The sequence below is a fragment of the Aquarana catesbeiana genome, linkage group LG03 (genome assembly GCF_042186555.1).
Source record: "Aquarana catesbeiana isolate 2022-GZ linkage group LG03, ASM4218655v1, whole genome shotgun sequence".
Lineage (NCBI taxonomy): Eukaryota > Metazoa > Chordata > Amphibia > Anura > Ranidae > Aquarana > Aquarana catesbeiana.
The window spans coordinates 560,905,146-561,162,470 of NC_133326.1; the positions used below are offsets into that span (position 1 = coordinate 560,905,146).

Consider the following 257,325-nt stretch of genomic DNA (forward strand, 5'->3'; position numbering starts at 1 on the left):
AAAAAAACTGATTAATATATGGGCTGCCTTACACAGCTTTTCCACACAGCATAGCCCTGTCTGGCAAAAGGGAGACCTGATTTTTCTCTGCTGCAGTTTAATACCACAAACAGGTCCTGTCCCTCTATCAGCCTATAACTGGATGGAATAAGAAGCAACAGACTAATTTGCTCATAACTCTCTGCTCTGTCCTTCTTTGAGCATACTTCTTGTTAGCACATGAGCACTACATTACAACAGACTGATTCCTTGTCTGAAAGCATGCTGTAGAAAAGGAACATTGCTCTTTGTTTGGAAGCATCAGTCTGTCTGCAGAGTTACAACTTTTCCCATACCGAATCAGAGCTAGAGCTCTCCAATGGGCAAATCTCACGCTCCCTGCTGATTGGAGAGGTGTAGGTCTAATTCTGCAGGGGTGTGTCAGACATCTGCAGAGAGACCACTGCTTTCTCAGAGTGCAAAAATGGTAGGGGACAGGTGTTTCTACTGAGACCTTCTAAAGAAATCCAACTCATTCACACAAACGGCGGTACAGTAGGGTGCCCTTGAGTGTGCTGTGCACATGCACTGCTGTACCCTTAAAAGTGTTTGCTTTTTTATCCTTTTTTCAACTTATATTCAATTCTAAGCATAGCAGCACATTGTGTTGTAGTGAAGTGGAATGCACTGCCCACAAATGCAACGTGTCCTGTTTTTTTAATACATTTTAATGTAGCATGTTGGTGTGAACTGAAGCAAAAGGTTAAAACAAAAACAAAGTGCAGCCTTAAAAAAAAAACAAAAAAACGAATATTCAGCAATGTTCAAAAAAAAGTCCATAGAAAGTGCTAAAAAAGTATAAATCCTCCAAATTTAGAAGACGAATCAAATCTATGCATTGAAAAGACAGTGTTGTCACTTCGCTCTCCTTATGCACTCACTAGAGATTAATAAAAAATATGCACATATAATGAATACGCTCTGGATATCCACCACGTGAGAGAAAAAAAACGCTGTGATCACTCCTCCACCATATATGCACTCACTAAGGTTACAAAGTATGTGCGCATATCATGACCCAGTGGTGTTGATATACTTCACCATGCCTCAAAGGCTTACGATGCAGATGTCCTGGTACCTTTAAGATGCTAGAAAAAGGATCACCACCCAGAGCCAGAAATACTATACATAATGTAGTATTTATTGCACTCATATTAAAATTGCATAAAGGCTGCAGCGTATAGCATTCAAAAAAACAAAACAAACTTAGCAAGATGGCCACTATCAGAATCACCGGCGTGGCGTCAGCACGCAAGGCCCCCTCCAACACGTTTTGTGTACATGCACATCATCAGGGGATATTCCTCCTGTTTATTTTTGAAGCAAAAGGACATTAGGCAAATTGCCTTGTCTATGTGCGGGGATTGCATTGGGCAATGCTTGTCAATACAGCCCAACAATGCTGGTATGAATGAGTGACTTTGCACATCTTTTGTTTTGATGCACCTGGAATTTATTTAGCTGTTTTAAGCTAAAGGTTTATAAATGGTCTTTATTAGTTGGTCCGAGCTACTCCTAAAAGAGAAACCTACCAGGCATCATGAGGAGAATGAATGTTGTAATGCATAACTACTATTTACTTTCACAAGCCTGCAATGATTTAGCACAAAAGTTGGAGTTTTCTCCTTCTGGCCTGGGTGTGGTATTGAGAAAAACGGAGATTACAACTGGAAAAGATCCGTCCCCCGACTCATATTTGTTAGGGTTGGCTAAAAGGTATGCTCGCCTAATCACGCTGCAGACAATAAACATACTGAAGAAGGAGGGACTGAGAGACAGCTTTAAAACAAGTAAACAGTGAAGGCTTCACTGCAGAGTACAGTTGGCTGCTGACACATCGTGGGTGGGAGATGGCACTTAAGGAAGATTCATATGTCCTGTTGAACGATGGCAATAAGATGCCACGGGTTGGCTTTGGCACATATGCTCCGCAGGAGGTGAGTGACTCCAAACAATTTCACAACTGCACTTGTGCCTTTTTTAACCTTAATAACAATGTAAATATGTAAAAAAAGGTGGCTGAAAAAGGGTGCTTTAGGCTCGGTTCACACGGGGGCGACTTGTCAGGCGACCTAGCCGCCTGACAAGTCGCCTCCCGTTCTGTGCTATGGAACCGTTCTAATCGTCGCTCCGACTTAGAAGAAAGGTTCCTGCACTACTTTGGGGGCGACTTGCATAGACTTCTATACAGAAGTCGTCCTGCAAGTCGCCCCGGCAGTCGTGTGCAGGTCGCCTCGGTGAGGCGACCTGCAAGTCGTGCCGCCTCTGGTGTGAACCGAGGCTTAGTCTGTTTCTCCAAATGTTCTTTTTTTTGTAGATTCATACTTACCTAGGTGGATGCAGCATCAGACCGATACTGTCTCTGTTCCCCACTGCCTCTTCACTGAGAGCGGAGCCACTAAACACCACCGATGGCTCGGTTCTCTCACCTCCCTGAGCGGAGAGCTGCTGACTGTCAGTCAGCAGCTCTCCTGCTCTGCTCCTCCACGCTCATTGGAGCACTAAGCTGGGGGGGGGGGGGGGGCGGCCGCCTCAGCGGCTCGTTGAGAGGCTGAGACTGCCATCAGTCCAGGCAGCTGGCAGATCCAGGCTTCCCAAGTTGCGATGATGCGCTGCCTGGTCTGACCTTGGTGACTTTAGCGGAGAAAGGACTTCAGACCACTCTCCGCTGAAAACAGGTCACAGGAGTGCAAAACGAATTGCACTCCTGTGACCAGGGCTTTTTTCCTCAAACAATAGGTGCTCGAACTCAACCACGACCCCCCTAAACCCCTCCTCCCACACACCCCCTCCAAATCACAGTGGGTGTGGTCATATTTCACAAATAGTAGAAGGGTCTTAAAGGGGCATTAAATATCAGGATTGCATTACACACAAAGTGCAGAGCTGTCACTTGTAAACACAGAAACCAGACTTCTGTCTTTACAAGTGATTATGGTGAGCAGGCACCAAAGGGTCTGAGCCAGAGGTGGTGGAACTGAGTTCCACCAAGTTCCCCCTGAAAAAAAGCCCTGCCTGTGACCCATAGGAGAAGTACAGCCAAACAAGCTCAGGCTGGACTTCTCCTTTAAGGTATGTCTAGCCCTAATGCTTTATTTTTAGTTTAGTATAGAATGGTGAAGGGTCTGAACCCCTCCGAGATCTTAAATGCTATCTGGGACTCCACGGAGAGATTTCCCTTTACTTTCTGTCCTGGTGACACCCAGGACGTTTGGGTGAATCTTAAAAAAAATACACAGCCAGAAAAGAAATTATTTTTTTTCTAGTTGAATACGGAAAGGTCAGAACCTTTGTCAGCTTTTATTGCTGTCTGTATCCCAGACGCAGATTTGCTGTCACTTCCAGTCTGGTTGTCTGCAGGGGACAAGGTGAGGGATACTCTGCCCAGATAACAGTAAAAAGCATACAGGGTTATAATCTTTTCCCCTCTGTCCAACAACAAAAAAAGTTTTGGCTGGACATACATTTTATTCCTTTTGCTACCATAGCTGTTTTTACGCTTTTTGCATACATGTTTAAAAAATAGTTTTAGGCCTGAAGATCACCCAAACTTTACATATTTTTTGAAAGCAGACACCCTAGAACACATGTGTCAAACACAAACACATGTGTCAAACACAAGGCCTGTGGGCTGATGACGGCCCGCCAAGCCATCTCATGTGGCCCTCATACCTTTCTTGCAGCTGCAAAACCCCCTTATGTCCACCCCCACCTTATCTCGGCAGTGGACAGCAGAGAGGAGGACAGAACTCCTCCTACAGATCCTCTCTGTGCAGTTGCAGCACCCCCTCAACTCCACCTCCCCTGGTCTCATCATTCAGTAGACTCCAGCCCTCCTCTGGTTCTTCCTCCAGACCCTGCAATTTCTGCTTCCAAGTTCTGCCCCCAGCTTCTTCCCAGGTGCAGCACAATGTGAGGGGGCTGCACTGTGATGTAAGGGAGGGTGGGGGTCTCTTAACTTCTGATGATTGGGAGGGGGGCTCTTGACATCTGATGTAACGTAGGTTGGGGTTCTCTGGACAACTAATCTTACAGATACAACTGGCCCTTTGAGGGCAACCATGATGATGATGCGGCCTGCGATGAAATAGAATTTGACACCCCTGCCCTAGAGAATTAAATAGTGCTAATTACAATTTTTATTGTCACACAATATAAGCACAACAATGCAATGCTTTAAAAGCCCTTGTAGATGATCAGTTTAGAGTTAAATGTGAATAATGGGCTAGGATTAACACTCACTCAGTGTGCACTGTTCTATGTAACATGTGTAGCACAGTCAGCATTTCCATGCCTAAGGGCCCCTGACACATGCTTTTATGCTCATATGTCTGTGTATGTGGGACTGGGGAGACTCAAAACATTAACATAGAGAACAAAAAAACCCAGGAGTGTGTGTAATACCTCCCGCCACTTTACATACAGTGGTGGCAGTAAATAGGTTAAAGCTGAAGTTTAGCTTTAAAAAAATGTCTACAGCTTTAGCTGCCCTGTCCTCTTCCTTCTGCTGAACTTCTGCCACTGTCATCTGATCAGGCAGCGGATTCTCTCCCCCATTCACAGCCCTGCTGTAAAGCTTTCTACAGAATCCAGCCGCCTGCACATCAAAGGTCAAACTTCATTACACTTAAGCAGGGCTTTTTTTCTCAGAAAATAAGCGCAGGAACTCAACCAGAACCCCCCCCCCGACACACTCACCCTCCAAAACACAAATAGTGGGTATGGTCAAATTACACTCACAGTGGGAGGGTCTTAAAGGGGTATTAAATACCAGGAGTGTAATTTGTACATGCAGAGTTCAGGGGTGCGCTGCATGCAGAGTTCAGGGGTGTGCTGCATGCAGAGTGCAGAGTTCACGGGTGCGCTACAAACAGAGTGCAGAATTCAGCCTTCTTCCACAACTGCTTACCTCTTCATCCCCCATCCACATCTCACTTTCACCCCTCTTCTTCTCTAGTACCTCCCCTCACACTGTAGGTGGCTCCGCCTCTCACTTACTGGGAGATCATCCAGTGGGGGGTGTCAATATCCGCACTACACCCCAGGCACCTGCATCCCCCTTGTCCCATACTGCACTTGGAAAACACAGGAAGTCAGACCTCTGTGTTTACAAGTGATAGTGGTGAGCAGGGAGCAAGGGGTCTGAGGCAAAGGTGGTGGAACTGAGTTCCACCAAGTTCCAGCTGAAAAAAAGCCCTGCACTTAAGTAAGATAACCAAAGCTGTCGAAAAACATTTTCACTAAACTTCAGCCTTAAAGCTGAAGTTTAATTTGGTTAAATTTTGCCTTCCCTATCCCCTTTATCAACATGCTAACGGAAATTTTAACCAGTTGCCACCCGCCCACCGTCAAATGACAGTGGGGTGGTGTGGCTCTCGTTCTGGGACAACTGCATATGATTGCGACCCAGAACGGCCATTCCTGCGCACCCACGGGGTTACGCCGTGTTGCTAGGACACAGAGCGACCCTGATCTCTGTAAAGAGCTGCGTCCATGGCTCTTTAACCATGTGATCGGCTGTGTCCAATCACAGCTGGTCACATGTAAACATGGAGATGCCGGTAATCGGCGCTCCTCGTCTCACACTGACAGAGTGTGTGGCGAGGAGTGCCGATCAGCGGCATCTCCTCGCAGGGGACAACAAAACATGTAATCAGGGCACTGATGCATTATAGCGCCACCAGTATCACCAATAAGTGCCAGCAATCAGTGTCCACCAGTGCCAGCAATCAGTGCCCACCAGTGCCCACAAGTGCCACCAATCAGTGCCCATTAGTGGTGCCAGTCAGTGCTGGTTATCAGTGCTGCTCATTAGGGATGAGCCGAACACCCCCCCCAGTTTGGTTCGCAGCAGAACATGCAAACAGACCAAAAATTTGTACGAACACCGTTAAAGTCTATGGGACTCGAACGTGAAAAACAAAAGTGCTCATTTTAAAGGCTAATATGCAAGTTATTGTCATAAAAAGTGTTTGGGGACCTGGGTTTTTTCACTTTCATAAAGTGAAAAAAAAGTGTATTATTCCTTTAAATATCGTGCCCGGGGGGAGTCTATAGTATGCCTGTAAAGTGGCACATTTTTCCTGTGTTTAGAACAGTCCCTGCACAAAATGACATTTCTAAAGAAGAAAATGTCATTTAAAACTGCTTGCGGCTGATGATGTAATGTTGCCGCACCCCCCCTCCCCCAAGCCCATTACCGGGCCCTTTGGGTCTGGTATGGATATTAAGGGGAACCCCGCACCCAAAAAAAAAAAAAAAAGGCGTGGGGCCCTATATACTCTGAACAGCAGTATACAGATGGTCCCCGGGTTACAAACAAGATAGGAACTGTAAGTTTGTTGTTAAGTTGAATCTGTTTGTAATTTGGAACTGGTACATTTTTTAAGTGTAGTTCCAGCCCAAAAATCTAGTTTTAAGCTTTTTGGATAATATAGGGCAGGGTTATCACCCTTTTTTTTTGCTGTCTGTGCCCCTGATTTCACCTCACTTTCTGTCCCAATGACAATTGGATTTTGAACATTTTGAGTTATTAGCTAAACAAGGATTGGTGATAAAGCATCAGTGGAGATTTTTCCCATAATAACTCTTACAGGAGCGAATTTCCCTTCCTAGGGGTAGATTTCCTCTCACTTCCTGTTGTCTCCCTCTGTAAGTAGGAGTCGTTTGTAAGTCAGATGTTTGAAAATAGTATGTATATTAGAAACAGTACACCAGGAACTCTCTCTCCCTCTCTCATGCAAAAAGCATAAAAACAGCTATGGTAGCAAAAGGAATAAAATGTATGTCCAGCCAAAACTTTTTTTGTTGTTGGACAGAGGGGAAAAAGTTATAACCCTGTATGCTTTTTAGTGTTATCTGGGCAGAGTATCCCTCACCTTGTGCCCTGCAGACAACCAGACTGGAAGTGACAGCAAATCTGCGTCTGGGATACAGACAGCAATAAAAGCTGACAAAGGTTCTGACCTTTCCGTATTCAACTAGAAAAAAATAATTTCTTTTCTGGCTGTGTATTTTTTTTAAGATTCACCCAAACGTCCTGGGTGTCACCAGGACAGAAAGTAAAGGGAAATCTCTCCGTGGAGTTCCAGATAGCATTTAAAATCTTGGAGGGGTTCAGACCCTTCACCATTCTATACTAAACTAAAAATAAAGCATTAGGGCTAGACATACCTTAAAAGGAGAAGTCCAGACTGAGCTTGTTTGGCTGTACTTCTCCTATGGGTCACAGGCAGGGCTTTTTTTCAGGGGGAACTTGGTGGAACTCAGTTCCACCACCTCTGGCTCAGACCCTTTGGTGCCTGCTCACCACAATCACTTGTAAAGACAGAAGTCTGGTTTCTGTGTTTACAAGTGACAGCTCTGCACTTTGTGTGTAATGCAATCCTGATATTTAATGCCCCTTTAAGACCCTTCTACTATTTGTGAAATATGACCACACCCACTGTGATTTGGAGGGGGTGTGTGGGAGGAGGGGTTTAGGGGGGGGTCTCTCTTCCATGCTTAGCAATCAAGCCCTCCCACAGACTTCAACATAGAAAAAATCCAAAAACAGGGGATTGCTGCATAAACCGTATTTGTTTTGAACTTTACAAAAGAACATCACCATGACATCCATAAAATCAGGCATACATAACATATTATATACAAGTCTCTCTCTCATACACTGCAGCTAACTGAATCACCTGCCTGCTCAATCTAAATGACACTGTCTCTCCGTCCACACCAACAACACACTACACGAGGTCGATGTGCAGGCGGCCTTATATAGTGTGGGGTGTGAACTTAGTCCCCCTGAGCCATGATTGGCAAAGGCACCCTGCCTTTGGCCAATTATGCCTCTCTTAGCTCAGGGCGCTGTGATTGGCCAAAGCATGCAGGTCATGGTGCATGCTCTGGCCAGTCATCATATAGCAATGCACTGCGCTCCCGCAGTGCATTATGGGCCATTATGCGCCGCTTGAATTTAGCGCGAAGGGCCCATAATGTTCGGTTTTCGATGAACGGGCGAACAGTCAATGTTCGAGTCGAACAGAAAGCTCATCCCTACTGCCTATCACTGCTGTCCATCAGTGCCCATCAGTGTCACCCATTAGTGCCCATCAGTGCTGCCTATCCGTGCCGCCTATCAGTGCCCACCAGTGCTGCCTATTAGTGCCCATCAGTGCCACCTATCAGTGCCCATAAGTGCGGCATATTAGTGCCTCCTCATCAGTGCCACCTAATCAGAGCCCATAAGTGCCAGCTCATTAATGCCCACCAGTTCAGCCTATCAGTGCCCATCAGTGCTGCCTCATCAGCGCACATCAGTGAAGGAGAAAAATTACTTATATACCAAATTTACTGACAGAAACTAAGTAAAAAAAAATTTTTTCTCAAAATTGTTGGTCTTTTGTTTTGTGAAAAATAAAAAACCCAGCAGTGATTAAATACCACCAAAAGAAAGCTATTTGTATGAAGAAAAAGATACAAATTTGATTTGGGTACAGTGTAGCATGACTGCGCAATTGTCATTCAAAATGCGACAGCGCTGAAAAAGGCCTGAGCAGGAAGAGGGTGTAAGTGCCCTGTAGGCAAGTGGTTAAACAAAACATTTTTGTTTTCATTACATACTTTTTTACTACACAGGGATGTCATTAGTGTTCTCTGTGGTTCTCTATGCAATACAGGCAGATCATAGCTGGCAAGAGGGTTTGTATAAGACTTCTAGAAAAAAGCAGCCCGACCTGGGTAACATCCATATGTAATGTTGAACCTCTATGATTGAAATGACTGAAATCCAATTAATAAAAGAAGTAGGACAGGGACAGTAGGGATGCAGAGGAAAGGAAAATATGATACTGGGTGTCTTCTAGCTAGAAAATAAGGTGGACTCTATATAATTCGCAGCAGCTTCTAATGCACCTTGTGGGAGTGTGCAGTGAAATCAGGGTAATCAATTTCAGTATAGTGGAGAAACCTGTACAACTGTGCAAGACTGGAGGAAGGCTGGGGTTTATTTTAGAAAGGAAATCTATGGTCATAGCATACATTTTATAACATCAGCATTTTAATAAAATACAAACAATAGTTATTTTGATAATCCAATATAACTTTACTTGAAAAATCTTCTTTTGTGTTGTGAGCTCTGCCTGTCTGTTGACTTCTGTTGGTGTCACTTTCATCAACTTCCCCTATTCCCTGCATGCTTTGCTGCTTCTTCTCCCTTGTTTATGTACAATTTCTAAGGACTACATATCCCATGGTACCTTGCTGCCTACAACCAATGATTTCTGTTGTAGCGCTACCCCCTGAAAAGAGCCACTTGATAATTTGAGTTCTCTGTTCTTTACCTTAACACTTTAGACCTCATCACCTCTGACACACCAAGTTAAGCAGAAAGAACCTGCAACGCTGTTGAAAGCACAAAGTTATATACTCTGCACACAACTAGAACTCAATATCAGGAAGTAGACACCAAACTGATTAGTGAAAGCAGAACTTGGTATGTTGTTACGGATTGGGATAAATGGCAGCAGTGTCATAAATGAGTAAATGGAGAATGCAGTTAATCACAATTCGCTAGACAATAGGATAACTAACTTGTAGCAGGTTGATGTGGAGTTCTAAGTAGCAGGAGTAATCAATACCTGGTAACCTACAAATACACAATAAGCAATAGCATGACAATAGCTTCAATGCTGAATGATATTGTTATAACTTTCCTGAAGCCAGTATACTATGCTATTAGAGTGCACTCTAGGGATGCCTATGCTGAGACCAGGTCTTACTGTAGAAGTCTCTCCTTACTTGTGGCAGCAAATGAAGTCCCAATAGTGCAGTTATCTAACAAGTCAGTTCTTTGCCTTAGTTCTTCAGCCAGCTAACATTGGGGCCCAGTCTTTATGGTGGTGGTGCAAATAAATACAGTCCTGGTAAACTCTGCATGCAGTGGTAAAGGTTGCTAGTCAAATGTCCACTCTCTATGTGCTCAGTCCCTACTAGCAGCAAAAAGGTCTATGGCAGCAGTGCCCTCTCACAAGTCCCAGCAGTATGGCAGCAACAGTCCTGCTGTTCAGATGTTCTGTGGATCTGCCTGTAATGGCTCCAGTCCTCAGCTCACAGGTATACAGTGCTCTGGAGTCTCTGCAGCAAAAGTCTATGTCCCACAAATAGCTTAGTGCTCAGCCTCTGCAGATTCCAATCTGCTCTCTCTCTCTCTCTCTCTCTCTCTCTCTCTCTCTCTCTGGCCCCCAGCACACAGGACCCCGATCTCTGGCTTGTGTTAGTGTGGTTGCATACCCAGAAAGGCAAGGGTGCTCACTCTGGTCTCTGTGGGCAAAAGAAGAAGCTCCTTGGTCCGCAGCCCTGGAAATACAGCCTTTTCTCCTCCCTCACACTGTCTCCTTGTGGTTACTGTAGTTCAGTCATCCATAAGAATCCACAGCATGGCTCCCGAACCTCAACTCCCACAGTCCAATGTGGCAGGATACAAATTTATGGAGCTTATTTGGCTTGTCTACTCCCCCTGCTGGTGGGAGGCAGACGGTGTTGCTAGCTCCAGCATACCAGTTCAGGGAGGGCATAGAGAGCAGCTGCAGCACTCACTCTCTATCTAGCCAAGCACCTGGCTGCACTGTACTGACCCCGGCTCCTGAAAATCCTCCTCTCAGTACCTCTGTAGTTCAGAACGTAGGCTCTGTGAAATGTGTGACATAGGGGTCCCGATGCACAGAGCATAGTGAATACGTGGCACAGAATTCAAGGGAGTTAAATGTGTGGGGATCTTTACAAAGTAAGTTCACAAACTTTAAGATTGCACAGATTAATAGCAGTGGCGGCTAGTGCTTAATTTTTTTGTGGGGACGGCAAACTTGGCCCTCACTCAACCCTCCCAATCCCCAACACCCCCATTGTACGATCGATTGCTGCTTTGTTCGCCCGTCGCCCACCTGCCAGCCCTGCACTTACCCCATCTAGGTCGCAGCTTTGGCGGCTTCCCCCATGCATCTGCTCCCGAGTCCCAGCGGTCGCTTCTCCTCCCATCCAATGGGGTCTTAGGACTCCTGGACAATCAGGTCTCAGGACCCACTTCCTGATGGGCAAAGGAGAAGCAGGAATACATTAGTGAATATTAATTTGCTAATGTCACACAAGTGGGTGGGCTCTCCGCCCCAAGCCCACCCTTTTTGAAGCCAATTAGAGCCTCAGGCTCTAATCATGTGCTTAAAAAAATAAAATAAAAATACCCCATTGAAATCCATGCATTTGGCTCCTTGCATGAAGATTGGGGGCCGGGCACATGGATTAGGGGAGCCTGCGCACCTTGTGAGCGACCGCCACTAAATAATAGGATAATAGACTTTGTTACACTGAGGACTCAGCAAAATCAAAGATTGCTGTGTTAATACCAGTGGCTAACTAAGTATATGTGTTTCATACTGTCTTAGGCTAAACTTACACTGACATCAAAAGCAGACGTTTCTTCTGCGTTTTTGAAGCCTCACGAATGCCTGTCAACACTGTGGGGGTTATTTACTAAAGACAAATCCACTTTGCACTACATGTGCACTTGGAAGTACAGTCGCTGTAGATTTGAGGGGGACATGCAAGGAAAGAAAAAAAACAAAAAAACCCCCAAGCATTTTAGCTTGCACATGATTGGATGATAAAATCAGCAGAGCTTCCCCTCAGATCTATAGCGACTGCACTTCCAAGTGCACTTTCAAGTGCACTTGTAGTGCACCTGTAGTGCAAAGTGGATTTGCCTTTAGTAAATCAACCCCTGTGTGCATTAATATGCATTGCAACGGACGGTGTCTTTTGCACGGTTGCATTTATGTTGCATTGCACCAAAACATTTACGACGTATAGCATTCGTCTGGCTCTTCCACTCACCAAACACCTCTATTCATGTGAATGTGAACGCATTGCAAACGCACCACAAATGGCCCTATGGTGTTAACAGTGCAATTTCAATATGATTAGAAGCATTACTAGCAGAAATGATAGTACAAGAATTCATACAATACAAAACTAACAAAGAGGGGGCACCTGGAAAGTGTTATTTAACATGACGCAAACGCATGCAACACATGCAAAATGTATCAATAAAGCATCTTATCTGTCACAGATGTGTTAATAGGCATCCATGGTATCTAAAGTTTCAAAACGCTTTTAAATGAGTCCTTACTGCACATCTTTTGGGCTTCTGTTTTTTTTATTTATTTTTTTTCTGGTTCAATAGAATAAGAAAATAATTTATTAATTAGAGTAGACTGTATTGACAGTGATGATTTTTTCAACTTTGTAGTTTATAGTGATACTTTGTATACCAGGGGTTAATGCAAAGTCATAGTGCAAATGCCTGATTGGATCCTCCAGAGACCTGCCCGGACTTCAGGAATGTTTTATTTCCTCTCTTTACTATATATGGATTGCAGTCAGGTCACAAGTGTGTGATTGTGGTTATTAGGTTGGAGCGTTTCCACAGACATTTACATAATTAGCCTCTAACCACCTGTATCTCAAAAAAATATCTTTATTGCATATAGCGAGCAATGATAAGAGCACAAAGATAGTAAAGAGTAAAGAACTACCTGTAAATCATTTAAAGAGTTAATTTAAGACTCATGTAAGCCTTCAAACTGCAAAAGTTGAATTCAGGGATACAACTAACTAATCTTAAAGCCATAAGGTTTTTTTTACCTTAAAGTGATATTAAAGACTTTCTTTTTTTAATAACAAACATGTCATACTCACCTGCTCTGTGCAGTGGTTTTGCACAGAGCTGCCCCAATCCTCCTCTTCTCGGAGAAAGCAGCTTGCAATGGGGGCACCCAAGCAGGCTCATTCCTGAGCCCCAGCTCTGCATGCCCATTCACACACAGAGCCGCAACTTGGCCCCGCTCCCTCCCTCTCCTCATTGGCTTACTGACTGTGATTGACAGCAGCATTGTCTCAGCAAATGAGGAGGGAGAGTCCCAGAGAGCTGAGGCTCTCATGCACATTGCTGGATCGAGATGGGGCTCAGGTAAATATTAGGGGGGGGGGGGGGGGCTTTTGCACAGAGAAGGTTTTTTACCTTGAATGTATGAAAGTAAAAAACCTTGAGCCTTTACAACCAAGATAATGCATTCTATGCATTAAGGTAAAAAACCTTTTGTAGTGCAGGATCCTGATCTGATACATTTTGCTGGAGACCTTGTGCTTGTGAAAAACAGACTTGTTGGCTGGATCACCAGTTGTCAATAGAAGAAGGAAAGCCTAAGAAAAAGGAAACTATTGCAGCCATAACATATAAATGAGTAAGTTGCAATATAATAAATATTTGCTTTGGGTTTAACACTGCTTTAAAGCTGTAGATGTAAGATGTAGGTTCCTCAAATTTAAAAACATCCCTACTTAAAAGCTTCAACATAAAAATACAAATTAAAAAAAAAAAAAACCACAAAAGATTTGAAACCCCAAACACCACTCCTGAAACATAAGCCCATTTTTTTTAAAGGAAGGAAACACTTGCAGTGAAAAAAAAAAAAAAAGAATGGTCTTGCAGCAACAAAAAGTAAGCTATGCATTGTACAAGAGATGTAAAATTTCCTGAAATTTTGAAGCCATGGGTAAAAACGTTTTTCCCCTATTTTAAAAAAAATTCAGTGTAGAGTAGTTTTATAAATGGAAAGTTGTTTTGTTACGCTGGGCAGGGGAAAATGCAATGTATATAAAATTATTATGCTTGAAATAAAAGTACAGCTTATTGGGGAAATAAACTAAACTTTTTGTATTTTTTTACAAATGAAATAACAAGAACTGCATATGTTAAGAACATTCACCTATACATGAAAACAGGTCGCCCCCCCCCCCCCCCCCACCTTACCTCATAATAATGTAGAAGCTTCCTGCCAATATGCATTTTCAGTGTTTGACAATGCTGATCCAGAAGCATATATTACTCTATGAAGAGTTTGATCAATGCTCTTCTGATTTTCAGTTGTAGTTTTAAACCCAAAGCAAACATTTGTTATATTGCGACTTACTAATTTAGATGTTATGGCTGCAATAGTTTCCCTTTTTAGGCTTTCCTTCTTCTATTGACATCTGGTGATCCTTCCAACAAGTCTGTTTTTCACAAGCACAAGCTTTCCAGCAGAATGTATTGGTTCAGGATCCTGCACTACAAAAGGTTTATAGAGAAAATTACACCTGAAAATCAGGAGAACATTGATCAAACTCTTCATAGAGTAATATATGCTTCTGGATCAGCATTGGAAGGCCGTGGTTCATAACACTTCCTTCCTTGAAGAGGCTGCTGGTGAAGAAACACTTTGTGATGATCCAGAAGCAGCAGAAAAAGTGTTTCTGGAATGAGAAACCCTGGATATAAAAGCTACTTGCATCTTCATACTGGTCCTCATCATTTCATTGCATAAAGTATTGTAATGTCTTTAGATCACCTCTGGCATGCAATGATGTGTTTTGTCCTCCTTGTAGCATTTGGAAAATAATATTATAACAGTGGCAGATATGCATATTTCTCTTGTTTGAGAACTGCATTGAGAAGTAAATGTTACTTAAATTTTATTCCAGGATTTGCTTGTCTTCAACTGAGAGAACTTGAAGAAGTGTAAGACTTTACATAAAATCTCATAAATCTTTCATTAAGGTCTTCATGTTATATAGTTTGACTGCCATGTCATGGATATATTCTTTATCATTGTAAAGGAACATATCACACACTTCTTTCTTTTTTTTTCCAATTTAACCCCCCCCCCCCAAAAAAAAAAAAACGTAAAAAAAAAATTCCAATACACTATGGCTACTCTGTGCCCCCCTCCCCTTTTATAGCGAGGGGGCTGACCTATCCAAAAGTTTTATTTTTGCCCCTCTAAGCCTGCTAGTCATAGTTCATAGTTTAAAGTGCATTATGATGTAAAAGATAGTTCCGGCAAATCTTCTCAAAAATTTGCTAGGACTGCAAATCTTGAACTGCAGAATTAGCCTCAGCAGTCAAAGGCTCAACCACCTGTCTTTTCAGCCCTCTGGCCACCCATATGAAAGAAGCCTTGTTGTATTAGGTACAAATATGTGCTGACTATTCCATTATAATAGTAGGGAGAATGGAAGGGGAGCTCGAATTAGTGTCTTATACCATGCAGTGCGATCTGAACTGCAGACACATGTAACTCACAGCATAGTTTACTGTCTTCTACTGTGCACATTTATATACAGTACAATTGTGTGTATTAGCTAAGAAAGGAGTGATGTTTGCTAAAAGTCAATCATTACTACTGTGGTTACCAGTTATGTGCTGACTCCTCCTGACTCCTCCCAGCAGCCAGTACAGAGCAGGATGAAAAAGAAGCATGAATGGTGTGACAAGTTGGGGATTTTGTAACTGATTGGTAGCGCCAAAAAGTGAGTTTACTCCAAGCCAGACATGTCTTTTCAGGGCTTTTTCTGCCCACTTTTATTTAAACAGAAAAGTTCACAAATGAATGACTTCCCACACAGGGGACTCTCACCATCAATACGACAAATGAACAATTCAGCCTCATGGCTCTCTTCGCAGCTCTACTGCTCAGGCCTCACACCTAGGTTGTGACCATCTAACACACAGACCATCTAACACACAGACCCAGTGCACAAAACGCTGTACCTTTTATCAGCTTGATTTCTTGTCCTGCAGCTCCCAGCTGCTATATCCTTACAGACTCTGGCCTTTTGTCTGTCCTGAAAATCTCAAATAAATATTAAAGTAAGAGTAGAAAGCTGCAAAGGAGGCTGGAGAGGGAAGTCTAAAAGTATAGCTTGCTGTACATTCGAGCTCAGTTTTCAGGAGAAAAACATTGCCGATATCTCATTCTGAAAAATGCAAATTTCTTGGCTGTCAGCCTGTCACGTTGACCCACTGGATTTCATATGCCCCGTACACACGGTCGGACTTTGTTCGGACATTCCGACAACAAAATCCATGGATTTTTTCCGACAGATGTTGGCTCAAACTTGTCTTGCATACACACGGTCACACAAAGTTGTCGGAAAATCCGATCGTTCTGAACGTGGTGACGTAAAACATGTATGTCGGGACTATAAACGGGGCAGTGGCCAATAGCTTTCATCTCTTTATTTATTCTGAGCATGCGTGGCACTTTGTCCGTTGGATTTGTGTACACACGATCGGAATTTCCGACAACGGATTTTGTTGTCGGAAAATTTTATCTCCTGCTCTCCAACTTTGTGTGTCAGAAAATCCGATGGAAAATGTCCGATGGAGCCCACACACGGTCGGAATATCCGACAACACGCTCCGATTGGACATTTTCCATCGGAAAATCCGACCGTGTGTACGGGGCATTACTTTGAGTAACTAACCTAGAAAATCCACATAACGAAGTCAAATTTTTTTCTCTGACTTTCCTAATCTACATGCCTCTTGTAGCTCATTGACTAATAGCTTTGAAGCCAATGGGTATGCATAACAGTCAGGCAACTAGAGGTTTCAAAAGGAGGTCAGCTATAGCAGTCTCCATGTTTCAGTTTGAACTGACCTCCTGATTATATGGATTCCTTCTGCTTTTAAAAGTAGTTATGGCAAGTTTACAGATTTTTTTTCCAGATACAGTATAGTTTAATGCTACCAGATTTTCAAAATGAAATCTGGGGAGACCCTACTGACCATGTCCACAAAACCACACCCTCATTTGTAGCTACACCACAAAACCACACCCCATTTGTTCAACTAGAGAAAAAAATGGCTAGAAGGAAATTGCTGCTGTGTGCCATGCCGAAACGTGGGTGTGGAGAAATTGCGGTAACAGTGGGTGAACATTAAGTAATGCACAGAAATCAGGGGTCAGGATTATATAATGCACAAAGTTCAGGGGTGAGGATTATGTAACGCAGTTGTTTAGAGGTCAACAGTTACTCACAGTTTGGAGCATCATCCCTGGGATCCTGCTTTAGCAGTGTGGCAGTTTGGAGCCTGCGCACTACAAGCTTTCCACTACACGGTGGTTCTTGGGGACAAATCTGGTGGCGCCCATTTCCTGGGAACAGACCCCTCACTACAGGGACTGTCCCCGGGAAATGGGGACAGATGACAATAAAAATAAAGCTGTATATGTTTGTTTAAGTTAAGGAAACCCCATCATGTCTAGCAAAGACAGAACGATAATAAACTGGTTTACACAAACTGGAAAGCAGCTTATAGGCTATGCTGGGATGGCTCATTAGAAGGATCAGCATACTTTGTAAATTGTGGGTTACAGATGCAATCTGCAGTAAAAGAATATTTGTAAAATGTATATTTTTATTAATATAACAAAAAGATTGTAAACTTTACAAACAATACAAAATAAAGTGGATCAGAACTGTACTTGTCCTGTAAATTATCACTGTCATTCTGTTGTTGTTAGGTATCCAAGAGTCTGGCCGAAGAAGGAGTGAAAGTGGCCCTGGAAGTTGGCTATCGGCACATAGACTGCGCATTGATATATGGCAATGAGGTGGAGGTGGGACGAGCCATCAGAGAGAAGATTGCAGATGGCACAGTGAAGAGGGAGGATGTCTTCTACACCTCAAAGGTATATCCAACTTACAATATTTCTTCCAGTGGAACTCCACCTAAAAGTTTTTGCAGCTACTTGTGACAGAGCTCAAACATGTGCTGAGGAAATATGGAAGCTCACCATGCTGATTTCTTTTTCTCAAAATGCTACTTACCTTGTTATTATGCTAGTCAGAAGACTATGGTACTCTCTAAGCCACTGACCTGGAACAAGCATGCAGATCAGAGCTGTGAAGCTCTATTATGCTTTCTTTGAATGAGTGTCTTAGAAAGTACCGAGGCCAAAGATGGCTAGGTAACTAATGTTTTCAGAAGGAGGTCAGTTCCTGTATTTTGTTCAGGATAGGTTTCCTTTAACCATCAGACAATCACATCCTGTATATTAGCATTCTCAGGCACAGCTTCTCATGCTGTAAGAATGTTAATAATCTGCACAACAGCTGTGAACTCGGAGTCTTTACGTATGCGTGTGTTTCTAGTTCCGTGCTACCACTGAGCCTCAGACTAATTTTGTTTTAAACAAACTTCTCCAAGCCCTGGGCCTCACTTAGTTACGGTACAGTGTTAGATATAGTTACAGTGAACAGTATGAAAATGTCCCCTGTCCGAGGCTTTTTTTCTCAGAGAATAGGTGCAGGAACTCCCCCTGTCTGAGTCACCCCTTGTCTCTGCCCCCTACCCACCTCTGACCACCGTCCCTTGATTCCACCCCCTACCCACCTACCAGTACTGCCCCGTTTAGAGAATACAGAACCAAGTATCATTTTGTGGTGCTAAATCATTTGTATGGAACATGTTGATGATAAAAAGAAAAGCAGTAAAATAGATCCCCTGCAGCCAGCAACAAAAGAATCCCAGCAATAGATCCCCACACAACAATAGACTCCCCCAGCAACAATGAACTCCACCCCAACAACAATAGATTCCCTGCAGCAACAGTGAACTACCCACAACAAAATATCACACCCAGCAACAAAATATCCACAGAAGCAACATTAGACCCCCCAGCAGCAACAACAGATCTCCCAGCAGCCAGCATCAATAGATCCTCCAACAGCCAGTGAAAATAGACCTCTCCCTCAACAGTAGATCCCTTCCAGCAACATAAGACCCCCAAGCAACAATAGATTCCCCATCAGGAACAATAGACCCTCACACAAAATCAGATCCCCACCAGTGACAATAGATCCCCCAGCAGCCAACATCAATAGACCCTCCAGCACACCCCACACCCCATGCTATTACATACATTCAGTGCTGGAGGTGCCGGAACTGCGTTCCTCCGCGTTCCCGCTGAAAGAAAGCCCTGCCCTTGTCCCATGTATCCAACACATATCCCAGGAGGCTGCAGGAGTAGCGACATACAGCAGCTAATGCTGGTGCCATCAGGGGCTGGCTGCCTGAACCCAGAGGAGTCGTGCAAGGGGAAGGGAGTAGGTAGTTGATGAATCTATGTGCCCTATTAACTCGGGTGCCAAGTCTGGGTCACATAAGAGGACTACCCCCAGGGTGGGTTCTTCTAGGCTACACTAGGCACCTGTAACAGGGTCACACTCTTCACACAAGGGGGACCTTTAATTGCTCATAACCTGGTAGATGACAAACATGAACCCAGATAGCAAGCAACTGAGCTGCAAGTTTGAAAATGACTTGCTAAGCTATTGCTAGACTTGCCAGGCTTCACAAGTTTTTTTTCACAATTGCATCAAGTCCGCATTGCATGACAACTTTCTTTTCAAACATTCTGCAAGTCTACTGCAAGTTCTGGTTCAGTTATGTTGTGCAATAGTCATCCCACCACAGGGGTCACTCTGACTTGCAGAGCTCTTGCTGCAGACTCACCACTGCAACTTTGCTAGAGACTTGCCACGCAAATTTGCTACACATTGAAAAAGTGCTCTACAATTGTATAACTTAAAACTGAGCAGCAAGTTAACAAGACTTACAATTCAACACTGCCACAAATTTATGGCAAGTTTTCCTTGATATCTGGGAACGAATTCCAGTAAACTCACCTGAGGTATTAAACATCACCACAAGCACTTGTACCTTTACTCTGTGCCATTTACATTCATGCCGTGGGACAAGGCTGAGGCCACCGTGGGGGAATGCTCAACCGTAAGGTGGGCCCCCACTCTCAGAGATAGACTTACAACGTGTACACTTGCACAACAACTATCCTCCAGTTACGTCTCAATGAAACTTGCATTTAGGAGGAACACGCTGAGCTTATGTCCACATCCACTTGTCCAGTGTTTGCCACTACCTCTCCCCAGTAGCAAAACAGGGCCTCGCCAGGCACCTAGCGTGGGCTCCCTGTGCGCATTCACTCAAATCTTGACTTCCCGTACCTTTGTACAGGATGGGACCTCAGCAGGGCTGATGCAATCCCATTGCTATGGGAGACAGACTGCTACAGAAGGAGTACTGTCGGGTAGCTTTAACTGACTGTAAGCTTCCATTGCCCATGGCAACCACATGTAGTACTAGAACAATAGGATGTCTTTTAAGTGTTGTCTTCCAACCCCAATGTACCTAGTGACCCACAAGCTGGAGACTATGGGGTTTATTTACTAAAGGTAAATCAACTGTGCACTAAAAGTGCACTGCAAGTGCACTTGGAAGTGCAGTCGCTGTAGATCTGAGGGAAACATGCAAAGAAAATAAAAAACAGCATTTTTGCTTGTACATGATTGGATGATAAAATCAGCAGAGCTTCCTCTCATTTCAGATCTTCCCCTCAGATCTACAGCGACTGCACTTCCAAGTGCACTTTCAGTGCACTTGTAGTGCACATTGGATTTCTCTTTAGTAAATCAACCAATTTGTGTGCTGGTTATTTGCATTACACCCCTTTAATAACTTCAGACCATGCAGAAGGCAATGTTGAAAGTTTTCCTTACATCCCTAAGTCAGGCTTGTGTACTGCCCAGCTTACCCTCAAAGGTAAAGTCCATGCTGGTGTCTTCAGGAGGACTGCAAGTCCCAGAAATTCCCATACATGTGGAAGGCTCCAGGTTTGTGGCAGATTTGCTGGAATCAGGAGCAGAAGCACTCCTGCAGTGGACTGCATGTTGTGGGACTACAGGGCTCAGCAGCCCCAGGCATGTTGGCAGTTTCCTCTCTGCATGCGATCCCCAGTGATGAGAGCTGAACAAGAACATATCTTAAAGGAGAACCGAGCAGGCCCCCACCTTGGGGAATGGTTGCTGGAGAATCAGATTACATTGCAGCAGACAGCCTGTCTTCCCCCATGTGGCTGGACTCCATCTAGGCAAAGCTCTCTCCTGCTGTTTTATGCACAGGGAAGAGGGAAATCAGCCGCCTGTCAAAAACAGGACTCTGGAAATAAGTTAACTCTTTCCCTTGCTGCTGGGCAGCAGCTAACTGGAACATTTTCCAACCTACTTATAGGCAGCTGGCTCACGATCCCTGAGGATGACCAAAAATTGACCTGGGCTGGGATGCCTGAACAGCGGATTACAGCAGGACAACCCTGGATCCGCTGGGCAGGGGAGTATGTGAATTGAGACAAGATCATCATAACAAGTAAGGGGGGGTGTTAAAACGAAAACATGCTGGGAGGAAGGAAGTTCCTCTTTAATTTCTTTATGCACATGGACCCATTCAGCTTATATTCTGCAACAGCGGTAGCACTGCCTGCTGAATTTAGCTGTAACATGTAAATTAAAACTAAGTGACCCTGCAGTCTTTCAACAAAATCGTACCTGAATTTTCCTGCAAAAGAAGAGGTTTTGTACTCGCCTATGTGGCGGCCTATATCCCATCCCCTGCCTTCACTCCACCTCTATTCCAGCTCTGCTGCCTGTGCCACTTTCTTGAGCATTTGACACTTCAGTCATGTGGGATGTCTATGTCCTCTGCTGCTTGCTTTGGCTCCTTCCTCCAACCCCAAAGTCATTGCTTTGGTCCTGTAGTGAAGGACCCACATTGTGCGGTATTGTCAGAGGAACTCGAGTGCCAAGGAGTCCTGAATGGAGGAGAAGATTTGGATGCCGCACACCGGATGTAGTCAAAAAACTTCACTTTATTGAAAAAATGGGATCATCAAAATAACAAGACTGTCATGCAGAAAGTACAGGTAAGCTGACGCGTTTCGCACTCAGGACTGCCAAGGAGTCCTCTGGGGGCTGCAGCCCTGGAATGGAGAGAACATAAGAAAGATGGGCTGCTGGAGAAGTGAGTATAATGGCTCTTCTCTTGCAGGGAACATGGGGTACATTTCTGGTAGATTGACAGGGTCTCGTTAAAAATATTTTTAAATCAGTACATTGAAGTTACTTGCTGCCTGGGAGTTGCTGTTTAATATTTGATTATTATGTTATGTGTACATGTTATCTATCAACCTTTAAATTGCAGCTTTGGTCCACCTTCCATACACCAGATCAGGTCCGTACAGCTTTAGAAAAATCCCTGAAGGATCTCCAGCTGGATTACATTGATCTTTACATTATTCATAGCCCTATAGAGCTCAAGGTGAGTTCATGCAAACAGCTTGACGGAATATAGCATTGTTAATAAATTAGTGTACCCCTCGGCCAAGGAAAAAAGTGTATTCTTTGTACATGATTGGATGATAAAATCAGCAGAGCTTCCTCTCATTTCAGATCTTCCCCTCAGACACTTGTAATTTACATGAATTTTATTACAGGAAGTTGCCTGTCTTCCTGGAAAGTTCATACAACAGACATAAATCTCATCAGAAATGCATGCTGAAATGGTTTCTCTTATGGTGTTTACACCCATAAAAATAAGATCATTCAATGCAACTTATTGATATAAATAGAAACCAAGCACCCTTCATCTGATCAATTTAGACCATTCTCCATTGAGAGTAGAATTTTGTAATTTTTTTTTGTTTGATTTATTTATTTATTACAGGTACTTTTAAAGCGCCATCATTTTACACAGTGCTTTTACATATATTATACATTCACATCAGTCCCTGCCCTCAGCTTACCATCTGGGGTCCCTAACTCACATTCATGCATACTGTTAAATCAGGTAAGGGAGTCTCCAAAACAAGACATTCAGATGAGATAGTAGATCCAGATATGTGTATTTTTATTCACTGCAGTGGAGAAATACAACACAGTTCTCGGCTACTATAAGCGAGTAAAAGTGAAAGTGTTTCTGAGGTTACATCTACAGGCTATACAATTTTATACGTATGAATATGCATGAGGTCTAGGCATGTTATAGGTGTGACCATATAGTTTAGTCCAATCAGCATTCATATCTTTATAACAGCAAGGGAACAGTGAAATAGATGGTTACATCAACTGATTGATAGAATGTGAAAGAAAACATGGGTGTCGGGTGTACTGGGCCAGACCAGCTAGATAAGACTGTCCATTTCATGGAGCAAAAAGGGAGTAAACTGTTGCTTCTTATCTGGTGGCGAAGGTCATCTTATGCCGCGTACACACGACCGGACTTTATGGCATACTTGCTCCAGCAAACCGGAGTCCGTCGGACAATTCGATCGTGTGTGGGCTCCAGCGGACTTTGTTTTCTCAAAAGTTTGACGGACCTAGAAATGAAACATGTTTCAAATCTGTCCGACGGACTCGAGTGTCGGTCAAAAAGTCCGCTCGTCTGTATGCTAGTCCGACGGACAAAAACCGACGCTAGGGCAGCTATTGACTACTTGCTATGAACGTCCTTGTTTTAGTCCGGTCGTACGTCATCACGTACACAAATCCGTTCATTCAGAAAGTCCGTCGTAAAGTCCGTCGAAAAGTACGCCAGACAAAGTCTGCCGTAAAGTCCGCTCGTGTGTACGCGGCAATAGACTGAAAACTGTGTCTAAAAAGAAGCAAGAAAGTGCATTACAAATTCTTTAAGTGATAGTTTCTCTCTCTCTCTCTGTATATATATATATATATATATATATATATATATATATATATATATATATATATATATATATATATATATATATATTCTAATCAATACACATACTAGGGCCAATTTAGACAGGAGCTAATTAACCTACCAGCATGTGTTTGGAGTGTGGGAGGAAACCACACAGGTACAGGGAGAACATGCAAACTTGGGTTGGGATCTGGCAACCCTAGTGCTCCTGTGCGGAAGTGCTAACCACTTAGCCACTGTGCTACCCATCTAATTCATCCAGCCTAGAAAGGTCCATTTCTATAGACTAACACTTACCAATTACGGTATTTTGTTTTTGCATAACTTCTCCCAAGAGCCAATCCACTGCTTTCATTAGGGCTGAGGGCTCTTGAAAGGATTGCTGAGGCAGGGATGTTTTCAGGAAGCTATGTACAATATCCTGTCAGTCCCTCCCAACAGCCATTAACTGCCTGCATTTCATAGAGAAGCTTGGAGACCCAGCAATGATATCACTAGGTCTAAAATAAAGTATGTAATGAAAACACCTTTTTATTTAAAAATGTTTATAGCATGTTGATGAAGAGAGGAGAGAGGAACCAGGTAAGGCAAAATATAAGCAGATTAAACTTCAGCTTTAAAGTATAACTTTTTTTTAATGTTTTGGGTAGAGTGGAGCAGGAATAGAACACCTGTCAGTTTTTATTGCTGTCTGTGAACCCGTTAGGGAGATCCACCCTCTCTGTTTGTCCTGTTTACCATTATCATTGAAAATGTAAGTAAAGCAAAATCCCACATTTTGGATTGTCCCCAGAAACATAAAAGAGGAAGAATGTTCCAATGGGGACACTAGTTCTGGTGACTTGGGGGTCCGCAAGATATTTCCTTAGTTGGCAGGGATTTCTTCTTACCTCCTGTTTTGGCTATTTGAGATGGCAAAAATAAACCTTACAGGGGTTATAACCCTCCCTTACTTTACTCAAAATGAAGAAAATGTTTTGCCTATAGTTCTACTTTAAAGGATCACTAAAGCAATTTTTTTTTTTTTTAAATAACAAACATTTTCTACTCACCACCACTGTGCAACTTGTTTTGCACAGAGTGGCCCCGAACATTCTCTTCTGGGGTCCCTCGGCGGTTGTCTCAGCTCCCCCCCGCAAGGACTCAACACTTTCATGCGAGCTCCCTCGCATGGTGTTGAGTGCTTGCGGGCGCGCTCCCGTGATACAGCCGTCGGCCATAGCCGCTCACTGTATCACTTGGCCCCGCTCCCCGACACGCCGCGTCATTGGATGTGATTGACAGTAGCGCGAGCCAGTGGCTGCGCTGCTTTCTGTCCATCCACTCTAGTTGATCAACGGCCAGGCTGAGCGGCAAAGAGGAGGTCGGGAGCGAGGGCTGAACTTTCGAGGGGTCAGGTAAGTAAAATGGGGGGGCTGGGGGGGGGGGCTGTATTGTCGGATGTTTTTTCACCTTAATGCATAGAATGCATTAAGGTGAAAAAACTTTTACCTTTACAACCCCTTTAAGTAGCAGCTCTTGCTGAGACTGTGAAGTGCATAGGTTCAGTACTGCAGATAAAGCTGGACATACTCTACTAGAATTTCAGTATTTTCCTGTGAATCAACCAAAATTCAAACCTAGGTGTAGGTGACTTTACAATATAATTTATTAACAGCAGATACATTATAAATAATGCATCAAAAAAGTGTAATTGTGTTGTAAGCCAGCTTCAGCCAATATTGTAGTCTCAGTTTTGGGTGGGCACACGTGCCTTGAACCACATGCTAGTCTCTTTGGAGAATTCTAGCAGTCAGATTTCCTCAAAATAATCCATTTCACAAACACACTGTCTGATTCCAATGACTAGTGTACCACTCTTTCCCACTTAGCCATGTTCCTCACAAAGTTTCCCAGGTATCGGTTACCAACCTTAAAGAGTAACTCCACTATTGTTGAGGGAAAAAAAGCATTCCGCTCTGGGTGATCTACGTACATTACAAGGATTTTAACAAACTTTGTTGCAGATTCCTACCTTTTGTTATTCTGAAAAAAATATATGTGTGTTTGTCTGTGTCCATGTGGTAAGGTAATCTAATGGGAGTGGTTTCTTAATTATCAACCAGCTGGTTCACCTACAGGGCACTAATGAAAAAAATTGCAGGACCTGCATTCCTTAGGGCCCCAGTTCACACTATTGCGATGCGGGAACCAGCACGATTCCAGTGCCGGCTCCCGCATCGAATCTCCCCCGCAGGCAGGTCACACTGCCCTCTGGTAACGGCTGCGGGTGTCAATACAAAGCTAATGATACCCCCCAGATCGGTTCACAGATCGCAGTGCAAACTGTGAATTCCCATGCGACTTGACTCCAGTGCTGGGAAAAAAAGGTTCCTGCAGCATTTTCGTGCAAATTCAATGCAAGTTCAACCATACATACTGTATGGATGAATTTGCATTGCACAGATATCGCATGTGATCTGCACAGCAATGCGGTGTGAATCACATGCGATGTCTGTGTTTGCAATAGTGTAAACCTCAACCCAGGCGTAGACGGGATTTCCTATTGGGAGTATCTCAGTAAAAATGACATTTTTGTTGCAAGGAATGCCTGAAATCTGACTTATCTTATCGTATCTTAGTGCAGACTTATAGGAAAATCAGTGAGCCAATCACACAAGCAGGAAATTATGTTTCTGGGTGGCGTTCTGTACACATTCTGTGTACAGAAGACCTCCAGATAGCCATATTGCATTTACAGAAAATTACAGAGCTGCAGATTGAAAAGCAAAGGTAATTTTTAATAACATTCAATTACAATATGACCTGAGTCACAATTGTATATGCTATACGGTATTATATATTTTTTTATTTGCTATTTTTTTTCCCCATGAAAGTGAAGTTACCCTTTAATTGGCAAGGAAGATACTAAACAGGAACTTATATAATACAGCAAAATTTGTCTTGCATGAAACACTTAATAGGTGTATGAAGGGCACAGCATCCCTTAGTTGAACTTTCAGAATAGTTACACAAAGGCTTATTCTCTACCCATCCTTTTTAGCAATTAGTCCTCCATCTACCCTGGTCTGGCACACAGAGGGGGTAAGAAGAGTTCCCAGCATTCCCCAGAATGAAAAAGCCATCGTACAGTTTACTACACAGTCTATAAAGGTGAGGCCCTTGGATTCCCATGAGGGCCTAAATAATAATAATAATAATAATAATTTCTTTTGCCCATCCCAGGGAGACCTCTAGTGCTCAAACTAATATAGTTGTATTTTTTGTCCTTATATTTCAGCCTGGAAATGATCTGTTCCCTACAGATGAAAATGGAAAACTAATTTACCACAACACAGACCTTCGGGACACATGGAAGGTACTGTACGGTTCCTTAGCTGGCCACACTTGGAAAAAGTTGGACTTTCAATTACAACTTAAAGCGGAGCTCCAGCCCCCCCCCCCCCTCCCTCCATAAATTAAAAGTCAGCAGCTACAAATACTGTAGCTGCTGACTTTTAATATTAGGACACTTACTTGTCTAGGGATCCTGTGATGTCAGCAGCGAGGTTGCAGCGAGGTCTCTGGTAGTGGGGACGGGTACCTGTCAAAACAGGTACCCGTTTCCCCCGGAAAGGTGCCAAATATGGCAGCGGTTGGGGGGAGGAAGCAAACAAGCGGAGCTTTCCCTTTTGGGTAGAGCTCCACTTTAAATAATAACAGTTATTCATATTAGGATAGATGTTTATAAAAGTCATAAAAGTATTCAAAGAACAGCAAAAATAGCATCTGAAAAACAATTTTCCTGGAATTGGCTCCAGTACTATACACTGCCCCTCTTCCCACCATACCACCATAATGCAGAGGGTGGACATGCTAGATAGCAGAGCTATGCAAAATGTCAATATATTGGAAGCTGTTTCTGAAAGCCACCGATCAAAGTCAGTGATGTCTTTGCTAATTCAGTTTGAATCTGGTCGTACATAAAACAGAGAGAGAGGGGGGTGTTACACAGCGCAGGCTTCAGGAAATACACACTGATGATCCCTGTGAGGTGGTCTATGGATCACAGATTTAGCCCCTGTTCACATCGACGTGATTTGACATGTCAAATCGCATGCCAAATTGCAGCCTATTGCCGGCAATGGCACTGTTCCCATCAGTGTGACGCCGAGCTTGCGGCGCCACACTGATTTCCAAAAGTAGTTCCTGCACTACTTTTAGCGACTTCGGGGGGAGATTTCAATAGACATCTGTGCATGAACCTGCACAGATGTCTTTCAAATCGCCCCCAGACTTCATCTGAACTCGCACAATTTCAAACCCGTGTTCAGTGAGAACGAGGTGCATTAAAACAAATTGTGTTCAATGTAGTAACTGATATATACTCAGGTCTCCTGCTGTCTGCCAGCATTACCTATCCCTGGTCCATTCAGTGCTGCTCCACCATGAGGTTCAGGTATAGGTGGAGTCTGCTGTAATAAGGTAAGAAGGTACCACTGGGAGCAAGTTGCCACACTGATTCCTGTTGGATTTCATACATACTCAGGCGTTTATGCCGCTGTAATGGTAGCCATTTATTCTGGTGAGTTTTGCATTCATTTGATGTTGATGATTGGTCACTTGAGCACAGTTTGATTTCATGTATACTCAGGCGTATATGCTGCTGTAATGGTAGCCTTTTGTTCTGGGGAGTTTTTAATTCACTTGATGTTGGTGAATGGTCACCTGGACACTGTTTAAGATATAATTTTGTGATTATTGGTGCTGCAGGAACAAGTCCTTCTCGCTTTTATTTCTCACCAAATACACAGTGGGACTTTATTTTTTTGTCTTTTTTGGACTTTCAATTATTTCATTTTTTATTTTTGTACCAGTTATTTCATATATTGCTGATATATATCACTGTCCCCAGGTTGGCACGCATTTTGCGTAGTGGGTAGGTCAGAGACAAAGCCCTGCTGGTTTGCGACAAATTGCTTAGCCTTTGGACAGTTACGGTGGAGGAAGGGGAGAGTGGGGATGGACACTAATGGTTTTTGATGTCTCCCAGAAGTGACCTTTCTACACCTGGTTATCCTGGCCTGTGAACCTGTTTTAGGCCGGGTTCACACTGATGCAACACAACAGTTGTACGACTGTGGATCCGACTTTGCCCTGCGATTTGAAGTCCGACATGCATTCGACTTCAGTGAACAGGGATCCGACTTTGATCCCCGACAATACCAGGCACTGTGTCTGGTATGAATCTTTAGGAGGAACTCCACGCAGTATGTAAAAAAAAAAACGGCATGGGTTCCCCCTCCAAGAGCATACCAGGCCCTTCGGTCTGGTATGGATTTTAAGGGGAACCTTATCCGGACCCTTATCCGAGCATACAGCCCAGCAGGTCAGGAAAGGGGATGGGAATGAGTGACCGCCCCCCCCTCCTGAACCGTACCAGGCCGCAGGCCCTCAACATGGGGAATGGGTGCTTTGGGGCAGGGGGGGCCCTGCGCACCCCACCCTAAAGCACCTTGTCCCCATGTTGATGAGGACAAGGGCCTCTTCCCGACAACCCTGGCCGTTGGTTGTTGAGGTCTGCAGGCGGGGAGCGTATCGGAATCAGGGGGCCCCCAGATTCTGGCCCTCCACCCTATGTGAATGAGTATGGGGTACATTGTGCCCCTACCCATTCACCTAAAAATAAGTGTCAAAAATAAAACGCAGTACACAGGTTTTTCAAGTATTTTATTAAGGCAGCTCCGGCATCACTTTCCGATTTCTTCTCCGCTCTCCAGGTCTTCTCCGCTGATGTCTTCTAGCCTCTGCCAGGTCTTGTCTGCTGTCTTCTCGCTCTTTTGCCGGGTCTTCTCCGCTGTCTTCTCCCTCTGTTCTTCTTCCGATGTTGTCTCGATGCTCTCTCCTCGCTGGGTATGCGTTGTGCCACTACTTATATTGGCATGGGGCTGGGCCACAGGAGGCCCGTCCCTTATAACATCACTGCCCATCATGCCCCGGGCGGTGACATCATAAGGGGCGGGGCTCCGTATGACGTCACCCGGTGACTCCGCCACATGCCAGTATAAGTAGTGGCACAGCGCGCACCCAGCATTAGAGCAGCAGAGAGCGTCGAGTCAACATCGGAAGAAGAACAGAGGGAGAAGACAGTGGAGAAGACCCGGAAAAAGAGTGAGAAGACAGTGGAGAAGACCCAGCAGAGGCAGAATCCAGCGGACAGAGGGAGAAGAACCGGAGAGGGCTAGAAGACATCAGCGGAGAACGGAGAAGACCTGGAGAGGGGAGAAGAACCGACAGAGGCAGAAGACATCAGCGGAAGAGGCAGAAGAGTCGGAGAGCGGAGAATAAATCGGAAGCGACGCCAGAGCTGCCCTAATAAATTACTTTACAACCTGTGTACTGCGTTTTATTTTTGACACTTTTTTTTAGGTGAATGGGTAGGGGTACAATGTACCCGATACTCATTCACATAGGGTGGGGGGCGGGATCTGGGGGCCCCCTTGTTAAAGGGGGCTTCCAGATTCCGATAAGCCCCCCACTTGCAGACCCCGACAACCAATGGCCAGGGTTGTCGGGAAGAGGCCCTTGTCCTCATCAACATGGGGACAAGGTGCTTTGGGGCGGGGGGCGCAAGGCCCCCCTGTCTCAAAGCACCCACTCCCCCATGTTGAGGGCGTGCGGCCTGGTACAGTTCTGGGGGGGGGGCGCTCGCTCGTCCCCACCCCGTTTCCTGACCTGCCGGACTGCGTGCTCGGATAAGGGTCTGGTATAGATTTTGGGGGGACCCCATGCCGTTTTTTTCGACGTGGGGATTCCCATTAAAATCCATAACAGACCAAAGGGCTCTGGAGGGGAATCCATGCAGTTTTTTTTTTTTGTTTTTTTTGGCATGGAGTTCCCCTTCAAGATCATCAGAGCACAAGTTGCATGCCAAAGTCGGATCAGTTAAGACGGCAATCCGACTTCAGTGATATTCAATGGGCTGAAGTAGGATCAAAGTTGGACCAAAGTAGTGCAGGGAGCATTTTCAAAGTCCGACTGACTTGTGTCAGACCAGTTAAGACTCTCATAGGGAAACGTTGATCTTCACACGTCATGCGACATGAGCTCCCAATGTCGGAGCGTTTGTCGTACCAGTGTGAACCTGGCCTTAGGCCGATTGAACATTTGATTTTGTATCAAGGAGTTAGGAACTGCAGGCTTGTTAACACCCTTGTTGAAACAAAATGAGTAAGACACAGTGATAAGAGGAAACAGAGCCAGGAACCAGGCTGAAGTTCTCACCATATAGCCCCCAAGCTATGAAGCAGAGCAGTGATTATCCTTGCCCACATGAAACAGACATTTAACTTTTAGGCAAACTGAGCCTTTAAGTGAACTGGTAACTGGATTATAATCCTTAGATTTTTTTTCTAGGCTTTGGAGGCGTGCAAAGATGCCGGACTCGTTAAATCCATTGGAGTTTCCAATTTCAACAAACGGCAGATAGAATTGATTCTCAACATGCCGGGACTCAAATATAAACCTGTCTGTAATCAGGTAATAACTGCTTTCACACATATACAAGGGGTATGTATACATGTGGCTGCAGAGCGCAGAATGCCTCAGCTGGTTATGATTAACTTGGTAAAGTGACAGCTTTCTGGGGGATCAATCGGGTGGGTTCTGGCTAGGATCCAAACACACATGAAGTCATCCCTACTTGTTAATAAGAACCATTCTCTGTCATTCATTAGTAAAAATTATTATACTGTGCGAAATAGCATTGAAGTGGACCTATAATACTGTTTAGCTTATTTGCGGACCAAGGCGGTATTCACCCTATACATCTGAAAGGAACCAGTGTGTCCCAAAGATGTCACTACTTAATAAATAAGGGATATGCCATTTAAATATCAAAATATTCCCTTCCCACCTCTCTGTAAGACCAGATGACCCATATATACTTTTTACAATAATGGGATTTTCTGATGTGTCACAATATCTCTTGAATGCAAAATGAGCCTATCATTACTTTTTTATCAATGTATTTGTTTGAAAGTTTGCAAGTATTTTTTAAAGAAACTCACATTGTCACTTATGTCACTTTGCCCATATACAACAAGTGACAGATTCTCTTTAAAGAACAACTATTATAAATGGGCTGCCAAAGCATGGCAATGATCCAAAAATTAAACATAACCCTTTATTTTTTTAATGACAGAGCATGGCATATGTGCCGTGATGCATTGCAAGGGAGATGCCTTCTACATAAATGGCACCACAATGCATTAGAACGTGCGTTAATGCGTGTGGCGGTAGTACACGATATTATGTATACACTATATTACCAAAAGTATTGGGACACCTGCCTTTACAGCATCCTTTAACCTCCCTGGCGGTATGATTATTTCGGATTTTAGGTGCTGAAAGCGGTACAATTATTTTGCATGGAAATTTGGCGTTTTATATTGTAGGCCTGTAATTCTTAATGATAACACACTTAAATCTGTCCAAACAAGAGTCTAGTAGATATCCCGGGTATGATAAAGTTTGAAACACAAAAACATAAATTATAATATAATAAATAAAAATAAATAATTAAAAAAAAAAAAAAAAATAGTAATAAAATAAATTTCCCCACAATTCACTATCGCTCAATTCTGCAAGTGTTCTAATTTACTATCGCTGTTTTCTAGCTGGTCTAAAGCCACTTTTGACGTAAAGGGACACTTTTTGGTTGCTATGGACAATCTCCAGTTTCCAGGCAGAAAGAACAGTGTATATCATGTAAAACTGCATGCAGGGCATGGGACAAAGCACTGGGGACAAAAGGGATGTGAAATCATTTCATACAGTACTGTAATCTGTAAGATTACAGTACTGTATGTGTTATGATTTTTACTTTTCTTTTAATTTGCCGCCAGGCTCCGCCCCCGTGCGTCGCGCCGCTCGCAGGGAACGGAGCCTGGCACGGAGAGGCTTCGGAGGAGGACGGAGCCCTCGGACAATGCGGGTGACATCGCAGGATCCCGGGGACAAGGTAAGTAAAGCCGCCCCAGGATCCTGCAATGCGATCCCGAGTGTGGCTCGGGGTTACCGCTAATGGTACTGAATTTTAACCCCGAGCCACACTCGGGAATACCGCCAGGGAGGCTAATGGCATCCCAGTCTCATGCCCCGAACACACAGTTGGACTTTCTGATGGAAAATGTGTGATTGGAGCTTGTTGTCGGAAATTCCGACCGTGTGTGGGCTCCATCGGACATTTTCCATCGGATTTTCCGACACACAAAGTTTGCGAGCAGGCTATAAAATTTTCCGACAACAAAATCCGTTGTCCGATATTCAGATCGTGTGTACACAAATCCGACACACAAAGTGCCACGCATGCTCCGAATAAATGAAGAGACGAAAGCTATTGGCTACTGCCCCGTTTATAGTCACGACGTACGTGTTTTACGTCACTGCGTTTAGAACGATCGGATTTTCTGACAACTTTGTGTGACCGTGTGTATGCAAGACAAGTTTGAGCCAACATCCGTCGGAAAAAATCCATGGATTTTGTTGTCGGAATGTCCGACCGTGTGTACGGTGCATTAGTCTTAGTCCAGCACCTACTGGACTGTGCTCCTCATGCCCCTTTCCACAACTGTGCAACTTCCGTATATACACTTTATTACCAAAAGTATTGGGACACCTGCCTTTACACGCACATGAACTTTAATGGCATCCCAGTCTTATGCCCCGTACACACGGTCGGACTTTGTTCGGACATTCCGACAACAAAATCCTAGGATTTTTTCCGACGGATGTTGGCTCAAACTTGTCTTGCATACACACGGTCACACAAAGTTGTCGGAAAATCCGATCGTTCTAAACGCGGTGACGTAAAACACGTACGTCGGGACTATAAACGGGGCAGTGGCCAATAGCTTTCATCTCTTTATTTATTCTGAGCATGCGTGGCACTTTGTCCGTCGGATTTGTGTACACACGATCGGAATTTCCGACAACGGATTTTGTTGTCGGAAAATTTTATCTCCTGCTCTCCAACTTTGTGTGTCGGAAAATCCAATGGAAAATGTCCGATGGAGCCCACACACGGTCGGAATTTCCGACAACACGTTCCGATCGGACATTTTCCATCGGAAAATCCAACCGTGTGTACGGGGCATTAGTCTGTAGGGTTCGATATTGAGTTGGCCCAACCTTTGCCGCTATAACAGCTTCAACTCTTCTGGAAAGGCTGTCCACAAGGTTTAGGAGTGTGTCTATGGGAATGTTTGACCATTCTTTCACAAGCGCATTTGTGAGGTCAGGCACTGATGTTGGGCGACAAGGCTCGCAGTCTCCGCACTAATTGCAAAGGTGTACTGTCAGGTTGAGGTCAGGACTCTGTGCAGGCCAGTCAAGTTCCTCCACCCCCAAACTCGCTCATCCTTGTCTTTATCCACTTCCCACTGGGAGGGCGTACATGGACATTCTCCCGTTTCAGTGGTTATACCGGGATGATGCCTGCACCTACAGGCATCATCCCGGTATTGATCTTTTCAGTCGGCGTTTCCCTGCACCATAAGGACAATCATAGCCGCAGTTCAGCTTCTTGATTGTCTTTCAGGTGCCTCCTGCCGCCCTCCGATGCTTCTACGTGCGATCGATGAGCCGGAGAAGGAATCCGCTGTCGGCAGAAGTTCACCATAGAGAATAACGGTGATCAGATGGTCTCCTGCAGTCTCTATGACTCTCGGAGGCCTGGGCGCGACGTTATGACATCACGTACAGCCTGGCAGTTATAAATACTTCCGTGTACTTCACTGGAAAGCCAAAATCATTTTTTTTTTTTATCTCAGGCTTCCAGCCTGGAGGAGGGATGGGGGGTCTTATTGACCCCACATCTCTCCATAAAGAGGACCTGTCATGCCCTATTCCTATTACAAGGGGTGGTTACATTGCTTGTAATAGGAATAAAAGTGATCAGAAAAAAATAAAGGTAAAGTGTAAAAATAAAAAAATGAAATTAAAATAAACAATAAAAAAAAAAAGTAAAGTACCCCTGTCCCACCGCTCACACGCAGAGGCGAATGCATCCATACGTTGCACCCACATAGGTAAACGGCGTTCAATTCACACATGTGAGGTATCGCCGCGAACGTTCGAGCGAGAACAACAATTCTATCCCACGACTTCTTCTGTAATTCTAAACAGGTAACCTGTAAAAAAATTGCCTATGGAGATTTTTAGGTACCGAAGTTTGGCGCCATTCCAGAAGTGTGTGAAATTTTAAAGCGTGACATGTTAGGTATCTATTTACTCAGCGTAACATCATCTTTCACATTATACAAAAAATTGAGCTAACTTTAATGTTTTTTTTTTTTTTTTATTCATGAAACTGTTTTTCCAAAAAAAAAGGCGTTTGAAAAATTGCTGCGCAAATACCATGTGCCATAAAAGTTCCAATGACAGCCATTTTGGTCTCTGCTAAAAAACATATACAGGCGGTCCCCAGGTTACAAACAAGATAGGGTCTGTAGGTTTGTTCCTAAGTTGAATCTGTTTGTAAGTTGGAACAGGTGCATTTTTTAAGTGTGGCTCCAGCCATAAAAAATACTTTTAAGCTTTTTGGATAGCATAGGGAAGGGTTAACACCCATGTAATGTTTGTTTTGTTGTCTGTGCCCCTGTTCAGAAGATTTCACCTCATTTTCTGTCCCAATGACAATTGGATTTTGAACATTTTTGGGTTGTTGTGGGAACAAGCCTTGGTGAAAAAGCATCAGTGGAGGTACCTTTTTCCCCATAATAATGCTTAGAGGAGTGATTGTCCCTTCCTAGGGGTAGATTTCCTCTCACTTCCTGTTGTCTTCCTCTGTTTGTAAGTAGGAGTCGTTTGTAAGTCGAATGTTTGTAACTAGGGGACCGCCTGTATAATGTTTGGGGGTTCTGAGTAATTTTCTAGCAACAAAATGATGATTTGTACATCCATGTAGGAGCGGAGTGCCAGAATTGGCCCGGGTGGCAAGTGGTTATGGACCTTGCTTTGTGCACTGGTCCAAATCATTTGGTGGAGGAGGGATTATGGTGTGGGGTTGTTTTGCCAGGGGTTGGGCTTGGCTCCTTAGTTCCAGTGAAGGGAACTCTTAAGGCGTCAGCATACCAAGACATTTTTGACAATTTCATGCTCCCAACTTTGTGGGAACAGTTTGGGGATGGCCCTTTCCTGTTCCAACATGACTGCCCACCAGTACACAAACAAGGTCCATAAAGACATGAATGAGCGAGCTTGGGGTGGAGGACTTGATTGGCCTGCACAAAGTCCTGACCTCAACCCAAGCATCTTTGGGAGGAATTAGAGTGGAGACTGCAAGCCAGGCCTTCTCGTCTAACATCAGTGCCTTCCAAGGAGAGTTGAGGCAGTCATAGCTGCAAAGGGTGGGCTAACTCAATATTGAACCCTACAGACTAAGACTGGAATGACATTAAAGTCCATGTACGTGTAAAGGCAGGCGTCACAATACTTTTATATACGTAAGTTGCACAGTTGTGGAAAGGGGCATAAGAAGCACAGCCCAGTAGGTGCTACAGACCTTGGTTAAAAAAAGCTTGTGTGACACAATAAGACATCACATGACTCAAAACCTGTACAAGGCTCCCTCTTCTGGCTACATATGAGAGATTGTACACATTATGTAATTTTCACCTGACTAAAAAGAAAACCTTTTTTTTTTTATTAACTGATGATGTCATTAGAAGGTTGGCAGCTAGACGGTTGTAATGGTTGTAAAAGGCAGGCTTTATCCACCTGCTGGCTTGTATACAATTTTGGGGCAATTTTTAGGCATTTCACCAAGGTACCCTGGTTGAAAAAGGCTGATTTAAAGTATAACTGAAGGAATTTTTTTTTTTTAATTTTGGTGGAGAGGGATTAAAACACCTGTCAGGTGTTTATTGCTGTCTCTGCCCACATTAAAGTGATTCACCCTCTATGTTTACCCTGTTTACCTTATCACCAAGAGTTAGTTTGAAAGAAAACCCCAAATGTTGTGTTGTCACCAGAAACCTAATGGGGACATTTGGAGGGATTTCCATTTCACTTCCTGTTTTGGCTATGGAACAGAAAGTGAAAAGTCTCCCCAACAGGACACAGATGGCAAGAAAAAAAGTGACTGGGGTTATAACCCTTCTTTACTTTATTCAAAATGAAAAAAAAATATTGCCTTTAGTACTACCTTACACGTAACAAAAAAAAAAAAAATGAAATACAGTGTACTGTATTTTGTTATTAATCCTTGGTTAACCCTAATCAGTCCTAAATAATTCCTCCCCTTAGATATCATTTCTTTTCTACTTTTTTTTTTACCATTTAATATTTAATTTTCTTTTTGTTTTAAGTAATTTTGTTTGTTTTTTTAGCAATGCATAAAAAGAAAATGCACAAAATTTAAAAATGAAGCCTATTTTATTTGCAAATAGTTTTGGACCATGCTTTTTACCAGAAACATCATTTTAATGTAATTTTCAATTTAATTTAATTTATACAATAATATGTATATGAATCTTTTAAATATTTTTTACAGTAAAACCTCTCTAATAAAATGAACACTGGTCAAAATAGAAAAAAAAACACTATTGCAAGACAATATTGCCTAAAGAGAGCATAGTTTGTCCCACAAAAAAAACCAATGCATTATTTTGTCATTCTAAGTAGGGATGAGCCCGATGTTCGAGTCGAATGTAAGTTCAACTCGCACATCGTGTATTCGCCTGTTCGCCGAGGCGGTGTTTGTGGCAAATTCGAAAGCTGCGGTACGCCGTTAAAGTCTATGGGACACTAACATGAAAAACCAAAAGTGCTCATTTTAAAGGCTTATATTCAAGTTATTGCCGTAAAAAGTGTTTGGGGACCCGAGTCCTACCCCAGGGGACATGTATCAATGCAATCAATGTATCAGTTTAAAAAAAAAAAACACAGACCCTTCAGGTGTGGTATTGATTTTAAGGGGAACCCTGCGCCAAAATAAAAAAAAATGGCGTAGGGGTCCCCTCCAAAATTCATACCAGACCCTTATCCGAGCACGCAACCTGGCAAGCCACAGGAAAAGAGGGGGGTCGAGAGAGCTCTCCCCTCCTGAACCATACAAGGCCACATATCCTCAGCATGGGGGGGTGCTTTGGAGTCACCCCAAAGCACCTTGTCCCCTTGTTGATGGGGACAAGGGCCTCATCCCCACAACCCTTGTTGTGGGGGTCTGCGGGTGGGGGGCTTATCAGAATCTGGAAGCCCCCTTTAACAAGGGGACCCCCAGATCCCACACCCCCTATGTGAATTGGTAACGGATACATTGTACCCCTACCAATTCACAAAAAAAGTATCAAAAATAGTAGAAATGACAAGAGACACTTTGGGACAAGTCGGTTATTAAAAAATAAAAATGCTCCACAATGTAAATCCATCTCACGCCGCCCGACGGACTGAAAAAAAAAAAACGCAACCTTGGGAGGCTCCTGCTGAGTGACGCTTCTTCTCAATGACAGCTGTTATATAGCTGAGAGCGGGGCTACTCGGTGACGTAAACGCCTTCCTCTGATGTCACGTGGCATTTGTTCTAAACACTGGAAAACTGCTCCACTTTACAGGCATACTATAGACACCCCCCCAGGCATGATATTTAAAGGAATGTTTCAATTTTATTGTTTCACTTTAAGCATTATTAAAATCACTGCTCCCGAAAAACGGAACTGATACATGTCCCTTGAAAAAGTATTCCAAAAACGTCAATGTATTCTTTTGGGATTTTATGTGATAGATCAACACAAAGTGGCACATAATTGTGAAGTGGAGGGAAAATGATAAATGGTTTTCAAATTTTTTTACAAATAAATATCTGAAAAGCGTGTCGTGCATTTGTACTAAAATGTAGTGGAACCAATTGCCTTCAGGGGTCACCTAATTAGAAAATAGAGTCCACCTGTGTGTAATTTCATCTCAGTATAAATACAGCTGTTCTGTGAAGCCCTCGGATGTTTGTTAGAGAACCATTGTGACCAAACAGCATATGAAGGCCAAGGAACACACCAGACAGGTCAGGGATAAAGTTGTAGATAAGTTTAAAGCAGGGTTAGGTTATAAAAAAATATCCCAAGCTTTGAACATCTCATGAAGCACTGTTCAATCCATCATCCGAAAATGGAAAGAGTTTGGCACAAATGCAAACCTACCAAGACTTGGCCGTCCACCCAAACTGACAGGCTGGGCAAGGAGAGCATTAATTAGAGAAGCAGCCAAGAGGCCCATGGTAACTCTGGAGGAGCTGCAGAGATCCACAGTTCAGGTGGGAGAATCTGTCCACAGGACAACTATTAGTCGTGCACTCCACAAATCTGACCTTTATGGAAGAGTGGCAAGAAGAAAGCCATTGTTGAAAGAAAGCCAAAAGAAGTCCTGTTTTCAGTTTGCAAGAAGCCATGTGGGGGACGCAGCAAACATGTGGAAGAAGGTGCGCTGGTCAGCTGAGACCCCAAAAAAATTGCAGCTGTAATTGCAGCAAAAGGTGGTTCTACAAAGTATTGACTCAGGGGGCTGAATACAAATGTACACCACACTTTTCAAATATTTATTTGTAAATAATTTTGAAAAACATTTATCATTTTCCCTTCACTTCACAATTGTGTGCCACTTTGTGTTGGTCAATCCCAAAAAAAAAAAAACATTTACCTTTTTGGTTGTAACATGACAAAATGTGGAAAATTTTAAGGGGTATGAATACTTTTTCAAGGCACTGTATATTGGAAATGTAAAATTTGTTCTGGTTTATAGGGAGTAAAAAAGGTATGAGAGCTGAAGTGGATAATGTGGGAAATAAGGACAAGTGGAGGAATACATGAAATTACTTCTACAGGTTCCTATTCCACACTAAAATTCTTATTTGTTGCTCAGGTGGAGTGTCACATCTATCTGAACCAGGGCAAGTTGCAGGAATTCCTCAAGTCACAGGACATCGTACTGGTGGGATACAGCGTGCTGGGCTCCAGTCGAGATGAGAAATGGTAAGATCGTCATATCACTTGATGTACAGTACTTGACCTTCTCACCAAAGCAGAATTGTAGGTAATTGTAAACTTTCCATTTCCCAGGATAGACCCTAACTCTCCCGTCCTGCTGGAGGATCCAGTGCTAAAAGAAATAGCAGAAAAGCTGGGAAGGACAACTGCCCAGGTGGCCATGCGGTACCTGCTACAGAGAGGGATTGTGGTCCTGGCTAAAAGCTACACGCCGACCAGAATTAAACAGAATCTGCAGGTGAGGGAAGGATGGCCACTGCTGAAGATCAAAGGGGCATCCGCATTTAAATTTATGAGCTTTGTTGTTTGTTGCTTCACTATTAGTAGATATACATTTAAAGCTGAATTTAATATGCTTAGATTTTACCTTCCCTGGTTCCTATCTCTCCCCTCATCAACATACCAACTCTAATTTTAAATAAAACCTTTGTGTTAAGATTACATACCATATATTACACCCTGGGATGACATCACTGAAACCCTGTGCTTCTCTATGCAGTGTAGGCAAATCATGGATGGTGGGAGGGGCCGGCACAGTGTTATACGTATCTTCCTGAAAACATAATCATACCCTGCCTCTGTACTCCTCTCAAGAGCCCTCAGCTCCGATGTAAGCAGTGGGTTGGCTCTTTGGAGGTGCTATGCAAATATCAAAATGCCTTGATAGGTGGATGTCAGTCTGGGAGAGTGGGCATTCTTAGACAGACTTAATTTGCATGCAGACCACCCTAGATAATGCTCACGTGATGCTGAACTTCCATATGTAGCCAAAGTCAGCTATTATACTTATAAGCTAGAGACATTTTCTGTGTTGTTAATGTGGGGTTGGCTTCCTCTAGTATATGCTTGACTCTATGTGTGAATTTCTTCTCTTCCTGTGTGAGGACTCAAAGCAAAGCAACATGGAACGTGTAGTTCAGAATGCTGAAGTGACACTGTCAGCAGGACTGATCTGAACTACAGGGAACAGAATGCTGAGTGCACAGAACAGACTGCTGGGAGAGGATATAAAAATGGATGGCGCGGCCTAGATCACTCTCTCTGAAAACCGTTTTGACTCTGCCAGCAGGTGGGCTGCGTGATAGGGAGTTGCTGACGATTTGCGGCCTACACAGCGGGGAGCCGGACAGCTATTCCCAGAGGGATCTCCGCGGACAGCATCGCTTCCTCAGTGCAGCGGACTGGCGGGTGTTCCGGATCATCCAGAGGCGCCTGCAATTCAGATTCCAGTAAGCTGCAGCGTGCAATTTTACAGAGCAAAAACACAGATAGAGAGTTCCGGCTGGAGTCTTCTCATCATCTGCACCGTTATCATCTGATAACTTGGAGTGGTGAGCAAGCATAGCCCTTGTTATAGTTAAGGACACTGCTGTTAAACATCACACACAGTTTAGCTGGTGGTACTTCTAGTCCCACAGAAGTTAAACTCTCAGTTATAACGGACACAGTCAGTAGATGCCTATGCTCAGTACACATTACTGATTCCAATAGCTATATCAGATGACATCTTTAGGATTATAAAAAGAAGGAAGCTATACTATTGCCAGGATAAATCACAGCTTTGCTAACTTTGTCACACCTTACGTTTTTGGATTACTTTATTTACAACTAAAAAGAGGCTAGATGAAGACATCTGGATTTCAAGGAACACCCTTTCTCACCCGTTTTATGATTTTCTCTCCTCATCTGCTCAAATTGCAAGACAAGACATCCGACAAGAAACAGAGCTCCAGAATTGGAAGAAGGAGGGTAAGGAGAAGGCCTCAGAAGAAGGGTTTGGAATCGACACTCTCGAAGCCAAGCAACCCATCACTGAGGTCAGGGACCCGGGCACAGAGGGTCAATGCTTTGTCACCACCCAGGGCCACTGTTAGGTCCTCTCAGAATACACCTAAGAGAGATTGCAAACCCAACTCTACTAGAAGCAACCTAGTTTCGCCACCTAGGGCTGCTGTTAGGTCCTCTCGGAATATACCTGAGAGGGATTGTAAACCCAACTCTACCAGAAACAAGGTAGAGAGCTTTCCAGAGAAATTAGTGGGGCCATCCCTGATTGTGTCCGTACAAATAGAGGGCATTTACACAAGGGCCTTGTTAGACACTGAGGCCCAGGTCACGTTTTTATATCGGGACTTCTATGACAAGTACCCGAGGCACCTTCCTCTACGCAAGCTTAAAGAACTGGAGATCTGGGGAATTGGAACTGCCAAGTGTCCATATGATGGGTACATCCCTATTCAAATATCCTTCGGGCCAGCAGCTGTCGGGAAAGTGGAGGCCTTTGACACCTTGGCGTTCGTGTGCCCCAGGCCACCCAGGGCCTGGACGGAATTCAATACTAATTGGCACGAATACTGACCTGGTAAGGAGATTGTTGCCATCGGTATTGGGAGAAGATGGTTCCATTCTAAAGAAGATCCACCCTCAGTTACTGAAGGCCTGTCGGCGTGTGGCAAGAGAGAAGAATGCCCCTGTTGAGGGGGTGGGACGCTTGTGGAAGTTAGAAGCCAAGAAAAGAGTGTTGCAGCCAGGAGAAGTTGCTTGTCTGAAAGCTATAGTCAAACTGACCTGGGACCAACCAGGCCCCTTTGTTATGTTAGAAACTAATAACCAAGCTAGAGCTGTTGGATTAGAGATGGTTCCTGAATTGGTCCCTGCCAGGGATCTGTCCTGAACTGGAAAAAAAGTGCCAATTAGTCTTTGGAATGTTACAGATCGCCCAATCACATTGGGGGCACGCATGTTGGTGGGGCGAGTGAGTGCAGCCACCCCTGTATTTCCTGAAGAGACCAAAGGTCAAGAGGGTGGTCAGCAGATGTGGAAGGAGTTCCAGCATTGTGCTGAAGTTTTACTCCCTGCATTGCAGCAAAGAATGAAGTCCCAATTAATTAAATGGGAGAAGATCTTTTCGAAGGATGATTTTGATGTGGGATGTGCTAAGAGTGCTCAACATCAAATCCGGTTACAGGAGGATAAGTCTTTCGAGAACGAGCTAGGAGAATACCCCTCAGTGACCTGGAAGACCTTCAGAGCAGTTGGCGGAGTTGAAGAGGTCAGTGGTTATTTAGAAATCCAGGAGCCCATATGCATCCCATATTGTGGTGGTGCGGAAGAAGAATGGATCACTACGCATGTGCATTGACTACCGGACTCTAAACCGGCGCACCATCCCTGATCAGTACACAACACTCCGCATTGAAGATGGCCTTCAGTGTCTTACTGGGGCCAAATGGTTTAGCGTACTTGATTTGAAGAGTGGGTACTTGTCAGATCCCCATGCATCCAGAAGACCGAGAAAAAACTGCATTAATTTGCCCTTTGTTATTCTATGAGTTCAGCCGAACGGCTCAAGGATTATCAGGGGCCCCTGCGACCTTCCAGCGACTGATGGAGAGAACGGTAGGAGACATGAATCTAGTGGAGGTGTTAGTGTATCTAGAAGACATCATTGTGTTTGAAGGAACATTAGAAGAACATGAAGCTCAACTAGAGAAGGTTTTCTCATGCCTCCATGAAGAAGGAAGGAGGTAGTCCTTGGAGAAGTGTCAGTTTTACAGAACCTCTGTCACATATCTGGGTCATGTTGTCTCCGCAGGAAGGGTTGCCACAGATCTGCAGAAGTTGGAGGCTGTTACCACCTGGCATAGGCCAAGGACTGTGACTGAACTAAGATCTTTCTTGGGGTTCTTTTCTTATTATCGGCAATTTGTGGCTAACTTCGCCAAGATCGCTCAGCCCCTTAATGAACTGTTACAAGTGGCCACAGGAGAAGGAGAGGATGCAGCCAGGGCAAAGAAGTCTGGTGCTTGCAGGAAAGGAGAGTCAGTCCAGGATCAATGGGCTCCTCAGGACACCAGTAGAGAGGGACTGGGAGGAGTTCTCTATCAAGAACAGAATGGTGGTATCCGACCCGTGGCTTATGTGAGACGTAGCCTTACACCATCCGAGAAGAATTACCCTGTCCACAAGTTGGAGTTCCTGGCCCTAAAGTGGACAGTGGTAGAACAGAAGGACTATTTGTTGTAAAGATTGATTATAATCCCTTAACATACCTCTTGACATCTGCCAAATTAGATGCTACAGGGCACAGATAGCTGGCGACCTTGGCTGGGTTCAAGTTCAGTTTGAAGTACTGACCTGGTGCAGGAAATCGAGATGCAGATGCTTTGTCTCGTAGACCTCATAGGAAAGAAGAAGAGTCGGAGGATTGGGCTTACGTGACTGAAGAAGGTGTGCGGGCCTTGTGCCAGGGCATGGCTCAGAATATGAAGGGAGGTGTTGCCTTTGAGTCTATCAGAGTTAGAAAAGAAACGTTTCCTAGTAATAGAATGAAAGATCCTGCGTCTCAATCATGGGAGCTAAACTCCTCTATGTGGGAGAACTGAAGTTCTCCCTTCAGTTCTCCCACATAGAGGAGTTTAGCTCCCATGGTTGAGACGCAGGATCTTTCATTCTATTACTAGGAAACTTTTTGCCGGCAAGATCCTGCATATAAACATCAGTAAATTATTACATTGGTGTGCAGGAGGCCCCACAAAAATATCAGGAGATATCCATTACCATTTTATCCTGAAAAAACAAGATATAATTCTCCTGGATACAATGAACACTCGTATGGCTTTCATTGGAATGTTTATGGATTTTGTGGAAGTCGTATTGCCATTTTCCCTTCTGCTACTTATTGAGGACATCTGAAGAGACGTATTATCCAGACCGGTTGGTCACTAAGCCTTTCTGACTTGTATGACGTATGTCTTTTCAAGTCACTAAGTTCCGGTAAGCCTCTTGATGCCTCCGGTGACGGCCCCTGCACCACTTTTAGATCTTTTGTTCACATGTGGTTTTTCTACAGTTCACTCACCTGCCATATCCAGTTGATCTTCTCTACTGTAAAATTTGGAGAGCTATTGATCTATTATTTTCAGTGTTAAACCTCCATAGACCCCTGGTGGTGTTTTTTTCCTTCACCTTTTTCTACAATCAACATTTGTGGACTTTTGTATTTTAGAACATCTTTATCTATTAACTTTTTATGGTGCTAGACCTATTGGACTTTTTATGGTTTTCTAATTTTATTTTTAATATTAATATCTATATTAATAATTAATATTTTTCACAAGTTTATTGGTATATCTAATATTGTTTTGATCTATAGCACATTATTACATTTTTTATTTTGTATCCTATGGATACTTCTTAAGGTGGTGACCTAGTTTCACATACTGTTCACATATACATATTTAATGTTGTTCTGATTCATAGCAAAATATTATATATTATATTATATTTTTATAATTTCTATCTTTGTATCCTACGGATACATCTTAAGGTGGTGATATTGTTTTCACATACTGTTCACACACACATAACTTACTGCTTTGATTCATTTTTAATTTGTTTTGGGGTTTATAGCGCTACGCTTTTTTGTTTATTGTCTTTTACCTTGAGTCTATAGGTGTGTTGGCTACTATTTTTTCCCATTTCTTAGCGCAGCGCTGTATCTAACCTCCCTTTTTTACTATTTTTGAGTGCACAGAAGAGACTGAAGGGAGAGGATATAAAAAGGGCTGGCATGGCCTAGTTCGCTCTCTCTGGATACTGTTTTGACTCTGCCAGCAGGAGTTTTGTGTGACAGGGAGTTGCTGACGATTTGCGGTCTACACAGCGGGGAACCGGACAGCTATACCCAGAGGGATCTCTGCAGACAGCATCGCTTCTTCAGTGCAGCGGACTGACAGGTGTTCCGGATCATCCAGAGGTGCCTGCAATTCAGATTCCAGTGGGCTGCAGCCTGGTGCTAGCCGCCATTTTACAGAGCAAAGACACAGAGAGAGAGTTCCGGCTGGAGTCTTCTCATCATCTGCACCGTTATCTAATCCATCTGATACTTGGAGTGGGGAGCGGGCATAACCCTTGTTATAGTTAAGGACACTGCTGTTAAACAACACCCACACAGTTTAGCTGGTGGCACTTGTAGTCCCACAGAAGTTAAACTCTCTGTTATAACGGACACAGTCAGTAGATGCCTATGCTCAGTACACATTGCTAATTCCAGTAGCTACATCAGATGACATTATTAGGATTATAAAAAGAAGGAAGCTATACTATTGCCAGGATAAATCACAGCTTTGCTAACTTTGTCACACCTTACCTTTTTGGATAACTTTATTTACAACTAAAAAGAGACTAGCTGAAGACATCTGGATTTCAAGGATCACCCTTTCTCACCCTTTTTATGATTTTCTCTCCTCATCTGCTCAAATTGCATTGAACTGCTAAAGGGAGCTATCCTATTGAATGTAATATTGTTTATACTGGTTTCAATATTGTGCAGTGTTGCTGACCTGTGAGTTGAGGAGGCAGAAGGCAGAGATCTGACACATAAGATATTGTGCCAGGTGTTTACTCTCCCGTTAACCTTTTCACGTAGGTTCCTGTATTGAGTTAATACTTGTGTTCATTCATAATTCAGGGAACCTTACACCAATATATTGTGTTTACTAAGCTTGAAATAAAGGGCGGTGTAAACAGTAGGGTTTCCATTATTGACCAAAGTTGATATACAGTGGGGCAAAAAAGTATTTAGTCAGCCACCAATTGTGCAAGTTCTCCCACTTAAAAAGATAAGAGAGGCCTGTAATTGTTATCATAGGTATACCTCAACTATGAGAGACAAAATGTGGAAACAAATCCAGACAATCACATTGTCTGATTTTTTAAAGAATTTATTTGCAAACGCTATCTACCCTGACATTCACCCGTTTACCTTTTACACTCCTGTCTTATGATTTGGAATCACATTTGGTCGCCTGGAATTAAACCAACTGCTAGCAAGCAATGGAGCAAACTCAAGGTTCTGGCAGTATGCTAAAAATCCCAAACTGTCTCCTAGGGTCCATGGCAAATAATGGGCACTTCACCGAATCAACTGATGATGCAGAGGATCTGTACAATTTTCTGATAGTTTCCTAGTCCCTGGCCAGGAGACCCGGACAGCTGTTACAGTAAATGTGCATGTTGCTTGTTTTTCAGATATATGACTTCCAACTGAGTGAAGAAGACATGAAGACCCTGGATGGCTTAAACAAAAACATGCGTTATTTACAAACTCCACAGTAAGTGCCATTCTTTAATCAGAAATTAGATTTTTTCATATATGCTTGCCTTTAAATCATTTTTATTGGTGGGTAATGAGCAGACCAAGATTATGCTGAGTTCAACAAGCTCGTTCGAAGCTGTCACCTGGGACCGATCTGACAACTACACAGTCCATATTCCCATTGCACATATTACTGGAATGAACTCTTAAGTAGGGATGAGCTTCGAGTTTGAGTCGAACCCATGTTTGACCGTTCGTCGAATTTCGAAAGTTATGGGCCGTTCGCGCCAAATTCGAATGGCACGTCACGGCCCATAATTTACTGCGGCATCGCAGTGCATTGCTGGCTGATGATTGGCAAAGCATGCACTATGACGCGCATGGTTGGCCAATCACAGCGCCGTCTGTACAGAGAGCCGTAAATGGCCAAAACCAGGGTGGCTTTGGCCAATTATGGCTCAGGGGGTTTAGTACACCCCCCACACTATATAAGGCTGCCAGCGTGGTGGCCTTGTGTAGTGTGTTGCGGCGGCGGAGAGATAGACAGAGAGACAGTGTCATTTGATTTAAGTTAGATAGAGTAGGCAGGCGAGTCAGTTAGCTGCACTTACAGTGTATTGTGTATATATATATGCATCCTAGGTGTATATACACTGTATTCAGTTTAGCTAGATCCGTTCCTGTTATTCTCTTCCTACTGACAGGCAGGCAGGTGTTTTTACAGTATGTAAAGCTACCTGAAGAACATTGCTGGTGTTCTTCTGATCCTATTAATCCTATTAGCTACAGTATTTACAGTTAGTGTAGTGTGTCCTCTGCACAGTGAGCACCTAAAGCTACCTGAAGAAAATTGGTGGTGTTCTTCTGATCGTATTAGTACCGCAGGCAGCTGCAGTATTTACAGTTAGTGTAGTGCGTCTGCACAGTGTGCACCTAAAGCTACCTGAAGAAAATTGGTGGTGTTCTTCTGATCCTATTAGTACTGCAGGCACCTGCAGTATTTACAGTTAGTGTAGAGCGTCCTCTGCACAGTGTGCACCTAAAGCTACCTGAAGACAATTGCTGTTGTTCTGATCCTATTAATACCACAGGCAGGCAGCTGCAGTATTTACAGTTAGTGTAGTGCGTCCTCTGCACAGTGTGCACCTAAAGCTACCTGAAGACAATTGCTGTTGTTCTGATCCTATTAATACCACAGGCAGGCAGCTGCAGTATTTACAGTTAGTGTACTGTGTCCTCTGCACAGTATGCACCTAAAGCTACCTGAAGACAATTGCTGTTGTTCTGATCCTATTAATACCACAGGCAGGCAGCTGCAGTATTTACAGTTAGTGTACTGCGTCCTCTGAACAGTGTGCACCTAAAGCTACCTGAAGAAAATTGGTGGTGTTCTTCTGATCCTCCTAGTACCACAGGCAGGCAGCTGCAGTATTTATAGTTAGTGTACTGCGTCCTCTGCACAGTGTGCACCTAAAGCTACCTGAAAACAATTGCTGTTGTTCTGATCTTATTTATACCACAGGCAGGCAGCTACAGTATTTATAGTTAGTGTACTGTGTCCTCTGCACAGTGTGCATCTAAAGCTACCTGAAGAAAATTGGTGGTGTTCTTCTGATCCTATTAGTACCACAGGCAGGGAGCTGCAGTATTTACAGTTAGTGTACTGCGTCCTCTGCACAATGTGCGCCTAAAGCTACCTGAAAACAATTGCTGTTGTTCTGATCTTATTAATACCACAGGCAGGCAGCTACAGTATTTACAGTTAGTGTACTGTGTCCTCTGCACAGTGTGCACCTAAAGCTACCTGAAGAAAATTGGTGGTGATCTTCTGATCCTATTAGTACCACAGGCAGGGAGCTGCAGTATTTACATTTAGTGTAGTGCGTCATCTGCACAGTGTGCACCTAAAGCTACCTGAAGAAAATTGGTGGTGATCTTCTGATCCTATTAGTACCACAGGCAGGGAGCTGCAGTATTTACATTTAGTGTAGTGCGTCATCTGCACAGTGTGCACCTAAAGCTACCTGAAGAAAATTGGTGGTGTTCTTCTGATCCTATTAGTACCACAGGCAGGCAGCTGCAGTATTTACAGTTAGTGTACTGCGTCCTCTGCACAATGGGCGCCTAAAGCTACCTGAAAACAATTTCTGTTGTTCTGATCTTATAAATACCACAGGCAGGCAGCTACAGTATTTACAGTTAATGTACTGTGTCCTCTGCACAGTGTGCACCTAAAGCTACCTGAAGAAAATTGGTGGTGATCTTCTGATCCTATTAGTACCACAGGCAGGCAGCTGCAGTATTTACAGTTATAGGGCGTACACACGGTCGGACTTTGTTCGGACATTCCGACAACAAAATCCTAGGATTTTTTCCGACGGATGTTGGCTCAAACTTGTCTTGCATACACACGGTCACACAAAGTTGTCGGAAAATCCGATTGTTTTAAACGCGGTGACATAAAACATGTACGTTGGGACTATAAACGGGGCAGTGGCCAATAGCTTTCATCTCTTTATTTATTCTGAGCATGCGTGGCACTTTGTCCGTCGGATTTGTGTACACACGATCGGAATTTCCGACAACGGATTTTGTTGTCGGAAAATTTTATCTCCTGCTCTCCAACTTTGTGTGTCGGAAAATCCGATGGAAAATGTCCGATGGAGCCCACACACGGTCGGAATTTCCGACAACACGCTCCGATCGGACATTTTCCATCGGAAAATCCGACCGTGTGTACGGGCCATTAGTGTAGTGCGTCCTCTGCACAGTGTGCACCTAAAGCTACCTGAAGAAAATTGGTGGTGTTCTTCTGATCCTATTAGCACCACAGGCAGGCAGCTACAGTATTTACAGTTAGTGTACTGTGTCCTCTGCAAAGTGTGCACCTAAAGCTACCTGAAGACAATTGCTGTTGTTCTGATCCTATTAATACCACAGGCAGGCAGCTGCAGTATTTACAGTTAGTGTACTGTGTCCTCTGCACAGTGTGCACCTAAAGCTACCTGAAGACAATTGGTGGTGTTCTTCTGATCCTATTAGTACCACAGGCAGGCAGCTACAGTATTTACCGTTAGTGTACTGTGTCTTCTGCACAGTGTGCACCTAAAGCTACCTGAAGAAAATTGGTGGTGTTCTTCTGATCCTATTAGTACCACAGGCAAGCAGCTACAGTATTTACAGTTAGTGTACTGTGTCCTCTGCACAGTGTGCACCTAAAGCTACCTGAAGAAAATTGGTGGTGTTCTTCTGATCCTATTAGTACCACAGGCAGGCAGCTACAGTATTTATAGTTAGTGTACTGTGTCTTCTGCACAGTGTGCACCTAAAGCTACCTGAAGACAATTGGTGGTGTTCTTCTGATCCTATTAGTACCACAGGCAGGCAGCTACAGTATTTACCGTTAGTGTACTGTGTCTTCTGCACAGTGTGCACCTAAAGCTACCTGAAGAAAATTGGTGGTGTTCTTCTGATCCTATTAGTACCACAGGCAAGCAGCTACAGTATTTACAGTTAGTGTACTGTGTCCTCTGCACAGTGTGCACCTAAAGCTACCTGAAGAAAATTGGTGGTGTTCTTCTGATCCTATTAGTACCACAGGCAGGCAGCTACAGTATTTATAGTTAGTGTACTGTGTCTTCTGCACAGTGTGCACCTAAAGCTACCTGAAGACAATTGGTGGTGTTCTTCTGATCCTATTAGTACCACAGGCAAGCAGCTACAGAATTCACAGTTAGTGTACTGTGCCCTCTGCACAGCGTGCACCTAAAGCTACCTGAAGACAATTGCTGTTGTTCTAAACCTATTAATACCACAGGCAGGCAGTTGATTCTGCTAGCTGCAGTATCAATATATATATATATATATATATATATATATATATATATATATATATATATACATCCCAGCTTTGTGCAGCTACATCTCACTGCAGGCCATTAGCATGTCTGGAAGGCCAAGAAGGAGAGGCAGACAGTTAAAAGCCAATAAAAGAGGGCAAGCAGGCTCTGTGTCTAGAGGCAACAGTGCTGGTCGTGGAGACGGTGCATTCTCATCAGCACATGGCCGTGGGACAGACTTGTCCTTTTTTTCTGCAGCTGGCCGTGTTGAGCCACAACATGCGGAAGATTTGGTAGAGTGGATGACCAAGCCGTCTTCATCCTCCTCATCCTCTCACCCAGGCTCAGGGTACTTTGTCTGGCAAAGTAGCTGCCAATGTGGCCTCTTCCCTTGGCTCAATGGCATCAGTCACTCCTTCCCTAGCCCCACCATGTCCTCCTGAGGAGTCCCCCGAACTGTTTGACCACAGTGTTGGGTACATGCTCCAGGAGGATGCCCAGCGTTTTGAAGGCTCCGATGATGGTACCCAGCTAGAGGAAGGCAGTAGCATGAGCCCAGAGAGAGGGGGTGCCCAAGAAGGACAGCAATCTGGCAGTCATGTTCCCCCAGTTGCAGCATACTGCCAGCTTTGCTCCAGTGATGAGGAGGGAGGGGATGATGAGGTCACTGACTCCACCTGGGTGCCTGATAGGAGAGAGGAGTAGGAGGCACATCTCCAACGAGGCAGGATGCCCTCCAGGGGCCAGCTTAAGGGCAGCACACCGACTGCATCACACCGCAGAGCTGTGCAGTGCGCTGCTGTCTCTGCACGTTATTCCAAAAGTTCTTTGGTGTGGGCCTTTTTTGAGATAAGTGCATCAGATCCCACTGCTGCTATTTGCAACATATGTCTCAAGCGTATATCGCGTTGCCAAAACATCACCTATGTCGACCTGCCATGCAGTTCGTTGGCAAGCGTACCTAAAAGACCCACACCAAAGAACAAAGCGGACCTCTCCTTGCTCCTCATCAGCTGGGATCTCCAACCCCACTATACCTTCAGTCCTCTCTGAAACCTGCACTGGAAGGAATGAAGGTGTAGAATTAGGTGTGTCACAGCCAAGTACTTGCGAGCAATCTGCTATCGGTACACCGACGTCAGATTGTACCAGGCAAATTTCCCTGCCCCAGCTGCTGCACCGCCGAAAGAAGTTCGCTCCCAGCCATCCACGTGCCCAGCGGTTGAATGCTAGCTTGGCTAAATTGCTAGCACTTCAACTGCTGCCTTTTCAGTTGGTAGACTCTGCCCCCTTCCATGAGTTTGTGGAATGTGCGGTTCCTCAGTGGCAGGTTCCCAAATGCCACTTTTTCTCACGGAAGGCGATTCCGGCTCTCTACCAGCATGTGGAAGGCAATGTCTTGGACTCACTGAACAGGGCCGTCAGCGGTAAGGTGCATATTACCGCTGACTCATGGTCCAGCAGGCATGGACAGGGACGTTACCTATCTTTCACCGTGCACTGGGTGACTCTTCTGGCAACTGGGAAGGATGCAGGACAGGGTGCAGAAGTGTTGGAGGTTGTTCCGCCACCACACCTCCAAAATTCTACTAGTGGTGATTCTGCCACACCTCTCTCCTCCACCCCCTTCTCTTCTTCTTCCTCCATGGCCTCTTCCTGTGCTGGTTTCCAGAGCCTGGGAGGTTACAATTTCCTGGTCCTCCTGGACAATGTGTTGCTGAGGCTTCAGTCAGTCACAGAAGGAGCAGTGGAGAAGGTGGCCGTCTGACCGATGCATTCAGACAATTTTTTAGTCCGCAGCCCCAAGGTCTGATCGGTTCCAGCAACCATCGCCAGTGTCTGATTCACATGGTGCAGGATTACCTAGGGGCAAGATCAGACTTGGACACCTTTCCCACCGAAATTCCTCTGGGTTACTGGGTCTTGAGGTTGGATCACTGGCCAGAGCTTGCACAGTATGCAATTGAGCTACTGGCATCCAGCGTTCTTTTGGAACGCACATTCAGTGCTGCTGGAGGCTTTGTAACCGATCACAGGGTGCGCCTGTCCACTGGATCGGTCGATCGGCTAACCTTCATAAAAATGAATCAGTCTTGGATCACCAGCTACCAAGCACCTGATGCTGATGTAACCGATTGATTTTTTTTTTTAATGTGAGATCCCTTCAAGACTGCCTATGCTGATGCTGAGTGACTATCCTGTTATGCTGAGTCACAATCCTCTTTCTCCTCAATTTTCATGCTGATAGCTTGTAAGAACATTTTTGGTTCTGGGCACTGCCACCAATGGCCAAGGCCCAATTTTTCTGCCCCTGTTTAACAGGGGCGTATAATTACAATTTTTGATGCAATACTGTGTAGCAGGGCTCATTCCTGCACTCCAACTATAGCATCTGTGAGGTGTTGCAGTGTTGTGGCAATTTTTTCTGCCCCTGTTTAACAGGGGCGTGTAATTACAATTTTTGATGCAATACTTTGCAGCGGGGCTCATTCCTGTGCTCCAACTAGAGTATCTGTGAGGGGATGCAGTGTTGTGGCACCAGCACCAGTGCCCAAGGCCCAAATTTTCAGCCCCTGTTTAACAGGGGTGTATAATTACAATTTTTGATGCAGGGCTGATTCCTATGCTCCAACTATAGCATCTGTGAGGGGTTGCAGTGTTGTGGCACCAGTGCCTTAGGTCCAATTTTTCTGCCCCTGTTCAACAGGGACATGTAATTACAATTCTTGATCTAATATTTCACAGCAGGGCCCATTCCTGCGCCCACCAAGAGTAACTGTGAGGGCTTACAGTGTTGTGGCAACACCACCACCACCACCAAAGGCCCAATTTTTCTGCCCCTGTTCAACAGGTGCATGTATTACAATTCTTGATATAATACTTCACAGCAGGGCTCGTTCCAGCGCCCACCAAGAGTAACTGTGAGGACTTACAGTGTTGTGGCACCAGCACCACCATACCAAAGGCCCAATTTTTCTACCACTGTTCAACAATGGCATGTAATTACAATTTTTGATCTAATATTTCACAGCACAGCCCGTTCCTGCGCCCACCAAGAGTAACTGTGAGGGCTTACAGTGTTGTGGCAACACCAACACCTAAGGCCCCAATTTCTGCAGAGTATATAGGGCAGGCCCCTACTTTCAAACTCCCAACTTACAAACGACTCCTACTTGCAAACGGAAGGAGACAACAGGAAGTGAGATGAAATCTACCCCTAGGAAGGGAAATTCTCTCCTGTAAGAGTTAATATGGGGAAAACGCGTCTCCTCTTTACTGATGCTTTATCACCAATCCTTGTTTCACTAAAAACCCCAAATTTTCAAAAAACATTTGTCATTGGGACAGAAAGTGAGGTGAAATCTTCTGAAGAGGTGCACAGACAGCAAAACAAATGTTACAGGGGTGATAACCCTTCCCTATGTTTTCCAAAAAGCTTAAAAATAGATTTTTTGGCTGAATCTACACTTTAAAAATGTACCAGTTCAAAATGACAAACAGATTCTACTTAACAACAAACCTACAGTCCCTGTCTTGTTTGCACCGCCTGTATACTGCTGTTCAGAGTATAAAGGGCCTGGGGGCCCCACACCTTTCCTTTTTTAATTTGGGTGCGGGGTTCTACTTAATATCCATACAAGACCCAAAGGGCCTGGTAATGGATTGTGGGGTACCCATGCCATTTGTCTCACTGATTTTCATCCATATTGCCGGGACCCGACATTACATTAAAGCCGCAAGCAGTTTTAAATTACTTTTATTCCTTTAAAAATGTCATTTTGTGCAGGGACTGTTCTAAGCACAGGAAACACGCGCCACTTTACAGGCATACTATAGACACCCCCCAGGTACGATATTTAAAGGAATATTTCACTTTTTTTTTCACTTTAAGCATCATTAAAATCACTGCTCCTGAAAAAACGTCCGTTTTTAAAACTTTTTTTTGCATTGATACATGTCCCCTGGAGCAGGACCCGGGTCCCCAAACCCTTCTTAGGACAATAACTTGCATATTAGCCTTTAAAATTAGCACTTTTCATTTCAAACGTTTGAGTCTCATAGACTTTAATGGGGTTCTAAAGTTCGCGCAAACTTTCAGTCCGTTCGCAGGTTCTGGTGCGAACCGAACCGGGAGGTATTCAGCTCATCCCTACTCTTAGACCCCTTTCACACTGGGGCGGTTTGCAGGCGGTATTGCGCTAAAAATACCGCCTGCAAACCGCCCCTAAACAGCCTCCGCTGTTTGTTCAGTGTGAAAGCCCGAGGGCTTTCACACTGAAGCGGTGCGCAGGCAGGACGGTGAAAAAAGTCCTGCAAACCGCTTTTTTGGAGCGGTGAAGGAGCGGTGTATTCACCGCTCCTTCACCGCTCCTGCCCATTGAAATCAATGGGACAGCGCGACTATACCGCGGCAATACCGCGGCTATAGCCGCGCTGTACGAGGGATTTTAACCCTTTTTCGGCCGCCAGCGGGGGTTAAAACCGCACCGCTAGCGGCCAAATACCGCTGCAAGAACGACGGTACAGCAGCGCTAAAAATAGCGCTGTTGTACCACCAACGCCCCCACCGCCCCAGTGTGAAAGGGGCCTTAAGGTACCGGGTGATGTAGCGACCACCAGCTGGATACTGGAACATACACGAAAATGTAGACATTCGCCAGCACACCAAGGATCTTTAATTACATCCAAACATTTTTTATTGAAGAAAGATCACATCACAAAACAGTGTGATGCAACGTTTTGGAGCCACGCAGGACCCATTCACCAGGCATGTGATGATCACATGCCTGACAAAGGGGTCCTGTGTGTCTCCGAAACATTGCAGGATCTGACAACTCAACTACACACAGGGCTTGGAGCGGTGCTGCTTTCTTTTATACCCTGCCATGCTAGTGCAGCTTTTAACCCCCTTCGTGCTGTTTCCTTGTTGATCCTAAAGGGATACTTTGGTTTAAATATTGGTTTAGCATCTCTACAATTAAGCCCATTGGGGTCAAACGAGAGCAGTTCCCGGGTGAGGACACGCCATGTGTCGTTTGCGACTCAATAAGGTTTTTATAAAGAAGTGGTGCCATTGATGTGCGGCCTGCACTCTGTTACATTCTCTTGATTAGAGATGTAGATGGCCGTCACCCAAAGCATCTGTAGTGGGGGAGAGGCTTGGTCTTTGGAGCGATGCCAATAGATTTGGATCGTAGTACAGTTTAGCAGTTGAACTGACAGGGCATTTAGCCTGATTTCTTAGTGGGTTTGATTTTGATCTAAGCATTGATCTTGTTCAATTAGTTGCCATAGGGGTTGCCAGTCTCCTTACTGTATATTCATAAGTTTGTGGAAATATAAGGTGCCCAATAGAGAGTATATCAATACAGGAAACACAAGGCTAAATCATGAGACAATGACATTGCAAAAAGCCTGCTGAAATTAGCTCTATAGGATTGTTCAAAGAAAGGTGAGAGCATTCCCTAACTTTAGTACAATAAACTGATTTCCCTTGTTTCATTCAAAGCTGGATTTGTGTTACAACATTTCCAGTCGATTTATTATTTGCAAAATGAGCTTTTGCCATTTAACATATTTTTATTTTCCACCAATCCCTTGCAGACTGCTATAACCTGTAATACACTTGGGACCGCTAATACACTTGATAATTATGTTCAAGCTGGCCCACTGTGTCAAAGTGGTCCATCTTCAGGCACCAAAAGGGAAAATACTTACCTGTAAGAGCCCTTTCACACTGAAAGTGCCCGGGCGTCGGCGGTAAAGCGGCGCTATTTTTAATGCTGCTTTACTGTCATTTTAGCGGCACTATATGGCCGCTAGCGGGCGGTTTTAACCCCTACTAGCGGCCAAAAAAGGGTTAAAACCGCCTGCCGCTATAGCGGCAGAATGGTAGCACTGCCCATTGATTTCAATGGGCAGGGGCGCTATAGGAGCGGTGTATTCACCGCTCCTATAGCACTGCAAATAAGCTGCTTGCAGGACTTTTTGTGACACCCTGCCAGCGCAGCACCCTGGTGTGAAAACACTCGGGCTTTCACACTGGGTTTGCAGCTGAGGTTTTTTCAGGCGCTATTTTTAGCGCTAAATCGCCTGAAAAATGCCTCCAGTGTGAAAGGGGTCTAAATGTTAAATGTAACACCTACTTTGTGTCAAAACTTTTTTCTTTTCTGGGGGAGGGGGTTAGAACCTCTATCATATATTTTTAGCTGCTTGTGACACCTTTAAAGACATTTCTTCTTAGGACATGAAATTAGGTTAATGGAGGTCACTAGGACGGAAAATAGCTGCCAGAGGTTCCAACACTTGCCCAGAAGCAAAGGGTAATTGGATTGGTTCTGTCTGTGTGAAGAGGTTCAATGCAACAAAGGGATTTCCTATAATTTCCTGTCTTTCTGACACCTTGTCATCGTGACAGAAAGTGAAGGGGAAGAGTTCAAATTTAAAGTAGCTGTAAATGCATATTTTTTTTCCCATAAAATAATAAACATATTATACTTGCTTGCTCTGTGCAATGGTATTGGCCCCAATCCTCCTCTTCTGGGGTCGGCCACCAGTGCTGTCTGCTCCTCCTCTTCTGTGAGTACGTTATAGCAAGCTGGCTTCATTGAGGGCACTCATGCAGGTGCGCTCCTGAAACGAGCTGCATGTGCTCATGGACACACAAGGTGCGGCCTCACTCCTTACAGGATTTGAGTGACAGCAACAGGAGCCATTGGCTGCCTCTGTGTTCTGTGAGAAGAGGGAGAGAAAGCAGTGCCAATGCAGACAAGCATGCACTGTATCGAAAAAAAAGCCAGGTAAGTGTTTAAGGGGGGCCTGAGGAGATCGGATTTGGACGTTTTTTTTCCCTAATTAATGAACAGACCAATACAATCAGTTAAGTCTCAACAAGGTGCTTGCTACCTGGTGGAATTCTCTTGATTATTTACATATGAGAGGTTTATTGTGCTCCAGGAAGGTAACTTCCAGAGCTTCAAAGCTGAATGCTGTAGGCTCAGCTCCTTCAATTTTAGAGTCATGGCAGCTGCTATGCCCACCCCTCCCCAACCACAGAAGCCTTTGTATTATGTGAACTCATTCACAAAATACAAAGGCTGCTGTGAATGGGCAGCAGAGGAGAGCAATAAACCTGTCAGATGTAAATAATAGGCATAGGTCCAGAAGGAGGCATGCACCTCCTTAGACTTAACTCATAGTGTGCCTATAATTTACCAGGTGGCAAAATTCCTGGAATTCAGCTTTTTAGGGTAAAAAAGTATGCCTTTAGAACCACTTTAAACATTTTTACAAAAGGAACCATTGGTTTGCTGTGTTAGATTATAAGTAAACTTCTGACAAGAGTGAACCATTGTTCTTAATATATTAAACTGACGTTTAAATCTACTTATAATTTGCCTTTCATGGTTCATCCCCCACAATCAATATGCTGGGGGCATATTCAAAAGCTGCTATTGAACTGAATAGTGGCTATGGATTCACACACACTTCCATGCGCTGTCAATCAAAAGTTAAGCGGACTTGATGGAGAACTAGTTTCAGTACTCGCCTTAAGGCGCCACTCACGCCTAGTATCAAACTGCTTGGCCGTGTGTCTATCAATGTGACAGATGCAGTTTCCAAGGACAGAGGGCAGTAGTGAGTGCGCTGAGGGAGGAGTGTCCAGTGCGAACGCTTCTTCCTCACTGCAGACGGGGGACAAATTCATGTACTTGTTTGTGAAAGGTACATGAACTGAGCACAAGCACTGACACTTTCCATGCTGTACCCTCATGGAATTCCAAAGGGTGTTTACAACATCCTTTTTGAATTTCCCCGAGTGTGATTGGATTTTTAAGTAATTATTTCACTACACATTGCCATAATTATATGGTGTCTTTGTGTCTTTTACTCAGGTGGCAGGACCATCCAAAGTACCCATTCCACGATGAATATTGAAGAACGATGTCACCAGCCTTCACTACTACAGAAGAGATTTTATCAGGACTGGATGTTGATAGGATGGCCTCACCAACACTATCTTGAAAAGGAAATTATAGCTGTATTTATGGATAATAAAAATTAATAAACTACAGTTTACATACATACTTAGCATGTGAAGGAACACTGCTTTGTTTAGAATTAGGCTACATTCACACGGGAGTTAGTGTGCAGTCACCAGCAAGGATCAGTAGATTCTTACTGGTTGTTGTAAACTGTCAAACAGCTGCAACTGTCATCAGGTGTACAAATCAATGGCAGACCGTGCTGCTGTCTAATTGTAACCGCTCATCGGAGCAGTTACATGCAAATACAGACCTTGGATGCAGCCAGTGTGCTTCCAGGGTCAGCATTTCTGCAGTTTTGACCACACACAAATTGATTATGGGTAAATCAGCCAGGGTGTATGCGGCCATATCAGACTGTTGCCACGTCCAGAGGCTGTGTATAGAAAAGTATCTGAACCTGAACTACCGTGTAAATGTAGCTTTATACCTTACATTATGTCACATTGTTGACCACATTCTAAATCCCTGAACCAAACCCTGAGTCTGTCTAGTGTCTGCTGTCTCTTCCGAGTATTGGGGTCAGTTAATTCAAGGTTGGTTGGTCTAGGAACCTTGCTCTCAATTTGTCTTTTTTTTAGAAATTGTGATATATCTGCCCTGACTTCCCGGACCTGCACACCTGCTGTTATTTTAGAATACTGAAAATTAACAGAGGAGAGAACTCCCCAAGCAGGACAGGAACTCATGAAAATTCCCATTTTCATGCACAGTCTGCTGCCCTTTGAATTTGTTTGGACTGCAAAAGTCAGGAGTGGGAATGTTTATTTGTAAAGCAAGAAGATGGTAGTGATCTCTACCAGTCTCATGTACATATGCCGCAAATCTTTGACTATCTCTTGTACCATCTCCAATCACTCTTGCAGTACTTCTGCAGGATGTGACTAGGGATTAGCCCGATGTTTGAGTCGAACGTAAGTTCAACTCGAACACCGGGTGTTCGCCCGTTTGGTGAGTACCAAACATTATGGGGTGTTCCCGGCAAATTCACAGTGCATTGGCGTCCTATGATTGGCCAAAGCATGCACATAACCTGCATACTTTGGCCAATCACAGCGCAATCTGCTGAGAGAGCCACAATTATCCAAAGCAATCATGGCTCAGGGGTTAAGTCCACGCCCCACACTATGTAAGGCTGCTTACATTGCAGCCATACACAGTGTAATGGATGAGGGCAGAAAAATTACATTTCTAAAGCAAAAAATGTCCCCCCAAAACACCTTGTCCCCCCCTTTTCCTGCAGCCTGCCAGGTTGCGTGCTCGGATAAGGGTCTGGTGTGGATTTTGGGGGGGACCCCACGCCATTTTTTTCAAATTTTGACACGGGGTTCCCCTTAAAATCCATACCAGACCTGAAAGGCCTGGTATGGATTTTGGGGGGGACACCCACGCCATTTTTTTAATTATTTTGGTGCGGGGTTCCCCTTAATATCCATACCAGACCTGAAGGGCCTGATAATGGACCGGGGGGAAACCCACGCCGTTTTCTTCAATGATTTTTATCTATATTGCAGGGATCCGACAATACATTACAGTCGAGAGCAAATTTAAATGACATTTTTTCCTTTAGAAATGTAATTTTGCTGTGGCACTGTTATGAACATGGGAAAGATGTGCTACTTTACAGGCAGACTAAGGGGGGGGGGGGGGCAGGCACAGTATTAAAGGGAATATTTCATTTTAATGTTTCACTTTAAGCATTATTAAAATCACTGCTCCTGAAAAAACGTCACTTTTTATGGCAATAACTTGCATATAAGCCTTTAAGTGTCCCATAGACGTTAAATATTTTGCCTGTTTGCATGTTCTGCTGCGAACCAAACCGGGGGGTGTTCGGCTCATCCCTAGATGTGACCATCTCCTGTAATGTCTGCTGTCCCTGACAGTCCTTTGTAGCAGTACATATAGTATACCAAATATAATGTGCCTCCCCATGGTAATGGTGAGGGGGGTTGCAGCTGAGGCCCCCTGTTCCTCATAAGTTGACCAGTACTGCCTTAGATGGTCAATATCTAACTATTCTAAGTATGTCTAGAACCACAACTTATTTTTTTTTGTTTTGGATACAGTAGAGATTATTTAAAACCCCTGGCAGTTTTCTCTTGTTGCTGTCCATGTCCCATTGAGGTGGTTTCCCTTCACTTAATTTCTCAAAAACAGAGTCCAAAGTGAGGGGGACAACAGGTGTCCCCATTGGAAGGTTTCCTCTGTGTTCCGGTTCCACTGTAAGATTTTGGTTTTCCTTTCACTTTTTGTTTCAATGCAATGGTCACCAGGACAAACAAACTGTGTGAATCTCCCCAGTGAAGACCAATAAAAACCTGATAGGGGTTCTAACCACACTGTTTACCAAAAAAATAAAAAGATGTTTTGCCACTACATATTCTCTAATTCCAGTGCCAGGATTGCCCACAATATTTGCCTGTTGTTGACAGTAGTGCACAGATGATACATTGTAACTCTTATAGGGCGTACACACGGTCGGACTTTGTTCGGACATTCCAACAACAAAATCCTAGGATTTTTTCCGACGGATGTTGGCTCAAACTTGTCTTGCATACACACGGTCACACAAAGTTGTCGGAAAATCCGATCGTTCTAAACGCGGTGATGTAAAACACGTACGTCGGGACTATAAACGGGGCAGTGGCCAATAGCTTTCATCTCTTTATTTATTCTGAGCATGCGTGGCACTTTGTCCATCGGATTTGTGTACACACGATCGGAATTTCCGACAACGGATTTTGTTGTCGGAAAATTTTATCTCCTGCTCTCCAACTTTGTGTGTCGGAAAATCCGATGGAAAATGTCCGATGGAGCCCACACACGGTCGGAATTTCCGACAACACGCTCCGATCGGACATTTTCCATCGGAAAATCCGACCGTGTGTACGGGGCATTATTCTTCTCCATAAATTGATAGTTTTGTGATGAAAAGAGCCACAGAATGAGAAGATTATGACACTTTAGTAATAAACACAGATAGGCAGAACTAAGAAATGCAAAAGCTTTATTTCAGTGCTAAAATTTCAACACCATTCAATTAAAAAGTTCAGATTTATACAACAGTTAATTAAACTTTCTCATTAAACTAGGAGTCCAAATTTCTTATTAAATGTTAAAGTCTAAGTTCACATCGATGCAATTTGGCATGTCAAATCGGCGGCTATTGCTGGCAATAGCACCGTCCGAATCAGTGCGACGCTGACTTTGTTTCTGCACTACCTTTGGCGACTTCGGGTGGGATTTCAATAGACATCTGTGCAGGAACCCACACAGATGTCTCTAAAATCACCCCCCGATGTCGGACTGACATGCGGGTATGAAATCGTATGGGTTCAGCTGAACTCGCACTATTTCAATCCTGCAGCAGTGTAAACCTAGGCTTACTCCAGGTTTCATTTCACTTTAAATAGTTTGTATGGCCCAAGCTGGCCTACACAAACAATTTTCATTACTATATATGTGGCTGCTGTCATTGCTGTATAAACTGTATGTCACATCAACTGTATACAATATACAATGCTGCAATCTCCGCAGCAGTATGGGGACTTTCCATCTCATTCTCAGAACAAAATCAAGCCAAACTGATCTTGGCCAAAACTAAACCATTTAAAGTAAAATTAACATGGAGTTAGGCTTCAAACTTTCCCATTAAACCATCATTCGGTGAGCAGTGTGACATTACAGCACTTTGTTTCATCATCTTCTTGCACTGGAAAGACAGACACACCTAACCTATTGTGGTGTCAGGCTAGGAAACCCAATGTCTTAATACTCATCATGATAGGGGTATTTAGGAGATTCCTTCCAACTAAATGAAAAGAGAGGAAGATGTACATTAATCAGTAAAATTCATATCTGCAAAACATTATCAAATATTTCAAAAGAAAAAAAATTATAGGATGAATAGCTTAGCATTAAATATTCAGGCATATAGCAGCCCCAACTGAAACCAATAATTGTGAATGCATTCTGGTAACCCAGCAACTTCTTATACCCTTTGGCATTTAGGGGTCAAACCACCTGAAACTAATATTCTGTGTTTGATAGGTGCTGGAGAGTTAAGCTGGCCATTATACAATTTTCTCATTCAACTTCCTTTAGATTTACCGGGTTTCACCTTATATTATATGGTTTTGGTAAATCTAAAGGAAAATTGTAGAAGAAATTGTATAATGTATGGCTAGCCTTAGGCCCTATGACATTTTCATGTCTTTCAGGGATTCTGTTGCAAGTTTTATACCCAAAGTTTAACTGAACAAGCTGAAGTTAGACAATCACGCACAGCTGCACCAGATTCCGAGTACACCAGTTTTAGTAAATCCCCCCTAATGCATAGCATTCCCACTCAGCTATTCCCAGCTTCCAAACCTTGCATGAAGAAACTTAGCACACTTATGCCATGTACACACGAGCAGACTTTTCGACCGGACTGGTCCGACGGACCGAGTCCGGCGGACAATCCGACCGTGTGTGGGCTTCATCGGACTTCCGACGGACCTTTTCGGTCGAAAATCCAAAGACTTTAGATTTTAAAAATGTTTCAAATCTTCCCGCCGGAACTCCGCCGGACCCAGTTCCTATCGGGAAGCTCGTTCGTCTGTATGCTGGTCCAACGGACCAAATACGACGCAAGGGCAGCAACAGCACCTGCCTGCGAGAATGTTTCCAGCACAATCGTATCGCGCTGGTTCTCGGCAACAGGGTACTATACATCTCGCGCTCACTACAATAAGAAAAACACATTTGGCAGCTCCAGGGGTCTTCTTCCGACTTCGGGGGTCTCTTCCGACTTCTCCGCTCTCTCCGGTTCTTCTCCCGCTCTCCGGCCTCTCCTCCCAGTATCCGGTTCTTCTCCCGCTCTCCGGTTCTTCTGCTCTTTTGCCACCGAACAAGACGGCGGAGAAGACCGGGCCACCGCTAGCAAAAGAGCAGAAGATAGCAGAGGAGCCCGGCAGAAGAACCAGAGAGCTGGAGAAGAACCGGAGAGTGGGAGAAGAACCGGAGAGAGAACGGAGAAGTCGGAAGAGACCCCCGAAGTCGGAAGAAGACCCCCGGAGCTGCCTAATAAATTACTTTAAAACCTGTGTAGTGTGTTTTTTTATTGACACTTTTTTTACCCCAGGTGAATGGGTAGGGGTACGATGTACCCCATACTCATTCACATAGGGTGGGGGGCCAGGATCTGGGGGCGCCCTTATTAAAGGGGGCTCCCGGATTCCGATAAGCCAGGGTTGTCGGGAAGGGGCCCTTGTCCTCATCAACATGGGGACAAGGTGCTTTGGGGTGGGGGGGGCCACAGGGCCCCCCTCCCCCAAAGAACCCACCCCCCATGTTGAGGGCATGCGGCCTGGTACGGTTAGAAGGGGGGGGGGCGCTCGCTTGTCCCCACCCCCTTTCCTGACCGGCTGGGCTGCATGCTCGGATAAGGGTCTGGTATCGATTTTTGGGGGGACCCCCACGCCGTTTTTTCGGTGTAGGGGGTTCCCCTTAAAATCCATACCAGACTTGAGGGCCTGGTATGCTCTGCGACAGGGCTCGCAAGGTGTCAATCTTGCCGATAAAAGTGGCAAGATTGACTTCCTTTTCTAGTCCCGTCGTACCTCATTACGTTCAAAATGAACGGACTTTAGTCCGTGTGTGGGCTAGTCCGTTCATTCGGAAGTCCGCCATAACTCCGTCGAAAGTCCGTCGGGAAGACCGGCGGACCTAGTCTGCCGGAAAGTCCGGTCATGTGTACATGGCATTAGCACATTGTATAATAGCACACCATTTAACAATACTGCATTAAAACTGTATTGATTGTCAATGCGCAACCAGTTTGGGCTTCTCTTTCTATTTTTACTCTTTAACAAAGCTTAGTCCTGTAAAATTAGTGAATGGGAGAAGCCCAAATGGGTTGTGTATCGACTCTTTGTCAAGAAAGTTATACACAGAACCGCAATCCAGTGAGCAGCTCACACGTTTGGGTCATAAAACAATCGATGGCACTGAAATATCAACAGTTTTTGCATCCAAATAAATTGGCTTTTACATATATAGCTATGAATCATCTGAATATAGGGTTGCCACCTCATCCCTTTAAAACTGAACACACATGAATTACACAGGTTCTGTAGCTGATTAAGGTGGTAATTAAACTCACTTGAGGCCTTATCTGCATTAAATCAGCCTCAGAACCTGTGTAATTTGTGTGTTCGGGTTAAAAGGGATGAGGTGGCAACTCTATCTGAATAACTTTTTGTAATTTGTGTTTTAGGTTTAGTAATACTTTTAAACTGATTAAGAGACAGATAAATCCTATCCAAGAATTCTATACAAGTCCACAAACTACAGAGAGACAAGATTCTTACATACCTATGAAGGCTTAAGTATCTCAAGTTTTTGTTAAGGCCATCCAGTTTTTTCATGTCTTCACAACTCAGCTCAAAGTCAAAGAGCTGCAAGAAAGCAACAAAACAATCGTAACTACATAGAAAATGTTGAGAGTAAAAAGTGAAAAATAAAAATTGTAGTTGGTACTGAGATTTACACGGCTCTGCCACAAAGCTTAATCAGATTTTTCTCTGCTGCACTTATGCCGCGTACACACGACCGGTTTTGCCGTCGGAATAAACTCAGAAGGTTTCTCCGAGGGAACTCCGACGGAATTCCGCTCAAGCGGTCTTGCATACACACGGTCACACCAAAGTCCAACCGTCCAGAGCGAAATGACGTACAACGGGACTAGAAAAAGGAAGTTCAATAGCCAGTAGCCAATAGCTTCCGTGTCGTACTTGATTCAGAGCATGCGTCGTTTTTGGTCCGTCGGAACAGCATACAGACGAGCGGTTTTCCCGATAGGAATTGGTTCCATCGGAAATATTTAGAACATGTTCCATTTCTAGGTCCGTCAGAATTTTCGAAAGAGAACGTCCAATGAGGCATACACACGATCAGAATAGATGATGAAAAGCTTCTGTCTGACTTTTTCTGTCGGACATTCCGCTCGTGTGTACGCAGCTTTACAGGTCTCGCTCCTACTTCAACCTGTGACTGAACCATCAAAAAGCAAAGACTGATTAGCTCATCTCAATCACTCTGCTCTCTTCCTATATCAGCATGTTCCCTGTTAGAACATGAGCACTGCAGCACAGCTGATTGACTCCATGTGCTACTTTCCCCTTTTCTAACCTGAGTTATAGAGGAACTGCAAGAAGCAGGTACTTAAAAATTTTTGCAATAAAAATACAATTAAAAATGTATTAATGCATGCATAACTGCAATAATTTCTGCATTTTTTATATGCCTGGAGTTCAGCTTAAAGAGGAACTTTACTGAGCACCACAAACTGAAAACACTATTTAATTCATTTCTAATATTCAAAGTAAACTCACCCACCCATCCATGTTCCCATGCATTATTTTGATATAAAAAACAACCCTAAAAGTACAATTGGTAAGTAGAGGCAGGATAGACTTCTATGAAGAGAAGAGATTTAATGGATCGCCTAAAAGTGGATAGAGTAGGAGATAGTCGGACAGATTGGAGAAGGAAATTCCAAAAGATGGGAAAGGCTTGGGAGAAGTCTTGGAGGTGAGCACGGGATGAGGTGACAAGGGAACTGGAGAGCAGGAGGTCTTGGGAGGAACAAAAGGAACGAGTTTGTTGGTATTTTGAGACTAGGTTAGTGATGTGGCTGGGTGCAGAGTTGTGGTTGGCTTTGTAAGTTAGTGTTAGCATTTTAAATTGAATTTGTTGAGTAGCAGCCAATGGAGGGATTGGCAGAGAGTGGTAGCAGATGCTGAGCGGTTTGTAAGGTGGATGAGTCTGGCAGCAGCAGAGCTGGCTCTAGACTTTGGCCTTAGGCAAAACTTAGACATGAGGCCCCACTCACGTCCATAATGGGAAAAATAATTCAAGCAATAAAAATTAAAACTGCATGTTCCCCCATAGTGCTGCCGGCTTCCCTCCTCTTCTCTCCTGCTGACTGCTGTGGGAGATCTTCAGGAAAAGGGGCTGGTACATATATCATTTACCAACACCTTCCTTTTCTAAATGAACACAGTGGGGGTTATTTACGAAAGCAAATCCACTTTGCACTGCAAGTTCACTTGAAAGTGCACTGAAAGTGCACTTGGAAGTGCAGTTGCTCTAAATCTAAGGGGTAGATCTGAAACGAGGGGAAGCTCTGCTGATTTCATCATCCAATCATGTGCAAGCTAAAATGCTGTTTATTTTCCTTGCATGTCCCCTTCGGATCTACAGCAACTTCACTTCCAAGTGCACTTTCAGTGCACTTTCAAATGCACTTGCAGTGCACTTGCAGTGTAAAGTGGATTTGCCTTTAGTAAATAACCCCCAGTGAGTGTGTGACTGTGTTTACTCTGCTTCAGGTTATGAATGGAGAGAAGCCTCTGTCTCCTGTTCATTCATCTGCAGTGCAGCTGAGGCTGCAGAGAAAGGAGTTTGGGAATGTGTTCAATCAGTCCCTTTCTCGGTCTAAAAAGTGAGACTTTAGGGGTCTGTTTAGACCTCTGATATCTCACCAAAGAGGCCAAAAAACTCTCACCAAAAAACGTAAAAAATTTTTAAATTTTTTTATTTTTTACATAAAAAAAAATTAAGAAAATCTGACTAAAATTTCTAATCAGAGACTTAAAAGCCATGACCAATATGTAGCATAATTGAGCTACGCTCACTATATGCCACAGGTCACCATCTCCCTAGTAGGGGCCCAGTTCATTACTTTGTCCATGATGCTATTATGATGGCACTATACAATGGTGTGTAGGAGAGGAAAGTGGAGGGTATGACAGTGGGTAGTATGTACATGAGAGGGGTGTGGAGTGTATGGTGGTGGGTAGTATGACATGCGAGGGGTGTGGAGTGTATGGGGGTGGGTAGTATGATATGAGAGGGGTGCGGAGTGTATGGGAGTGGGTAGTATGTACATGAGAGAGGTGCAGAGTGCATGGGGGTGGGTAGCATGTAGATGAGAGGGGCGCGGAGTGTATGGAGGTGGGTAGCATGTAGATGAGAGGGGCGCGGAGTGTATGGGGGTGGGTAGTATGTACATGAGAGGGGTGTTGTGTGCACGGGGGTGGGTAGTATGACATGAGGGGGGTCCGGAGTGTATGGGGGTGGGTAGTATGACATGAGGGGGGTCCGGAGTGTATGGGGGTGGGTAGTATTTACATGAGAGGGGCATGAAGTGTATGGAGTGGGTAGTATGTACATGAGAGGGGTGCGGAGTGTATAGGGGTGGGTAGTATGACATGAGAGGGGTGCGGAGTGTATGCGGGTGGGTTGTATGACATGAGAGGGGTGCGGAGTGTATGGGGGTGGGTAGTATGTACATGAGAGGGGTGCACATGATAAAAAAAAGTGGTATATGGTGTTAATGAGCCCTAATTTATTGCTCCATCACTGCAGAAGCCACTTTGCAGTGGCATGCATGGAGCAACTGAAGTTAGCAGCACAGCACCAGAACTGGCCTCCCACCCTTCTGCAGACTCTGCTCTCACCACCCCCTCCCCATCACAAGTCCCTGCACAAAGCTGCTAGCTTACCTCCCTCCACACATCTGGCAGAATGAACTCCTCTCCTGCATGTGCGTGCATGCATCCCTCCTGGGCTCAGCAGCAGCCGGCTGCTCTGCATCCACCTTTATAATCTGTCTGCATGCAGCGCTACCTGGAGGACACAGAGGGGGCACTGGAGAGAGCCGAGAGTGGCAGAGGGAAGAAGCTTCAGCGCCGCAGCTGCATACTAGGAGAGACCCTCGCTCATCTATCTGGCAGTGGGGACACTGACAGGGTCACAGGGGGACATTCCCTCCCACTCCTACACACACTTCAGGCAAATTAGGGGGCCGCGAGGCCCCTGGGCTAATTAAAGTGCTGCCTCTGGGCAGCAGCATTCATGATGGACTGAATAGGGGATAACCTATATAAAGGTGAGCCAATAAGAAGGGAGTTGCAGTAGTCGAAGCAAGCGATAACCAGGGAGTGAATTAGGGGCTTTGTAGTATGGTTAGGAAGTGGTGCATTTTGGAGAAGTTGTGGAGGTTGAGGGAGCAAGCTTTGGAAATTGATTGGATGTGGGGCCGAAAGGAGAGTTCAGAGTCCAGATGAAAGGAAAAAGGAAAAGACTCTTAGGCCAGAAACCAGGAAGCAACCGAAGAGATGTGAAACAACTGAAAATTGTTATCACTTACTGTAATTTTTCTTTCCTGGCCCATCCACACGTCAGCACACAATGGGTTAACACCTCCTCTGGAGCCCCACATTACCACCTGTAACTAGCTAAATAAAAGACAGCCCCTCCCCCAACTAAGGTGTTCGATAACTTAGCCTGACAGGCCACTAGGGAGGGAGTCCTGTGCTGACATGAGGATGGGCCAGGAAAGGAAAATTATGGTAAGTATTTGATAACAATTTTCCGTTTTGCTGGCCACCCTCACATCAGCACACAACGGGGTATACCATAGCTGAATAAAAGGGTGGGAGAGAACAAATGAAAAGAGACTGACAATCAAAGAAAATCTGCTAAAGTCAAAAAAATTGATCTCTCGTTCTAAACTTGCTGACCACACCTTTAGTTTCTAAGGTTGAATGAAGGCAGCATAAGACCTTCAGGCTAGCCCTTGCCTAGATCTTCCAAGCAATCCTGGCATAACTGCCCCAAAGGCTGCCAACTCTCTAGTCAAATAAGCTTGCAATTGTTTAAGAGCAGAAAGGCTTCCTGCATACTAATCTAATCACTGTGTAACCACAAGAGTGGATGACTCTTGAGGACCTGATGGCTAAATGAAAATATTGTCCACTTTCCTCTTTTGACCAAGTACACTGTTAGTAACGTGACCATGTGTAAGGAACTAAAGTCTTCCTGCTCTGCACTCAGTGACTCTCGTGTGAAAACTAGGAGGAACTACTTCCCAGTTTTGTTGGAAACTGGATACCACTTTAAAAATTGAACTTTGGAGATAGACGTGGTATCCCTATCTCTGGTAAAAGAGAAAAAAGACACCAAAGGGCCCTTGCAGGAAAGTGTTGCAATCTTCAACATCCTTTTGTCTGAAGAAGTTGCTGTCAGAAGAACTAGTTTTACTATGAGGTACTTCAATGGGAATTAAACCATTGGAGCAAAGGGTGCTCTCCGATCCAAGTCCCACAGAGGGAACAAGGATTTCCCTCAAGGTCATATATAGATTGTCAATTGCAAGAAGAATCTGGTCACTGGCTTTTGCCCCCTTCTGCAGCCTGTGAAAGATAAAGTAGCGATCTGTACCTTAAATGGAGTTGTATGCCAGACCAACCTCTAGTACTGACTGTAAAATGTCCAGGATATTTGCTAGAGCAGGGAACACAGGAGAGAAAGCTTTTGCTGAGCAAACAAAACAAACTTCTTTCATATACACTCATATGTAGCGTTCATGAATGATCTTCTGGTCACCAAGGTCTGAACAACCTCGGATGTGAATCACTGCACCTCTAGTCTAGCCTATTCCATAGCAAGGCTTTTAAAAAATAGTCTTGTTACATTGGAGTGCTGTCACGGACCTAGCAATAAAAGATTTTATTTGACCAGAAACGGGTTTGGTGGAGCTGATGACATCTGGGGGAGCAGTGAAAGCCAAGGCCTTCTCAGTACGTGGAAAGGACCTGTTCTGTCCAAACTGCACCTTTATGTTCACGGACACCGGAGAGAAACAAAGATCAAACAGAAAATTCCATGGCACTGTGAGCCTATTTTGTATGATGGAGTCTTTGCATTGGTATCCTGTTGCAAATATCAGAAGCTGCGTGTTCAGTGAAGTCTCCCTGAGAACTACTGCTGGAATGCCCCATAGGACCAATATTGGTTTGAGGCACTTGTTGAAAAATATTCTGCCTAACCGAACCAATAGTTGATTTTGCTTCCTTGGCAAGAAGACCAACCTTAACTGACTGTAAGTGGTTCTCTGCCCCGCGAAAAGTTTCTTTGCAAGATGTAACAGGAAAAGACTTTTGGTGTCCCCTTCTCAGGCAATGTAGGCTACTACTGTCTTGTTGTCAACCTTACGCAGGCCCCCTTGAAGATCCTGAAAGGCTTGCAGTGCTATAAAATGCTTTCTTCCATTCAAGATACTTGGGGAGTCTACGCTCCACCATGCTCCAATGGCCTTGCACTTTTTTCTTCAGATTGTGAACTCCCCAGCCTCGGAGACTGGCATATGGCTTCAGAATCATTCTATCTCCTGGGCTGAAGCACAGTGGCGATGTCCAAAATTTCATTCTTGCTGAATTTGTACAGGCACAAAGATTTTCTAATCCATAGACAGCCCAGCTCAAGGACTAAAGAAGGCAAATTGAAACTCCTCACGTGTCACCTGGCCCAAGGTACCACCACTGCCAACAAGATCTTCAAAAAGATTCCTGGGGCTGTGCCAATTCTGTAAAAGACAGACACCTGAACTGGAAGGGACATCTGGCCACAGCAAATCTCACACGCCTCTGGTGCTCTGCATTGATTGATACATGGAAATATGAGTCAGCAGGTTGATTGGTCCCAACTGGTCCTCCCGCTGAACTGTCCCTGTGACTGCAAATGAGGTGAAACAAATGTCAATGTAAAAAAGAGAATGACAAATAATTTCACAGTAGCGGACTAAATGGATCTACAAATCTCCTAAGTATTAACATTGTGAAATGATCAACATAAAGCACCCATACATAATGAAAAGTGTCCATTTCGCATGTCCACAAAATATATATATATGCTCCAACATATGCAAATCAATATGGTAATACAGTCCAACTTAAACAATGAAAAAAATAGCGAAACAAAATCTCCATGATCCACCGAAATCCTTCAAAGTGATGTGTGGCAATTCCACGCCCTTAAAGAGGGAGTCCACCCAAACCGCAAAAAAAAAAAATAAATAAATTAAAAGCCAGCAGCTACAAATACTGCAGCTGCTGACTTTTAATAAATGGCCACTTACCTGTCCCAGGGTCCAGCGATGTCGGCAGGCGACGCCGAGAACCCGCTCGGTTCTCGGCAGCTGCTGCCGCCATCCTAGGTGAGGGAATCAGGAAGTGAAGCATTGCGGCTTCACTTCCCGGTTCCCTACTGCGCATGCGCGAGTCACGCTGCACATCGTAAGTGGTCCCCGCTATCTCCTGGGAGCTGTGTGTTTCCCAGGAGACAGCGCGAAGGGACAGGAAGAGGCATAGACTCCCATGGGAGTCTATGCCGGAAGTGGGTGCAAATACCTGTCTTAGACAGGTATCTGCACCCCCCTCCTCCCTGAAAGGTGCCAAAATGTGACACCGGAGGGGGGGAGGGTTCCGAAAAGCGGAAGTTCCATTTTTGTGTGGAACTCCGCTTTAAGAATAAAGCTCACCAGATGCTGTTACCATTCACTCTTGTGTCTGGCAAATATCGCCTTATTCGATGTTATTGAAGAGCTGCTTTTACACGCCAATCTCCATCCAGATTAATAAAGACACTCTCCACATGTGGAGGTAGACGAAGTGATCTGGATAGCCGCACACCGGACTAGATAACAAGTGCCTTTATTGATAAAAAACTGGATCATAGAATGTACAAGACATTACAGCAGGAACGTACAGGGATCAGCTGAAGCGCTTTGCACTTATGACAAGTGCTTACTCATAGCTTTCTACCCCCACATGTGGGGGTAGAAATTGAGACAGAGCCTCCAATAGTGTAAAAACACCTTAAGGTAATCAGTTTATTAAAAGTAATGCACTTACATCATAAAAGATTCAAAATCACCTTGTTAAAATTCCAAACATGCCAGGTGACTCAGTGTTGCGATCTTCTCATAGCTTCCTTCGTACACATGGAGTCACCGTCTTAGCGTTGCCGTGTAGCCTTGTCCCAAATATTTATTTATTTATATTTTTTGGATATGCCATATGGACACTTTTCATTATTTATGGGTGTTTTATGTTGATCATTTCACAATGTTAATATTTAGCTGTTTTGTCGATTAATTTAGTGCGCTATTGTGAAATTATTTGTCTCTCTCTCTTTTGTACATTGACATTTGTTTCACCTCATTTGTATGTTTATGAAATATTAAGTGGCAGCACAGACAGGTGTTTTTCATTAGCGCAGGGTGCACACATATGGCCCTGTGACTGTCTGCATGGACTCCTTCTTGAACCTCTTGGTGTGTATGAACACATTCGATTCCTTCAAACTGAAACAGGCCAAAAGGCTCCTGCCTTAGGTACTAGAAAAACTGGGGAGAAAAGCCCCCAGATGATTCTATGTTTTCGGCATCATTGGCATGATGGCCTTGTAGCAGTATAAATTCTTATACCTAATCTTGCAAACATTTTTTCTTTGGAGATCTGTTGGTGATAAATTAAATGGATTCAGTGGTCAACTTTGGAATTCTCCATTGTACTCCCACCTGACTTCTGGATCCACTGGTCTTTGATGCTTGTCGTCCAAACCCTCCAGAAGGAGGCTACAATCATCAACCTCATTCAGGCTCCCTGGCCCCAACTGGAAGAGACTGGTTGGACGCACCTTCAAAAGACTTTCCAGCCATCTTAACAACTTGCTCTAGACTTGATTTAAAAAGTAACTTTGAGTCACCTCCACTGATCTGTTAAATCTGCAGACTGTCTTATAAGATTTGGCTTCTTGCACCTTCTGAAGTTCAATAGGCATGAGTGAAAGAGGGCGGATTCCTCTTACTAGTCTGTGGCCACAGTCCCGACTTTTCCTCCCGTCATTCGCTTAATTGAGTTGTTCAGCATTGGGCCAAACAATAACCTCCCATTATAGGAAATGTTGAAGGCTTGTGTAGAAGTTCCGCCTGCCTTTCAGTGGCGTAACTACAATGCTCTCATAGCAGTGACTGAGTGCACCACCGCTTGTACTAGGTCTATGAAAAGCATCAACCAAAAGTCAGTTGCCAGGTTCAACTCTCACAGAAATTGTGCCAAATCTTGCCATTTCTGGTGTTGAATGTAATGCCATTTCTAAGGTTTATATATCGAATTTAACGCTATTGCTGGTTGAAAGGCAAAATCTGTCATTCTGCACAAGCCTTATGGTCAGATCACCACAATTTCTGCGTTCCAGATGTGTTCCTGCATGAGTGTTTTTGATGTATTCTAATGCATTCTCAATGCGTTTTGACACTTTCCAGATGTGCTTCATACAGAAACAATGTAACATTCTACTCTTGTTGACTGCACTAGAATGAACTAGTTAATTGGAATCAAAGTTAAACACTGTCCATGCGTTCTTGATGCATAATAAAAACGCACTAGACTGCATCTGGTGTGAACAAGTCCACTTTCTGATCCATAGGATCTCTGAAGGTAACTGGGTTATAAAAAGGCAAAGACACTTGATGCGTCAGACGCTAGAGAGCAGCATCCACCCCTGAAGTGAAGTGCATAAACATACATCAGCCATCTTATATGGATAAGGCTTAGAGAACCTGTACTCTAATAAGGACTCTGCCTTCCTTCATCAACAAGCGATTTACGCTCTATCATTATGAGTGTTGCTTATGGCGTGGATATTTGCAGCATACTTTCTGCTATAGCCGCCTTAATAGGGCTTAAAATTTTGCACAACCACATCCTTGTGAGGCAATCTGTGCAATTTCATTTCTCTGCCACTGCAGACTGCATGCAGGCACAAAATGCACTCTGAGCTGGGTGAGGCATTTCCTATCATGCTGGCATAAATACGTGAGCCAGTGCCAAATTGGGTGCTTGGCCATTTTTCTGGATCCTGTCCCTTCACAGGGTAAGTGGAAACAACTCCTTTAGAGTGTATTGACCACATGCTTAATGAATGTGACAACCTGTTACGTGTCATCTTCCTGGTCAGGATAAGATGATCGTTGGCGTGTCTTAAGTTTTTTGGAGCGTTTGCGTTTAGGGTTTCTGCTCCTAAAATAATGCAAAACAACTTAATTTGCATAATTTCCTTGAGCACTCTTTTAAGACAACATGTCCCACGTTGCCCCCTCCTACCTTTTCTAATCTTCTGTGCCACCAACAGGTGTGACAAGCTCATATTTGCACAAAATATATATGGAGAAAATCATATTACCTCTCACCAAAAAACAGGTATACTGTCTCTTTAAGACCCATCTGCCTTCATCCACTCACATCAGAAGCAGCCGCAGGTGAGCTCAGGCAGCCTTTTCAAAGGCAGACAGCAGACACAGTCAGAGTCTGAGACAAAAAACAGTCAGACTGTCAAACCCACAGAAGTACACCACATAGCAGGGGAGCCAGGACAGTACATCCAGAGGCAGACAGGGGACTCAGTCAGAATCTGAGGTAAGTCCTCTATCTGGCAGGACTGCAGAGAGAGAGGGAGAGAAGGCCTCCCAACTGCAGACCTCCAAGATCTTTAACGCCAGTGCATGGTGATTGCACTGCATATAAAAAGACAGGAAAAAAACCCCAAGGGAGAGGCAATGAAGACATTGCAGAGCTTTTATAATACCGCACCTGTAAAATATAAATACTGTTTAAGCATCATTTTGCCCGTGGCCCTGGCATAAAGGGCACCCAGTTTTTAGTAGGATTTACCTCCAGCATTTAGGGTCCTCCAACCCCATTTGAGGCTCTCCCATGACTGTTTGCTCTCCCATGACTGTTTGCTCTCCCATGACTGTGAGGATTCGCAACAACAGCTCCAACTTCCTCTTAATTTCAATGCTTAGTGATAGGGCCAATTACGTCCAAAGTCAATTAACCTAGGACTATGGTGGGAACTGCAAGATCCTTTGGAGAGGAACACCGGCTGATACCAATGGGGGGTGGAGAAAGGAAGCGCCACCTGAGTGCAGTATTAGTATGAAAGTTTTAATGACACAAAAACAAAAAAAAACACTTACAAGAAGGACATGTTAAAAGGCTCATCTGTGAGTAGGCAGTCTGTGTATGTTCCTCTAGCTCCAGTCTGGAAGGTGCATCAGCGTTGTAGGGCTGCAGGTGGAAGATTGTGGCTGGTAGCTCTTCCTGTGGCCACCAGGGAGAAGCTGGGACCGGCGTGGAGCGCACGGAGGATGTGCGTGACATCACAGGTCATCTAACAGCTTCCGGGTACACTCCAGGGGGAGGGCTGACACCGAGGGAGGGTTCTGGAGGCTGGATAAGAGCTACCAGCCACAAGCTTCCACCTGCAGCCCACACAACGCTGATGCACCTTCCGGACTGGAGCTCGAGGAACATGCACAGACTGTCTACTCACAGATGAGCCTTTTAACATGTCCTTCTTGTAAGTGGGTTTTTTTTTTTATGTGTCATTAAAACTTTCATACTAATACTGCACTCAGGTGGCCCTTCCTTTCTCCACCCCCTCTTGCAATACCACAGAGCCAGCTCTGAGGACAGCAGCCGCCTTTAGCACCAACCACCCCACTAGCCAGCTCTTCATATCCTGAACAGTCAGAGACTTAATTAACCCCTGAACTGCCACTACGATGGCCATGGACTTTATGCCTGGCTAATCTTATATATCCCCAGTATTGTATGCATTTTCTGTATATGCGCTTACAGTTATTATTACCGTTATTTTTTTGGCTGATACCAATGGTCCAACATGCCCTGAAATGTGCTGCAAACGTTTTTTAAGCTCAATTTATTTCGTTTTTGGACAGGACAAGTTAACATTTCTGTCAGGTTTTTCTTTATGTCTGACCCCATGATAAGATATTCCTGTACTGTTTCTGTTACACCCATACAATTAGGAGGGCTGTTACCATGGCAGGAAGGCACAGGCAACAATATAAACTTTACCTAAAATTCTAATCCTTCCTCATTCTAGCAAACATGCCTTTGTTGTCCATGTGGCAGAGATTACTCATCTGTCTGTCTGTCTGTCGGGCAAATCTCACCAATAGACACACAGAATACTATAAACCTGACAGAGGTTCTAATCCTTCCATGCTCTCTCCAAAACAAAACAATTATTTAGACCCCTTTTACACTGGGGCCGTGACAGCGTTCCTTTTAGCGACACTTTACCGCTGTTTAAGCAACGCTTTTTGGCCGCTAGCGGGGCGCTTTTAACCCCAAAGAAGGGGTTAAAAACTCACGTGTTGCAATGCTTTTCAGGCAACTCGGAAGCGCTACTCATTCATTCCAACGGGCAGGGCAACCTGCCCCAAAGATGCTGCTTGCAGGACTTTTTGTAACGTCCCGCTACTGCCCCGCCCGAGTGTGAAAAGTCACACTTGAATGAATGGGAGGCGGATTTCAGGTGCTTAGCAGAGGCTATTTCCAGCGCTAAAGCGCCTGAGTACCACCCCAGTGTGAAAGAGGTCTTAGAGGGAACTGGGCGTTAACAAGGATTTCTTATAGACTATCAATATATTTCTGGATGCTTAAAGTGAAAATCAGCATAATCAAGTGTGCAAACAGGGGGGATACCAATAAGACACTAGACAAAAAAATAGGGTACCCCCTAAACAAATACCCTCACCACAAAATGAATATATCAGAACTGTATAAAAAAGAACAATTCTATATTAGAATAACAAACACTGTACGTGTGCAAAGTCTCCCACATACAGTGGGGAGAACAAGTATTTGATACACTGACGATTTTGCAGGTTTCCTACTTACAAAGCATGTAAAGGTCTGTAATTTTTATCATAGGTACTCTTAAACTGTGAGAGACGGAATGCATAAAATCACATTGTATGATTTTTAAAAAATGAATTTGCATTTTATTGCATGACATAAGTATTTGATCACCTACCAATCAGTAATGCCCCGTACACACGATAGGATTTTCCTCCGGAAAATGTTCAATGGGAGCTTGTTGTCATAAATTCCGATCGTGTGTAGGCTCCATCGGACATTTTCCATCGGAATTTCCGACACACAAAATTTGAGATCTGGATCTCAAATTTTCCGACAAAATCTGTTGTCGTAAATTCCGATCGTGTGTACACAATTCTGACGCACAAAGTTCCATGCATGCTCGGAATCAAGCAGAAGAGCCGCACTGGCTATTGAACTTCATTTTTCTCGGCTCGTTGTACGTGTTGTACGTCGCCGTGTTCTTGACGTTCGGAATTTCAGACAAGATTTGTGTGACCCTGTGTATGCAAGACATGTCTGAGCCAACATCCGTCGGAAAAAAAACATGGATTTTGTTGTCGGAAAATCTTATCGTGTGTACAGGGCATAGGGAGACCTGTTATTTTTTCTTTAAGAAGCCCTGTTCTCCACTCATTACCTGTATTAACTGCATCTGTTTGAACGGGTTACCTGTATAAAAGACACCTGTCCACACAATCAAACAGACCCCAACCTCTCCACAATGGCCAAGACCAGAGAGTGTAAGGACATCAGGGATAAAATTGTAGACCTGCACAAGGCTGGGATGGGCTACAGGACAATAGGCAAGCAGCTTGGTGAGAAGGCAACAAATATTGGAGCAATTATTAGAAAATGGAAGAAGTTCAAGATGACGATCAATCTCCCTTGGTTTGGGATGCAAGATCTCACCTCGTGGGGCATCAATATGAGGAAGAGGGATCAGCCCAGAACTACACAGCAGGACCTGGTCATTGACCTGAAGCCAGCTGGGACCACAGTCTCAAAGAAAACCATTAGTAACACACTACGCCGTCATGGATTAAAATCCTGCAGCGCACGCAAGGTCCCCCTGCTCAAGCCAGCGCATATCCAGGCCCGTCTGAAGTTTGCCAATGACCATCTGGATGATCCAGAGGAGGAATGGGAGAAGGACATGTGGTCTGATGAGACAAAAATAGAGCTTTTTGGTCCAAACTCCACTCGCCGTGTTTGGAGGAAGGATGAGTACAACCCCAAGAACACCATCCCAACCATGAAGTATGGAGGTGAAAACATCATTCTTTGGGGCTGCTTTTCTGCAAAGGGTACAGGACGACTGCACCGCATTAAGGGGAGGATGGATGGGGCCATGTATCGCAAGATCTTGGCCAACAACCTCCTTCCCTCAGTAAGAGCATTGAGGATGGGTCGTGGCTGGGTCTTCCAGCATAACAATGACCCAAAACACACAGCCAGGGCAACAGCGACAGCCCCGAAACCTGAAGGATCAGGAGAAGGTCAGTATAGAGGAGTGGGCCAAAAAGTGTGTGCAAACCTGGTCAAGAACTACAGGAAACGTATGCTCTCTGTAATTGCAAACAAAGGTTTCTGTACCAAATATTAAGTTCTGCTTTTCTGATGTATTAAATACTTATGTCATGCAATAAAATGCAAAATCATTTTTTAAAAATCATACAATGTGATTTAGCCAATTCCCTACAACAGCACTTTGACTTCTCCTGGTGCACACAGGCATTCCGCTATTTGGGAATTCAACAAACTCCTACCTTCCGAGACCTTTTTCATCTGAACTATAGCCCGATGGTTGCCCATATAAGAACCCTCTCAAAGACCTGGTCCTCGTACCGCATATCCATTTTAGGTAGAATCACAGCCATTAAAATGGCGATTTTGCCTAAATTACAGGGTTTTTTTAGAACGCTTCCCATCTACGTCTCTGAATCCTATATAGAATCCATTCAAAGAGATATAAATACATTTGTATGGCATGCCAAACACCCAAGATTTAATAAATCTTTATTATACGGACCCCATCCCCTTGGAGGTTTAGGCCTCCCTCACTTGTGGTGTTATTATCTGGCCGCCAGACTCACCCAGACAGCCCAATGGCATGCCCCAGTGGTAGATAACCCTTGGCTACGCTTTGAAATGCACACAGTATTCCCATACTACCTCCCTGGGCTGCTGTGGTCCAGCTCCATTAGAGTGTGTAATATAACTCCTCTTAACAATATCACAGGTCATTCCCTGTATCTATGGTCCCTCTACCATGGTAAATTCAAATTAGCCTCCCCTCTGGCACCTCTTTACTCCTTTATAGGAGACCCCGCCTTTCCCCCAGCCTTCAGATATAGGGACAGCGTGGCCACATGGAGTTCCAAAGGCCTAACCTTTTTTGCAGCCTTCAAAGATGGCACACACTTTAAATCATTTGCCCAACTCCACACTGCATATGATATAGCGCCATCTGAGCACTACCGTTATCTTCAAATACCACACTTCTACTGTAGTAGAGGTTCGTTATCATCCCGTGCTCAGCATACTAAGTTTGAACTTATCTGTGAACACACATCTAGGGAGAAAGGAGTTGTCTCACGCATATACAGATATTTTGATGAAGCATTCTTAGTACATAAGACTAACCCAATGACTAGATGGGAATTAGAAACTAATCTCACGTCCCCCGCCCGCCACCCCCCGAGTGGGAGGAGATGTTAGAAAATATGTTTAAGATCTCAAGATCTATGTCTACCCGTGAAACTGCTATTAAATTGCATACCAGATGGTACATGATGCCCACTAAGCTTCACACCATCTACCCGACTGTATCTCCCCTGTACTTTCGTGGCTGCCATGAACCCGGTTCCTTCCTCCACATCTTTTGGAGTTGCAAACACCTCAAGCCACTATGGCAACAGGCGGCCATGAGAGAGTCTCCAAGATAGCGGGTCACCTTCTCACTTTGACAGTACAGATGTGCAGTACCAGATGTTCTGGTTCGTTGTCAAAGACTAATACACACAATGTTTGTAGCCATCCACTAGATGATGATCCTGAACTGGCGTTCCTCCTCGTTATCCTGGCCTCAGGTTCTGGCCAGAATGGAAACAATCAAGCTCTCTGAACGCATCCACCACACCCTGTATGACAATATTCACCTCTTTTCTGACAGGAAATGGGAGCGCTGGGATGTCCCCTTCTGATCTCATATGTTTTGTCTACCACACTGTATGCAATATTCACAGAGTTTGGTGTTGTAGTTGATGTTTCTGTATTGAAACTACAATTGCGTTTACCTGTAACATTTACATAGGTTTCTTTTTGTATGTGTACCATTCTATGTAGGTCAATGAATCTTCCAATAAAAAATTGTAAACAAAAAATTGTAAAAAAAAAAAAAAAAAAAAATCATACAATGTTATTTTCTGGATTTTTGTTTTAGATTCCGTCTCTCACAGTTGAAGAATACCTATAATAAAGATTACAGATCTCTACATGCTTTGTAAGTAGAAAAACCTGCAAAATCGTCAGTGTATCAAATACTTATTCTCCCCACTGTATGTAACCAACAGTGTAAAACACCACAAAATCCCCAAAAAACCCTATTTTATGCATAAGCCCCAATATGTGTAGAGTGTTTAGGCACCAGTCGCTATTTGACCTGTTATTATGGAATATTCTGGGATACACAGTGTCTCCTGTACAGACAGCTTTAGCTTTATTGTAAAAACAAACCATTGGAATTAGGCCAATGTATGTAACAATAGTGAACGGTAAAGGCAACTCTGTAGTGGGGAGGCAGGTAAACCCCAATGGTAATACCAAGTGAATGAAACACAAAAATGATAATAACTAAAATAGGTGTATATAAAGATGGGTTAATAAAACCCAATAACTAAATTAATAACAAAAAATGAAGTGATAAATATGAAAAATGATGAATCATGATGATAAAAAAACAATAAAAGGTGAGTCCATATATCATATGAAATCAAATGGAGGAAACAACAAAATAGTCTATGCACAATGTGTATACTTGATTACGGTGAAAGGAAATCAAATCAAACCACCACAGAATCGTGCAGGGAATAGGAAAGATGCCTCCACCTACAGACACACTGCCGCTTACCGGAACTATGTGGTCCCTTATGACAGAGGATCCGGGAGCGGGAGTGGCTAATAACCCAGCCTGGGGTCTCAATAGCAGACATACAGCTCCTCACATCCAGCAGTGGTGATCACAATGCAGTTAGATGATATCCCCAAGAAAACAAAAGAATGCTCCCATAGTGTAAAACCTTACAAAATTTAATAATAGAAAGAACGAGTGGACACTTACAAGATCGTGGAATAAAATGCACAAACAGAAAACAATTGAGCCGGCCGGTTCTCGACAACCCCCCATTACTTTGAGACTGGCGCAGTACGCGGTGACGTCACCACGCCGCTCCCTCCAGCTCCTTACCGCTGATGGAAGTGAGGAGCTGTATGTCCCGGGTCCCCTGTCATAAGGGACCACATAGTTCCGGTAAGTGGCAATGTGTCTGTAGGTGGAGGCATCTTTCCTATTTCCTGAACGATTCTGTGGTGGTTTGATTTGATTTCCTCTTACCGTGATCAAGTATACACATTGTGCATGGACTATTTTGTTGTTTTCTCTATTTGATTTCATATGATATATGGACTCACCTTTGTTTTTTATCATCATGATTCATAATTTTTCATATTTATCACTTCATTTTTGTTATTAAATTTAGTTATTGGGTTTTATTAACCCATATTTATATACACCTATTTTTGTTATTATCATTTTTGTGTTTTATTCACTTGGTATTACCATTGGGGTTTACCTGCCTCCACCACTACAGAGTTGCCTTTACCTTCACTATTGTTACACACATTGGCCTAATTCCAATGGTTTGTTTTTACAGAATTTATTCTTAGCGCAGTTTCATCTTGTTTCTATTTCTGTTTGGTGTCGTATAACACCTTGGGTTGCAGCTTGGTCCTTTAGAAAATAGCGCAGTTTTCCTTTTTAACAATTTTAGCTTTATTGTATTAGTTTATTTTGATTCAGTTACATTTCATTTTTTCATTAGTGGGATTTAGCATGTTCGCCTTTGTACCTACTTTTGCTAATATTTTGTTCTATACACAAGGTATATTATTCAAAATGTCCACTGACCTAAGGTCTGTTTACCTCAGGACACAATTTGAATTGGCTACTAGGTAATGCTCTTGATAAAAAGGGACCGGCAGCATGGTATTTATCTTTTTTTTTCATGAGTTTATGCTGTGGGTTATATTTGTGGGATTCTTTGTACTTGTATAGTGTTTGTTATTCATAATAAGGAATTTGTCCATTTTATTACATTTTTGTTGTATGGACATTTGTTTAAGGAGTACCCTACTTTTGTAGTGTAGTGTAGTGTTTAGTGTCTGATATTTCTGCATGGTTAACTCTGCGAGTCACCTGGAAGTTCTGTCTGATTCTCTCTGGGGTGAAGCTCTTTGCGACAATGACAATCCCTCTCTGCAACAGATAACGCATAGCCACTTGTGCCACTGTTCGTCCAATCTGCTTCGCAACTTCTTTGAGTACGGGATCTTCCAGCATTTGGGGAGCATTTTGGTTTACCCTTTTAGAGAAAAAACAAGAAGCTTATTTACTTCCCAATCTTTTACTATCAGTATCGAAGTTAATCCAAACCATTAGGCCCTTTTCACACAGGTGGACTAAAAAACTGACAAGCGAACATGACGGTCAGACCATCCATTGCTCTCTATGAAGCAGAGGATGTAAACGGACATGCGTTCGTTTACACCCACCAAAATCCTATCCCATCCGCTAAAAACAGATGACAGTTGGATGTAAACAGACCTCCAACCACTCAGAGGAAAGCAGGCTGTGTCTGTGTCCGCTCTGCAGAAGAGAGAGAGATCCCCTGCTGAGCAGGCGGATACGCTTGTGGAGTCCGCCAGCGTGAAAGACCCCAACTGGATGACATTGCTAAAGAACTTATCTAAGCTGACCACATAAAACCAACCTAAATTTAACTTCAGAAAAAATGACATTTATTTCTGTGCAAAAATAAAAATTGCTAGGATTCCCATATCTTCACAATATACTCTATACTGTATTTGTGTGTAAGAATTAAAAAAAAAAAAAAAAAAAAAAAAAAGGAAGTGTAAGGAATTGATATTGAGGAACTATTCTAAAAAAAAAGTGGATAATAAAAGGAATATAGGGTTAAACATGGGGGGGGGGAGGGGATTATATATATCTAGATATACACCCTGTTCCAAATTATTATGCCAATGTTATTTTTCTCATTTACCTAAATAATTGATGTAAACAACAGTCAGCATGTTATCAACTATTAAGAGTACATTAAGAGTACAATTCAAATTTTATTGAACAAACCTCCTAATGATAACAGTCTTTTTTTTCAAAATAAAAAACTTACAATGCACTGTTCCAAATTATTACGCACAGTAAGTTTCAAAACACTTTATAGGTTGTAAAGAACTGAAAATGGTCATTTGTTGTGTTTGCAGCATATTTATTGAAATCAAAAGCTATTTCAATCAAACTTTGAACAACATTTTAACTTTTTAAACATTTTAACAGGTCACGTTCCATTTTAACATAGGACCCCTTATTTGATAGCAGCTTCACAAATCTTGCATCCATTGAACTTGTGAGTTTTTGGACAGTTTCTGCTTGAATTTGTTTGCAAGATGTCAGAATAGCCTCCCAGAGCTGCTGTTTGGATGTAAACTGCCTTCCACCCTCATAGATCTTTTGTTCGAGGATGCTCCAAAGGTTCTCAATAGGATTGAGGTCAGGGGAGGATGGAGGCCACACCATGACTTTCTCTCCTTTTATCCCCATAGCAGCCATTGATGCAGAGGTATTCTTTGCAGCATGAGATGGTGCATTGTCATGCATGAAGATGATTTTATTACGGAAAGCCTAGTTCTTCCTTCTGTACCAGGGCAGGAAGTGGTCAGTCAGGAACTCCACATACTTTGCAGAGGTCATCTTTACACCTTCTTGGACCCTAAAGGGGCCGACCAGCTCTCTTCCCATGATTTTGGCCCAAAACATGACTCCACCACTGCCTTGCTGACGTCACTGCCTTGTTGGAACAGGGTGGCTGTCCACCAACCACGCACTACTCCCTCAATCTGGACCATCCAGGGTTGCACGGCACTCATCAGTGAACAGGACTGTTTGAAAATTAGTCTTCATGTATTTTTCTGCCCAACACGGCCGTTTCTGCTTGTGAGCATTGGTTAGTGGTGACCGAATGGAAGGTTTATGCACAGTTGCAAGACTCTGGAGGACTCTACACCTTGATGTCCATGGGACTCCAGAGACAACGGCAGCTTCAAATATCTGTTTGCTGCTATGTAATGGTGTTTTAGCAGCTGCTCTCTTGATCCGATGCATGGATCTGGCAGAAATCTTCCTCAATGTGCCTTTATCTGCACGAAACCCGTCTGTGCTCTGAATCAGCCACAAATCTCTTAATAGTGCAATGATCACGCTTATGTTTTCGTGAAATATCTAATGTTTTCATACCTCGTCCAAGGCATTGAACTATTTCACTCTTTTCGGCAGCAGAGAGATCCTGTTTCTTCCCCATATTGCTTGAAAATGGTGCTCTGCTTAATAATGTGGAACACCCTCCTTTAGTAGTTTTTCCTTTATTGGGCTCACCTGGCAATCTAATTATCATAGGTGTCCGAGATTGCTTTCAGTGATCAAAAGAGCCCTGAGACACAATGCCATCCATGAGTTAAACTGAAAAACAAAATATTTAATCTTTGTGACACTGAAATAGAATTTGCATAATAATTTGGAACAGGGTGTATATAGATATATATATTTTTTCCAGTGTTTCTGGGTAAAAGATTTGTTTCTCTGACAGCCAGAGTAATAGTAAAACATCAGTGTTTGTTCACATTTTTGGAGACCCTGTCGAGGGACAGCTATTTTGGCTGATTATAGCTGAATTAGTTGATGATAGCATCTAAGACTCACAAAACAGAACCTTAGCTGTCAAACAGCAGATATTGGTCCACATGAGTCTGCATCTGGGAAAGGACTCTCTGGGGAGTATAAGGTATGACCTACGTTCTTAATTTGTTACATCTGCACTTACCAGCCCTCAGCTCTACTAGATCCCAGGACACTGTACCCGACCAGTACAATGTCTTTGGATTTGCAGAATTCTAACATTTTACCCTGATTGAGGTATATATGACACTCCACCTACAGAGAGAAACATTGGTTAAGGAGAAACTGGTTAAGAAGAACTCCATGCTAAAAACATATTTCAGTATGCAAGCAGTAGTAAGAGAGCATTCTTACAGTATTTCAAGCACCCAGCATTGACAAAAGGCATTGGTGAGGTGCAATGACTTCTGTAGTGCCACTTGGAAGCATTGGACAACAGTACCAAGGCAATCATCTTTTTTTAATCTTATTTTTTTGCGTGGAAAGGGGGGGGTGTTGAGGAAACTTGGATAGTGAAACATCTTGAACAGGTCCAGCTGAATGGAACCCACTTCTACTTGCTATACCCTGACCTGAATAAATGAGAAACTTCACTGGCATTTGAAAGAAGTTGCTCAGCAGCCAATATAAAATTACCTAGCTATAATGCTTACTCCTGTTCATGGGGTCAGAGAATATGGCTGGCTAGTTGAAATTTAAAGGAGAGCAAATGCCTAGTGCTTAATATTTCACTCACAAACATGGAATTGATCCCGGCTAGGGCTGCACTCCCATTCACATGGGCAGAAAAATCAATCCCATATCTTGGAATTCATTTAACAGCATCTCATTCTGACTTATTCTCAACTAATTATCCTCCTGTATTAAGACAGATCACAAATCTAATAAAACAATGGTCGCAACTTCCTTTATCCTGGATAGGGAAGATTAATGCAATCAAAATGACTATTCTACCCAAATTGCTTTATCTATTCAGAGTCCTCCCTATTCCAATTCCTTCCTATTTTTTGAGAATAGTACAAAAAAGAGCAACTTCGTTTATATGGGGCTCTTCTAAACCACGTATACCTATACACACACTACATCTTCCCAAAAATAAAGGAGGCCTGGGATACCCTAATTTTACTAACTACTACAGAGCAGTACATTTGGCCAGTCTGTCCAAATACCATGCAAAACAGGAAATCCCATTATGGGTATTTATAGAGGCTTCAGAAAATGACCCTCTATTAATATCAAATTTATTATGGCTTGATCCTAAAGACCGCTTTAAAATTCATAATCCCATAACTAAACACTTCTTATCTCTCTGGGATAAACTAAAAACCAAATATCAGTTACAATCTCCACACAATCCTCTCCTTTCTTTTATCAGAAATCCGGCCTTTTATCCGGCATGGATCTACCCAAATTCTTTTAAAGCTTGGACAACATCAGGCATTCAGACACTAAATGACTTCATAGCATCTAAATCATTCCTTTCATTCCCATCGCTTAGAGAAAAATATGATCTACCAAACTCTGAGATATTTAGATATCTCCAAATCAAAAATTTCTATACACCATTCCTAAAGGGGGATACACCATTATCCCAATTATCCATTTTTGAATCAATCTGTACAAAAAGATCCATATGCTAAAGGTACAATTTCATCACTTTATAAGCAATTATATGGAGTAGCAAATCTTAATAGACCCTCTTACGTTCAGAGGTGGGAGGAGGACCTGGGACGAACTTTAGAAGACACGGACTGGTCTAACATATGGCTCACATCTAAGTCATCTTCACCCAACATCTTAGCACTGGAGACAAATTATGAAGTCCTAACTCGCTGGTACCTTGTACCCGCTAGAGTGGCAAAATATTCACCTAATACCTCAGCTCTTTGTTTGAGGATGCCCAGAAATAGGCACATATTTACACATATGGTGGACATGCCCAGTAATCCAAACCTTCTGGAAGGAAGTCTTCGTGATTGCATCTAAAATATTTAAAAAAATAATACAACCAGATCCATATTTAACTTTACTTAATCTAAAACCGGAATGGTTAACACTCTCTCAATTCAAACTTATGATCCAACTAATAACGGCTGCAAAACAAACAGTGGCCAAGGCATGGAAATCTCCTACATTGGTACTAGCAGAAACAATTCACAGAATGAATAATACAATGTCCCATGCTAAGATGGTAGCCACCGATCAAAATCAAATTCCAAAATTTGAAAAACTTTGGCATCCTTGGATAAAACAACAGTTCCTGTCAAACTTCAATGACTCTGTCCTGTTGCCATGGTAGCAGATTAAATGACTTACAGAGACACCCATTCTAAGGCTTCAAAGAGAACTAAAAAGAATAATAAACTGACGAGCGGGACAACCTTGTGGACCATACCTCTACCTTTCAACCCTTTTTCTTCTTTCTCTTTCCTTTTCTCCACCTTACGATTAAAGCTCATTATCAGAATTTATTTGACCTATATACACTCTACTTGTAAACAATATGTATAGTAGGTATAATTAATTTAAATACCTACAAAAGTAACTAAGGAAATGATATATATCTTTAATTTAGGTTTACGTGAACCCAATGTTTAATATTTGAAATTTCATGATATTTACCTATATAAACCCTACTGTAAAACAATGAGCTTACTTTATAGATCCTTGTAAACTTACTTTATGTATCTTTATAACATTGTATACTCAATAAACTTCATTTGACAAGAAATTTAAAGGAGAACAAGGGGCGGGACTTTACATGAGGCACACGGAAGCAGATAAATAAATTTGGTAAAAGACAGCTTTTAATTGGTTCAAATTGTCATATATTTACATATTTAATTTTTATGCATTTTGCTATATCTCAATATTTTAATATTTCATTAGAACCTAATATTGCACAACAGTATACCTTCCAAAAAGGAATGACATATTTACAGATACATGGATTCATTGATGCATATATACACACATTGCAGTTGATACCTGTACAGAGTAGTTTCGTCACACCACTTTTCCTTGTGGAACATGGCACCATGGCATTTTTGCCCCTATCCATTTTGCAACAGGTATTTACTCTCTTTCACCACTCACTTACCATCTGGTCTTTCACTATTTCTTGTTTCTTCTTTTTGTTTCTTTTTTTTTCATACTTCTGTGCCTCCCCATCTTCTTTTTTCTTTCTCCTCTCTCTTCTTGTACTTTACCTTTTCACTCTATTCAACACATTTTTTACACCACTTTTATATTTTTTTGTTACATTTTTTACAGAGGTCCCCCAATTGGGGTAACCCTATTCAGCCAACACCTGTGTTACTTCATATATTTAGTATAGGCCTGGAGCTGAAGCACAGCATAAGAGTAGGGCCAGCATGATGGGGTTTTCCCTATAAGGCTATAGCAAGGTGGGGGTTGTTAAGAAAGTGATACAGTTGGTAGGAGGGTCAAGTATCAGGAGAGATATGATAAGAGGTACCCATTGGAGGATCATAGGGTGGGGCAGGGTGTGGCTGGGTGGTCCTAATGGGTTGCTAGGTGGGTGTTGGTCTGTCAGTATCACTTGGAATTTGGACAGCAACCGAGAGGAGATTCTCTGAGTGTTTAGCTGTGTCTGGCAGTTAACTGAAGTAAGATGGAGGATCTTGACAATATGCTGGCCAGGATTCGCGTGGTGGCGGTTGCCAATGGACCTCAATGGCTACGTGATCAATTGTCTGGACTGTTGCCGGAGTCGGGGCAGGTAATTGCTACACCTGCCCCTTCTATTACACGTGCTAGGAGGTCAAGGCCTCCTGAGTGTTTGAGCCCTGAAATGACTCTGAGGGGGTGTCGCCGCGCTGGGAGCCCAGTAATGGACCCTTCAGCTTCAGCAGCCAAGAGAATGCCTTCTCAGCAGGCTAAAGGAGCTGGGAGGAATCCTCATCACAGGCGTCCCCTGGGGGCAAGAAGAGGGTCAGCCACACAATCTCACCCCCCTTCTACAGTTTTACAGGATCATACGGCTGCCTCTGCGGGTGCTATGCCCACCATTAGAGCAGCCCTGCGGGGGAGAGTGCGTTCACCCAGTGCCGGCCTGATGCCTGGGTCGGCCAGGACTGTTAACAGGAGAAGCGGAGGTTACCAGAGGGGAGCCGGCGCCGAGACTACAGCTCAGCGGGACCTGCGCACAGCTTCTGTCACAAGCCCTAGGCAGAGAGCGCAGGGGGGGAGGAGGAACTCGAGGGAGAACGGAGCAGCGGCCTCCGGTGACGTTATCGGCCGACGCCTGTCAGCGGAGCGCAGTACGGGCGTGATACATGAAGAGGTAGAGCGGTCGGAGGGAGAACTGTCAGCATCTGACGAAGGAGAGGAGAGGGGGGAAGCCGGCCCAAGGAGAAGAGAGGATGATCAGCTGCAGGGATCTGGAGTGACGGCTGAGCGGTCTGGGCAGCCTGGTAAGTATCATCCATGTGTGTCTTATGTGTCTGCTGTTATGTCGTCTGTGTCAGATGTCAGTGCAGGAATGTTGTCACAGGGACAGATACAGGAGAAGGGGGGCTCTGTGGCTGAGGAAGGACAGCGAACTATGGGGGGGGGGGGGATGCTGTGATGGGCATAAGGCAAGACTGTGCTGTTCGGGAGATAGCTTTGCAGGACACGGCTGTGAGGGGGGGGGTCCTTGCTAGGGGTGCCGTCGGTGGTGCCGGCAACAGTAGCCGGGATGACTGGTGTTGATGGACTGCTACAAGCGTTCATGGCAGGTTTCAGTGAGGTGCTAGCCAGGTGCGACACGGGGACAAGTGCAACTGGGGTTGTTTCCACGGCGTCTAGTGCGACTGGGGTTGTTTCTCCGGCGTCGGCATGGACAGCTGCGCAATCTTCGATAATTTCATCAGGGGATGTGGCCAGCCAGGGCTTGCCTGGGGGGCTAGCGGGAGGGGTATCGGTGACGTCCCCCCAGGAGGGGGCAGGGCAGATGGTGGTGGCTACGTCATCCACAGAGGCATCATCGCAGAGCTCAGTCAAGGCGGCTGAGGAGGGTAAGAAGTCCACGGGGGACACCGAGGGTGTGCGTTTAGCGGACGCGGCTAAATGCGAAGTATATGTATGCTTCGAGGGACCGCTGGGATCTCACTTAAAACAGGAAGTGCGTGACAGGATTTGGAAAGGTGAGTACGTGGAGATATTATCCCTGTTACCCCTAGAAAAGTTTAACCTGGACAAGGTCAAGCCGGATGAGAGTAAGAAGGAGGAAGAGGAGAAGAGGCAGTACCGGCTTATTCCCAGGACTTTTGGGAATTGGCTACAGGCGTTCAATATTCTTGCCAGTGTCATCGGCGAGAAGTCTCCAGGTCAGTGCTCCGTGCTGTTTTGTTACGCGGATGCTATTGGCAAGGCGCAGAGGGTGTACGGGGGAGTGTCCTGGTTGCGTTACGATGAACAATTCCGTCAACGCAAGTCGCTCAGGCCATCAATTAGGTGGGACCACAAGGATATCAGCTTGATGAAGTTGATGACCCAGGCGAGGGCGACAAACACCCCCTTTTCAGGGGGGCTGGTGGGGGAGCAGGAACCGCGTCGCCATCGGCCAGAAAGCGGAAAGGTTTCTGTTGGCAGTTCAATTAAGGGAACTGTAGATTCAGGGGATCATGCTGGTTCCGACATGAATGCTCAGGCTGCGGGGGATCTCATCCACTTGCGAAATGCTTCAAACAAAACAAAGGTAAGTCTGGTGAAGCTGGCAAGAGGGAGGACGCCGGTGAAGGTGGAAAAACTGGCTCCATTCCTAAGTAGGTATCCTGATCAAACGGCGGCACGGCTTCTTTTACATGGTTTTTCTGTAGGTTTTAGGATCCCTTGCACTTTATCCGGTGTTCCTCCTGTCCCTGCTAATTTGTTGTCGGCACGACAACACCCTTCGGTGGTGTCGGAGAAATTGGCTAAGGAAGTGGCTTTGGGTAGGATGGCAGGCCCTTTCGAAACGCCCCCTGTAGCGGAGTTGGTTGTCTCTCTGTTGGGAGTGGTTCCCAAGAAGGAACCCAATTCTTTCCGGTTAATCCACCACCTTTCATATCCGCATGGTTTGTCGGTTAATGATGCCATTGACCGCGAGTTTTGTACGGTCTCTTACGCATCTTTTGACAAGGCGGTTAGTTGGGTTCGGAAGTTCGGCAAGACGGATATAGAATCGGCTTTCCACCTTCTTCCGGTGCATCCCGACAGCTTCCGTTTGTTGGGCTGCATGTGGGAGGGTCATTATTTTGTCGATCTCTGCCTGCCTATGGGTTGTGTCGTATCTTGTTCACTTTTCGAAACATTCAGCTCCTTTTTGGAATGGGTGGTGAGGGATGTGTCCAGTTTGCATTCCATAATTCACTACCTGGACGATTTCTTGGTGATTGGCCCTTTGACGGGCAGGGGGTGCCATATTCTGTTGGCCACGTTGCAATACGTTTTTGAGTTATTCGGTGTACCTTTGGCGCAAGAAAAAAACTGAAGGGCCGGTCACCACGCTTAAATTTCTGGGGATTGTGATTGACACGGTGTGCATGGAGTGCTGGCTTCCCTTTGATAAGGTGGAGGACATGCAGGCAGCAGTGTCCTTTGCCCTCGGCAGCAACAAGATTCGCTTGCGTTCCTTGCAGTCATTGTTGGGCAAGTTGAATTTTGCGTGCCACATTATGCCCATGGGCAGGATCTTCTGCAGGCGTTTGGCTTCGGCCACGTCGGGGGTCAAGGCACCGCACCATTTTGTGCATTTGTCTAAGGCACACAGAGACGATTTGCGGGTATGGCAGTTGTTCCTGGCACAATTCAATGGTAGGTCATTGTGGATGGATGAAATGGTTTCTGCGTGCGACTTGGAGCTTTCTACGGATGATGCCGGGGCAGTCGGTTATGGAGCAATCTTGGGGAGTCAGTGGAGTGCTGGTGAATGGCCGGACTCATGGTGCAAGGCGGACTTACTGGGTAATCTGGTGCTGTTGGAGCTATTTCCCATTGTGACGGCGGTGGAAATTTGGCAGCAAGAATTTAGGAACAAACGGGTTCTTTTTCACTGTGACAATCTGGGGGTTGTACAGGCTATTAACAAAATTTCCGCTTCTTGCCCACCGGTGGTGCGTTTTCTGAGGCATTTAGTGCTGTTATTGTTACGTTCGTGCTGTTCATGTGTCGGGTGTCACCAATAATGTGGCGGATGCTTTGTCTCGCTTACAGTGGGACAGATTCAGAATGTTGGCGCCGGGGGCAGAGCGACATGGCAGGCCTTGCCCAGACCACTTATGGGACATCGCATTCGAACGGTAACAAGGCTCATCAAGGATTCGGTGTGCACTGCTACGTGGACCGCATATGAGAAGGTTTGGGGGGAGTGGCTTGCACTTGAACGGGAGGTAGGTTGATGTGCTAGCGAGGGTGACTATTTGTGCTTGGTGCTAGAATTAATTGGCAGGAATGTGGAAGGTGGAGTTTTCGCATCCAAATTGGGTCAGAAAATGTCAGGCTTGGCTGTTTGGTTTCAATTGTCTGGGGTTGGGGATGTTACCAAGCATGCTTTGGTAAAACGGGTTTTGTGGGGCTACAGGCGGGGTAAGAACACAAGGGATTCCCGCCGCCCGGTTTCATTCAGCATGCTAGGGGCTATCATAGGTGTCATGGGTGAGGTTTGTTCCTCGCCTTACGAAGCTGCGCTTTTTAGAACGGCATTTATTTTGGCGTTTTTTGGGGCGTTCAGAATTGGAGAATTGGTGTGCAAGTCAAAACTGGGGTGGTGGTGGTTTGGACTGGGCTGATGTGGTGCTTAGGGGTGAAGTGGTGTCTCTTAATTCGCAGGTCCAAAACTGACCAAGGTGGTAAAGGTGCATGGGTTACTTTGGGGGAGGTAAGGGGCTCGCCCTTGTGCCCTGTTCGGGCAGTTCGGGAATGGTTGGAGGTCAGGGGCACGGACCGCAGTCCTTTGCTCCAACATAGTAATGGGTTTGCATTGTCTAGGTTTCAGTTTGGGGCTGTTTTCAAGAAGTGTCTCCTGGCTGCGGGTTTTTCGACACAGAATTACTCCTCCCATTCTTTCAGAATTGGAGCGGCCACCGAAGCGGCCCGATGGGGCCTGGAAGACAAGCTAGTGCATCAACTTGGTAGATGGGAGTCACAACGTTTTCGACTGTATGTGCAGCCTCATCTATTGTGAGATTGGATAGGTCATAGGTAAGCATGGTTAAGTGGGGGAAGGTGATCATGTTTTACGTGTGTTTCTGTTTCTTGTGTTTTTCTTACATGTTGTGGGTGTTCAATTGTTGGTTTCTTGTCGTGTGTTTTGGTGCTGGGGATTTGTGTTGTTTATGTTTTGTGTTACTTTACAGGTTCGGAATGTTTGGTGTGGATCCTGGGCAATTCTTACGTTTTCTGGGGGGCTAAGAGGGCTGAGGTTAGGCAGGATGGTCGTCAGTTGGGATTCTCCAGAGAACAGGTCAGGATCAGGTGGATCGGGGTCAGGGGCATGTTGTGGTCGAGGGTTCTTCCAGAAGTGCACCATTACGCCAGGCTTGACAGGCCCCCTGACGTGCTTCTACTTCATGTGGGAGGAAATGATTTGGGGCTCCGGGGAATTATGCAGAGACATTAAATATGATCTCTTAAGATTGCGTACCCTGTTCCCGGACACAATTGTAGTGTGGTCGGACATGGTGGCCAGGGCCTCCTGGCGTTTGGCTGTATCTGTGGAGCGGATTAATAGAGCCAGGATCAAGATCAATAAGGCTGTAGCAAAATTTTTTGTCCGCAACGGTGGTTTGGCGATTCGTCAGAGGGAATTGGAGCAGGATCCGTGGTTGTACTTGAGAGGGGACGGGGTTCATTTGAATGCAGTAGGGATTGATCTTTGGTTCCTGGGCTTGCAAGACGGCATTCAAAGTGCTCTGTGGGTGTGGCGGGCCGCCCAGGCGTAAGGTTTCACGCCAGGCGTCTTGGCAGAGGTCGTAGGGTTTTTGAAGGCGGGGATAGTGAATTTCTTTGGAAAAAGATGGGTTGGGCCCATCTATGGTAGGGGTGTAACTGCTCTAATAAGGGCGGGTGTAATAGTTGGCTGTATTGGCTGGTGAATTTGCCTAAATTTGTCCCAGAGCTGGCGTAAAGCACAGCTGGGGGCCGTAATAGGCGAGGTAGTGCCAGATACAGAAATTTGAGCAGTCAAGGGTGCCTTCAATAATCCTATGCAGTTTTTTCAAGTCAGTTATTTCTTTTATTAAAGTTTTGTTATGGTTTGTTTTTTGTGTAATAAAGAGGCTGCTATGGCCATTTTAACCCAAAAACAAGTTGTCTGGCTTAATTATTGTAATTTGGTAAGGTGGTAATTGGGTATTGGGTGATGGTATACAGCTGATAATGTGGGCAATACCCCAATCATGACCCACTCGGGGTGCTGTTTGTGTTGGCTGCTGTCGTCCTGTTACGCCCCCTCAGCTCCTGGATGTGTTGTTTTTGGCTGGTCTGTGATTCTCATGGCTGCACCACCATTGCGCAGATGCATATGTAAGTTTGTGGGCTAAATGTATATTATATATGTGTTTCTCATATTCTACATTTGCCCACTTGTTCCCTCAACCCCTTTAGATTATTTAAATATGATTGTCCTTTTTATTTATAGGCGATCACTATGGTTTTGCTCCCGATGAGTGGCTAAAAGGCCCCAAAACGCGTAGAGCTTATAACTACCGATATGTGTATATATCTATCAACTGTGTAATGGACGTACCTTTTAGACCAATTTTCATCTTTCTTCATCTCCATTAAGTGACACTTTAATGGGTCACTACTCTGTATAGGCATCAACTGCAATGTGTGTAAAAATGCATTAATTAATCCATGTATCTGTAAATATATGTCATTCCTTGTTGGAAGGTATACTATTGTGCAATATTAGGTTCTAATGAAATATAAAACTATTGAGATATAGCAAAATGCATAAGAATTAAATATGTAAATATATGACAATTTGAACCAATTAAAAGCTGTCTTTTACCCAATTTATTTATCTGCTTCATGTAAAGTGCCGCCCCTTGCTCTCCTTTTAGATATCAAATATTGAACCGGGATAGAGGAGGGGACCTGAATGGCCCCTTGTACCTCATTTAAAGTTCCAAAAATTCTTCTTTCATGACTGGCAAGTGTGACTTCACCGATAGCAGAGTTTGAGATCCACCTGGACAACATGGAGGAAATTAAAGTTTCTCAGGTAAGAGGTGAGGGTGGGGGTGGAAAGCCCTTAAAAAAAAAAAAACAAAAAGCAGTGTTTGCCCCTCCTCACATCACCCCATCCCAGTCCCAACTGTAGTGTCCTCTTCCCCTCTGTCCCCTTTGCATCACATCCCCCCCCATAGTGTCCTGAGCCCCCACCATAGCAGTGCCCTGTGCCCGCTGCCCCCCTTCACACCACCCCTCCACTTCCTGTAGTGTCCTCTGTTCCCCCATAGCAGTGTCCTGTGCCCTTCCCCCAAACCACTGTCATCAGGTTCCTCTGCCCGCACACACACACACACACACACACACACACACTGTAGGTAGCAGTATCTTACCTTATACTGCTGAACACTGTGCAGCAGAGAGGAGAGCGAGAGGTGTCATAGTACTGGATGGAAGGTGGAAGTGGGAGATGCCAGAATTAACTTTTCACATGAACAAGCTAGTGATTGGTTGCTAGGACCACCCAGCTTCCTATCAACCAATCACCTGCTGGGTAATGTGAATAGTTAACTCCAGCAGCTACCATACTGTGATATGTCCCGCTCTGAAGGAATGAAAGGACCGGCAATGCAGGGCTGTGTTTCCAATCTACTTGCCGACTGCCTGTGGTCAACTGGTAGATCAGGATCAATGGCTTGCTGATCCTCGGCCTATAGCACTGTCTGTTTTCTTAAGGCAAGCAGACCTAGGGGTATTTGGTTGGCTCTGCACTCTTTACTCTTTGCACAATGGCATATTTTCAGGCCAAGCAGAAGAAGTGGCTGAGCAAAGGCAAAATGAAAAGGGTGCGTGTGGTACTTGGGAGATTCATATATTTGCTGGGGATAAAGAAAATAAATGTAGTGCTCCTGCTCTAGGCTGGCTAAATTCAGTTTTGGCTCTGCTGTACCCAGCTGAGCAGCAATTATTTTTTTAGGTCTGGTCAGGTCTCTCTAAGCCTGGAAGTTGATTGCTGCTGCCTGTCTCTGGAAGAAGCTTTCAGAAATATAGTAGGAAGGTTAGCCACTGGGTTATGAATATTTATCTAACTTTAGCCAATCCATGGGGGGCAGGCACAGAAGGTGGGGCTGCGGAGAAGATAGTTGTTTGGGAGGGTCTGTTCAGAGCTCTCTCTCTCTCTCTCTCTCTCCTGGGGCCTCTCCCTCTGGAGCCTGTGTTATTGAAGAGCTGTTGTTGTCAGGCCTCAGCATGTGCTTGTGCTTGGCTGAAGGGCCTGGGGGACCCTGCACTTAAAGACATTTTCTGGAGGATGCTACCTTTGGAAGCTGTACTGGAGTAGGATCCCTTTCACTGAAGTGTATTGTAGGGAAGCTGGTTGGAGATGTCTCTGGACATTGTGAGTAGGACCTTACCTTGGTCTCAAGGTGTGCTTGTCCTTTGGGGGTTAGATGCCAGAGGTTGCTACAAGGACTGTGACTGCTCTTACAGAGTCTCAGACTAGCTGGCTATCCCCTTTTACCTCCAGCAATACTTAAGGCTGCTCCTGAAGGTCTTTGCTTGTGAATCTGTCCTCTTGCACCTGCTTATGTTTTGGAGTATCCTGCACCCTCATCCCTCTACCCACCTGTGTTCAAATACTGGAACAATTCTTCCAAAGACACCCACAGACTGAGCCCAAGTTTGTTGTTGTGCTCTGGTACCTGGGCCTGGCAGCCTCTGAACAGGTGACTCGGTGTACATCTTGTGGCATGTATGCGTTTCTTGATCATCCAATCGAGGGCGAATACTGCTGTGCAAAATGTAAGCACATTGTTTCCCTGGAAGCCTAGGTTCTGAATCTGGAGAAGCAACTGTCAGCACTGAGAAGACTCTCCATAATAAAGGAGAGCCAGGAACATACACGGCAGGTGCCAGCACAGAGGCAGGTGGAGACAAAGAGGTTCAGGCACTAAGAAAGAGCAGATGGGTGACAGTCAGGAAGGGTAGAGAGGAAGTGCCAGGGAGGCCGATCCAGGGCTGGAGCATCCCAATAAGTACGCTCCATTGAGTGACATTGGTGAAACTAGTCAGGGACCAGCACTGCAGGAGCTGAGGGACTCTGCTAGCTGCCGGGGAAAGAACTCCTCCAGTGAGAGTGGGGGGGGGGGAGCGAAGGGAAAGGAAAGACAGATTCTGATGGTAGGGGAATCAATTCTTAGAAGGACAGAAAGAGCAATCTGTAACAAAGACCTGAAGCGCCGAACTGTATGTAGTCTACCGGGCGCTCAGGTTCAGCACATCACGGATCTGGTGGACAGATTACTGGGAGGGGCTGGGGAAGACCTGGCTGTCATGGTGCACGTTGGCACCAATGACAAAGTCAGAGGCAGACGGAGTGTCCTAAAGAACGATTTAGGGACTTGGGAGCTAAATTGAGGAAAAGGACCTCCAAGGTAGTATTCTCAGGAATACTACCGGTACCTTGAGCCACACCAGAAAGGCAGAGGGAAGTGGCTGAGGAGCTGGTGCGTAAGGAGAGGTTTGGCTTTCTGGAGGACTGGGCCGACTTCTCTGTCGGTCACCAGTAATATAGAAGGGACAGACTGCACCTAAATGGGGAGGGTGCAGACTTGCTGGGAATGAAGATGGCCAAAAAGTTAGAGGGGTTTTTAAACTAGGCGATGGGTGAGGGCCCAGAAGTAGAGATAGTCAGCGTGGAACATATTCCAGAGGGTAGTATTGGGGGCATTAGTGGTAGGTTGACTAAAGCACATAAACCCAAGGTAAGTATAGTAACAAGTCCCAGTTGCAATCTCGGAACACCCAATAAGAGGATAATATGCGACCTGTCTAAACTACGTGACATGTTCACCAATGTCAGGAGCCTAGCAGACAAGATAGGTGAACTAGAGATACTGTTGTATGAGGAGGATTTGTATTTTGTGGGAATTTCAGAAACCTGGTTCAACAGCTCTCATGATTGGTATACCCTTTATCACAGGGATAGAGAGGGTAAAAAATGGGGAGGGGTATGCCTATATATCAAGAATAATGTACAAGTGAATGTGAGAGATGACATCACTAAGGGAGCTAGGGAGGAGGTGGAATCCTTATGGCTAGAGCTCCAGAGGAATGAAGCTAAGGGTAAAATAATACTGGGAGTATGCTATAGGCCCCCTAACCTGAGGGAGGAGGGGAGACGGATCTCCTATCACAAGTTGGATTAGCAGCAAGGATGGGAAGTGTTATAATAATGGGGGATTTTAATTATCCAGACATAGACTGGGCGGAGGGAACCATGCATTCGTCTAAGGCTCGCCAGTTCCTAAATGTCTTGCAGACAATTTCATGGTTCAGATGGTAGACGCACCAACTAGAAATAAAGCGTTACTGGATCTACTGATTACCAACCATACAGACCTGATCACGGATGTGGAAATACGGGGCAATTTAGGAAACAGCGATCACAGGTTAATTGGTTTCAGTATAAATCACACAAATAGGAAACATAAGGAGAATACAAAGACACTGAATTTCAAAAGAGCCAACTTCCCTAAACTACGAACCTTGCTAGAAGGCATAAATTAGGATAAAACCATAGGAACAAAGAACACGGAGGAGAGATGGGTTTGCTTTAGGAGCATATTAAATAAGGGCATTCGCCAATGCATCCCATTAGGTAATAAATTTAAAAGAGCGAACAAAAGTCCTGGATGGCTTAACTCCAATGTAAAAACGCATATAAAAGCAAAGGAGAAGGCCTTTACAAAAAAAAAAAATATACTAGGTTGAGGTTGAGGGATCATCATCAGCATTCAGACTTTATAAAGAATGCAACAAGAAATATAAGGGTGCAATAAAGGCGGCTGAGATAGAAAATGAAAGACACATAGCGGAGGAGAGCAAAAAAAATCCCAAGAAATTCTTTAAGTATGTAAACAGTAAAAAAGGGAGGACAGACCATATTGGCCCCATAAAGAAAGAGGAAGGACATCTGGTTACAAAGGATGGGGAGATGGCAAAGGTATTGAATTTATTCTTCTCCTCAGTCTTCACGAGGAAATCAGGGGGCTTCAGTAACCAAAACTGCAGTGTTTATCCTCAAGACACATCACAGGAAGCACCTCCTTGGTTAACAGAGGACAGAATTAAAATTAGACTTAGGAAACTTAACATTAATAAATCACCGGGACCAAATGGCTTGCATCCGAGGGTACTTAGGGAACTCAGTCAAGTAATTGCCAGACCATTGTTCCTAATTTTTGCTGACAGTCTACTGACTGGAATGGTACCAGCTGATTGGAGAAAAGCAAATGTAGCACCAATATTTAAAAAGGGCCCAAAATAAATCCCTGGGAATTACAGACCAGTTAGCCTAACATCAATAGTATGCAAGCTCTTGGAGGGGATGATAAGGGACTATATACAAGAGTTTAGTAATGAGAACAGTATCATTATCAGTAATCAGCATTGATTCATGAAGAATCATTCTTGCCAAACCAATCTATTAACCTTCTATGAGGAGGTGAGTTGCCATCTAGATAAATGAAGGCCCGTAGACGTGGTGTATCTGGATTTTGCAAAAGCATTTGACACAGTTCCCCATAAACATTTACAGTACAAAATAAGGTCTGTTTGCATGGACCATAGGGTGAGTACATGGATTGAAAACTGGCTACAAGGGCAAGTTCAGAGGGTAGTGATAAATGGGCAGTACTCGGAATGATCAGGGGTGGGTAGTGGGGTCCCCCAGGGTTCTGTGCTGGGACCAATCCTATTTAATTTGTTCATAAACGACCTGGAGGATGGGGTAAACAGTTCAATCTCTGTATTTGCGGACAATACTAAGCTAAGAAGGGCAAAAACTTCTCTGCAGGATGTGGAAACCTTGCAAAAAGATCTAAACAAATTAATGGGGTGGGCAACTACATGGCAAATGAGGTTTAATGTATAAAAATGTAAAATAATGCATTTGGGTGGCAAAAATATGAATGGAATCCAACACTGGGGGGAGAATCTCTGGGGGAATCTAGGATGAAAAAGGTCCTGGGGGTCCTATTAGATGATAGGCTCAGCAATGGCATGCAATGCCAAGCTGCTGCTAAAAAACCAAACAGAATATGGGCATGCATTAAAAAGGGGCTCAACTCCATAGATAAAACGATAATTCTCCCGCTCTACAAGACTTCGGTCCTGTCGCACCTAGAGTATGCTGTCCAGTTCTGGGCACCAGTCCTCAGGAAGGATGTACTGGAAATGGAGCGAATACAAAGAAGGGCAACAAAGCTAATAAAGGGTCTGGAGGATATTGGTTATGAGGAAAGGTTGTGAGCATTGAACTTATTCTCTCTGGAGAAGAGACGCTTGAGAGGGGATAGGATTTCAATTTACAAATACCATACTGGTGACCCCACAATAGGGATAAAACTTTTTCGCAGAAGGGAGTTTAACAAGACACATGGCCACTCATTAACATTAGAAGAAAAGAGGTTTAACCTTAAACATGTAGAGGGTTCTTTACTGTAAAAAGGATGTGAAATTCCCTTCCACAGGCGGTGGTCTCAGCAGGAAGCATTGATAGTTTCAAAAAACTATTAGAGAAGCACCTGAACGACCACAACATACAGGGATATACAATGTAATACTGACATATAATCACACACATAGGTTGGACTTGATGGACTTGCGTCTTTTTTCAACCTCACCTACTATGTAACTATGTAAGGTAATGGAGACTTATTTCCAGCAGCCCCACTAATGGGCTACACTAATGGTCCCAGCAAGTGCTTAGTCGGGGAGATATGCAGAAAAGTCGGACAAGGCAGTAGGCAGAAGATGTGGTCAATACAGGCAAGTGTCAGTTCAAGCAACAGGCAGATCAAGACACAGATATGGGCAAAGGACAGATAGTGAGGCATGTGGAGAAACCCATCACAAGTCCATGCACAGGGCTTGTGAATTTTGAATCAGGTGCAAAAAGATACAAGAACAATGTAAGGCAAGAAGTCTGCAGGCATTGCCAGGATAGAGGACACCCCAGCCAATAAGAGGTAAGAAGGAAGAGCTTAAAGCGGGGTTCCACCCAAATTTTGAACATTATCTTTATGCATTCTCTACCTTGCCTAGATGCTGACATGCTGTGTAAACAAAAATTTAAATCGCCGTAATTACCTTTTTTTTTCTAATCTTCTTAGCACTTCCTGGTTTTCCTCCCATGGGAGTAGGCGTGTTTTTAGCCTCTCACAGACCTCCCACAGTCCCCTGGGAGCTAGTCTCAGGCTTCCCAGCATGCATTGTGCAACAGCGTCATCACAACATCTCGGTGAATGCTGGGAGCACAGCATTCACCGCATCCAGGAAATACATGCTTGTGGGCTTCAAATGCCCACAATGAAGATGGAAACCGCCTTCAGTGAATTTTATAAGTTATTCTTTACAACGAAATCGGACACAGGCGGACTTATTACACAGAACATGTGAGTAGATAATCATGAGAAGAAAAGTTTGTGAATGAACTCCAAAAAAAAAAAAAAAAAAAAACGATAGATAGGTGGACCCCCCGCTTTAAGATGTAGCTGTATTGTCTAGCATGCTGCAGCGGAGGAGTGGAGGCAAACCGGCCAGATAAGGTCAATCAATTTACCTTTTTTTTTCTATACAAATGCTAGGTTTCCTAAAGTCTCTTCTTATTTTATTCACTGTAGTTACCTGATTACAGGCAGGTTTATACTTCAGTCCGGGTGCATTTAGGATCAGCTCCAGTTGTTTGCGGTTAAAGTTGGACACGCCGATTGATCTGACCAACCCAGCATCTTTACAAGCCTCCAAAGCCTGGAAATTTACAGTTTACATAGTCAGTTAGCTTGAAAACCAGAGACACTCATCCATTGAATTAAACAAAGCAAATTAAAAACATGTTACATCTTTAGAACCCTATACTTACATTTGATGCAGAGGAAGTCAAAAAGCCTTATACATTTCTAATAAAAAGAAAGAAATCCTTCCTGAACCCTAAAGGTAGTCAAATACTCCCTCAAGCAACATAATGACATAACTGCTGAGAAGCATAGGCTCATTTATGACCAACTAATAAACCAATACCTTGCCCCCCAAAAGACACGGAAGCTGAAAAAAAAAAAAATTGTGGGTGGAACACCGCTTTAAAGTCAGCAGCTACAAACACTGTAGCTGTTGACTTTTAATAAGGACACTTACCTGTCCAGGGAGTCCGTGATGTTGGCCCCCCGAGGCCGATCCGTCCATCGGATCGGGTGCAGGCGCTGCCATTCTAACTAAGGGAAACCGGCAGTGTAACCTTGCAGCTTCACTGCCCGTTTCCTACTGTGCATGCGTGAGTCGCGCGGCACTTTGTGAATGGCCAGCTGTCTTCCGGGACACACACAGGACCCAGAAGAGAGCGGGGGGGGGCAAGAGGATATGACATCCTGCGCCGCGGACCGGATGGATCGGAAGTACTGGCTGTACTTCATAAAAAGAATATACAATATAGAATATACAAATAAAAAAAAAAAAAAAATGTAATATCCAAAAACGAGAGATGGAGAGGTGATCTTTCGTTTAAGAACTCCGCTTTAAGTTGGAAATAGGGAAAGCCCACAGCTTTATAGAACTTTGCAAAAGTAACAACTTTCCAAATGTACCAAACAACAATGCCAGTTACAGTTATACTGTGAGCACCCATAAAACATAAACTCATAGTCTAAGAGGTCTGTCCTCACCATCAGTACCAGACAGGCGTTAGACTGACCCCAGAATTTAACTTGAGGGCATAGCCCATAAAGCAACATCAATTGCAGGCAAGGTCAAAACTGCCAATAAAGCTGTGACAAAACATCACAACGGGGGGGACTCTTGTGATAGCTGAATCTCCTGAATATGTAGAATACATATTGGTAAAACAACACTCATGGGTTTGGTGCGTTAGTGGAGGGGACTGGACGGTGATCTGTCATATGGAGTAAGAGCACACAACCTCATCTATATCCCGACGTTGTTATAGAGCGGTGCACTATCACACCAAACCCATGCGAGTACCCTGTACTAGGGCTTTGTTTGCATAATTAAAATCTATCACACTATGGAGTTTCTTTTTGCTATTTATATGTGAGGAGGCAACATCATTGAGCAGTTTGGGACCTTGCAACTTAACCTGGAATCCTTTTAAGGTGATTCACAAGCGTGTATTGACCAAACTTTATTGTGAGGTCACACGCTCTGAGGTGAGCGGCTATTACCTGGGAAGCACCTAAGTGAAATCACTTCAAAAGATCTTTATATTGACGGTCACCTATCAAGTCACGTTTATTATCTTTTTAATTAGGACGTTATATTATTTTAAAAACTGATCCTTTGTGGTCAGGGTGTCACGGACTTATATGCACTTAAGCACTTTACTGATCACTTTTGTGTCACTATATATGTTATATATATAATTTTATGACGTATGTGTATATTCACGATTTATGTGGAAAGTTGTATGGTGACATTGGTTGCTTGTATATCACTACAGTCAATTATTTGTATCTTTTCATAGGTTTTTATACTGCAGGTTCAGCAGATTATTAAGAGGATAGTGCAGCACATGATTTATTTTAGAATACATATTGGTGCTCAAAATATAAAAGATATGCGCTGTCTTGTGTAAACCAACATTTTTAGCACCCATTTTTCACCTCCTCATACAACTCCTGGCAAAAATTATGGAATCACCAGTCCCTGAGGATGTTCCTTCAGTTGTTTATTGTTGTAGAAAAAAAAAGCAGATCACAGACATGGCCAAAAACTAAAGGCATTTCAAATGGCAACTTTCTGGCTTTAGGAAACACTAAAAGAAATCAAGAAAAATAATTGTGGTGGCCAGTAACAGATTTATAGAACAAGCACAGGGAATAAATTATGGAATCACTCAATTCTGAGGAAAAAATTATGGAATCATGAAAAACAAACAAACAAAATAACACTCCAACACATCACTAGTACTTTGTTGCACCACCTCTGGCTTTTATAACTGCCTGCAGTCTCTGAGGCATTGACTTAATGAGTGATAAACAGTACTCTTCATCAATCTGGCTCCAGCCCTCTCCGATTGCTGTTGCCAAATCATCTTTGCAGGTTGGAGCCTTGTCATGGACCATTTTCTTTAACTTCCACCACAGATTTTCAATTGGATTGAGATCCGGACTGTTTGCAGGCCATGACATTGACCTTGTGTCTTTCTTCAAGGAATTTTTTCACAGATTTTGCTCTATGGCAAGATGCATTATCCTCTTGATAAATGATTTCATCATCCCCAAACATCCTTTCAATAGATGGGATAAGAAAAGTGTCCAAAATTTCAATGTAAATCTGTGCATTTATTGAAGATTTAATGACAGCCATCTCCCCAGTGCCTTTACCTGACATGCAGCCCCATATTATAATTGACTGTGGAAATTTGCATGTTTTCTTCAGACAGTCGTCTGCATAAATCTCATTGGAACGGCACCAAACAAAAGTTCCAGCATCATCACCCTGCCCAATGCAGATTCTGGATTCATCACTGAATATGACTTTCATCCAATCATCCACAGTCCACGATTGCCTTTCCTTAGCCCATTGTAACCTTGTTTTTTTGTGTTTAGGTGTTAGAGATGGCTTTCTTTTAGCTTTTCTGTATGTAAATCCCATTTCCTTTAGGCGGTTTCTTACAGTTCGGTCACAGATGTTGGCTCCAGTTTCCTCCCATTTGTTCCTCATTTGTTTTGTTGTACATTTTCTGTTTTCAAGGCATATTGCTTTAAGTTTTCTGTCTTGACGCTTTGATGTCTTCCTTGGTCTACCAGTATGCTTGCCTTTAACCGCCTTCCCATGTTGTTTGTATTTGGTCCATGTTTTAGACACAGCCGACTGTGAACAACCAACATCTTGTGCAACACTGCGTGATGATTTACCCTCTTTAAGGAGTTTGATAATCCTCTCCTTTTTTTCAATTGACATATCTGGTGTTGGAGCCATGCTTCATGTCAGTCCACTTGTTGCAACAGCTCTCCAAAGGTGTGATCACTCCTTTTTACCTACATACTAACAAGCAGATTTAATCTGATGCAAGTGTTAGTGTTTGTAATGAAAATTTACAGGGTGATTCCATAATTTTTTCCTCAGAATTTAGTGATTCCATAATTTATTCCCTGTGCTTGTTCTATAAATCTAACTGTTACTGGCCACCACAATTATTTTTCTTGATTTCTTTTAGTGTTTCTTAAAGCCAGAAAGTTGCCATTTGAAATGACTTTAGTTTTTGGCCATGTCTGTGATCTGCTTTTTTTCTACAACAATAAACAACTGAAGGAACATCCTCAGGGACTGGTGATTCCATAATTTTTGCCAGGGGTTGTATTCAAGGAGTAGTAAAAGTGCAACAGTCTTATTTTATTTAGCGCAAAATTTTGCCTTATAATACACATTGGCCTAAAATAATGAAAACTAACGTCTTTTTTTGTTTATAGTGCAAAAAATAAAAACCGCAGAGGTGATCAAATACCACCAAAAGAAAGCTCTATTTGTGGGGAAATGAGGACATCAATTTTATTCGGGTACAGCGTCCCACACCCGCGCAATTGTCAGGTAAAGCGACGCAGTGCCATATTGCAAAAAATGGCCTGGTTATTAAGGGGGTAAAACCTTCCGGGGCTGAAGTGGTTAAAGGAGGTTCAAGGGGCCTTCATTAATGCTAACAGCTGTTAGAAGCCATTCGTTTTTGTGCAATTAGAAAGACAACCTGACTATTTTTGAAACAATCCACTGTGCCAGTACAACTTGTATAGTAAATCTTATAGGAGATTAAAGTAATTTAACATATTCTTTAAGCCCTCCCCAACAAACATGGCTGAGCCCAGAATCAATGACCAAATCTCCTTTCTTACCTTCCAGGTATCCCGGATATCAGTGTTGTGAAAAATCAATTTTCCATTTTCGTCTTTGGGCATTGGATTATCTCCAGGCTGCGGAGTAATAAAGAATGTTTACATTCTGGTTTGTAGTGGGGCAGCAGTCTTCAGAGATACATTAAGGTGGGGGGGGGGGGGGGGGGGGGACACTTGAAGCAATAATGTAGCCATACCAATAAGTCAATCTTGACCATCTTGTCTTTGCTCCATCACAACAGTGAATCAAAATTATGATTATGTCAAAATCTGGCTTTTTCAGAAAAGAAATACAAAAATAAAATTTTTTACCAAATTTCATCTTTTGTGAACTTAAAACACTGAAAAATTAGGAAGGATTGACTTTTATGGGACCTCTGTGAGATCCACTATGGTCTTTGCATTGCTGAATTAACCTGTCTATAATCCTCAATAAAAAACTTTGCATTCTAAAAGTAAATGCACCACCAAGTATACTCGAGACAGGGAGTATGGCAAAGAGTTATCACTCCAACAGCTCTGCTCTTGTCCCAACTGGGAGTTTTGGTTGTTCTGATCAACTTGTGTGTTCAAGCTCCTCCTTTTTACATTCTAAATGTAGCAGCGCTTTACCCCTAGGTAATGGTGGAGGACACCCAGGTGGCTCAGTGAGCTACCGTTTCACCTCATGGCGCAACGTTTGACTCTTAGTGGGGTGCAAGGAATTGGACACCAGTCACTTTAAGGAATTTAATAGAATTTATTAAAGCCAATAAACTTGGGGAGAGTGGGGTAGGGCAACAAGATACACAAAAATAGCCAAAATGCAGAGCCTTGATTCTACTTACAGTCAATACAGGAGGATGGGCTTTAAAGAGGAAGTAAACCTTGATGGATTTTACTTCCTCTTTATTGCCCTGCAAAGTAAAAGCATAATAGGCTAGTATGCATTGCTTACTAGCCCATTATGTGCCATTTACCTGCAAACGAAGCCCGCAATGTCACCGCTGGTGGCCGCGTCCATCTTCACCCCTCTTCCTTCTGGGACCGTGGACTTCAGCTCTATGACTGGCCGGAGTCGCGTGACATCACTCCCGTGTATGTGCGGGGGAGCCGACGATCATGGCAGGGCCCTATAGAAACGTCACGATCGTGCCCTTTAGTGCACATGCATCGATGAGGTATATGGTAAATATCTCCTAAACCATGCAGGTTTAGGAGATATTTCCTGTACCTACAGGTATGAGGGAAATTTTATACTTACCTAACGGTAATTTTCCTTTCCTGATGCAAGCATGACAGCATATACATGTGGGTAGGCTCCGCCCCCTGCCCTATCACAGGACCGGTTATACTATAAGATTAGGTCTCCTCCCTACCTCCAGTATTCTCGTAATTTAGTATCACTGCAAGGCCTTTCGTTTTTTTCATTCTATTTATTTACACACACACACACACACACACACACATTTTTTTTTTTTTTTTTTACGGGAGGGACCCCTATATGCTGTCATGCTTGCATCAGGAAAGGAAAATTACCCTTAGGCAAGTATAAAATTTTCCTCATTCCTGACACAGCATGACAGCATATACGTGTGGGATGTACAAAATCACCAGACGATAAGGGTGGGTACTGTTGGAGTGTTTGAGGATTAGATCTATCCCCACTAACGACTGAGATGTATAATAGTTAAGGCTGCTGGTCCATAAGAATGGACCTCCAGTGTATTGAATGTAGACCAGGTCTTAGTTTACATATTAACTCTGGAGGGACTCCTTTGGAGTTCCGCCTATGGATGCGTAATCAGTTTGGAAGAGCGGTCTCTGTCCTTATGTGATAGATTTGTCCTAGCCATCTAAGCCCTTTGACTGACTTGATCTGCACTCCTGCGATTGTCTTTATTGGACAGTGCTTGTCTTCTGATGTCGTTAGGCCTGACGAGCCTATCGTTTTGCTTCTTGAAGAAGGGCCAATTCTATGTCTATCATCTTCAACCTTGAATCTATTTTCAATGTTTGTGGTACTTCAAACACTTTAGTTTGGATATGCCAGAAGGATGATGTTCTAACCCAGGTTGCAAAGACACTAACCTTTGCATAGTGTTGGAAGAGACTAGAGCCATTTTGCCTGATAATTTCAGCAACAAGGTAGTTTACGGCTTGACACTTGGATGTCTGAGATCCTTCTAGACCCATTTGTCACACAGAATACTTATTCCGTGTTACTGGCCATGTTGGGGGATGTTTTATCCTCCTGGATGGAGAGTGAGACCATGTGTCTCATACTATTTGGAAGACCCCATGGGGGAAAGAATAATCTGCCCAGTTCTTTCGGCATTGGTTGCCAAGATATGCAACCGTTACTGGATCCCAGAGAGTGAGGACACGACTGAGTTTCATGTATCCTTTAATGCCGTCTCTAGGCTTACTTGTACAATTCAATCCTTAGAGCAAGAAACAGAATTCCATCCTTTAAATTCTGTAGGTTTTCCTTGTATCTAATGTACTTGAAGTCTGGAGTAGGCGTTCTGACCTCCATAGGATTTCAAACACTAAAGGTGAGACCTCCACTTCTTGGTCTCCAGCATGTACATATAACTTGTATAGATTTGGAAGATGCCGTTGGCCACGCTGTATGAGGTGTTGGACCTCTTGGAAGGAGAATAGGATGATATTGTACCTGCATATATCATGGCCTGTAAGCCACAGGGCCATTGTTATCACCACTGAACGGCTGCGAATCCGGATAAGGATCTTGGAGATTGTTAAATATACATATTGGCCAGTCTGCATGCCCAGCTGGCTGATTAGTTTCTCCGCTTCCACCTCTGGGAAGCCACCCAGGTTATTGTCAGACCAATATCTTGATAGCCTTTACTTGTTGCCGATCCTTTGATTGGCTTGTTGGTTTGGAGACTATCCATTTGTCATCCAATGGCCTTTGTACCTTACGCCGTCTGGCAGTAAGTTCTAGAAACCCTATCTAACGGGCTGGTAGACCTGACCGGGAGATACCTCTGACAGAAGTTGACTAGTTCTGCATTTATTCTTGACAGCGAAGATAGGCCTTCCCCATTTTGCTGAGTCTTTGCAGCATAGTTGAGGCTCTTTTTGTTGCGTTTCGGAAAGACTTCAGTCTGCGACCACTGCAACTCTGACTTTTGGACACCTTGTCCTTTATCCGCATGAATACCCGACGAGTAACAACTTGTGATGATCGATATGCCTAATAGCTGATACGCTGAAAGATTAGTTAGCTTAGCTACCTCCTCAAAAGGGGACTTGTTTCCTCTGTGGATCCATTGTTCCTGGTGCAGGAAATAATTCTTTCCTTACTACGAAAAACCAGTTAATACAGTTGTCAACCTTCCCTTGGGCCCTTTGGACCACCTGGGTTACTACAGGTTACTTTATCCCTCTTGCGACCGTGGGATGCAACCAATGGAAAAGAGCTATTTGTTCGAGTGAGATACTTCTACTGTTGCTCTCTCTGAGAGTAACTTTATTGTATTTTTTCAGAGATTCAGAACTGCTTCCTGATAGGTCATTGTTGTAATGAGACTAGTTGGTCTCTAGATGAGGACTCCTCCTGACTCGATCAGAGTCTGTACTAGGACTCGAAGGGCATCTGAAGTGTGTATACAGTATATACACATACACTCAAACACACACTTGTGAACGACAACATACAGGATATACAAGGCAATACCGACATATAATCATACACATAGGTTGGACTTGATCGACTTGTGTCTATCCTCAACCTCACCCACTTTGCAACCATGCGATTATGCAACTTGCTAGGTGCAAGAGACCATCTACAGTCTTAGCCTAGGTTTCCACTATTACGACCTAAAAATCGTGCGATTTTACTGCGATTTCTATGCGACTTGAATCAATGCCTGTGTATTCTTGATGTCCATGGTCCCAAGTACATCATAGTGGGATCAAAAGTAGTATACGGACTACTTTGAAGTCGATGCGACTTGGAGTTGCACCGCTATAAACGATACTTCTTGAAAATCATGGGGTATGATTTGTGGAGGCCAAGCCCTACTGACGGCTGTAGAGATTAATTGCAATAATGGCCTATGCAATTTTGGATCCTCATCCTTCTGCTTGTTGTTCAAGTCTTACTTTTGACTAACGACCATGTAGTCATAACCCTTGTGCTTCTAATGCGTCATGGAGGGGATGCAATGAATTGGCAGAGAGGAATGAAAATTACATCGGTTTCCTTAATGCACAGAACCCACGGATCCGAAGCTCAAATTTACATAGAACTGTCAGCTGCCCTACTGGGCGGCTTGGGTTTAGGCAAATAAAGAAGATAAGTGTTAAGGCTAGCCAGAGGCTAGCCTGTATTTGTGGGAGGAGTCTGAGAGGGCTATTTAAGCCTCCTCCTCTGACAGGCCAGGGCTCGTCGGCGTTTCTGGGTTGGTTGCACGTCACTTCCGGCCTCCTTACAGAGCGGCAGTCGGCCGCAGCCATGATGTCTCTGCCTCTCTTATAACACCGCCAGGGGACCGCCTGCCCGTCCCCCTTGCCTTCCCTGGGTTCCACCAGCATCATGGGGGCCACCCCGCCCGTCCTCTCCTTCAGCCCATGTTCCACCCAGCATCATGGGGGGGCCGCCCGCCCGCTTCTCCCGGCGCTCATTTTTGGGGGAGAGACCGTCCGTCCATCCTTCCTCCACCCACTTTCTCCACGGCTCCATCTGGCCAGGCTCCACGGCTTCTCCCGGCGCTCATGGGGGGCGGGAGGAGCATCCATCCATCACTTCAGCTGAGATCAATCCCGCCGCCTGCTTCTCTCCCTTATCACTGTGTTCCTGCCAGCGCCATGGGAGCCGCCCGCCCGCTTCTCCCGGCGTTCATGCTGGGGGTTGGTGAGCGGGGGGGGGGCGTTCGTCCATCCATCCTCCAGCCACCCACGGCTCCATCTGGCCAGGATGCCGCCTGCCCGCTTTTCCCGGGGTTCATGCGGCGGGGGGGGGGCTGTCCGTCCTTCCATCACCTCAGCCTAGCGTAATCCCGGATGGTGGGGGTGGGGCCGCCCGCTTCTCCCTTTCATCAGCGTTTCCTGCCAGCATCGTGGGAGCCGACTGCATGCTTCTCCCGGTGCTCTTTGAGGGGGGGAATAGTATCCATCCATCCATCCGTCACTCACCTACTTGCCACTCACCCGCTACTTCACCTCCCTGGAACCATGCCAAGCATGAACGGGACGCCCGCACGCCTCACACTTCTCATGGGGGAGGGGGTGCTCACCCACCTGCTCATCTCCCGGTACTCATGTGGGGCATCATGGGGGGGGGATCCCCACACACCTCCCGGCCATCCACTACTTCAGTCACATGTTCATAGCATGCATTTCTGCCCCAGGAGTTCTGTCCTAGCGTTTTTCGTCATAGCATTTTCTGCCCCAGCGTTTTTTGTCATAGCATTTTCTGCCCCAGGATTTCTGTCATAGCATTTTCTGCCATAGCGTTCTGCCCCGGCATTTCTGTCCAAGCGTTTTTCTGCCTCAGCATTTCTGTCATAGCGGTTCTGCCCCAGTTCTGTCATAGCATTTCTGCCCCAAGGTGTTCTGTCATAGCAGTGTTTCTGCCCCAGCTTTCTGTCTCAGCATTTGTCTACTGCGTTCAGTCTCTGCATTGATGTTCACTGCGTTCAGCCCCGGCATTTATTATCACTGCGTTTCTGCCCCAGCTTTTTTTTATCAGTGTTCTGCCCCAGCATTTCTGTCATAGCATTTCCTGCCCCAGGATTTCTGTCATAGTTTTTCTGCCCCAGCATTTCTGTCATAGCATTTTCTGCCCCAGGATTTCTGTCATAGTTTTTCTGCCCCAGCATTTCTGTCTTAGCGGTTCTGCCCCAGGGTTTCTGTCATAGCGTTTCTGCCCCAGTTCTGTCATAGCGTTTTTCTGCCCCAGGGTTTCTGTTGTAGCGCTCAGCCCCTGCATTTCCATCGTAACGTTCGGCCCCAGCTTTCCATCGTAGCATTCTGGCCCAGCTTTCCATCGTAGCATTCTGGCCCAGCATTTCTGTCAGCTTTCTGCCACAGCATTTCTGTTACAGCGTACTGCCCCAGCATTTCTGTCTCTGCATTTTTGTCATAACGTTTCTGCCCCAGGGTTTTCCACAGCATTTCTGTCATAGCGTTTCTGCCCCAGGAATTCTGTCATGGCGTTTTTCTGTCATAGTCTTCTGCCCCAGCATTTCCGTCTCGGCGTTCAGTCTCAGCATTTCTTTCATGGCACTTCTGCTCCAGGAGTTCTGTCATTGCATTTCTGTCTCAGCAATCTGTCATTGCGTTTCTGCCCCAGGATTTCTGTAATGGCTTTCTGCCTCAGCGTTTAAGTCTCAGCGTTTCTGTCATAACGTTTCTGCCCCAAGGATTTCTGTCATTTCGTTTCTGCCTCAGCGTTCAGTTTCAGCATTTTCTGTCTTAGCGTTGCTGTCCTTGCGTTTCTGTACAGGATTTCTGTCATGGCATTTCGGCCTCAGCGTTTCTGCACCAGGATTTTTATCTTAGCATTGCTGTCCTTGCGTTTCTGCACCAGCATTTCTGTCATGGCATTTCTGTCCCAGCGTTTCTGCACCAGGATTTCCGTCTTAGCGTTGCTGTCCTTGCGTTTCTGCACCAGGATTTCTGTCATGGCATTTCTGCCTCAGTGTTTCTGCCCCGGATTTCTGTCATGGCATTTCTGCCTCAGCGTTTCTGCACCAGGATTTCCGTCTTAGCGTTGCTGTCCTTGCGTTTCTGCACCAGGATTTCTGTCATGGCATTTCTGCCTCAGTGTTTCTGCCCCGGATTTCTGTCATGGCATTTCTGCCTCAGCGTTTCTGCACCAGGATTTCTGTCTTACCGTTGCTGTCCTTGCGTTTCTGCACCAGGATTTCAGTCATGGCATTTCTGCCTCAGCGTTTCTGCCCCGGATTTCTGTCATGGCAGTTCTGCCTCAGCGTTTCTGCACCAGTATTTCTGTCTTACCGTTGCTGTCCTTGCGTTTCTGCACTAGGATTTCTGTCATGGCATTTCTGCCTCAGCGTTTCTGTCCTTGCGTTTCTGCCCCAGGATTTCTGTCATTGCAATTCTGCCTCAGCGTTCTGTCGTTGTGTTTCTGCCCCAGGATTTCTGTAATGGCTTTCTGCCTTAGCGTTTAAGTCTCAGCGTTTCTGTTATAGCGTTTCTGCCCCAGGATTTCTCATTTCGTTTCTGCCTCAGCGTCAGTTTCAGCATTTCTGTCATAGCATTACTGTCCGCGCGTTTTTCTGCCCCAGGTTTTCTGTCATAGAGTTTCTGCTTCAGCGTTCAGTCTCAGCATTTCTGTCCGTAAGCATTTTCTGTCATACCGTCACTGTCCTTGCGTTTCTGCCCCACGATTTCTGTCATAACGTTTCTGCCGCAGCGTTCAGTCTCAGCATTTCTGTCATAGCGTTTCAGGCTCGGGGTTTCAGCCATCATCGTTTCTCAGAGGGGCGTTGTTCAGTCACGGCATACTCCAGTAGCTGTCTTCATCTTCGTCATTTGTCATGTCTCATCGTATCTTTGTTCATGTTTGTACCTGGGTCAGTTAGCTAGGGCTCACATGTCAGGATCTGTCACGTCTACAGATCCATACGGGCTGAGGTTTCGTTTGTTAATGATTGTTGACCACAATCTTCTCGCCCGTATACCATACGTCATACGATGCACGTTCATTCACCACACCTGTCCAATCACCCACCACGGTCTGTGGGTACACCAGCCCTGAGTTTTCAGTTTAATTACCTGTCAGGTTACTCGGGCTTACTTACCATTTACACGAGGGGGGGGGGGGAGAGATCCGTCAGCAGGTTCATTCACACGCAGTGGTCTTGACATTTCTGTTCCTGTTCTCATACTTAGGTAGGCACAGAGGGGCGTTGTTGTTCTCATGTCTTGTCTGTCATTTCTCTTGTTCGTATTCTCAGGTTGGGCTGTGTTGGCATCCATCATCCCCTTGTTGGTCCTTAAGTGGTAGGTTTGGGCAAACGTCGTCATGATTCTGGATTCCACTCTCTGCTTTGATCTCTGGGCTAGGATGTGGCCTGGAAGACTGCGCAGGGATGTCAGTCCAGTCATTTTTTCCGTTCCCCAGCCAGTTCCAGGTAGGGGGGTTTCAGTCACTTTGGGTATGACTGGGTGGGACCAGTATTCTGTGTCTGGCTTGGTTTCGCCATGTTGACAATGCCTATTGCCATAGTGCATGGGCCTCATCCAACTACTCCATCACATCCTTCAGGTATTTAGCATTTTGAACTCCTGCCAGTTGTCTTTTGGCACTCACCCTTGCACTTTCCCATACCAGTATGGGTAGGTCAGGGCTGAGGGGGGGGGGGGGTTCACTGAGCACTTCTCTGGTGTCCGGTCGAAGTTTCGATCTTCTCGGCTATCATTTTGCAGGGGCTTCTCAGGACAGCCATTGCTCCCCTTCCTCCACGTATCCTCTCATTCACAAGCAGTTCATTCTCATGTCTGGGTCGTTTCAGGCTCCATCCAAATCGTTCACGGGACGTTTTGTTGGGTTCTGGGTCAGGAGTCGGGGGAAGTTTCTCCTGTCATAGTGGATACTTATCGGATATATTCTGTCGCCACACGGGCGCACGCTTCTCCACTTCATGGATTCTCACCTTCCCTTCACCTAAATTTGTGTCTTTTTGCCCTCTTTTCAGGCATACTGACCAATCAGGCCAAGGCACACCTCAGGCCTTGGTGCTTAGGAGTATCACTTTCTCACTCGAAGACTCCGACTACAAGTGTTAAGGCTAGCCAGAGGCTAGCCTGTATTTGTGGGAGGAGTCTGAGAGGGCTATTTAAGCCTCCTCCTCTGACAGGCCAGGGCTCGTCGGTGTTTCTGGGTTCCCACCCACCCGTTTCCCCCAAATTTTCATGCATACTCATAATACTTTTCTTACATTCAGGGTATGCCCTCTTTTCAGGCATACTGACCAATCAGGCCAAGGCACACCTCAGGCCTTGGTGCTTAGGAGTATCACTTTCTCACTCGAAGACTCCGACTACAATTGATTCTTTATTTTCTGCTATAGTTCTCCTAGGTATAGCCTATCATTCACTCTTCGTTACTTTGCCTTTTTGGCTATCCTCTGGTCATTGGCATAAGGGATTAATCCTCCTTCTTGATATCACCAGATCCGACTTGAACAGTCATTACTCTGACTTAAAGCGGCATGTGTTTGTGGGATGAGCCATAAGGGTTCACTGACCACAATGATTACTGGAGAAACAGCATACAGTCTTGTATCCGCAGTGGCTGAACTGCATCATTGGCTACTCAATTTTCAATCTAGGATTCGCCATCATAGAGAGTTTATCACTGACCAGAGCTCTGCTTTCATCCTGTCTGGGGTCTTGACACTCTGGCTACCGAAGTGAGCTCAGACGCCGGTCACAAAACACTACTTAACAGTGGTATGAACCTTCTTCATCTCTGGCTCTATTTTCTGTCCCAGGACCTCTGCAAAGGATATGGTTTCTTCTGTTGGAAGAATGGCACCTTTGGTTAATCTGATGAAGCCTGTTTGGCCGGCTGCTTTTGAGGCAGAGGTACCTTTTAGATGACTGTTTGAATAGCTTAGTACCTGAGCTCCACACAGTCAGTTTGGACGGGGGTTAAAGTATCCACCTTTGCTTCTGATATGCCAACTTGCTATAGCAATTTCCCAGAAGCAAGCTAAGGCTGACCCCTCTGGCCAGTCTGATAAAGACTCCCTGGTGAAGTGCCTCTTAAATAAACACAGCTGTTTGATTAGGCTTGGTATGGAACCATTAGTGACTGTAGGCTCTCAATCTCTGCCCATTTGTCACTGCTTCTGGCCTTTGTTTTGCATTTTGGCCAACACACCTTTTACCACCAGACCACTACGATTACTGTAGAGATTTCTTGATCTGCCTCTTCTGGCAGTTAAATACATAGTGGTTCCTTCAGGGCTGCAAAGGGCCTGTCCCTTGTGGCAGAAGCAGGTTGACTGGTGTTGGTGTTGAGGGATGGAGAGATTATGCCCATAATGTGCACTCTTTTAGGATATAGCATATACCTACCTGCCCCCACCTTTTAGTTAAAGTTGCTGGTCTCTAGGAAGGCTGATTGCTACTAGTTTACAGATGAGCTGAAAGCCTGGAGTCATTAGTGGGAGTATTTGCCATAAGTAGTAACCACTCTGTGGGGGTACCCCAAATAACACAACCAATTACATATTGCTAACAGGTAAGTACTAAGGAATGTGACTAAACAGATCCTGACTTTTATTTTAGCACCAAGGTCAGCATGTTAATGCATAGAAATAAACACATAACAGTCATTGATACTGTAGAGTTAATGTAATCACAGGTAAGCAGCGCAAGTTAATAGTCATCTGACAATTAGCACTAGTAGGTTAACCTACCTTAGACACATGTACCGCCAAGGATCATACCACAACCAAACATCAATACACAGTGAGCCCAGTCTGCAGGGCCAGGCCCTGCGTTAATAGAAAAGGGCTCAGCATCACCTGTTATCAGTCCAAGCATTAGCAATAATGCAGACACAGACCACAACCTGTGAAACTTTAGTAAACAGAGTGGCCCTATAGACAGCCAGTAAGATTCGCATGTGTGATGTATGCTTTTCAGAAATGCAAACTAACAGCATACCTGCAGACAATAATTCAAGCCTGTAGGACCAGGTTTTGCATCGTTTAGCACAGCACAGCACACCTGCTATCAGCATAGCAGTATTGCAGACACAAACCACAACCTTTCAGAGATGAAAGCTTAACAACATACTTGCAGCAGTAACTGAATATTATTGATTTGTGCACCAGGTGGTGCCTTACCACCTGCATGCTTCAAGTCCAATAAATGTCCATCCATGGCATCATGATAAAGGAGCAATCCCTAGAGACCAGATACCTGCACCCCTCTCCGGGATCCTTGTGGGGTGAGGTTTCCCCCATATAGGCGTTCATGTCAGCCTTTACAGCGGGGAGCTTCGTCACAGGAGAGGCTCGAACCTGTGTGGCTTGGTCAGAAGTGTCTGACAGGTGAGGGAAAAAATTAAAAATCCTGCTCTTTCAGCAGCAGCATAACCGGCTGTTAGCAGTGAGGAAAAAAAAAGAGAATACTGGAGGTAGGGAGAATACCTAATCTTATAGTATAACCGGTCCTGTGATAGGGCAGGGGGCGGAGCCTACCCACACGCATATGCTGTCATGCTGTGTCGGGAAAGCCTTATTATAAGCTTACCTGTAGGTAAAAGTGGTCTGTAAGGGTTTACAACCACTTTAAGCTGGAACTGGCACTTTGTACTCTACAGACAGCTTTAAAGCGCAACTCTGGGAAACCTAAAAAATATTCCTTGAGGTGGGGCTGTGCCCACACTGCAAGGGTTAAATGCTTATTTAGGTCTAGGGGACATAAAAAAGGATGATCTACTTATCTGATCCTCTGTGCTGCTAAATCATTCCTTGCAGCATTTTTTCCTTCATGTTCTAGAGGTTTAAGGTCCTGATGTTATTAAGACCAATCGTCAATTGTTATAATGGTCGGACAGCTTCACCGCTCATACAGCTATCACTGTGTTTGCCGAACACTATGCGAAGACGTCACTGACTCCTTCTCCCCACGCGTATCATAACATGTCACGTGACTTAACAACAACAAAAGCGATTCAGCTACTGCAAATGTGTGAGTGGATTACATTGTTTGCCCAGTCTTGTAGCATTTAAAAACACTGCATAATGATGGTTTTTCTTTTATCTTTATGTGAATCATCACCTTTCAAATGTAATTCATCATGCAACTGTGATCTGTGAGAATTGAAATACAAGCAAGTTCATCAAAGGCAAGTGATTGGACATTTAGACCTCAGCTGGATTAACACAAACAGACACTATTTATTGTTTTTTGTTTTTTTGTTTTCATCTACATATATCTAGGGATGTGTGTTCCCTTATATGTTTTTTGATGCATCTATTTGCATTTATTCACTTTATTGATTGATATATTTATTTGCACCTATTCACTTTACTGATTATATCAGGGTGTTTTTATGGTTTAGGATTTTATATATAAGCACCACTCCAACAGATGGGGATAGTTTGATAAGTGCACCAACATATTTTATATTGATTTATAGCAGAGCAGAAGTGCAGACCCAGATACTTACCAACTGAGGTGCCCCAGATATAAACCATACTGTATGGCCAAAAATTTGTGGACATCGGATCATCACTCCTACTTTATTGTTAAAAGTATGTGGACATACCTCTAAATTACTGGGTTAAATTTTTATTGGTGTTTCAAGTGAAGGGTATTGTCAATGCTACAACATACAAAGACATGTTAGACAATTGTGGACTTCCAATTTTGTGATAACACCTTGATGGAAGGCCTGTTTCTGTTCTGCCCCTGCACACAAAGCCAGCTCTATAAATATATCATTTGTTGAGTTTGATATGAAGGAACTGGATAGCCTGCACTGAGCCCTGGCTTCAACCCTACTGAACACCATTAGAATGAAATGGAACACTGACTTTAATGCCGCATACACACGGTCGCAATTTCCGACAACAAATGTTCGATGTGAGCTTGTTGTCGGGAAAATCCGACCGTGTGTAGGCTCCATCGGACATTTGCTGTCGGAATTTCCGACAACAAATGTTTGAGAGCTGGTTCTCAATTTTTCCGACAACAAAACTTGTCGGAAATTCTGAGCGTGTGTACACAATTCCGACGCACAATATTCCACGCATGCTCGGAATCAAGCACTGGCTATTGAACATCATTTTTCTTAGCTCGTTGTACGCCTTGTACGTCACCGCGTTCTTGACGTTCGGAATTTCCAACAACATTTATGTGACCGTGTGTATGCAAGACAAGTTTGAACCAACATCCGTCGGAAAAAAATCCACGGTTTTGTTGTCGGAATGTCCGATCGTTTCTACGCGGTATAAGTCTCTTTCCAACATCAGTAACTGACCTCATTAATACTCTTATGGTCCAATAGGCACGCATAACTAAATACCGTACATACTCCAACATCTTATGGAAAGCTTTCCTATAAGCCCTCTATATTAAATGTCCTTGGTTTTGGTATGGGATGTCAAAAAAGCTCATATAGGTGTGTGTGTGTTTAAAACTTAGCTATCAAGCTCTGAAAACAATAGTCATTATTTTTCAAGAGATCAGTAAGAATTAGGCTGGTGAACATAAAAATTAACCTCCCTGGCGGTATGATTATTTCAGATTTTAGGTGCTAAAAGCGGTACAGTTATTTTGCATGGAAATTTGGCGTTTTATATTGTAGGCCTGTAATTCTTAGGAATAATTCACTTAAATCTGTCCAAACCAGAGTCTAGTAGACATCCCGGGTATGATAAAGTTTGAAAAACAAAATCATAAATTATAATATAATAAATAACTATAAATAATTATACCAAATAATAATATAATAATAATAAAAATTATTCAATAATGTAATCAAATCAAATCAAAAACACTGAAATTTGCTCAGTTGCAGAATTGTCGCTGTCGTTACTTTTCAGTGTTTGATGACGGATTTCCCCACAAATCATTATCGCTCAATTCTGCGAGTGATTCTAATTTATTATCGCTGTTTTCTAGCTGGTCTAAAACCACTTTTGATGTAAAGAGACCATTTTGGTTGCTATGGACAATCTCCAGTTTCCAGACAGAAAGAACAGTTTTTATAATATAAAACTGCATGCAGGGCATGGACAGACCACTAGGGACAAAGGAGATGTGTAATTATTTGATACAGTACTGTAATCTGTAAGATTACAGTATACTGTATCTATACTGTGTGTTTTACTTTTTGAATTTGGCGCGAACTCCGTCTCCGTGCGTCCCAACGTTAGCAGGGAACAGAGCTCGGCACTGTGAACCGAGCGAGACACGGCGGCTCGCAGATCACAGCAGGGAGACATCACAGGATCCAGGGGACAAGGTAAGTACACTCTACAAGGATCCTGTGATGCGATCCCGAGTCTGGCTCAGGGTTACCGCTATGAATATGACTAGTTCATATCTATATTTTACTAACTTTAAAATGAAAAATATTTTAATTTATTAGTCTTGCATAAAATTAAAAAGATTATTAAGAACTATATACTGAATATTACAGAAAATATATGCTAAAAACACTACACGGTCTGTTTAATAAGGCCTAAATCAAGTGTAGCAGAATCTCTGACCTCTTCCAGTCTAATGGGAACCTTCAAGGCCAAAGATAGCTGACATCCTTCAATAAGTGGTGGGTTGTGAGGCATAGTGGGTGCAAAGATGGTAAAAGTCATTGGGAGCCAGACACTTCTTGGATGTAAAAGAGGTTTTATTTCTTTGAGAATCCTTTTTATATTTTGTAGGGGAAAGAGGGTTAGGGCCAGGACACCCTTAAGTAGTTGCAATTTCAAATGGCAGACTCCAAGACTTCAATAGGAGAACAGCCGTAAAGGGAAAAGCCCCAGCAAGGCACCACTTCTGCATGTGCAGGATTGCTGTCTCCTATGGCAACAATACTTAAACAGTTCCTAACTCAAAGTAACAGTTCTTTCAGCTGTACTACAACTTCTCTTTGTAGTTCTTCAGCCCCTTGAGCTCCTGGTCTTTCACTGGACCCTCTGATTAACTAACTCTGAATCCTGTGAGCTCCTCAAGGCTTTTGCGGTGGTATCTCCCTCAAGCGTCACTCACGCTTCCCTGCTGGGTCCCTAGCTTGGCACTTCGGATAAATTCAAGCTTCACCCCTGCTGACTGGCTCGATCCCTAGCTTGACACATAAGGCTGCTCTGCAAGCATCACCTCCTCTGGTTGGGTTCCTGACTTGAACACCGCCTGAAGTTTCCCGATTCTCCACCATGCCCGTTCGATGAGAATACTGCTCCTGTACTTGCTTCAGTTACTCACTGTGGTCCCTGGTAAAGGCAATTGGTCCCTTCATGGCGACAGCTTCCCTTCTACCTCCGTCCACTGACAGATTATTTTGGTTACTTTTGGTTGGACTGCAAGCTGCAGTCCCAACCCCGTGCTGCCCTCTTACTTCTGGATAGGCCCTCACACAGCCTGATGCCCCCGGGATAGGCCCAATCTCCGGCCAAGCAGCCCAGGGCAGACGAGACACGTCCACCCAGACGGCGGTCTGGGTGGCACACAAGAACACCGGGTCACCTGACCTCACCTGAATATATAGGCTCTTCCAGCAGGCCAAGGGATTCAACAAAAATCCCTGCCCATTGGCTGAGATAACCCATATACCCATAACCTGACCTTTAGTTGTCCTTCTCAATCTAAATTAAAGGGGTTGTAAAGGTAAAAATTTTTTCACCTTAATGCATTCTATGCATTAAGGTGAAAAAACTTTTGACAGTACCGCCGCCCCCAGCCCCCCCGTTTTACTTACCTGACGCCTCGAATCTTCGCTCCTCGTCCTCGTCAGCTTCATTGCAGCTCAGCCTGGTCGCTGATTGGCTGCAGTGGATGGATTGAAAGCAGCGCAGCCATTGGCTCGCGCTGCTGTCAATCACATCCGATGACGCGGCGCGCCGGGGGGCGGGGCCGAGTGATACAGCGAGCGGCTATAGCCGCCGGCTGTATCACGGGAGCGCGCCCGCAAGCACTCACCACCGTGCGAGGGAGCTCGCATGAAGGTGGTAAATGCTTGCGGGGAGGAGCTGAAACAGCCGCCGAGGGACCCCAGAAGACCAGGTTCGGGGCCACTCTGTGCAGAACGAGCTGCACAGTGAAGGTAAGTATAACATGTTTGTTATTTTAAAAAAAAAAAAAAAACATCTTTACAACCCCTTTAATCTCAAATCTAACCTCCAAGTGCCCAGCCACCTGGTGGTAGAGGAGGAAAGTACAACCAGGCTAAACTTAGGATCAAGTCAATTGATCCCTAGTAATTAACTACAGTAGCTACTCCTGACAAGGAATTTGGTGAGGAGCTCCCTGACTAAACCCCGGGGCGCTACATCAGTAATACAAGTCAGAACTGAAGATGCGGCATAATTCAGGGCAACTATTTAGGTTGTTTCCTTAACTTTAGAGCAGTCAGGACAAAGAAAACTAACAACTAGATGGTCACTGATTTGCTTGATCGTTTCATTATTTTTAAACAAGTCTGTATAGGGATGGTGTGTGAACATACCTTAAACTCCACAGGGGTGTGGATTAGGAACAGATCCATGTAATCTAGTCCAAGATCCTTTAGAGATCTCTCAAGAGCCGGACGGACCCTTTCGGGGGCATGATTAGTTAACCAAAGCTTAAAATAAAAAAAAATAAAAAGAATTTGGTCAGAAAAGGTGATACAGGTAGTGAAAAGGATAAGTCATAGACAAAGACTTGGGTAACCTCATCATGTAGCAGGACATGAATGACAATGTATTTACATTGAGTGACTTTTTGTTTTTCAAATAAAAAAACTTTGTCATGGGGTCAGTGTTTTTTTTGTTTTTTTTAACCGTCATTTCCCTGTGGGTTTGGTTGATATTTGGGGGCCCTCTAATTTTAAGCAGCTTCCAGATTCCTATAAGTCCCCCCCCCCACAAACCCATACATCCTCTTAGGGACCAAATGTGGTAATAAATTCCTCCCCTAAAACATTTTTTTTTATTAAACTGTACCTTTCTGTAACTTCATGTGGAGATTTAACACATCATAACCTGCATGTTATTAAAAGATTTGTGCATTTTCAATGTTGCTCTTTAAGCTGCATTAAAAAAAAAAACTATCACCCAGCTAACGAATTATATTGGGAGACAACTACTTTTGCTTCTGCATGATGCAAGACTGGGGTTGATTTACTAAAGGCAAATAGACTGTGCTCTTTGCAAGTGCAGTTGCACCCATTTTTTCCAGAGCTTAGTAAATGTGGCAAAGCTCTGCTGATTTCCAGCATCAAATCATGTGCAAGCAAAAATGCTGTTTTGTTTTTGTTTTTTGATTTTTCCTTGTACCCCCTCAGGAAAAAAAAAACAGTAAGCCCGACCTTTTTTTTTTTGGTAAAATATTTTTACTAAAATAAAATAAGAATTACAAGAGTGCAGGGTTTAGGAGTGCGGTATGCAGAGAATGCAGGGTTCGTCAGTGCATTACGCTCAGAATGCAGTGATCACGAGTGCGTTGCACTCAGAATGCAGGGTTTAGGAGTACGTTTTATGCTCAGAATGCAGGGTTCAGGAGTGCGTTTTACGCTCACAATGCAGGGTTCAGGATTGCATTTTACGCTCAGAATGCAGGGATCAGAAGTGTTTTTTTTTACACTCAGAATGCAGGGTTCAGGAGTGCATTGCACTCAGAATATAGGGATCAGGAGTGTGTTGCGCTCAGGATGCAAGAATCATGAGTGTGTTGCACTCAGCATGCAGGGATCAGGAGTGCGTTGTGTTCAAAATGTAGGGATCAGGCGTGTGTTGCGCTCAGAATGCAGGGATCAGGAGTGCGTTACGCTCAGAATGCTGGGATCAGGAATGCGTTGCGCTCAGAGTGCAGTGATCAGGAGTGTGTTGCGCTCAGAATGCAGGGATCAGGAGTGTGTTGCGCTCACAATGCAGGGATCAGGAGTGCGTATTACACTCAGAATGCAGGGATCAGGCATGCGTTGCTTTCAGAATTCAGGGATCAGGAGTGCGTTGCGCTCAGAATGCAGGGTTCAGGAGTGGGTTTTACGTTCAGAATGCAGAGTTTAGGAGTGCATTTTACGTGCAGAATGCAGGGTTCTGTAGTGCGTTGCGCTCAGAATGCAGGGATCAGGAGTGCGTTGCCCTCAGAATGCAAGGATCAGGAGTGTGTTGCGCTCAGAATGCAGGGATCAGGAGTGCATTGCACTCAGAATGCAGGGATCAGGAGTGCGCTCAGAATGCTGGGATCAGGAATGCGTTGCGCTCAGAGTGCAGGGATCAGGAGTGTGTTGTGCTCAGAATGCATGGATCAGGATTGCGTTTTATGCTTAGAATGCAGAGATCAGGAGTTCTGGACAGAGGACGGGAGTCAATTTTCATATTGCCAAGCTGGTGATTGGTTGTTTAGGACCGCCCTGTGACCTAGCAACCAATCACCAGCGGTTTAACTTAAATAGTTCATTTGGCCGGCTCATCCCCCCACCCTCCATCCTGAGCTGTGCTTCCTCCCTGTATCCACTGTTCACTGATCACAGCGGCGGAGGAGGCTGCTGGGGGAGGAAGAGAGAGAGGGACCAGGATAAAGAAAGCGTAGCAGAACTGCGGAGGAGGTGGGAGGGAGAGAGAGACTGGGATGGGGCGGTGCGGTGGAGCCGGCTGGGAGGAAAGACAAGGACCAGCATGTAAAAGGCAGGGGTCAGCGGCGCAGGAATCAGTTTGCAGTCCACCTGTCAATTGCAGGCGGTCGACAGGTGGACCGCGATCGACGGGTTGTCGACCCCCAGTGTAGTCTGTTTGCCTTTAGGAAATCAACCCTGTGTTGATGGGGAAATCAAGTGGGTGGAAGGAAAGAAAATCAAACCATCTATCGGCTGCTTTGCAAATAGGAGCATACCTCCCAACTTTTTGAGATAGGAATGAGGGACACCTATTAGCAAAAGTATGTAGGCATAGGACACACACCCCTGTCACACTACCTTAAAGAAAAATTAACAAAAAAAAGATTAGTTAAACCCACAAGGGCTTATTTTTACCATTACTATGCCTTTTATATTGGCTTTTGAAATTTACAAATGCAGCAATTTAGAAATTGGATAAAAGGTTTAGCACCGGGAAACACTTTTTGAAACATAAATAGTGCATTTTATATACAACTATACAGGTCAGACCAAAATGAGGGACACGTGAGGAGGAAAGAGGGACAGAGGGACATTGCTCCAAATCAGGGACAGTCCCTCAATATCAGGGACAGTTGGGAGCTATGGAGCAACAGTGTTGTCAGCCTATAAGTTCGATCAGATAAGCAACCCAACAATCAACTGAAAAGATTAGCAGGCAGGCTGAAAGCATTGGTATTTCCAAGGCAGTAGCTTTGTAGTAGTGTAAATACCCGCGCTATGGTGACATATGTATAATTAAATAATAAATGTGAAATAATCTGAAAAAAAAAAAGGGAAAAACTGAAAAAAGAGCTGCTGCTGTAGTGTAAGGTAAAAAACCCCAAGAAATGTTTACAAGATATTAAACTTAGCGCTGCTCATATACATCACATAAACTATACAGAAAATGCTTGTACAATTAACATATTAGTGCATTATAAGTGAAAAAGTCTAGCCATATGCATAAAGTGTCAAACGTGTTCAGTTCCTGCTTGTGAGGATTCCGGTGCCGCTTTATGCATCCCTCCTGGGTGCCCACTCACCAGCAGTATGCTTAAATAACGCATGATCTTTATCCAGCTCCAATGGCTCAGGTGTTAACTTCCTCCTTCCTGGCTTCGGGCTTCCATTAGGTATGTATGTGTGTAACATACCAATGAAGAGAGAGATATATAGCGTAATATTGCACTTACATCAAAGAAAGGGCATATAAGTAAAAAACGCCGCCTTGGCGTTCTCCCAGCCGTCACTAGGTCTCGTTTGGTTAGTCCCTTCTTGACGTGTTTTGCTCCTCCCACTGGGCATCTTCAGAAGCTAAGGGGTGCCGTGACTGTCTTTTATGTGTTAAAACATGCCTACTACACCAAAACCTCCTACTCCTCTCATAACATGTATTAAATTTTCTCTCTTCCTACTTCCTCCAGAAGTGGTACGGCCGCCATCTTAGCACTCCACCGGGAGTGTTGCAACCGCCATATTGGTATGCCTTAATCTTATTACTTGCTTCCTGTTTACACAGGAAGCTCCTATACGGCCATATTTGTACTCCATATTAGAGAAATGTTTATGGTTTATTTTACAACTCTCCCTTTTGTTCATACTATATGCATTCCCGTATCATATAAAAAGGTGTAATACGTATGTCCTGGGATTAATTTATAACTACCTTTTCTAAATATATTAGATGCATTCCCATACCATATATCAACTAAATCTCTAACGTACGCACAATTAATAATTTAGCATAATCAATTAATCACTATACAAAACATATAACATCAATAAGTATATAAAACATATAAATATAAAAACCCCAAAGTAATTTTACATCATATACATTCCAATTTAATAATTCGTAATAAAACATTTTATGTCTAAATCAACGTTTAACCCTGAAGGTGTCTTTGAACGTAATTGGTATATCCATTTCATTTCATTTTGCAAAATGGCTTTTTTCATATCTGTATTACTGTAATCTGTTGGATTTTTTAGATGTGGCAAATGTCTAACATGTAGAACATGTAAAAAAGAGAAGAGAAAGAGCACACATTTTCAATCTAGGGCCACAGGACAAACATATGAAATAACCAGGTTCATCACGTGCAGGAACACACATGTTACATACCTTTTGGAGTGTGAATGTGGGTTACAGTACATGGGTAGAACCACTAGGGAATTGAGAATAAGATTATGGGAACATGTCAACATTAAAAAAGGCTTTCGCAAGCACAGCCTTTCCAATCATTTTAGGTTATATAATAGTAGGGATCCATCTAAATTAACTTTCTGTGGAATAGATAGAGTAGAAAGACATTGGAGGGGTACTGATATGAAAAAAGCCATTTCGCAAAATAAAACAAAATAGATACACCAATTACATTCAATGACACCTTCAGAGCCCATTCACACAGGGACGACTTGTCAGGCGACCTAGTCGCCTGACAAGTCGCCTCCCGTTCTGTGCTATGGAACCGTTCTAAGGGGAGCGAAGTCGCTCCGACTTAGAAAAAGGTTCCTGTACGACTTCGGGGGCGACTTGGGGCGACTTGCATAGACTTCTATACAGAAGTCGTTTTGCAAGTCGCCCGGGCAGTCGTTTGCAGGTCGCCTCGCTGAGGCGACCTGCAAGTCGTGTTGCCCCTGTGTGAATGGGGTCTAAGGGTTAAACGTGGATTTAGACAAACTGTTTTATTACAAATTACTAAATTGGAATGTATATGATGTAAAATTACTTAGGTTTTTTTTTTATATATATGTTTTATATACTTAATTATTGATTGTATATGTTTTGTATAGTGATCAATTGATTTTGCTGATTTATTAATTATGCGTACGTTAGAAATTTTGTTGATATATGGTACGGGAATGCATTTAATATATTTAAAAAGGGTAGTTATAAATTAATACCAGGACATACGTATTACACCTCTTTATATGTTATGGGAATGCATTGAGTATGGACAAAAGGGAGAGTTTTAAAATAAACCATAAACATTTCTCTAATATGGAGTACAAATATGGATGTATAGGAGTTTCCTGTGTAAACAGGAAGCAAGTAATAAGATTAAGGTATACCAATATGGCCGTCGCAACACTCCCGACTGAGTACTAAGATGGCGGCCGTACCATTTTTGGCGGAAGTAGGAAGTGAGAAAATTTAATATGACGCATTATGAGAGGAGTAGGAGGTTTAGGTGTAGTGGGCGGGTTTTAACACATAAAAGACAGCCAGTCACGGGCTCCCATTAGCCCAGTGGGAGGGCGAAATGTGTCAAGCAGGGATGCTGGTAAGTGGGGACCCAGGAGGGGAGTGCAGAGCCGCACTGGAATACTCACAAGCAGAAATCGAACACGTTTGACACTTTATGCATATGGATGAACTCTTTCACTTATAATTGCACTATTTTGTTAATTTCACAAGCACTTTATGTATAGTTTATATATGTATATGAGCAGCGCTAAGTTTAATATCTTGTAAACAGTAGCTTTGTAGTGTCAACCTGAAACAAAAAGTGCTGTTACTGTCAGGATCTTCAGGTAAGAAACGTATAGATTCACAAAATATTATTTAATTAGGCAAATTGTATGCAGTGAGGCATGATGCCAAATATACTGGAAAAAACATGCAGTTTAAATGAACATTTAGGCTCCTTTCACACTGGAGGAGTTCGCCAGCGGATCAACCTGCTCAGCAGGTGATCTCTTCATTGATCCCCGCTGAGCAGGCAGATTACATGTCCATGTCCGCTCTGCTAATGCAGAGCGGACACGGTCACAGTCACTGTTCTCTATGGGGCAGTCAAATGGCAATGGACTGCCTGTCAGTTTCCACCCAACTGTCATCTGATCTAAACCGCTGCACAGATGGGGAATGTCTGCTTGTCTGAGCTTGTCAGTGAATGGCTGTGCAGTGGGGGCGTGTCAGGACAAGTCTAATCATTGGAGGAGAGCACACTGAGTTCCCAGCACAGCTAGAGAACTGACCACGATGTGCTCTCCTGCTAAGTGTGGTCAGTTTTTAATAGGAAAGCAGAGGGACTGGCAGAAACACCAGAGATTTCACATAAAGGAGACAATACAAAGAGAACAGGATACTTTCTCATACAAGTACATGGTATAGAAGGCACATATCAGGAATATGAAGTGTTGGGGTAACAAATGCTTTAAAGTGGCTGTAAACCCACAATTAAAATAAAAACAAAATTGCAAGACAAAGGCATAATGAGCTAGTATGCATAGCATACTTACCTTAGATCGAAGCCCCCGTAGCAGTCCCCATACACCGCTTCGGCTGTCGTCATCGCTCCCGGAGTTACTTCCGGGTATTGCGGGCTCCGGCGCTGTGATTGGCCCGGAGCCGCGATGATGCGGCCACGAACGTGCCGTTGCTTCAGTGCGCATGTGCCAATGACATCAGAGCATGCTGATACAAGGGATATCTCCTAAACCGTTCAGGTTCAGGAGATATCTGGGGTAGCTGCAGGTAAGCCTTGATATAGGCTTACCTGTAGTAAAAAGTGGTCTGTAAGAGTTTACAACCACTTTAAGGCTTCTTTATAGGGCTTTATTCTCTCTCGTTCAGCCTGCAGGCAGAATAAGAGAAAATCAATTAATTTCCCCATCCACACTAACTGGATGGAGAAATCTCCACTGTCAGCACTGTATTCAGGCAGCCATGGCACCTGCAGCTGCCTGAAAACAATTGCATTTACAAACAGTGCCTCCATCTAGTGCAATTTTATAGAAAGGTCTAGTTACCTTTCCAGTATAGAAAATGTCCTCTCTCTTCACTGTTCCATCAGCAATCTTTGCGTTGATAGCCCGACCAACTTGCACTTCATTGCCGTAGATAAAAGCACCATCAATATGACGATAGCCATCATCGATTGCCACCTTTGTAGCCTCTTCAGCCTGCTCTTTAGTGTACTGAAAGAAAAAAAAAAAATCAATGATAAATTGTTTAGAAATCGGGTTTCATAAGCAGAAGATTTTAACGCTAACCACTTCAGTAATGGCATGGTACAACCCTTTTCTGTCCAGGCCATTTTCAGTGTGGTGATACTTTGACTGTCTCAGAATTATTCGGTCATGCAACACAGTACCCAAATTAATTTATCTAATATCATTTATCTCTTAGTGGTATTTATTAACCACTTCTTTTTTTGTTTGTTTCGTTTTTTTGGTTGTTTGCTTTTTTGTTCCTAGATAATGTATAGTATAAAATATACTATAATTATATTATATATACTATAAAAACAAAATGACAGCAATCTTTAAGCACAAATCTGATTCTCTTTAATTTCTAATATAAAACATATTACATAAACATTCCAGGACAGTACGAACATCACCAAAATGGCCATTTTTTTAGAGCGTGGATACCCCAAGATAATCAAATTTTTTGCCACAGTTTTTTGAAATGAAGAAACAAGCTGGTATTGTACAGCCTGTACAAAATAATGACAGGAGGACAGACACCTGACATGCAGACATGTATGCGTGTAACCGCACATCCGAGCAGTTACATGCATATAAAGATTTATGATAACACCTGTGGCTCCTGTGTGCAGAAATAAGCTCTGTGTGTAAATGAGGTCTTGCGGCTCATTTACTGGGATGCTGTGGCCTGTACACCTTAATCAGCAGTTTCTGTGGCTGCAGCCACCTGGAGCTGTGTGCAGCCTACATTACTCTATGGGGACGCAGCAGCTATACCAACATAGCCACAGGTCCTAATTTGACAAGCATGCAGGTGCATGGCCACCAATGCAGACAGTGTGCCTTCAGGGCTGCTCACCCGCACCTTCACACCTGCAACTATGTCTGTACAGCTCCTTTGCCCCATAGCGTTACAATCGCTGCCTGCATGTAGCTCCAAATGACCACAGCCACAAAAAAAAAAATATTTTTGACTTCTTTTTTACAATCTTATTTATTAATTTTTTTGACATTCCTGTTTTGGGGCTTTGGTGAATTATCAGGGTGAATAAACAGACCCCTATTGTTTCACTTTAGAGTCATCGGTCGCCTACTCTGCAGCCTCAGATGCACTCACAAATAAATAAACTGGAGGCACTTTGTACAGAGACTTTCTGTTCATTCACAAACTGAAGACATAGTAAACACAGCTTACTATGCTTCTGTTAAGAATCAACAGAGGAGTGATCAGTACCAATCACTCACTGTGTTCATTCAGGAAAGGAAAGTATCAGAAAACATGACATGTTAATTGAGGGGCAGATAAATCGAGGATGTGGAGGAAACACTGTACTACACTGTTTACAGTGATCACATGGCACAGAGCCGCACACGTGCACAAAGATAGACAAAAGGATAGTTAGTGCACCATCTGGTCATTGAATTACAAGCAGAGGAAGTTAAAGCGATAATAATCCGCATCTATTTTTTTTTCTTTTAAACCCTGCAAGGTAAAGGAATTGCATACTAGCACGTTATGAAATACTTACCTTAGAAGGAAGTCTTCCAGCGCCACAATTTCACTTCCATCTTTACCTAGTCTTCCTTCTGGGTTTGTATCCTCTGGCCATCTGATTGGGCACGCCACAATGACATCACGGACTGCAGCACGGAGCTCTGAAGGGACGGCACGGGTACATCGTCCCTTCAGAGCGCATGAGCCAGTGACGTCAGTTTTAGGAGATCATAGCTCCCAACTGTCCCTGATTTCGAGGGACTGTCCCTGATTTGGGGCAATGTCCCTCTGCCCCCCTCATTTGGCCCTCATTTTGGTCTGATCTATATAGTTGTATATAAAATGCACTTTTTATCTTTCAAAAAGTGTTTCCCAGTGCTAAACCTTTTATCCTATTTATAAATTGCTGCATTTGTAAATTTTAAAAGCCAATATAAAGTAGTAGTGCTAAAAAAAAGTCCCTTGTGGATTTAATTAACCTTTTTTTTGGGTTATTCTCCTTTAAGGGGGCGTGGCAGGGGGCGTGTCCTATGCCTACATACATTTGCTAGTAGGTGTCCCTCATTCCCATCTCCAAATTTTGGGAGGTATGGGAGATTTCCACTGTACCTACAGGTAAGCCTTATTATAGGCTTACCTGTAGGTCAGGGGTCATCAACCCCCGGGCCGCGGCCCACTGCCGGGCCGTGGCCTGTTTGCAGCCGGGCCACGAAGGCTGCACTGTTTGACGAGCGGCGGCTGTGGAGCGAGCAGAGAGATGACATCATCTCTCACCGCCCGCATCACCGCTGTTCAGTGCTCACAGCAGGGCCGCTATACTGAGGCGAGGGAGCAGAGAGATGAGATCATCTCTCACCGCCCGCCTGCATCGCCGCTCTTCACACTCACACTGCTGGAGGTTGAGACAGATCATCTCTCACTACCCGCGCCCCCCCCCCATTAACGCTGTTCTCCCTCACTACCCACTACTCCAGGCTTGCCTCTGAACTAATGCGCACACCTGTGCTGCCACCACTGCAGTGACAATCTGGCAGGAGACGTGGAAAATGACAATCCAAATCTGGTGGCAGGTGACGTGGCAAGGAACAAAATCCATCTGGTGGCAGGTGACGTGGCAAGTGACAAGCTGCATCTGATGGCAGGTGACGTGGCAAGTGACAATCCAAATCTGGTGGCAGGTGACGTGGCAAGTAACAATCCAAATCTGGTGGCAGGTGACGTGGCAAGGAACAAAATGCATATGGTGGCAGGTGACGTGGCAAGTGACAAACTACATATGAAGGCAGGCGACGTGGCAAGTGACAATCCCCATCTGGTGGCAGGTGAGGTGGTAAGGGACAAAAAAGCATCTGGTGGCAGGCAACGTGGCAAGTGACAAGCTGCATATGAAGGCAGGTGACGTGGCAAGGCACATAAAGCATCTGGTGGCAGGCAACGTGGCAAAGGACAAAATGCATCTGGTGACAAGTGACGTGGCAAGTGACAAGCTGCATATGAAGGCAGGGGACGTGGCAAGTGACAATCCGCATCTGGTGGCAGGTGACATGGCAAGGGACAAAAAGCATCTGGTGGCAGGCAACGTGGCAAGTGACAAGCTGCATCTGCAGGCAGGCAACTTGGAAAGTGACAATCCGCATCTGGTGGCAGGCGACGTGGCAAGTGACACTCTGGCACATTCTGCATTATGGTGAGTTGAACTATTCCATTATATATTACAATGTAATAATATAAATAATGCGCTTCAATCATCCTGACACTAGGGATGAGCTTCGTGTTCGAGTCGAACCCATGTTCGACTCGAACATCGGCTGTTCGGTCGTTCGCCGAATTTGCCAAATTCGTGTGGCGCGTCACGGCCCATAATTCACTGCGGCATCGCAGTGCATTGCTGGCTGATGATTGGCCAAGCATGCACTATGACCCGCATGCTTGGCCAATCACAGCGCCGCCTGAACAGAGAGCCGTAATTGGCCAAAGCCAAGGAGGCTTTGGCCAATTATGGCTCAGGGGATTTAGTACACGCCCCACACTATATAAGTCCGCCTGCACGGCGGCCCTGTGTAGTGTGTGTTCCGGCGTTCATTGAGAGAGAGATAGAGAGACAGACAGTGACATTTGATTTGAGTTAGATAGATTAGGCAAAACAGTCAGTCAGTTAGCTGCACTTACAGTGTATTGTGTATATATATATGCATCCCAGGTGTTGCATATATATATATATATACGCTGTATTCAGCTAGATCCGTTCTTGTTATCTTCCTACTGACAGGCAGGCTTGTCTTGTTACAGTATTTACAGCTACCTGAAGAAAATTACAGGTGTTCTTTTGATCCTATTAGTACCACAGTCAGGCAGCTAGACTATTTACAGTTAGTGCAGTGCGTCCTGCTCACAGTGTTCAGCTAGATCCGTTCCTGCTATCTTCTTACTGACAGGCAGGCTTGTCTTGTTACAGTATATACAACTACCTGAAGAAAATTGCTTGTGTTCTTTTGATCCTATTAGTACCACAGTCAGGCAGCTAGACTATTTACAGTTAGTGCAGTGCGTCCTGCTCACAGTGTTCAGCTAGATCCGTTCCTGTTATCTTCTTACTGACAGGCAGGCTTGTCTTGTTACAGTATATACAGCTACCTGAAGAAAATTGCTTGTGTTCTTTTGATCCTATTAGTACCACAGTCAGGCAACTAGACTATTTACAGTTAGTGCAGTGCGTCCTGCTCACATTGTTCAGCTAGGTCCGTTCCTGCTATCTTCTTACTGACAGGCAGGCTTGTCTTGTTACAGTATATACAGCTACCTGAAGAAAATTGCTGGTGTTCTTTTGATCCTATTAGTACCACAGTCAGGCAGCTAGACTATTTACAGTTAGTGCAGTGCGTCCTGCTCACAGTGTTCAGCTAAAACTACAAGTTAGTGGGGTGCGTCCTGCTCACAGTGTTCAGCTAAACCTACAAGTTAGTGGGGTGCGTCCTGCTCACAGTGTTCAGCTAAACCTACAAGTTAGTGCGGTGCGTCCTGCTCACAGTGTTCAGCTAAACCTACAAGTTAGTGGGGTGCGTCCTGCTCACAGTGTTCAGCTAAACCTACAAGTTAGTGCAGTGTGTCCTGCTCACAGTGTTCCGCTAGATCCGTTCCTGTTATCTTCTTACTGACAGGCAGGCTTGTCTTGTTACAGTATATACAGCTACCTGAAGAAAATTACTGGTGTTTTTTTGATCCTATTAGTACCACAGTCAGGCAGCTAGACTATTTACAGTTAGTGCAGTGCGTCCTGCTCACAGTGTTCAGCTAGATCCGTTCCTGCTATCTTCTTACTGACAGGCAGACTTGTCTTGTTACAGTATATACAGCTACCTGAAGAAAATTGCTTGTGTTCTTTTGATCCTATTAGTACCACAGTCAGGCAGCTAGACTATTTACAGTTAGTGCAGTGCGTCCTGCTCACAGTGTTCAGCTAGATCCGTTCCTGTTATCTTCTTACTGACAGGCAGGCTTGTCTTGTTACAGTATATACAGCTACCTGAAGAAAATTGCTTGTGTTCTTTTGATCCTATTAGTACCACAGTCAGGCAGCTAGACTATTTATAGTTAGTGCAGTGCGTCCTGCTCACAGTGTTCAGCTAAAATTACAAGTTAGTGGGGTGCGTCCTGCTCACAGTGTTCAGCTAAACCTACAAGTTAGTGGGGTGCGTCCTGCTCACAGTGTTCAGCTAAACCTACAAGTTAGTGCGGTGCGTCCTGCTCACAGTGTTCAGCTAAACCTACAAGTTAGTGGGGTGCGTCCTGCTCACAGTGTTCAGCTAAACCTACAAGTTAGAGCAGTGCGTCCTGCTCACAGTGTTCAGCTAGATCCGTTCCTGTTATCTTCTTACTGACAGGCAGGCTTGTCTTGTTACAGTATATACAGCTACCTGAAGAAAATTACTGGTGTTCTTTTGATCCTATTAGTACCACAGTCAGGCAACTAGACTATTTACAGTTAGTGCAGTGCATCCTGCTCACATTGTTCAGCTAGGTCCGTTCCTGCTATCTTCTTACTGACAGGCAGGCTTGTCTTGTTACAGTATATACAGCTACCTGAAGAAAATTGCTGGTGTTCTTTTGATCCTATTAGTACCACAGTCAGGCAGCTAGACTATTTACAGTTAGTGCAGTGCATCCTGCTCACAGTGTTCAGCTAAAACTACAAGTTAGTGGGGTGCGTCCTGCTCACAGTGTTCAGCTAAACCTACAAGTTAGTGGGGTGCGTCCTGCTCACAGTGTTCAGCTAAACCTACAAGTTAGTGCGGTGCGTCCTGCTCACAGTGTTCAGCTAAACCTACAAGTTAGTGGGGTGCGTCCTGCTCACAGTGTTCAGCTAAACCTACAAGTTAGTGCAGTGTGTCCTGCTCACAGTGTTCCGCTAGATCCGTTCCTGTTATCTTCTTACTGACAGGCAGGCTTGTCTTGTTACAGTATATACAGCTACCTGAAGAAAATTACTGGTGTTTTTTTGATCCTATTAGTACCACAGTCAGGCAGCTAGACTATTTACAGTTAGTGCAGTGCGTCCTGCTCACAGTGTTCAGCTAAACCTACAAGTTAGTGGGGTGCGTCCACCTCACAGTGCTCAGCTAAACTTACAAGTTAGTGCAGTGTGTCCTGCTCACAGTGTTCAGCTAGATCCGTTCCTGTTATCTTCTTACTGACAGGCAGGCTTGTCTTGTTACAGTATATACAGCTACCTGAAGAAAATTACTGGTGTTCTTTTGATCCTATTAGTACCACAGTCAGGCAGCTAGACTATTTACAGTTAGTGCAGTGCGTCCTGCTCACAGTGTTCAGCTAAACCTACAAGTTAGTGGGGTGCGTCCTGCTCACAGTGTTCAGCTAAACCTACAAGTTAGTGTGGTGCGTCCACCTCACAGTGTTCAGCTAAACCTACAAGTTAGTGGGGTGCGTCCTGCTCACAGTGTTCAGCTAAACCTACAAGTTAGTGGGGTGCGTCCTGCTCACAGTGTTCAGCTAAACCTACAAGTTTAGTGCAGTGCGTCCTGCTCACAGTGTTCAGCTAGATCCGTTCCTGTTATCTTCTTACTGACAGGCAGGCTTGTCTTGTTATAGTATATACAGCTACCTGAAGAAAATTACTGGTGTTCTTTTGATCCTATTAGTACCACAGTCAGGCAGCTAGACTATTTACAGTTAGTGCAGTGTGTCCTGCTCACAGTGTTCAGCTAAACCTACAAGTTAGTGGGGTGCGTCCTGCTCACAGTGTTCAGCTAAACCTACAAGTTAGTGGGGTGCGTCCTGTTAACAGTGTTCAGCTAAACCTACAAGTTAGTGGGGTGCGTCCACCTCGCAGTGTTCAGCTAAAGCTACCTGTAGAAGGTTGGTGGTGTTCTCATACTACAGGCAGGCAGTTGATTTTGCTAGCTGCAGTATCAGTACAGATATATATATATATATATATATATATATATATATATATATATATATATATATATATCCCAGCTTAGTGCAGCTACAGGCCATTAGTATGTCTGGAAGGCCAAGAAGGAGAGGCAGACAGTCACAAGCCAATAAGAGAGGGCAAGCAGGCTCTGTGTCTAGTGCTGGTCGTGGAGACGGTGCATCCTCATCAGCACGTGGCCGTGGGACACGCTTGGCCTTTTTTTCGGCAGCTGGCCGTGTTGAGCCGCAACATGCGGAAGACTTGGTCGAGTGGATGACCAAGCCGTCCTCATCCTCCTCATCCTCTCTCACCCATGCCCAGGGTACTTTGTCTGGCAAAGCAGCGGCCTCTTCCCTCGGCTCAATGTCATCAGTGACTCCTTCCCTAGCCCCACCATGTCCTCCTGAGGAGTCCCTCGAACTGTTTGACAACAGTGTTGGGTACATGCTCCAGGAGTATGCCCAGCGTTTGGAAGGCTCTGATGATGATACTGAGCTCGATGAAGGCAGTAACATGAGCACGGACAGAGGGGATGCCCAAGAAGGACAGCAATCTGGCAGTCATGCTCCCCCTGCTGCAGCATACTGCCAGGTTTGATCCAGTGATGAGGAGGGAGGGGATGATGAGGTCACTGACTCAACGTGGGTGCCTGATAGGAGAGAGGAGGAGGAGGAGGAGGAGGCGGCACATCACCAACGAGGCAGGATGCCCTCCAGGGGCCAGCCTAAGGGCAGCACATTGACTGCATCACACCCCAAAGCTCCACATGTGCAGGGCGCTGCAGTCTCTGCGCGTTATTCAAAAAGTTCTTTGGTGTGGGCCTTTTTTGAGACGAGTGCATCAGATCGCACCACTGCTATTTGCAACATATGTCTCAAGCGTATCTCACGTGGCCAAAACATCTCCCGCTTGGCTACCACATGCTTGACCAGACATATGTTGACCTGCCATGCAGTTCGTTGGCAAGCGTATCTAAAAGACCCACACCAAAGAACAAAGAGGACCTCTCCTTGCTCCTCATCAGCTGAGATTTCCAACCCCACTATACCTTCAGTCCTCTCTGAGACCTGCACTGAGAGGAATGAAGGTGTAGAATTAGGTGTGTCACAGCCAAGTACTTGTGGGCAATCTGCTTTTGGTACACCGACGTCAGATTGTACCAGGCAAATTTCCCTGCCCCAGCTGCTGCACCGCCGAAAGAAGTTTGCTCCCAGCCATCCACATGCCCAGCGGTTGAATGCTAGCTTGGCAAAATTGCTAGCACTTCAACTGCTGCCTTTTCAGTTGGTAGACTCTGCCCCCTTCCGTGAGTTTGTGGAATGTGCGGTTCCTCAGTGGCAGGTACCCAAACGCCACTTTTTCTCACGGAAGGCGATTCCGGCTCTCTACCGGCATGTGGAAGGCAATGTCCATGCCTCGCTGGACAGGGCGGTCAGCGGTAAGGTGCATATTACCGCTGACTCATGGTCCAGCAGGCATGGACAGGGACGTTACCTAAGTTTCACGGCGCATTGGGTGACTCTGCTGGCAGCTGGGAAGGATGCAGGACAAGGTGCAGTAGTGTTGGAGGTTGTTCCGCCACCACGCCTCCAAAATGCTAATGATTGTGACACACCTCTCTCCTCCACCCCCTCCTCTTCTTCTTCCTCCATGGCCTCTTCCTGTGCTTTGTCCTCGGAACCAGCGGTGCTCCGTAGCCTTCAAGGGGCTACGCAAGTATACAGGCCAAAAGATGCCATGCGGTGCTTGAGCTGGTGTGCTTGGGGGACAGGAGCCACACTGGGGCAGAGGTTCTGTCAGCTCTGCAGGGGCAGGTTCAGAGGTGGTTGACGCCACGCCAACTTAAGGCAGGAATGGTGGTTTGCGACAATGGCACCAACCTCCTCTCTGCCCTCTGACGGGGACAAATGACCCATGTGCCCTGTTTGGCTCACGTCCTTAACTTGGTGGTGCAGCGGTTCTTGGGCAGGTACCCGGGCTTACAGGATGTCCTGAGGCAGGCCAGGAAAGTCTGTGTGCATTTCCACCGGTCATATAATGCCAGTGCTCGGCTGACGGACCTCCAAAAGGAGTTTAACCTGCCCAAGAACCGCCTAATCTGTGACATGTCCACCAGGTGGAACTCAACGTTGCCCATGCTGCAGCGGCTGCACACGCAGCAGAGGGCCATCAATGAGTACCTGTGCGACTATGGCACCAGGACAGGGTCAGGGGAGCTTGTTTTTTTTTCCCCACGCCAGTGGGCCATGATCAGGGATGCATGCACTGTCCTGTCACCATTTGAGGAGGCCACGAGGATGGTGAGCAGTGACAGTGCATGCATCAGTGACACTGTCCCCCTTGTCCACCTGTTGGAGCACACGCTGCATGGAATAATGGACAGGGCACTTGAGGCAGAACAGAGGCAGGAAGAGGAGGACTTCCTTAGCTCTCAAGGCCCCCTTTATCCAGACAGTGTTCCTGCGTGCCGATCACACAGAAAGAGGAGGAGGAGGAGGAGGAGGAAGATTGTGTCAGTATGGAGGTGGAGCCTGGCACTCAGCATCAGCAGCAGTCTTTAAGGGATCAGTCCCAAGAAACACATGGACTTGTACGTGGCTGGGAGGAGGTGGCAGCGGACCTTGTCGTCCTTAGTGACCCAGAGGACTCCGGACCGAATGCCTCAGCAAACCTACGCTGCATGGCCTCCCTGATCCTGCAAAGCCTGCGTAAGGATCCTCGTATTCGTGGTATCAAGGAAAAGGACCAATACTGGCAACCCTCCTTGATCCACGTTACAAGGGTAAGGTTGCGGACCTTATCTTGCCATCGCAGAGGGAGCAGAGGATGAAACATCTTCGGGAGGCCTTGCAGAAAGGTCTGTGCAACGCGTTCCCAGAGACTGGGAGGTTACAAACTCCTGTTTCTGGACAACGTGTTGCTGAGGCTTCGGTCAGTCAAAGAAGGAGCGGTGGAGAAGGTGGCCGTCTGACCGATGCGTTCAGCCCCAAGGTATGATCGGTTCCAGCAACCATCGCCAGCGTCTGTTTTACATGGTGCAGGAATACCTAGGGGCAAGATCAGACTTGGACACCTTTCCCACCGAAAATCCTCTGGGTTACTGGGTCTTGAGGATGGATCACTGGCCAGAGCTTGCACAGTATGCAATTGAGCTACTGGCCTGTCCTGCATCCAGCGTTCTTTCGGAACGCACATTCAGTGCTGCTGGAGGCGTGGTAACCGATCACAGGGTGCGTCTGTCCACCGACTCGGTCGATCGACTGACCTTCATAAAAATGAATCAGTCTTGGATCACCACCAGCTACCAAGCACCTGATGCTGATGTAACCGAATAATTTTTTTTGAAATCTCAGATCCCTTCAAAGACTGCCTATGCTGATGCTGAGTGACTATCCCTGAGTAATTATCCTCTTCCTCCTCAATCATCACGCTGATAGCTTGTAAGAACATTTTTGGTTCTGGGCGCCACCACCAGTGCCTAAGGCACAATTTTTCAGCCCCTGTTTAACAGGGGCGTGTAATTACAATTTTTGATGCAATACTTTGCAGCAGGGCTCGTTCCTGCGTTCCAACTAGAGTGTCTGTGAGGGGTTGCAGTGTTGTGGCACCAGCACCACCACCACCACCACCAAAGGCCCAATTTTTCTGCCCCTGTTAAACGGGGCATGTAATTACAATTCTTGATCTAATATTTCACAGCAGGGCCCTGTGAGGGCTTACGTTGTTGTGGCCACAACAACACCTAAGGCCCAAATTTCTGCTGAGTATATAGGGCAGGCCCCTACTTTCAAACATCTAACTTACAAACGACTCCTACTTGCAAACGGAAGGAGACAACAGGTAGTGAGATGAAATCTACCCCTAGGAAGGGAAATTCTCTCCTGTAAGAGTTAATATGGGAAAAACATTTCTCCTTTCCACTGATGCTTTCCAATCCTTGTTCCACAAAAAACCCCAAATTCTCAAAAAACATTTGTCATTGGGACAAAAAGTGAGGGGAAATCTTCTAAAGAGGAGGAAAGACAGCAAAACAAATGTCACAGGGGTGATAACCAGGGCCGGTACAAGGCAGGGGCGGAGAGGGCACGTGCCCTGGGCGGTACCATTTGGTATGGGGGGGGGGGCGCAGCTGTGCGCTCCTGCATGATCCTCCCTTCCCTTCCCTCAGCACACAACTACACTTTTACTCCCCTACGGAGGAGTCCCGTTGTCTCTGCCAGCGCCGTGACGTCACTCACGGACGGAGGCGAGGTGGGAGGACGCAGAGAGGAGCACAGGGAGGCGGGAGGCGGGAGCTGAGAGCTGAGAGCTGAGAGCTGAGAGTTGAGAGCTGAGCTGTGTTGTGTCGGCGCGCTGTCTGTCTCAAGCGGAGCCAAGCTGAGGAGCTGCTGCCTGGCTGGATTCAATCTGGAAGGTAGAAGAGCGCAGTGCCAGTGTTCTGACTCAGATATTTAGCAGTGGTGGTCACTGGTCATTAACCTCGCCTCAGCCTCCTCCCCTCCCCCCAATCCAGACATTTATTAATCTGTTTTTTAGTGTTTACTTACACAAGTTCAGACTCATAACTTCTGAGTCTGAACTTGTGTAAGTAAACACTAAAAAACAGATTAATAAATGGCTGGATTGGGGGGAGGGGAGGAGGCTGAGGCGAGGTTAATGACCAGTGACCACCACTGCTGAATACCCCACAATACTGTGCAATACTCTGCAATACCCCACAACACTGTGCAATACTCTGCAATACCCCACAACACTGTGCAATACTCTGCAATACCCCACAACACTGTGCAATACTCTGCAATACCCCCACAATACTCTGCAATACCCCACAACACTGTGCAATACTCCACAATACTGTGCAATACTCTGCAATGCCCCACAACACTGTGCAATACTCTGCAATACCCCCACAATACTCTGCAATACCCCACAACACTGTGCAATACTCCACAATACTGTGCAATACTCTGCAATGCCCCACAACACTGTGCAATACTCTGCAATACCCCACAACACTGTGCAATACTCTGCAATACCCCACAACACTGTGCAATACTCTGCAATACTCTGCAATACCCCACAACACTGTGCAATACTCTGCAATGCCCCACAACACTGTGCAAGACTTTGCAATGCCCCACAACACTGTGCAATACTCTGCAATACCCCACAACACTGTGCAATACTCTGCAATACCCCCACAATACTCTGCAATACCCCACAACACTGTGCAATACTCCACAATACTGTGCAATACTCTGCAATGCCCCACAACACTGTGCAATACTCTGCAATACCCCACAACACTGTGCAATACTCTGCAATACCCCACAACACTGTGCAATACTCTGCAATACTCTGCAATACCCCACAACACTGTGCAATACTCTGCAATGCCCCACAACACTGTGCAAGACTTTGCAATGCCCCACAACACTGTGCAATACTCTGCAATGCCCCACAATACTCTGCAATACTCTGCAATGCCCCACAACACTGTGCAATACTCTGCAATAGCCCCACAATACTGTGCAATACTCCACAATACTGTGCAATACTCTGCAATGCTCTGCAATACCCCGCAACACTGTGCCATACTCTGCAATACCCCGCAATACTCTGCAATACTCTGCAATAGCCCCACAATACTCTGCAATACTCCACAATACTGTGCAATACTCTGCAATGCTCTGCAATACCCCGCAACACTGTGCCATACTCTGCAATACCCCGCAATACTTTGCAATACTCTGCAATAGCCTCCAATACTCTGCAATACCCAGCAACACTGTGCAATACTCTGCAATACCCCCACAATACTGTGCAATACTCTGCAATACCCCACAATACTGTGCAATACTCTGCAATACTCCACAATACTGTGCAATACTCTGCAATACTCCACAATACTGTGCAATACTCTGCAATACTCCACAATACTGTGCAATACTCTGCAATACTCCACAATACTGTGCAATACTCTGCAATACCCCCACAATACTCTGCAATACTCCACAATACTGTGCAATACTCTGCAATACCCCACAATACTGTGCAATACTCTGCAATGCTCTGCAATACCCCGCAACACTGTGCCATACTCTGCAATACCCCGCAGTACTCTGCAATACCCCGCAATACTTTGCAATAGCCTCCAATACCCCACAACACTGTGCAATACTCTGCAATACCCCACAACACTGTGCAATACTCTGCAATACCCCCACAATACTGTGCAATACTCTGCAATACCCCCACAATACTGTGCAATACTCTGCAATGCTCTACAATACCCCGAAATACTCTGCAATACCCCACAACACTGTGCCATACTCTGCAATACCCCGCAATACTCTGCAATACCCCGCAATACTTTGCAATACTCTGCAATAGCCTCCAATACTCTGCAATACCCCGCAACACTGTGCAATACTCTGCAATACCCTGCAATACCCCGCAATACCCTGCAATACCCCGCAATACTTTGCAATACTCTGCAATAGCCCCCAATACTCTGCAATACCCCACAATACTGTACAATACTCTGCAATACCCTGAAATACTCTGCAATACTCTGCAATACCCCACAATACTGTGCAATACTCTGCAATACCCCACAATACTGTGCAATACTCTGCAATACCCCACAATACTGTGCAATACTCTGCAATACCCCCACAATACTCTGCAATACTCTGCAATACCCCGCAACACTGTGCAATACTCCACAATACTGTGCAATACTCTGCAATACCCCCACAATACTGTGCAATACTCTGCAATACCCCGCAATACTGTGCAATGCTCTGCAATGACGACATTGATTCTTTATTAAAACCGGGGGGGGGGGGGCGCAGTTTGCCATCTTCGCCCTGGGCACCAAATGGCCTTGTCCCAGCACTGGTGATAACCCTTCCCTATGTTTTCCAAAAAGCTTAAAAAAGATTTTTTGGCTGGAGCTAAACACGTTAAAAATGTACCCGTTCAAAATGACAAACAGATTCTACTTAACAACAAACCTACAGTCCCTGTCTTGTTTGCACCGCCTGTATACTGCTGTTCAGAGTATATAGGGCCTGGTGGACCCACACCTGTCCTTATTTTAATATGGGTTCGGGGTTCCCCTTAATATCCATACAAGACCCAAAGGGCCTGGTAATGGACTGGGGGGTACCCATGCCGTTTGTCTCACTGATTTTCATCCATATTGCCAGGACCCGACATTACATTAAACCCGCAAGCAGTTTTAAATGAGATTTTTTCCTTTAAAAATTACATTTGGTGCAGGGACTGTTCTAAACACGGGAAACACGCGCCACTTTACAGGCATACTATAGACACCCCCCAGGTACGATATTTAAAGGAATATTTCACTTTTTTTTTTTTTTTTACTTTAAGCATCATTAAAATCACTGCTCCTGAAAAAACGGCCGTTTTTAAAAGTTTTTTTTTGCATTGATACATGTCCCCTGGGGTAGGACCCGGGTCCCCAAACCCTTTTTAGGACAATACCATGCAAATTAGCCTTTAAAATGAGCAATTTTGATTTCAAACGTTCGAGTCCCATAGACGTCAATGGGGTTCTAACGTTCGTGCAAACTTTCGGTCCGTTCGCAGGTTCTGGTGCGAACCGAACCGGGGGGTGTTCGGCTCATCCCTACCTGACACCATATCAATGATGGTGCCGGAATGATTGAAGCGCCAACACCAGCTATTGCTCCGATAAATTGCCCGCGAAAAGCCGCATAGGCCTTGGCACAATTTTTTTCAACAGCACCGGTCCCCGGGGCCAAAAAGGTTGGGGACCACTGCTGTAGATACAAGTAAAAAAAGAGTTTACTTCCACTTTAAGCTAGAGTCTTTGAAAGCTCAACCACATGTGAGGCCCATAGTTTTACTGTTCATTACTGCAACCCATGGTAAGACATGGAAGTATAGGTGATAAGTTTCAACACATGCCCCCCCCAGCTCCCCTGCTGAGTCAGACATATAGATCTGCAATCAGCAAAGCTCAAGCTCCCTCCTGATGGCCTTGTCCAGTCTAATGAGAACTTTCCAGGCCAAAGATAGCTGACATCCTTCTGTATGTGGTGGGTTGTGAGGCATAGTGGGTGCAAGGTGCCTCTTGTAGTTCTTCAACACTAAGCTCCCAGTTTCTCACTAGACCCTCTGATTCACTGACTCTGAATCCCTTGAGCTCCTCCAATCTGTGCATAGGTATCTCCCTCAAGCATCACCCACGCTTCCTCGCTGGGTCCCTAGCTGGGCACACCAGATACTTCTCAAGCTTCAACCCTGCTGACCGGCTCGGTCCCTAGCTTTACACACAAGCCTGCTCTGCAAGCGTCACCTCCGCTGGTTGGGTCCCTGACTTGATCACCGCCTGAAGTTTCCCGATTCTCCACCATGCTCCGGTACTTGCTTCAGTTACTCACTGTGGTCGCTGGTAGTAAGGTGGTTGGTCCCTTTGTGGCGACAGCTTCCTTTCTTCCTCTGACCATTGACAGGTTCTCCAGCCACCAGAACCGTCACTTCTGGTTGGACTGCAAGCCGCAATCCCAAATCTGCGCTGTTCTCTTACTTCTGGATAGGCCCTCACACAGCCTAGAAGCCAGATGCCCCTGGGATAGGCCCAATCTCCAGCCTAGCAGCCCGGGGCACACTACACATGTCCACCCAAACAGCCGCCCAGGTGGCACAGAACATAGATCCCCTGATTCCACCCGAATATATAGGCTCTCCCAGCAGGCCAAGGGATTAAAGAAGACCCCTGCCCATTGGCTGAGACACCACCAAGTACCTGGCCACCTAGCGGTAGAAGAGAAAAGTGCAACAAGGCCAAACTTAGGGGGAATCAATAGATCTCTATCAATCAACCAGGATAACTACTCCTGGCAAGTAAATTTGTGAGGAGAACCCTACCTAAACTCCAGGGTGCTACATCTAAAAAACTTTGCACATCTTTTGTTTAAGCTTACCTACCTATTTAATGGATTTAAAATTACAGGTTCAGTTGGGTTTTAAAGGCTAAGTTCACTTTTTACAAAAAAAATAATCAATGCACATCTTTTTTTGCAGGTAAAAAGCATTATAATGGATAGGCAGAGGGCAGGTGAGCCTGGGAGTCTACCCCTGCTTAACCACTTCTGGACCACCCCACATGGATACACTGCAGCAGGGTGGCCCTCCTGCATGAAATCACGTACCTGTACGTGATTTTGTGCACGGGGTCTGGCGCACACGCACGCTCCCGCTCTGATTGGAAATGGAGATCTTGTGTTTCTGCTAAGCAGAAACACAGATCTCTGTTTTCCCCTAGTCAAAGCACATCCCCCTAGAGACACATTTAACCCTTTGATTGCCCCTGATGTTATCCCCTCCCCAGTGTCATTTGTACAGTGACAGTGCTTTTTTTTTTTTAGTACTGATCACAGTATTGGTATCACTGGTCCCCAAAAAGTGTCACGTAGTGTCAGATTTGTCCGCCACAATGTCGCACAGGGGCACACTGAACACCCAGCATATAGCAAAATGGCAGCAAAGGCATCCAATGCATCCCCTCACCAGTATTCCAGCAGTACAAACAAATGGCCACTATCCCCACCTATAACTGACCTTAGGGGCAAGGAGTACGTGGAAGGGCAATGCATGTAAAACAAAGCCTGGATCCTGCAGACACTCCGGGTGGAGCATGTAGCATGCTCCAAAGGTGAAATTAACATTAAATGCAATGCACAATAACCTAGTATCTAGATACCATATGTGCACTGTGCAATAAATTGTACTTTGCACATGTAGCACTCTCCCCAACATCCAAGGTTCTGGAGTGGCCATCTCAGTCTCCTGACCTCAATATCATTGAACCACTCTGGGGAGATCTCAAACATGCAGTTCATGCAAGACAGCCCAATAATTTCTAGGAACTGGAGGCTTTTTGCCAAGAGGAATGGGCAGCTTTACCATCTGAGAAGATAAACAGCCTCATCCACAAATACCACAAAAGACTTCAAGCTGTCATTGATATTAAAGGGGGCAATACACAGTATTAAGAACTGGGGTATGTAAACTTTTGATCAGGGTCATTTGGGTAGTAAACACAATTTAAAAGTAAACACAGTTGGGGGGCGTGGCCTGGCACAGCATGGAGTAGGACGCTTTTCCTGAGAGCTCCGTCCATTACTCCTTAATCCTCTTCATCCTGGACTCTCTGTGCAACAAAACCAGCTGGATCACATCCCTGAGGCTCTGGCAACACCCTGGGCTCCTTCCTGAACCGATAGGTCACACGGCGGCCCGAACGGAGCAGCGATCTCCCGCACGGCGGCCGAATCTAAGCAAGACCGCGGCTTCGGCCTATTCCTGGAGGCCGCGGCCATCTTGGTCCTCCGATTCTCCGGCCCTGAGTCGAGATACAAGCCAATCCAAGGTACCCTGTCACTAGACAATTCTCACAGGGAGAGGGACAAGAAATATATTGCTTATTTGGCCAGTGGGGACCCCGAGAAAGCAGACAAATACACCCGGTTCGGATTGCGGCCTAGGCTTGCATGAGGTGTACGGCGGCCATCTTGGCACACCTGCCTTCCCTGCCTGTATATTCTGCATAAACTACAGCCCTGGTGTCTCCCTTCTGACAGCCTCCACTGGGATCCCCTATACCCTGAGGGACACAATCACAGAATACCATCAGCTAAAGTGGTGAGGGGAGATTGCATGCACCTGCATTGTACAACAACGTATATCCTTTAATACAGAAGGCTACAGGGCCTGAAACAGCATTTGTTCTTAACTAACCAGCAAGTCAGGTTGCTATACTAAGTTTGGAGGTTCTCTGGGTTTCACCTGGGACCTCCGTAAAATGTCACCAACTAAGGCACAAAAGGCAGCGGCAGCAAAACTGGATCAGTACCGCCGAACAGAAAAAGAAGACATGGAGGAGGAGGGAACAACTGAGAAAACTGGAACAGGAGAAAGAACTGCGGGTGACACTGACAAACTCCTGGAAGCAATCACCTTTTGCAGAACCTCTCTCACAGCACAAATTGAGGAGGTCAAGGTGGATATTTCTCTTATCAGGCAGGACTTTCAAAAACTCAGGGAAAGAGTGAAAGAAACTGAGACCAGGCTGGGCGAAGTGGAGGATGCTATCCCACCCTTACAAATATCCTCAGACCGAGTGCAAAGGCAAATACAGCAACTCCTTTTAAAGCAAGATGATATGGAGAACAGGCTGAGAAGATGTAATATACGCCTGATAGGCCTGCCGGAAGGGTCTGAAGGGAAGGACACTTCCACTTTTTTAGAACAACTACTGATCAATACTTATGGAAGAGAAGTTTTTTCCCCCATGTTTGCGGTAGAACGGGCACATCGCATGCCAGCAAGACCCCCCCCCGCACGTTCATAGCAAAACTCCTTAACTATAAGGATCGGGACACTGCTTTGAGAATGGCAAGAGAGAAGGGCAATATCCCAGTTGGGAATGTTAAAGTAGCTATCTTCCCAGACTTCTCGGCAGAGGTACAGCGCCGTCGTCAGAGTTTTATGGAGACCAAACGTAAGCTAAGAGGTCTGCAATACAAGTACTCCATGCTCTTCCCAGCTCGACTCAGGGTGGAGCATGAAGGGCGTGCGGTTTTCTTTGAGGACCCAGAGGAAATAATCTCTTGGTTGGAACGATGAGTTAACCCTCAACAAGCTGATTGATCAAGTCCCATCGATAACGTGTCTGAGACCAGGAAACGTCTCCAACTAGTGCAAGTTTACAGTACAAATCCTGATTATATACAGCACAAGAGTCAAATTACCCTCCGGGGCTCCGGAGTGAGAAAAAGTCCTACAGTTAACATGCATCGTGCAGCTAGACTTTACCCCACACAGTTCTGGGAAGCAGCACCATATACATTGGAACTCTATCCGGAACTTACCAGTTGCAGCAAAATGGAAACAAGAAGATCGAGAGACCATACTACATGTTCTACAATTGATGTGGTTGATATTTTCTATTTTATTTAGTGTCCGGAGACTGAACCAATTGTTCTACATTCCACTGTTCATAAGGAAGTTAGAATGTTTCCCAGATAACAACCAGTTTAGGGATTATGCCCGCACAAGTTTGGGTCAGTGTAGGGCAGGGAGGGGGGAGGGAGTTCAAATGTTTTTGGTTTGGTTTATTTTAAAAGTGCATACTTACAATAGAAAACAGGTAACGCTACATGTACCAGATCCATGGGAAAGTACTTATATGCCATATTACAGGTATTTGTGTCAGATATCTCTGCAAGTTAAGATTCTGTACGCCTTATGTAGAAAAAGCAAATTGTTTTATATAAATGCTATATTAATGGTTAAACAGTTTGGCCTATGGCATCTCTGAAATTTCTAACATGGAATGTGAGGGATCTGCGTGAGAAATTTAAACATGCAGCAGTCTTCACATTCCTGAAGAAGCAACATGCTGATATAATAGCACTAGTGGAAACACATATTGAGGGAAGTGTTCAGATGGCGCTCCGCAGGCCATGGGTTGGTTGGGCGTACCACTCTACCCACACATCACACTCTAGGGGAGTTTCTGTACCAATTGCCAAATCAGTACATTTTGAATTATGCGAGCTAACTACCGACCCGAATGGCTGTTATGTATTTATTCATGCCAAAGTATATGGAGAGCCCTTGCTTTTAATGGCTTTTTATATACCACCTCCATTTAATGTATCCATGGTCAAGGAAGGCATATCATATATGACCCGTCATCCAAATATAGCAGCGGTTTGGCTAGGGGATTTTAATGTTACTTTGAACCCGGCTCTAGACAGGCTGCAGTTGACATCAACAGCTCCCGGTGCTCCCACCGAGACTAAGTTCTTTAAGCTTATCTCCACCTTCCACCTGATAGATACATGGAGACATAAATTCCCACTGGCTAAGTCATATTCATGCTTCTCGGCATCTCGAGGCTCTATGTCCCGTATAGACTTTATACTTATCTCCCGCAGATTGATCCCAAGACTATCGGAGGTAATGTTTTGCCCTAGAGTACTGTCGGACCATAGTCCTTATTGGATTACATTAAGTATTCCAGTGGCAAAACCACCACGAGCATGGCGTCTGAATCCATTATGGCTATCTCTTCTACCAGATGATGATGAGCTCATAGACAAATGGAAATTATACTTTATTGAAAATGATGATTCAGCATCGCCATCCGCAGTCTGGGACTCTTTTAAGCTATTTGTTAGGCATACATTGATAACAGCGATTAATAAAATCAAGATGGACTCTTCTAGTGCCCTCGGTAAGGCGCTGGAGGACTTGTCCACTGCAGAAAGAGAGTATGCCAACACCCCGACATCAATAACTGTAGACCAACTTAAACTACAGACTAGAGTGGTTAATCAGCTACAGTACCAGAAAGCCAAACAAAAAATGTTTTTTTCTAAGCAAAAAATGTTTGAACATGGGAAAAAGGCAGGCAAGTTACTTGCATACCTGGTCCACAGCGAAGATAGACCCCCAGTGGTTATCACACTACATGGCTCAGGAGGACAAAAAATAACAGACCCACCTACAGTAACCTCAATGTTTAGGGACTTCTTCGCAGATTTATACACAACGACAGCCCCCACTGAGACCCATCACATGTCTCTTTTTCTTGAAAAGGTGTCCTTCCCACAGTTAACGGAAGAACAAGTAGAACTATTGGAAGCCCCACTCACTTTAGACGAAATATCAACTGCTATGGCTAGCTTTGCTAGGTCTAAACCCCCTGGTTCAGATGGACTTCCAGTAGAGTTCTATTCCCAATTCAGCGAAATACTAACCCCTAAGCTATTAAAACTGTATAATTATCTATTTGAAACTGGGACTTTATCTCCATCAATGACAGAGGCTACAATAGTCCTCATCCCTAAACCTGGTAAAGATCTGGGGTTTCCAGAATCCTATCGGCCAATATCACTTCTACAGGTTGATATCAAAATACTTGCCAAAGTTCTATCGATTAGGCTCAATCAGGTAATATTAGCATTAATACATGCAGACCAGGCTGGTTTCATGCCTGGACGCAACAACTCGTTTAATCTTAGGAAACTATACATTAACCTGCAAGTCACACACGAGGAAGTTGGTACACGGGTGGTTGTGACCTTAGACACAGCGAAAGCCTTCGACTCGGTAGAGTGGAGGTACCTCTGGAGGTGCTTGGAGGGCTATGGATTTGGCCCAAAATTTATTAAATGGGTCCAACTTTTATACCAGGCACCCAGGGCCAAAGTGGTGGCTAATGGATGGTCGTCTCAGTTATTCGAACTCAGTAGAGGCACGAGACAGAGTTGCCCCCTATCCCCACTACTATATGCCCTGGCGGCAGAACCACTGGCAATATCCATCCGAGCAAATCCAGAGATCAGGGGACTTAAAATGGGCTCTCTGACTGAAAAAATTAGCATGTACGCAGATGACACACTATTGTACCTGGCAGACTCGGGCCCATCATTATGCAATGCACTCCACACGATAGAACAATTTGGGATATTTTCAGGTCTAAAAATCAATTGGGACAAATCCCAAATTTTGCCAATTGATAGTTTCCCACCCTCAGAATCCCAAACCAGGCTCCCACTTCAGAGAGTAGATGTTATTAAATACTTGGGGATTTATATAACCAGATCCCCTACAGGCTATATATCTTTGAATATAACCCCTCTCACTTCCCTAGTTAAAAATAAAATACGGGTCTGGTCCAAACTACCACTGGGAGTCTGGGGACGTATAAACCTAATCAAAATGATTCTACTACCCAAAATACTCTATATATTATGGCACACCCCCGTTTATCTACCCTTAAAACATTTTAAATCTCTAGAGTCCCTCTTAAAGACATTTGTGTGGGGAAATAATAGGCATAAATTGACATGGCAAGCCCTCAAAAATCCGACTGATCTAGGCGGCACTGCTCTACCCGACTTTAACCTATACTACATTGCAGCACAGCTATCTCAGCTTTTTCATCTAGACAAAACCGACAGTGAGAGATTTCTTACGCTCATATGTCCTAAATGGGCACAGTACACCAAAGACCCGATATATGCAATAGCGACAGACAAGGGAGGGATGGAACTAGGAGACAGAAGACATACCATACTATACCACTACAGGAAAATATGGAATTTAGCAACCTCTATACTTGACATCCCACAGTTCAACGACTATACACCGTTATGGCACAACAAAAATCTCCAAGAGTTTAATAAAATACAGGACACATCTATATGGTCCACACAGGGAATATTTTACCTACATCATATATTAAAAGATGGACAACTTAAAACATTTGACTTACTCAAAGAAGAATTTACAATACAGGACCAGATGTTCTATAGATTCTTACAAATCCGTCACGCAACACAATCACAATTCCCTGACTCCTGCCCTAGTCCTGCACCTAATGTACTCATTGCCATAATTAAGAGCACAGACTCTCAAAAATTGATCTCTGCATTCTACAACTTGCTCTTAACCCCTGTAGCTGCTAAAATAGCATATGGTCTTAAACCAAGATGGGAGAGGGAGGTGGGACCGGTGGAGGATGAGGAGTGGGGGGAAACGTTGGAGGCCTGTAAAACTGTATCCCCTAAACTATCAGATCGTCTGACCCAGCTCTATATTCTTCATAGAGCATACCTCACACCCCTCAGAGTTGCAAGATACAAGCGCACACAAACCACCACATGTCAGATGTGTGGGAGAGAAACAGGTACCTTTTTCCATCTTATATGGGCATGCCCTAAAATAAAAGGCTTCTGGGAACAAATTGTGGCATTTCTACATGACACCATGGGTTCACCTCTAACCTTAGACCCCAAACAGTGTCTCTGGGGTATAGTTCCAGATATAACCGATAAATACACAAAAACCTTCTTGCACGAAACACACTTTGCAGCAAGAAAGGTTATAGCCAAAAAGTGGATGAGACAAGAGACACCCAAAATAGTGGAATGGAAGGTGGAGATAAATAATACATTACCATACAAGAAATATATATATATATCAATAGAGGTTGTCCAACAGAGTACAACAAGATCTGGGACAGATGGCTCCAGGAATCTTCTACCTGTGTCTAGTGTAATTGTATGACCGTAAAGTGATATATAGGTATAAGTATGGAAAGACAGTATTTAAAACCATATATGTATACCTTGAATGTCGAGATACGCCAGAAATGTTTAAATTTAATTATATATATGTTTTCCCCTTTTTTTAAATTTTTTTTATTTTCAATGATAATAACTATAATACTGTTATAATGTCAACATGACAACATAACCTTTTATATTTTCTTTTTGTATGCACTAAATATTCAATAAAACCTTGTTTAATAAAAAAAAAAAAAAAAAAAGTAAACACGGTTGATTCATAATAAATGGCTTCAGCCAAACACTAACCATGAGTGAAAGAAAAGTTTTTGTGTTATCATTCATATTCTTAGAAAAATGGCCAAGAAATCATAAATTCTGCCAGGGTATGTAAACTTATGAGCACAACTGTATATAACATAGTGTATACAGTATGTATACACAGTATACCAAGTGTTGAGGTGCTACAATGCAGTTCCGCTGATAAGGTGTGTTGAGATTCCTTTAAGAATAAATGTCACTGCAGCTCACCAACATAACGCATGTCTTTATGCATTGCAGGAAAGCATTCAGCAGCATGTGCATTACCACAGTGCAGCAGTAGGAACCCAGCTTTAATGCACATTCGTTACAACAAAGTTAGAATCTTCATAATGCAAATAAGCCACATTTACTACAGTCGTTGTGGGGCTAAAAAGGAACATTTAGGATCCCTTTATCTACATATTTCTTGATATTTTCTTCTGGGGCTTATATACGCACCGCAATCCTCATGTTCAGGCTCCATGCACACCTTTGCAAATGCGACAGTGCATCACATTTAGGCCAACCCTTTAATTTCAATGGGCTACCCTACATATGAAAAATTGCAGAAAAGCAGTGCATTCTTTGTTTTTAACTCACATTCCACCAAGAAGCATGGTACTTTCTTATTATACATTTTGGTGAAAGCAAAAACACTTATGTTAGCAAGGTGCACTGGGGTGCCATTAAGAATTAATGACAGTGCCGAGTGATTGCACGTTTTTGTGCATTATGTACAAATGTAAACCTAGCCTCAGTGGGCAGCTCTGCATGTGCGTTAAATGCATTTGTGGCAAATTTCTGTTTTATTTGTGGTGCATTTTTTAACATTATGTTTTGTTTTGTTTTTTTCTAAGTTGCATTTACATGCATTTGCGGTGAATTTACATGCGTTCCAGTACATTCACATGCAAAAAAATGCACTATGCTGTTTTTTTTTTTTTTTTTAAAACACACATGAAAGCTTTGTAGTGGTGTAAGCTAGGCTCATTTTAATGTAGCGCTATGCTCGAAGAAGCCTCTGGAAATCCCCAGGTTTTTTTCCAAGTAGATTGCCCTGCAGCCAGGCACAAGATCACAGTCACTCTGTTCCTCAAAAACCAGTCTTGGGTATTTTTTTTGTTGTTTTTACTTATGAAGTAACCAGGATAGGCTTGAGGGAATTGAGTGGGAATCTCTTCACCAGACTCGGACTGGGACAAAAAAATAGGCCCCGACATTTCAGACTGAGCAGTCCATGGGATATTTAGCGGAAGGCACAGAGAACATGGGAGAGGGGGGCGGAGAATGTGGGGGGGTGGAGAACACGGGGGAGTACCGAGTGCACTGGGGGGGCGGAGAGCAAGGGGGGCACAGAGTAGAGGGGTGGCCGATGAGCACAGGGGGGCCTGATAGCACTGGGAGGGGCTGGAGAGCACTGAGGGGCCAGAGAGTACAGGGACGGCCGATAAGCACTGCGGGGCCTGAGAGCACTGGGAGGGGCTGGAGAGCATGTGGGGGCTGGAGAGCACTGGGGGGGCCGGAGAGTACAGGGGCGGCCGATGAGCACTGGAGAAGGCTGGAGAGTATGGGGGGGCTGGAGAGCACTGGGGGGCTGGAGAGTACAGGGGCGGCCCATGAGCACCGGGGGGCCTGAGAGCACTGGGGGTGGCTGGAGAGCATGGGGGCTGGAGAACACTGGGGGGTGCCAGAGAGTACAGGGGGCTGATGAGCATAGAGGGGCTTGAGAGCACGGGGACGGAGAGCACAGGGGATCCTGGGAGCACTGGGGGGGCTGGAGAGCATGGGGGCTGGAGAACACTGGGGGGTGCCAGAGAGTACAGGGGGCTGATGAGCACAGAGGGGCCTGAGAGCACTGGGGGGGCTGGAGAGCACTGGGGGGTCGGAGAGTACAGGGGGGCTAATGAGCCCTGGGAGGGTCTGGAGAGCACTAGGGGGGCCGGAGAGTACAGGGGCTGATGAGCACTGGGAGGAGTTGGAGAGCACTGGGGGGCCGGAGAGTACGGGGGGCTGATGAGCACTGGGAGGGGCTTGAGAGCACGGGGGGCGGAGGGCACAGGGGTGGCCGATGAGCCCCGGAGATCCTGAGAGCACTGGGAGGGGCTGGAGAGCACTGGGGGGCCAAAGAGTACAGGGGGGCTGCTGAGCACAGGGGGCCTGGGAGCACTGGGGAGGGCTGGAGAGCACTGGGGGGGCTGGAGAGTACAAGGGGGCTGATGAGCACTGGGAGGGGCTTGAGAGCTCTGGGGGGGCCGGAGTGTACAGGGGCTGGAGAGCACTGGGGGGAGTTGGAGATCACTGAGGGGGGGGCTGGAGAGCAGTGGGGGAGCCTGAGAGTACGAGGGGGGGCACCTGAGGGCATGGTGGGAGCCTGAGAGCACTAGGGGGCAGTAGAAAGAGAGTCACGGAGCCATAGGGGGACCCTAAGTGCAGGGACGGCATGACAGTGCTGGACTGCACATCTGCCTGTGTAAGAAAGGATGCTTTCCCCTTTTAGAGAGGGGGAGGGGCTGAAGGAGGAAAGTGAGGAGATGTGGAAAGGGGAAGTGACGTCAGTCGAAGAGCGGTGGAGGACGAGATTAACAGCACACCTCACCGCTCTTCATCTTCCACTGCTCATCACTATTAATGGCGGCGATTGAGGGATTTATCGAGCAGCTGAGAGCGGCGGTTGCCGCTAAAGGCGCGGACTGGCTCCAGCAGCAGCTGCAGGCGATAGCGGACGGCGGAACGACGGTGAGCGGGGGGGCCTACAACTCCTCGTGCGCGGCGGTCACGGCCGCCTGAGAGATACAGCCCTGAGGCTGGCTTGGGCTCATCCCGATCCGGGCAGCGTGGGATTGCAGCAGGAGAGACACAGACACCCAGCACGCAGGGTGGGCAGAGGGATGAACGAGGAGAGGCCCAGGGGAATCCGTGGAAGGTCGCAGTGAATGGGGGAAGGGTGCCCAGCAATGCACGCGGCTCTTCACCCCCAGCAAGGCGCGGATGCATGCAACAGCCTGAGGGGTCTGCAGGAGAGGGACGGAGGGATCGGGACACACGAGAGCGCACCGCGGCAAGTGGTCGAGGGGCACAGGCGACAGAGATGGCCAGTAGTCCACTGCAGGGCGGATGTGGGTCAGCCAGAGACACCAGGGCCAGCATGAGTGGAGTTAAAGGACGGTCAACACGCACCCCGCGAAACAGTAGGCGTAGGAGTCCGTCACCAGGGGCATCCAGCGGGCCTGGCGGTAATCTAGGGAGGAGTGGTCGAGATCAGCACCGCAGGCCCTCGGCAACCACTGCGACTGCAGCTGGGGTGCAACAAGAAGTCAGCAGGATGGACAACTGCGACGATTGGTCCGAAGGAGAGCTGTCCGGGTCTGACGGAGGCGACAACCAAGGACATCAGGCAACGGTGGTTCCAGGAGTGGCGGCTGTTGGGCCCAGTCCAGGGCAGCCTGGTGAGTGCGATTCTACTAATCCTGTTACTATTCTTTTGCATAATTTATTGGGGCGGAATGTACAGGGGGAACTTTCAGGGTCGGGGGGTATAGCCAGGCCAGGGGGGGCTGAGTACGTGTCGGCTCCTCCGCCAGCATTGGCGCCCCAGACAGGGAATGAGGGTTTGCGGGAGTTGTTAACAGGTTTAAAAGAGCTAGTAGCACGCATGGAATCAGGGTCAGGAAGTGGTCCGGCTACAGCGTGGACAACAGAGAGGACTACCCCGCAGACGGGGACCACCCCACCTCTTGCTGGTGACGTACCAGTTTCGTCGGTGGCGGCTGTTGCAGCGGTTGGGGTGCCCCCCACTACAACAGCAGTGGCTACGACTTCGGGGGGACCAGGTGAAGACAACGGAGAAAAAAGCTGATTTGGTTAGATTAGCAGACACAGCTAGGAGTGAGGTATATGTCTGCTTTGAAGGCCTGTTGGGGGCTCATTTAAAAGCAGAGATAAAGGAGAAAATATGGAAGGGCGAATACGTGAAAATTTTCACGTTGCTGCCGTTAGAAAAATTTAACCTTGATAGGTTAAAACCGGTGGAAGGAAAAAAGGAGGATGAGGAGATGCGTAGGTATCGCTTGATTCCGCGAACGTTCTCCAATTGGCTACAAGCGTTCGCCATTTTGGCGAGTGTGGTAGGCAAAAAAGCGCCAGAAAATTGTTCTTTGCTGTTCGTGTACCTGGAGGCCATTAGCGAGGCCCATAGAACATACGGGGGCATGGCGTGGCTACGCTACGATGAGCAATTTCGTCAAAGGATGGCTGTGAGACCGAATCTACGCTGGGATCACAAGGACATCAGCTTGTGGATGAGGTTGATGACGGCAGCGAGGGCCCCTAGTCAGTTTTTTCAGGCAGGGGTCGGAGGTTCAGCAACCCCAGGACAACCGACCGAGAAAAAATGGGGATATTGCTGGCAATTCAATGAGGGAACCTGCAGATTTGGATCCAACTGTCGTTTCAAGCACTTGTGTTCCGGCTGCGCGGGATCCCATGCATTGGCAAAATGTTTTAAAAAAGGAAAAGGCCGCTCCGGAGATACTTCAGGTAAGAGGGAGGACTCCGGTACGGGTGGAAAGGATGCTGCCTTTTCTCAATAGATACCCAGATCGGACAGCGCCCGCCACGCTGGGGGCAGGTTTTATTGATGGGTTTCACATTCCTTGTGCCTTGGTGGAGGTGCCGCCCGAGGCCAAGAATTTGCGGTCGGCCCTGCTGCATTCAGCGGTGGTCACTGAAAAATTGGAAAAAGAGGTTTCACTGGGACGCATGGCGGGTCCTTTTCGGGAAAGACCATTACAAGGGTTGGTGGTCTCCCCCTTGGGTGTGGTACCAAAAAGAGAGCCGAACAAGTTTAGACTCATACACCACCTCTCTTTCCCAAAGGGAGGGTCGGTGAATGATGCCATAGCACCAGAAGAGTGTGCGGTTACGTACACATCTTTTGACGCAGCGGTCGCATGGGTTAGGAGATATGGGCAGGGGTCCTTAATGGCCAAGTCCGATATTGAATCGGCCTTTCGGCTTTTGCCGGTTCATCCCGACAGTTTCAGATGGTTAGGCTGTAAATGGGAAGGGGCCTACTATGTAGACCGATGTCTTCCAATGGGATGCTCTATATCCTGTGCTCTTTTTGAAATGTTCAGATCGTTCTTGGAATGGGCAGTTCGGGATGTAGCAGGTATCAATTCAGTCATCCATTATTTGGACGACTTCCTATGTGTTGGCCCAGCGGGTTCCAACATATGTGCAGTGCTTTTGGGGACATTGCAGTATTTAGCGGAAAGGTTTGGGGTGCCGCTAGCCCCGGAGAAAACGGAGGGTCCTGCGGTGACTATCACATTTCTCGGAATAGAGATAGATTCGATGAGGATGGAATGCAGGATTCCGCAGGACAAACTGGTGAAATTGAAGGAGGAAGTTCGCGGGACTATTGGAGTTAGGAAATTGCAGCTTCGCCAACTCCAATCTCTGTTGGGTAAGTTAAATTTCGCTTGCCGAATCATCCCTATGGGCCGAATTTTCTGCAGGCGGCTGTCAGCCTCCACTGCAGGGGTCCGGGCACCAACACATTTCGTGAGTCTGAATAGAGAGCACAGGGAGGATTTACAGGTGTGGCAGGTATTCTTGGAGTCTTTCAATGGAAGGGATCTCTGGATGTCTGGGCCGATCAGCAACTGTGACTTGGAATTATTCACGGATGCGGCTGGTTCAACTGGTTTTGGTGCTTTCTTTAAGGGTCACTGGTGTGCTGCCAGGTGGCCAGTGGCTTGGCAGGAGGCTGGGTTCTTAAAGAACCTGGTACTTTTGGAGCTGTTCCCCATTGTCGTGGCCATGGAGCTGTGGGGCGAGTCATTCAAAAACCTTAATGTCCGATTCAATTGCGACAATCTGGGGGTGGTGCAAGTGGTTAATCGGCTGACCGCGGCATCCGTGACGGTTGTCAGGCTTTTGCGCCATCTAGTACTTCGCTGTTTACAACTGAATGCATTCATTTATGCTGTGCATCTGCCAGGGACTGAGAACACCTTGGCTGACGCTTTGTCTCGTTTTCAGTGGGACAGGTTCCGGAGGTTGGCACCGGAGGCAGATCTTCAGGGGGTCGCCTGTCCCAGCTGGATATGGAACATTGCCTTGGAACAGCGGCAAAATGGATTCAGTGATCCGTGAGTATGGCTACATGGAATGCCTACTCTAAGGTATGGAGGGATTGGTTCGCCTTTCTGAATGACTTGGGCATGGGATCTGATGATCCGGAAGTGGACAAGGCAGTGCTGTACTTTATCATTAGGGACTTTGAAAAAGGTATCTCGGCAGCTGCCATCAATCGTGAATTGGCAGGTTTGGCCTTCCTTTTTAAATAGCAGGGGAGTCGGGGCCATACTAAAGAATTTTGGTTACGACAGTCAGTCAAGGGATATAGGAAGGTGTAGAAACAGAGGGATGGGAGGCGCCCCGTCTCATTTGAAATGCTTAAGCAACTGATGCTTAGTTTGGAAAGGGTCAGTAGATCCGAGTACGAATGTACACTTTTCAAAGCAGCGTTCGCGCTGGCCTTTTTTGGGGCACTGAGGGTAAGCGAGCTAGTGAGCCCTTCAAAGACAGTTCCGGGCGGGCTTTTACACGGGGAGGTGGAAGTATGGGTGGATAGGGTCCGTATATGGATTAATAGGTCCAAAACGGATCAAGCTGGGAGAGGCAGGTATCTGGATTTTGGGAAGATTGCGGAGTATAGCATATGGCCGGTTAGGATTGTGGGAGCGTTCATGGAGGTCAGGCCTGATTTTACTGGCCCCTTTTTGATTCATGAGGATGGTTTGTGTCTTTCTAAATACCAGTTTGTAACGGTTTTTAAAAAATGTGTGGTTATGGTGGGATGTGACCCTTTACAGTTCTCCTCGCATTCTTTCAGGATTGGGGCAGCCACGGAGGCCGCTAGGGCGGGTTTGAGTCAGGAGGTAATTAGACGTATTGGCAGATGGGATTCGGATAGATTTAAACTTTACGTCCGCCCGCATATGGTTCAACTGTGATGTTATTTTGGTGTTGTTTACGAGTGGGAGTTGGGTATTAAGTGTTTATGTGGTTTTTTGTATTATTTATTTTGTTAACAGGTCAAGAAGTATGTCTTGTTTGGATTCTCGGGCACTCCTATGTTTTTTGGGGGCCAAGAGAGCTGACGTTCGGCTGAATGGCAGGCAGCTACGGATTCCCAGACAAGAGGCCCTCGTAAGGTGGATTGGGGTCCCGGGCATGCAATGGAATAGGGTGCTGGGGGAAGTGCATAGATTCGCTCGCCTGGATAGGGCCCCTGACGTATTGTTATTGCATGTGGGTGGAAATGATATGGGAGCCAGATCCATGAGGGACCTTATCAGAGACATCAAGTGTGATTTTTTGCGTTTAAAAGCTGCTTATCCCAAGATGGTCTTGGTGTGGTTTGATATGGTAGGGAGGTTGTCATGGCGCTGGGCTTGGTCCGATAAGAAAGTGGACAGGGCCAGGATAAAAGTTAATAAAGAAGTGAGCCGGTTTTTTATAAGGAATGGGGGTTTGGCCATTCGTCATAGGGAGTTGGAGGTTGACACATGGCGTTATCTATAGAGCGATGGCATACATCTTAATGCGGTGGGGACAGACTTATGGTCATTAGGCTTACAGGAAGGGATAAATAGAGGGCTTAGGGTGTGGAGGTGCTCTCAAGGGTAAGGGGTTACCCCTTTCGGGCTGTGGCAGTTGTTGGTTTCCTTTAATAGGATAAGTTATGTTACAAGTTGTAACATGTGTTACCCATCCAAGGATGGGGGGTGGTTTGATGGTACCCATCCATATGATGGGGGGTTTTGCTGGTACCCATACATGGAAGGATGGGGATTGAAGTTGGTACCTTCAGGCCCTAAGGGTTAACCTGGAGGAGTTTAAAAAAGGATAGGTCACTGGGGTAGGTTGTGATAATGCCGTGTCAGGGGTTTCCGACTGGCAGGTTTTAAAATAATGAGGTTGTACCAGTGACCAGGGTTATAGTTATCGTTCTTACAGTAAATTTACCCTCACAAGTTATTTAGGAAAGTACAGTTATTTATGATATTTATGTTAATTTATACGTACGCACGTTAACGCTATTGGCGCTATTGCGCGCGCGAGCGCCGGATGGCGCTTCTGTGCACAGGCATTCCTTTAAACTTTAGTTTGCTGGGATATTTGCAAGAGGGCTTTTCCTGACACAAACCTCGTTATGAAGATTCTCTATCTTCTTTTCTATCTTAAACAATGAGATGTACCTATTAGACTAACATAGCAATGACGTGTTTTTGTGTATAAAACATTAGCACCGCCTTGAATAAATTAGAAGTGTAAAAAGTAACGGTGCTGAGCGTGTCTCAGAGTGTTGACTAACAAGATATTTGGGGGGCACACTCTAAAAAATGCATTAAAGATGGTGTAGCCATAAGACCATACAGTAGAAGAAAATATTACAGCGCACACATGCAAAAAAGACATTTACCTCAAGCAAGGCTAGTTTAAAACACCTAAGCATTTCTAGAAAAACATTATCAAAAAATATGGGGATTTGGTCACACCATATTGCTATATGGTGCTAAGCCCACTTACTGCGACAAAGTACCCCATAATCAGTGGGTCCTACACTATCCATGGAGTGGGAGAACCTGCATCTCTGAACCATGAGAGCATTGCACTCTTCTAAATGGGAGAATCATAAGGTCTCCACCCATGACACAAGTGGACACTAATTAAAGGTACCTATGTTATGTAGTGAGGTGCTCCGCACCCAAAAGGATTTGGTCAGAATCCATACAATATACAAACAAGATATTTGGGGGGCACACTCTAAAAAATGCATTAAAGATGGTGCAGCCATAAGACCATACAGTAGAAGAAAATATTACAGCGCACACATGCAAAAAAGACATTTACCTCAAGCAAGGCTAGTTTAAAACACCTAAGCATTTCTAGAAAAACATTATCAAAAGAGTGTTTACTTTTATATGCATGCATAGCCACACTTTCCAATTAGAGACAGCAGCAGATAACCTTGGGCTCGATTTGATCTCTTAATCATTTCCTTAACAGCTGGTGCCGAAACCCGGGAGCTTCAGGCTACAGTCGAAGTCATACCGCGATAAGGATTTGAGCGTTAACTGATTGATAAGAGGGGGTTTGCGCAGCCCTAACAGTAGTACGGTAAGTCTTCTTTATATTCTTACCACTGTACGACTTTCTTATCTTTTGGTTGACGGCTGGATTCTGTCAGTATGCTGAGACTGTCTTAGAGGCAGGTTTTTCCGAACCTGCCAATGGGTTTCTGCTGTCTGTATTTGTTCACTGTCTGCCATTCTTTGGGCTACGAAACTCAGCAGTCTAAAAGTGCTACACGAGTGTATGTTTGTTCTCATCCCCAGATGAGCTGTCGGCCTCTGGGATGAGGTTTTTCCTTGTAGCAGACGGTTATAGGACGGGTTACTCAAGGTTTGTCGGACCTTTGAGGGTTATCTCAGCTGCTGGAGCCCCCCGCAGTCTGAAAGTGTTACAGATGTCTCACCCCCAGACGAGCTGTCGGCCTCTGGGAGTAACTGTAATGACGACTATAAACTGGGTTTAAGGGGAGTTGTCTGCCCCTGAGGTTATCTTAGCCTGCTGAAATTTTGCAGTTCGAAGAGTGGCAGGTGTAATGTCCTGTCGAGAGTGTATTTGTGGTTTACTGTTTGCTATACACGAGAGGGGTTGGGGTGGGGACTGGTTAAGGTCGGAGGGGGGCTGCCCGGGGGATCTGTTGGGTCACGGGCCGTTGCTCCATACTACCCCTGACGTGTTTGTTCTTGTTCTGAGATTAACCGTACATTACAGGGTTATAGCAGACAGTAGCAGCTAGGAGCGCAGCCTTATGTGCCCCCACCCAAGGAATTTGTTGATAAGGAGCAGTGAGAAGAATATTAACCTCTTAGTTGTACGTATTCTCCTCTCAAGCCGTTAGCCGAGAAACAGAGAGAGAAAAGAATGTGATATTGTGAAGAATGTGATATTGTGAAGAGGAGAGAAGATGTTGAAATAGTTAACAAAGTTGAACGAAGTGGCGAAAGTTATGTTGCTAAAGAAACAGGGAGAAAAATCCTGTGTGATAAAGAAAATTGGATAAAGGAGGTTAAGAAAGATGGCGATTGTATTATGTATGTGTATCACAGAGTTGATGATACAGTATGTGAAATTACCACGCTATGTTGGAATTTGAAACAAAAGGAGGGGAGGGACAGCACTGCCCTCCGTCTAACAACCACTCCTTTCTCACCACCATAGCACAACCCACTGTGACAACTCAGCCCGGCGGCCATCTTAGTGCACCCATGCCTTCACTTTCTACCCAGCCCAGTGCACTTCCTGCCGGCGGCCATCTTGGTACACCCAGTAAGCTTAAACAGCCTGTACCCAGCCCTCCCTGTTTTAAACCAGGATGGTTCATACCACACACCTGTCTTCCCCAATACGGGAGCATCACATTCCCAGGCCGGATATGTTAATGATGAAGAAGCATCTGAGTGGGAAGCCCAACAGCAGGCAGCAAGGCCACCCGCTGATTTAACCCCCAATCCGGCTCCGGACTCACAGTTCCGAGAGGATCTCAAACACATGCTGGCAACCGTAAGGAACAGTGCCTCTTGCCAGCCCCCGCCCCAACAACAGTCTCGGTTACCAGAAGGGGCACCAGTGATGTATGTCGCTTTTACTCCATCACAAGCAGCGGCCTTAGTGACAAGTCTGCCTGACCCAGAGAAGCAGCCAATTCCCTTCTACCACAGGATAGTGCAGATACAAGAAACTTACTCAGCTGCCTGGAGAGACTTGATCAGCCTATGCCAAATCAAAGCAGGACATGTCTTTTGGCCAGTCATGCAGACGGCCTTCAATGATGCCTGCCTGACAAGTGCCACTTCCTACACCTCAGGCGTGGAGTTCTGTGCACAACTCCACGACTGGGCAAAGGAGAAATTGATGGATCAGACCACCACAATCCAAGATATTACCCAAGATAAAGGGGAGTCTGAAGAAATATCACGCTAGACTCGTACAGGCCTTCGATGATCTGAGTTTCTCCCACTATGAAAAGAGACACACACGTTTCCTGCGTGGGAGTGGATGGGGTGCCCCGCTTCAGTCCATTTGTTGAGCCACCCCAAGGGGGACATTTCCTGATTTGCTTGCCAGATTTGTGGTTTCCTTTACATGTCCCTTGAATCTACTAGGAGCTGATGTGTTGTCCGGACTACAGGCCTCAATCAGGACACGCCTGAAGGGGGGATGAAGTTACATACTCCCCTAGCTTTAGAAGACTCATCTGCTTTGTATTCTCTGCCTCTCCTGACGACACTTCATGAAGCAAAAATTCAAGCTCAATACTGCAGGAAGTATTTGACAGAATCCCTGCGTGCCTATGGTCCACAGGACCGGAAGACAACGGTCACTTAAAGGTGCCACCAGTTTCAGTCAAGCTAAAAGAGGGCGCATCATTGCCCCGGAAACCACAAAGGTGGACCTTACAAACGCTTTCTTCAGTGTCCACCCTCACCCCTCCTGATGGTACCTTTTTGCATTCATCCATGGAAAGAAACGGCAACATACCTAAACAGTTGTGCCACAAGGGGCACAGAACTTTCCAAGCCAGTTTGCAAAAACTATGGCTATCATCCTTGACACATGACAAGAGGAACACCCGGAAGTGATTCTCTTCCAACATGTTGATGACCTTCTCCTTTGTGCAGCTGACTTACCCCCTGTTGAAGTCACCTCAGAAAGCCTGTTGTGCTATCTTGCCAACCAGGGGTGCAGAGCCTTAAAGCCCAAATTGCAGTGGTGCTCAACACCTGTCATTTTCCTTGGACACTGTTTGTCTCATGGGACAATACACCCCACTGAAGACAGGGTGTAAGTAATCTCTGACATCCCACTGCCACAAGGCCAGAAATCCCTTCATGCCTTCCTTGAACTAATTTCCTAGTGTGGAGCATGGATTCCAGAAGCCTTCCTACTGATGCTCTGCAATCAGACCTTTCCAGATGTCTCCTGAAGAAATATCTAAGTTTGAGGTCCTCATCAAGTGCGCCATCCCCGGCGCTAGGGCTCCCAGACTACGACAAAACGCCCAAGCTCTTTGTATCCGAACGTCTGGGACATGCGGCAGGTATACTCACCCAATCACACGACATCAGCCTACACCCCGTAGGATTTTATTCCTGTCGGCTGGATGCGGTAGCAAGAGGAGGCCTATTGTGTCTGCGAGCTGGCTTTGCTGCACAAACCTTGCTTGACAAAACTTTGAACTTGGTCCTCGGACACTGCCTCGTTCTGCATGCAACCCATGACGTTGTTGCCATATTCAACCAAGATCCAGCCGAAACACTTGGCCACTACCAGATACTTGAGACTCCTGTGTTCCCTCCTACTGGACAGCATTACTCTATTAAGTTGTCAAACACTGAACCCTACCACCCTTCTTCCACTTCTCGAGGGGGGAAAGGAAGAGGAGGAGTAGAGTCTTGACTTGTCACCCTATGACTGCATCGAACTAATACGGTTGGAAACCACGCATCTTCCCCCTGTGAGTGAAATACCCCTGCAGGATTCAGAATTCAGACCTAACAATTTATGTTTGCTGAAGAACGTGGCAAATACCGCACAGGACACGCGGTCACCACTGAAAACACTGTTCTACAAGCTGAAGCCTTACAACCGGTGATGTCTGCACAGGAGGCAGAGCTGTAAGCACTTACTACAGCATGTAAATGGGCAGAGGGAAAAAGAGCCAACATTCATATGGACTCAAGATATGCTTTCAGCATTGCCCATGATTATGGTGTTATCTAGGACAGAGGATTCCTGACGGCTGCAGGAACACCTGTGAAAACTTGATGGATGCCTTGCTTCTCCCAACCCAAGTGACTATTATGAGTAAAAGCACACGACAAACTGAACTCAAAGGAAGCTCGAGGCAATCATTTGGCCAATTCAGCTGCCAAACAGACAGCTGGTGGTCCACGGGAAGTGGACAGCAGGGTGGTAGAAGAAGACCACCCTGTGCTTACCTTACAGACTCTCCCAGTGGACAGAGTTTATCTAAAAGAACTACAGGAAACAGCAAGTCCAGATAAGAAGGAAAGCTGGAAACGGAGAGGAGCAACTCTCAGAAATGGACTATTCAAGTGCAACAAGAAGCCTTGTCTACCCAGGAGTATGTAGCCAGCCGTGGTGCAATGGGCACATGGAGCTGCCCACTTGACAAAGACTTTTATGAACTCTCTTATCAACAAGTGTTGCACCAAGAGTTACTCCACTGACCGACAACTTCTGCAGATAAATGCATTATCTGCACCAAATGTAACCCAGGACGCACAGAAAAAACACAGAAGAAGCACCTGGCAAAAGCCCTATACCCCATTCCAGAGGATGCAAATTGATCATTCTCAAGTGCCAAGAATTAGCAGATTCGAATACGCCCTAGTGGAAGTGGTCATGACTGCCAGGACCACAGCTAAGAAACTACTAAGTGAGATAGTATGTAGATTTGGGGTCCCAGAGGTGATATTGAGAGATCAGGGCCCAGCCTTAACAGCAACCCTTACTAAAGAGATTTGGGCAGCACTGGGGGTTCAGTTGGCACTACACACCCCATACCACCCTCAAAGTAGCGGGAAGGTAGAAAGGATGAATGGGACACTAAAAAAACAGGATGTTAAAGATGGCCCAAGAGACTAACATGAGTTGGCCAGACAGTTAGCCCATTGCCCTGTTCAGTGTCAGACACACCCCCGGGGGAAACATGCCCTATCCCCTAATGAAATTTTGTTTGGTTCAGCTCCCAGACTTGATTGTTACTTTCCACAACAGTTACAGTTGCAGTCTGATGTGTTGACTAATTATGTAACCACATTATCACGAGAATTAACCTGAATGCATGTCCAGGTGTTTTCTTCCATTCCAGATCCTGAATTAGATACAGGAACACACCAACTACTGTCTGGAGATCCTTGAGCCAAGATATGATGGTCCATTCCAAGTTTTGCTGACCACAGCCACCTCAGTCAAGTTGGCCAGGAAGAACACCTGAATGCACGCTTATCACTGCAGGAGAGCGTGTTTTCGGGTGCTGCATATCCTTTTTCTGTTTGATCTAGAGGGAATCTGGACCAGTGAATGTGCCCTTGCAAAGGTCATTGTGCCCCCCCCCATATCCTAACCGAAGATACCCCTGATACATACACTGACCCAACACACAGTCAGAGGAGGAAGCGAGCAGTTCTCTCCGGAAGCTTTGACCTTCATGTATACATAGATGTCATAGGGGTTACAAGGGGGGTCCCTGATGAATTTAAAGCCAGGGACCAGGTAAAAGCTGGTTTTGAGTCTTTTGATCCCCATAACAACTGTCAACAAGAATGTAGATTGGATTAACTACATGTCATAGTTATGCAATAGAGTTTGTCGATCAGCATAACTGTCTCCATGTGTTCATCTCTAGAGACCAGCTGACCCTCACCTGACTGCTTTTGTAACCTCTCCTCTAAGCATGGCCCCACCCCAGGCCCTATCAGGGATCCCTATATTAACCTGTGCACTGCAAGCCAGCAGTGCTGATCAACTATTGTGTGTTAGCCTCTGTGTGTACTTGCTGTGTTTCCTACATCTGATTCCTGTTACCGACTTTGGCGTGTTCCCGACCATCTCTGTTTGCCTGTGACCCTGAACCTTGGCGTGTACTCTGTTGTCCTTGTCTGCTTCTTTCCTTGTTGTTCCAGCCTGCTGCCTCCTTCCTCTTCTCCTGTAGTCTACCGTGAGCGTGAGCTGTGAGACCCTGGGGGCCGCGACCTGGAGCCAGACTGCAGCGCAGTCCATCCTTACCATTAAAGGCTCTGGTGAACACCTGCTGGCTCTTAGACTCCGCACCCTGGGGAATCTATGCTCTAGCTCCCAGTGGGATCTGTGTCAGTGATCCAGTAGACCTGCTTCCTGAACCTCCCAGGGTTCAATCCGCAGCAGTCAGCCATAGGGTCCACTACCTTGCGGTGCACTCCTGATCCCAACGGTGTGCATCTGTCACCCAGCCTTTAGGTGACCTGACACTACACATATTATAACCAACAGAGATTTGTAAATTACACTAAAGATGCCCTCCAGGGAATTGCTGACTAGTTAGCCCCCACTTCCTACATGACATTCCAGGACCAGATGGCCTTAGACATGGTGCTAGCTGGGAAAGGAGGTGTTTTGTAAAATCACAGGAAAAAACGGGAACCTGTTGTACATACATTCCTGATAATACTGGCCCAAATGGTAAGGTTACTTTAGCTATAAAGAAATTAGAAGATCTGTCATTGGAGTTGAAGAAGAACTCAGGTATCACAGACCCATGGGATCAATACTTTAGCTGGATGAGTGGGTGGCAGAAGGTGCTCGCCCAGATACGGGTAACGGTATTAATAATCCTGGTTCTTTTAGCCCTGATTGTATGCTGTATTCTACCTTTTGTAAAAAGTTAATGAGCAAGGCTGTAGACAATAGCACACCTACATTTCTCCACCAAGAAGAAGAGGACCCCCTTATGATGGAAGATGACAAACCCTTCACTCCTCTACAGTCACTCCATGTCCATAATCTCACAATCCTATAGGGTTTTAGGGATAGATAGCGCCTGACTGCACCTCTCCAGCTGTATCGAGGAGGGAAGTGAACAGTTGCTGTCCAATTCTATATACAGCTTAAAAGAGTTGCTGAGGAGAAGGGCCAGGCCAAAGTAAGACCTTTAGTATTAGGGACAGGAAAGAGAAAATAGACATTTTAGGGGGGACTGTGAAGGAATGTGATGTAGATAATAATAATAATAATAATCTGAAAATGTCTATTTTCTTATGTGTATTTTTCTCCTTACTCATTATATAAGTATACAGATTAGCTCTGTTCCTATATTTTCTCAAGATGGCGGGTACCCCCTACATCCCACACATCAGAAGAACGCGGAACTGAAGATAAAACCAAGGACAGCCAAACCTCGTTATGAAGATTCTCCATCTTCTTTTCTATCTTAACCAATGAGATGTACCTATTAGACTAACATAGCAATGACGTATTTTTGTGTATAAAACATTAGCACCACCTTGAATAAATTAGAAGTGTAAAAAATAACGGTGCTGAGCGTGTCTCAGAGTGTTTACTTTTATATGCATGCATAGCCACACTTTCCAATTAGAGACAGCAGCAGATAACCTTGGGCTCGATTTGAGCTCTTAATCATTTCCTTAACAATAGAAGAATCTTTATTTTTCTCCTACAGCCTCTAAATGCCCACGGGAGAGACAGAGAATGACAGACAGACCTGAGAATCAGGCATTCAGAGGCTGTAGGAGAAAAATAAAGAGATGGATTCTTCTACTGTGTATGCAGCTGCTTCTCCTATCCAGGTGCATGCATGGGGAGTTATGTGTTTGTTATTCCTGCTTTCTAATCATCCATAGCCTGCACGGGTGTGCCTGGGGGCTGCGACCTGGCAACGGTCCTACAGCAAAACCCAGGTGCTCCTTAGAAATCATTTACATCCCCATAAAGATTTTACTACGCGTTTTCTAGGAGGAAAACATTAGATTGCTTTTAAACGTGTAAAGATGCGTATGTGTACATAATTTGTTTTTATGATAAATAATTTTCCCCCTTTGTTTCGACTTAATTTATGCACCTACAGATGCGTATACATACGTTTATATGTGTAAAGTGCATGTTCTTAGATGGCGATTTTTGGATTCTGCGTTAGGGATTTGTAAGCAGCACATGTTTTCACACCTGTGTAAATCGCTCCATTAAAAATAATGCAGCTTCATTCAGATCCATAGCTAAAAAAACACTTGTATATGCATTTTTTTTTGAAGACGTGCGTATGAAGCTACACTATGTTGTTCATAAGATCCTAAAGATTCTACTTCCAGTGAACAGGGACCTCAGTCCATGACAGGAGCGCAACGAACATTCCTGCATCCGACACCCCACTGTCACTTTACAAAAAAATTTGCAGATTGTGACTACCAACATACAGTACATGCAGCACCCCCCACCACATGATAAAACAAACCTCCCCCCGGTGCCAGCCCTGCTCAAAATGTACCGCCACACAATGAAATTATGTATCTGGATTCTGTTAAAAATCTCTTACAGTTTTGTTTTTAATTAATTTGATTTGATAAAAAAAAAAAAAGCAGAAGCAAAGACAGTTAACCATCCTTTTGGCCAGAGCCATAGAATCACAGCACCTCACCTGTTCTGGGGCGTAGGTACCGAACCCAATCACCGGTATCTTGTGCCCATCGTTCAGGGCCACGCAGGAGCCTGACTTGAGGGCCATTGTCTGCCTCTACTCCCTGTCTTGAACAATGACTTCTTTGATAGTTGTGTTACTGACTTTACTCTGTTTGTTTCCAGTCCTACGGGCGTGCCTGTAATTTGGGACTGTACCAACTCACACTCTGGATTCACACCTATGCATTTTTAGTGCTTTTTGCATTTTGCAGATTTGCACTTCAGAACATGTACCATAGGAAACAATGTTAAATGGACTGTAGTGCAAATCTGCAAAATGCAAAAAGCACTAAAACTGCATAGGTGTGAATCCAGCCTTATGCTTTCATTAAAATTTTTAAAACAGGTTATACATGACTGTACATACACTAAATGCATCTTTTTGTTAATATCGCATAACAAAACTGAGGAATGCTTTAACAGATATAATGCTATGATGTACTTTACCAACCGACCCTTTGTGCTCTGAGTTTGGTTTAGTCCTGTCAGTGCATGTGAGTAAACTTTATAATGAAGCCAAACTAAGAAGCATTTGTACACTCTAAAATTGGCTGCTGTACATGAACAGGCCTGCATTATGTGAGCACCAGGGCTGCACTACCATCGAGGTCATCTGAGGTGGATGCCTCAGGCAGCTCTCATAGAGGCATGACGGGAGGACCACACTGAGGCCGGAGTGTGTTCATATCAGACATTCCGTCCTCTGTACAGCTTGGTAAAGTCGCAGGTCAGTGTTACTGGGCTCCCTGCCCATTGTTGCAGCCAAGTCTTCTCAGTGACGCACAACCTGTTATCTGTGCAAGCTAAGCAACACTGAGTGAGCTGACAGCCTGTGTGTGTACGTGCACACTGGAGGACAACTCTGTGTGTCGTGTGCATGTGTATGTATGTGTGTGTGTGTGTGTCCTTTCCTCCTGACCCCTGCACTCTGTAGGTTACCCACCCCTAACCCTTGCACTCTGTAGGTTACACACCCCTAACCCTTGCACTCTGTAGGTTTCCCGGTTACCCACTCCTGACTCTTGCACTCTGTAGGTTACCCTCCCCTAACCCTTGCACTCTGTAGGTTACCCACCCCTAACCCTTGCACTCTGTAGGTATCCACCCCTAACCTTTGCAATCTATAGGTTACTCACTCCTAAGCCTTGCACTCTGTAGGTTACCCACCCCTGACCAATGCACTCTATAGGTTACCCACCCGTGACCCTTACACTCTGTAGGTCACCCACCCCTGAACCCCTGCGCTCTATAGGTTACCCACCCCTGATCCTTGTACTCTGTAGGTTACCCACCCCTGACCCCTTGCACTCTGTAGGTTACCCACCCCTGACCCCCTGCACTCTATAGGTTACCCACCCCTGACCCTTGTACTCTGTAGGTTACCGACCCGTGACCTTTACACTCTGTAGGTTACCCACCCCTGACCCTTGCACTCTGTAGGTTACCCACCCCTGACTCTTACACTCTGTAGTTTACACACCCCTGACCCTTGCACTCTGTAGATTACCCACCCTGACTCTTGTACTCTGTAGTTTACCCACCCCTGACGTTGGCACTCTGTAGGTTACACACCCCTGACTCTTGCACTCTGTAGTTTACCCACCCCTGACCCTTGCACTCTGTAGGTTACCCACCCATGACTCTTGCACTCTGTAGTTTACCCACCCCTGACCCTTGCACTCTGTAGGTTACCCACCCCTGACTCTTACACTCTGTAGTTTACACACCCCTGACCCTTGCACTCTGTAGATTACCCACCCCTGACTCTTGCACTCTGTAGTTTACCCACCGCTGACCTTGGCACTCTGTAGTTTACCCACCCCTGACCCCTGCACGCTGTAGGTTATCCACCCCTGACCCCTGCACGCTGTAGGTTATCCACCCCTGACCATTGCACTCTGTAGTTTATCCGCCCCTGACCCTGGCACTCTGTAGGTTACCCACCCCTAACCCTTGCACTCTGTAGGTTATCCACCCCTAACCTTTGCAATCTATAGGTTACTCACTCCTAAGCCTTGCACTCTGTAGGTTACCCACCCCTGACCAATGCACTCTGTAGGTTACCCACCCGTGACCCTTACACTCTGTAGGTCACCCACCCCTGACCCCCTGCACTCTATAGGTTACCCACCCATGACCCTTGTACTCTGTAGGTTACCGACCCGTGACCCTTACACTCTGTAGGTTACCCACCCCTGACTCTTACACTCTGTAGTTTACACACCCCTGACCCTTGCACTCTGTAGATTACCCACCCCTGACTCTTGTACTCTGTAGTTTACCCACCCCTGACGTTGGCACTCTGTAGGTTACCCACCCCTGACTCTTGCACTCTGTAGTTTACCCACCCCCTGACCCTTGCACTCTGTAGGTTACCCACCCCTGACTCTTGCACTCTGTAGTGCAAAAGCAAGGAAAAGCAAGGAGAGATAAGGAAGCAAAAGCAAGGAGAGATAAGAGCAGATGATCCTGGGAGCCGCACATCAGAACAAGACCTGCTGTGTGTAGCTCCCCCACTGGAGCTTACTCATGGGGATGGAGTAAGCTCCAGTGGGCGGAGTGAAACGCATTGGTGGCGTGGCCTGGCAGGGGTCTTGTTCTGATGTGTGGCTCCTGGGACCTTCTGCTCTCATTTGTCATTGTCTGGAGCGTGGGCGGGACAGCAGCAGGCACAGGACTACACTTTAAAGCAGCCTGAGAGACTCACATACATACCATGAGTTCCCAAAAACAAGTGTAGCAATAACTCTCGGTGGAGCTGCTGGTTTAAGCGGGCTTGTTACCTTCACTCTCGACACCTCTGTTTCACCGTCACCGGGTCCAGAGTTCCGTTGAGTTTACCTCTGGACGATATAAGCACCAAACACTTGAGTAGGTTTACCAATGCTTTAATAAAATGAACAAGGGAAGTAGCAGGAAAGAGGTAGTAGGAAAGCTGCAGGGAAGCTCAAATACTTTTCTGTTGTATTTCTTCAGAACATTCTTTGCAATTGAACACTTGTAATTGAATAGTCCCCCTTTCGTAGGATTCAATCTTTGCCTGCCTGGATAGACATCTCTTACTTGCCTAGCAGCCAGTACGTAGCACGAACAAAAGTCTCTGCCACAGACTTATCTGGAATAAAACCCATACGATCCTCTGCCACAGGATGTATTGGTTTGTGATGAATGTCAGATACAGTACTTGAACCTTTAAGCCAACCCGGCAGTACTATACTGTAAGATTACTTTGGAATGCATCCTCCAACTGAGTCACCAGGCCCCTCTCCAGACCAGCACTCTGCATGATCCTTCCATGACGGGTCCTCCCCTGGGATCTTCTCGGTTGTCCAGCTTCTTCACTCAGGATAGACAGCTCAGGACCATTCCTCCGCTACTGTGATAGGCCCCAGACAGGCTTCTGGGCCCACCCACACGCCGCAGCGACGCGGGCCTCCGGAACGGAGGACCACGAGGTGGTATTCCTAGTGCATACCTGTCGGCCAGGAGGGCCAGCAGGTGGCTGAAGACGAACTCTAAAACATGGCGTCTGTCCCATAAATACCCTCTCCCAGAATGCAACTAGGAGGACCACCTCCACCGAGTTATCTCCGGGACAGAGGAGCACTCATTCGCTTCAACACATTGCTTTTCCAACACCTGCCGACAGTGACAACGACACCCACCGGCACAATGTGGAACTGCATGCAACATCAGCCAAGCTGGAACAGAGGCAAATCTAACTTCCTATAATAAGCGACCCACTAAATTTACCTATCAGCGGTAGATAAAATCTACCAGCGCTACACAAGGAGCTCAGTTTTTGCTTATAGGAAAGTGGGCAGAGTAATGCAAATCATTCCCTTTTGTCCCTTTTGTCCCTTTTAGCCATCAGTGCATCCAGAACCACTGGTGTATAGCACAGATATAGCTATAATGTTACAGTGCCAGTATTAGCAACTGGCATACAGCTTGCTAGCCCTTATCACTACAACCCCTGGCAAAAAGTATAGAATCACCACTCTTGGAAAATGTTTATTCAATTGTTTAATTGTGTACAAAAAAAAAAAACAACTAATCACAGACATGCTTCAAAACTATTTTCATTCAACATTCCAACCTTCTGGCTTTAAGAAACACTTAAAAAAAGAAAAAAAGAAAGAAAACTGTAGTAATTGCAGCTGTTTTTGCAGATCAAGCAGAAAAAAATATAGAATCACTTAATAGTGAGGAAAATATGGAATCGCCATACGTACTTTGCTGTTCTAAAACAAACAGCTGCATCAGATTACATCTGCTAATTAGTCTGCAGTTATAAAAGAGTGCTTGCACACCTTGGTGAGCTGTTGCACTAACCTGATTGATATGAATCATGGCTCCAACATGAAAGATGTCAGTTGAAACAAAGGAGATCATTTTTAAAACTTCTTTAAGAAGGTAAATCATCACGGAATGTTGGTTGTTCCCAGTCAGCTGTGCCAAAAATGTGGACCAAGTACAAATCAAATAGGAAGGTTGTTAAAGGGAAGCGTACTGGTAGACCAAGAAAAGCAAAAAAGCGTCAAGATAGAAAACTTAAAGCAATGTGCCTTGAAAACAGGAAATGCACAAAAAAACGAATGAGGAACAAAAGGGCAGAAATTGGTGTCAATGTCTGTGACCGAACTGTAAGACATGCCTAAAGGAAATGGGATTTACATACAGAAAAGCCAAACGAAAACCATCATTAACACCTAAACAGAAAAAAAAAACAAGGTTACAGTGGGCTAAAGAAAAGGACTGTGGATGACTGGATGAAAGTGATATTCAGCGATGAATCACGAATCTGCATTGGGTAGGGTGATGATGCTGGAACTTTTGTTTGGTGCTGCTCCAATAAAATGTATGAAGACAACTGCCTGAAGAAAACATGCAAATTTCGAAAATCATTGATGATATTGGGTTGCATGTCAGGTAAAGGTATGGGGAGATGATTTGAATATGCTGTCTACCGCATCTTAATTGCACGGAAGAAGTGCATGGCTCTTTTTTTCAAATCGTGCTGCACCAAAGTGCAGGATCGGTGCAAGGATTTTTGTCTACTTTGGCAAAGGTGCATTTTTCCACCCGCCACCTCCTCCCCCCCACTGCCCTTCTACCACCACTTCCACAGCGGCAGTCCTGGAGCCATTTTTTAACTTTTTAGATTTTTTGCTTACGTTTTAGGCCCGAAGATTACCTGAAACTTCCAAAATATTATTTTAATTTTTTTGAAAGCAGACACCCTAGAGTATAAAATGTTGGTAGTTCTAATTTTTATGTCACCTCACGCTAGTGCAACATTTCAGTAAAAAATACATTAAAGGTAATTTCTGGGCACATAAGTGCAATTTATTACCTAATTTCTTTGGTAAAATATAAAAGATGAGGTTGTGAGTAAATACAGTAGATACCCATGTTAAACCTTTATATTCCCCTACAGGTCATCAGTTTAGAGTAATGCAGGAGCACTGGTGCTAAAATTATTGCGTTCACTCTGGTGTGCACACTGATCTATAACATGTGTAGGACAATCCCTGTTTTCATATGTAGTTGCCCCAACGCATGCATTTTTGTAGGTGTAGGTGTGGGGGCTGTGGTATCCTAAAAATTTCATACAATTTTGTTTTTTAAATGTATATGTCTCCTTATATACATAAAACATTTTTGGTTTACTATCTATATATTTATTTATTTTTACATACTGTAACTTTATTGCTATCACACATAGCCCCCTCTTTATGGAGACACCTGTCTCCTCTCTAATCCAGTGCAGCTGATGGAACAAAGACTGTGTTCCATCAGGTGCTTTCCCTGGCACTGATCCCAGAAAATTAAAGCTCGGGTCTAGGAAGTGACGTCATACACGTCTGTGTGCAGGAGGGAGGCTGAGCAGACAGAGGTCCGCTGAGCTCCTGCTGCCCTTCCCAGTGACAACTGACAATGACAGCGCCGGGCCCGCAGGTGAGGCAGCGGAGTCCGGTAAACATGGCGGAGGGGTCACGCGGGGGGGAGGTGGCACATTGCGGTGGTGGTGGAAATGATAGGCAGCTCCCCAGCCACTTGTATCACTTTCACATGAAAGCCCACAGTCAGCTTTATTAAAGTGCACACACTCCCAGCCACTATAGTGAACCTGTTTATCAAAATGGAGTTTAACAACTCTTGTTATTTTAGTTAACCCTGTTCCTTCCTGTCTGGGGTTCTATAGCCAGCTTTAGCTTAGGGCTTAAAGCAGAGTTCCACCCAAAAGTGGAACGTCCGCTGATCTGCTTTCTCCAATGGGGACACTCTGCAAGCGCCCCACAACCGCGTGGTTGTGCTGCGCTACTGCGGTAAACAAGGGGTTCAAGAAGGTGGTGAGAGATATAACACCTCCTTGCCTGTCAAACTCTCTATGAAGAGCGATTAATTGGAAGTAAACAAGCCCCTAAGGTTGCAATGTTTCCCTGAAGATGATACAGTATAAAAATATTTAACATATGTATATGCATTTTTGTTTTGTTTTTCAAATTTTATTTTGATGTGTTTGTTCCTTCCTCCCGAATTCCGTGGTTATGCTCCAGTGTGATACGTGCCTTATTTCCATTTCTGCATTGTTTGCATGAGAATGACATTCTCATGCTGGTGGGATGAAGGTGTGGGGAGCTTATCATTTTCAGAACTTAAGAGGCATGCAGGCTCATATGTTTTATCTTCATTTGGTGGCCCTGCACAATCTGGGTGATGCATATTAGATATCTATGAGACTCCATTGTCTGATGTTAGTAAGATCTCCAAATGCAGGGGAAAATTAATATGTGCCTATTTAGTACCTCATGGGCATTGAGTCTGTATCCATTGTCCACAGAAAGGTCTTTACATTTTCACAGTGGACTATGGTGTTTGGACCTAAACAACTTTCTGACATTGATGCTTGTTGCAAAAAAGATTGATCCAAGCTTGAAAAAATATACTGTATGTTCATAATAATAGTGGTAACATATCAATTCACCATGAGGAACCTTTATGAAATTTTATGATAACATGACAACTCATGGTGTGAATTTTCATTAAATGTTGATCCCTGTGGATGCTGATAGAGGTTGTGGTACTAGTTCCAAGTGGCACTTTGAATATATCAGTAAACTCTACCTAATGTAGTATCAAACATTCCATTATTTATTTATGAATCAATTTAATTAAGTGAGAGAAACAGATTCCACAGTTCATTTTGTACTTAGGCTAGCACTGACTTTTGCTTCCCTCAGCTTCTGGGTAGGGAAGTTTGTGCACTGAGCATGTCACAGGGTACTAATCATTTGAACAGCACAAGCTCTAGATGCTGTCAATCAAGCAGATGGAGAAGGGAAGAACAAGGGAGTGGTTTGGCACTGTAGGCTTTCCAGTGTCTGATTGTGTAAATGCAGCTGGGAGCGAGTACGTAGAGGTGTCTCCATGGGACCCTGCAGGATGATGGAGCCACCCTAAAGCAGAAAATTGTGGAAAGTTCTTTTAATCAGATGGAATGCAAACCAGATACAGTCTGTGCAAAAAAAAACACAAGCAAACCTTGTGAATTCAAAGAATAGAGCCGGCATGCATTCTGGCTTACAAGCCTTGATCACAGCACAATTTTCAAGTTAAAAAACAGAACATATATACTGTTTGCCAAACCACACCTTTCAAATCATTATCTCATTGAAACAACAATTAAGAGACATCCAAAACAGACGATGAGGTGTAGCACTTGACAATACAAACATGGAAAATACTTTCCAGCAATGGATGTTGTTTGTACACATTATCTGCACAATAGAAAATTACAAAAACTAAATAAATAAATGTATAAAACAAGACAAAAAGGTTCCTCCAAATAAACTAAATGAGAAACAAGTCTGCATCATGTCTTGAATTCAAACCATATGTGTAGTCATGCTGGTATAGGTAGTCCCATGCTGACAATACAAACATGGAAAATACTTTCCAACAATGGATATATGTTTGTACACATTATCTGCACAATAGAAAATGACAAAGTATGTATAAAACAGGAGAAAAAGGTTCCTCCAAATAAACTAAAAAGGAAACAAGTCTGCTGCATATCTTGAGTTCAAACCGTATGTGTAGTCATGCTTGGATATGTAGTCCCATGCTGGGATATGTGGTCATGCTGAGATATGTGGTCTCATACTGGGATATATAGTCCCATGCTAGGATACATAGTCATACGGAAATATGTAGTCCCATGTTGGAATATGTCTTTTTGTCTTGTTTTATTCATTTTTTTCATTACTAGAAAGTATTTTCCATGTTTGCATTGCCAAGTGCTACACCTCACCTTCTGTTTTGGATGTCTCTTAATTGCTGTTTCAATTAGATAATTAATTGGAAGGTGTGGTTTGGTAAACAGTATTTATGTTCTGTTTTTTTAACTTGAAAATTGTGCTGTGATCAAGGCTTGTAAGTCGGAACACATAAGCCCCTGTATATTTTTACTCACTTTTTTATGCACCAATAAAGAAGCAACAAGGACGTTTGGAGTTGCCGGCTCTATTCTTTGAATTTATGTCTGTACTGGTGTGAGAGAGAGCATCAGAGCCAGATCACCCACTGTGGATTTTATCACAAGCCTGCAAAGGACTTACACTGATTCTGAGCATTGCATTATTTGCTCAAACCTTGTAAAGGCTGCATCTTGCAGCACTATAGGCAGTGGTGTATTTAGGTTTTGTGCTCCCCTAGGCCTGACTAAACTCGTGCACCACCTAATTTAAATATGACCCACCCCTTCCTGCTAAGGCCACACCCCTTTCTGTTTAAGACCCACCCAGTCACCTGTAAACCACACCCCTTCCCCTTTAGGCTCCACCTTTTCCTTTTAGAGCTACACCTCTTCCTCTCTGTACATTAAAAGTGGGCACCAAGTGCCTACTTGTAAGCTCCTTGAGGGCAGGGACAGATGTAAGTGTACAATGCAGGCCACTAGCCAGGCCTTAAGAGTTACTCATCACCACTTGCCTCACCCAACCCCTACCCTGCCCGCCCCTAAACACGCTCTCGTAAATTATCTCATGAGATGACACTGTAAGGCCCCTTTCACACAGGGTTGATCCATTATGACAGACTCCGCTAGCTCAGCGGGGATCACTCCGTTGATCCCCACTGAGCAGGCAGATTACAGGTCTTTCTCCGCTCACTCTGCTGAGACGGACCTATCAGAGCCCCGCTGCCCTCTATGGGAAGTTCCGATGTCACCTGGTGTGGTAAAAAATCATCCCTCCCCCTCTCAGTCCCTAGGATCAGTAATGGCTAACAGGCCCTCTTACCAGACCCAGCAAAACAGCAGCAGTGATTCAGAATGTTCGCTCACCCTGTGTTGTGTAGCGCTCTCAGGTGGTGCTGGGCAGCGTGGCACTCTCTCTGTCTCCTGTAACTGGCTGCTACAGTGTAGCACTCACTCCCTCAGCTTGTTCCTGGGATCTCTCTTTCTTCCCCCAGCAGAGTGCATGCTGGGGGTTGTAGCCGGCTCCCTCTGGAGAACAATGGGGCCGCTATCTTCTGGGACTACATGTCCCATTATGCTCCCCTAGTCTCTTTTGATTGGCCTCCTCTGTGGCCAATGGAGATGGGAAAAAAATTAACAGGAAGCTGGGTGGTGAATCTAAAAAGAGCCCATCTCTCTTATCCTGCGCAGCTGACAGAAAAAGAGGGGGGTGAGCGGAGGAAACCTTCTGACAGCCCGCAGCTCGCATCTCCCCTGTCATAGTGCCATTGCTGAGTTCTCTTCAGCTTAGCAGCAGTGCGCTGTCACCACTTCACTGATGGGGGGCTCGACAGCACACGCCACTACTACTGCTTCCTGGATGGTGTCACCAGGGTGCGTTCCGCACCCGCACCCCCATAGCGATGCCACTGCCTGGGGGGTTCCCTACGTCCTCCTTCTATCCTCCTCTCTCCTAAGAATGCCGAGTGGAGGAGGGTAGGTGGAGCAGTAGGATCCTCCTCCGCCAGTTGAATGGCCAGTCACCGGCTGCTCTAGGGAGGCACTAGTCCCTCCCCCCACCTGGCAAAGTAGGCTCCATACTGCCCATAACAAGTGCCATGCTACAGCAAGCCGGCGGCAGCTGGGGACTGTATATGTGCGGAAGGCGGCCGTTCGAGGGGGGACACGGGAGGATGGGTCGGGGGGATTTTTTCGTGCGAGGGGGGCGGCTTTTTTGCCACTCACTGCAAAGTGCCACTCTAGGCCTGGGCCTTGTCGGCCTAGGCCAAGAGAAAGCACTGACTATGCGCTTTTTGATTTTTCAGGGTTTATTACAGGTACTCATATAGCACCATCCGTTTATGCAACGCTTTACATATATAGTACATTTACATCAGTCCCTGCCCTCAAGAAGCTTATAAGCTAAGGTCCCTAACTCACATTCATACAAACACATATTAGGGCCAATTTATGTAGGAGCCAATTAACCTACTAGCATGTCTTTGGAGCATGCACAGAAAGAACATACAAACTGCAGGTAAGTAGTGCCATGATTGGCATTTGAACCGATGGCCTTAGTGCTGCTAGGCAGGTGCGCTAACCACTTACCCAGTGTGTTTCCATAAAACTTTAAAGATAGATGTCAAATAAGTTTAAAGATTTAGCTGTTTTGGACACATCGTTAATGAGGAGTCACTAAAATATATTTTCTGTCGGTTTTTGCTGTGTCTGTGATTGAATACAAAAAGGCAACATACCATCGGCTGGAACTTGGAAATGACAATATATAAATAGATACAGAGTATGTCCAACAGATAGTCTCTGAAAATATCTTTGGCAGATATAACAGGATTGTTTCCATTAGACAAAAATAACTGAGATCCTTATGATTAAAATCTGGAAAGCACGATTCTCTGAACATTAGTATAGATTGCTTTTTTAAGTGTTTTTGGACACATAAATCACATTTATTGTGAATATTCCTATACAGAAACATCAATATTTAGGCATTAGCAGGGGCGACTGATTTTTAAAATTTTTTTTTATGAGGGTTTATTAGGTTTTTTTTTTTTTTGTATTTTTTCCCTCTATAAAGATATCTGTCCACTCAGTGTGCCTAAAGCCACAACATTTTTTCTTTTAAGTTTTGGATAGAGTAGGGAAATATTTAGAACTCTGGCAATTATTTTCTGCTGATGTCCTGCTTGGGAGGTTCCCCTTCAACTCCTGCCCCAGAGACACAACAGGCAATGAAAGGAAGCCTCTCAAATGTGAGGGGGTCAACAGGTCTCCCCATTGGAGATTTCCCCTTTATTCCTGATACACTGATAGCTTTAAATATTTGGATTTCCTATAAGGTTTTGTTCTAGCGGCAATGGTAAGTGGGACAAAAAGAGGGAATCTCTGTGTATATTACAGACAACAATAAAAACCTGACAAGGATTCTTTCTACACTATATTTAAATGTTTAAAAAGATGTTTCAGCACAACATATTCTCTTACTCCAGTGCCAGGATCGCCCACAATCTTTGCCTGATGTTGACAGCAGTGTACAGACAATACATTGTAACTTTTGTTCTTCAACATAAGTCAATAGCTTTTTGATACAAAGGATAACATAAAGAGAATATCATAAGACACTCCAGTGATAAAACTGTCACAGAACATAGGGACTCAGACCTAAGAATCTCCAGCAAGCAAAAGCTTTATTTCAATGCTAAAGCTCCAATACTTGAAAAGCCCAAATGTATGACACAATTCAACTCTCCCATGAATCATCCCATTATAACCATCAGTCTGCACAGTGTGAGATCATAGCACTTTGTGTCATCATTGTCTCGCACTGGAAAGACAGTCACATCCAACCAATGTCAGATGATGGCTCCGGGCATTGTGGTGTCAGGCTGGAAAATCCAGTGCTTTAATACTCATCATCATAGGGGTATTTAGGAGATTCCTTCCAGCTAAATGAAAGGAGAGGAAGAGATATATTAATCAATGATGTCCTCGTCTGCAAAATATTATCAAATCTCAAAAAAAAAAAAAAAAAAAAAGAATTTGCTTTGCATTAATATTCAGGTATACAGCAGGGCAGCAACACCTGAAATTGATATTTTATTTTGGTGGAAGAATCACCCATCGACTTCTTATGACTCTAAAAAATTTAAATGAACTCCAGGAATTATCTAATTTTTAAACTTACAAGGGGGACAGTTGGTTTACATGTAATCAATACCAGAACAAAGTCACTCGGTGCCCAGGGCAAAATTGCCAAACTTGTGCCATTCCCACACTTCATCCAGTTTATTAAGCATGATTGCCATGCTCTGTATACTGTGTTATATGTCACATGCCCCTTACTGCTCTATGTTCAGGCCCGTCTTTAAGGCAGAGCAAAAGGGGCAGCTGCCCTGGGCCCTTTCATTATTGTGGGGCCCAAAGCAGCTGCCGCATACTTGCCAACTATCCTGGTTTAAATTCCCTCATCCCTTGAGGTTTTAGTCCTGTGCTGTGTCCCAATATCTCAGTGTGAAGTGCTGCTACTAATGCTGCCCAACTCTGCCCTATTGTGTATGGGTAACTCACCTGCACACCCAGTGTTTACATGTAAATAACCAGCATTCATATGTAAATAGCGGCGGCATTGATATGTAAATAAAGGCGGCATTCATATGTACATACCTCCCAACTTTTTGAGATGGGAATGAGGGACACCTATCAGCAAAAGTATGCAGGCATAGGACACACCCCTTGTCATGCCCCCTTAAAGGAGAGTTATACAAAAAATAAAAGATTGGTTCAACCCACAAGTGCTTTTCTTTTACCTACTACTACTACTATTTCTTTATATTGGCTTTTGGAATTTACAAATGCAGCAATTTAGAAATCAGATGAAAGGTTTAGCGCTGGAAAACACTTTTGGATGGATAAAAAGTGAATTTTATATACAACTATATAGATCAGACCAAAATGAGGGACAAATGAGGAGGAATGAGGGACAGAGGGACATTGCTCCAAATCAGGGACAGTTGGGAGCTATGTATATATATTATGCCCCCCTGAGGTCATATCCACCATCACCTATACTGAATGCTGCCCACTGGGGAGGTAAAGGGACATGATTGAAAGTCCTGCCTACAACTGTGGTCATTAAGACTAACATCAGCCTGTACTGCAAAGGTAAGCAAAGGAATTACACTTTGGGGTGCACAGGTGAGCAAGGAGGGGATGTATGGAGGTAAGGAAGGTGGGTGCAAAGATGAGTAGAGGAGGTAGGTAGAGTTAAAGGGGTGGAGGGTTGGAGAGGATGGGGGGGGGGGGGGGGGGGGGGTTGGGGTACAGAGGTTAGAATGGGTTTTAGGATGCAAAGGTGCAATGACAGGGTGGATAAAGATGTAGGTCACATGTAGGGCAGCCTATTCATTTCAATGGGATTCTCTAAGCACTAGAAATGCTGAAGAAAGTCCCAAACCCTTTTTCAAAATCACACAGTTGCACAGCACATGCCAGCAGATGTGTGAGGGTGTCATTAACAATTGATGGCACTGCTGTGTATCTGCTATAGGGCAGCATGTTTCTGTGGTGCCAGGAAAGCGATTTGGTATGCATTCCCGACACACGCAAATGTGAACCCAGGCTAAATGTCTCAGTTACATTGGTGATCAGTGTAAATCTCATTACATTGTTGCTTGATGTAGAATACTTTCATTCACACTAGTGGCCAGTGTGAATGTCCCCCTTACATTGGTGGTCAGTGTAAATCCCTCCTTACATTGGTAGTTACTGTGAATGCTTCTATTACATTAGTGGTCAGTGTAAACCCCAATTACATTAGTGGTCAGTGTAAACCCCAATTACATTAGTGGCCAGTGTAAACCCCTATTACATTAGTGGCCAGTGTAAACCCCTATTACATTAGTGGCCAGTGTTGAAACTCCTCTTTTATATTAGTAGTCGGTAAAAAAATCAGCATTGCAATTGATCACACCCTCCCCTCCCTCCCAGCACTGCCACTGATCCCAGGCGTTCTAGGATCCCTAGCAGTTTTTTGTCTATTGATGGGTCTGCTCACCTCCCCAGTCCATGGTGTGCAGGCAGTGAGGAGATGATGTGCTGTAACCTCTAGCAACCAGTCAGTAAGCGGCAATGATATGCTGTAACCTCTGGCAACCAATTGCAATCACTGCCTGATCTGATACAGTAAACTGATTTTGAATCTAGCTGCTATGTATTGTATGTCCCAGAGCAGGCGGAGCGCAAAATTGCATGGGGGGGCCCAAGAAAAGTTTTGCCCAGGGTCCAATCGATATTAAAGACGGCCCTGTCTATTTTAAATAGTAATGGCAGCTCTGAGCATTGTATAATCAGGCATGCCCGATTATCTTTAGCAGCTAGGCTCCCACTCCCAGCTGCCACCACGCTTGCCTAAGCATCACTGCACAAATCTGGATCTGCCAATTGGTTTTCATGTGGAACTAGAACTGTACAGTGATGTTGTGGGAAAGGGGAATTGGTATGATTGTGAAAGACTTCGCACCCCTGGGCACTCCAAAGGGAACAATAATGCAGCGTGCATAGAACCACACTGCACTAACCTTCCATATGTTATTTATACACAAACTATAGACAAAAAGCTAAAGATTCTTCTGAGCCTAGATTAAAGAAGTACTTCAATAACATTGTTTGGGACTACATAGCAACCAGCAATTGTTAACACTTTGGTTATAAGTATGTAATAACTATATAGCCTACAGAGTGCAGGGGTCAAGAGTATATAATGTACAGAGTGCAATGGTCAGGCATATGTAATGTCAAGCCCAGTGTGCAGGGTGCAGGGTTCAGGGCTCAGGAATATGTAATGTACACTCCATTATACAGTGCTCAGAGCAGCCATTACTATTTAACATAGAGCAGTAAGGGGCATGTGACATATAACACTGCATACAGAGCATGGCAATTAGGAGTAGGTAATGCGTACAGTACGCTACAAAATCCTAACTGCTGCATTACATACTCTTGCCCACTGATCTCTGTATGTTGTGCTGTCCCTCCCCACCAACTATAAATCTTCCCCAGTAAAAATTGTTTCCCCTTAAGAAAGCAACACTCATCATTCACCTCTGCACCACCTGTCCATAGCTTACCTCTTCAACCCTTCTCCACAGCTCACCTCTGAACCTCCAATCTGCAGCCCACCTTTGCACCTCCCATGCCCACCTTACCTCCGTACCTCTCATCCACAGATCACCTCTGCATCCAACTGTCCATAACAAACCTCTGCACCCCGTCCAAACCCCACCTCTGCACCCCTTCCTAAAGCTCAAATCTGAACCTGTTCAAAGCTTACTTCTGAACACCTGTCCAAAAGCTCATCTGTGCACCCCACCGTCCAAAGCTAACCTCTGCAACCCACCTCCCACAATTCATCTCTGCATAACCTTCCAAGCTCACTTTTGCACCCCCATCCAAAGTTCACCACTGCACCCCTATCCAAAGCTCACCTCTGCACCCCTGTCCAAAGCTCACCTCTAAACCCATATCCAAAGCTCACCTCTGCACACCACTGTCCACAGCTCACCTTTGCATCCCCATCCACAACTCACCTCTACACTTCTTGTCCATAACTCACCAGTGCACCTTGTCTCTGCATCCCTGGTCATAGCTAACCCCTATTCACAGATGACATCTGCACCTCTGGGCCACAGCTAACCATGGTCCACAGCTCACCTCTGCACCCCTCTTCCACAGATTATCTCTGCAACCCCCAACCCCCACTTCTTCAACAGCTAAGCTCTGCAGCCTTCACAGTTGCTTACATCTGTACTTCTCATCCACATCTCACTTCTGCACCCTCAGTTCTGACCTCTGCATCTCCCCAAGCCTTCACCACTGCACACACACCCTATCTTCGTTCTCCATACCTGTATACAAGCACCACTCGGCAGCTGGCCCGGCTCTAGTATCTCCCTCAGCTGTGGCCTCTTTTTTCCCATACAGTGTACCGAATGCACACTTGGCCAGCAGTGACACTGAGCTCAAACGTGGTGTTGTTGGCATCAAGACACCAGGCAAGAGATGAGGATCATGAAGGGTGCGGCTTGCCATGCAGTGCCAACCTCCCGCCTATTAAAAGACTGTGCCTGTTATACTCAGAACTCAGCCTGATCCTGGTGGCCAGCATCCCACTCAATCCATCCCTACTTTCAAATCTTGCATAAAGAAATTGTTGAGCTGCACACCAAATTACAATCTCGCATAAAACTTTATTGACTAAGATTCAATGCACAAGTGGCTCAAAGCTCAAGTTCCTCCCTTTTTTGTATTTCACTCTTTAATAGAGTTTGTTTAAGTCAAATAGAAGAACCCTAGAGGATTGTGCATTGACTCTCAGTCAATCAACTTTTATTCAGGATTGTAATCTTGTGTACGGATCCTAAGTTTCTTCATTAAATCAATAGCAGGCACAAAAAAGTTACATACAAGATCAATTGTTTTGACATCTAAATCAATACTTTGGCTTTTACATATATGCCTATGAATAATTAGAAGAACTCTTTTACATAATTTGTGTTTTAAGTTTAGAGACCATTAAAGTTAAATATATGAAAATCAAGTTAAAATAGATAAATCAAGTTAAATAGATGAAAGGTAAATCCTATCTAAGAATTCTACAAATTCCACATAAAGCAGACAGACAAGGGTCTTACATACTTATCAATGCTCAAGTATCGCATGTTTTTGTTAATGCCATCCAATCTTTTCATGTCTTCGGCACTCAGCTGAAAGTCAAAGAGCTGCAAGAAAACAAAACAAGTATAATTACAAAAAAGATATGTTAAGATGAAACAGTGGACATAGGATTGTAGCTGGTTTTGAGATTTACTCAGCAAGGCAGGAGATGTGATTTTTAACACTTACAGGTCTTATCCCTCTATGTGCCTGCGACTGGACAGTGAAAGAAGAAGAAGACGGATGAGCTCATCTTTCTATCACTCCACTCTCTCTCCTTATCAGCATGAAGGCCTAATAAGCCCCCTCCCTAGGGAAAGAGAGCCTTGACTGATGGGGGCATAGCTAGGTGTCGGGACAAGGAGAACAACTGGTTAAAAATATGGGGGATGGGATGGGCCTGAGCTCAGGGAATGTGTGCCCCCAGGGAATTCTGGGTCTTTCAGAGAATTTGTTGGAAGAGCTGCTGTGGACCCTGCACCTCTGCCATGGACACTGATCTTCTGCTGGCCAGGGTCCACGAGCTGGCTGTCCAAGGTCAGGCTGGATGGTTATTCTCCCTCCTCACCCTTGAACTATCCCCCCTCCCTTCTTCACAGCCACCTGCGGGGCCCTCGACTCCTAGGGCCAGGAGGCATACCTGTTCTCCTTCCCGACTGAGCTCCAGCCCTTCTAGGCCGTCATACTCCCCTGCCTCCCCTCCACATCCCCCCGGGGCTCCTGTAGTCACTGGTCCCAGCTCGTCCCCCCCTGCCTCCATCTGCCGCCGGAGTTCTCCCCGGCGGGTCCCCCCGCCATCCATGCTCACTATGGGCCAGGACTCCTCCTGCCCGCCCCGCTCCCAGAGCCCCAGATGCCTCTGGCGGTTGGTCCGGGCTACTCATGCTGCTCCCCCTTCACAGGCACCCACTCGACTGCACAGGGTGGAGCCGCTGCGATTCCCGCCTCTGATTCCCGCTCATGAGTGCCCGCTGCCTCCATTAATGGTTTCCCCCCCGCATTGGCGGGATATTTAAATCCTCCAGCAGTCCACCCTTCCTCTGTCCTGGCTACTACATATCCCCCTGCACCCGGCTGGGTGGGGAATGGTGGTGCACCCGATCACCCCCTGCGATTGACCCTTGTCTTGCCGCATTCCCCCGTACCCATCTGGGTGGGGGAGGGTGGAGCTGCACCTGGCGCTCACCCCTTTCCGCTGTCCCCTGGCTTTCCACATCCCCCTGCACCTGCATGGGTGGGGGATGGCAGTGTCGACCATGCCGATCACCCCCTACCTCAGCCCCCTGCATTTCCTCATCTCCCTGCACCCGGCTGGGCGGGTGATGGCGGTCTCCTGCTCCTGTCCCCTCATCACGGATCCCTGACCATATGCAGCTCCCTGCCCCCAGGTGGGCTGGAGCTTCCTACCGGACGTCCGCTGCCACAGCCTCCCCCCACCATCTCCCTGCGCCTGGCGGGGGGGGAGATTCCCATTGGGGGCCTGCCGCTGCAGCTTCGCCCCTGCCTGAGACTCAGCACCATCTCTCTGCGCTCGGCAGGGCGGGAGATGCGCATGCCATGTCCAGGAGGTGGGCTGCACCCGCTGCGAGTCCTCCATTTGGGGTCTCTGGCTGCTCCAGATGCTGCTTGGCTGCCATCATCGCCCCCCGGGCTCTTCAGGATCGGGGGCCAGACCGCCGCCTCTGGACCTATCCTTCCACCAGCATCTTTCAGCCTCGCCAGACGTCAACTTTCCTCAAGATGAAGGTCGTCGCTGCATCCTGCTGGCTCCTCCCACGGACATTCCTGGACCTGCTGTTGGTCGCCCTTCTTCAGCTGCACACCCGTGTATCCGAGTATGATTGTGATTTGATTTGGGGTAGATCCAGCGACGCTGCCGCATCGCGTCCACCAGACGAGCGCATTGTTAAGGTCGTAAAATCGGTCCCGTCTCGCATGGGTGTGTTGGGCCCGTCATTCTTTTTGGCTCCCTCCGCGGGTGGCGCTTTGTGAGCGGCCTTGCCTATCGGCACACACCTGTCGGAAGACATCAAGGGTAGAATCTGGCATTGCGAATTTATGGATTTCCTCGCTTTAGTCCCCCCTGATCATGAGATGATCGACAAATCCCGTCGGGTTGACATGGCGAGACAGGGTGAAAAATCTAAGCAGCTTCCTCAAACATTCGGGAACTGGCTGCAGGGGTTCTGTGCTTACACCGGAGTGCTTTGCGAGCATTTTCCAGAGTTAGCTGCATCCCTCTTTTGCTATCTGGATCTAATTTGGGGTGCCTAAAAATTGTACGGGGGCCAGTGTTCCACTGTGACACCCAGTTTCGTCAAAAAATGGCGTCATGGAAGGAGTTCCGTTTTGATTGCCAGGACGGTAACCAGGGTTATTTCTTATGTGCCCCCACAGGCCTTCGTCCTTTCAGCCCCCAGCCGGCGCCCCCTCGGAGCGTCGGCTTTCCCAAAAAAAGGCCTATGCTGGCTGTTCAATGAGAGCCACTGCAAGTGGTACACTGCGTGCCATTTTCAGCACGAGTGCTCACTTTGCGGGGGAGCTCACCCAGCCAGCCGGTGTTTCCAAAAGGGAAAACAACCTCTTTCCCGGTCGGGGGCCAAGCCTGATGTTTCTAAACCGGAGGACTCCAGTGATCGTCTCAGAGATTCTTCCCTGGTACCCCCTTCATAGAGAGGCCTTGGTCCTGCGGGACGGTTTGGACCATGGTTTTTGGATCCCTCTTTACTCCTTCGGATGTGCCGACCATGGCACCAAATTTAAAAACAGCCGTTTAATTCAAGTCCAGAGTAGCCGAGAAACTCCAGAAGGAATTGGATTTGGGGCGCATGGCAGGCCTGTTGGATCTTTCCCCTTTCCACAATCTGAGGGTTTCCCCCCTTGGTGTGGTCCTCAAAAGGGCTGAGGGAAAGTTCCGCCTTATCCATCACCTGTCCTATACTTCTGGCTCCTCGGTCAATCATGGCATGGACAAGGAGGAATCCAGGGTCCACTATGCCTCGTTTGAAAAGGGGCTCCACTTGATCAGGGCAGATGGTCCTTCAGCTCTGCTGGCCAAGGCCAGCCGGAATGCTTCCATTTGCTGGGATGCTACTTTCGGGGAAGCTACTTTTTTTGACATGTGCCTTCCCATGGGATGTGCCATTTCTTATTATTTCTTTGAACTCTTCAGTAGTTTACTGGAATGGGCAGTGGTCCAGGCGGCTGGTTTGCATTCTGTGTTACACTATTTGGATGACTTCCTCTTCGTGGGCCCAGCGGACAGCGGTGAGTGCCAGCAGCTCCTGTCTGCTTTTCAGGACACATGCGAGCGGTTTGCCATACCACTGTCAGCTGACAAGACTGTGGGCCTGTGCCGGTTCTGGACTTCCTGGGCATCGAGATCGACACCGTGGAGATGGTTTTCCGGCTGCCCAGTGACAAGCTGTCTAGGCTTCTCTCCCTGGTCCACTTGGCAAAAGGGGCTAAAAAGCTGCAGTTGAAAAAACCTCAGTCTTTGCTGGGTCACTTGGTCTTTGCCTGTTGAGTCATCCGCATGGGAAGGGCTTTCTGTAGACGCCTGGCGTGGGCCACAAAGGGGGTGGCAGCCCCCCACCTTTATATCCACATCACCAAGCCCATGCAGCATGACTTGGGGAGCTGTGGGGCGAGCGGTTGCGCAATCGCCAGGTGGTTTTCTGGTCTGATAACATGAGCGTGGTGCAGGTGATCAATTGACAGTCCGCCAGATCCCCTCCGGTCATGTCGTTGCTGCCTTTTTTGGTTTTAAAGTGCCTTCAGTTTAACATATGTTTTAGAGCTAGGCATGTCCCTGGAACCGCTAATGATATTGCCGATGCTCTCTTTCGTTCACAGCTCGATCGTTTCCACACCCTCGCCCCGTTGGCTTCCCTGGAGAGCCTCCCCTGTCTGGCCTACTTGTGGAACCTCGTTTCCGATGTTTGCTAGACCTCCTCCTCCGGGCGTCACTTACCCCGCGGTCATGGGTGTCATACTGTCGTGTGTGGGATGAATGGGTCTAGGTGTCGGGCAGTGAGTCTTCCAGTTCACAGAAAAGACGCGTGGCTTTATTTTCCTACCTTGTTTATCTACTAAATAAGGTTCTTCTGGTTCCACGGTTTTCATCGGCTATGTCTGCTTTGTCTTTCTGGTTCCATCTCCTGGAGAAGGAGGACATAACAAAAGCTTTCCCTGTCTGTCGGGTCCTGAGGGGTTGGAGACGTGCGACCTATTCCCTCGATTCCCGGTGCCTGTTTTTTTCCCCACCATTCTCTCCAGTATCCTTTCCCTGTTCCATCCGTTTGTTTTTTCCCCGTTTTAAGACCCTTCTCTTCCAAGTGGCTTTCTCGTGGGCATTTTTCAGGGCCTTTTGCATTGCGAACTGGGTTTGAAATCCACGTCCTCGGCCGGCAGCATCCTGGCGAAAGACTTTACCTTCTCTGATCGCTGTGTGTCAGTTTTGTTGCGCACGTCAAAAAACCGACAGCTTTGGCAAGGGCAGAAGGGCTGTTTTGTACCCTTGTGAGACCTCTTCTGCCCTGTTTCTTTGGCCTTCCCCTTACGCTGGCCTAAGTTCCCTTCAGAGTGTTTTGCACCTGAGGTCCCACGTGTCTGGCCCCATCATCTTGATTCTTCACGCTGAAGGGAATGATGGGGGTTACACACGTTCTGTGGACTTAATCTCTGCTATCAAGCGGGACATTGCTGATGATCTGTTGAGACCGGATGGCGTTCACCTTAACGACATTGGGTTGGACATATTCAATCTTGGCCTGCAGTGAGGTGTCAAACAGGCGATGGCTGCGGTTGGGTGCCCGTCAGCTATTAACTGACGGGCGGATGGCAGTTTTCTTGACCTTGCCAACAGTTAATGTTGCTGTAATACTGTGTTTTACAGTATTAAATTTTTTATCCTATTTTTAAATAGCTGTATTTGTAAATTCCAAAAGTCAATATAAAGAAATACTAGTGGTAAAAAAGCACTTCTGGATTTAACCAATTATTTTTTTTATACAATTCTACTTTACGGGGGGGGGGCGTGGCAGGGGGTGTGTCCTATGTCTACATACTTTTACAAACAGGTGTCCCTAATTCCCATCTCAGAAAGTTAGGACATATGGTTTTAGTAAATCTCCCCCATAGAGTACTACAAACATGAGAGAGCTTCCAACCCTTCCATGCTTTATCTAAAATAAAATTAAAACCTTTTTTCCAAAGCTGAGCTTTAACCAGGATTTCTTACAGACTGTCACATTTCTGGATGGTCAATATCTGTGTTTGACTCACCTGGAAGTTTTGTTTGATTCTCTCTGCAGTGAAGCTCTTTGCAAGGACAACAATCCCTCTCTGCAGTAGATAACGCATCGCCACCTGTGCTGCAGACCGTCCAACCTTCTTCGCTACTTCATTGAGAACAGGATCTTCCAGCACATGAGGTGAGTTTTGGTCTATCCTTTTAGACAATAAAGGGTTAATCAGGAAACACTTTTTTTTAAAAACAAAACTAAACTTTTTTTCTTTTCTGTTTTAGCATTTAGTTTTTATGTGAAAGTGAAAGATCCATGTTTTTTCACATTTTAGCAAATACTTTTGGGAAAAAGCTGTTTTAGCTGATTATAGCTGAATTAGTTGCTTAGAGCAGCTATGACTCACAGAACTGAACCTTTGCTATCAAACAGCAAGTACCAGTAGCCGCATGAGTGGACAGAGGATGAAAGGATTTGGGGGGTGTATGAAATGTGCCCTAGGTCCCTAACAAGTTACATTTGCACTTACCAGCCCTCAACTCTGCTGGAACCCAAGACGCTGTATCCAACCAGCACAATGTCTTTGGATTTGCAGAATTCCAGCAGTTTGGTCTGATTATGGAATATGTGGCACTCCACCTGCAGAGAGAAACATTGTACTGGTTAGGGAGAACGCCACATGAATGAATGAATGAATGAATGAATGATTTGTAAAGCGCTGCAATTGCGAACTGAATCGCCTCAAGGCGCTAGATGTATTCTCTGTAGCCAGCTTCTAGAAAAGGAAGGTCTTTAGTTTTTTCCTGAAGGCCTGGTGGTTTTCTTCCATGCGGAGGTTGGTTGGGAGAGCATTCCATAGGCGAGGTCCTTGGACTGCAAATCTACGTTCTCCCTTTGCTTTGTAGCGGTATTTGGGAATGAGGAGGAGGTTTTGGTTAGCTGATCGAAGACTGCGAATCGGTGTGTAGTGTTTTATTTTTTCCCGGAGATATTGCGGAGCGTTTCCTTGTATGCATTTATGGGTGAGGCAGAGGGTCTTGAATATGATCCGGTTCTTCACAGTTAGCCAATGTAGGCTTTTTAAAAACATATTTTAGTAAATAAGAAAAAAATTGTAAAAACACATTAAAGCATAGCTAGAACTCCACTCATACTTCACTGCAATGGTATGGAGCATCGTCTCTTGGGTATTCAAGCACTAAGCTTTGCAAAGAGACAGTAGTAAGGCTTTATGACATCTTTTGTGCCTCCTGAAACATCAGAAACTGTGGTCAAGGTAATTTTTTTGTCAAAGTGTTATTTTAAGAATTTTTTTAAAAAGAGAAGTATGGAAAATATTTTTTTGGTGAATCATACCTTCCTAGGTGGATGTAGCATCGGTTCAATGCTGCATCTGTCCCCCCGCCGACTCTAAGATTGAAAACTGAGTGATCAAACACTGCCGATCTCTGGGTTATCAGAGCTCCCTAAGCAGAGAGCCGGTGACTGTCAGTCACCAGCTCCCTTCTCTGCCCCCTCGCGCTCACTGGAGCACTAAGCTGTGAAGGGGTGGGAGCGGCTGGCTCAGGCTCTCAGCGGCTCAGGATCCACCCACATGCCTGGACCGGATGCCGGTCCAGGCATGTGGGTGGATCCTGATTCCTGACCATATGGTCTCGATCTTTCTGGAGCCTTGACCAGCTGTGCGATGGGTGCTTAAGCCCGGTGTCTGCTGAAAATGGGTTACAGGAGTGCAGAATAAACTACACTCCTGTGATCCATAGGAGAAGTACAGCCAAAGGAGCTTTTTTATGAAAGGGTTGCTTTAGAACTGACCAAGCCACCTAGATAGCGAAACATCTTCAACATTATAGAACAGGTCCAGTTAAATGGAACCACTACTTGCTATACCCTGACCTACAGTGCCTTGCAAAAATATTCACCCCCCTTGGCATTTTTCGTGGAATTAACATGGATTGTTTGAGGATTTGCATCATTTAATTTATAGAACATGCCCACAACTTTGAAGATGTTTTTTTTTTATTGTGAAGCAAACAACAAATAGGACAAAATAAAGAAAAGAAAAGAAAAGAAAAGAAAAAGTCAATGTGCATAACTATTCACCCCCCTAAAGTCAATACTTTGTAGAGCCACCTTTTGCGGCTATCACAGCTCCAAGTCGCTTTGGATAAGTCTCTATGAGCATGCCACTGGGATTTTTGCGCATTCCTCCAAAACTTCTCCAGCTCCTTCAAGTTGGATGGTTTGCGCTTGTGAACAGCAATCTTTAAGTCTGACCACAGATTTTCTATTGGATCGAGGTCTGGGTTTTGACTAGGCCATTCCAACACATTTACATGTTTTCCCTTAAACCACTCCAGTGTTGCTTTAGCAGTGTGTTTGAGATCATTGTCCTGCTGGAAAGTGAACCTCTGTCCTAGCCTCAAATCACACATAGAGTGGTACAGGTTTTGCTCAAGAATATCCCTATATTTAGCACCATCCATCTTTCCCTCAACTCTGACCAGTTTCCCAGTCTTGACTGCTGAAAAACATCCCCACAGCATGATGCTGCCACCACCATGTTTCACTGTGGGGATGGTGTTCTTTGGGTGATGTGATGTGTTGGGTTTGCGCCAGACATAGCGTTTTCTTTGATGGACAAAAAGTTAAATTTTAGTCTAATCAGACCAGAGCACCTTCCTCCATACATTTTGGGAGTCTCCCACATACATTTTCGCAAAACATGCCATTTTGTTTTTTGCTGAAAGTAATGGCTTTCTTCTGGCCACTCTGCCATAAAGCCCAACTCTATGGAGCGTACGACTTATTGTCATCCTATGTACAGATACTCCAGTCTCTTCTGTGGAACTCTGCAGCTCCTCCAGGGTTACCTTAGGTCTCTGTGCTGCCTCTCTGATTATTGCCCTCCTTGCCCAGTCCCTGAGTTTTGGTGTGCGGCCGTCTCTTGGCAGGTTTGCTGTTGTGCCATATTCTTTCCATTTGGTTATGATAGATTTGATGATGCTCCTAGGGATCATCAAAGATTTGGATATTTTTTTATAACCTAACCCTGACTTGTACTTCTCAACAACATTGTCCCTTACTTGTTTGGAGAGTTTCTTGGTCTTAATGGCAGTGTTTGGTTAGTGGTGCCTCTTGCTTAGGTGTTGCAGCCTCTGGGGCCTTTCAAAAAGGTGTGTATATGTAATGACAGATCATGTGACACTTAGATTGCACACAGGTGGGCATGATTTCACTAATTATGTGACTTCTGAAAGTAATTGGTTGCACCAGAGCTTCATAACAAAGGGGGGAATACATACGCACATGCCAATTATCAGTTTTTTATTTGTAAAAAAAATAGTTTTATGTATATATTTTTCTAATTTTACTTCACCAACTTCACCAACTATTGTGTTCTGATCCATCACATATCATTCAGATTAAAAAAAACATTGAACTAAAGGGTGTAATGTAACAAAATAGATAAAAAGCCAAGGGGGGTGAATACTTTTGCAAGGCACTGTAGATAAATGAGAACCTTAACCGACATTAGTAAGAATTAATTCTAGAGCTGATATAAAAACACTGTAACCCTTATTTTCTATACAATAGCTTTGTTCCCTAAAGTCTCTCCCCATTTAATCACTGTAATTACCTGATTACAGACAGGTTTATACTTCAGTCCTGGTGCATTGAGGATCAGCTCCAGTTGTTTGCGATTAAAGTTAGACACTCCGATTGATCTGACCAGTCCCGCATCTTTACAAGCCTCCAAAGCCTGGAAATCACCAATTACATCATTTAAAATAAAAAATCAGATACACATAAAGTGTGATTAAATCTTTTGAATAAGAAAAAAATCCTTCCTGCCACCTTAAAGCAATCAATTACTTGCGTAATCAACATAATACAAAATTATTGCTTATAAATATTAGAAATCATTTAGTTTGTGTGTATTTAGAAACAGATACAACCCTCTTTTTGAACAGTCCACTGTGTCAGCACAACCAGTATCTGTGGAGCAGTATTCCATATTTTTACAGGTCTTAAAGTGCAATAAGAGAACCCTTTCTGCCTGTTTAAGTTAATGTCTAATCCAGCCAAATGTATTCATCGTGTGACAGGGAGACAACATGGATCACAATTGGGAAACGGGGGCAGAGAAGTGTCACCACACACACAGAAGTGCCCAATTAGAGACCTTCATTACAGGACCTCCAGGTATTATTTTAATGAAAACTGAAGATTTAAAAATACTGAATTGACAGCAAAGCTTATATGAGATTTTACTGATCCCAGAATCAATGACCAAATTTCCCAGCTTACCTTCCAGGTATCCCGGATATCGGTGTTGTGAAAAATTAATTTTTCATTTTCGTCTTTGGGAAATGGATCATCTCCAGGCTGGGAAGAAAGAGGGAGAAGAAAAAACAATGTTCACATTCTGGTTTATATTGGAGAATCAGTCCTCAGAGATACACCAACTGTCTAAATGGGGCATTTAAAAAAGCAGTGTTATGACCGAACCATCTGCAACAGAGGCGGCTCTAGGCTTTGTGAGGCCTTAGGCAAATCTTAGACATGAGGCCCCACTCGGGATGTGTGTCGGGCCAGTACCGGAGTCAGAGATCTGTGGTGCACTGCAGGAGGGAAGAGCCGGGGGAGAGGAGTACATGGTAGCAACCCACTGACCCTCCGACCTCGGGCAGTGGTCAGTGACAGTCCGCCCCTGGGTGGGGAAAACGAGTTGTGGCCCCGGACGCAAGATGGGGACACCGACCGGGGGAAATTCCCTGCAACTCCCACACACGCGTTAGGCATATTAAGCGGCCCCGAGGCCCCTGGGAGTGTGAGGCCTTAGGCGGCCGCCTTATTTGCCTAATTAGAGAGCCGCCTCTGATCTGCAACCTAAGCCAATCTTATCTTAGCGTAATCATAATACTGAATTAAAAATATGATTATGAGAACAATCTGTCTTTTTGAGACAAGAAATACAAAAATAAAATTACCAACTAAAGTTCAACTTTAGTGAGCTTAGAACACTGAAAGTTTAGCACTAATTGACATCTATGGATCCTGTGCAATGCATGTATGGTCTTTGCATTACTGAATAAACCTGTCTGTTTCAGTCATTAAAAAAACTCTAGATGAGTGCCTAGTGAACAAACAGTAAGAAAATAAGCAGCTGGCTGGTGTTTATAAATATGAAATAATCATGTTCAATATTTCAGAACCCATACCATGAATTGATAATAATACAAATAAACATCCAAAAATGAAATGAGGTGCATCTAACAGCACATATCGTGGTTGTGCACCAGATGTGCAAGTGTAAATTAAAAAAAAAAAAAAAAATTAAAGTAAAAAATTGTGACATGATCAAAAATCAAAATAACAAAAGTCCGTGAAAATCAATCCATAAGTGAACAAAGTCTATATGAATAAACATCAGAAAATCCAATAGTGAAGGTTAGGGATGAGCTTCGTGTTCGAGTCGAACCCATGTTCGACTCGAACATCGGCTGTTCGATCGTTCGCCGAATTGCGAACGTTATGGGCCGTTCGCGCTAAATTCGTGTGGCGCGTCACGGCCCATAATTCACTGCGGCATCGCAGTGCATTGCTGGCTGATGATTGGCCAAGCATGCACTATGACCCGCATGCTTGGCCAATCACAGCGCCGTCAGTAGAGAGAGCTGTAATTGGCCAAAGCCAGGGTGGCTTTGGCCAATTATGGCTCAGGGGATTTAGTACACACCCCACACTATATAAGGCCGCCTGCACGGCGGCCCTGTGTAGTGTGTGTTCCGGTGTGCTGAGAGATAGAGAGAGAGAGAGACAGTGTCATTTGATTTGAGTTAGATAGATTAGGCAGAACAGTCAGTCAGTTAGCTGCACTTACAGTGTATTGTGTATATATATGCATCCCAGGTGTTGCATATATATATATACACTGTATTCAGTTTAGCTAGATCCGTTCCTGTTATCTTCTATCTAGACTATTTACATTTAATGCAGTGCGTCCTGCTCACAGTGTTCAGCTAGATCCGTTCCTGCTATTTACATTTAGTGCAGTGCGTCCTGCTCACAGTGTTCAGCTAGATCCGTTCCTGTTATCTTCTAGACTATTTACATTTAGTGCAGTGCGTCCTGCTCACAGTGTTCAGCTAGATCCGTTCCTGCAATTTACATTTAGTGCAGTGCGTCCTGCTCACAGTGTTCAGCTAGATCCGTTCCTGCTATTTACATTTAGTGCAGTGCGTCCTGCTCACAGTGTTCAGCTAGATCCGTTCCTGCTATTTACATTTAGTGCAGTGCGTCCTGCTCACAGTGTTCAGCTAGATCCGTTCCTGCTATTTACATTTAGTGCAGTGCGTCCTGCTCACAGTGTTCAGCTAGATCCGTTCCTGCTATTTACATTTAGTGCAGTGCGTCCTGCTCACAGTGTTCAGCTAGATCCGTTCCTGCTATTTACATTTAGTACAGTGCGTCCTGCTCACAGTGTACAGCTAGATCCGTTCCTGTTATCTTCCTACTGACAGGCAGGCTTGTCTGGTTACAGTATATAAAGCTACCTGAAGAAAATTACAGGTGTTCTATTTGATCCTATTAGTACCACGGTCAGGCAGCTAGACTATTTACATTTAGTACAGTGCGTCCTGCTCACAGTGTTCAGCTAGATCCGTTCCTGTTATCTTCCTACTGACAGGCAGGCTTGTCTGGTTACAGTATATAAAGCTACTTGAAGAAAATTACAGGTGTTCTATCCCAGCTTAGTGCAGCTACAGGCCATTAGTATGTCTGGAAGGCCAAGAAGGAGAGGCAGACAGTCACAAGCCAATAAGAGAGGGCAAGCAGGCTCTGTGTCTAGTGCTGGTCGTGGAGACGGTGCATCCTCATCAGCACGTGGCCATGGGACACGCTTGGCCTTTTTTTCGGCAGCTGGCCGCGTTGAGCCGCAACATGCGGAAGACTTGGTCGAGTGGATGACCAAGCCGTCCTCATCCTCCTCATCCTCTCTCACCCATGCCCAGGGTGCTTTGTCTGGCAAAGCAGCGGCTTCTTCCCTCAGCTCAATGTCATCAGTGACTCCTTCCCTAGCTCCACCATGTCCTCATGAGGATTCCCTCGAACTGTTTGACCACAGTGTTGGGTACATGCTCCAGGAGGATGCCCAGCGTTTGGAAGGCTCTGATGACGATACTGAGCTCGATGAAGGCAGTAACATGAGCGCGGACAGAGGGGGTGCCCAAGAAGGACAGCAATCTGGCAGTCATGCTCCCCCTGCTGCAGCATACTGCCAGGTTTGCTCCAGTGATGAGGAGGGAGGGGATGATGAGGTCACTGACTCAACGTGGGTGCCTGATAGGAGAGAGGAGGAGGAGGAGGAGGAGGAGGAGGAGGAGGAGGCGGCAGCACATCACCAACGAGGCAGGATGCCCTCCAGGGGCCAGCCTAAGGGCAGCACATTGACTGCATCACACCCCAAAGCTCCACATGTGCAGGGCGCTGCAGTCTCTGCGCGTTATTCAAAAAGTTCTTTGGTGTGGGCCTTTTTTGAGACGAGTGCATCAGATCGCACCGCTGCTATTTGCAACATATGTCTCAAGCGTATCTCGCGTGGCCAAAACATCTCCCGCTTGGGTACCACATGCTTGACCAGACATATGTTGACCTGCCATGCAGTTCGTTGGCAAGCGTATCTAAAAGACCCACACCAAAGAACAAAGAGGATCTCTCCTTGCTCCTCATCAGCTGAGATTTCCAACCCCACTAGACCTTCAGTCCTCTCTGAGACCTGCAGTGAGAGGAATGAAGGTGTAGAATTAGGTGTGTCACAGCCAAGTACTTGTGGGCAATCTGCTTTTGGTACACCGACGTCAGATTGTACCAGGCAAATTTCCCTGCCCCAGCTGCTGCACCGCCGAAAGAAGTTTGCTCCCAGCCATCCACATGCCCAGCGGTTGAATGCTAGCTTGGCAAAATTGCTAGCACTTCAACTGCTGCCTTTTCAGTTGGTAGACTCTGCCCCCTTCCGTGAGTTTGTGGAATGTGCGGTTCCTCAGTGGCAGGTACCCAAACGCCACTTTTTCTCACGGAAGGCGATTCCGGCTCTCTACCGGCATGTGGAAGGCAATGTCCATGCCTCGCTGGACAGGGCGGTCAGCGGTAAGGTGCATATTACCGCTGACTCATGGTCCAGCAGGCATGGACAGGGACGTTACCTAAGTTTCACGGCGCATTGGGTGACTCTGCTGGCAGCTGGGAAGGATGCAGGACAAGGTGCAGTAGTGTTGGAGGTTGTTCCGCCACCACGCCTCCAAAATGCTGATTGTGACACACCTCTCTCCTCCACCCCCTCCTCTTCTTCTTCCTCCATGGCCTCTTCCTCGGAACCAGCGGTGCTCCGTAGGCGTTCAAGGGGCTACGCAAGTACGCAGGCCAAAAGATGCCATGCGGTGCTTGAGCTGGTGTGCTTGGGGGACAGGAGCCACACTGGGGCAGAGGTTCTGTCAGCTCTGCAGGGGCAGGTTCAGAGGTGGTTGACGCCACGCCAACTTAAGGCAGGAATGGTGGTTTGCGACAATGGCACCAACCTCCTCTCTGCCCTCCGACAGGGACAAATGACCCATGTGCCCTGTTTGGCTCACGTCCTTAACTTGGTGGTGCAGCGGTTCTTGGGCAGGTACCCGGGCTTACAGGATGTCCTGAGGCAGGCCAGGAAAGTCTGTGTGCATTTCCGCCGGTCATATAATGCCAGTGCTCGGCTGACGGACCTCCAAAAGGAGTTTAACCTGCCCAAGAACCGCCTAATCTGTGACATGCCCACCAGGTGGAACTCAACGTTGGCCATGCTGCAGCGGCTGCACACGCAGCAGAGGGCCATCAATGAGTACCTGTGCGACTATGGCACCAGGACAGGGTCAGGGGAGCTTGGTTTTTTTTCCCCACGCCAGTGGGCCATGATCAGGGATGCATGCACTGTCCTGTCACCATTCGAGGAGGCCACAAGGATGGTGAGCAGTGACAGTGCATGCATCAGTGACACTGTCCCCCTTGTCCACCTGTTGGAGCACACGCTGCGTGGAATAATGGACAGGGCACTTGAGGCAGAACAGAGGCAAGAAGAGGAGGACTTCCTTAGCTCTCAAGGCCCCCTTTATCCAGACAGTGTTCCTGCGTGCCCGCCGATCACACAGGAAGAGGACGAGGAGGAAGAGGAGGAGGAGGAAGATTGTGTCAGTATGGAGGTGGAGCCTGGCACTCAGCATCAGCAGCAGTCTTTAAGGGATCAGTCCCAAGAAACACATGGACTTGTACGTGGCTGGGAGGAGGTGGCTGCGGACCATGTCGTTCTTAGTGACCCAGAGGACTCCGGACCAAATGCCTCAGCAAACCTACGCTGCATGGCCTCCCTGATCCTGCAAAGCCTGCGTAAGGATCCTCGTATTCGTGGTATCAAGGAGAAGGACCAATACTGGCTGGCAACCCTCCTTGATCCACGTTACAAGGGTAAGGTTGCGGACCTTATCTTGCCATCGCAGAGGGAGCAGAGGATGAAACATCTTCGGGAGGCCTTGCAGAAAGGTCTGTGCAACGCGTTCCCAGAGACTGGGAGGTTACAAACTCCTGTTTCTGGACAACGTGTTGCTGAGGCTTCGGTCAGTCAAAGAAGGAGCGGTGGAGAAGGTGGCCGTCTGACCGATGCGTTCAGACAATTTTTTGGTCCGCAGCCCCAAGGTATGATCGGTTCCAGCAACCATCGCCAGCGTCTGTTTTACATGGTGCAGGAATACCTAGGGGCAAGATCAGACTTGGACACCTTTCCCACCGAAAATCCTCTGGGTTACTGGGTCTTGAGGATGGATCACTGGCCAGAGCTTGCACAGTATGCAATTGAGCTACTGGCCTGTCCTGCATCCAGCGTTCTTTCGGAACGCACATTCAGTGCTGCTGGAGGCGTGGTAACCGATCACAGGGTGCGTCTGTCCACCGACTCGGTCGATCGGCTGACCTTCATAAAAATGAATGAGTCTTGGATCACCACCAGCTACCAAGCACCTGATGCTGATGTAACCGAATAATTTTTTTTGAAATCTCAGATCCCTTCAAAGACTGCCTATGCTGATGCTGAGTGACTATCCCTGAGTAATTATCCTCTTCCTCCTCAATCATCACGCTGATAGCTTGTAAGAACATTTTTGGTTCTGGGCGCCACCACCAGTGCCTAAGGCACAATTTTTCAGCCCCTGTTTAACAGGGGCGTGTAATTACAATTTTTGATGTAATACTTTGCAGCAGGGCTCGTTCCTGCATTCCAACTAGAGTGTCTGTGAGGGGTTGCAGTGTTGTGGCACCAGCACCAGTGCCTAGGGCCCAATTTTTCTGCCCCTGTCTAACAGGGGCGTGTAATTACAATTTTTGATGCAATACTTTGCAGCAGGGCTCGTTCCTGCGTTCCAACTAGAGTGTCTGTGAGGGGTTGCAGTGTTGTGGCACCAGCACCAGTGCCTAAGGCCCAATTTTTCTGCCCCTGTCTAACAGGGGCGTGTAATTACAATTTTTGATGCAATACTTTGCAGCAGGGCTCGTTCCTGCGTTCCAATTAGAGTGTCTGTGAGGGGTTGCAGTGTTGTGGCACCAGCACCAGTGCCTAAGGCCCAATTTTTCTGCCCCTGTCTAACAGGGGCGTGTAATTACAATTTTTGATGCAATACTTTGCAGCAGGGCTCGTTCCTGCGTTCCAACTAGAGTGTCTGTGAGGGGTTGCAGTGTTGTGGCACCAGCACCAGTGCCTAAGGCCCAATTTTTCTGCCCCTGTCTAACAGGGGCGTGTAATTACAGTTTTTGAAGCAATAATTTGCAGCAGGGCTCGTTCCTGCGTTCCAACTAGAGTGTCTGTGAGGGGTTGCAGTGTTGTGGCACCAGCACCAGTGCCTAAGGCCTAATTTTTCAGCTCCTGTTCAACAGGGGCATGTAATTACAATTCTTGATCTCATATTTCACAGCAGGGCCCTGTGAGGGCTTACAGTGTTGTGGCCACAGCAACACCTAAGGCCCAAATTTCTGCTGAGTATATAGGGCAGGACCCTACTTTCAAACATCTAACTTACAAACGACTCCTACTTGCAAACGGAAGGAGACAACAGGAAGTGAGATGAAATCTACCCCTAGGAAGGGAAATTCTCTCCTGTAAGAGTTAATATGGGAAAACAATTTCTCCTTTCCACTGATGCTTTCCAATCCTTGTTCCACAAAAAAACCCAAATTTTCAAAAAACATTTTTCATTGGGACAAAAAAGTGAGGTGAAATCTTCTGAAGAGGAGGAAAGACAGCAAAACAAATGTCACAGGGGTGATAACCCTTCCCTATGTTTTCCAAAAAGCTTAGAAAAGATTTTTTGGCTGGAGCTAAACACGTTAAAAATGTTCAAAATTACAAACAGATTCTACTTAACAACAAACCTACAGTCCCTGTCTTGTTTGCACCGCCTGTATACTGCTGTTCAGAGTATATAGGGCCTGGTGGCCCCACACCTTTCCTTATTTTAATTTGGGTGCGGGGTTCCCCTTAATATCCATACAAGACCCAAAGGGCCTGGTAATGGACTGGGGGGTACCCATGCCGTTTGTCTCACTGATTTTCATCCATATTGCCATGACCCGACATGACATTAAACCCGCAAGCAGTTTTAAATGAGATTTTTTCCTTTAAAAATGACATTTGGTGCAGGGACTGTTCTAAACATGGGAAACATGCGTCACTTTACAGGCATACTATAGACACCCCCCAGGTACGATATTTAAAGGAATATTTCACTTTTTTTTTTTTACTTTAAGCATCATTAAAATCACTGCTCCCGAAAAAACGGCCGTTTTTAAAAGTTTTTTTTGCATTGATACATGTCCCCTGGGGTAGGACCCGGGTCCCCAAACCCTTTTTAGGACAATACCATGCAAATTAGCCTTTAAAATGAGCACTTTTGATTTCGAACGTTCGAGTCCCATAGACGTCAATGGGGTTCTAACGTTCGTGCGAACTTTCGGTCCGTTCGCGGGTTCTGGTGCGAACCGAACCGGGGGGTGTTCGGCTCATCCCTAGTGAAGGTAAATCCACAGTGATGAATAATGAAGGTCCACACCGGAGTGACAAGTGCAATATATGAATCTCCTCCACCACTGAAAAATACTGCCGCTTACCAGAAAGTGATGGTCCCTTATTACAGGGGACCACACTAGGCGGATGGCTGCAACCCCAGCCTGGGATCTCACTGGCAAGCACTGGTCTCCAAAGTGTCAGCAGAAGTAGTCAGCAGACAGGATCGATATTGTGCCAGTATCAAATCAAAAAGACAAGAAAACTCCACATAGTGTAAATCCTAATACATTTATTCAGGTAAAGAGACAAGTGGTAACATACATCAAGATGAATAAAATGCTCCAGTGGGGTCTAAATTTATCGATCCCCAAAATGATAGTACCAGAAGGGTCTCACTTATGGGTGGTCAGGTAATGTTTAGAGACGGAGTGTTTAGTAAACCCTCTACGTATGTTATTAATATGCTCGTTTAGCCTTACTTGCAAGGGTGGCTTAGTCCGGCCCACATACTGCAGGCCACAAGGGCACTGCAGCATGTGAACAACCCCAGATGTAGCGCAAGTAATAAAGGGCTCTATGGTGAATGATTTGAAGGTACAAGTAGAGACAAAACTGACAGTGGTTTTCAGATGGTTTGCTGGGTTTTGCCCTTAGTTTTTTCCCTTCAGTGGGATGGCGCCCTGTGATTCTTACCCCGTGAGGCGGGGCTGCTAGGTTGCTGTTAAAGTGGTGCGTCAGGACGCCGCCTGTATCCCGTGACCACATCCGCTAGTGACGAAACGACGTAGGGAGGAGGAGCTACGCCCTGCCGTCACCGCTGTAGTCCCGGAAGCATACGGGCTTTGTGTAAGCCGGCCGGCTCATCATCTTTTATTATGCGCATTTTATTCATCTTGATGTAAGTTACCACTTGTCTCTTTACCTGAATAAATGTATTAGGATTTACACTATGTGGAGTTTTCTTGTCTTTTTGGTTTAATACTGGCACAATATCGATCCTGTCTGCTGACTACTTCTGCTGACACTTTGGAGACCAGTGCTTGCCAGTGAGATCCCAGGCTGGGGTTGCAGCCATCCGCCTAGTGTGGTCCCCTGTAATAAGGGACCATCACTTTCTGGTAAGCGGCAGTATTTTTCAGTGGCGGAGGAGATTCATATATTGCACTTGTCACTCTGGTGTGGACCTTCACTATTCATCACTGTGGATTTACCTTCACTATTGGATTTTCTGATGTTTATTCATATAGACTTTGTTCACTTATGGATTGATTTTCACGGACTTTTGTTATTTTGATTTTCCATCATGTCACAATTTTTTACTTTTAATTTTTTTTTTTATTTACACTTGCACATCTGGTGCACAACCACGATATGTGCTGTTAGATGCACCTCATTTCATTTTTGGATGTTTATTTGTATTATTATCAATTCATGGTATGGGTTGTTTAAAACTCACGTTTTAATTTTTGCTTTTCATCTTGCATTATTCATTGAATAGCGCGACTTTTTGCTCTATTTATACATTTGTTTGGTGTAGTATAACACTTTTTAGTCGCAGCTCTTTTTTGTTTTTATTTATAGCGCAGTATTTTTATATCCAATATTTCAGAACTATCTAATGACATGGAAAATAATTATTTTTAGTTTTTTATTTAGTCTTTAGTCTCATTAAGAATATTAAAACATATATTTTGAATATCACAGAAAATAAAGTCAGAACAAAGAAAAATAATTTCTAATTGGTCACTGTTTTAAATGTAATCACCGTCATACAAGCCTGTATAAGGATGATGTGTGAACATACCTTAAATTCCACAGGGGTGTGGATTATGAAAAGATCCATGTAATCTAATCCAAGATCCTTTAGAGAGCTCTCCAGAGCCAGACGGACCCTTTCTGGGGCCTGATTATTACTCCACAGCTTGAAATTAAAAGTAAACAACAATAATTTGGTCAACAAAAGTGATATGAGGTTGTATAAAAGACCTGTAACAAATACTGTCCCCTGCCAGAATTTCTGTGTAGAAGCAGCAGTCTCTCTGCAGAGATCCCTGTCAAGGCAAAGTCACGGCTAGCAGAGGAAGCACAAGCTTTGTTAATTGCAGAGTGACAGTGTAGATCAGACGCAGCAGGAGTTTTGTTGAACCTCTGTAAAAAAACTACTGCTTTCACACAGAGAGCAAGAGTCATCCTCTTCATCTCTACTCAGGATGTGGATGCTTTCTAAAAAGAACCAACATTAAGACTTTGCACATCTTCTATTTTGATACACCTATGAAGTACCTAAGAAGCATTTAGCTAATTTAAACTGAAATTTTCATTAAACAGTCTAGGGGATGTCTTTTAAAGAGATATTGCTTGCAGAACTTTAAAAGGTGAGAGTTAATGGGCACGGGCAGAGGACACTTTTCTCCTAGTAAAAGGTAGCACAGTTTAGTTCTCACAGCTGGGGACCATGAGGTAGTTTGCAAAACAGTCCCCTGTCTCATGGCTGGGAACCATGAGATAACTTCAGAACAGTTAAAGTCTCACAGCTGGGGACCATGATACATGTCTCCTGTATGGTTAAAAGCTAAGTTCCCCTTTTTTTTTCTAAATTCCAGCTCCCCTATGTACCAATATAGCATTAATGTACTTTTTTTGCAAAAATATCAAAGCTTTCCATTAAATCTAAAGACACTTACTTCACATGTCCTCAACAATGTTTCTAAACGTATCCATTGCTTCTGCCTTACTTCTCGGTCAGGCTTTAGGTCATGACACAGGAAGGAGTTGACCAGCTGACCTCATTAGCACACACCTTGCATCATCCACCCTCCTACCTACCCACCCATTCTCAGCTGCATGTTTTTTAAAAGAAATGCAATCAATCAGTGATCACCCTTCTCACTAAATACACAATATACAATCAGATTGTATAGTGTATGGCCACCTTTATACACCTAAAATTACTAGCTGCGCTTTCAGTGCCATTAATTGTTAATGGCACACCAAACACTGATGGCAAACACACATTTTACCATGTGAAAAAAAGGGTGGCAGATGCTGCAAAACGCACAGTAAAAAACATGCAACCCACAAAATGCCAAAATGTCCCATAAGCCACATTTAGTGCAGCCCATTGAAATCAACAGGCTGCCCTAGGCGTACCAAAGGAAAAATTAGCCACAAAATGTGTGCTCCCACTATGCTAGATGTGAATGGGGCCTGAAAGTGAAATTGGTGCGTTACCACAAGAACGATGAGCCTCCATTCACATCTGTGCGTTTCCTTGCATTTCAGAAATGCGCTGCACCAAAAATCCCAGTAAAAAACGCACCAAACTCCGCACTAAAAAAAAGTTCTGAAGTTTCTTTGGAGCAATTGCTGTGTGTGGGGCAGCCCATTCAGGTGGATGGGCAGCCCTATGTGTGATGAGTGAAAATTCTCCAAATGCCTTCCCCCTTGCTAAAAAAGACAAAACAGAAAGGCATGTCGGAATGTGAGTTCCTGCTATGCAGAGATGTGAACGTGGTTTGACAGCTGAGTGTTTCTGTTCCCCTCCTATGTACTTGTATAAACATGGCCATACACTATGCATTCTGATTGTTAAAGGGGTTGTAAAGGTAAAAGTTTTTTCACCTTAATGCATTCTATGCATTAAGGTGAAAAAACTTCTGACAGAACCGCCGCCCCCAGCCCCCCCGTTTTACTTACCTGACGCCTCGAAAGTCAGCTTCGCGTTCCCGACATCTGTTCCTCCGCTCACCCTGGCCGCTGATTGGCTGCAGTGGATGGATTGAAAGCAGCGCAGCCATTGGCTCGCGCTGCTGTCAATCACATCCGATGACGCGGCGCGCCGGGGGGCGGGGCCGAGTGATACAGCGAGCGGCTATAGCCGCCGGCTGTATCACGGGAGCGCGCCCGCAAGCACTCACCACCGTGCGAGAGAGCTCGCATGAAGGTGGTAAATGCTTGCGGGGAGGAGCTGAGACAGCCGCCGAGGGACCCCAGAAGACCAGGTTCGGGGCCACTCTGTGCAGAACGAGCTGCACAGTGAAGGTAAGTATGACATGTTTGTTATTTTTAAAAAAAAAAAAAAACACCTTTACAACCCCTTTAACTGTGTATTTAGTGAGAATGGTAATCACTGATTGATTGCATTTCATTTAAAAAACGTGCAGCTGGGAATGGGTGGGTAGGTAGGAGGGTAAATGATGCGGGGTGTGTGCTAAAAGAAAAAAAAAGCAGGAACATACGTTCTTAGACTTCTGGGAGAATTCAGCTGTTGCAACTTATCAAAATGTCTTCATGTGAATATGTCAGTGTCATCTCTCCTAGTGGGTGGGTGTGTGTCTGTCTCACCTTCAATATAGAAGCATTGGCTTTATATGTTACATGTGAACGTCATAACCTCACAAAGACATAGAACATATTCATTTCTGCTAACATCAGCAATATGCTATACAAAAGGAGATACTAAGTCAGAGAGTCATATATGGAGTTTGATTGACAAGCTCACATGTATACTTGAAGTAATGTCATACAACCAAACATCTACTAACATGAACACATATTACCAATTTTAACTACATTAAGTAACTAATACTTATTAATATGACTGAGACTACGCTAAACTAACTTAACAGGATATAAACAAATATGTATTATTCCTCTAGCTACGTAGATACGTGTTTGTTTGTCTTCTCATGACATTCTATACCAAGATACCTTGTATGTCATTCTCATACACCAGAAACTTCCAGCAATACTCAGCTTTAGATGAAGAATCATATCAAATTAATTGATCAAGGTCATTCACACAAACTATATTTGTTATGACTAATCATAAAACCAAATATGTTTTGCAAGCTTGCCATGAATATAATATAACACCTATCAGTGCCAGATTATGACTTTGGAACCTGTGAAATCGTATGTCAAATCACACCGATGTGAACGGGAGCTAAAACTGCTAGCTAATCATGTTTTCCCTGGGATTAATTGCAACATTTAAAATAAAGCACACAGGCCCAGCTACACAGGATTTATTTATTCAGCATCATCAGTTTGCTATTTTTTTTTTTCGGTCCCACACAGTTTTCCAAATCATGTGGCTTGTCCTTGTCTACAAATGGAATCCCTAAAAAACAGAGCAGCTTCTAGAATCACCCTAAGATGACTCAAAGTGTATGAAAAATGTATTTTTTCAGTATGTTTGGCATCATGCCTCACTGTATACAATTTTCTTAAATCATTTTCATGAAGCTATTGAAAAGTTTCTTACCTGAAGATATTCTAGTAAAAACACTTCTTGTTGCATGCTGACAGCGCCTAGCTACTGCATTGCAATTAGGAGCAATCTTGACAGCCTGCCATGTGAGCTCCGTCAATTGACCATTGGGCACCTATAAGGTCTTTTAGATAGGCAGCTCAACAGCCAATTAAAAAATGAGCATGGCATGTGCAAAGTGTTGTTGCTATTTGCAAGGCAGTGGTTTAGCAGTGTCAGCTTGAAACAGTAAGTGCTGTAACGGGCAGGATATTCAGATAAGATAATAATTTCGAAAAAATATGTAACCATTAAATTTGCACATTGCCAAATATACTGGAAGAAACCATTAGGGTTTACATGCACTTAAAAAAGCACAGTCTACAACATGAAGTCAAATGAACACCAGGAGAGAAGCACTGCATTCGGGGACATTTTATTTATTAATTGATTAATCGAGTTTAATGTATTTACATATTTTTGTTAAGCAAGTCGAGCATGCAAAGAGTAATCACAAAGAAAAAAGAAAAAAAGAGAAAATAATGCAGGTCACATAAACCACAGATGACAAAAAACCACATGTAGGGAGGTTTTAATTATGTATCTTTTTCAATTGAATTTAATTTTTGGCTTTGTTTTTGTGCCACAAAGCTAGACATGCAGGATTATTGTATTTCTGCAATTGTATTTCTTTACAGTTAATTGGAGAAAATAGGTCTAACAGTCAGTTCAAATTGATGGCTGGAATTGAAGGTTTTTGCTTACACATGCAATTTTTTAGAACCTTTACCTTTCCAGTGTAGAAAATGTCCTCTCTCTTCACTGTTCCATCAGCAATCTTTGCATTGATAGCCCGCCCAACTTCCACCTCGTTGCCATAGATGAAAGCACAGTCAATATGACGATAGCCAACATTGATGGCCACCTTTGTAGCCTCCCCTGCCTGTTCTTTAGTGTACTGCAAAAAAAAAAAATGATAGATTATGAAAAAATTGTGTTTCAAAAGCTTAAGATGTCATAATGCCTCTAGAGGCAACCTTTTGAGCACAGTGTGCCGAAAAATGTTTTCAAAGAAATTGAGCGTGCCGATTTTATAACAAAAAAATGTCAACTTCACACTCTCAATCACGAAAAAGATTTTTTATAAAGTAAATGCTGTAAACGACTTTAGTAGTGAGAAATTAACATCCTGTACTCTCATGCCTCAGATCAGCCCCAATTCCTGCAACTCCACACCTCAGATCAGCCCCAATTCATACACCTTCACACCTCAGATCACTGCCCCCCTGCAAATCTGTTTCACCACTGTACCCCCCTGCTTATCTGTCCCACCACTGTAACCCCCTGCACATCTGCCCCACCACTGTACTACCCTGCACATCTGCCCCACCACTGTACTACCCTGTACATCTGCCCCACCACTGTAACCCCCTGCTCATCTGCCCCACCACTGTAACTCCCTGCTCATCTGCCCCACCACTGTAACCTCCTGCTCATCTGCCCCACCACTGTAACCCCCTGCTCATCTGCCCCACCACTGTAACCTCCTGCTCATCTGCCCCACCACTGTACCCCCTTTCTCATCTGCCCCACCAATGTACCCCCTTTCTCATCTGCCCCACCAATGTACCCCCTTTCTCATCTGCACATCTGTCTCACCTCTGTACCCTCCTGATCTTCTGCCCCACCTCTGTTCCCCCTGCTTTCCTGCCCCACCAATGTAACCCCCTGCTCATTTGTCCCACCAATATTCCTCCTTTCACATCTGCCCCACTGCTCTACCCCCCTGCTTTTCTGTCCCACCGCTGAACCCCCTTCTCATCTGCCCCAACACTAAACCCCCCTACTCATCTGGCCCAACACTGAACCCCCCTGCTCATCTGGCCCAACACTGAACTTCCCTTCTCATCTGGCCCAACACTGAACCCGCCTGTTCATCTGCGACAACACTGTACCCCCCTGCTCTTCTGTCCCACTGCTGAACCCCCTTCTCATCTCTTCCACCACTGTACCTCCCTGCACATCTGCCCCACTGCTGTGGTACCCTCCTGCTCATCTGTCCCACTTCTGTACAGGTGGGACAGATGAGAAGAGTAGAACTGCCCCCAATCTCTTCCCCATCACAAAAGCTGACGATCGCAGCTACAGCAATGTTAGAGAACCAAACAATGTTTGCCATCTTTTACAATGTGTGGGGGCACAGTGCCTCCCCCTTAGTGCAGGTGCAGCGTGGGGAACTCTGAAATTGAAATGCATTAGTGTCTCACTGACACTTCCCTGCGCTGCTCTGCTGATGGGGAGGGAGTCGAGTGGCGGCAAAAGAGGCTTTGTGTGCCGCTTGTGGCACCAGTCCTGGGGGTTGCCTACCTCTGGTTTAGGTAGCACGTTGTTACACACGCCATGCTTTGTAGTATGTGGTATGTGTGTGTTTTTGCAAATTGCAGTAATGCGCACAGTATCATGTCTGTTACCGCAGCACAACACTGTGAACAACAAAGTGGTTACAAAGTTATAAGCTTCCAGCCATGTAGTTACCCCTACAAAGACCAATTAGGATACCTAGGATACATCTTTCCTGATCCTTTTTTTTTTTTTTTTTTTTTTTTTTTGATGTAGCTAAATCCTGGCACCCTGTATCTCACTGAAAGGGATGCATTGCAATATATTTCTAATTGAAACTCAAATGCTCATATACAGCAGTGCACTGTGATGCACAGATGGGAATGTCAGGGCTATGAAAGAATAAAATAGAGAAGTGGCCCCATGGGATTGTCACCCCTGACACCCATTTGTTTTATAAATACATTTTACTCTTAATAGGGGGCTATGGTGATTGTTAAGTACATGACTCTCTTTGGCTGCTTTGCTGGTTCTTTCTGTTTTGTGTTTCAGGTGACAAGTTGCCTGCCGTTGCTAGGAAGATTTACCTTAGCTGCTGAGCACTGGATTGGTGACAAATCCTTTTGTGGGAAACACCTAGCCAATGAGTGTAACCTGTTACCTTCATCCTCTCCTGTCACTGGGCGGAGTCAGCATTTACCTCAGGTCTCTCAGCTGGACTCACCTCTGGATTTTCCTCAGCCTTCCTTTTGGATATTTTGACCTGCTCTCCCTCCATCCCCTTTGTTATTTCCCCTTCCCTTTGTTATTTCCCCTCGTCGCGGCCCCTCTTTATTAGGGTAATGTCGCCCACTTTGTGGGTGGACAGTGGTTGGTACGCTGTTACTTGATTTGTATAAGATATCGCGGCTTGAGTTTTAGTGACTAAGCATGTTGGTCTGTTATTGGTTAACAACAGTTCTGATTGATATTGAAGGTCTATCTTTTGGGTAATGTCGCCAACTTTGTGGGTGGACAGTGGTTGGTAAACTGTTATTTGGTTGATATAAGATATTGCTGCTTGAGTCTTAGTGACTAAGCATGTTGGTCTGTTAATGGTTAACAGCGGTTCTGTTTGGTATTAAAGGTTAAAGTTAATTTCATAATTTAAATTGTTTTAAACCCAATAAAGGGGCCGCGGCCTAAGCTTTTTCACAATCCTTGTTGTGTGTTTATTTTATATTTTAGGTATGTTCTTATGGTATGATGGGTGTTAATGGGGGTGTACAATCCCATGTTCTGTGTATGCGCATGTAGCATGTGAGCGAGCTCTCATGGTGAAATTCCACTTTCTACATATTGGCCTATTGATTCAGTTCTGGTTATTCATAGTAAAATAAGAGTATAAGGCCTCTTTCACACGGGGCAGATCAGTCATGATCCGCCCCGTGAACATCCGCTTGCTCAGCGGGGATAGCTCCGCCGATCCCCGCTGAGCAGGAAGATGACAGGTGCATCGCTGCACACTGTGCAGCGACGGACCTGTCAGAGCGCCGCTCTCCCCTATGGGGGGATCGGATGATGACGGTCCGTAGTGTCCGTCGTCATCCGATCCGATCCGAAAACGGAGGAAAAAGTAGGTTTTTCCTCCGTTACACTTTTCGGATCGGAGCGGGTCGGATGTCAGCGGACATGTCACCGCTGACATCCGACGCTCCATAGGGATGACTGTATGTCCGTTTTTCATCCGAAAACGGATGGATGAAAAACGGACATACGGATCATCCGTGTGAAAGAGGCCTAAGATTGTTGGAAAAATATTTACATTTGGAGAATCAGGCTACACTGATAATGAATTCTCTTTGCCTCTGAGAAATGTACCTGCTCATTTTCTGGAATCCCAATGATTTCAGCATGCTACAAGTGAAGCACCTGTCAAGGACAAGATGTACTTCTTGGGACACCATTCATGAAATTAAGGTGTACATTTGCACATTTCCTCACATTCCCGTACATAGTATTTAGGACAGCCCAATAATTTCAATGGGCTGCCTATGCACAAGAAGCGGGCAAAAAGGTGCCTGCACCATTTTAAACTTTGAGCGGCACCAAATAGCATGGTACTCCACCATGTGTTTTGGTGTGTGCAAACGCCCGTGCATTCGCAAAGAGAAGTGTGGGAAATGAAAATGACAAACACACATACTCACCTAGCTGGCTACAGCATCAGATCGATGCTGTAGCCAGCTAGGTGAGTATGTGTGTTTGTCATTTTCATTTCCCGCACTTCTCTTTGCTAATGCACGGGCGTTTGCTCCTGTCTAAGGCGGCTGACTGCTATAGTAAAACCTGCATATGCCTTATCATTATAAGGCACACGTGAGTGGATTGAAGTTTGCCTGTGTACCTTGGTATCCTAACTATTGCGCAATGATTGTTTTTTTCTCTTATCTGCCTGTTTATGATTCTCACATTGGTTGTGAATAGAAGCAAAAAGCACATTGTTACTATGAAGGTCAATGAGCACCTTGATTAAGCAAGTGTTTTTAAACAGCTTTGCTAGTGATCAAAAGCTCTATACCAATCAGGATTCTACACCTGTATAATTGAACCTTCTGAATACATCCCTATATATTTATTTTTATGTGGATTTTTTATGTGAATTTTTTTACACATTTGGTGTCACAAATTTTTTATAATTTTACACTATTTTGATTGCTGGATTTTTTAGGAATTTTTACTCACCACTGGATTTATTTGACTATTTATATTTATATTTATTCTTATATATTCATTTTCATGCACATTGTGAAGCGCTTCAAATATCATTATTTATTCTTTTTAAGTGACTCTGAAAACACTCTCTTTTGATAGCAGCCTCACTTGGTTTTATGTGTAATTATCAGCTATTTAGCATCACAGCGCTTTGTGTTTTATATATACGTTTGCACACACCAAAACACTTGGTGGAGTACCATGCTATTTGGTGTTCCCCTCCCCTTCTACACCAAGAACTGAATGATCAAAGACAGTTTATCACTTAGTTCTCAGGTCCACTCTGAGCACAGAGCAGTGACTGTCAGCTTTTTGTGTGCTGCGAGAAAGTGTGCGCTTTTGTACCCGTTGCCATAACGCAACAAGTGTGAATGAAGCCTGTAATGTTTCATATATTATATAACAACTGCTGTACATATGTACTTTCATTAATACACACCCTTTGAACCTACACCACTGTGCAATTTATTATCTGAATTCTGTCAAAGGTCTTGGTCTCTGAAGAACAATCACTTTTCCTGTTATTTTCTTCTGAATTGGAATTTTGAATGGGAATACATGTGGTTTCAGAGACGCCCCTATTCTCTTGAATGGATTGTGTTTGGTGCAACACAAGGTACAATTTTCACCACATTGCAGCGGTGAGTACTGACATGCAATGGTTAGTACTAACATGTGTAGCAGGTGCCTCCCTCTGTCACCCGCGACCCCGCCAAGCTGGCCGCCGTGATGTACACAGACTTTCCAGCCTGAAAGAGGGAGAGAGTTGCCTGTCAGTTCCTGCATGGGTTTTTCACCCCCCCCCCCCCACTCACTGACTCACACAGAGCTGTTCACTCTGCAGCCTCGCATGTTGGCAGGAGAGGAGCCAATTAATGATACAGTTACAGCAGCCAATCAGAGGGACTGTACTAAGCTGCAGGAAGCAGCTGCAAAGCGCTCTGGAATATGAAGTCTCAGCACAGAGCAGCCTCACTGACTTTTAAAGAGGCAGGACTACAAATGCCAGCATTCTCTGCTGGCAGGAAAGGAGAGACTCCATTTTGATTCTTAGAGGAGAGAGCAGTCAGCACAAGGTGGAGGAATAGATCAGACCTGAGTGAGAGGTGCCGTCTCTCAGGTGATCTCCCCAACGTGATTTGGCTTCTGCCGCCAGTTGGGACATCTCGGCTTCTCGGCCTTTTGGCTGAGATCAAGTGTAGTATCTGTTCTTATCGGTTGCCAGAGGAGGCGCTGTGTTACTCCCAAAGGGGAGGGCTATTCAAATCTGATGGTGTAACTGTACCTGGACGGCCTGTCTTGGTAGGGGCCACATTAAGGCGCTCTTAGGCTATAGAGGCCAATGATGGTCATATCCGAGCAGGCTTGAAGGGTGCTCTTGCTGAGGATAGGTGCTGCATTTGGTCTGGCCAAAGGGCTGGGTTTGACCACTGGGTTTGACCACTTTTCACTCTCTTCTCCACTTCCTTCTCCCCCACTTTCTTTTATTTAAACCCATGTTTGTCACTTTTTGTATTTTTATGTTTTTTACACCGTTTTTGCATGTGTGACTAGTAGGGTGTAGGCCTGCCCTGAAAGTCCTGGGAGAGGGTGGACATGGCCTTCTGGCTTGGTTCGCCCTCTCTTATGGGGTCTCCCTTCGGTACTTGTTCTTGGGTGGGTCTGTTTTGGCAGACCCGCTCCAGAGAAAGGGATCCATCTGGTTTCGGCCAGATGGACCAAGTGTAAAGTACCCCAGTCCCCGTATGGAGCCTCATGCCCTAAGGGATCAGGGCAAGGCCCTGTGATTTTAGAGGGCTTGTGTACACCTGTTGCACGTTTTTGTGTTTCACTCTTTATGTGTGTGCACATTTTTTTGGCACCGGGTGAAGTTTTTGAGTGTGTTTCACATGCTGTGGGCTTTCAAATAAAAAAAAAACATGTGTTTATGGGTATTTACTTATTTTATAAGATTTACCCACAATCCCATGTTTTTCTCACACAGTTAAGTCAGAGAAACTGATTCTGTTGCAAAGGTACTGTTATATTCAAGCTAAATTATATATGTCTAGGCTATATGTTATAACATAATAATGTATTATTTATCTATTTACTGTGAAATTACTGGTTGGAAGTTATAACTTCAAACTTTAGTAATTTGTCCGTTAAGTCACCTGCTTGAGTACAGATTTAGAAAAGATAGTAAATGAACTTAAAAACAATATATAATAATTACTTGTATATTACTTACGGTAATTAACCCCTGGCCAATTCTGAGACTTCTCTCCTACTAGAACATTACTCAGAATCCCAAATATATATATATATATATATACACACACACACATATATATATATTATATGTGTGTGTGTATGTGCATTTTTTTTTTTTTTTGTAGACACCCTAGGGAATAAAATGGTGATTGTTGCAACTTTTTATGTCACACAGTATTTGCGCAGCAATTTTTTTAAATGCCTTTTTTGGAGAAAAAACGTTTCATGAATAAAAAAAAAAAAAAGAATACTAAGGTTAGCCCGATTTTTTTTTTTTTTTTGTATAATGTGAAAGATGGAGTTACGCTGAGTAAATAGATACTTAACATGTCACCCTTTTAAATTGCGCACACTTGTTTAAATGGCGCAAAACTTCAGAACTTATAAATCTCCATAGGTGACGCTTTCAAATTTTTTACAGGTTACATGTTTAGTGTTAGAGAGGAGATCTAGTGCTAGAATTATTGTGCTCACTCTAACGATCGCGGCGTATGTACCTGTGAGTATCTGGCTCTGATACTAGCCAGTGCATTACCAGTCACTGACCTCACCGGACGTCCCTGCTGCATATGCAGTGGGTGTGTGGGACAGCTTATCTAAGAGGTTAAGCCATTGTATTCTGATTTGAATAAAGTGTTTAAAGTTTGGCCTGTGGTGTCAGGGGACAGTAGATAGAGGCCTGACACAAAGTGGGTCATTCCTCTGCTCTCCTCCTGCCTGGACTCATAAAGCCGACCTGAGTAAAGGTAACCAATCCGATTTAAAGTGTCATAGTGTGCTTTATTTGCCATTAAAGTGTGCCTCTGCTCTTGGGGACATTCTAAGGTTTGGAATCCCTGAAAGTAGCTTGAATATAGGATTGAGAGCTATATTGCTCTTAAATCTCAGTTATTGCTCTCTAGTTGATTACTTGAATATATACTATTACTGTCTGTTATTCTTCCACAGAAATATTTCAATAAAGACAATTCCTGTGTTTTATTTTAATGTGTGTGTTTCTCATTGGTCATTGCACTTACACTATTGCCAGGTGTGCCAGAGGAGGCTGAGGTGGTTTTTAGGGTTGAAAAGGCAGAGTAACGGACTGAACAAACAAAAGCAGCTCCTTCGGGGGTATCGCTACACATGCAACTGGTAAAACTCCAGTTCAACCGCCCGTTTTTACAACCCTCCTGGCCACTGTGTAAACTCAGCCTTATGCCCGTACACGCGATGGATTTTTTCCGACGGATGTTGGCTCAAATTGTCTTGCATACACACAGTCACACAAATCTTGTCGGAAATTCCGAACGTCTAGAACGTGGTGACGTACAACACATACGACGAGCCGAGAAAAATGAAGCTCAATAGCCAGTGTGGCCCTTCTGCTTGATTCCGAGCATGCGTGGAACTTTGTGCGTCGGAATTGTGTACACACAATCGGAATTTACGACAACGGATTTTGTTGTCGGAAAATTTGAGATCCAAATTTTGTGTGACGGAAATGCCGACGGAAAATGTCCGATGGAGCCTACACACGGTCGGAATTTCCGACAACAAGCTCCCATGGAACATTTTCCGTCGGAAAATCCGACCATGTGTATGGGGCATTACTGTTATGTTTTATTTTTTAATACATTTGGTTTCATAGGAAAAGAAAAGTCTGCATCCTACCTGTTCGGGGGCATAGGTACCGAACCCGATCACTGGCATCTTGTGCCCATCGTTCAGAACCACATAGGAGTCTGGTTTTAGGGCCATTGTCTGTGTCTGCTTCCTATCTTGCACGCTGACTTCTTTGCTAGTTATGTATTTGACTTTATTCCATCTCTAACCCCTCCTCCTGGTCGGCCTGTAATCTGCACATGCTACGGAGAGTTTAACCACTTGTTGGCAATCACCTCATTTGCTGCACATCAGTTTAGCTTATTGAAAATAAGAGGACTGCCAGCACAGGGTTAAACATTCACATTTTCTTTGTAGTCTAGCCCTTATAGTGCAGACTGATAGATCTCGGCAGCAGTCAATCACAAACAATGTAGCAATGACACCTGTGACATCCAGAGGGGACAGAGTATTTTGCAGTGTCACAATGACTTTACTTATATCACGTTTGCAGTGGAATTACAATGCAACGCACCAAAGGTCTCAGTAAAATTGATTTTCAAATAAATATGTGTGCGTGTATATGCATGTTTATATGCGTTCAGAGTTTGAGCATAAACGCATTTTACTGGCCAGAATATCCATTTATTGTGGCCATTGGAATACATTTACGCACATACATCAGCTTTTATGCACATTTAGACGCGCTTGCACCTGTATAAGCATTTTTTTTCTGCCAAAAGGTTCTCTCAGAATGTATCTTTGATTAAAGTCCTTAGATGGGATGACCGCATTCATTTTTCAGCTTTTCTCCCCTGAATTTTGGTGATTCTTCCAGTAACACACTTCCCGTTCTAGGGTGGAAAATGCTCACTCGCTGCACTGTATCTACAGTACCTTGAAAAAATATTCATACCCCTTGAAATTTTCCACAGTTTGTCATGTTACAACCAAAAATGTAAATGTGTTTTATTGGGATTTTAGGTGATAAACCAACACAAAGTGGCACATAATTGTGAAGTGGAAGGAAAATGATAAATGGTTTTCAAAATGTTTTAAAAATAAATATGTGAAAAGTGTGGGGTGCATTTGTATTCAGGCCCCTTGAGTCAATACTTTGTAGAACCACCTTTCACTGCAATTACAGCTGCAGGTCTTTTTGGGGATGTCTCTACCACCTTTGCACATCTAGAGAGTGACATTTTTGCCAATTCTTTGCAAAATAGCTCAAGATCTGTCAGATTGGATGGAGAGCGTCTGTGAACAGCAATTTTCAAATCTTGCCACAGATTCTCAATTGGATTTAGGTCTGGACTTTGACTGGGCCATTCTAACACATGAATATGCTTTGATCTAAACCATTCCATTGTAGCTCTGGCTGTATGTTTAGGGTCGTTGTCCTGCTGGAAGGTGAATCTCCCCCCCCAGTCTCAAGTCTTGTGCAGACTCTAATGCCGCGTACATACGATTGGACTTTCTGGCATACTTGGTCTGGCAGACTTTCCGACGGACTTTGTCCGCCAGGTGCGCCGGACTTAAAAATGGACGGACTTGCCCACACACACGACCGGACTTTCCGGCTGGCTAGGTCCGCCCGTCTTTCCGATGGACTTTCGCCGGAGTTACGGCGGACTTTCAGAATGAACGGACTTGCCCACACACACGGACAAGTCCGTTCATTTTGAACATAACTCAGGTATGACGGGACTAGAAAAGGAAGTCAATCTTGCCGCTTTTATCGGCGAGATTGACACCTTGCGAGCCCCGTCGTGGGTCATACCAGGCCCTTAGGTCTGGTATGGATTTTAAAGGGAACCCCCTACACCGAAAAAACGGCGTGGGGTCCCCCCTAGAATCCATACCAGACCCCGATCTGAGCACGCAGCCCGGCCGGTCAGGAAAGGGGGTGGGGACGAGCGAGCGCCCCCCTCCTGAACCGTATTAGGCCGCATGCCCTCAACATGGGGGGCGGGTGCTTTGGGGGAGGGGGAGCCCTGCGGGGCCCCCCCACCCCAAAGCACCTTGTCCCCATGTTGATGAGGACAAGGGCCTCTTCCCGACAACCCTGGCCGTTGGTTGTCGGGGTCTGTGGGCGGGGGGCTTATCGGAATCCGGGAGCGCCCTATACTAAGAGGGCCCCCAGATCCCGACCCCCCACCCTATGTGAATGAGTATGGGGTACGTGGTACCCCTACCCATTCACCTACGGAAAAAGTGTCAATAATAAAACACACTACACAGGTTTTTAAAATAATTTATTAAACAGCTCCGGGGGGGGTCTTCCTCCGGCAGACGCAGGGCGCCCCCTCCCCCAAAGCACCCACCCCCCATGTTGAGGGCATGCGGCCTGGTACGGTTCAGGAGGGGGGGGAGCGCTCGCTCATCCCCACCCCCTTTCCTGACCGGCCGGGCTGCGTGCTCGGATCGGGGTCTGGTATGGATTCTAGGGGGGACCCCACGCCGTTTTTTACGCCGTTCCCTTTAAAATCCATACCAGACCTAAGGGCCTGGTAAGCCCCGCGCTCGCCGCAATAGGAAAATTTGTTTTTCCTATTGCAGCGAGCGCGAAATGCAATACCCTGCCCTTGTGTCGTATCTGGTCCGTTGGACCAGCATACAGACGAGCGGGCTTTCCGTCGGACCAGCACACAGACGAGCGGACTTTCCGTCAGAAACTGAGTCCGACGGAAAGATTTAAAACGTTTCAAATCTAGGTCCGGCGGACTTTTGGAAAAAAGTCCGCCGGAACCTACACACGGTCGGATTGTCCGGCGGAAAGTCCGCTCGTGTGTACGCGGCATAACGGGTTTTCTTCTAAGATTGCCCTGTATTTGGCTCCATCCATCTTCCCATAAACTCTGACCAGCTGCTGAAGAAAAGCATCCCCACAACATGCTGCCAACCACCATGTTTCACAATGGGAATGGTGTGTTCAGGGTGATGGGCAGTGTTAGTTTTCCGCCACATATAGCGTTTTGCTATGTGTGTACCAGCGCACACCAAAACATCTGTCACACACAAATTTGGTTGAAATGTTTTCTAATGCAGTTAAAATGTTTGTTAAGGAGGTTGAAATGTTTTCTGATGCGGTTGAAATGTTTATTAACCACTTCCCGCCTGCCAGCCATCATATGACGTCCTTGACTTTGTATATGCCTGCAGCTACAGGCATCATTCAGATATCGTCTTTTCCAGCTGGTGATTGCCTACACCATCAGAATGATAATAGCGGCTGTCCTGCCGCTCGAGCGTTCTTACGGGCAGCGAGAGGGGACATCCCCCCCCTTTCCGCCGCCCTCCAGTGCTTCTACCGACTTACCGCTGCCATCGGTGAGTCGGACATAGGATCCGCCGGCCCCGGATGTTTCCCATAGAGATTTCCAGCAGACCAGATGGTTGCCGGAGTCTCTATGATCGTTCGGAGGCCGAGCGCGATGTTATGATGCCACGCCTGGCCTCTGCATTCAAACAAATGGTGCCACCTCGGCTGGAAAGCTGAGATTGTTTTTTTATTTTTTTTTATTTCAGGCTTCCCAGCCTAGAGGTGAGATGTGGGGTCTTATTGGCCCCATATCTCACTGTAAAGAGGATCGATCATGCCATATTCCTATTACAAGGGATAAGTGACAAAAAAAAAAAAACCTTTTTTTTTTTAAGCCCGGGTTCACACTAGAATGCGCTGCGGACCGCACAGGAGCGCTGTGCGTCCCTGTTCACCGTTTCAGGGACGAATCAGGGCCGATTCTATGCCTGAATTCGGCCCTGAAACGCAGCCAAAGACGCACAGCGTTTTTGTGCAGTGCGCACCGCAGCCGTCCCGGAGATATGTGAACCGGCTCCATAGCCAGTCACATTCTCCTGCTATGCGAATATCTAATTCGCATAGGTGTGAACCCGGGCTAAAGTGTCAAACTAAAAAAAAAAAAAGTCAAATTAACAAGCGCCCCTGTCCCCGTGTGCTCGCACGCAGAAGCGAACGCATACGTAAGTCCTGCCCATGAAATCGGTGTTCAAACCACATATGTGAGGTATCACCGCAAACGTTAGAGCAAGAGCAATAATTCTAGCCCTAGACCTCTTCTGTAACTCAAAACATGTAACCAGTAAGAAAATTTAAAGCGTCGCCTATAGGGATTTTTAAGAGCTGAAGTTTGGCGCCATTCCATGAGCGTGTGCAGTTTTGAAGTATGACATGTTAGGTATCTATTTACTCGGCGTAACTTCATCTTTCACATTATGCAAAAATAATTGGGCTAACTTTACTGTTTTTTTATTTTTATTTAAAGCATAAAAATGTTTATTAATTCAGTTGAAATGTTTTCTGATGCGGTTGAAATCTTTTCTAACGCAGTTAAAATGTTTATTAATACGGTTGAATTTTTTTTAATGGGGTTGAAATGTTTTCTAATGCAGTTGAAATGTTTTCTAGTATGGTTGAAATGTTTATTAATGCGGTTGAAATATTTTCTAATGCAGTGTAAATGTTTATTAATGCGGTTGAAATGTTTTTTAATGCGGTTGAAATGTTTATTAATGCAGTGGAAGGAGGCACTGATATATAGAATTGGTGGGCACTGATAAGCGGAACTGATAGGTGGCACTGATAGGTGGCACTGACAGGCAGCACTGACGATGAGGTACTGACAGGTGTTACTGCTGGGCACTAATTGGCACTGTGATGGGCACTGATTGACACTGTGGTGGACTCTGGCACTGTGGTGGGCACTGATTGGCACTTTGATTGGCACTGACAGACATTATTGATGGGGCTCTGACTGGCAGCTGATGGGCACATATAATGGGGGCTGTGCTGATAATAATTGTGCCGCGTGATCGGCTCTTTACCGAGATTGGAGTGGCACTTTCATATGACGTCAACCCAGAATAAGAGGAGATCCCGCCCGCCATCATTTCCCTATACAACAGGAGGGAGGTGGTTAATATCCATATCTTGTCTTGTCCTGCTGCGTGTCCTGAGGAAGCACAAAGCGAAACGCATAGATACACAGGGACTCATCCCATTGCTTAGCTACCTGGAACATTACTTTCTTTTGACATATTATATTATCTCTGTAAGATGCATTTATGCACATTTTTATCTGTGGTACATTACATATGGCCTCTGTTTTATTCTGTTTTAGTAAAATAAAACTATTTGGTTTTACACTATTAGTGTCCCAGCTGCCTATAAAGTCCGACCAGGTTCTTTTGTTTTCTGTTTTGTCTCTTTACATACATATACACGGATGTGGCAGTGGAGTGTTCTACTCTGTTCTTCAAATTAAGTTACTTAAAAATGTCCATAGACAGAGGAGGTCTAGTGCTAGAATTATTGCTCTCGCTCTAATTGTTCTGTCTCTGGGACAGATAGCTAAACCTGCTTATCCCAATAACTTTAGATACCATATTTCTTTGATCTTAGTTTTATTAGAACAAGCCAGGTGAAACTACAAAAATAACAGAAATAGACCTCAATAAGTATAATATTGCATACAATAAGGCATACATTGCATAAACAACGATATACAGTACAAGATGAGATAATAAAAACATACTTTTTAAGTTCTCTAAGGGGTGATGACGATAGATTGAGAAAGATTGAGAAAGACATGTGTTGCTTCCTGCAATGTGTTGAAAAGAATGGTGACTGGTTCACTTCCTGTTAAGATTCTACCCAGAATTCCCTGCTTGCTGACAACTTCCTATAATTACACTTACAATAAAACAAATAAACAGAACTGCAGCAATACCAAAAAGGAATGCTATATGGAGCCTGCACACCACATATGATTGTCTTAATTAAATTACATATTTTGCATGTAAATTTAACAACACAGGTACAAATAATCAGCAAGACATCTGGTGGACAGAACACTCCCCGCCTGACATCAAGTGATGTCACTAACAGAGTCCTCCGTAGAGAGCAACAGAATAAGTTCGGTCACTGGTCTCAAGAATACTTTAACCTCATTCTGTTGAAAGATCTTTACCTCGACCTTATGGACACGATTATCCTTGCTTGGCAGTACTTTGGTGATCAAACCTAAAGGCCACATATTCCTTAGTGCCTGGCAATCTTTCAAGAGCACAACATCATCAGGTTTAAGATTAGGCTTTTCAGTGTGCCACTTTCTCCTTACTTGTAGAGTAGATATATATTGTTCCCTCCACCGGTTCCAGAAGGTATTGGCAAGGGTTTGTACTTGTCTCCATTGACATTTGTAAAGGTCCTTCTCAAAAAACTCTCAAGCTGGACCACCGGCAAGACAAGTATTTTGCGAGAGAAACATGGCAGGTGTGAGGACTACTGGATCTTCAGAGTCATTTGAAATGGAGGTCAAAGGTCTGGCGTTAATGATAGCTGTAACCTCTGCCATAAATGTCACTAAACATGAGTGAGTAAGCCTTGCGGTTCCTACTTGTAGGAAGATAGAGTCAAGAATTCTGCGGGCTATGCCTATCATCCTCTCCCAAACACCTCCCATGTGAGAAGAGTGAGGTGGGTTGAAGATCCACGTGCAGTCTTGTTCACTCAGGTATCTTTCTACTCTGAGAAAATCCAAGTTAGAGGGAATTTGAAGTTCTTTTACTGCTCCCACAAAGTTAGACCCTCTATCAGAGCGAATAAGTTTTACTGGGCCTCTGATTGCAATTAGTTCCGCTAACTCTGTAGCTAATACTGCAGCATAAAGTTCCAGCCTGGGTATGGAGTGTTCAGGAAGTGGTGCAAATTTTGCTTTCCCCATTACAAACCCTATGTGGCATTGTCCTTTAGTGTCTATGGTTTTCAGGTAGGCTACAGCAGCAATTGCTTTAACAGAAGCAAGATGACAGAAAAGCATATGGGCATGGAATTTTAAGGTTGGATAGAGCTGTGAGTCCTTCCACTCTAGCCATAGGTTCTTCCTGTCGGCAGGGAGAGGGTGGTCCCAATCTAACGACTCACAGGTTAAGTCTCTAAGTAGTACCTTACCCTGGATGGTGACAGGTGCTGCAAAGCCTAAGGGATCATACAGGCTGTTTATGGTAGACAGGACACCTCTACGGGTAAAAGGTATTTCTTCTGTGTTTGCTTGGGAAGTAAACGTGTCAGATCTTAAGTCCCAAAGAAAACCAAGGCTGTGTTGCATGGGAAGTGAGTCTATACCCAGATCTAAGTCCTTTAACTCGTTAGAATGATCTTGGACAGGAAGGGCTTCTAAAACTTCTCTACTGTTGGAAGCAATCATGTGGAGTCTTAAGTTGGAACAAGCAAGCATTGCCTGAGTTCTTTTGAGGAGACTGATTGCGGCTTTATTTGTGGGTAGTGATTTCAAGCAATCATCTACATAGAAATCCTTGTCCACAAACTGTCTGACATCTGACCCATACTCTAATTCTCCCACTCTAGCAGAGTGTCTGAGGCCATATATAGCAACTGCAGGGGAAGGACTGTTGCCAAATATGTGTACCCTCATGCGGTATTCTGTGATGTCTCCAGAGGGGTTGTTGTCCCTGAACCAGAGAAACCTCAGAAAGTTACGGTGTTCTTCTTTAACAAGAAAGCAATAGAACATTTGTTGTATGTCTGCCATGAATGCGACTGAATCTTTGCCAAAGCGAATAAGTACTCCTAATAGTCTGTTGTTCAGGTCAGGGCCAGAGAGAAGGACATCATTTAGAGAGACACCCTCATTTTGGCGCTGGAATTGAACACCACTCTAATCTGCCCTGGCTTCTTAGGGTGATAGACCCCAAATATGGGTAAATACCAACATTCCTCTGAGTCTTTGAGATTTGGGGCTATCTCAGCATGACCATTCTGGAATATTTTCTCCATGAAGGAAAAGAAATGTTCTTTCATCTCTGGTTTCCTTTGAAGATTGTGCCTTAGGGAAGTGAGACGTTTATATGCTAGTTCTCTGTTGTTTGGCAAACGTCATCTTTGTGGTCTAAAGGGAAGAGGTGCAACCCAGCTATTAGTCACGTCTTTTTCCATACTTCTTTCCATAACTTCTAGGAGGAGCCTATGCTCAATGGACATTGCTACCTGGTTATCTTCCTTTGTTCTCTTGAACACTGTGCTTTCTAAGTCGCTTTGGTTGTCGTCATAGGTATTACTGTCACAGAGGGGACTTAGGAAGGGAAGAGGTACAGGGTTGTTGTGTGGTAGCTCCTTTATTGAGGATGTGATTCTGACAGGGTTGGAAAATAGAAGGATGACCATTCTCGAGGGTACTAGTGAGCAGGTTATTAACAGACACCGGTTTGTGTGCACCTCCCAGGCAAACATCACCTATAATGACCCACCCGAGATCCAGTTTTTGGGCATATGGGGCATTCTTAGGACCGTTGATCAGTTTTCTTACTTTGTGGACTTGCAACATATCCCTCTCTAGGAGTAAGATTATTTGAGCCTGATCATCTAGTTCTGGTTTGAGATGTGCTATGTGATTCAAGTGAGTCTGGTGAGCTGCTGCGTCTGGTGTGGGGATCTCTGATCAGTTGTCTGGCATCTGGTTGCACTCTATTATGGTCGGTAAGGGTAGGCATGTCTTACCATCCATAGATTCAATTTGTAGGCTGTCAGCTCTTCTCCCCGCCGTTTCCACTGTACCTGCACAAGTCTTAAGGGAGTAAGGACTGCTGGGGCCTTTAAGGTTTAGAATGTCAAAAAACATAGATCTAGCTAGTGACTTGTTACTCTGATCATCCAAGATGACGTAGAGCTTGACTGCTTTGTCCCTACATCCTTTTGGGTAAACTCTCACGACACAGATTTTAGAGCAGGATCTGCCTGCCACCTGTACTTCCTTTTCAGACTTCAGTGCATCGTGAAGTGATTGCTATGGCATCTGTACAAGAGTCTTTGATCTCCCCGCCTTGCTCCTTGTCCCTATGAACAGGTGGAAAAGTTCTTGGAGTAGACCTTGGGTGTGGAGCTGTGTTGTGCTCTGTGCTGTCACATTCTGTACATTTGACACTGACCTTACAATCCTTGGCAAAGTGTGTGGACGAAGAGCAGCACTTGTAACAGATGTTGTTCTCTTTGAGGAAGGCTTTGCGATCTTGGATGGTCTTTGTCCTGAAGGCTCTGCATTCCAGAAGAGGATGTGGCATCTTATGTAGAGGGCAGAACTTAGTGGGGTCGCTGTCTTGATCCTCTGGCTGAGACTCTGCAAATCTGTGGGAAGAAATGTTAGATTTGTGCACTGCTACTGAAGCTCTGAGTTGTTTAGGGCCAGAAGAAGTGGTATAAGACACTGGAAAAATGAAGCTGGGGTCATCTTTCATTCCTGCTTGTCTGTCTACAAAGTCCACAAACTCACTAAAGGGTGGAAAAGACACATTGTGTTTGTAGTTACAGCCATGCGTAATCCATCTTTCGTGTAACTTTTATAAGGAAGTTTTTGTGCTAAGGAGTTAATACCTCTAGCAGATTCAAGATAAGAAAGGCCAGGTAAGTCTCCTTCTGCTATAGCCACTTGTAACTCCATACATAGGTCACTGAATTCTCTGAGTCTTTGGTAACTTCTGCTAGGTATTTATGGGAAGTCTTCTATCCTTTTAAACAGTGTACTCTCTATAGCCTCTGGTGAGCCATAACATCTATCCAGTCTGTTCCAGATGTTTGCAAGGCCTATCTCAGGGTGGTTTATGTTAATGTCTCTGATCCTTTTGGCATGTTCAATAAAATCATTGCCAAGCCACTTTACGAGGAGATCTATCTGGTCCCTGCAGGATAGATCTAGACCTTGAAAGGCACTCTGGAAAGAGGATCGCCATACCCTGTAGTGTTGAGGGCGATCACTGAATTTGACAAGTCCTTGGGTAACTAACTCTCTTTTGGCCAGGAACTTGGCAAAGTCTACAGTAGATTGATTGGCATTGGGGTAGGCTGCTGGTGTATTGTGGTGCGGTGTAAAGGCATACCTGATAAACGTCTTTTCTTTAGGCGCACTGGGTTCGAACTTGCATAAGGTTGGCAGTTCGTACCGGCTCGTTGCATACACCTTTGTAGTGAAGACTGGTGTTTGATGCTTGTATGAAGGCTGGGTACCTTGTGGAGTAGAAGTTTTGGTTGGAACTGGAAAGTCTGGAACTTGTCAGATTTTTCCTGCTTGTAGCACTGGGGTCCCAGGTCGTCTTGTTGCTGCTTTATTTGATGTGACTTACTGACGTCATGTTCAATTTCTTGTTGTGGGATGCTGCTTGGGTCACAGTGCTGGTAGACATAATCTGACATGCGTTGCGAAGAATCTTGTTGGTCCTCCTCTAGACCCGGTATGCTGCTGCCTACTCTTGGCTCATCGTAGACGGCTGCTTCTAAAGCTTCTGCAATGGTCGCGGCACTGTCTTGTTCCACCGCCAGTTTCTCCATGTTAGCTTCTAAGATAGCTTGCTGCAGTTTCAGAGATGCCTCCTGCTGAGCTCTTTCCTTCTCTCTCTTGTTCCTGTCTCACCTTTTCTGCATCAAGGTGGGCCTTTTCTTTTTTCATCTGTAGCTCTTGGTCTGTGAATGCAGCTCTGGCTCTTGCTGCTTCGGCTTTTGAACGGGCGATAGATGCTGCATTTGCTGCTGCATTTGCGACAGATGACCTATATGAGCTTGCTCGTCTATGTGTTTTGTAAGAAGATGTCCCACTGTGAGAAATGGCTGCAGGAAAGAAGCTGTCTTGCTGTATAGAGACCGTTCAGTGTCAATGCTACTTGACAGAACGCGTCCCTGTGTAGCCTCCTTCAGAGGTCAGCTTAAAAATTTCACTGTTCTCTCTTTGGGACAAATAGCTAAACCTTTTATCCCAATAACTTCAGATACCATATTTCTTTGCTCTTAGTTCTATTAGAACAAGCCAGGTGAAACTACAAAATAACAGAAATAGACCTCAATAAGTATAATATTGCATACAATACAGCATACATTGCATAAACCATATACAGTACAAGATGAGATAATAAAAACTTACTTTTTAAGTTCTCTAAGGGGTGATGACGATAGATTGAGAAAGACATGTCTTGCTTTCTGCAATGTGTTGAAAAGAATGGTGACTGGTTCACTTCCTGTTAAGATTTTACCCAGAATTCCCTGCTTGCTGACAACTTCTTTAATTACACTTACAATAAAACAAATAAACAGAACTGCAGCAATACCAAAAAGCAACGCTAGATGGAGCCTGCACACCACATATGATTGTTTTTACACATTTTGCATGTAAATTTAACAACACAGGTACAAATAAGGTACAAATAATCAGCAAGACATCTGGTGGACAGAACACTAATGTTCGCAGCGATACCTCACATCTTTGAAAACACCATTTACATATGCCTGCATGAGTTTGACACCCCTGCATTAAAGCATTTAGATATTTACATAATAATCTTCAGGTCAAGGGGCCCAAGAGTCATCTCACTGCTTGCAGTGCTCTTAAGAGGAGTACTGAGGCAGAGGCAGGGTGCTTTTCTGGAAGATATGTACATCACACTGTTCTGTTGGCCTCTTCCACCAGCCATGATCTGCCTGCATTGCATAAAGATGCACAGAGGCCCAGAAATTATGTCTCTGAGTCTAATATAGGGTATGTAAAGACATTGAAAAGGTTTTATGTAACATGTCACTGCGCGACGAGACCGGAACACTCCAGAAGGGGAAGAAGGCTGTGATGCAAGTGGTCAGCGACTACTACACCAACCTCTACTCCCCGAAAGAAACGGACACACAGGCGGCCGACAGGTTCTTGTCAGGTATCTCTAACCAAATTGATCCTGCAGGTTCATCAACCGTCAACGCCCCCTTGGTGCTGGAGGATTTTGTATAAGCGGAAGGGGGAGAGATCGGATCTTAAAAATTGGCGTCCGATCTCTCTGCTGAACGTGGACTACAAAATCCTCACCAAGGTCCTGGCCAACAGGTTGAAGTCTGTCATCGGATAGATCATCCACCCGGATCAGACTTGCGGCATTCCTGGTCGCAGGATTGCGGACAGCCTTGCGCTTGTCCGGGACACGGTCCAGTACATTCATGTGCACGCGGCCCTGGTTAGTCTCGACCAGGAGAAGGCCTTTGACCGTGTCTCCCACGAGTTTATGTGCAGAGCTCTGCGCAGGTTTGGTCTTGGGGAAATGTTTTGTTCGTATGTAAATGTAATGTACACTGACATTTCTAGTTTGGTGCTGGTAAATGGCTGGAAAACTGACCCCTTCCCAATTTTGTCTGGGGTCAGACAAGGCTGCCCTCTCTCACCTCTGCTTTTTGTTTGTTGTATAGAGCTCTTCGCCCGAAGCATCAGACAGAACCCAGAGATCAGAGGGATCACCGCACCAGGACCGGACAGACGGGAGGTCAAGTGCTCACTCTACATGGACGACGTGACGGTGTTCTGTGCTGATCGGCGCTCCACCGACACACTCGCCCAGACCTGTGAGGACTTCGGCCAAGCTTCAGGGGCAAAGGTCAACTGCGGGAAGTCAGAAGTCATGCTCTTCGGAAAGTGGTTCCTGCCTTCTTCTGCACCAATTCCTTTCAGCGTCAAGACGGACTTCATCAAAATCCTCGGGGTCTGGTTTGGAGCTGAGGGCGTAGCCCTGAAGTCCTGGGAGGAAAGACTGTCAAAGATGCGACAGAAGTTTGGACTTTGGAGCCTAAGAGAACTCACCATCGAAGGCAAAACACTGGTACTCCGCAGCGAGATCCTCCCTGTGTTGCAGTACCTCGCCCAGGCCTGGCCCCCTCGGGTCAACACCTGTAAGGCCATCACCAGGGCGGTGTTTCACTTCATCTGGAGCTCCAAAATGGACAGAGTGAAGCGGGCGGTTATGTTCAAGGAACCCCTCAAGGGCGGTAAGGGCGTGCCCGACATCGCTACCTTACTGAGGGTGTGCTTTGCTTGTAACTGCATCCGCAGGACATTGGTTGACAGAACTGTGGACTCTGGCGGTAACTCCATGTCCCGTTTTTTCCTCCTGCCTCTTTGGAGGACCCTTGGATGGGACAAATGGGACAGCTCCATCCCCTACAACTGGGACACGCCTTGGTACTACTTGGACACCTTCAAGTTTATTAAGGAGCTGGGGCTACATGGAGTGAAGCCCGACTTGTGGAAGCCAAAAACTATCCACAAGTTGATCAGAGCATCGGACATTGTTGAGTCTGTCCCAGGCCTCCCTTCAGCCACTTCTAAAGTGGTCTGGAGGAATGTTTCTTCAAAGAGACTCACCAACAGGCACAAAGATCTGGCATGGATGGCAATCCAGGGGGGGTTGCCACTCAGGACATTCATGCATGCCAGAAACCTGTGCAGATACAGGCACTGCCCCTTTTGCATCATCCAGGAGGAAACTGCTCTGCATGTTTTCTGGGAGTGTCCCTTTGCACAGGACCTGTTGAGGGCCTTGGAACCGGAACTCAAAGACTTTGTGCCACAGACTGCTATCACACACTTTGGTGTGTTGAACGGACTCTTCTGTGGAACTCATTCACAGGAGGACATTGACGGTGCCTGGCGGGTGCTGTGCTGCTTTAAGGACGCTTTATGGTGCGCCAGAAAGCGCCTCATCCACCAGCGGGAGAGGATGTCCATCGAGGACTGCCGCAGACTGGTTCACAGTCTGCTCAGAGACTATCACTTGATGGACTTCAAGGAGGAAGAGGAGGTCTGAAGATTTCCCCATTCCCACCCGTGTATCCTTTGGCAGTTCAAATAAAGCTTCGGGCCTGTGAACTCTTTTACTCCCTCCCCTACCCCACCTTCTCCACCCCCACCCCCCCCATCACACCCGTTGCCCATTCGAATGTTAATTGACTGTATGACCGGATTTTTTGTGAAATGGTTTTGAAGTACTGCTTTCAGGGTAATGCGGCGTCATGCATGATGTGATGTTTCGGGGTATTATTACTCTGCACAACACATTAGGCATCATACCGCAGGATGACTGTAATTTATTTGTATGCTTGGCAATGTACTGTTATGTAGTGTATTTATGCGCTGCGTCGCAGTACTGAATGTACCCTGTTTAAGTATTTGTTTTTTGTATATTTTCTTGCAAAATAAAGTATACAATTTCAATCAAAAAAAACATGTCACTAGCATGTTGATGAAGGGGAAAGGAGGAACCAGGAAAACAAAATACAAACAGTTTCAACTTAAAGTATAACTAAAGGCAAAACTTTTTTTTTTCGTTTTGGATGGAGTGGCATCTCCACTCCATCCAAAATGAAAAAAAAAGGAGAGATTAGAACACCTGTCAGTTTTAATTGCTGTCTGTATCCCCTGTTAAGGATATTCATCTTCTCTAATTGTCCTGTTTACAATTAGCATTGAAAAATTAAATAAAAGAAAATCCCAAATTTTGGGTTGTCCCCAGAAATGTAATAAAGGGAAAGTCTTTCAATGGGGACACTGGTTCTGGTGAACTGGGGGTTGCCAAGGAATTCCCTTTATTTTCAGGGATTTCCTCTAACTTCCTGTTTGGCTACAGGACAGGAAGTGAATGAAAATCTCCACAATGGGACACAGATGGTGAAAAAAAAGATCTGACAGGGGTTATAACCCTCCTCTACACTATTCAAAATGAGAAAATAAGTTCTACTTTAAGCTAACTAGGTAGTAACAACTATAAACTAAAACATGTGCTTACTTTGCACCAGCTTTTCTCTATATACAAACTGCTAAATGCCCCTAGGAAGGACTTTGTACCTCCATGTATCCACAAATGAGAATCAGATCTACAGATGTCATTCACGAAAACCCAGATTAACAGACTTAGTCAATTAGCCCATAAATCTTCGATTGCAAACCACTTCCAAGAACATGGCTACAAGTTAGTGTCGATGTGGTTCAGAGTTCTAATATTACTGCATAAATTCTATCTCCAAGTTTTTAAGATTTGTTGGAGATGTCACAAAAAAGCCAGGCACGCTCCTGCATATTTTCTGGCAGTGCCCCCTGCTGCACCAGTTCTGGTAGGCATTAAGAAAGTATTTCTCCAACTGATGTCTGTGGACCTCGGTTCGGACCCCCTGGGATACCTGCTACACCTTAATGCAGTGCCTTTACACCAAAGCCTTTAGCGCTGCATTGTTTTTTCTTTTCACTGTTCACATTGTCACTACTTTGTTGATGCTGGCTGCTATACACCCTCTCTCTCTTTTTTTCAGTAGCGCAACCATATCGTTATTTTATATTGTTCCTTTACACCAAAGCACTCACTGACCGTACATATGTTGAATACAGAAACGAACATCGTCCCTAAATTGATGTAACTTGCAAATAAATGCAGTAATGGTGATACATCAATAAATAAACAGTTCCAGAAGGTGGGTCCAAAGAATAGTGCTCTGCTGTGCAGTGAACACTCTGGCACCCACACTCACTCTGTTAACGAATCCCTCTCCCTATGAAGTGTACACTTACCAGACCTCAGCAAGTGAAGAGCCTGGATGGATGGTCTCATCAATCCTCCTCGTAGGCTGTGATTATGGGTTCGGTGTATCAGGACATCAGGGAATGATTGGCTCGTCTCGCTGATCGTCCTGTCTGTATTATCCACCGCCCGATCGTCCTCACACAGAGGTCCCGAAGATTGCTGTGATCTCACAAAACAGATAGCAGCACCATAGCGTAATTCCGACTAGTCCATTCCGACTAGCCATCCATTCTTTGGATCCCCCTTGTGGAACTGTTTATTTATTGATTTATCACCAGCACTGCATTTATTTGCAAGTTACATCAATTAAGGGACGATGTAGGAGTGCTGTTCGTTTCTGTCACATATATTATTTGAGGATATTTGTTTGAAGGTTTTTTTTAAGCAGCTGCCCACAGACTGGTTATATTTGAATTTTTATATTTATTTTATTGATTTGTGTTCAATAAGTGCTGTTTTTAACTGTGCCCTCAAGCGCTTGGTGATGTGGGCGCCCATAAACACTGTTTTCTATAGTCATATATGTTGAATACAGCCCAGATGTCCCCGCCAACGTTGAAAACTGGTTTGCTAGACTAAATGAAATCAGGAACCTGGAAAGTTTAATAGCTACATTGTAATACAGAGGATATATTTAGGGACACCTGGATGCTAATACATTGACTCAGTCTCCAGAACCCATGCACAGTGAACTTTTGGGACTTACTCTTGAATATTACCACTCCTTCTTGTGATGATCTCCTGTGGGGTGGAGTAAGAGCAGAGGACCCCCCCCCCTCCCCCAACATCAACATCAACACCAACACCAACACCAACCTTTTCTTCCTGGCCTCTCTTCCGTTCCATACACAGTACACACCCCCTCCCTTTTTTTCCCCTCCAACTTTTCACCCTTTCCTATGTTATAACAGTCTTTCTGCTCCCAACTAGTGTTGGGTTTTGTAATCTCCAAGTTCCCCTTCCCTCCCATTTTCATTCCCTATACCATAGGGACTGTAGTTAACTATATGTTAGAAATGTATACCTTGGCCTGAGCAGGATACTTACCCATTGTAGCTCCAAGGTCAAAAGAAATGTCTGATCCACAAATGTTACACCGCTTCTGCTTTATTTTCTTGGAGACCTGTAGTGAGTCAAGAGTTCGATACCCCCCTGATCAGACATTACCATACTGTATATACTGTTTTTGTCTTTTTTCAGACGATATCTATATTTGTATGAACTGTTATGCTCTTGTACTACTGCAGTCATGATGTAACGTTTACTCCAGTCCTGGAATATATATTGTAAGTGTGCAAGGTAATAAATAAAGAAATAAAAAATTATTCTTAAAAAAAAAAAAAAAAATCCACAATGATACACAGAAAACTCCCAGTAATGGTGGAACCAGTGTATGTACCATACCTTAAAAAGTGATGTGTCACCATTATGTGGCTAATGCCTATCTTACACAAATACTAATCCTGTGTGTAGGGCTGTTATCATGAATAGGAAAGGGTGTGTACTATTTACCATTCCATTGATTTACAGACCCAACAAGCATGCTCAAAGGTCAAACCTTACACACTTTATGTCTACATGGTCATTAATAGCCCCGCCCCAACAAAAACCACCTGATATTTAAAGGTCTGTACATGCAGCCATTAAAAGAGGGTCCTGATATTCAGATTTTTTAATTTGTGTATTCATTTATCAAAAATATGGAGGATGAAAATAGTGTGGGGCACTTCAAATCCTCAAGGTAGGGGAGGGTATAGAATCTGGAACTATCACAAGGAATCCTATTGCTGATTTTTCCAGGGATCAGGACAACAGATGACTCGGTCTACTGAACCTCTCAGCACTGGGCTCCTGGGTTCAAGCCGGCTCATTGGGTATAAGGTACACTGGATGAGTGTGGATGTTGCCTCCGTGACTCCATGGATTTTCTCTAGATGTCCTAGTTTCCACAAATAATTAAAAAACGTGCAGCTACTCAAATTGCCTTTTACTCAAATTAACCGCTTTAGGACTGCCTGTGTTGTACTGCAGACGGGCGGCTCCTACAAGCATAATAATGTACCTGTGCATTGCTGCCTGTTTCTGGGTTTAGGGTGCTAGTGTGTGCATGCAAAACAGGGAGAAAAAACAAGCAGATTTTTTGTAAAAAAAAAAGCAGCACATTAACACTTGTTAGGCACACACCTAACCCCCTTGATTACCCCGAGATGTTAACCCCTTCCCAGTACAGTGACAGTGTAAAGTATTATCACTAACCACTGTATTGGCATCACAGGTGATGTCAGTGTCAGATTGTCCACCACACCAGTTCCACTATGAGTAGCGCCATTACAGTATAGCGTCATTATCTGCATAAATTCCAGCATATATACCAAGTTTGTAGACGCTATAGCTTTCACACAAACCAATAAATATACAGAATCTCACATAAGTGCGTACACCCCTCACATTTTTGTAAATATTTTATTATATCATTTCATGTGACAACACTGAAGAAATTACACTTTGTTACAATGTACTGTAAAGTAGTGAGTGTACAGCTTGTATAACAGTGTAAAGTTGTTGTTCCCTCAAAATAGCTCAACGCACAGCCATTAATGTCTAAAATTCTGGCAACAAAAGTGAGTACACCCCTAAGTGAAAATGTCCAAATTGGGCCCAAAGTGTAAATATTTTGTGTGGCCACCATTATTTTCCAGCACTGCCTTAGCCATCTTGGGCATGGAGTTCACCAGAGCTTCACAGGTTGCCACTGGAGTCCTCTTCCACTCCTCCATGATGACATCACCGAGCTGGTGGATGTTAGAGACCTTGTGCTTCTCCACCTTCCGTTTGAGGATGCCCCACAGATGCTCAATAGGGTTTAGGTCTGGAGACATGCTTGGCTAGTTCATCACCTTTACCCTCAGCTTCTTTAGCAAGGCAGTGGTCGTCTTGGAGGTGTGTTTGGGATCATTAGGTTGGAATACTGCCCTGCGGCCCAGTCCCCAAAGGGAGGGGACCATGCTCTGCTTCAGTATGTCACAGTACATGTTGGCATTCATGGGTCCCTAAATGAACTGTAGCTCCCCAGTGACGGCAGCACTCATGCAGCCCCAGACCATGACACTCCCACCACCATGCTTGACTGTAGGCAAGACACACTTATCTTTGTACTCCTTACCTGGTTGCCATCACACACGCTTGACACCATCTGAACCAAATACGTTTAAGTTGGTCTCATCAGACCACAGGACATGGTAATCCATGTCCTTAGTCTGCTTGTCTTCAGCAAACTGTTTGGGGACTTTCGTCTGCATCATCTTTAGAAGTGGCTTCCTTCTGGGATGACAGCCATGCAGACCAATTTGATGCAGTGTGTGGCGTACTGTTTGAGCACTGACAGGCTGACACCCCACCCCTTTAACCTCTGCAGCAATGCTGGCAGCACTCATACGTCTATTTCCCAAAGACAACCTCTGGATTTGACGCTGAGCATGTGCACTCAACTTCTTTGGTCGACCATGGCGAGGCCTGTTCTGAGTGGAACCTGTCCTGTTAAACCACTGTATGGTCTTGGCCACCATGCTGCAGCTCAGTTTAAGGATCTTGGCAATCTTCTTATAGACTAGGCCTTTTTTATGCAGATCCTCAGAGAGTTCTTTGCCATGAGGTGCCATGTTGAACTTCCAGGGACCAGTATGAGAGAGTGAGAGCGATAACACCAAATTTAACACACCTGCTCCCCATTCATACCTGAGACCTCATAACACTAACGATTCACATGACAACGGGGAGGGAAAATGGCTAATTGGGTCCAATTCGGACATTTTCACTTAGGGGTGTATTCCCTTTGTTGCCAGCGGTTTAGACATTAATGGCTGTGTGCAGGGGAGGACTGACCATTAGGACACTCGGGCGCCGACCGAGGGCCAGGTGTCCAGCAGGGGTCCCCACAGTGTTGCCAACCACCCATAGATTTAACCCCTTTTTGGGGCTGCCGTTAAATTCCGTTATGGGCATCGGTGTCCGTAAAAAAGATGGCCGCGAGCCGATCATGGAACGACGCATGCGCCGTTCCGAAGCCAGCCAGGCTCGTGAAAGCTCGCACTTGCTCGGCTGGGCGGCGCATGCGCAGTAACTTAATGGCACTGTGCTGACCTGACCTGTGGAGAGGTGAAAGGGGCACAGGAGGAGGACACAGCACACTGATGTGAAGTAATGTGAAGTAATATGATGGTGGACAGAGGAGGAGGCTACTGTGAGGGGGTGAGGAGGACACTATCATGTCCGCAACCTCTGTCCACCTCCTGCAGTATGTCTGCAACCTCTGTCCACCTGCAGTATGTCCGCAACCTCTGTCCACCTCCTGCAGTATGTCCGCAACCTCTGTCCACCTGCAGTATGTCCGCAACCTCTGTCCACCTCCTGCAGTATGTCCGCAACCTCTGTCCACCTGCACTATGTCCGCAGCCTCTGTCCACCTCCTGCAGTATGTCCGCAGCCTCTGTCCACCTGCAGTATGTCCGCAACCTCTGTCCACCTGCAGTATGTCCGCAACCTCTGTCCACCTACAGTATGTCCGCAACCTCCGTCCATCTCCTGCAGTATGTCCACAGCCTCTGTCCACCTCCTGCAGTATGTCCGCAGCCTCTGTCCACCTCCTGCAGTATGTCCACAACCTCTGTCCACCTGCAGTATGTCCGCAGCCTCTGTCCACCTCCTGCAGTGTGTCCGCAACCTCTGTCCACCTGCAGTATGTCCGTAGCCTCTGTCCACCTCCTGCAGTATGTCCGCAGCCTCTGTCCACCTCCTGCAGTATGTCCGCAGCCTCTGTCCACCTCCTGCAGGATGTCCGCAGCCTCTGTCCACCTCCTGCAGTATGTCCGCAGCCTCTGTCCACCTCCTGCAGTATGTCCGCAGCATCTGTCCACCTCCTGCAGTATGTCCGCAGCCTCTGTCCACCTGCAGTATGTCCGTAGCCTCTGTCCACCTCCTGCAGTATGTCAGGATATCTTCTGTACCTGGGCTCCCTCCCGCAGTAATTCCCCTCTGACTGTAGCAGCTGAGCCGACATCTCTCCCTCCTGAGCCTGAACACAGCTCACTGAGGATCCTCCTCCTCGGCTCCACAGACAGGAGGGGGAGGAGCCGGGGAGAAGAGATCTTACACTGCAGGAGCCGCGCTGATTCTGAGGTCTGTGTATAGTTTGTGGATAGAGGAGGGGGTGGGGGCAGGTATTACATGGAGAAGGGGGGTATAGGAAAAAATGTGCTGGGGGGTCTTTGAGGGAAGGGGACATGTGCTAGTAGGGGGGATTTCAAAACCGACCCCCCCTTCCCCAAAGCAAAGAGTTGCCACTTTCCCCTCTCTGCCCCCATCCCAGGGGCCCCTCTCTGTCCCCATCCCAAGGGCCCCTTTCTGCCCCCATCCCAGGGATCCCTCTCTGCCCCCATCCCAGGGGGCCCTCTCTGCCCCCATCCCAGGGGGCCCTCTCTGCCCCCATCCCAAGGGCCCCTTTCTGCCCCCACCCCAGGGATCCCTCTCTGCCCCCATCCCAGGGATCCCTCTCTGTATCCCATCCCAGGGATCCCTCTCTGCCCCCATCCCAGGGATCCCTCTCTGCCCCCATCCCAGTGGCTCCTCTCTGCTCCCATCCCAGGGGCCCCTCTCTGCTCCCATCTCAGGGATCCCTCTCTGCCCCTATCCCAAGGGCCCCTCTCTGCTTCCATCCCAGGGATCCCTCTCTGCTTCCATCCTAGGGGTCCAAGGGTGTACACATGTTGCAGCCTCAGCAGAAATTATACACCCTGTCACGCTTGGCATGGGGCTTGCTCTGCAAAGGTTGTGCAACCTTATGCAGTTCAGGGACCAAGTGGCTAAAGCAGGCTATAAGGAGGCGTTGTATTGCCTCATCACATAACCTTCTTTAACCCCTTGGATCTCACACTAGCATGCTGCTACTGCGTGCATTACACATGGTTTCTGGGTGTTTGCAGAGTGGCCCTATTCACTTGATTGGGTCACGATCACCCACCAAAAGCAACAGGGGGTATAATTCCTATGGCAGCATGTGTACCTGCTCAGCTGCTGCCTCTGCAGCTAAAGGGGGTAGAAACCAATATATGTAATGTGGGCAGTGTGGCAGGGACACAGGGGGGGCCCCATGAGTTGTCAGTCCGCCCTGGCTGTGTGTTGAGTTATTTTGAGGGGACAGCAAAATTACACTGTTATACAAGCTGTACACTCACTACTTTACATTGTAGCAAAATCAAATTTCTTCAGTGTTGTCACATGAAAAGATATAATAAAATATTTACAAAAATGTGAGGGGAGTACTCACTTTTGTGAGATACTGTACACTTATTGGGATTTTTTTTTTTTACAAAAGACATGTAGCAGAATACATTTTGGCCTAAATTTATGAAGAAATTAGATTTTTATTTATTTTTTATGTATATGTTTTATAACTGAAAGTAAAAAATATTTTTTTTATTCAAAATGTTCAAAAAAGAAAAAAAAAACAGTGGTGATCAAGTACTAGGGGTGTTAAATATAATCACAGCATCGATGCATCGCATATCGGATGTTCGCGATGCTGCACCGATGTTGCGAGTCAGCCGAATAGATTTTTGATGAAGTCATCCGTCGTTCCGCTCCGTACAGTGCTCTGCCTCTCAGGAAGAAATACAGAGGCAGAATCTGCATGGTGGCTAAACCCCCCTCCCCTTCACTGAAGAAGAAAGTCAGCTGATGAGCTGACAGCCAGTACAGTGCAGGGGGAGGGGCTCAAGGAGACCTGACATTAGGAGAGGCTTCACTAGAGGCACCGGAAGGGGGAAAACACACTGAGCATCATGGAGGAGGTGGAATCGACTGACACTGGGAGCAGGTAAGTGCCAGTGTCACTGATCCCATCCCTCTACTACCATCACCCCTCTGCCTGATCCCACCATCTGCCTGATCCCTCTGCCTCTGATCCCATCAGCCGTCTGCCTGATCCCTTTGCCTCTGATCCCACCATCTGTCTGCCTGATCCCCCGCCTCTAATCCCACCATCTGTCTGCCTGATCCCAGCCATCCCTCTGCCACTGATCCCACCACCCCTCTACCACTGATCCCACCACCCCTCTGCCACTGATCCCACCACCCCTCTGCTACGGATCCCACCACCCCTCTGCCACTGATCCCAGCCACCCTCCTGCCTCTGATCCCAGCCATGCCTCTGCCTCTGATCCCATCCATTTCTCTGCCTCTGATCCCATCCATCCCTCTGATCCCATCCATCTCTCTGCCTCTGCTCCCAGCCATGCCTCTGCCTCTGATCCCAGCCATGCCTCTGATCCCAGCCATGCCTCTGATCCCAGACATCCCTCTGATCCCAGCCATCCCTCTGCCTCTGATCCCTGCCACCCCTCTGCCACTGGAGAAAAATTGAGTTTTTCTGACTGCTTGAATTTTTGGATAAAACTTTACCCATGCGCACTTGCGCAGTAATTGTGATGCATGGCAGAATCAAATCATGGACAGGATAATCATAATCCAATCGAATCGTGAGACTGGTGAAGATGCGCACCCCTATCAGAATGGACGGATGCCAGAACAATCCCAAAAAATGTGCAAAAGTGTGCCAGTGTGAGTGGAGAGTCGCATCTCCAGCAATGATCATCCAATTGCAGAAATAGTTTGGCCAGTACAGATGGGGTTCTGTACCACCGTGTCGCAAATTTGTAGGCGGTTTCCTGATATTTAAAGGTATGTATATACTGCGCTGTGACTCAAAAAATATATATAGCAGCCTGCATGGCCAAAGACAAACAGTAAAAGGATAAGTGAAAAAATGCAGCGCTCATATATATGTTGACATATAGATATAGGAGACCTGTATGTGAGTTTTAACACAAATTGTGACCATTAACTAAACAACCAATAGTGAAATGGCTGAATTGATACACAAGGATAATAATAATATAAAATAAAACCAAAAAGCGTGAGTCATGTGTGACTGATACAGTCCAAAGACAGGGTAAATAATCTCATTGGTGCAATGATGCAAGGTGAAAAATATTTGCTTGGAGAACCACCACAGACTGGAAAGAGGCTTACCAGAAATCACAGACTTAAAGGGGCTTATACCTCTTAAGTCATGAGAGCTTGTTGGTAATAACCAAAAGGAATACGGCTGGTCACTGATCCAGATTGGTTACCAAAACTCCACGGGACTAATCATCAGCAGGGTCTCAAAAGATATGTAGTGTGGTTCATATGGAGGAGGATCAACGAATATCTACGTATTCATGCGATATAACCATAAATTGAAGGAAAACACTGCATAGTGTGATTACATATTTTATATTAAAATCCTCAAATGTTAACAGGAACACTCACATTTCAGTAGTATATAAAAAGCTCATCAAGACATAAGAAAGAGCGCCATGTTGTTGGTATGATTCACCCGTTGCGTTTCATCACCTTAGACGTCATCTGGGGTATCCTGATATTTGCTGCATTTCCTCCCACAAAAGATAATTAGATTAAGGTTTAGAAAAAAGGTAATGTACATAAAAGAAGATATTATTTTACTCTTTCTACTTTTATGTACTCACAAAAACATTATAAGAGCACGCTCACACTAGAATGCTGTGCGGCAAACCCACCTTCAATGCACTGCCCTTGTGACCTACAGTGGATGTCAGTGCAAAATGAATGACACCTCAAACGCTGGTCACAAATGCAGTGCATTACATTGTACCATGTATGTGCATGCACTACTTTTGGTGCAGTGTGTTTTCAGCCCATTTAAATGGTCTGAAATCACGCTGCACAGAACTGCATGTGAATCATACAGGAACATGCAGCATGATCATGTGCGATTCACATGCAGTTCCTATTGCGAATGGAAGCTTATACACTTACCCTATAGTGATGCATTGTAGTTCCTCTTATTGCGATTGGCTTTCTAATCAACTGTGTAGTAGCTTCCATTGCACAAAGCACAATGATCATGCCACATTTTGAGGTACAACACAGTGGAAGAAGGGTAATATGAAATGCACGTTATTGTGTGACACCATTCTTGTTAATACACACTCATTGATCACAATGGACCACATGTGAATCCGCCCTTAATCTCATTATAACAGTAATCACACATATGTACACCTCTCTCGTGGCAACTTGTTTGCTAATGCAGTGTATATTATAAAATATTGGCTTTTTTTTTTCAAATAATTTTTATTGGTTTTAAATGGGAGGATACAAAGAAAAAGGACAATGTAACAGTACAGATAAAGATTGCAACATTATATAAGAGAAACAGTGTTCCTAAGGCTGGCCATACACAGACCTTTTTTTTTTTTAATCAGCCAGTGGGTTAAAAAAAAAAAAAAACTAACAGGTTCCTCCAATCACACAAGCGAGGTGGATGGAGGCATCCTCCCTGCTGTCAGAATACAATAGCACGGGGGGGGTGGGGGGAGAGAATTTGTTTATATTTTTTATTTATTTCAGTTATTTATATAGCGCCGTCAATTTACGCAGCGCTTTACATATACATTGTACATTCACATCAGTCCCTACCCTCAAGGAGCTTATAATCTAAGGTCCCTAACTCACATTCATACATACTAGGGACAATTTAGACAGAATCCAATTAACCTATCAGCATGTCTTTGGAGTGTGGGAGGAAACCGGAGGAAACCCACGCAGGCACAGGGAGAACATGCAAACTCCAGGCAGGTAGTGTCATGGTTGGGATTCGAATCAGCGACCCTTCTTACTGCTAGGCGAAAGTGCTACCCACTACACCACTGTGCCTGCCCCTCTTGCCATACTCTAACCAGTGCTGCAGTCGATTGGCTGCAGAAAACAATCAAATGAAAGTTTTCTAACAGTCCCATTCGGGAGAGTCGATCATTGGATCAAATCTGTTGAGTGGGAATGGCCATAGATGAATCGAAATTCATCTGGTCCCTGCTGAATCGGCCAATTTTCGATCCTTGTATGGCCAGGTTGAGGATAACATAGGTAGCTGTATACAATTGCTTGTCTTGCATGCCTGAGGACAACAAACATATATGGCTATTGATAAGAAGCTCCATATAAGTATCTTCCTGGTGGTAGTGTATGGGTGCTCAAGCTGTGAAAGGATGTGATATGGAAAAGGGAGTCATGAGGCAGTCAGGGAGTGAGCAACCCAAGGATTAGAGTTTTCTGTGTGGAGTAATTTAGAAGTTAGTGGTGGAAGAAAGGGTGGGGATTTAGGTGTATGGGGGAGGGGGACAGACAAGGAGACGAGTAGGAGGAAGCAGGATATCCAGAGAGGTCTCACAGGGAGCTTCTTTAGGGCGTGGGGTAATATGCATTGCTTATTGGTCCACAAGATAAGTATAAACATTGACATTTGTAAGATGGGTGAAGAACTTCAGGCCTAAATTTTCTACTCATGCGGGAGTAGCTGAGGTTGATGTGGAGCTCATAATTAGTGAATAGTTTGTTTGAAGAACCACCTTGTCCATGTTTTATTGTACAATGCCATGTTATCATTGCTGATGTGTATCAGTTCCTCATTTTTGCCACATGATCTATCCATCTTTCATGTCAGGCATGTTAGACAATTCTTTGTACGATTTTCATGGTTTTTATCCTTTTTCCCCATCTCAGTGCAGCTGATCTCCTGCAACCTCTTTCAGGCATCTCCTGACTACATGCACCAGTATTGGCTGCATGCCATTACTCCGGACTGACTTCATGTTGGTGACAACAGTGGACCAGGTCTGCACAATGTGTGCCAGCACAGTTGCTCATTGTCTCTCCACCGGGGGGAGCATGTGACAGATGAAAATGCAGAAGCAGGGATTAGCTCGATGTTTGAGTCAAACTTATACATATCGGGTGTTCGCCCGTTTGCTGAAGAATGAACATTATGGGGCGTTTGAGCGCCGTGGAATGCCCCATAATGCACTGCGAGATCGCAGTGCATTGCTGTATGATGATTGGCCAAAGCATGCACCTGACCTGCATGCTTTGGCCAATCCCAGCGCCCTCTGCTAAGAGAGTGTGAGGGGGTTAGCATATATAGTATATGATCACAAAACTGTTGCTGAAATCGTGAAAAATGTCATTCATGAAACATTGGAAGACAGCAGGGGCGTTATACAACCCAAATGGCATAACCAGATATTCAAAATGTCCATTATGAGTGTTGAATGCTGTCTTCCACTCGTCTCCGACTTTAATTTGAATCAGATTATAAGCCCCTGGTAGGTCCAGCTTAGAGAAGATAACGGCTATCTTAAGTACATCAAATATTTCAAGAATGAGAGGCAAAGGGGAGGAGTCTTTTACAGTGATTTGATTTAACTCTTGATAGTCTATGCATGGTCGAAGACCCCCATTTTTTTTCAACAAAGAAGAAACCTGCCCCTACTGGAGAAGAAGAGGGTTGGATAAAACCTCTTTCCAAGTTGTCTTTTACGTATTCCTCCATGGATTTTTGTTCAGGCAAAGACAGGGGATAGCTCCTTCCTTTGGGAAGAGGTGCTCCAGTAATCAAATTAATTGCGCAATCAAAAGAACTATGTGGAGGGAAAACCTCTGCCTTTTGCTGCAAAATACATCTGCAAACTCATGGTATTCATGAGGCAAGGTAGGTGGGATGGCCACTGAAACTAACAGACAACCAGAAAGTCTTTTGGGTTGAGACAAACAGTTTAGATGACAGAACAACCCCCAAGAGGTTAGTTCTCCATTTTACCAATCAAAAGATGGGTTATGTTGTTGTAACCATGGGTAACCAAGGATAACGGGCAGAAGTGGGGAATCAATAAGAGACAAGACAACTTCCTCTTTGTGGAGTACGCCTACCTGAAGGGTAATAGTCGTAGTCTCAAATTTTACAATGCTATCTTCCAAGGGTTGTCCATTCAGGGTGGTGATGTTCAAGGGTCTAGACTTTGGAACAAAGGGGATTTTATTTTTATTAGCAAAAGTGTAGTCCAAGAATATGCCAGCGGCTCCAGAATCCACAAAAGCCTCACAGGAGACAAGTTTAGGGTAAATGGATAATTGTGGGAACGGTAATCTTGGTCTTGGAGAATATACATGTAAGGTCTAACCCAGCTCCTCCAACACTGGTTAGACCCTGCCTTTTACTGGATGGGAAGGGCAGACAGATAACAAAAGTCCTTTCAGTCCACGGTACAGGCATAGGCCCAATGCACGCCTCCTTTGTTTTTCCGAATCCGTTAGGTGGAGAGGGCTTACTTCCATGGGTTCCACGAGTGCCTGGGATTCAACTGAGATTTCAGGTTCTGACTGAGGTGGTGCTTGGAAGTTAGGGGCCAAATGGTAAACTGGCCTAGGAAACTTGCAAGTTTTAAGTCTCTCTTGGCACCTTTCACGATGCCGGATATCCAGGCGAACACACAGCTCTATGAATTTCTCAAGGTCTTCTGGGGAATCCTTATAGACTAATTCGTCCTTGATGCAAACTGCAAGACCTTTTCGGAAGGCTGCCCTTGAGTCCCAATTAGTCTCAGCAGCCAGGGTGCGGAACTCAATAGCATATTGTGCCACAGACCTGGTCTTTTGTGCTAGAGAGTAGACAGGAATTCAGGCAGAAGTTCAAATACGGTATTCAGAGTCACAAAGCAGTCAAAACACCCAGGAAGCTAGTCACAAACGGGAACTGAGAGATAGGAAGTGCTGCTATGATTGTAGATTGTCCACAGCTGGCAGCAGGTGGGGCTAGGTAATGCATCAAACTAAGCGAACATAGCTATAACTCCAGAGCTCCTCTGTGGCACAACAAGTAAGACTGCAGCTGTGGGACCGGGAACATCACTATTTCTAATACACTTCAGGCAGTGTCTTAATATATATATATATATATATATATATATATATATATATATATATATATATATAATATATACACATATATACACACTGTATCCAGTGTAGCCTATATCTACAGTGCATTCCATGGTGTACTGTTACTGGTTTACAGTGCAGTTGCTACTACTGTTCTGGTGGTGTATACAGTGCAGTTGCTACTAATTTTCTGGTGGCCACTAAAAAAGGGGAAAGCAGGCTCTGTGTCTACAGTCAACCGTGCTTTTCATGGACATGGTGCATCCTCTGCAGGTGGCCGTGCGTCATGCTTGTCCTTTTTTTCTGTTGCTGGCCGTGTTATTGAGTCAGAACACGCAGAAGACTTGGTGGAGTGGATAACAAAGCCATCCTCATCCTCCTCATCCTTTGTCACCCAGGCTCAGAGTAGTTTGCCTACCAATACAGCTGCCAAAGCGGCCTATTCCACTGGCTCCTTGTCCACAGTCACTCCTTCCATAGCCCCACCATCATGCACGGAGGAGTCCCCCGAACTATTTGACCACAGTGTCGGACACATGCTGCTGGAGGATGCGCAGCGATTTGAAGGCTCTGATGTTGGTTCCCAGGTTGAGGAAGGGAGTAACATGAGCCTAGGGAGAGGGGGTGCCCAAGAAGGACAGGAAACTGGCAGTCATGTTCCCCCAGCTGCAGCATACAGGGCAGGCCCCGAGCAAAGGGAACCTAAGTGCAGGGGCCACATGTCTGGGGGGATGCTGGGGAAGATGCACCAGGAGGTTTGGGTGCAAGAAAAGAGGACAGGCTGTGGGCACAGGGCGGTGCTAGTTAGCTCGTCCTGATACTATTAGAAAGGGCGGGCGCTGAGACTGGCATTTGGGCGCCAACCGAGGAAGACATAACACACAAGCATAGCGATTTGTGCTGTTACCTCTACATGGAGAACCTGGACCGCCTCCTCGAGCAGCTGCGCTCTGTGGCCATGGCAGCTGGCCGAGATGCTACCAGGGTTGGGGGAAGGTACGTCTGTCCCCCCCCAACACCGCACACGCGGAGGTCTCAGCCTCTGGCGCTTTTTTGCCCAGAGCCATCCCCCAGGGTGAGCCGCCGCTTAGGGAGCTCAATTCTGGACCCTCCAGCTCCCCAGGCTAAGCGGCATGCTCCTGCTTCAGCTGCGGGGGCTGGGAGGAATCCCCGACAAAGGCGGGACCCGGCCAGGAGGGTGGCATCTCCCTCCCCCCACGGCCGGCAGCTGTGGAGACGCGGGATGCGACGGCACCGCGTGTGGGGCCTTCCGCCCTGCATGGCGCGGCCTGGGGTGGAAGATGTGCCGGAGCTGGCATGGGCCCTTCCCTCAGGGCAGCCGCAGCCATCGTGGGAGGAAGTGGAGGTCCTAGAGGTGACGGCAACGGTACCAGAGCGGCATCTGCTGGCAAGCAGAGGGCCCTGCATGGGAAGAACATGGTGGAAAGCCACGTGGACTGACGGGCGCTGGTTGATGACGTCGCCCGAGGGCTACTGGCCCCTTCAGCTTCCACAGTGTCCCCTGCTGGCCAGGGTGTCCAGCGGATAAAGGGCGAACTATCAGACACAGAATCAGATGTGCCAGGTGCGGCGTCGGGCCTGTCAAGGCCTCTACAGGGATCTGGAGTCGCGGGCTGGTCGGTTGGTTTCCCCTGGGCAGCCTGGTAAGTCTCCTTCTGTTTATTTGCCTGTCTCTACTCCTGTCTCCATGTTGTCGGTGTCCCCTCCCCCCTGCCATCCTCTCCTCAGGGGTTCCGGTTATGGGTTTGCAAGTATCGGCGCCTGTTTTGGTGGCAGGTGATGAGGAGGGGGCTCTGGGTATGGGTAGCGTTGTCCCGGGCTCTGGGGATGCGTTGCTGCAGCAATTGATGGTGTCTTTGTTAGCAGGCTGTAGAGATATGGTGAGCAGGGGTGTCGCAGCAGTACCCCCTGCTACCACGATCTCGCCAGTAGCCAGTAGTGGCATGGGTGGTTGGGGGGAGGGGCAACCAGACGCCACGTTCCCGCTGGCTACCTCGCTGGTGGCGCCGGTGGGTCCGCAGTTTCCTACTGTGGCACCGGGGCGGCTGCTGCCCCCCCGGCTGTGGTAGGAGCTTCCCAGGTGAGTACGGGTGTGGGTGCCACTCCGGGAGGGTTGTCTGCAGATGGGGTTCGGCTGACGGATGCAGCTCGGTGCGAGGTCTACGTTTGCTATGAGGGCTCCCTGAGTACTCACCTGAAGGAGGAGGTGAGGGAGAAGATTTGGAATGGTGACTACGTGGAGATCTTTTCGCTACTGATGCTCGAGAAGTTTAATCTGGATAGGGTTAAGCTGGAGAGCAAAAAGGAAGAAGAGGAGAAGCGGCGTTATCGGCGTAGCTCGGTGCTCGTGGATGTTTTTTACTATAGCCTTCTGCTAAATGTAAGTGTACCATGTTGTTTTTAACCTAATAAACTGATTTATATACGGGATCACGCTATGTGCACTCTCTTCCAACACTCCACATATATTGATCCCATTGTGACGAGCATTGAGAAAATGGGGACGGTTTGAACGGTTTGAAGACACCCTTTTGAGGTATACGAACTCGGCGTTCGTTGGATTGACGCCCACACTCATTTTACAAAAGTGAGTGCATCCCCCTTCTGTGTCCTGTCCCTTTTTCCACTCTGGCCGCCACGGAGTTATACTATATACTGTCTGCTTATGTTTTTTATATACCATCCTGCACACCCACCACCCGAATCGCCTGAACTACTGAATGGGACCCTTGCCTGCTGGTGATTTGTTATTGGATTAAAAGCTGTTGTCTTGCAGCAGTAAGGTGAGCTGCTTGCTAGCACAGAGGTGTCCCCACTGAAGACTTTTTTTCCCTTTCCTGTGGCTTGTGGACTTGCCTTTTTGGAACTGATGACTCATTGTTTGAGCACTTTGTACTACAAGGTGGTGGGACTGTTCACCATTTATTTATTTACTTGGAGTCATTAATAAGAATTTGCTGAGTTACCACATATGTGCTAGTATGATACTAGCCCTTTTGCACTGAGATTTTCTTTTTCGTTTCAGTATTTACAATATTCTTTATGTGCTAGTATGATACTAGCCCTCATGCACATGGACTTTTTTTTATTTATATATTTTTATTTGGTTCAATATATATATTTTTTTTTGTACCCACACTGTATTTGTCACTCATTTTATAGCTTTTTATACGTTTTAGGCAATTTTGTTTCCTCAGTCTATTCGGATTTAGTGCCCATGAGACCGCACTTTATTACATTTCATTATACTGTTATATTTTGTATATTTTTTTCATTTTGCCTTTTTGGAACTGATGACTCATTGTTTGAGCACTTTGTGCTACTAGGTGGTGGGATTGTTCACCATTTATCTATTTACTTGGAGTCACCAATAAGTATTTGCTGAGTTACCACATATGTGCTAGTATGATACTAGCCCTTTTGCACTGAGAACTTTCTTTTCTTTTGTTTCGGTATTTACAATATTTTTCATGTGCTAGTATGATACTAGCCCTCATGTTTATTATACTTTTTTAAATAATTTTTTTTTTTCACTCACCTCTCTATACATTTGAGCTAGCCCCTTCCCCTCTTCCCCTTTTTATCACAGCGCAATCACCACTCACTTTATTCATACCACTTTTGTCTCCACTCCTGTCTCCATGTTGTCGGTGTCCCCTCCCCCCCCGCCATCCTCTCCTCAGGGGTTCCGGTTAGGGGTTTGCAAGTATTGGTGGCAGTTTTGGTGGCAGGTGATGAGGTGGGGGCTCTGGGTATGAGTAGCGTTGTCCCGGGCTCTGAGGATGCGTTGCTGCAGCAATTGATGGTGTCTTTGTTAGCAGGCTGTAGAGATATGCTACCACGATCTCGCCAGTAGCCAGTAGTGGCATGGGTGGTTGGGGGGAGGGGCAACCAGACGCCACGTTCCCGCTGGCTACCTCGCTGGTGGCGCCGGTGGGTCCGCAGTTGCCTACTGTGGCACCCAGGGCGGCTGCTGCCCCCCCCGGCTGTGGTAGGAGCTTCCCAGGTGAGTACGGGTGTGGGTGCCACTCCGGGAGGGTTGTCTGTGGATGGGGTTCGGCTGACGGATGCAGCTCGGTGCGAGGTCTACGTTTGCTATGAGGGCCCCCTGGGTACTCACCTGAAGGAGGAGGTGAGGGAGAAGATTTGAAAGGGTGACTACGTGGAGATCTTTTCGCTACTGCTGCTCGAGAAGTTTAATCTGGATAGGGTTAAGCTGGAGAGCAAAAAGGAAGAAGAGGAGAAGCGGCGTTATCGCCTTATCCCACGCACGTGTGCGAACTGGATGCAGCGTTTAACATACTGGCGAGTGTTATCAGGTAAAAGGTGCCTGAGAATTGTTCAGCTGTTCTGTTATCTTGATTCCATTACTGAGGCTCAGAGGGTGTATGGGTGGCGTGGCTGCGCTACAAAGAGCAGTTCCGGCAACGGGAAGGACGGGATCACAAGGACATTGGTTTGTGGATGAAACTCATGACGCAAGCCAGGGTCACGCCGCAGCCCATTCATGGTGGGGCTGGGGGTGCCCAAGCCTCTTCACCATTGGCTGCAAAGCGCAAGGGGTTCTGCTGGCAGTTCAACGAGGGTACTTGCAAATTCGAGGGATCATGTTGTTTTTGCCAAAAATGCACGGACTGGGGAGGTGTCCATCCCTTGTCCAAATGCTTCAAGAAGGGGAAGAAACTGGGCGACGCTGGAAAAAGGGATGATGCCGGTGAAAGTGGAAAAAATGGCGCAGTATCTGCAGTATCTAAGTAGTCCCTCGTGTCTCGGCCAACCTGCGGTCGGCATATGATCATCCGGAAGTGGTTTCTAGTAAACTACGGAAGAAGGTAGTATTGGGCAGGATGGAGGGTCCTTTTTTCGGGGCCGCCGTTGGGGGACTTGGTGGTTTTGCCATTGGGGGTGGTTCCTAAGCGGGAAATGAATCAGTTCCGGCTTATTCATCACCTTTCCCACCTGAAGGGTGGGTCAGTGAATGATGCGATCGATCCTGCCCTTTGTACGGTGTCATATGCCTCCTTTGACGAGGCAGTGCGGTGGGTTCAGAGGTTTGGTGGGGGGGGCGCTTATGGCGAAGACTGACATTGAGTCGGCTTTTCGTTTGTTGCCGGTACATCTGTAAAGCGTGCGTTTGTTGGGGTGTTGTTGGGAGGGGGAATATTTTGTGGACAGATGCCTGCCTATGGGTGGCGCTATCTCCTGTTCTTATTTTGAGTTGTTCAGTTCCTTCCTGGAGTGGTCAAGGAATTGTCAGGCCTTTGCTTGCTTTTGCACTAGATGAATTTTTGGTTATAGGCCCTCCGGATGACCAATCATGTCTTATTTTGTTTGGCCACAATTCAACATGTTTTCCAAGTTTTTGGTGTTCCGCTGATGCAAGTCAAGACGAAAGGTCCTGTAACAGGGTTGAAGTTGTTGGGTATCATTATTGATACCGATTTGATGGAGTGCCAACTGCCACGTGATAAGCTTGAGGATCTCCGTGGGTCGGTGGCGGCGGTGGCCCAACGCTCTAAGGTACAGCTGCGGGACTTACAGTCATTGTTGGGGAAACTCAACTTTGCGTCCCGCATTATGCCTATGGGGAGGGTGTTTTGCAGACGTTTGGCTCCTGCCACGGCGGGGGTCAAGGCCCCACATCACTTTGTTCATATGGGGCGGGAGCATAGGGAAGATATACAGGTTTGGGAGGTGTTTTTGGAGCAGTACAACGGTAGGTCGTTCTGGCTGGGGCCTGCAGTACAGGCAAAGGAACTGGAGCTGTTCACGGACGCAGCAGGGTCCGTAGTTTTGCGGCTTACTTTCAGGGGCGGTGGTGCGCGGACCAGTGGCCGGAGGAGTTAGCGGTGTCTGCTTTGATTAGGAATTTGATGTTGTTGGAATTGTTCCCCATAGTGTTGGCTGTGGAAATTTGGGAGGCGGAGTTCAAGAACCCGGAAGGTTCGTTTTCATTGTGATAATCTGGGGGTGGTGCATGCGATTAATTCGCTGTCAGCATCATCTTTGCAGGTAGTTCGTTTATTACGTTTGGTGTAAAGGTGTCTAACATTGAACATTATTGTGTGTGCTGTGCATATCCCGGGGGTTAAGAATGAAGTTGCTGATGCGCTTTCTCGCTTTCAGTAGGACAGATTCTGGCAGTTGGCACTGGAGGCGGAGCGGCACGGGGTTCCGTGCCCCAGTTGTTTTATGGGATTTTGTGTGGGCACCGTGATGTCGTTGGTTCAGAGGTCGGTAGCAGAATCCACCTGGCGGTCATACGAGCAGGTTTGGCAGGAGTGGCACGAGCCGGTGAGTAACATTGGTGGTTGTTCCAGCAATGAAGACAGGCTCCATGCTTTGCTTTATTTTCTGGGCCGGAACTGTGAGGAGGGGGTGTCCGTCGCATCCTTGAACTGTAAGATGGCTGGTCTGGCGTTTTTGATTAAATAGGGAGGGGTTGAAGATGTTACCAAGGCTTTCATAGTGCGTAAGGCTTTGTGGGGTTATAGGAAGGGGCGCGCCAGGCCTGATTCCAGACGTCCGGTATCGCTGGGCATGTTAGAAGTTTTGCCGGTGGTGTTGCCCCACGTGTGTTTTTCTCCTTTTGACGTTCAGCTGTTTAGGATGGCTTTTGTGGTGGCTTTTTTCGGGGCATTAAGAGTGGGCGAATTGGTTAGTCCCTCTAAATCGGTGGCAGGCGGGTTGGATGTTTCAGATGTGTCGGTTCAGGGTGATTTGGTTACGCTGCTTATTCGTAAGTCTTAGACGGACCCGTTGGGAAAGGGGACCAGGGTCGTACTGAGGAGTGTTCCTGGGCTGGCTCTATGCCCGGTCGCAGTACTCGGGGAGTGGTCGGTGATACGGCCTCCTGGTGGGAGCCCCCTTTTGATTCACGAAGATGGGTTGCCTTTGTCCAGGTATCAATTTGTGTCAGTGTTCAAAAGATGCCTGGAGGTAGGAGGGTTCTCTGTGGCGGACTATTTGTCCCATTCATTAAGGGTTGGGATGGCGACAGAGGAATTACGCTGGGGTTTGAGTGATCAAATCCTGCAGCCTATTGGGCGTTGGTAATCTCATCGGTTCAGGTTGTATGTCCGCCCTCATCTTTTGTAAAAGTAGGGGGAGATGTCCTGTCTGGTGTTTCTCTGTGTTGTTGTTATGTGGACTGTTTTCTGGGGCTGTGCATTGTGGGAAGTGTGTATGGTGCTTTGGGTCATGTTGTGTATGTTTTACAGGCCCGGTATGTCTGATGTGGATACTGGGCCATTCTTATGTGCACTGGGGAGCAAAAAGGGCATTGGTCAGGCCAGAAGGTAGACAGTTGGGTTTTTCCCGGGCGGATGCCACGTTACGGTGGATAGCGATTCCGGGGATGTTGTGTCCAGAGTAATGCCAGAGATTACACACTCGCATGGATAGGCCCCCGGTTGTGCTGTTATTGCATGTTGGGAACAACGATCTTTGCCTCAGGGCCTCCAGGGAACTAATTCAGGATGTGAAGTGGGATTTACTTGGATTACAGTCTGCCTTCCCTGAAACAGTTATAGTGTGGTCAGACATCATTGGGAGGGCGGCTTGGCGGGGGGCCCGGTCTGTTGAGTGGATCAATAAAGCCAGAATTAAAGTGGTTGTAAAGGAAAAAATGTTTTCCACTATAATTATTCCTTGTCAGGTGCTTATATCGAAAAAAGTAATTATTTTCATTTAAAAAATTTAGATACCCGTTTAAAGAGCGCTTATAAATCATCCTCCGGCTTTCCTGTGTAGTTAGTATGCTGTATTTCCTGGTTTGTGGTGCGCGTGCACTACAGTGACGTCACAGCAATAACGGAACTACAGTTCCCATTACGCTTAGCGACATCGCGCATGCGCAGAGCCTTTTTTTTTTTCGCCTTACGAGAACGAGCAAAGTTCTCGTCCACACGCCGTCCCGAGTATCCACCCATTCCCCCTCCCCAGCCTACGCAGCAGGACTATTTCATCCAGGCAGCAAGGGGGCAGAGTCAAGGCGGGCCAGAGAAGAATAGAATCTAAGCCAAGGGAGGTGGCGCTGCTGTGTGATATACACGCCCATTAACACACAGCCCTTGTGTCTCTATGTTCAACATAGAGAGCGTCCTGACGCACTCCTGTAGTCCAAGGGTGGGGGTGAGCATGACACTCACCACCAGGCAGAACGGCTCACCTGATGGTGTGTAGTTACATACAAAGTAACAGGAGGTGAGGATTTTAATGAAGAAAAAAGGACATTTGCAAGGGAAATCGATGGAAGAGGTTAGTGAACGAGCACTGCATTAGGTAAAAGGAAGCTAGTTAGGAGATAATATTTTTTCCTTTACAACCCCTTCAATAAGGAGGTGGTTCGCCATTGTGAGTTGGAGGGAGACAATGGCCTCTATTTGAGGGGCGATGGGGTACACTTGTCTGCAGTGGGCATTGATATGTGGTTCCTGGGGTTCCAGGAAGGTCTCCAATGGGCCTTACGGCTGTGGCGGGTCGCCCACGGGTAAGGGGCCACTGGTGGGCGTCTGTGGCAGGGGTCTCTGGTTCCTGAAGGTCGGAATGGTGGATGGTATATATATATATATATATATATATATATATATATATATATAGCCCATATTTGCAGATAGGGAAGGTACCCATACCGAGATAGGCCCCAACCTGCACCACACTATATATATATATATATATATATATATATATATATATATATATATATATATACACACACACACACATACATATTTACATACATACACACACGTATTTATCGGCGTATAAATAACACGCACTTTTTTCCCCTCAAAATCAGGGGAAAATCGTACGCCGATCCCCGCTGATTGTGAGGAGAGGAGAAAGCGGAGCCAACATACACAAAGCCGAGTGTACTTCGGCTGGACTCGACTCCTCTCGCAGTCCCGCCCCTGACTGTGAGAAGAGCCGAGTCTAGCCGAAGTACACTCGGCTTTGTTTATCTCGGCGGCGCTCGTTCCTATCCTCCGATCGGCGCCAATTTTAAAAGACACAGGCTGCAATAATGACACAAGGCTGCAAAGACACCGGGAAGGCTGCAATGACACAGGCTGCAATAACACAGGGAAGGCTGCAATAATGACACAAGGCTACAAAGACACTGGGAAGGCTGCAATAATAGGGCTGCAAAGACACTGGGGAAGACTGCAGATGGACACTGGGCAAGGCTGCAATGATGGACAAGGCTGCAGATGGGCACTGATAAGGCTGCATTGATGGGCATTTAATGTAAGTTTTTCCTTAAACTTCCCTCCTAAAAGTTTTTTTCCTTAAAATTCCCTCCTAAACTTGGGGTGCGTGTTATACGCCGGCGCGTGTTATACTACGCTGATAAATACGATATATATATATATATATATATATGTGTGTGTGTATATATATATATATATATATATATATATATATATATATATATATATATATATATATATATATATATATATATATTCTTAGCTGTGTGGTATGTGTGTTCGTGTTTTTTCTGTTTTTGCTGTTTCAGGCACTGGTGGCAGGGGTCTCTGGTTCCTGAAGGTCGGAATGGTGGATGGTATATATATATATATATATATATATATATATATATATATATATATATATGGTGTGGTACGGGTTGGGGCCTATCTCAGTATGGGTATATTCCCTATCTGAAAATATGGGAAATATGGGCTATCGGTCATCGAGCTGAATGATGCAAGAAGGTGGTAATCATTTGTCCCTGAGCTGGTGGGATCACGGCTAGGGGCCAGAATGTTGTGGTGGTGGTGGACAGCCAATGAAATAGTAGTACCTTCTTTCAGGAACCTCAGACGTAGCAGTCAGTTAAAATGTTTGGGTTATATATTTATATATGTTATATATGTATATTTATTTTAGATATATATGTATTAAAATAAAAATTTATTTTTATAAGATTTTGATGTTATGGTATTAACCACATGCCGACCGGGCCATAGCTGAAAGACGGCTACAGCGCGGTCGACTTATTCTGGGGCGCGCACTCTGGAATGTCCGTCATGGACCAGGGTAAAGGGCCAATCACAGCGGCCCTTTGCCACGTGATTGCTCCGTCAAATGACGGAGCGATCACTTGTCAACAAACCGGAGCTTGTCCGTGGCTCGTCCGTGCTCCATCCATCCCTGGCTCATCCGTGATCCATCCATCCATGCTCCATCCATCCCTGGCTCATCCGTGCTCTATCCATCCATATGTGCTCATTCATGCTACATCCATCCCTGGCTCATCCGTGCTCCATCCATCCCTGGCTCATCCATGATCCATCCATCCATGCTCCATCCATCCCTGGCTCATCCGTGCTCTATCCATCCCTGGCTCATCCGTGCTCCATCCATCCCTGGCTCATCCGTGCTCCATCCATCTCTGGCTCATCCGTGCTCCATCCATCCCTGGCTCATCCGTGCTCCATCCATGCCTGGCTCATCCATGCTCCATCCATCCCTGGCTCATCCGTGCTCCATTCATCCCTAGCTCATCTGTGCTCCATCCATCCCTGGTTCATCCGTGCTCCATCTGTGCCCTATCCATCCCTGGCTCATCCATGCTCCTCCATACTTATCCATGCTCATCCATGCCCATCCACGGCTCATTCTTGCTCATCTATGCCTCTGTGCTCATCCATGCCACAGCAGTGCTCATCTGCGCCGCATTAGTGCCCATCTGTGCCACATCCATGCCACATCAGTTCTCATCCAT

General features: G+C 45.3%; 3 protein-coding genes and 1 pseudogene across 4 annotated transcripts; 2 read left to right on the forward strand and 2 right to left on the reverse strand.

The window, feature by feature from the left end:
• The first annotated feature begins 1,714 nt into the window (after positions 1–1,714).
• On the forward strand, positions 1,715–58,526 carry LOC141132854 (aldo-keto reductase family 1 member C3-like). The gene is made up of 9 exons (XM_073621774.1): positions 1,715–1,976; positions 17,433–17,600; positions 21,965–22,081; positions 26,763–26,840; positions 30,878–31,000; positions 39,377–39,486; positions 39,574–39,739; positions 46,534–46,616; positions 58,335–58,526. The coding sequence occupies exons 1-9, from the start codon at positions 1,890–1,892 to the stop codon at positions 58,375–58,377; spliced, it is 975 nt and encodes a 324-aa protein (XP_073477875.1). The 5' UTR covers positions 1,715–1,889; the 3' UTR covers positions 58,378–58,526.
• A 2,951-nt stretch (positions 58,527–61,477) lies between these two features.
• On the reverse strand, positions 61,478–170,254 carry LOC141132855 (aldo-keto reductase family 1 member C1-like). Its single transcript, XM_073621776.1, has 9 exons — positions 170,072–170,254; positions 129,225–129,392; positions 122,334–122,450; positions 106,163–106,240; positions 101,949–102,071; positions 85,246–85,355; positions 82,548–82,713; positions 64,845–64,927; positions 61,478–62,298 (listed from the first exon to the last, which is right to left on the reverse strand). The coding sequence occupies exons 1-9, from the start codon at positions 170,156–170,158 to the stop codon at positions 62,256–62,258; spliced, it is 975 nt and encodes a 324-aa protein (XP_073477877.1). The 5' UTR covers positions 170,159–170,254; the 3' UTR covers positions 61,478–62,255.
• Positions 170,255–181,762: 11,508 nt separating this feature from the next.
• Positions 181,763–218,545, reverse strand: LOC141132853 (aldo-keto reductase family 1 member C1-like). 2 transcript variants are annotated; one of them, XM_073621772.1, is made up of 9 exons: positions 218,385–218,545; positions 210,175–210,342; positions 205,938–206,054; positions 196,360–196,437; positions 195,689–195,811; positions 192,578–192,687; positions 192,089–192,254; positions 186,789–186,867; positions 181,763–182,037 (listed from the first exon to the last, which is right to left on the reverse strand). In XM_073621772.1, exons 1-9 carry the CDS (start codon positions 218,469–218,471, stop codon positions 181,973–181,975), a joined length of 993 nt encoding a protein of 330 aa, XP_073477873.1. In that variant the 5' UTR covers positions 218,472–218,545; the 3' UTR covers positions 181,763–181,972. The 2 variants fall into 2 exon arrangements, with proteins under 2 accessions (XP_073477873.1, XP_073477874.1); XM_073621773.1 differs by having other exon boundaries at positions 186,785–186,867.
• On the forward strand, positions 215,645–215,861 carry LOC141135839 (U2 spliceosomal RNA; annotated as a pseudogene).
• Positions 218,546–257,325: the final 38,780 nt, after the last annotated feature.

Excerpts from the sequence above, each read along its gene's own strand:
- LOC141132855 (XM_073621776.1), bottom strand. The coding sequence starts at position 170,158 with ATGGCCCTCAAGTCAGGCTCCTGCGTGGCCCTGAACGATGGGCACAAG. Across the intron at positions 82,714-85,245 it reads TCTAGTAGAGCTGAGGGCTG|GGTAAACCAAAATGCTCCCC; the intron begins GTAAGTGCAGAT and ends TTTCTCTAAAAG. Across the intron at positions 64,928-82,547 it reads GAATCAGACAGAACTTCCAG|CTCTTTGACTTTGAGCTGAG; the intron begins GTGACTCGCAGA and ends GCTTTCTTGCAG.
- LOC141132853 (XM_073621772.1), bottom strand. The coding sequence starts at position 218,471 with ATGGCCCTAAAACCAGACTCCTATGTGGTTCTGAACGATGGGCACAAG. Across the intron at positions 210,343-218,384 it reads GTACCTATGCCCCCGAACAG|TACACTAAAGAACAGGCAGG; the intron begins GTAGGATGCAGA and ends TTTTTTTTGCAG. Across the intron at positions 182,038-186,788 it reads CATGCGATACTTGAGCATTG|CTGGAAGGAATCTCCTAAAT; the intron begins ATAAGTATGTAA and ends CCTTTCATTTAG.
- LOC141132854 (XM_073621774.1), top strand. The coding sequence starts at position 1,890 with ATGGCACTTAAGGAAGATTCATATGTCCTGTTGAACGATGGCAATAAG. Across the intron at positions 1,977-17,432 it reads GCACATATGCTCCGCAGGAG|GTATCCAAGAGTCTGGCCGA; the intron begins GTGAGTGACTCC and ends TGTTGTTGTTAG. Across the intron at positions 26,841-30,877 it reads ACCTTCGGGACACATGGAAG|GCTTTGGAGGCGTGCAAAGA; the intron begins GTACTGTACGGT and ends TTTTTTTTCTAG.